This window comes from Oreochromis niloticus, linkage group LG3 (assembly GCF_001858045.2).
Source record: "Oreochromis niloticus isolate F11D_XX linkage group LG3, O_niloticus_UMD_NMBU, whole genome shotgun sequence".
Classification (NCBI taxonomy): domain Eukaryota; kingdom Metazoa; phylum Chordata; class Actinopteri; order Cichliformes; family Cichlidae; genus Oreochromis; species Oreochromis niloticus.
Genome location: NC_031967.2, coordinates 34,858,911 through 35,147,268, shown reverse-complemented (window position 1 = coordinate 35,147,268; position 288,358 = coordinate 34,858,911). Strand labels below are relative to the sequence as shown.

Here is a 288,358-nt window from a genome sequence, read left to right as displayed (position 1 = left end):
TAGTAGTCTGTGGAGACTCTGTGTGCCTCCCAGAGCACTCTGGCATGCACACACAACTTAAGGTCAGGAGAGAGGTTATATCTGCTCTTATTGATTTATGGTATAGAAGGACACCTACTCTGTATCTGGCTAAGTATAACAGCCTTTTGTTTAGATGGACCGCTAGACTCCTGGCACCAGCTTTGGGGAGTCTTCACAGGTTCATACTCTGACCACACACACACAAACACACACGCATACACACACACACACTTACACAACGCACAGGCAAGGTACTCTTTGTGTGTATGTATACGTCGTATGTTAATGAACCTATGCATATTCATGTAACCACAATAAAAGGAGTGCTATGGGGAACCTGGCTGAGAGTCCAACGGAGGCCAAGTGGGCGGAACGACATCTGGCTCCGGTCCGGTCTCCCTCATGCATGAGTAACACAACGAACTTTGCCTACTTGTGTCTTGCTTTTGCTGTGCAATTAAATTGTCTTCAACGTTCCAGTGAATAGGTGAATAGGTTTAAGCTACAAACCTATCACACACTGTGTGGTACCACTTTCCGCAGAAGGTGCATTCAGAGTCATTGTCTGACTGTTTATTACTAATCACCTGCTGTACATTCACAGTAACTGCCATCTCCTTACAAATGTTTATTGGATTAACCACACTTATACAGACTGTATATAACTACCAACTCTAAAATGTTCGTTTGCAGAGAAAAGGCACAGGCAGACTACGCTAACGACATGTGATGTTACAACACTGGTGAAATGTTAGTGTCATATATTTGTTCAATATGTTTTTCTTATGGGCATAAATATTAAAATCATGATGAACAGGGGTGGTGATTAGGGGTGGGTTTTAATAATCGATTCATCGATTAAAATCGATTCTGGCTTGGATAACGTGAAATTGATTTATTAAAATCCTGAATCGATTTTTTAATATAAATTTATTTTGCCCGAAACGCCAGAAAATTTCAACAACCACCAAACAGCTAAGACAGTAAATGAGAGCAGGTACACGGATTCTGCACAAGGACGTAAACACACAGCGCGGACCCGCGGATCAGAATCAGTGAGATGTCGCCTTTCTCACCCAACGAGCGCTACCGCTTTAAGCGGCTGCACGCGCTCCCGCGTACGGCAATCACTTTCTGGCAGACAATCACTTTTTGGCACAACAACTGCACGGACACGGTCGGGGCTGATTCTGATGTTTCGGCGGGTCCGCGCTTTGTTTTCACGCCCTTTTTGCGCTGATTCTAAAGCTTTTAGACTTTTACTGTTTTGCTTCCACCATGATAAAATCACACTTCATGCACAGCTCTCTCTTTCTCTCTCTCTCTCTGTACTTGAAGAACAGTTTCCCGTCTAAAAATCTGTTTTCTGCATTATTCGCTTGCTTGTTACGCACAAGTCTACTGTTGTTTACGGCGCTGTTGGCCGCTGTTTTGTTTTTTTTTCATTTTACATACTTCCAAAAAGAAAACCTAATTTCTGCCGTTCAATACTGAACAAATTTAAACTTTTTAAAATTATGCAAAATGCAAAACGCTTAGCCATGTCTCTAATAAAACCGCTGTAACGTCAGAGGTAATGTTCATATATTGATTAATGGTTTTCTTTCATTTTTGATGTACTGCAGAATATTTTTATAAAATCCCAGGCCAGGAAAACCACCTTCATGTTTTTCTGTGTTTTATCTTCAGCTACTTTGACACAAAGGCATCTGCTGTGACGCTCACACCTTTGATAAAGTCTTGCGTGTGTCAGCTTCCTTTTTATAGATACAAAAATATGTAAATGTACTGATCTGAATTATAATATTTCTGACTGTCAAAATTTCCCAGATTCAAATCGAATTGAATTGAATCGAATCGAATCGAATTGAATCGTGGATCGAATCGATTCGGGACCTTGTGAATCGGAAACGAATCGATTCAAGAAATCAGTGACGATACCCAGCCCTAGTGGTGATTGCTTAGTGTATATAATTTTGAAATTTGTACAAATGTAGGCCAATAATAAATACATGATATCATTTCATTCATTTCAAAGGTTTATTTGCATGACGCACAACCAGACACAATTGGAAGGTACAAATGTATTGTGCATGAAACAAATTCAAACGTGGTGTAGATGGATGTCACAAGTTGATCTGGCTGTAGGCTGTGGCACTTGGCCAGAGGTGGCGCTGGTTGACTCGAGTCTATGTTAGTGCACACAAAGTAAACTGCACGCTTTAGATGTGAAGCAAAAACGCTGAACTCGGAGAAATAAAACGTAGGAGGGGGACGATAACGACGACTAGCGTCTCCCGATCGTTTACTCTTGCTGTCCTGTGAACAACATTGGTGTGGTATTAATTGTTTGCTGTTTTCGTGATCGCGTTGCTCATGAGAATATCACCAGGTAAACTCGCAATATTTTTAAACATTTTGTTGTTCAACAGCATCAAGACTGACAGAGTGTGTTTGAGATAACCTCACAAGTGTCACAGATGACACATTTGGCGTTTTTTTTGTTGGTTTGTCGGTAGCAGCTCCTGAAATGCAAGTCTGCCACACATGTGCTCCACCAAATCCAGTTAATCTACGCGCCAGTTAATCTGGAACACCGTCTCTCTGGCTTGTTTATCGCCCACTTTGCGCCAGAAAGAAGAAACCAGTGGATGTCGCGTTAAACAACAGCAGCACGTTTAAGCTTGATCAGCTGTTGTTAGAATTTATTTAATATTAATTTCTAGTATCGGCTGATGTTTGCTGGAGCCACAGCTGTAAAGCTGCTGGTCATGATATCGGTTTGGTTATCTGGTGAGTGGGAAACATGAAGATGAAACCAGGAGATGTCCTTACTGAACCATCAGAGCTGAACAGGTGATGGAGAAACAGGTTTACCTTTTAGGTGACATGGATGAGTTGAAGGGAAGTTATGAACTGTTTATGAGAGACAAATAACACCAGCTGGTAACTGTGCAGGGGCGGGTCTAGCAAAGTTTTTCCAGGGGGCCAGGCAGGGCATTAACAGGGACAGGGGGGCACAAAGTAGTATTTTTCTTTCTTATTCTGTCATTTATTATTTTTAATATTCAATAATGATCATGTCTCACCTCTAGTCTTCTCTGTCTTAATTTCAGGTTTCCACCATGTGTTGTAGATAGTTCAAGAGGTTAACTCAACCAAGCAGTCTTTGGGTTTTGGCTAAGTACTGTTTAGAATACCAGAACAGGGAGGAGGTTTAGGTTTAAGTTTATTGTTTATGCCAACAAGACAGTGTACATCACTGTCACAACAGCGTTTTTGTTTTCTTTTTTTTTTTTAAATTTATGTTTTATTAGTTTTTTTATTTATACAACATGTACAACAAATTCAACTTAATCACCCTGAGGGGAAAAGCAAAACCAAACGAAACAACAACAAAAGAAACAAATGGACCAAAGCAAAACCAAACAAAACACAAGAACAAACAAACAAACCAAGAAATACAATGACATTATACAAAATCGGGCCTCTCATTTTGTACATATTTCAACCATTTCGACCAATATTCTTCAAATGAGTCCGCCTGCCACTTTAGCCTAAGGCTGCGTTCACACCGAACGCGATAGAGGCGAGCGAAAACGCCCTAAACGCCCCTAATTTGACGCGTGCACATTCGCACCTCAACGCGTGTCCAAGAAAAACCCATCGCGCCTCAAAATTGCATCTTTCCACGCGCGTGGACCGGAAATGTGGGAGGAAGTTGTGCCAGATGTGTTGTGCTGCAGATGTCCTCTGAATAAACACATTATCTTGTTAGCGGAAAGGTATTTGTACATCAGTGGGAAAATAGCGGGACAGTAGGCGGGCTTGCTAGCTTTTGCGCGGCTTTATCGGGTCAGTCTGAAAATTAAAAAGGAGAATGAATGAACTTACCAGGTTGCCCGATCTCCTCACTTCTGTGCCTCCAAGCTCGGTCCTTTTTATTCCTGTCTCGGTAGAAGTAGCAGCTGGCATCATACAGCTCTGGGTGATTAGCCATGGCACTGATGAGTTTTTCCTCCATACTGAATGAAGAATGAAGGGCTTTGGTTTGATCTGCCCCTGTGACCTGGTTACAGCCACGTCACCGGCCTCCTGATTGGTTGTCGGGGCGCGATTTGACGCCGGAGTTCATATTTTCCAACTCCAGTGGTTGGCACGGTACGGGCGTGTGCACAAAATGCAACACACAATCTGACACGCGTGGTTTTCTTCGCGAGTCAAACGCACCCCACGCGGTACACTGACGCGCGTTTCACGGGTTTTGGCGTTTTCGCGACGCAAATCTGCTTCCGCATGTTCGCCGGATGCGCAATCGCGTGTCATCGCGCTCTTTCCATTGACTTTACATGTACACCTGACGCTCTGGCCGCCTCTATCGCGTTCGGTGTGTGCGCACCGTAAAAGTTATTCTTTCCATAACAAAAATATTATATATCACATCAATCCATTCATCTATGGTAGGAGTATCCTCTTTAATCCAAAGGCGAGTTATAGCCTTTTTGGAAGCTATCGACAGCACATTGAACAAATATTTATCCAGTTTGCATAAATTAAGACTCTCTGTGTTGCCTAGATACAATAATGCAAAATGAAATTGTATTTTCTTTTGGAAAATTGTTTCCATGACCTTATGTATTTCCTTCCAAAATGGAACCACACGGGGACATTCCCAAAAAATATGGAAATGATTTGCTATTGCATGTCCACAATGCCTCCAGCATGTTGTATTCTGAGAGTAATTGGATTTTTGAGCTGGGGTAATAAAATAACGCAATACATTCTTCCAACTGAATTCCCTCCACGAGGGGGAGCTTGTTACTGACCACTGCTGCCTACAAATCCCATCCCATTCCTCTCCTGTTAGCGATAGATTGCTCTCTGTTTCCCATCTTGCTTTAACATATCTTGTATCATGACCCTGTAGATTGATCAATGAATAATATAATTTAGAAATAATTTTTTGATAGGGTCCATCTCTATACACATTCTCAAAAATATTTATAATCTCTTCATTCCCAATCGATAGCTGAGAATTTTTTAACTTTTTATTCAGGAAGTCCCTCAGTTGCAAATATCTAAAAAAAAATCTTGATTTTGCAACCCAAACTTTTCCTTAAGGTCTTGGAAACTCATCACTTTTCCATTTTTCAAAAAGGTACTGTATGTGGTGAGACCTTTATTTGCCCATGTTTTGAATGTTGAATCAGTCTTACTAAGCAAAAATTCTGGGTCATACGCAAACCACTTAAGGAATCCTGCCCTCTGGTTTAATTGATACTTTTTAAGTACTCTATCCCATATCTTTATTGAGCTTACTATCCAAGGGTTGCCCGGGTCTCCCAGGAGTCGTAACTCTGAAGGGTCTCCTATCAGTGCCTCAACAGGGAAATTACCTCCCAGGGACAATTCCACTTCCTTCCATCTTGAACAGTATCCGGGTTTACACCAGCCCACCAGATTTCTTATTTGAGTTGCCCCGTAGTAATCCTGTAGGCAAGGGAGGCCTAGTCCTCCTTTATCCTTGGGAAGTTGAAGTGTTTTGAACTTAACTCTTGGCTTTTTACCCGCCCATGTAAATCTTGACAGGATCTTATCCCATTCTACAAAGTATCTATCAGGGTTTTCTATAGAAACAGACTGGAATAAGTACAGTATCTTTGGGAGCATATTTTTATGATATCCACTCTAGAAGAGATGTTTAGATAAGGGATTGTGTCTGTGAAGGTTCTCAGTCATCCAGGTCATCGTAGTCAAAGGAGTTTGCAAAGAAAAGCGTCTGGACTTCTTTAAGTTGCTTGAAGACGTTTCACCTCTCATCCGAGAAGCTTCTTCAGTTCTAAGGTCAAATGGCCGAGAGTCCCAGATTTAAACCCAGTGGGAGTATCCCCCCAAGGAGGGACAAAGGACCCCCTGGTGATCCTCTAATCACATGCGCCCAGGTGTGAAAGCGGGTGTGGGACCTAATCAGCCAGGGTTTCGGGTGAGCCCATTGTGAAACCTGGCCCCACCTTGTCATGTGAATTCCTGAGGTCAGATGGCCCAGGATGTGAGTGGGCGTTAAGGCGTCTGGGGAGGGAACTCAAAACTGGATTATAGATGGCAGACAGTTGGTGTCGTAAACCACCGCCTCTGTTCAAAGATGGTCGCTCACAGTGGACATAGATGGCCTCTTTCACTCCTCTTTCAAACCATCTGTCCTCTCTGTCCAAAATGTGAACATTGGCATCCTCGAAAGAGTGACCGTTGTCCTTAAGATGCAGATGGACTGCTGAGTCTTGTCCTGTGGAGGTGGCTCTTCTATATTGTGCCATGCGCTTGTGAAGTGGCTGTTTGGTCTCGCCAATGTAGAGGTCTGGGCATTCCTCGCTGCACTGTACAGCATACACCACGTTGTTAAGTCTGTGTTTTGGAGTTTTGTCTTTCGGGTGAACCAGTTTGTGTCCGAGTGTGTTGCTGGGTCTGAAGTACACTGGGATGTCGTGCTTGGAGAAAACTCTCCTGAGTTTCTCTGATACACCGGCTACATAGGGGATGACAACGTTGTTGCGTCTGTCTTTCTTATCCTCCCTCGCTGGTGTCTGATCTTCTTTTCTGTGCCTCTTTGCTGACTTTATGAACGCCCAGTTCGGATAACCGCATGTTTTCAGTGCTTCCTTTACATGTGTGTGTTCCTTCTTTTTCCCTTCAGGCTTAGAGGGAACATGTTCTGCCCGGTGGTGTAGGGTCCTAATTACTCCAAGTTTGTGTTCCAGAGGGTGATGGGAGTCAAAGAGGAGGTACTGGTCCGTGTGTGTGGGCTTCCGGTAAACTTCAATGTTGAGGTTGCCATTCTCTTCAATGTGCACAGCGCAGTCCAGGAAAGGCAAGCAGTTGTCCTTTGTGTCTTCCCTGGTGAACTTGATGTTTTTATCCACGGCGTTAATGTGCGCAGTGAAGGATTCCACTTCTTGTGTCTTGATTTTGACCCAGGTGTCATCTACATATCTGTACCAGTGGCTGGGTACTCTCCCTTTAAAAGAGCCAAGAGCCTTTCTTTCCACTTCCTCCATGTAAAGGTTGGCTACAATAGGTGACACGGGGGAGCCCATGGCACTGCCATGTTTTTGTCTGTAGAAGCCTTCGTTGTATTTGAAGTATGTTGTGGTAAGGCAGAGGTCTAACAGTGTGCAGATCTGATCAGGTGTGAAGTTGGTCCTGTCTTCCAAGGAGCTGTCTTCTTGTAGTCGTTTTCTGACAGTCTCCACTGTCTCCGTGGTGGGTATGCAAGTGAAGAGAGAGACTACATCAAAGGACACCATGGTTTCATCTGGATCCAGGGTAAGTTTCTGGACCTTGTCGGTGAAGTCGGTGGAGTTCTTGATGTGGTGTGGGGTGTTCCCCACGAGAGGTGCGAGGATGGTAGCAAGGTGTTTTGCAATGTTATAAGTGGCTGAGTTTATGCTACTGACTATGGGTCTGAGTGGGACCCCTTCCTTGTGGATTTTAGGAAGTCCATAAATGCAGGGTATGGCATCCCCTGGATAAAGGCGGTGATATGTGAGGCGGTCAGTGATTTTGTCCTTTTCAAGGTCTTGAAGGCAAGCTATAACTTTCTTTTTGTAGCTGCTTGTGGGGTCTCGTTTTAAAGCTTCGTATGTTGGGGTTTACGAAGCTTTAAAACGAGACCCCACAAGCAGCTACAAAAAGAAAGTTATAGCTTGCCTTCAAGACCTTGAAAAGGACAAAATCACTGACCGCCTCACATATCACCGCCTTTATCCAGGGGATGCCATACCCTGCATTTATGGACTTCCTAAAATCCACAAGGAAGGGGTCCCACTCAGACCCATAGTCAGTAGCATAAACTCAGCCACTTATAACATTGCAAAACACCTTGCTACCATCCTCGCACCTCTCGTGGGGAACACCCCACACCACATCAAGAACTCCACCGACTTCACCGACAAGGTCCAGAAACTTACCCTGGATCCAGATGAAACCATGGTGTCCTTTGATGTAGTCTCTCTCTTCACTTGCATACCCACCACGGAGACAGTGGAGACTGTCAGAAAACGACTACAAGAAGACAGCTCCTTGGAAGACAGGACCAACTTCACACCTGATCAGATCTGCACACTGTTAGACCTCTGCCTTACCACAACATACTTCAAATACAACGAAGGCTTCTACAGACAAAAACATGGCTGTGCCATGGGCTCCCCCGTGTCACCTATTGTAGCCAACCTTTACATGGAGGAAGTGGAAAGAAAGGCTCTTGGCTCTTTTAAAGGGAGAGTACCCAGCCACTGGTACAGATATGTAGATGACACCTGGGTCAAAATCAAGACACAAGAAGTGGAATCCTTCACTGCGCACATTAACGCCGTGGATAAAAACATCAAGTTCACCAGGGAAGACACAAAGGACAACTGCTTGCCTTTCCTGGACTGCGCTGTGCACATTGAAGAGAATGGCAACCTCAACATTGAAGTTTACCGGAAGCCCACACACACGGACCAGTACCTCCTCTTTGACTCCCATCACCCTCTGGAACACAAACTTGGAGTAATTAGGACCCTACACCACCGGGCAGAACATGTTCCCTCTAAGCCTGAAGGGAAAAAGAAGGAACACACACATGTAAAGGAAGCACTGAAAACATGCGGTTATCCGAACTGGGCGTTCATAAAGTCAGCAAAGAGGCACAGAAAAGAAGATCAGACACCAGCGAGGGAGGATAAGAAAGACAGACGCAACAACGTTGTCATCCCCTATGTAGCCGGTGTATCAGAGAAACTCAGGAGAGTTTTCTCCAAGCACGACATCCCAGTGTACTTCAGACCCAGCAACACACTCGGACACAAACTGGTTCACCCGAAAGACAAAACTCCAAAACACAGACTTAACAACGTGGTGTATGCTGTACAGTGCAGCGAGGAATGCCCAGACCTCTACATTGGCGAGACCAAACAGCCACTTCACAAGCGCATGGCACAATATAGAAGAGCCACCTCCACAGGACAAGACTCAGCAGTCCATCTGCATCTTAAGGACAACGGTCACTCTTTCGAGGATGCCAATGTTCACATTTTGGACAGAGAGGACAGATGGTTTGAAAGAGGAGTGAAAGAGGCCATCTATGTCCACTGTGAGCGACCATCTTTGAACAGAGGCGGTGGTTTACGACACCAACTGTCTGCCATCTATAATCCAGTTTTGAGTTCCCTCCCCAGACGCCTTAACGCCCACTCACATCCTGGGCCATCTGACCTCAGGAATTCACATGACAAGGTGGGGCCAGGTTTCACAATGGGCTCACCCGAAACCCTGGCTGATTAGGTCCCACACCCGCTTTCACACCTGGGCGCATGTGATTAGAGGATCACCAGGGGGTCCTTTGTCCCTCCTTGGGGGGATACTCCCACTGGGTTTAAATCTGGGACTCTCGGCCATTTGACCTTAGAACTGAAGAAGCTTCTCGGATGAGAGGTGAAACGTCTTCAAGCAACTTAAAGAAGTCCAGACGCTTTTCTTTGCAAACTCCTTTGACTAGATAAGGGATTAATGACCATCTGCTAATATCTAGCATGATATCTTTTTTAAGTAGGGGATAATTGATTTCTTCCAAACTGGTTATATCCATTGATAAATTTATGCCCAAATATTTGATAGTTCTTTTATCCCAGTTTAGTTTGTATTTGCTAAGCGGATTTTGGGGGGGGGGCTATAAAAGCTACTAAGGACTGTGTTTTTTGTATATTCAATTTATATCCCGAGTATAGCCCATACTCCTTTAACACTGACATGAACTCCATAAGTGATTCGGTAGGTTTTGATAAGCAAACCAAAACATCATCTGCAAACAAGGCCAATTTCTGCTCACTTCCAGCGATATTACTCCCTTTTATGTTACCATTCTGCCTAATCCTTTGAGCCAATGGCTCTATAAAAATAGCAAATAAGAGTGGACTCAAAGGGCTTCCTTGTCTTGTGGACCTTTCAAGCTTGAAGGCATCTGAAAGTTCACCATTAATCTTTATTTTTGCAGTTGGGCTATTATACAAGGCCCTCAATATTGTAATAATGGACCCGCTAAACCCAAATCTAAGCATTGCTTTGAATAAAAATTCCCATCTCACAGAGTTGAAAGCTTTTTCAGCATCTAGACTCAATAATATAGCTGGTATTTTATTTAAATTAATATGTCTAATAATTTGCAGAGTTCTCTTAACACTGTCATGGGTTTGGCGTGACTTAACAAATCCAGTTTGATCTAGGTTTATTATCCTTGGGATGATCCCTTCAAGTCTCCGTGCTATGATTGACGTAAACAATTTATAATCTACATTTAATACACTTATTGGCCTATAGTTAGAACATTCTAGTTTGTCTTTATCGTCTTTAGATATAACAGAAATTATAGCTTGGTTCCATGAGGAGGGTGCTTCTCCCTTCGTAAGTAGCCAATTAAATGTTTTAAGTAGGACCGGTGTCAGAGGTTCCCTTAATTATGTGTGCCTATGCCAAGAGGCACACATATTACTATTCGTCGGATTTATTATTCTTATTATTATGTGTGCCTATGCCAAGAGGCACACATATTACTATTCGTCGGATTTATTATTCCGCCTAAATTTCGGCACGTATCACGCCCCGCAGTTTTGAGAAAAGCTTCATATATGTTACCTCATTTTGTGCGGCCGGATCTGGAATGGTGTGCTATGACTTTTGGTGTTTATGAATTTTATAGTTTTTAAAATATTAATATTTTAGTGAAAATTTTCCCGCGCTCCTCTGCCGAACAGTTTTGACATTAGGGTTACATATGTTAGATCATTTTGTGCGGCTGGAGCTGGACTATTATGTCATGACTTTTGGTGTTTATGACTTTTATAGTTTTTTAAATATTAATATTTTAGTGCAAATTTAGGACAATTCATCTTTTGGCGCCAAATAAACAGACTTCATTTGTGGTGTGGTGGCGCCATCTTTTGGTCCCATTGAAACAAATTTCAAACTTCATTTGTGGTGTGTTGGCTCTCTCTAGTGGTATGCCGGGAGTGGTACAGCCTGTCTACCCTTATTTGGATACCGTAATGACGACAATATCAATGGCGCGCACAGCCTCGCTGCTTTCAGGAACCATTGGAGGTTTTAAGGTTGCGCAAACCATTGAATAGTTACGGTAAACACAATGGCTTCTATGCTTGGTGGAAAACTCCATATCCCACAATTCATAGCACACCTCTGCCGAGTTAAACAATGGCGGCCACCACTTCGTTTTATATGTCTTTTATTAGTGTTTCTAGGTCACAAAATAAACTTTTAAGATATTTTCAGGCGAGAATGTAGGTGTGTAAACTTCAAATATCTGCTTGTTTTATCAAGACATCCCATATTAGCGACAATGCTCTGACGACCTCGGTCCTGCCTGACAGCTAGCCGGCTACCTAGCTAGCTGCCGCACTTGGCTGCAAATGGACAGCGAGGGGACTCTCTCTCTCCTTTCACCTCCCCGGTCTCTCGCAAATGCTCGCAAAGAGTTACAGCTGGATGTGGAAAAAATAACTGAGTTGTTTGGTGGTGCTATAATGCGGAGCTACAACAGTGGGCAGCTATCCACCGGTGTATGACAGAAAGGACATGCCGCGACCGCCGATCGACCGGTGTTTGCTAACGCAGAGGTCAATCGTGGATCAGGGAAAGCGAAGGCAGGAGCGTGAGGTGAACTGAATTTCAGGTAAGAAGTTATGACCTGCACTCTATTTGGGTCAGATATAAACCGAGTTTAGGTGTAGTTTATTTAGCAGCAGTTCTCTTATGTGTTGCTGATAGCCGGCTAGCTAGCTAGCGCCGCTAGCATAGTTAGCTCGCGCCGCTAGCGACCCTTAGTGAAAAAGCACCCAGGCTTGGCTTATATTGAGGCGGGTGAAACTCGTGTCAGCACCCGGTCGCTCGCCGACAGTATGTGTTTTAGCTGGACTTATTTTTCGTTTATATGGGCCGATGATGCTGGAAACCGAAGGCAGGAGCGTGAGGTGAACTGAATTTCAGGTAAGAAGTTATGAACTGCACTCTATTTGGGTCAGATATAAACCGAGTTTAGGTGTAATTTATTTTCGTTGACCTTTTACAATCGTAATCCCACGGGAGTTTATATACAGCTGTGTGCGCACTAAGTTACTGACGTTGGACTTTATTTTATTCATTAGGGTTAGTTCATAGAGTTGCCGTGCCGTACAAACGGAATCGTCCCACATTCAGAGAAAACATTATGATTTATTCTGTCGTTACGAAGCCTCCCCTGTCATTCTCTCGCGTGTTGAAACGTCAATCATGAAACTGATCAATGATCGGCTGTTCGCTCTTATTTATCGTGCTAAACAACAGCAGCACGTTTAAGCTTGATCAGCTGTTGTTAGAATTCTTTTGATTTTAATTTCTAGTATCAGCTGATGTTTGCTGGAGCATGAAGATGAAATCAGGAGATGTCCTTACTGAATCATCAGAGCTGAACTGGTGATGGAGAAACAGGTTTACACTTTAGGTGACATGAATGAGTTGAAGGGAAGTTATGAGTTGTTTCTGAGAGACAAAGACCAAGCTCCTTTTTTGTGTAGCTGACAGCTGGTAACTGTGCAGGGGCGGATCTAGCAAAGCTTTTAGGGGGGGGGGGGGGGGGGGGGGGGGGGAGCTAGGGCATTAACAGAGAAAGGTGGACACAAAGATATACTTTTCTTTCTTACTCTCATATAAAATATTTAGCTTTTATTAAATAGTTATCTGAATCTCACAACCAAAGTTTGTATAATAATACACAGGATTGGCTGTAGACCATTGTTCATAATTCAGAACACTGTGTAAAAATAACAAAAAACAAAAAGTGAATGCATGTGTGAAAAGTGGTCTATAATGTAATGCTTCAAAGTGTGTTCATGCAAACATTGTCGGGTCTGCCGTGGTACAATGGGACTTCTGCTCATGAACCTGTGTGCACAGCGTCTGCAAATCGGCGCTGTACAAAGTAACTTCATCTTTACACAAAACTGTAAGCTGTCATCTGTGAAGCGTGAGCGGTGTTTGTTTTTAGCATAGTTCATGGTGGAGAATGGCTGCTCTTCTGAGTTTTGCTCTCTGTAGCCGTATGAATGGCAAACTACAGTGATTAGCAGCGGCATAGGCACACATAAAATTTCTTCTGAAATTTTCGCTTTCTAGTTTCTTATACCACTCCACAGTAAAACCATCTGTACCTGGAGATTTGTTTGCCTTAAGTTTTCCAATCGCCGAGTGAAGTTCTTCCCTTGTAATTTGCTTCACTAATGATTTATTTTCTTCTACTGTAAGTTTAGGGAGATGTAACATGTCAAGCAAACTCTCCATATGATCATCGTCGTTTGTGGGTGGTTGTGAATATAGTTTTTCATAGTATCTCTTAAAGCAATCCTTAATTTCCTCTATACCCTGCATTTCCATTTTGGTTTCTGGGTCCCTTATCCTATATATTGTTCTGTCTGTTTGTTGTTTTCTTAATCTATATGCCAGTTGTTTCATATATTTGGTTCCCCCCTTGTAATATCTTTGTTTAGTCAACATTAATTTCGTTTGGATGTCATGAGTGTATATCTCGTTAATTTGATTTTGCTTTGCCATTTCTAATTTTATCTTAGTATCAATAGTATTTTTATGTGTGGCCTCTAATTGGAATAGTTCCGACTGCAACTTCTGAAGTCTTACAACTTTGGTTTTTTTAATATTGGAGGTTATAGCAATAATTTTTCCTCTCATCACTGCTTTGCATGCGTCCCACAAAATCGGTGGGGGTAACTCATCTTTATCATTGAATTCCAGATATTCAGCAATGTCTTTTGTCAACTGTTCACATGTCCATTCATTCAGTATACTAGAATTTAATTTCCAGTTGGTTATTTTTCTCCTTTGAATAGAGTTTAAAGTTAAATATAGAGGGCAGTGATCCGAAAAGTCCATTGGCCCAATATGACATTCATGTATTCTGTTCATATCAGTACCAAAAGTGAGGAAGTAATTGATTCTCGAATAAGTTGCACATGGAGATGAATAGTAAGTATAGTTCCTTGCCATTGGATTAAGGTGCCTCCAAGTATCCACCAATCCCATCTCCTTTATCAGAAGGTTCAGTTTTCTAGTTAGTTTTTGTGATTGAGATATTCTCTTCCCCGATGCATCCAAATGTGGTTTTAATGTAATATTAAGGTCTCCTCCGCAGACAAGTAATCCCTGTGCCTCTGTCACTACTTTCTCGAGTACTTGCCTATAGAAATCAAATGTGGAACCTGGAGGAATATAAACATTATAGAACGTGATCAATTCCTCATCCAATTTGCCCTGTACCAGAATAAATCTGCCTTCTCTATCCCTAATTGTAGCAAAGTGTTCAAAAATGACCCTCCCTGATATTAAAATAACCACCCCTCTCGTATGTCTTAAACCATTTGAAGAGTAATAGGCGTGCTTGAAGCCTTGTCTCTTAAGTGTCTCGTGCTCAAGGCCCACCAAATGTGTCTCTTGTAAAAATGCCACATCTATATCCTCTCTTTTCAGTTTACTAAGAATTTTCCCCTGCTTTGTCGGGCTTTGGAGCCCATTTACATTAAGTGAGAGTACCTTTAACATTTGGCTTCATTATAACGCCAGACAGAACCATGAATGTACATTTCAAATGTCACTGAAATAAAACATTGTGCCCCCACTGTTAACACAAAACTTAGATAAGTACACAAAAACAACAGCGTTTGTTTTCATTCAAACGCTTTATGGTTTTTTCTATAATACCTGGTGGTAGGGCTGTGCGATATGACCAAAATCTCATATCCCGATATAAGACATCTATCGTCCCAATAACGATATAATGTTTTAACCGATACATGAAACAATACAGTTTTAGACATAAGTTGTAACGGCTTTTTGAGTATTTATTACACAGCGTGCTGCGGGGAAAAGCCTGTTCTGACGTTTGAATCTAAGGTTTATTTTTTAGCACCTGACAGGTTTTTTTTTTTTGCTTCTCATCCGTAAACACTCAGCATACTCTTTCACGTGATTCAGTTTGTTTTGAAAAGTCTCAACAGGATCTTGAGCTTTATTGTGAAAAGTTTATGCGGAAAATAAACAAACAGACATGTGATGGTTTTACTGTCGATGTTGCTAATGCCAACGCATAAAAACAGGCGCTTGTCTCCAATTCAAGTATTTATTGTCATTGTCAAGAACAATGAAATTGTGTTTGGAGCTTCTACAACAGATAATAATAAATACTAAATTCCCCTTTAAATACTAAATTCCCCTTAGACCCAAGTGTGACTATTTAACCCAGTCTGTCCGTAGTGTGGTCATATTAAATATAAGAGAAAGAGAGAACTTTAAGAAATTAATATAGCCACTACAGTGACCATCAAAATGATGAAAAAATATTGCTGTAAACAGTTTATTTTGCGACACCACAAAACAAACAATAGCATAAAATGAAACGATGGATGTTTTTATATCGTCATCCGATACATATTGTTATATCGAACAGCCCTACCTGGTGGGCCGGTCTCTAGTCAAAATGCCCGGGCCGATTTTATATCCCAGTCCAGCCCTGTTTACCTTGTTACACTACAGCAAGAAAGTTCTGGGTTCAAACTTTCTTTGAAGACTTTATGTACATACTCCCACTGTTCCCTCTCTGCTCCAGGCCACAGTCACTATGAAAATAAGACCCCCCAGGTAACAACTTGATACATAGTTATGATCAGCTTCTCCCTATGTAAGTTGTCCTTAGTTTGCACTCTAATTATTTATGTTTCTAGCTGCTAGCATACCTGTTTTTCCAGAACTTTATTTTACTCTGATATTGAATCAAAATTTTCCAAAAGGTTCCAGGTCCAAATCATGGATGACCCCAAGTGATGTGTCCCAGTTGTCGGGACTTACTACTACTTACTTGTCCAAGAGTAGCTGTGATTATATGAAACTCATATTAACTATGACTGAACTTCAACATTATTCTATTAGTATGAGTTAGAGTATAGAAACATGAGAGCCATCCATCCAGCCAAAAGCATGTTTTTTGAGTCCTCAGCAATGTAATGTGTAAATGGTGATGTGACATCAGCCCCCTGCATCTTGTGTTTACAATCTTTATTCAGTATATGTTTATAACTGATTGAATTTACCTGCGGCAGGTTGGAGGTGTAAGCAGAAACTGATTGCTCATAGAAGCCTGAACCAATCAGAGGAGGAAGATAGTATTGCACTGTAAGAGGTTACTGCAAATTGTACAACTTACTAGTAGCTAGGAATTTACTATAAAAGTGTTTGCAGTAACTTTACTATAAACACTTTTTACAGCCAAAAACAACCTGCTGTAACTGATTTTACTGATGTAACTTAATTTACAATAAATATACTTTGTTAAATTATTACAGTATAACACTGTTGGCATTACATAAATTGGTTACAGTGTGTTTATTAGCTCTTTTCATTATTATCTATCTTTAATAAATGTGTATTTTCAGCCACAGCCTTAACCTCAGGTCGTTTTACACTTTATTCTCATATTAATATAAGTTTCTTCTTTGACACAGCCCCACACAAATCCCTAAATTGTTTCTAATAACTTTATTACTTTTGAGCTGATTTTGGCAGCGAGAGCTCATTCAAAAAAGTTTATCCACATTTCCCATTTCAAATTACTCAGCAGATATGATCACACACTTAGTATTAAGAGCTGAAAGAAATACTTCTACTTAGTTTGAAGCTTGACTGCTGATCTTTAATGTCTTAATTTGATCCACTCAAACATCTCAGTGATCATCTTTATGAGAAACTGGTTCATGCAAGGTTTTTTTTGTTAGAAAAGATAACAAGAAAAACAACCTTCATGAATAAATCTAATCTGTTTAATCCATGATACATCATTCGAAAGATCAAAGCAAACATGAGAAAACAGCTTCAAAATACATCATATAGAACCTGACAGACTTATGGAATTCAATATTCTATGAAGTAAGCTAATAATCAGTAATGATTAACATGTTCCTATTCAGTACACTAATACACACTATGATGTTATTAAAGATTATAGTTCATATAAAAAACAATTAATAACAATAAGAATTACAAAGAAAATAACGCTATGTTGTGATTATTTTCTTCTGTCTTCATGATAATTTGTCCTTAATATGTTACTGCTAAATGATCGAAATTACTGAAACTGTTTCTTTCTTCTTTGGGTATCATATCTTATATTTTGCTTTATCAGAAAATACTGAAAAACAAATAGGTCCACACTATTATTGTTATTATGTTTATAAATTTTCTGATTTACCAGCTGCTGACAAATGTTTTTACTGAATGTTACTGTGTAACACTATCCCACAATTTCCATTTCAAAGTTGCAGCTTTTACTGCAAAATCCACTGCTGCAATTCCCGCTCAAACTCCCGCAGCACCTCTAGCTCCTGTAACTCGTGCTGCTTGAAGTATAGCTCCAACTCCAATGCCAATTCCACTACTAACCTTAGCAGCAGCTCTAGTACCAGCAGCAGCTGCTCCAGTAATGGCCGCATCCCAATTCCCCTAAATAAACTCGTTCTTTCTTTCTGCTTTGTATCTTGCTTCTTTGTCCGTCATCTCTGGATTTTCTTTCTGAAGTCATTCCATCTCTGTTTTTATGGCTTTCTCTGCCTCTTCAAACATTTTGGTGGTGTAGCAGCATCCTCCATTTCTCTCAGTCATTGTGTTGATTTTCTTCAGCAGCTCTCTGATCTGAGAGCGATCCTTGTTTCTGCTGTTAAAAACATGATATCCTCCACGACACTGACTAATTAAGTCATTTAGATCTGGATGTTTGATTGCTTCTTCTATGGTGTTCTTCATCACATCATCTTCATGGGTTACCAAGGCCATCGTGTAATCAGCGGCTTGTTCACCAAAAATCTTCTGAATGATTTTCACAGTTTTTTGTTCTTCTTTGGTGAATCTGTTTGGTTGGATCACAACCAGGAACACATGAGGACCAGGAGCAGCAAAGGAGATGCATCTAACAATCTCTCTCTTCACCTCCTCTTCAGTTAGTTTAGTTTTGTACAGACCTGGAGTATCAAGTACAGCCAGTGTTTGACCTTCAAACTGACATGTTTCCTTGTGACACTCTGATGTTACAGAGGAAGAAGAAGATGTTGATCTAAATACTTTTCCCCTTAAAATGATGTTTCCTGCTGCACTCTTCGCAACTCTAGTTTTCCAACAAGAACAATCCCGAGTTTGACTTCTGGTTTTTTCATGACTCTCTGGGCTTCTCTGAACATTTCATTGGTGTAGTATCCTCCTCCATTTCTCTCAGTCATTGTGTTGATCTTCTCCGGCAGCTCTCTGACCTGAGAGGAATTTTTTTTACTGTGTTGTTAAAGACATAATATAATCTACCGCACTCACTGATGAAATCAGAGATAACAGGATTATCATTGATAATTTTTTCTATGGTGACTCCATCTCCCTCAAGATTGTCCCCACAGGTGAACAAGGCCATAATGTAACATGGTGACTGTTCCCCAAACATATTCTGAATGATTTTAACAGTTTCTTGTTCTTCTTCTGTGAATCTGTTGGCCTGAATCTCAACCAGGAACACATTAGGATCAGGAGCAGCAAGGTTGATGCAGCTACTGATCTCTTCCTTCATGTCGTCTTCAGTTTTTTTGGTGTCAAATAAACCTGGAGTATCAATTATAGCCAGTTTTTGACCATCAAACAGACCTGTTTTCGTCTGATACTCTGATTTCCATGTGAAAAAAGATGTTGAGGATTTAAAAGCTTTTTGTCCTAAGATGGTGTTCCCTGATGAACTCTTCCCAGCTCCAGTTATCCCAATAAGAACAATCCTGAGGTCAGCCTCTCTTAACATTTAAACTGTGTAGTAGACTTGTAGTCAAGACCGCCCAAACGGCCTGTATTTATATAGCGCTTTACTAGTCCCTAAGGACCCCAAAGCGCTTTACATACCCAGTCATCCACCCATGCACACACTGGTGATGGCAAGCTACATTGTAGCCACAGCCACCCTGGGGTGCACTGACAGAGACAAGGCTGCCGAACACTGGCGCCACCGGGCCCTCTGACCACCACCAGTAGGCAACGGGTGAAGTGTCTTGCCCAAGGACACAACGACCGAGACTGTCTGAGCCGGGGCTCAAACCGGCAACTTTCCGATTACAAGGCGAACTCCCAACTCTTGACCCACAATCGCCCCATAAGACCAAGGCCAAGTCGAGACGAGACCAAGACCAAGACAGAGACAAAAAAGTCTTTAAACTGCAGCCAGATGCTGCTTCGTTTACGGGTGTCAGGCATATTTATGTGTTTTTGCTTTCGCACAGCCCTCCTCACTCCTGTCTACTGTCTCACTCACTTACTGAGAGGACAGAAGGATGCTCCACTTGACTGTTGCGTCTCTCACCCTCTCTGTTTGTCACCTAATGATATTAGTTTTGGCAAACAACCATTTCACTAACATGTGTGTCTCACCTGCTTTCTTTCCCTCTCTGTTCCTCTCTTTCCCTCTCTGCTCCTCTCTCTCCCTCTCTGCTCCTCTCTTTCCCTCTCTGCTCCTCTCTTTCCCTCTCTGCTCCTCTCTCTCCCTCTCTGCTCCTCTCTCTCCCTCTCTGCTCCTCTCTCTCCCTCTCTGCTCCTCTCTCTCCCTCTCTGCTCCTCTTTCCCTCTCTGCTCCTCTCTCTCCCTCTCTGCTCCTCTTTCCCTCTCTGCTCCTCTCTCTCCCTCTCTGCTCCTCTCTCTCCCTCTCTGCTCCTCTTTCCCTCTCTGCTCCTCTCTCTCCCTCTTTGTGCTGACAATCAAGCCAAACACCAACATCATCAAATATACAGTTGAAACCAGATATTTACACACTCTTCAGATAAAAACACAAACACTTTTTTAATTGTAACATCAAATCAGACCAAATGTTTATTTTTTAGATTGATAAATTTAAAAATTTGTTTTTTTATATTTAGTAGTAAAGAGATAAATTGTCTGTATTTCTTAATTGTAAATGGCACCTAAATTGTATTCAAAATTGAGCCACACTTATGGAGCTCCACAATTCTTTATTGTGATGGATCTTACTTACACTTACATCTTACTCCACGATTCTTTTCCTGGTGTTTTGGTTGATATCTCTTGTTTTTCCCATGTCAAAGAAACAGGCTCTGTGTTTTGCCTTATATGCATCCACAGGTGTGCCACCAACTTACTCACATGGACTCTACTAACCTATCAGAAGCTTCTTCAGCTCAGAATGGAATCGTCTGGAGTTTCCTTATTAATTGACAATAAACTTAGTGTATATGTACTCCTAAATTTGATGAAAGTGATAAAAATAGACAGCTCTGTCTCTTTATTCTGACATTTAACTAATGAAAAGATATTTCAATATTTTTTTATCTAAAACAAAACAAGTTTACTCTAAATTGATGTTTAACAGTAAAAATATTTTTGTTTTCTCCCTAAAGTATATGTAAATATCTGGTTTCAACTGTGAATATACTGCTGTGTAATGAAATTCCTCTTGCATAGAAATATGCTGAACAACAGACAAAGCATAATACATAAGATAAAATCTACCTGAGTTTTTCCTTTGAAAGAAGCTCCTTATGTCCATTGTTGTGTTCATCAGTACATAACTGAAACTGATTTAAAGTGCTTTGTTTAGCCATGGAGGGTAACAACTGAAAATATGAAATAAACACACATGTAAGCTAAGACCAGAGGTGGGTAGGAACGAGTTACATTTACTAGAGTACGTTTAAAAAAAAAAAAAAAAAAAAAAAACGATACTTTTTTCTTTTACTTGAGTACATTTATGAAGAAGAAACGGTACTTTTACTACGCTACATTTGCAAAACTAGACTTAAAAAAATAATTAGTTTAACCCATTAGATAACATGCCGCCAGTGACGTTTTTACCAATCAGATATGGCCATGCAGTCACATGACCAGTTTGAAACTGTGGCCTGCTACAGTGCGGCGGGCAGAACAGCCCAAGCGTTTCAAAGTAGCGGACACACGAAAAGAAGAAACACATGAAAACATGGCAGAGCCAATTGTCTATGCTACGGCTGAAGAGGATGAACAGCCTTGGCCTCACATACAAATGATGTTTCGCTTAAAAGCAGCACAAAAGAACAACTATGTCTTCAGTGTCGGTGTCTTCAGTGAGAGCCAAAACAAAACAACTTTTCAGCATGAAAAAACTCAGCTCATGTAACCTGAGGAAACGGTAAGTTTTCTCGAAATATCTTTTTAGCTGTGGTTAGCTGGATGTCAGTCTTATGTTACAGCAGTTGTGTCGAGCTCGAGCTGCGAGTCATATTTTCGGCGCTACGTTGTAGTGAGATAAGTTTGTGGGTAGGGATGGGTACCGGTGTCCGGTGCCATGATGGCACCAGTTCTGACATAAACGGTAGTAACCAGACCGAAAAGCAGCGCACATTTCGGTGCTTTATTTCGGTGCTTTATTTCGGTGCTTTTTTTTTCCTGAGCCAATTCTAGCCAATCATTTTACGTTTCCGAGGATAGTAGGTGGGGCCAGGTACGTACGTTCTTTTAGAGCAGAGCTACAGATTAAAAATGCCCAAGGCGAAGCGATCAAAAGTCTGGCTGTACTTCACAGCAAAAGGTGCAAACTCAGCAGCCTGCAACAAGTGCTTTAAGCTGATACTGTGAGGTAACACCTCAAATCTGATGAAACACCTGGCGACGCATAGCGTTTTTTTTTAAAGCCGAGAAATGCACCGTGTTTGATAGCTTGCAGCGAGACCTCACACCGTGCACATCTACTGCGGGTGTGGTGCCTGTTATTGGACCCGGAGTTAGCAACATCCCCCAAGAACCCGAAGAGTAGAGTCCTGGCCCCTAGCCCTGTCAGCGTAGCAGAAATGATGACGGATGATGATGGCAGCAGTCGCCGTTCTCCTCTGTGTGAGTAGCTTCATGTTGTTCGTGTGTAATTAACGTTGAGTACGCTAACCACATTATTATATTAATGCATGTAAGGTGAACTAGCAAACACCGTCGTAGTTACATGCGGCTGTCTTCTTGTTTGATGGCAGATACTCCATTCACCCTGGCCAAAAAGGCTAAAATGACCCAAGAATAAGTGGAAAACAGTTAAATATGAGAGGTTTTTGGACAAAGTTTGTGTTTTTTCCATTGTTTAAGCACTGCTTCCAGCTAAGAGTGATACCATATATGCCCTATAGCTGCAGAAAAGGCTAACATTGTTATCTTTTTACCAAAAAAAAGCTGAACATGAGAGGTTTTTGGACCAATTTTGTGTTCTCCATTCTTTAAGCACCGGTTTGAGCACCGTTTAAGCACCGGCACCATTTCAAAAGTACCGGTTTGGCACCGGTATCAGATAAAACCTAAACGATACTGTTACGTGTCTGCAGGCTGCATGTTTTCTTTCCCTCCCCTTTTTGTTTCCCATTCCCTTAGGTCACGGACTGCAGGCTGATGCCAATCTGGGGATGTCCAACTAATTAGAGGAGGGAGACCCTGATTGGACAAACCAGGAGTGCACACCTTGATAAGGAGACTCACCTGTGGCTGGGCGCGGCTCTCTTCCCTCTTTTGAATTGTTTGGCTCATGTGTAAAGCTCCTCTGCTGTGTTTCTTTTGTTTGATGGTTGTGGTGGGAGTAAAAGTGGACTAGGTAAGTTTGGGGACCCCATACACTTACTCACGTAGGGACTCTTGTTAGAAATAGTGATGGGCAGATGAAGCTTCATGAAGCACTGAAGCTTTTCATTCAATTGGTTCACTCCAGCGCAAAGCTTCGTGAAGCTTCATTTGCTCTAGTAGGACATCTAGTGGACGTAAAAATATTAGTTGGCATGAATTTGAAGCGTGTGGCATTTTGCACACAGCCTGTAAATATCAGCAATAAAAGGAGTGTGTAAAACATCTATATTGTAGTGATGGCAGTATACTGTGTATATTTATACTGGCAGTATGGAAAATGATTATTTGGAAATGCTTGAAATGGAAATGATCATTTACTGTGAGGTGAGGTGTGGTTGGGGTGTGGAAAGTGGTTGTGCTTTTGTAACGTTGAGGTATGGACAGCTACACACTGAGGCTCAGTCCTGCCTGTTCACATTTTATTCTGTAAAAACTAGATTTTCACTGCTTTTATGACCTTTTTAGTGGGGAGAACATAGCTAGGATTTAATGATTTAACAGATCTTTTAAATCCTTTGTCCTCCACAATGCTAAATGGCTGGGAGTCCTCAATCACCATGCTAACCAGTTCTTCATCTATTTGAGATTGTTCTCCTGAGGAAAGACAATAAAAACAAAGCACAAATATAAATATCACACACGTAATTTATTACAGTTGTATAATATTGTTATATCATTTAGTAACATTACTGCATGCTATATTATCATGGCATTTGATGGCTCACCTGGTCTTGCTCCACAGTCGGTGTTCCCCTTATTCTTATGCAAAGCTCTGTAGTGCCTGAGCATGGATGAGGTGTTGTTGTTATATCCCAGCTCCCTGGCACACAGCAAACACTTCACCTTGTACAAAAGTAAAGACAGCTTAACATAAATTGTATTGCACCATCAGTATTATGAAAATACATCTTCTGTAGAAATGTACATACCTTGTTGGGAGGAATAAAATCAAAATGTTCCCACACAGGGGAGGACATCCTCCTCTTCTTAGCTGGCTCCATCCTCTCCTGACTTTCTCTCCTCACTCTCATCAACCTCCAAACTTTCTCCAAACTGTCTCCAAACTCTCACTAATCGCAACTCTCCATCAAACACCCAAATTTTGAATGAAGTCTGAGGGGTTTATATCGCTGTCATAGCTCGCGGAAAAGTTCGAACCGCTTCATGAACCAGTCACGTGGTACAGCCGGGCAGCGAGGCTTCAGACGTCATCATTTTCAGCTCCTCCCATAAATGAAGCAAGCCTCGATACGCGCTTCGCGGAAACGCCCCCTCCATTACTCGACACACGCTTCGAAGCCTCAATACAGAACGTCCCATCACTAGTTAGAAACACTAGGTAAGTAGGTTGGTGCCACCCTTGTAATTTTGAGCTTGGTTTGAGTTGTGGTTTAGGGACTTTCTGTTTTTGTTTTTTCTAGGATAGTAGCTCAGCTATGTTTTGGTTTTGTCTTTTTGGTGTTTTTTTTGGCACAACCTAACGGTCCCTTTCTCCCCCACATTTGTTGTTTAACTTTGGGTTATTTATTTTGTGAGAGCGCTGCCATTAAATCTTTTTCTTAACACCTTTACCGAGTTTCCAGAGTTGTTGTGTTATTCCCTCCTGCCCTCGGGGAGACGTAACACAAGTGGGGGCTCATCCGGGATCTATTTTCCGGATCTATAGACAACTCTGGTGCTTGGTATCATGTTACTGCCTTGTAATTAAGTATGGATTTCGACTTAGAAGATTTCATTCGTGCTCCGAGTCCTGAGAAGTTTGAGTTATGTCGTAAAGATGGCTTGTTGAGTATTGCGGCACACTTTGATATTCCAGTAAAGAAATATAGTACGAAAAAAGAAATTAAGGGTATTATCTTACAACGTTTAGTTGAGTTGAAAATCTTTACTGGTTCTGATGTATGTGATGGTAACGTTCCTTCTGTCGAGCAAGGAGTCCAACCTCTGAAGGAGGATGTTGGTGCTATGGCTACTCCCCCCAAAGTCCAGGTGGAGCCTAAGGTGCCTCCCACTCTACCTCGTTTCGATCCTGTGTCCCCAGACTTCAGTGGGTCAAACGGACATGCTAGACTTAAGGTGCGTCTTGCTCGCCTTCAGCTGGAGGCGCAGGAAGGGGAGCAAACACGTAAGGCCGAGTTTGACCTCAAACTTCGGATACGTCAGCTGGAAATTGAAGCTGAGAAGGAGGTAAAGTTAAAACAGCTAGACGTGGAAGCTATGAGACTTACACAAAGCCAGTCTTCTCCCAGCTCACCGGTTACTTCAGATCCATTACATTCATCTGGCAGCACCTGTAGGTTTGATGTGCGCAAAAATATTGCTTTGGTGCCAACATTTAGAGAGACAGAAGTTGATTCCTACTTTAATGCTTTTGAAAGGATTGCAACAGCATTAGAATGGCCAAAAGAAATGTGGGCTGTTCTACTGCAATGCAAACTAATGGGCAAAGCACAGGAGGTTGTGTCATCTCTCTCTATTGAAAACAGCATGAAATACGATGTACTGAAAGAGTCCATCCTTCGTGCTTATGAGCTTGTACCTGAGGCCTACCGACAAAAGTTCAGGAATCACAAGAAGTCTAACGGTCAAACATGTGTAGAGTTTGCACGTGAGAAGGCAGTTCTTTTTGACAAATGGTGCACAGCAAGTGACGTGAAGAGAGACTTTGAAGAGCTTCGTCAGTTAGTCCTGTTGGAAGATTTTAAGAATCTATTACCAGAGAAGCTTGTAATGTTTTTAAATGAGCAAAAGGTTGCCTCACTGTCAAAAGCAGCCACTTTGGCTGATGAGTTCACTTTGACTCACAAAAGTGTGTTTGCATCATCCCCTCGTTCAGATAAAGTGTTGATCACACGCTCACCAAAGCCTGATCGTGGTCAGCCTGAAGCCAGAGCTAAGCAACCATTTCTCTCTTGTGAGGTACGTGAATGCTTCTATTGCCACAAAAAGGGTCATGTCATTGCTGATTGCCTTGCACTAAAAAACAAGACTACACCACCACAACCCAAGGGCGTGGGTTTGATTAAAAACATGTCGCCTCCCAGGAACCAAACATCTCAGAGTGAAATAGATCCTTGTTTCAAACCTTTTACCACACAGGGTTGTGTTTCTCTAACAGGTGATACCGTTGATGACCAGTCTGTAACAATACTGAGAGACACGGGTGGTTCGCAGTCTATCATTCGAGAGGGTATTTTGCCTTTGTCTGTTGAGTCATCCTGTCAGTCAAGTGTTGTGGTCCAGGGTATTGGAATGACTTTTGTGTCTGCACCTTTGCACAATGTTCATATCACTTCCTCTGTTTTCAGTGGCGTTGGTAAGGTCGCTGTCCTCCGCTCGCTGCCCATAAAAGGGGTTGATTTTATCCTCGGGAATGATTTAGCAGGTGGAAAAGTGATGCCTGTACCTGAGATGCTGGATAAGCCTGAAACAGGCTTAGAATTTAAACAGCAAGAGCATGCTAACATTTTTCCTGCTTGTGTGGTAACTAGATCTCAATCCAAGAAGACTGACTTTGATTTGTCTGACTCTTTCCTCGTTATGAAAGAAGCACCTGATAGTGTTAGACCAGAAGCTATGCTTAAAGATGAGTCTAGAAAGATGTTTTCTCTTCCTCATGCAGAGATAAAACTGCCCTCTTCTAGAGAGGAATTTATTGTTGCACAGCATGAAGATGACTCTCTTCTGAAATGCCGTTCGTCTGTACTTACCCAGGAGGAAGCTAAGGTAAAGAAGGTGGCGTACATTGTTGATGAAGGCCTCCTTCTACGTCGCTGGGCTGGTGGAAACTTAGATGACTGGCATACAGTTTATCAAGTTGTTGTGCCAAAGGTTTTCCGCTTGCAAGTCCTAGCGTTGGCACATGATCACCCACTTTCCGGACACCTTGGCATAAATAAAACGTATCATAAGGTCCTCAAACATTTTTTTTGGCCAGGACTCAAGTCTGATGTTGTACGTTACTGTCGTACCTGCCATGTTTGCCAAATTGTGGGCAAGCCAAATCAAGTTATCCCACCTGCACCCCTGTCACCAATTCCAGTGATGGGTGAACCATTTAGCAGGGTTGTTGTTGACTGTGTAGGACCTTTACCAAAATCAAAGTCAGGGCACCAATACATTCTAACAATGATGTGTGCTTGTGCTAGGTTTCCTGAAGCAGTGCCCCTGCGAAGAATCACCGCTCCTGTCATCAGTAAAGCTCTAGTCGGGTTCTTCTCTGTGTTTGGTCTTCCAAAGGTAGTCCAGACTGATCAGGGAACCAACTTTAAGTCTAGGACCTTTGCTCAGGCCTTGAAGGGATTAGGAGTGGAACACATTACATCAAGCCCCTACCATCCTGAAAGTCAGGGAGCACTTGAAAGATTTCACCAGACATTAAAGTCCATGCTCCGCAAATACTGTCTGGAGACTGGAAAGAAATGGGATGAGGGTATCCCATTCTTATTGTTCGCTGCTCGTGAAGCAGTGCAAGAGTCCCTAAGCTTTAGTCCTGCAGAGCTTGTATTTGGACATGAAGTTAGAGGACCATTGCATATCCTTAAAGAACAGCTAGTTGTTCCAACTAAAAAACTGAAGAGCATCCCTGAGTATGTGGCTAAAATCAGAGAGCGCCTTAAATCGGCTTGCGCTATTGCCAGGGACACCTTAACTGCTAGGCAGGTAAGGATGAAAAAGCACTATGATCGGAGAGCTGTTGCTCGCCAGTTCAAACCTGGTGATCAGGTTCTAGTTTTGCTCCCCATTCTGGGCTCTTCTCTAAGAACAAAGTTTTCTGGACCATATGTGGTGGAAAAGAAACTTAGTGAGACCAATTATGTTGTTCAAACACCTGATCGTCGTCGCAAGACCAGGGTATGCCACGTTAACATGATGAAACATTATCTTTCTAGAGAGAATGACGATGATCCCCTCACTCCGCACAAGGTTATGTCTAGCTCTCCTGTAGCATGCGTAACTTCAGAGAGGGCCAATGAAAGCAGTGAGGAGGATGTGGTCCTGGGCAAAGATGTGTCACAGGGTACGAGACTCAGTAATAGTGAGATTTTGTCTGACTTGCCCCACTATTTGTCTCACCTGTCACTTGATCAGGCTGAAGACATTCAGAACCTGATTTTGTCTTTCCAGTGTATGTTTGGGGATATTCCTACCCAGACGAGTTCGATATCCCATGACATTGTTCTTACCAATCCTGCACCAATTAAACAACGTGCATATAGAGTCAATCCCATCAAAAGAGAGGTTATGCAAAAGGAAGTAGAATATCTAATTAGGAATGGACTTGCCATACCCAGTTGTAGCCCCTGGAGTTCCCCATGTTTGTTGGACATTAAAGCTGATGGGAGTCCACGGTTCTGTACGGACTTCCGCAAAGTGAATGTTGTGACAGTTCCTGATGCATACCCCTTGCCCCTCATCGATGATTGCATTGATAACATCGGACCTGCCACATTTATTACTAAACTGGATATGTTGAAAGGTTACTGGCAGATTCCTTTAACCAAAAGGGCATCAGAGATATCTGCTTTTGTAACTCCGGACAGTTTCCTCCAGTACACAGTCATGCCATTTGGGTTATGTAATGCGCCAGCTACATTTCAGAGGCTGGTGAACAAAGTACTGGGTGATGTTCCGAACTGCCGGGTGTATCTAGACGACATTGTTGCGTATTCCAGTGAATGGGCAGAGCATCTTGCTACCTTGTCAGCTGTATTTGAATGCCTCTCAGCTGCCTCGCTGACTTTGAATCTTGCCAAGTGTGAGTTTGGTAAAAGCACCATTCTCTACCTAGGCCAACAAGTTGGCGGAGGAAAGGTATGCCCAGTGGATGCAAAGATCCGTGCCATTTCGACCTTTCCCGTTCCATCTACAAGAAGGGAGCTACGTCGGTTTCTTGGAATGGCCGGATATTATCGCCGGTTCTGTAAGAACTTCTCAACAGTAGTTGCCCCGTTGACTGCCTTGACCAGTCCCTTAGTTCCATTTTTCTGGTCTGATGAATGCCAACATGCCTTTGAGAATCTTAAAGGATTGCTTACATGTTCACCTGTTCTCTGCGCCCCAGACTTCAGCCGACCATTCAAGTTGGAGGTCGATGCTAGCGCCGTTGGGGTAGGTGCTGTCCTTCTACAGGAAGATCAGGATGGACTCGATCACCCTGTGTGCTACTTCTCAAAGAAGTTCACTCTTCCTCAGAGAAGGTATTCCACTATCGAACAAGGAACTCTTGCCATTCTGTTGGCTTTGCAACATTTTGAGGTTTATCTTGGATTAAGTGTAGAACCCATAAAAGTCTTTACAGACCACAATCCGCTTGTTTTCCTTTCAAGGATGTACAATAACAACCGTCGGCTTATGAGGTGGTCTTTAATCATCCAAGAGTATAACCTTCAGATCTGCCATAAAAAAGGGACAGAAAATGTCCTGGCTGATGCACTATCCCGTGCCCTGTAGTCTGTTTAGGGTTTTTGTTTGTGTTTGAAGGATCCAAACTTTTTGTTTGGACTTGTAAGGGTGGGGGTGTTACGTGTCTGCAGGCTGCATGTTTTCTTTCCCTCCCCTTTTTGTTTCCCATTCCCTTAGGTCACGGACTGCAGGCTGATGCCAATCTGGGGATGTCCAACTAATTAGAGGAGGGAGACCCTGATTGGACAAACCAGGAGTGCACACCTTGATAAGGAGACTCACCTGTGGCTGGGCGCGGCTCTCTTCCCTCTTTTGAATTGTTTGGCTCATGTGTAAAGCTCCTCTGCTGTGTTTCTTTTGTTTGATGGTTGTGGTGGGAGTAAAAGTGGACTAGGTAAGTTTGGGGACCCCATACACTTACTCACGTAGGGACTCTTTGTTAGAAACACTAGGTAAGTAGGTTGGTGCCACCCTTGTAATTTTGAGCTTGGTTTGAGTTGTGGTTTAGGGACTTTCTGTTTTTTTTTATTCTAGGATAGTAGCTCAGCTATGTTTTGGTTTTGTCTTTTTGGTGGGTTTTTTTGGCACAACCTAACGGTCCCTTTCTCCCCCACATTTGTTGTTTAACTTTGGGTTATTTATTTTGTGAGAGCGCTGCCATTAAATCTTTTTCTTAACACCTTTACCGAGTTTCCAGAGTTGTTGTGTTATTCCCTCCTGCCCTCGGGGAGACGTAACAGATACCCATCCCTATTTGTGGGTGTTGTCCACAACACTAGCTTGTTTAACCAGACTAGCTGGTTAAACAAGCTAGAGTTCCACGCACATGTAAACAGCTCGTCTCTACTGCTTTAACTGGTAAAACAGAAGGCAATACTGTGGGTGACAGGGTTTATTATGTGAAACAGCAGTTTGTTTAGTTTAAACAGTCTGCATTAAGCTGGGCAAACACTGCGATTTTTTTCAGTCACGTTATTCCGCTCCTGCTCAAACTGTACAATTGAATCGCAGGGGTTATAAGTTCATAGGTCACGATGCAGGGCCTCACACTATACGGCCTGATGCTCTGATGTGACCTGATTGCTCAAACTGTGCGTCCATAACATGAAGCTTATCATATAAAATCTGTCTTTCACTCGTACAGACACGCACACACCATCAACTTTGCTAAATTACTAATGAAAAACATTGACCAGGCAGCTGTGATTGAGCAGCAATGTCCATCCAACTCTTTTCATGGTTGTTTTAGTTGTAATAATTTTGTGAGGACACGGAAGCGTAGGCAGCATGGTGGCACGGTGGTTAGCACTGTTGCCGCACAGCAAGAAGGTCCTGAGTTCAATTCCACCATCAGGCCGGGATCTTTCTGTGTGGAGTTTGCATGTTCTCCCCGTGTTTGCGTGGGTTCCCTCCGGGTACTCCGGCTTCCTCCCACCGTCCAAAGACATGCAACTTGTGGGGATAGGTTAATTGGATAATTCAAATTGCCACTAGGTGTGAATGTGCGAGTGAATGTGAGTGCGAATGGTTGTCTGTCCCTGTGTGTTGGCCCTGTGACAGACTGGCGACCTGTCCAGGGTGTACCCCGCCTCTTGCCCTATGACAGCTGGGATAGGCTCCAGCGCCCCCCGCAACCCTGAAAAGGATAAGCGGAAGCGTAGTACGGAAGCGTAGAGCTGCCACCCAGGTGGGAAAAGCCCAGGTAAGGGTTGCGTCGCGCCGTGGAGAGGCAGCTGCAGGAGATGCTTTTTAAGTTTCCCTGGCTGGTGGGCTCCCTCAACCCAATCGTCCTGGACTTTCTGCTTTCAACCCTCCACCTCCACTCCCCAACTCAGGCTGCTCACCAGCCCGGACAGCTGGTGGATTCACAAAAAATTCACTTTTGCTGACTGCTCAAGCTTAGAATGTTTTTGATCACTGTTTTTCTATGGATTTTAAGGATTTGATAACAAATAAAGGAGTTTTAACCTGGAACTTTGAACAGCGGGCACGTCAACATTATTCCCCTATTCAGCGCAGAATAAACACCGACGCGAGCCCACACATCGCCGCCACTACACCCATAAAAGCAGCTTGTCTGACAGATAAGAAAAAGATGACAGTGGTATGTAACTGTGTTTTTGTGCTGCGTATTGTTTGTTTGAACGCAGTTTGGATTCTGACCACACGAAGGTGTTTTTGTGACACGCCCACCGCTACGTTTGCTGTTGGATTTAGTGTGTGTGTGTGTGCTGTGGCTCTGCAGGCGTTCAACTGAGTTTGAAGGAATTGCTGTTGCCTTTGTTTTGGATTTTGGCATGCTGCTTATGTTGAATGCTTAAAATGAGTGGATCACAGGCTTCATCTGTTGTTGGAAAAACTGAAAAGGATAAAAGATTAATTTTTCTCACTGAGAAAGCTCTTGCAAACAAAATTGAAACCATCCAAACAGATCGGAAAAGGCATGTAAACAAAATGAAAAATGTTATTATGTCTCTTAACCCTTTAAAGCCGGTCGGAGCGGACACGCTCCATTTTGCGTAACAATTTTTAAATCCCGGTAGCACTGCAACCACGTAAGCTAGCGCAATAATTTTTTTTGCATATGAAACCGAAGGAGTTGTACTTACATCTTATGCCATCAGCTTGCCCTAGGTCACAGTTTCCTTCCAAATATAGCTTTGCAAAAACTGCATAAAAAGCACTTGAAGCAACAAAAACATAATATTCCAGAAACACGCTTTGCCGATCCGATCAGCTGTTCATAACACTTCCTACGTCCATCAGCGTGAACTATCGCATGTCTGCCATGACCTGCCCGAAACCGGAAGTGACGTCATTTTGCGGAAATTAGAGCTGGGCGATATATCGAGTTTTTTAAAAATATCGATATATTTTTATACGAGATATAAGATGTGACAATATCCTTTATATCGATATAGTCTATGTTACGTTATAATTATAGTTGCGGAGCCGCAAGTTTGCCTCTCCTTCGTCCACTTTTGTCTTTACGCAACGTTACTCGACCTCGTCTCTCCTTCACTAAACACAACTCCCCCTCCTCCCCCATCGCTTCACCTGCAGGCAGCAACAAGATGGACACGCCAAATCTCCGTTAACAAGTTACTGCGCATCGCCCCGTGCATGGGGCTGGACGGCGTCAACGTGTTAACGAGCTAGCCACGCTAACGCCTAACTGCACGGCCTGAAATACTTTCATTTTCTCAAAAGTTGACTGTGTGCCTTTTGTATGAATTCTGGTTGTGCTTGATGACCGCGAACTGATTTTATGTGGTACACGGCGCTCAGCAATGTGTCAAAAAATGTTTTAGTTCGACTTTGGTAAGCTAGGGAGCTGCACTGCTTGACGGATTGTCGGAGCATTACGGCTACCGAGGAGCCTCATGGAGTGATACGTACTGTGCTTCAACGTAATATTACAGTATTGTGTGTGTATAAGGACCATAAATGGCACCTGTTCAGAGACATGGTTACGAAGCGGATTTCAAACTCCAGGCTGTCAGTCACGCAGTAGAAGTTGGGAACAGAGCAGCTGTGAAATCTGTCTGTTATTATGCTCAGCGTCTTTTAGTTTACATTTTGACTGCACAATTGTGAGCTTTTTGTTATGCACAAAACAACATAGTTTTCTTTTATTTATAGAGCATTATTATTTAATAAATGCTCATAATTTATTTTTGAGTAGTTTTTTTCATGTACATCTATGCTGTATGTAGAGCTGGGAGATATAAGATTTTTTCATATCACGATATGTTTTTTTCATTTCAGGCGATAACGATATATATCACGATATAAGCCAAATAACTATATTTGTAAGATTTAAATGTGCCGTTACTCACAAGTAAAATGTGAAATAATTAGCAGCTTGTTTTAATTAAAATATTTATTTCCCATAATAAGTTCAACAGGGTAGATGTACTTAAGGAACATGAGACTTCAGTTTCAGATAAATAAAGGCAAATATTGCAAACTACACAAAAGGCAGCCGCTAAAGCGTTTAAGTTTCAAAATAGAACAAACAAAACAGACCACTAAATTGTCAATTCCACTTAGAAACAAAATATTAATTCTAAAAATAAATCTTAGTTTGTTTTACAGAAGAACAGACAAAATTGACTAACTTTTGTCAATATCAAATAAACTGAGAACTAAAAGGAAATTCTCAATCTCTCCTTGTTGTATAGCTTAGCTTTTCAAACAGTTTTAACAGTTACTTTAGTCTGACAAAAGCCGAATGACGAATTAGCGCTTTCAGTCAGAGATTGAGATTGTATTTCCAGACTTGCTTTCGGCACAATTTACAGTGCACGCTACTCTGTTTTTTGTCAGACTTGAAATAGCCAAAATACCTTCACACTACGGAACTTCTGTGGCCCTTCCGTTCGACAAGCTCTCCGGCATTGGAACCATCATCTGTTTTTTCTTCGGTAACCTTCGCTCACGCTCTCGGTTGATTTTTCTCTAGTCGGCAAACTCATTTCCTTCATTACCCGGGCTGCACGGCTGCAAAAACAAATACACATGTGCGCCTTGGCGCTTGTGCTGTACGTAACAAGTCACGTGACGTGACACTGCGGCTGTGATTGGTTCGGCTCTGCGCTACTTAATTTGGATTGGCTGTTCTTTTTTTTCTTTTTTTTTTTAAGAGGACAAGAGAGATGAGGCCTATCGCAATGGTTTAATTTTTCTATCGAGAAAAAGTTATTTCGCAATACATATCATTATCGTTTCATCGCCCAGCTCTAGCTGTATGTTAATAAAGGTGCCTGTGTGACATCTGGGACAAGACTTTGACTAAGAACTCTCTTTTTGTTCTTTGTACTTTGTACTTTATGGCTTTAAAAAAAATATCGACATATATATCTTATATCGCCATCTAGCTAAAAAATATCGAGATATGAATTTTGGGTCATATCGCCCAGCTCTAGCGGAAATGTAGTTTTTTACCATCGGGGCCTTATGAGCCTATACTTGTTTTTTTTAAAAGTTATGTTTGACTTTATGACTTTCTGTGTCGTTTCTGGGATGCTTAGGACTCATATTGCACTGCCGGAAATAGTTTATTTTGATGCATATGTTGTTATTTTGCAAATTTGCATTATAATATTTATTTTCATTTTTCCTGCAGTATATGAAAGTTGGTGTATTTCAAAAATAAAACTATGAAGACACTTAAAATAAATTTCCTGTGGTGGGAAACTTGTTTGTGCAACTTTTTTGTATTTACAGTTTTGAGGGATAAGCCTCTTAAATTTCTCTAACTATGTTAAAAAACACAAAAAACGATTTTCAATTTTTTTGTAGTTTATTGCACTTTTTTGCAATTTATGTAATTACTATGCACTTAATCCATACATATTATTAAAATTTGGGCTATAATGGTTGTATTGATGTATATCAACTTGAAATGCTCCCAAAAATGGCACTGCAACATGTAAAAATATAATATAAGCTCTGGCGGACTTGGTTCTATGGTAGGTCTTAAAGGGTTAAAGAGCTAATGAAAGACAGTGTTGGGAAGGTTACTTTTACAATGTATTCCATTACAGATTACAGAATACATGCCCCAAAATGTCTTCTGTAACGTATTCCGTTACGTTACTTAATGAGAGTAACGTATTTTGAATACTTTGGATTATTTAATATATTATCATGCTTTTTACAACTACGTGAATGTAATATTGCTGTGATTTATTACCGTTATTGAAGGTCCGCGGCTCCAAACCATAGTAAAGGGACCTCTGGCTAATACGTCGGGTTTCGTGTCGGTCTCGTAGATGAAAAATAGCTTTACTTTGTTGTGTGGGTCAACTTTGCTTGCGAGAGACTGAGAGAGGCGTTGAAAGGCTGCTCCAACAGAACTTATTGTTTCGGAGGAAAACATGAACACAGTGTACAGTCGTGTCTTAATAGCTTACTTACAACTGGGCTCGTCAGGCACTCTTCTTGGCTGCAGTGGTTAATATTATATTTACATCTTGATGCATTCTCAATCATCCAGGAAAGTAAATCTCCAAAAGTTGAATCTGTTCATCTGGACGTAGCGTTTTGTGGGAGAAACGTTTCGTCACTCATCCAAGTGACTTCTTCAGTCTCAGCTGACTGCAGGTTTCCCCAAACCTTATAAACAGTACATTTGCATAATGACTGAAACCAGCCCACTGAAGGAACAATGGGCTGTGAGGTCAGTTCCTTAATCATAATTATGCAAATTCCCATGACCATTGATCAACAATCACTGACCAAAACCCACTGATCAAAGAACACTGATCAATGGCCATGAGTACCATTCACAGAGAGTTGGGGAATGGCTGCAATCACAGCGTTGTAAGATGGTGACAGATGTACCCTTAGGCCCCCTCTTCGTACGACGTTACATCTCTCTTCACTTGCATCCCAGTCACGGAAGCGTTGGAGGTAGTCCGTAAGAGATTACAGGATGACACCAACCTCAGCGACAGGACCACCCTCAGCATCGACCAAGTGTGTTTGCTTTTGGAACTGTGTCTTCATTCCACCTACTTCACATACAAGGGTCAGTTCTACAGGCAGAAACATGGGTGTGCCATGGGCTCCCCAGTTTCACCCATCGTGGCCAATTTGTACATGGAAGAAGTGGAAAAGAGGGCTTTGCTATCCTACCCTGGAACACCACCAAGCCATTGGTTCAGATATGTGGATGACACCTGGGTGAAAATCAAATCTCAGGACGTACTACATTTCACGGATCACATTAACTCGGTGGACCGACACATCAAATTCACCAGGGAGGATATGAAAAGTGGCAGGTTAGCCTTCTTAGACTGTGAGATTTCCATCAGTAATGGGGGACATCTAAAAGCTGACGTGTACCGTAAACCTACACATACGGATCAGTATCTAAGGTTTGACTCTCATCATCCACTGGAGCACAAACTGGGTGTCATTAGGACGCTACAACACAGAGCGAACACCATCCCCACTGACACAGCGGCCAGGGAGGCAGAAGGACAGCACATCAAGAAGGCCCTGAGTAAATGTGGTTATCCCAGCTGGACTTTTGTCAAAGCTGGGAAGGCACCTAAAGAAAGCTCCAGCCGATCCAGGAGAGAAGGACAACCGCTGCCCAGGAGAAAACCTGTAGTGATCCCATATGTGTCAGGAGTACCGGAGCAGTTGAGACGCGTTTTTTCTAAACACTGGGTCTCTGTGGCTTTTAAACCCCAAAATACGCTGCGCCAAAAGCTGGTCCACCCCAAGGATCGGGTCCCCCGACACAAACAGAGTAACATAGTGTACGCTGTTAAGTGCCAGGAGGATTGCCAGGATTTATACATCGGGGAAACCAAACAACCTCTAACGAAGCGGATGGCACAACACAGAAGAGCAACCTCATCAGGCCAGGACTCTGCAGTCTATTTACACCTACAGGCCAGTGGACACTCTTTCAATGATGAGGATGTACACATCCTGGACAGGGAGGAACGCTGGTTTGAGCGCGGAGTCAAGGAGGCCATTTACGTGAAAAGGGAAAGACCATCTCTGAATCGAAGAGGGGGCCTAAGGGTACATCTGTCACCATCTTACAACGCTGTGATTGCAGCCATTCCCCAACTCTCTGTGAATGGTACTCATGGCCACTGATCAGTGTTCTTTGATCAGTGGGTTTTGGTCAGTGATTGTTGATCAATGGTCAAGGGAATTTGCATAATTATGATTAAGGAACTGACCTCACAGCCCATTGTTCCTTCAGGGGGCTGGTTTCAGTCATTATGCAAATGTACTGTTTATAAGGTTTGGGGAAACCTGCAGTCAGCTGAGACTGAAGAAGTCACTTGGATGAGTGACGAAACATTTCTCCCACAAAACGCTACGTTCAGATGAACAGATTCAACTTTTGGAGATTATATTTACATGCTTCCAGCTCCCGTTTCTGCTCGATGACAGCTCGGACTTTTCCACTCGCCTTTTCTTGCGACTTTCATCCATAAATAAAGCCACGGCCGGCTGAGTTGGTTGTGTCCCTGTGATGCGCCTCCAATAATCCATAAAGAGTCGTACTTGTACTTTGCGTATTTATTTTAAGAACAAAACAAAAAACAAACGTTTGCGCTTTCAATCAATTTACAAATGGCGCATGGATTAACTGGTATGCCAAAAAATGACGGTCAACAGAAAAGTTTGCCCACAAACCACTCACCCAACACACCTGCCTGCGAGCACCGAGATCAGGTAAGTAGGCTGTGACCACACCCCCAAGCAATCACCTGAGCAACAGGTAAAGCTATACACCTGTGCCACCATAACAAATAAACAAAACATAAACATTGACTTTGGCTCTTACACCTTTTTCTCCCTCCTTGCGCTCACAGACACATAACGTGTATGGCAGTCCATTCTCCCTGTAGCACGGACTACACTGCCCATGATGCTACATTCTTTAGAGCTATACCTGTAGCATTCTGCCTATTAGCTTAGCACAACAACAACAACAACAACAAAAAGGCGCTCTCTCACCCAGGAAACATGCAGAGAGAGATCGTCACCCTGTGACAGGGGATTTCTAAGAATCACCCCACAATTCTTCAGCTGAGACACCTGAGTTAGAAAACACCAACACTGCAGTTGTCTTTACTCGCGAGGGCAGCCATGGAACGCAAGACCTGTGTCTCATCACTGTCTTCTTGCTTTATTTATACAAGTGTGTGTGTGTGTGTGTGTGTGTGTGTGTGTGTGTTTCAAAATTTAGAGTATAAAAGTGTGCATTATTGACCTGGACCATCCCTCCTGATGACAAATGGGTCACTCCATGGGTCACTAATGCTGCTGTTCTGTGCAAGGACTTAGGAAGTATTGGTTTTCCTTCACAAGTCATCAGATCATTTTCTAGTTGTGCTCCACACTTTAACCATTTCTTCTGTTCTGTAATTGGTGCTGCTTTTTATGATTTGCATGGTGGATGTAGATGTTAATGTGTCTACAGTTTGTGGTGCGGCTAACTTTGCTGCTTGATCTGCAAAGTTATTGCCTTGAGTTAATGCTGAGTTTTCTTTCTGATGTGCAGCACATTTACATAATGCTAACCATTTTGGCAATGTTATTACTTCTAATAGTGTCTTCAGAAGATTTCCATGTTGTTCTAGGTGTCCAGTAGATGTAATCATTCCTCTGTTCTGTCAAATTTTTGCAAAGTGATGTACTGCTGAAAAAACATACTGACTGTCAGTGTATATATTTATATCTTGGCCTGCGTGCAATTCACATGCTCGTATTACTGCTTTGAGTTCAGCACTCTGAGCTGTCTATCTATGACTCTGTCTGCTCAACACGTTCTCACTCCCAAAGCGTAACATTTTACGCTAGGTGACAAATCGTCAACATATTAAGTTTTCGGCCACCCAACGCGTTCCTACGTGACGACATCGGAAAACTGCGGACACATGAGAACCGTTTGGACTCAATCTACACATCCTCGCTTTTTCCCTTAAAATCGCTTGGGAAAACACTTTTTCACGTCTCCAAAAGTTGAATCTGTTCATCTGGACGTAGCGTTTTGTGGGAGAAACGTTTCGTCACTTGGATGAGTGACGAAACGTTTCTCCCACAAAACGCTACGTCCAGATGAACAGATTCAACTTTTGGAGATTTACTTTCCTGGATGATTGAGAATGCATCAAGACGACTATTTCACGTCATTAAAGTGCTGGTTAAGGTTAGGGACAAGGTTAGAGTTAAGGCTGCAATACATGGCTGGAAAGTGTATTACCGCAGGACCGTCATACTACTGGATTTCACCTTTAGGGCTTTGGAGCGTGATGTCACGGGAGGTGGGCCACGCCCCCTTCCGCCATGACAGTAGGCTAGACACAGGATACAGCTTCAGCTATGGCTCGTACGTGATGTGTTGTCAGTTGCAACGTTAGATCACACGATCGTGAAGGCAAGAAGCTGGATAATGGGCTCTCCTTTCATCGTTTTCCATCCTGGAGGCAACGTGAGGGATCCCATGTATCCGATATTACTAAACAAAGACGTCAGGCTTGCATTGCAGCGGTGAGACGAGCAGATCGAGTTCTGTGCAATCCCCAGCTTTTTGTTGGTTTGCTCTCCGCATTTTCTTTCCGGTGAGTTCTAAATTAATTCTAAATTAATTCATATCATTCTTAAGTGTTAAGTGCCTTTAAGTGTTTTTTCAATGTGCTGAGGTCATAGATAATGAGATAAAACATGCTAATGTGTGATGCTGCAGAACCACGTCATGTCATCATGTCGACTGAGTAGCTTATGATTTAGCATTATTGCAGGCAAAGCAGCATATGAAATGAATGTAACAAATCCAGACTGGGCACCAACACTGTACATGGGCCTCTAAAAACATACTAAATTGCTCTCATTGTACACTAATCCGCACATAACTTCCAGATGAATCACACACCTGTCATGTGCACTAATTTTATCTTACAGGCTTTTATTATGCAGCTGCAGAGTCTGAAGGTGTGCCCCTTGCAGAAGTAATCGATGAAGATCAGACAGAAGAACAACAACAAAATCACCATGTCATGGAGGCTGTGGACAGCAGTTGTGTTGGACAAGTGGAGGTTGAGGTACCAGCTGCAAATGTGGACAGTGGCGATCGGACAGCATCACGGAAGCTAAAGGGCAGACGAAGGATTGTGTGTGCAATGCACAGGGCAGAGCAGAAATAAACACAACACTGCTTGATAAGATTGTTAAGGTTTGCTGTGTTTTGGTGAATATGTGTGGTTGTCAAACCAGTGCCAAATGAAACTTGCTCTTGTTGAGTATTCATAAAGCTGTTGTGTTGCATGTGTGGTTCATTGTAAATAACTGTACTTTGTGTGAAGTAGTTTCAGTAAAACAGAAAATAGTATCTTTGTTTGTTTTTTTATTCTTGATCTGTTCACAAGTACATAAAAACGAAATGCAAACTATTTACATGGCAACACACAGCTGGCATCAACCTTGAACCACAAAATGAAACATTACAGGCTATTTAGAGCAGCACGTTGTTTGGAGAAGTATTTCCCAACAAGTTCAGGAAGACACACTTTAAGAAAGAAGTCTTGTTCTTGCTTTAAACGTGGTTCCCAGAAATCCACATCAGGGAAGATGCGTATCAAAGCAAGGTCTCTCTGTGTCCACACAACGAGGTCACACTGGTTCGAGTGCAGTTTCATTCAGTCGTTGTGAGTGCTGTACCTGAAACACACAAAAACCACTTTTAATAAAAGGTCTGTAATGAACCAAGGCTAATATAGATGGGTTGGCTGTACGTGCAAATCAAAAACTGTAAGAAGGAAGTTGTTTAGAAAGTTATCAAGTTCAAACCGACTTACCTTTGTCTTAACGACAACGTACTCGCAGCGTGGAGGCTTAAAGACGGACAAATCTTGCACCCAGCCGTTCGTGAATTGGATGTGGGCCTCCAGGGATTTATAATTCTTAAACTGGGTTGCTGTGTATGCGCTGACTCCACAGACAAGGTATGCGAAGATCGGGATAGGAAAAAGGCGGTAGGTCGTCTGGGTTTCCACTCCGCTACCTTATTTCCTTATTGGAATTTTTTCAAAGTACCGTCTCTTGGCGTCTGGGCGCAATCGGTCGCAATACAGCCCTTTGTGTTTTGCGCTGATTTTGAGCATGTTTCTGGCAGTCCCGATTCCAATACTCGAACACTGTGCGCTTGTTTTGCCTTCTAGCCTACTGACATGGCGCCACGATCCCACAATGCACTGCGGCGTGACGTCAACTCCAAAGCCCTATAACCTGGTGTGTCGCATAAGAACATGGAAGGTTACCTTTTGCATTTCTCAGGAATGCTGCGGGACATGACGAATAGTTGGGATGTTATGCCTCAGGAGTAGGGATGGGTATCGAAAACCGGTTCTTGTTGAGAACCGGTTCCCACTCTTTCAATTCCTTGGAATCGTTTGCCATTTTTGCAAACGATTCCCTTATCAATTCCAGTCGCCCCGAATGACGTCACCACGTTGCGGCGCGTCGGAGCGTACCTGGCAGGAAACACGGCGCCTAAGCGGCTCAAACGCTCAAAAGTTTGGTTATACTTTACGAGATGACAACAGGGCAACTTGCAATACTTGCAAAGTAGATATTTCATTTAAGGGAGGAAACACTACAAATATGCAAAAGCATTTGCTCACAAAACACGTGATGAACTTAAATGAATGTCGTGTTTTTAATTCCGCTCCGGAGTCGTGAATCTCAACCCAGCAGCAGCGGTTTGCACGTCCTCTCCCGTTAATGCGGCAGGTAAATAATCAACTAACAGTGCATATTATGTTAGCGCGATTTGCTTTATTACAAAACCTGCCATTACTGTGCATTTAGGTGACCGTGATGAGAGAGACAGACAGAGTCTGGCTAGCGCTCGCTGGCAGTTGTCGCTGCAGTCCACCGGTAGCGTCTCTTTTCAGGCCCGAATGTCACCGAGCAGTGACTAAGTTTGTGGTAAAAGCCTTGCAGCCATTTGCCACAGCAGATGGTAAGTGAATGTGTTTAATTGTAGGCAGGGACATTACTGGATATTCTTGTGTAATTGCTACAGAATAATTTATGTTATACTTTGTTATTGCTACAGAAGAATATTTATTTTATTATTTTACATTTACAATTTTCCCCGGGGACCCTGTGACACCCCACTGAAGAGCCGTAGGCTGGATCTCTTAAGATCTCACTGTTGGGTTTATAAGGCCATGTTACTCCTAAATTTCTATCTTGTTCAAAGAGAAGATATAAAACAAAATTCTAAGCTAATCGACCTTAGTGTTCTCCTTTTTAAAAATAAGAATCGATAAGAGAATCGATAAAGAATCGAATCGTTAAACAGAATCGAAAATGGAATCGGAATCGTTAAAATCTTATCAATACCCATCCCTACTCAGGAGTGACAACGGGCTGTTTTCGTTCATAATACATCATTCAAGAGAGAAAACTAAACATGACATCACAGCTTTAAAACACATTCCACATAATCTGAAAAACTGAGTGGTTTAGACTACAATTCAGCATTCCCCCAAACATTACAAGTAAACTAATAATCAGTTATGATTAACATGTTCCTATTCAATTAACCCTTTTATGCATAGTTGTCACTACAGTGGACAACTATTCAAGGCTGTTTTCTTGTATTTGTGTCAGTGTTGGTGGCATACTTGTCAACCTTGAGACCTCAGAATTAGGGAGACATACATATACATACACATATACAAAAAACTTGAATTTTACAGTGTTCATTTATTTAAAATCATTTATTTAAAGTAAGTTAAATGTCCCCATTCTTACTGTCCCCCAGCCGGGGGACAATAAGATTCAAATCAGAGGCTGCATCGACCTGAGGACCCGGCCTTCATTCTAAGTGGGCTGCGTCCTCCGAAAGCCGGGTAGGCTGGAAGTGAGCAACTGTGACGGTCTAGCCTTCAGAATTACGTCACAAGCTCTCTCTGTGGAGTAAAACTCTGCTGTCTGCTCCTTGCTATCTAAATAAACTGGACGCTGGAATAAATTCTCGACCAGCTAACACTTCTGTTTATTAGTTTTCTGTTTGATGTTTATTTAGCTGTGTGGAAACCTGTGGAGGAACCCACCCGAGGGATTAATAAAGTTTTATTTAATCTAATCCAATCTAATAACTTTAATTTCAGCCAAAGCGATTTACTCACCCACAAATAAAACACTGAAACAAGTCAAACAATAACATTTTTATGTTATCTAAGTGACTTATTTATAATGTTTAACCTGAGTAGTGAAAGACCACAGGAGTTTAAAAACGATGTGGCGGGACTACACTGTTCTCACCGGCTCAGATATTTGAAGTATACACAGCTAGATTCTCGCCTGAAAATATGCTAAAAGTTTATTTTGAAACCCAGAAAGAGTAATAAAAGTAACATTAAAACTAAGTAGCTGCCACCATTGTTGAAAACTGGAATTGGCTGGGCCACGCTATGAATTCTGGGATATGGTTTTTTATTTTTGTTGTCCAGGTGAAAAATCAGGAGAAATTCGGGAGAATGGTGACTTTATGTCTTCATCATAATGTTACTTTAGTAAGTTATTGCTAAATTAGGAACATCAACAGCTAAATGCCAGCTTTTTAAATTTAGCAGTGGGAATTAAATCCACTCCAACACCAACTTCAGTGGCAGCTGGAGAACCAACTGCAACAACTCAGCTGTCATACAGAAACGTATTGTTTCTTTTAGTTTTTTCTTTCTTCTTTGGGTATCATATATGATCTTTTTCTTTCAAGTCCATCTATCTAACCAACATATACTCAAATAAATATTAACACTATCCGTTTGTTCAGTCTGACGTCACTAGCCGTGTCTGGGCCTAAACTCTGCTGCAGGTCCATATATCAAATGATCACTGTGGCATTACTGAGAGTTAAAACACTGTCTAAAGTCTTTCATCTTTAATAAAATGATCAGCGTTCTTCTCTACCAGGTGTAACAATTGAGTTTAACATCCAGGCATCCATGAAAACGGAATTTATGACATTTAACGGAGTTAGAAGTTAGCAGGAAGTTAGCTCGCTAGCTTCCATCTAAATACAATATAGCATGTCCTGACTGCAGGGGTTTAGAAACAAATTCAAACGTACAGCTCTGCTATCACTTCCAACATAAATGAAGACAGAAAACTAAACAGCAGTGACGTTTGTAGGGTTACTGAAGTTTGGCTAGCTGGTATATAATGATGTGCTACGTGACCGCTAGCGACACAGCTATGTTAGCATAATATAAACAAGCTAACTTTTTTTCCACTCGATAAAAGTTAACATGAGTGTTCTCAGTGGTCAGGAACAAATGTAATCGCATGGCAGGATGCTGTAAAAGGACTAAACTTAAGCCAGGAGAACAACTGAGATAATCCATCCACAATACGAGGTTAGTCATTCATATACTGCTGCATGGGCTGTGCTGTAGTTGCATCCTAAGGTTTTAAAAACTGAGCTTAAATAAATGATTAGCGGTAATAAAAGCCGAGGGAGGTCAACGGTGATCACTGACTGTTTTTAGGAGCTTTTTGAGATTAAATAGAAGAAAATACAAAGCATTAAACATGTTAACAACACAAAAGCCATATTAAACGCAGACTACTTTAGGCCCGGAAGTAGGATTCGTCGCGTCATCACTGAACAACCGGATTAGCCTGCACCTCTTTTCATCTATTTTCTAGTTGGAGTTTATAAATGTTGACTTCCACTGATTATTACTGTGTAACACAATAATTCAATTTCCTTTTTGAAGTGACATATTTTATTGCAAATCCCACTAAAACTCCAGCTGCAGCTCCTACTGGACCCCCGATAACTCCCAAACCAGCTCCAATAGCAACTTCAATGCCAATTCCAGCAGCAGCAGCAGCTACTCCAGCTCCAGCAACAGCAGCTCCACCAACAGCAGCTCCAGCACCAGCAGCTCCAGCAATAATGTCATGCCATTTCCCCTGAGTAAACTCGTTCCTTCTTTCTGCTTTGTATCTTGCTTCTTTGTCCGTCATCTCTGGATTTTTTTTCGTGAAGTTGTTCCATCTCTGTTTTAATGGCTTTCTCTGCCTCATCAAACATTTTAGAGGTGTAACAGCATCCTGCATTTCTTTTATTCATTGAGTTGATTTTCTTCAGCAGCTCTCTGACCTGAGAGGGATCCTTGTTTCTGCTGTTAAAAACATGATATCCTCCACGACACTGACTAATTAAGTCATTTAGATCTGGATGTTTGATTGCTTCTTCTATGGTGTTCTTCATCACATCATCTTCATGGGTTACCAAGGCCATCGTGTAATCAGCGGCTTGTTCACCAAAAATCTTCTGAATGATTTTCACAGTTTTTTGTTCTTCTTTGGTGAATCTGTTTGGTTGGATCACAACCAGGAACACATGAGGACCAGGAGCAGCAAAGGAGATGCATCTAACAATCTCTCTCTTCACCTCCTCTTCAGTTAGTTTAGTTTCATACAGACCTGGAGTATCAACTACAGCCAGTGTTTTACCTTCAAACTGACATGTTTCCTTCTGACACTCTGATGTTACAGAGGAAGAGAAAGAGGTTGATCTAAATACTTTTCCCCTTAAAATGATGTTTCCTGCTTCACTCTTCCCAACTCTGGTTTTCCCAACAAGAGCAATCCTGAGCTCGACTAGTTTGTTCATGGCTCTCTGAGCCTCTCTGAACATTTCATTGGTGTAGTATCCTCCTCCATTTCTCTCCGTCATTGCGCTAACCTTCTTCAGCAGCTCTCTGACCTGAGAGGGATTTTTTACTGTGTTGTTAAAGACATGATATCCTCCACCACACTGACTGATGAAGCCACTGAGAGTTGGATTATCACTGATCATGTTTTCTATGGTGACTTCATCTCTCTCAAGATTGTCTCCATAGGTGAACAAGGCCATAGTGTAACATGCTGACTGTTCTCCAAACATGTTCTGAATGATCTTGACAGTTTCTTTTTCTTCTTCTGTGAATCTGTTGGCCTGAATAACAACCAGGAACACATGAGGACCAGGAACAGCAAGGTTGATGCAGCTACTAATGTCTTCTTTCACCTCCTCTTCAGTTTTTTTGGTGTCAAATAAACCTGGAGTATCAATTACAGCCAGTGTTTGACCATCAAACAGACCTGTTTTCGTCTGACACTCTGATGTCACTGTGGAAAAAGATGATAAGGATTTAAAAGCTTTTTGTCCTAAGATGGTGTTTCCTGATGCACTCTTCCCAGCTCCAGTTTTCCCAATAAGAACAATCCTAAGGTCAGCCTCTCTGAACATTTCAACTGTGAAGTATCTTCCCGCATTTCTCTGAACCATGGTGTTGATCTTCTCCAGCAGCTCTCTGACCTGAGAGGGATCCTTGTCTCTGTTGTTAAAGACGTGATATCCTCCACCGCACTGACGGATGAATCCACTGAGAGTTGAATCTTTACTGATTAATTTTTCTATGGTGTCTCCATCTAACTTCAGATCATCTCCATGGGTGAACAAGACTAATGTGGAACATGCTGACCGTTTTCCAAACATCTTCTGAATGATTTTCACTGTTTCTTGATCTTCTGAGTAGCAGTTTCCCTGAATCACAACCAGGAACACATTAGGACCAGGAGCAGCAAAGCAGATGGCTCTCTCCATCTCTGCTGTCAACTCCTCTTCACTTTTACTGGTGTCAGACAGACCTGGAGTATCAATGACAGCCAGTTTTTGACCATCAAACTCTCCTGTTTCCTTCTGACACTCTGATGATGTCAATTCAAAAGCATTCCCTTTTCCTAGGATGGTGTTTCCTGAAGCACTCTTTCCAACTCCAGTTTTTCCAAGAAGCAAAATCCTGAGCTCAGGCTTTTGTGGTTCTTCTTGTTCCTCTTGCTCTGCTGAGGAGTAATAAACATTTTTTTTTAGTGATAACTGAGTTAGGAAGTCACCTTTTACCATTACCTTTCCCTACAGTTATTATTTTCACAATTCAAACTCTGAAGATAAACAGTGTGTACTTTCTGTTATATCATGTGCAGATCAAACTGACATTAAATCATTGAGTAAATAAATGAACACCAGGCTCTGACAATATTTCTGGACTCAAACTCCAAGAAAAATAAACCTTGGCAGAGATGATCAGCTGGAGTAAAAGAAGGAAGACTGGTGTTGGGTTTCCTGATGGCTTATTTTTTAACAAAACTTTTGTAGAATAAAGGAAAACTTTAACATGACTTCATTAAATTTACCCAAGTAAATATATAACCTGAATATGATATAAAACAATAGACCTTTCAGCCCAATTCTATGTTTTCTGCATTATCCATCATATAAAATTGAATCAAATGGAAAAATCTCTTTATAAAATTTGTTTTATTAGTTTTAATCTTTTCACTTAATCCATATTGCATTAAGTGAAAATTAAATTCTATGCAACAGTCTTTGACTTGAAGAAATTAGTGTAACATTTAACCCTATTTTCTGTGTATTCCAGCATATAACTGACTGACAGTGTTTGTGAATGACAGATGGTGTAATCCCGGGCACATCACTGTGAAAGAACAACTCTGCAGCAGAGACATTGAGCTGTTAGCCGTTAGCATGCGTCCGTACTACCTGCCCCAGGAATTCTCGCATGTTATCGCGATAACAGCGTATGTCCCCCCCCTCAGCCAACGCGGATGCAGCCTGTGACTCTCTCCACTCTGTGGTCAGCAGACTGCAAACACAATCTCCGAGAGCCCTTCTCATAATATCAGGGGACTTTAATCATGCCTCACTGGACTCCACACTGCCCACCTTCACCCAGTATGTGACCTGCCCAACCAGAGACAATAAAATACTGGACTTACTGTATGCCAATGCTGAAGAGGCATATAGTTCATCACCTCTCCCTCCACTGGGCAGATCTGATCACAACCTGGTGCACCTTGTCCCTGTGTATGAGCCCTTAGTGCGCAGGGAGCCACCAGCCACCCGCACAGTACAGAGATGGTCGGAGGAGAGCGAGGAGGCTCTTAAGGATTGTTTTGAGTGGACTGTGTGGGAGGTGATCTGTGACGGCCACGGAGAGGACATCGACAGCCTTACTACATGCATTACTGACTATATTAATTTCTGTGTAGATAACACCGTACCTACCAGGACTGTACGGTGTTTCAACAACAAACCTTGGATACGGTGTTTCTCCAACAACAAACCTTGGATTACCCCAGAAATTAAAGCTGTCCTCAAGCAGAAGAGGAGGGCCTTCAAATCCAGAGACAAAGAGGAGTTGAAAAGGGTGCAGAGAGAGTTGAGGGGACTGATAAGGAATGGGAAGGACAGCTACAGGCAGAAGATGGAGAACCAGCTTCAGCAAAATAACGTTGGTGAAGTCTGGAGAGGCCTCAGAACCATCTCAGGCCACAAACATCAGAACTCTCTGCCTGGGAGGGATGTGAGGTGGGCAAATGAACTGAATCATTTCTTCAACAGATTTGATTCAGCCATGAGGCAGTCTCCAACATCGGCTGCAGACTCACCCTCACTCTCTCAACCACCCAGGTTAGGAGGGAACTGAGGAGGATTAATGGTAAGAAGGCAGCGGGCCCAGATGGCATCAGCTCGAGGGTCATCAGGTCCTGCGCGGACCAACTGTGTGGGGTGATCGAGCACCCCTTCATCCTGAGCCTGAGGCTGGGGAGAGTCCCACAGCTCTGGAAAACCTCCTGTGTTGTACCAGTACCAAAGACTTCACGCCCCAAGGACCTCAACAGCTACAGGCCCATGGCTCTGACATCCCACCTGATGAAGACCCTGGAGCGGCTGGTCCTGACTCAGCTTCAGCGTCTGGTGAGCTCATCACTGGACCCACTTCAGTTTGCCTACCAACCTGGCATTGGAGCGGATGATGCCATCATTCACCTCCTACATCGTTCCCTCACTCACCTGGAGACCGCTGGGAGCACTGTGAGAATCATGTTCTTTGATTTTTCCAGTGCCTTCAACACTATTCTTCCCACGGTCCTGAAGGACAAGCTGGAGAACTCTGGAGTGGACCATCACCTCACAGCATGGATACTGGAGTACCTCACCGACCGACCACAGTATGTGAGGACTCAGGGCTGTGTGTCGGACAGGGTCGTCTGCAGTACGGGGGCCCCACAGGGAACGGTTCTGGCACCGTTCCTCTTCACCATCTACACTGCAGACTTCTCCCACAACTCCACCCAGTGCTTCCTCCAGAGGTTCTCTGATGACTCTGCAATAGTCGGCCTCATCACTGATGGGGACGACAAGGAGTACAGAGGACTGACTCAGGACTTTGTGGACTGGTGCCAACTGAACTACCTCCAGATCAATGCCAGTAAAACCAAGGAGCTGGTGGTAGACTTCCGCAGGCACAAGCATCCTCCACTGCAACCACTGAACATCCAAGGTATGGACATTGAGGCTGTGGACAGCTACAGGTACCTTGGTGTTCATCTGAATAACAAAGTGGACTGGACTCATAATTCAGACGCCCTCTACAGGAAAGGGCAGAGCAGGCTGTACCTGCTGTGGAGACTCAGGTCGTTTGGAGTGGAGGGCCCACTCCTGAAGACCTTCTATGACTCTGTGGTGGCCTCAGCCATCTTCCATGGTGTGGTCTGCTGGGGCGGCAACATCTCTGCTGGGGACAGGAAGAGACTGAACAGGCTGATCCAAAGGGCCAGCTCTGTTCTAGGATGCCCTCTGGACCCAGTGGAGGTGGTGAGTGACAGGAGAATGGTGGCTAAGCTGTCATCCCTGTTGGACAACATCTCCCACCCCATGCATGAGACTGTGACAGCACTGAGCAGCTCCTTCAGTGGGAGACTGCGGCACCCACGGTGTGGGACGGAGAGATTTCGCAGGTCTTTCCTCCCCACTGCTGTCAGACTCCACAACAAAGACTTTAACTGATCAAACACACACATGTGCAATAACACTAATGTGCAATAATCTTTTCTGGCATCGTTGTATTTTTACTCAGTTGTATATAGCATTTGTATTCTATTTTTATCTTATTGTATATTTTATTCTATTTTATTCGACTGTATATAGTATTTTATTCTATTCTATTCTGTACAGTTGTGTACTGTATTTATTCTTATTTTATTCTAATTTTTGCTTCATAACTTTTGCACTGTCCACTTCCTGCTGTGACAAAACAAATTTCCCATGTGTGGGACTAATAAAGGTTATCTTATCTTATCTTATCATATATAAATTGAAAAAAAATTGTGTTTACACTCACTCTTTCAAATAGATGCAAGTAAAACACAGCAAAAAATAAATAAAATTAAAGATTGACCTGTACTAAGTTCTGTCGCTCTTAAATCTATTTTCACCTGTTTAGCAGGAGTGGGGCCAGGGGAGGTTTGCCCGGTGCCGCAGCGGTCATGTCAGTGGGGGGATCTGGGGGTTTCTCTGGGAATTTCACACTCCAGTGGCAGTGTGCTACATGTTTGCTCCGATTTGAAGTTGGATTATTTGCTGTAGAAAGAAGTTTTCTTCTCACGCGGACGCATATGTTTTTGTCACTTTTTTACAGAATCACACTCAAAGTAATGTTAGTGCTTTCATGCTTTAAATGCTACATTGCCGTAGTCTCTCCCACACTCTATATTATCTATTGTTGATCTAAACATGTCTGTTGCTGCCATGGACATTGCAAGCGCTTATGTCATTGTCATGAGACATTCTCGCAAAAAATAAAAATAAAAAAATAAAAAATCACGGTTTAGTAACGCAGCGTGCTTACAGGAAAGTAACAGTAATCTAATTACCTTTTTTTTGCAATAGTAATCCCTTACTTTACTCGTTACTAGAAAAAAAATGGATTAAAGTAACACATTACTCCCCATCTCTGGCATATGTGACACATAGGCCCTGTTGCTACAGGCATGGCATGCGCTGCGCTCACTGCTAAGGGTGAAGGATCCAAAATTTGTGTTGCGCTAGCCACTGCTGTCTGCTTGTATGTCGTTATTTTCTGGTCGCTCGACATGAACTAGATGCTCCTGCTCCTTGTCGTTTCAAAAGATGTATCTCTTTGACTTTACAGTGAGGAACAAAAGTATTTGAACACCTTTGCACCTTTGTGTTCCAGCTACCCAATTTCGCTGTGCAAGAAACTGCACAATGACAATACAAAGCTCTAAGTGACTCTCTAAGTCTAAGTCTCTCTAAGTTTCAGCTCCCTCCAAAGATCTTCTATTGGATTTAGGTCTGGAGACTGCCCAGACCACTCCAGAACCTTGAGATGCTTCATACGGAGCCACTCCATGGTTATGGTGGCTGTGTACTTCGGATCATTTTCATGTTGGAAGACCCAGCCACAAGCCATCTTCAAAGAACTACAGGAAACGTTTGACCTCTGTAATTGCAAACAAAGGCTTCTGTACCAAATATTAACACTGGTTTTCTCAGGTGTTAATATTTGCTGCACATAACGTACTTATGTGCAGCAGTGTATTGTAGTGTATACAAATAAATTCTTTAAAAACAATACAATGTGATTTCCTGAATTGTTTTTTTAAATGTTGTCCCTCACAGTGGGAATGCACCTACAATATGAATTTCAGACCCCTCCATGAAATATATTTACAAACTCAATTTTTTTAACACACACACACACACACGTATAAATGCACAAACATCAAATTTTCAGATATTTTGGTTTACAAGGTTATAAAACTCGCATACGCAGTTGATTTACAAGTACAAAATATTTATGATCACAATTTGAGCCCATACCCTTTAACCTCTGTGTGAAGTCTTCCTCATGTGCACCATATATGATGATATCTATAGTATTTTACTTTGTAACTGTTTGGAGACTCCAAACACATAGGTGCCTGACTCTGTGGGAACATGGGTAAATGTGCTGGGAACAAAGACGGTCCCTCTTTGACTTCTGTCACCACTGTTACATTAATTTTTTAAAATTCACTTTCAGTTTAAACATTTGATGTATTTTCTATGTCCTATTGTGAATAAAATCTTACTGTGAGATTTTCTAATAATTCCATTTTGGCTTTATTTAGCTTTTCAAAATATTTTGGAAATGGATCAAACATGAAAATGAACTCATGGTAGAATTGGTGGGTGGAGATTTAATCTGCAGGAGGGTAAAGAATCATGTTTATCAGTGAACAGAACAAATGTTGAAGGAGACGAATAAGAAAACGTCCTTTCTTTGTTCCTCTCAGTTTTAGTAGAAACACTGTTCAAATCTTTTTTTTAATCTTTTGTATTATCAAGAAACTGTTGATGATATTGATTCAAAAGCAATTCTTTCCCTAATAGATTATTATAGTTTTCTGACTCTGGGGACTATTAAAAGAAAATAACTTTTCAGTCTGTGCTAGGTTTTCTTTTAACTTTGAGAGTTAATCTTAATGTTGGGTATTTTATTAATAAGCTTTTGAATTTGTAGACATAACTTCTTCTTCTTCTTGGATCAGAGTGTACAAAGTACTTTGAAAACCATTAAAAGCAGAAATAACAAAGAGAAATTGTTAGAGGAAGAGCTCAAACAAGGAGGTAAATTAAAACAATGACTAGAATCTAATACATGTTGAGTTTAACTACCCTTTATATAAATTAATGTTATAGATCAGACTTTTTAAATGTACTCACCAAGACGAGTGTATTTCCTGGCCATGTCTGTCTTTTATGGGCAGTTGATGTGTGATTTTCTGTCTCTGCTGATGTTCTGTGTGGAAACGAGTCTGAGAGGCAGGGCAGAAAGATCAGAAGGAAACAGGAACGGTTAGTTGTTAGTTACTTGTCATTCAAGTTGAGTTACTTTTGTATGAGAGACGAGTTCATACTTTGTGTTTTGTGTTTGGTGCACTGAAGAAAAAAAGGAAAACTAATCTCTAATCTTGGTGTTTAGCCCGTATAGGTGTGGAGCTCTGAGCACAGACAGTTAATCACAGACCCTGTTTTTAATTTTGATGTTTCTGTTGCTTTCACACATCTGGATGCAGACCCTGTCTAGGACATTAATCTTGTGACTCAGAGTACCAGGGCTGTGCAGAGACATTTAAAGGGGCGGGTGCTCAAAGTTAAAAAGGGGCACGTTGAACCAGGCTGAATAACAACAACACACATTCATCAAGAATCTAATATGGGATCGCGTCATACTATATCACTGTTGTGAGGTGGCGACAAGGCAAAGCAAATGTAGCCGATGTTTTACCTGATGGGTACAATGTTGCTGTTGAGGGGTTTCTGCTGCTCCTGCTGCTGATAGTGCTGGAGGGCTGTGCTGATCTGAGACTGTAGACATTAAAAAGTCCATAGGAGAGATGGGAGCTGATTAAACAAGTGTTATGAGATAATAACAAAATGCAAAGATTGGTGACAGCGCTTGGAACCATAAGGCAACAAAAAACTGAGAGAAATAAACTCGGCTCTGCCTGTGAATCACTCTTTGCTTCTCTTCCCCCTCTATTTCCTCATCTCATATATCACTCTGCACTTGCTGTCTATCTGAGAACAAGGCACAACTTGCTATTGCAATAAACTATTATGTAATTATCCACACTTAACAACTCTTCCACTTAATCTATAATAAAATATTGATGGAAAAATGTTATAGAAGCAAAACATTACTGGGATACCTCTCCAACAACTGGTACGCGTGTTAATGTTACCTGTGCTCTTTGTAATCCAGCTGCTGAGGGATTCACTGCCTTTAGTAGCCTCACACAGCTCCTACTGTTTCCTCCTCATGTCCTTACCAGCCATGTCTGGACAATGTTATATAATGAGTAATAATTTTAAAAAATCAATATACATAAAACACACACAAGCAAGTACAGTGACATTTTAGACCTTCTTCAGAATACTGTATATACCATGGCAACAAGTTTCCATCATGGTGCTGATCCACAATCCTTCCCTTATTATTTATTACTAGAGCTATAACAATAAAGTAAAATATAAAATAATGTATGTTTGACTATCCACTCTGTATGGGCAGAAAGTTTATTAAATGTTTAAACTGTAGAGATGTTTTCACGTTGAGCATGTGCTTAAGGATTGTAATGGACGTTTTTTAATGCTACAAGGTAATCTACTATCTACTAGACTAAATTTAATTAATATTTATGGCCCAAATGAAGATAATCCAAACTTTTATAGCAATTTATTTCTTAAAATTTCAGACTTGCAAGGTAAATGTATAATTGCTGGGGACTTAATTTGTGCTTTGAACCCACAGAAGGATAAATCTTCAGGCATGGATAATACTGATAATAGAACACGAAAGGTGATCAGGCAATTTATGAAGGAGTTAAATATAACTGATATATGGCGAGATCAAAATCCAACCAAATTACAATATTCTTGCTGGTCAGGTACACACAAAGTGTATTCCAGAATAGATTACTTTTTGGTATCAACTGAGCTGGCTCATTATATAAAAGATTGCCAGTATGAGGAAATAATAATATCTCACCAGGCAGCCATTATTTTGACTTTCATAGAGCCAAAACTGATCAAAACTCGAATTGAATGGAGGTTTCAATTGAAGTGGATGCAGGACAAACAGTTTCTTGAGTTTTTAGGCAAGCAAATTAATGAATACTTTGAGCACAATTCAGATCAAACATTGGCAAGTGTGAGATGGGAAGCCTTTAAGGCATACTCAAGAGGGCAAATTATAAGCTATTCTAGCAAGAAAACAAGAGAAAGAAACCAAAGGATAAAATACCTGGAAGAAAAAATAAAAATGTTACAAGAGATCAGCTTTCAATCAGGCCAAAATAATGAGTACAATGTAAAAGAATTATTACTATTGAGAACGCAATATAATGAAATGACAAGTGAAAAAGCAGCTGTAAATTTATTGAGATTAAAGCAACAATTCTATCACCAAGGTGAAAAACCCAGCAAACTCCTGGCTTGGCGTATAAAACAGCAGGAATCTGAAAAGGCAATTACAAAACTTGAAACTTCAAATGGAAATATCATAGTAAATGGCCTGTAAATGGCCTGTATTTGTATAGCGCTTTACTAGTCCCTAAGGACCCCAAAGCGCTTTACACAACCAGTCATCCACCCATTCACACACACATTCACACACTGGTGATAGCAAGCTACATTGTAGCCACAGCCACCCTGGGGCGCACTGACAGAGTATAGTAGCAGACCCATTAGAGGTAAATAATGCATTTAAAGTGTTTTATGAAACGTTATATAACTCTGAATTCAACAATGCAACTAGAATTCAATCTTTATTTCTAGATAAACTTGATATACCAAAAATTTCAGACAAAAACAAAGAAAATGTTGACAGACAAATTAGTATATATGAAATTATTGATGCTATAAACTCTCTAAATGCTGGTAAAACAGCTGGCCCAGACGGATTGCCAATCGACCTTTATAAATACTTCAAAGATAAATTAGCACAGCCCCTCTTAGATATGTATATAGAATGTTTTAAGCAATGCTTGGTAATAAAATTTTAATTAAAGGTTTGGTATTGCAAGTCCTGCCACTTGATTTGCCGTTTTCTTTCCTGCAGCTCTATATTATTTTCAGTTATTATGTTTAAATGAACTCTTTTGTTCTCTCTCTCTCTCTCTTTTTTTTTTAATGAAACTGATTTACCACGCCTATGCTTTGTTAATAACGTGTAATAGCCTGTGTGCCTTTATAACTGTTAAAACTTTTGCACTGGCTAGTGTAATATTTCCTGGGGTGTAAATCCACCTCCAGGTTGCGCTGTCAGTACCGTTTAGTTACCGGTTATCCTTCACCCCACCACGCAAACACAAAATAAATTGAATCTTCATTTTAGAACAGATGACATATAGTTACATGAAGTTGTTACATACAAACTGCTCTAAACGCACGTTAACATGGTGCTTCCATATATTCCATATATTAAAAACTTCTGTTTTTAGATGTTCTGGCTCGCCGTATAAATCCAAGTCGGTCGTCTATAAGACAAAGAGTCGACTGTAAAACTAATTACTGTCCATCCAGTTACTGAAACGGGCAGAAGGAAACCCGAAAGAAAGAAAGGAAAGTCAAAGCAACACGTCTGTAATGTAGCCCAAAGAAGCAGTAGCGGTTGCGCTGTGAAGTTAGCATTTACAGTAAAGAGACTATTATGACATACGTCATGCTAATATCTTAACAATTCGAAGTTACATACCGATCAAACGGCGCCGCCTGGTTCTCAAACAAAGTGGCCAACAGGAGTCTTCTGCAGCTCCAACCTATAAACACACCTGTTTACTACCAGGTAAAATAATTAAACGTACGCCACAAAAAAATACCAGCAGTCGATGGAGAGAAGGCTTCAGAGGAAACGATCCGCAGCTGATCTCTACAAAAGCTTTGAGGAACGCCAACCAACAAAAATATGGACAATTCAGACAACAGGGACATGTACGTGACTCTTACCTGTGACAGCTAGGGAGGAGTCCGGAAACTGGATACATACAGGAACAGGTGAGTGAGTCAGGGTTGCTCAGATATCCGCTACTAGCACCATGTCATGTGTTGAGTTTGAATATATAATCTTAAATGCTAATACGCTGATTATATTGGAGGCCCAACTCTTAGTATAGTTTGTGCCGACAGGACTGACAGGAAACCACGTGCTTTTGCAGAAGCATGCTTTTGCAGGCCAAAGTGAAACTAAACAGAGCGTTTGATCGAAACGTAAAGTGTGTGTGACGTCGAGATGGAGTATATAAATATAACTAGGCTTCCTGTTTGTTCTTGAGACCTGAGGTTGTGTTTGTTGTGCTTGGGTCTCCATATTCCAGAATATGTAAAATTAAAGATCATTTTAAAGTAAAAGACCACTTTGAGCCCTGTGTCTTTTTCGCCGTAAAGAATCTGAAGAACCGGATTTAATACTTGGTGCCCGTGACCCGGATTCTTGTGCGGCTGAGGGGACTAATTTGGACCTTAAGGTACGATCTAAGGTTCCACAGGGAGTTCCACAGGGTTCTGTGCTCGGACCAATTCTATTTACATTTCACATGCTCAGGGCAGGACTGGGACAAAAAAAGGCCATGGCATTTTTTTTTTTTCTTTGTCCCAGTCAGGGGTTACAGTGAGAATTGACAACTGACTATGTATATATATATATATATATATATATCCTGGGACCCAGCGTTTTAAGTTCTAATATATATTTAAGTGTTTAGGTTTACGTATCAGGGTCTCTAAGTTCTTTTCAGTTATACCAAGGTGGCCATTATAGTTTGTGTATTAGATGCCCCTTGCATCTTCAGCCCTGTGTTTAAGTCTCCTTCATCCTTCATGCTTTCCACTGCGGTGTCCAAATTGAGGGGGAGGATGCTTTGAAGTATCCTACCTACCTGCTACACGTAGGATCCTTCGACGGCCAGGTAGGACGGAGGTGAGCGGCTGTCAAATTGGACAGCCTTCTAGCCTCCGTTCAAGTCCACCCTTACTTCCAATTTTTTCCCCACAGCATGAAATCTTTAAGATGGACACAGAAATGTCTCTCCAATTTTTTTTGTACATTAATTTTTAGTTCTCGAGGAGCTAGAAAAACTTCATCATCGTCGCATGTTTTGTACCTTAGGCTCATCAGAGACAATCCAACACGTTCTCACTCCCAACTCGTCAAATGTGTGACGCATGGTCAGGCTCCCCCTGCTTCACTTATCGACGCGCAGGGTACCCCCCTCGCGTCGAGAATTGACGTGCAGGGTCCTCCTATTGAATACTATGCTGCTCCCTAATCGTTGTTTATCGACGAAAAGAGATTTCCGCGCAAGAGCCTGTTGTTCGTATATTTATATATTTCCGAAATCACATTGTAGTGACGTATACTGAACACAATACATTAAATAATATAAGCAACTACCTGAGAAACAGCAGATACAGCAGATAAATTAATTATAGGCTATTACTTTTGCATTTATGGAGGAAGTGATGTATGCTGGGTAATGGCACAGCTAGCGACTGGGTGACTTTATTCACCCGCTTCGGATGTTATCAGTCCATACAATGGGCGTTATTAGCAGAAATCAGTCCCATAGATATGGGCCATCCACCTGCTAGATTGTTCAGAAGGTTGTTATCATCCATCCAGATGGAGGATCAGTAACAGGAGCGTGGGAAGACTCCAGAATCCACTCTGGCTGGAATCCGGTGGATACAGCAGTGTTACAGGTAAGGCCATTTAAACGGACAGCATTTATAGAATGACTATTAAAAGCCAGCGAGTGTCAATAATGTTAATGTGGTTATGTTAGTAATACAGCGAGTGCTAATATAACAGCTTTAAGATGCATTTGTAGATATTATTACGTGTTTTACCGTCTTTGTGGTGCTAGCTTAAAGTTACGGTGTAAACATTAGCTTATATTGTAGTAAAGCTGTTACTGTTTAAACGATGTTAGGACAGAAATATTAGCTTCTGTCATGACTGATGAAGTTACTAGTTAATAAAGTTTCCAGTAAAGTGATTAATCGCAGCCACAGATTGACAGTAAATATCTCGATTAGCTTCAATGCATCTCTAATAAATATGTGCAAGTTTCAGTGCTTCGTATGATACTTATACTGACCCAGGGTCAGTGTAAAATACAATCCTAGCTGTGTGAACAAAGCCTGGCTCCTTTAATCCTGCATGACAAACCTCAGGATGCAGGTTATTATTAGTCTTTCCTGCTGGCACACCTGTCACACCTGAGAGTCAGCTAGAAACTTACAGTGACGTGGACATCATGCAAAGACTGACAGACTGAATACTGTAAATGATTAGTGACTCAGGTTAACACTAAACTTTAAACAGTACCTCTGTGTCTCTGTGTGTGCTGAACATCTGGAATCAGATTGAGTCAGGCTGCATCAGCTGAATCTGTTATTTGTAAATATCAATATTTTTTATTCAGGTGTGGGGATAATATGTAAGACTGCAGTGAAGCGATGTACCAGATGAATCCCTGGCCAAAGGTATCGTACTTACATCAGACTACTGATGCAGCCACATCAGCCTTTTGTGAGGTCTGTTTAAAGTAGACTTAAAATGAACTGCAGGTTCCTGAGAGGTGGACTGTGAGCACAGAAACACATGTACATACATACAGCTGTAGCAAGCTTACATTAATTTTAAATCGATTTGTTACTCTGATGTCTGTCTCTCTGTTAGTCCTCTGACAGACTGGTGACCTGTCCAGGTGTGCTCTACCTATGACTACTGGGACAGGCTCTAATAGAAAGTTTCTATTATTCTCATTTAAAGTATTTAAGTGCTTATGCATATGCTTAGTTGTGACACTCTTATAGACTGTTCAGTGAAAGTTTCTAAAACTAGATGAACTTACTTCAGCGTCAGCAGTTTGAGAAAACAACTCCCTTTACAGGTGCTGATAAGGCCAAGGGCACAAAACAGCATAACCATTGATCTGTTAGGTTTCATAGTGAGGCGCGTGAAGTGTGGTATGATCAGTTTGTAACTTCTTCCCTCTTCCTTGGAATGCATAAAGGAGTGGGAGCACGACTTCTGTGGCAGAGCTGACATGACTGAACTGTGATGTTTGATGTGTGTTGGCTCTCCTGCGCACAGTAATAAATAGCTTGATCACAGCTCTTTCTGTGTTGCAGACTTTACAAAATTCCACGAGGCCCCCCCCACCCTCCCACTGTGAACCTGAATTGAATATTCAGAAGAAAATGAATGGATAGACTGACATTTGTTTAAATACTTCTAGAAATCTGAGCTGTTGGTGTGGTAATAATATTAGAGCTGGCAATCTTTCTTACTGAATCTCTACTGTGAGTCATGTTACCTGAGATTAATTCTATGTTTACCTGACAGCCTGGACAAATGTGCTGTGTGAAGGCTGTAAATCAAATCAGATCTTAACTGCTTACATTTAAGGAGCCTGGTCATATTTAATTGTAATATGAACCAATGATTTTCTGATTGCTGATTCTAAGAGAGTCTTTGTGGAAATCCTGTTTGGCTTTTTGTCATTTTAATTCTCTTTTCTGTTTTCCAGAACAGTTCTCCACAGTCACTGTCCACATGGGTCAGTGGGACCAAGAAGCACTCTGCTAATGTGTGGACTCTGACCAGCAACATCCAGCAAGACCCAAGCAGCGTTTTCTATCGCTCAGCTGGAGTTTTTTGTTTGTCTGTGACTGGAGAGTCAGATTTTTGTTGAAGCTGGAGGAACAGAGAGGTAAGTCAGTTTGTAGAGATCCCTCCCACCCTGGCTTTTATGTGCTAGATTTCTTATCTGAAACAGTAATATTTCAGTGACTGCTGCTTATATCACAGGTTAATACACGCTACTGATCCCTGATGGGAGAATCATCACCTCTGCCAACAAAGAAGCCTGGTGGATGTTTGTTTGCAGTCTGATGATGGGACATCATGCTCTGCATCTTCAAAGTTTGTCTCTTGATTATTATTCATACACAGTAATGTGAAGCATGCTTATATCTAGTATAACTGGACCAACCTGGTGCTCTTCATTTATGGAGGCTGTTGAGTCTGAATGTTGGATGTTGTGTATCTCTTGTTCTCTGGGCTTTGTTGTCCTCAGTCTTTTTGCAGGATCAGAAAACAAAACCAGGATGACCATAAATGTTTCTTCTCCAACTGGATGATGATAAGACTGTGACACGGGATGCCACCTTTAGTCTTGTGATGAAGCAAAGCTCAGGACGAAGTGTGATTAAATGTTACCCACATGTGTGCTGCTGAGAAGGATGTAGAGGGGCACCTGCGGCCAAATCCAAGCCTCCTCAGGTTAGTTGTAGTTGCAGAATGCTTTAGGACTGAGACAGCTGAGGCATCAAATGTTCGATTAAACAAATGAAAAAGAGAAGTTTCTTCCCTATAATTATCACTTTTTAAAATCTTTAGCAACTTCAGGTCTGTCAGCGTGCTGAGGTCACAGAAACAAGAAGCTTCAGACTTCAGAGTGTTGTTTACAGTTTTCTGTCATCATGATCTCCCCTGAAGTTTATCAAGCAGTAAGTCCACAATACTGTAATGATAATTCTGACTTTGGTCACAGTTGCATAATATTTTAATAATATACAATTATTTTTTGTAATTCATATTTTTTCTGTTAATCAAAAATTTACTTTGTGAAATTTGTATTTGAGAATGCAGAATGTGACAATATATTTTTGTTCAATACTTAATTTCTTTCAGTTGCAATTGTTAAATCAAAAATAAATAAAAATATATTCTAATTTAGCAAACTAATTTATCAAAAATATATATACATATATCTGTATTAGTTTTAATAAATTAATTTGACACCTGTATTGAAAATACCATATTGTATTCATACAGAATCAGTTTGGTATCATTGTTTGTCTGATTGCTGAAACTAAGAACTAGTTTTGATCTAAAGTATCCAAAGTTGAGCTCTAATGTTTCTTCACCCTTGTGTGTGTGATATGTGATTTCCTACATGCTGACAGAGCAGAGCAGCAGTTTGTGCTCACAGATGGTGACGGTGTGGAGAGACGGTGGTGTTTCCTCAGAAGAACTAGCAGAGTCACAAAGGGCACGAGTCCATCTCACCACCTTGACTTGTTGATCAGTGGACACACTTGTCTCCCCTTTAAAGGAGATACTCTTAGAGAGAGACGATCCGAGTCATCCTTAAATGTTAGTGCTTTCAAATACACAAACATTTTCAAAGGACAAAAATGAACATCCAACTTTGACTGTAACACAAAAAAAATCTTTGCATGTGTGTTTTCAAACTCTCAGATGGGCAGGATATCAGTCTTGGACTGTCTAACCTGCCGGAGCAGCACTGAATGACCACCACACATGAGCAGTTCCTGCAACATTCAGCAGCTCTGCTTTTGGTAAGTAGAGTTACCTAACTACAGTAACTTTAAAAACATGATATCCATTTCTAACAGCCTGGTTACTTCCTGTCAGTTATTTTAGAAACCATGTGGTCACCTGACCTAACACTGTTTCTTCTTCTTCCCCTTAATGTTGAAGTGTCAAATGTCCAACAACTGGAGAGGAAACTACACCAGTGTACTGGGATGTTTCACCAACACGTGCCAGACGCTGTTCCTTCATGGTGACATCACCAGAGAATGCCCCGCCCACCTCATGACCTCGCCATTGATCATGATGATTTTAATGATGACAGCGAGCGGAACTAAGACTGTAAAAATCAGAATGTTTAGATGCTTTCTAATTATTCATGAATACTGAGAGCCTCTTTCTGTGTTTTGTCTGGTTTTTTTTACTTCATTTGTTACTCACAAAGTTCACCAAACTCACACAGTTTACATTCTGTATGTTTCCATCTTTACCAGCCACACTCTACCCGCAATTAAGAAAATAATCCTTAGAAATTGTCGTTTTTCTCTTTTGTAATTTTGTAATTCAGTGAATATACTGCGCTGCTTCCTTTAATTGCGTCTCACATTGCTATAAGTTTTTCCAGTGTCCAGCTATTTTTTTACTGCTGTTTGAATTCTCTGTATGTTTGACCCTGTAGACTGTTTGATGGACTGCTTGTCTTCCCGTTTGTAACCACCACCTGTTTTTGACTAAAGATTTGGATTTCTGACTTTAACACAGCCTCTGCATGTCCTCCCTTTGTGTCCTCTTCCTCTGTGAATGTGTTGCATGTGTCACAGATTCATTTTATTAACAGCTTTCCCACAGTGAATTGCATCAGCATTCATTCACAGCACATTTCAGAAGGATTCAGATCAATACAGTGATCTTACAGTCAGAATTATCCTGACAGACTGCCACTGTAAATTATCTTTCATCAGGTCAATTTTAAAGCTCAGTATTTCAAAGCAGGAGTTATGAAGAATCATACTGGCATTAGGACTGTAACAATATGTACTAACAAAGTCAAAGTTTTTTAATTATGCTAGAATATTGGAAGACAATCAGCTTTTAGTGTTTTCTGCATATTAATTATACTGACACAGAGACGGTGACCCTAACTGTACAGAAGTATACTAAACAACTGACAATCTAACAAACATTACTGGCCTGAGCCATCGTGCACAGTGAGTCTGATCCTGTGCTGTGAGAGTCTGACAAGCATGTTTCTGGTCAGTTTGGAAGAAATAATATCACAATGTCGATCTTTTTTTCAATATTCCTTCTCTTTCACAACATAAACTGTGATCAAAGCTACTTATGTTCACAGCATGTAATAATACTGACAGTCCAGGGCATTGTGGTCTGTTGAGCTAGGGTTAGGGTTAGCAATTCAGACATATGTAATCAATCTCTTGCTGGATATAACAAACACCTAGGAATTCATATTATAATTTGATTTTCATGAAATATTCATATTCAGTATCAGTCATGTTATATTATAACCACGTATCCACCCAGGCTTATGGTGGGGCAGGGCTCTGTCCTGGGATGCTTGAGTGAAAGGTAATGTACACCCTGACCAGGTATCCAGTCTGTCAGAGTTGTTTTCAATATTTGGTTTTAAAATATGAGTGAAAACAAAAATCCAACTAGGATTCTTGCATATGATGGATGAAGTCTGTCTTTGACTGTATTGTCCAGCTGATCCATCAAACCCCTAGCAGGTGAACCTTATTCATGACATAACACAGTAACAATGTCAAAAATTAAACAGCAACAGTTTAAATGTAAAGTGCATTCTAAACTCCTCTTCAATAAATTATATGCAAAGAGTCATTCAGGACTGTAAAACGTGAACTACAGAACCCAGAGTCTTCATCATTAATTCAATTCAATTCAGTTCAATTTTATTTATATAGCGCCAAATCACAACAAAAGTCGCCTCAAGGCGCTTTATATTGTACAGTAGATAGCACAATAATAAATACAGAGAAAAACCCAACAATCATATGACCCCCTATGAGCAAGCACTTTGGCGACAGTGGGAAGGAAAAACTCCCTTTTAACAGGAAGAAACCTCCGGCAGAACCAGGCTCAGGGAGGGGCGGGGCCATCTGCTGCGACCGGTTGGGGTGAAAGAAGGAAAACAGGATGAAAGACATGCTGTGGAAGAGAGACAGAGATTAATAACAGATATGATTGGATGCAGAGAGGTCTATTAGCACATAGTGAGTGAGAAAGGTGACTGGAAGGGAAAAACTCAATGCATCATGGGAATCCCCGGCAGCCTACGTCTATTGCAGCATAACTAAGGGAGGATTCAGGGTCACCTGGTCCAGCCCTAACTATATGCTTTAGCAAAAAGGAAAGTTTTAAGCCTAATCTTGAAAGTAGAGATAGTGTCTGTCTCCCGAATCCAAACTGGAAGTTGGTTCCACAGAAGAGGGGCCTGAAAACTGAAGGCTCTGCCTCCCATTCTACTTTTAAATACTCTAGGAACAACAAGTAGGCCTGCAGTGCAAGAGCGAAGTGCTCTAATAGGGTGATATGGTACTACAAGGTCATTAAGATAAGATGGGGCCTGATTATTTAAGACCTTGTATGTGAGGAGCAGGATTTTGAATTCAATTCTGGATTTAACAGGAAGCCAATGAAGGGAAGCCAAAACAGGAGAAATATGCTCTCTCTTTCTAGTCCCTGTCAGGACTCTTGCTGCAGCATTTTGGATTAGCTGAAGGCTTTTCAGCGAGTTTTTAGGACTTCCTGATAATAGTGAATTACAGTAGTCCAGCCTGGAAGTAATAAATGCATGAACTAGTTTTTCAGCATCACTCTGAGACAGGATATTTCTAATTTTAGAGATGTTGCGCAAATGGAAGAAAGCAGTCTTACATATTTGTTTAATATGTGCGTTGAAGGACATGTCCTGGTCAAAAATCACTCCAAGATTCCTCACAGTGTTACTGGAGGCCAAGGTAATGCCATCCAGAGTAAGAATCTGCTTAGATACCATATTTCTAAGATTTTCAGGGCCGAGTACAATAACCTCAGTTTTATCTGAATTAAGAAGCAGAAAGTTAGCGGCCATCCAGGTCTTTATGTCTTTAAGACATTCCTGCAGTTTAACTAATTGGTGTGTGTTACCTGGCTTCATGGATAGATAGAGCTGCGTGTCATCTGCATAGCAGTGAAAAGTTATGCTATGTCTTCTAATGATGTTGCCTAGGGGAAGCATGTATAATGTAAATAGAATTGGTCCTAGCACTGAACCCTGTGGAACACCATAATTGACCTTAGTGTCTGAAGAGGACTCTCCATTTACATGTACAAATTGGAGTCTATTAGATAGATATGATACAAACCACTGCAGTGCAGTACCTGTAATACCTACAGCATGTTCTAATCGCTCTAATAGGATATTATGGTCAACAGTATCGAATGCAGCACTGAGATCTAGCAGGATCTCTGCTTGCTTCATTTTTCTATCCTATATCAGATACTTTAAAGGTTTTAGTAAAGTTGCATTCTCATGGTGAGGCAAAGTGCTTTATGTGTTTGTGCGGGTCATGAACGGCTATAAAAGGCCTTTAATTGAACAAAGCGGGGTTTGAGTTCGAGTTACGGCAGACTGTCGCTACTTCTAAACGGAACGCAGCCTTCCTACGGCGGACAGCTAACAACAGGAATCGGACGCGGTCCACCCTAGTCCACAGCAACCACCATAGCAACAGCCTAGCATGACTTTAAAAACATATTCTGTCTTCATAACTATCAAAAACATGAAATGATTTGTAAAGCATGAAAGTGTTGCAGAGAGCTATGGCGGTATCTTTGGAAGCTGTTTACATAGCTAATAATATACGATGTAACCATGGAGACAGTCAGTCACGTGAGTTAGCGGTGCATGTTTACTACAGTGAATAAGGTGATTGCGTGCACAGCGTCCACACGCTGCAGAGGGTAAAGACATTACTTCAATATTGTTTTATATTTATATATATTTGCCTTGTGTTGACCATCACCTCAGGTTCACCATTACAGTTTCAGCATACAAATGCACACTGTTAAACATGAACACGTTCAAAAAAAATCACGTCTCAGAAATAACCACAGCTGTTCATGTTTGTCATTAAAGTTTTATTTGTAAGAAAATTATGAACGTCATATTGTGTATCAAATAAAAGAACATTTGACAAGTCTGAGTCATTCCTTTGTCCTGTGAGAGCTGGAATAAATATATATCCTGACAGTTACAGTTGAAACAATAGAGACAGGTAGAAATGGGATCAGATTAATCTTTGCTTAGTCAGACACGTCCTGTGTTGGCCTTAACCCAAATTTCCCTCAGGGTCAACCTTCGGGATCAATAAAGTTTTATTGAATTGAATTGAATCATATTAAAAAACAAACAATAGCATGATTTTGCATCCATTTCCAAATTGTAGTAAAGCAGCCCACTCTCATAAATAGGTAACAGAAATGTCTCTAATGTAGACGTGTACAGTGTAGTGTAAGCATTAAAAGACCATAAAGGAAACACTACTATTTATGTGAAACTAATTGTAATAAAAAATGAGCAGGTGCTTTACAGATTTATAAGAAAGAATCTGAAAACAACACTTTTTTTGGTATAAGTGGTCAAAGTAGAAAACAGAACTGATGTTCAAGAACAAACCGTAGCTGCACTAATATTACACATCTCCATTGTTGTGGTGAACAGATATGTTGCTTTTAAAACCACATGCAGTGTGTGACCATGACTGTCCACTGAGACCATGAACGCCACTTCGCTGAAGCATTCTTCTTCTCCTTCTTCTTCTTCTTCTTCTTGCCATCAGAATGGAAGCAGACAGAGCACGAGCTGCTTTGATCTACTGAAAGGAAAAAGCAGAACATCTGAGCTGAAACTATTAAGATAGAAACAATCGTTCAATGCAGTGTCTCACGTAGCTTAACCTGTTACAACTGTTGATACAAGCTCAGTACAGTTAACACACAGTGTCAGGGAGCTCCAGTGTGGGAACTAGTGGCTTTAGGTTGATAGTCATTTAACTTTCATGCATTCATCCATTTAATTCAGGAGGAAGAAATGTCAGGTTGGAGCAGGCTGGTTACATGCATTTGGTCCCATGCTGTCTTTAACCAAATGACTTGGTTCACTTTATGGCTGGGCTGTATGTGGGGTTATATCATGTTAATTGGGCAGGAGTACCTGTCCCCCTGTTAGGCTTAGAAAGTTTCTCCATAAGCAGAGCTTCTAAGTCTTATAGCTTTTAGCACATCTGTAGCTGTGCAGGCTGACAGGTTTTTGGTGGCTCTTTTTACCCCACACTGGTTGTGAGTGTGTAAATACCCCCACTAGTTCTTTTGGGTTGCAGTTAACTTGGGAGGAAGGGGTGGGTCTGCCAGGACTAGATGAATAAAAATGATCTGGGAAACATAAATTTCATAATGCATGAATATATCTCTATCAATTAAACCTGGCCTGAGTGCTGCCATTTTTACATTCAGTTATTTCTCTTAGAAATGTTGGATCTAAATAACGAATGTGTTACAGTCAAACTGACACTGGTCAGTGTAAATGGCTCATTGGGACATAGAAACCTTTATATTAGATACCATCACCTGATATCGAGTGCCAAACAATATCAAAGCTGTAAAAGCTGTTTACAGTCAGAATGTATAAAAACTATGATTGTAAATAAATTGAAACAAGTGAGCTTTTCTCTTCGTGCTGAATATCAACACTGTCATTTCTCAGACTGTAAGATAGAATTTACTAAATGGTTGATATACATGAAAAATATGTCCATAATCACAAATGACCATGAGAGCCAGTAGAATTAATTCAACTGGACACTCAAAAGACGTCCTTAAATGTCCTTTAAGTGGCAGAACAGATGAACAAACAGTTAATCGCTTACTTGAGGTGAAATCTGCTCAGCTGCTTTGAAAACAGCTTCTAACTGGTTCCTCCTTTAACAGGATGACTGCTCAGGGGTAAGGCCATCATGCAGTCCAACAACCTTTATGGTTCTGCTTTGATTCACCAGGAACTATTAGGGAACCCTTTCAGTGCCTCCTGTGAAAGACACAGGCATAAACACACAAACATTTATTAACATGTTCCACAGTCTTCCAGTTTGATTTTCTCATCCTGTGGACAACAACGTACAGAGATGCAGGTTTATGTTAACTTTTGTAAGGTTTCTTTACTGAACACATCCAGCTGCAGCTCCACTGTGATCCTGAACTGGATAAGCGCTTAAGAAAATATGTCAATAAATGGACAAACATCAGCTTACTATATTTATCCAAACAGACGGGACCAATAATGCGTCACTGAGTTAGAGACTTTAACACTCTCTTCTATGTAAGAATGTCTCGTGATAGACCTGCAAATTTGACAACAAAGGTTTTTCAGACTACATGTAGCTGTCCTCTATGTCAGCTCACACATTTACATTCATGTCACACTTATTTCTGCTTTCCCATTTTTAACATTATTACTTACATTTTGATTGGATACCTTGAGTTTGTAAATGATCAGATTACATAATTGGGATACAATTCAATAAAATTCATGTATCCAATTCAGGGTTGCGGGAGGATGAAGCCTATCCCAGCTGATACAGGACAAAGACAGGCTGCTAGTTATCGCAGGGCTAAGACAATACGTGTAACAGAAAATCCACTTAGATGTTTGATATTTCTAATAATAATCATAATTATGACTATTATTTGAAATATTATTTAAAGGTTTCTCTATAAATACATTTGAATTTTTTTATAACCCCTAGAATATAAACCTGAGCTGTTTCAGATTCTGACCTCTGACCTCAGTGACCAGGCTGTGTCCTCACTGCAGCTCCCTCTTGGAAGTACGTCTGCTTCTTGTCTTCCCCCAGTGATGACCGCCTGCCCTAAATATCACGTACTGTACCTGAGGAACAAAACAGGACAAACACTTGCCTTCATTTAAGAAGTACATTCATACAGAGATAATCTATGGAAACACACTAGTTCACCCTTTGGGAGGAATCAGTTCCTGTGAAACATTTCTGTAAATCAACATCGTGGAGAATGAAAAGAGTTCTTCAGGTGACTCAGCAGATCCACACTGACAAATGAAACTTCTGTGGAAGAAGAATCTGGATGTTTTTGATTTCCAATCAGGTTAAACTATTAAGGATAAAGTAGGAGTCCTCATCTTTGCTCTTCTGAAATCTTTGTTAAACAACAACAAACATAAATTGCTAACAAAAATACAGCTGAGTAGAGGCTTTACAAATCACCAGCAGTCATAAATTAATTAATTAATAAATAAATGTAAATTTTAATCTTCAAATGTTTCTGAGCCGTCTTCAACCTGCTTTTAACACAGAAAAGTCCCACAGTCAATGCAGCCTGACTCAATCCTAAATGTTCAGCACACACAGAGACACAGAGGGACTGTTTAAAGTTTAGTGTTAACCTGAGTCACTGATCATTTACAGTATTACAGAGTCTGGCAGTCTTTGCATGATGTCCACGTCACTGTAAGCTGACTCTCAGGTGTGACAGGTGTGCCAGGAGGAAAGACTAATAATAACCTGCATCCTGAGGTTTGTCATGCAGGATTAAAGGAGCCAGGCTTTGTTCACACAGCTAGGATTGTATTTTACACTGACCCTGGGTCAGTATAAGTATCATACAGTTTAAACGAAGCACTGAAACTTGCACATATTTATTACAGATGCATTGAAGCTAATCGGGATATTTACTGTTAATCTGTGGCTGCGATTAATCACTTTACTGGAAACTTTATTAACTAGTAACTTCATCAGTCATGACAGAAGCTAATATTTCTGTGCTAACATCGTTTAAACAGTAACAGCTTTACTACAATATAAGCTAACGTTTACACCGTAACTTTAACCCGTTTGTGCCCAGATTTTTTTCAGAGTTGTAAGGCATATCATTTTATCAGTTGAGTCCCTCTGAATCATGTTATGTATTTATTTTTTCCATTTTGTACTTTTTTTTGAAGAAAATAGCATTTTTATGACTGGCAACAATTGTTGCCAGTAGTCACACAGCTTGTCACTAGGTCAAATGTCACCTAATAATAATAATAGAGAAGTAATAATAATAATATAATAAGAACAAAATAATAATATAGTCATAATAAATAATAACAAAAAGGTGGAGCCTCAGGTTCCCCCTGTATAAAATTCAAAACATCAAACAATTTGAACTGATTTCTTTATTCTCAATTTTTTTATACTCAAAAACTCAAACATTTTTTTCTTAGAACCTCTAAAAACATATATACATATATAACATATTTCTTCCCATACATTCCATCATCTTTCATGCATGTTCTACTCAGTGTGGTACTTCTTGAAGCACTCCACATGTAGTGGCACATCACACTTTCCACACGCAAATGATGTGCGTCCGCCGCAGTTCTTGCATCGCTTGTACCTGCTACCAGTGTTGCAGGGCCAGTGGTTCAAATTATCAAACCTGGTGGCATCAGTTATCGCCACCGCCATTGAAGATCTTCTGCCCTGCCTACTTGGCTTTGTTCCATGGCGCAGGAGGAGGGTCTGGGCTACCAGCCTCTGGAAGGAGAGGAGATCCTTCTCCCCGCTTTTCCAGGACCTAAATGAATGACAAAACAAGCATGATAGATGCATGAATGTGCATCGTTTCATCCTTTCTACAACGTCATGCCCCATATGTAGAATGTTCTGTAAAAGCAATATCACACTTGAGTTTGTGATGTTGGTCTGGATATCATCACTGTTGCTCTTGTCGACCGAAGAGCACTAGCGATGACCTCGAGTCAAACATCACCAACTCGATTGTGATATCACTAAATAACATACAGCCTTGTGTACCTGTAATAGCACCAGCTGTTCACCATGGCACTGTTCAGGGCCCAGCTGAAGCATGGCCACCACCACTTCTTGGACCGGATCTTGACTCTGTAGCGGCTGACAAACTGGTCATGCAGGTCCACTCCTCCCATGTGTGTGTTGTAGTCCTGGATACACTTGGGCTGTCTGACCTTGTCCATAGTCCGCTTCTGTTTATTCCATCTCTTCGCCTCAGTTTCGGTGAACTCCCTCTCCATGTTCGACACCACGGTGACCACGCTGTTGTCATTCCACCTTACAATCAGCTTCTCTGCCTCAACCAGATACTCAGCATCTCCTCTGGGTGTCTTCTTGAAGGTCTGGGGTGCTGTGAAGGGAACGTTATGGAGCTGAGTTTGTCGCATCGTGCCACAGCTGCCATAGCCTCTCAGGGTCATCTCATCCACCAGGGACAGGGTTGTGAAGAGGTTGTCGTGGTAAAACTTGACTCCAGGTGGCACTTCAGCTTTCTCTGCCAGGCCAAGAACCACACTTGGACCCTGACCAAGTCCAGTTTCCACCAGATGTGTGTGGCTTCCTACATATGGCTCCATCTGATGGACAAACCCGGAGGAGGATGCTAAGCTCCATATTTTATACCCAAAACGAATAGGCTTCCCTCTAATAAACTGTTTGCACCCATGCCTTCCTTGGTTCTTAGTTTTGTGGAGCATGGGCCCAACAATCTGACTGGTCACCTTTTCATTTGTGCCACTGACCTTTCTAGTCTCTGTCTGACTCACTGAGGATGAGCACCCAGGATCATCATCGGGGGGATTTGGCAGCTGCATGTCCGAATTAGGTAGAAAGCCTTCACCTTTTGGTAATTTTGATGGGAGGCGGTTATGGTCACCAGTGGCCTCATCATCAGATTGGTCACTGTCACAGTCTGTGTCATGTGCGTGCATTTCTGACTCAGGCACAACTGTGATGTCCGCCACAGTTTCAGAGTCCTGCAGCATGGCCAGGATCTCTGCTACGGTGTACCTAAGGAAAGGACAACATACATGTTAGCTAGCAAGCGAATTTTAGCTAGCAAGAAAATGATGTATGGTAATGTATAAAAATCCTATACACAGAGGCCTTGAATACCTGTGAATTTATTTAGCTAGGAATTATTCTAAAAGGACTAAAATGAGCCATTGTACATCATTCTACAATTTTAAATAAGTAAATTAGGAGCAATCCTGCAGACAGTGTTTTCCTTTAGTTAGCGACATGCTATGTGCCCACTGGCAACTTTTGTTGCCACTCACAGAAATAAGCCCATGAACAAAAAAATATTTATCCTAGGTACAATTTTTTTGGGGAGGGTTACTCTAGAGACTTGAATGATTAAATAATTATAAATATGTTTGGGGGGAAAGTCATAAGAAATTTATGAAAATTACCTCTTTCCAGGATGATTTGCATCCGCCATGTCTTCAGCCAGAAAGAGCGGGAAGCAGATGATGTCATGCGATAGGAAGCACTTGGAAACGATTTTTTAAAAATCAAAACCTTTGTCTAAGTTGTCTACTAGCATATAAGTGGAAAAAGTTGCATTAGTACCTTTGAGATTTTTTATTGTGAGTCGAAAATGACAGTGATAAACTTTGGCAACAATTGTTGCCAGTGGGGCAAAACGGGTTAAGCTAGCACCATAAAGACGGTAAAACACGTAATAATATCTACAAATGCATCTTAAAGCTGTTATATTAGCACTCGGTGTATTACTAACATAACCACATTAACATTATTGACACTCGCTGGCTTTTAATAGTCATTCTATAAATGCTGTCCGTTTAAATGGTCTTACCTGTAACACTGCTGTATCCACCGGATTCCAGCCAGAGTGGATTCTGGAGTCTTCCCACGCTCCTGTTAGTGATCCTCCATCTGGATGGATGACACCAACCTTCTGAACAATCTAGCAGGTGGAGATGGCCCATATCTATGGGACTGATTTCTGCTAATAACGCCCATTGTATGGACTGATAACATCCGAAGCGGGTGAATAAAGTCACCCAGTCGCTAGCTGTGCCATTACCCAGCATACACCTCTCCCGCCATAAATGCAAAAGTAATGGCCTATAATTAATTTATCTGCTGTATCTGCTGTTTCTCAGGTAGTTGTTTATATTATTTAATGTATTGTGTTCAGTATACGTCACTACAATGTGATTTCGGAAATATATAAATATACGAACAACAGGCTCTTGCGCGGAAATCTCTTTTCGTCGATAAACAACGATTAGGGAGCAGTATAGTATTCAATAGGAGGACCCTGCACGTCAATTCTCGACGCGAGGGGGGTACCCTGCGCGTCCATAAGTGAAGCAGGGGGAGCCTGACCATGCGTCACACATTTGACGAGTTAGGAGTGAGAACGTGTTGGAAGCTGATATGACAAAAGATACTAGTTCCTCTTGTCTTATGGATAACGGCCACTCATGCGATAACCATATCTAGAGATGTTTTTCTATTACGTATGCTCCACCTAGAGATGCTGTGTAATCTATTCTCTGCTATAAAATAAAGAACGGACTGAGGCTCTGCGCGACTTGCTTGTGTCTTGCCACGCAGTAAGCTTCGCCCATGTACACGAAATAAACTGAGTTTGTGTTTCTTGCTCTCCTTCCAGGTTTTCCTTTGACATCAGTGTAGCTGAAACTGATTAACAACACCTATATTGACACCTCAGTCTAGAAGGGAGCATAAATGCCTATGGGTCCATACCCCATAAGCTAGTCGAAGAGGCACTGAGGTTCAAGGATGTTCAAGAACTTCATTCTCGACTATTACGGCAGTTTCAGCCTGAAAGTCTCTACAAGGAAAATTACTTCAGTATTAGCACAAGCTTGAGAAAGGGATTATCATGAGGTGCACCCTATCTATAATATATGAACATGTTACTAAAGGCCGCTGAAGTTGAGCATAGAGGATCCCGTACTAAATCTGGCATTAGACTGCCACCTTTTATGGTTTTCATGGATAACCAGTAGGACGACAGAGTCCCAAGGTGGAGCATGCTCCAGCACCCCACAAAGGGACTCCAAGAAGACCAGGTACTCTGAGCTGTCTTCTGATGAAACTACAGACGACAATCAGGATCTGTTCCCCAACCCAAAGGCGCAGGGAAAAATCCCTCTCATCCACCGGCAGAAACCCCAACGTACAGGCAGTAAGCCGAAGGGATACTAGGATACCCACCCCAGCCGCCGCTTCTCACCAAGGGCAACTCCAGACTGAGACAGAGTCCAGCCCCTCTCCAGGAGACTGGTTCTAGAGCCCAAGGCTGTGTGTTGAGGTGAGCCTGACTAGCCGGTACCTCTCAACCTCACGCACAAATCCAGGCTCCTTCTCCACCAGAGAAGTCACTTTCACTTCCCAGTCACTAAATGTGTGCAAGCTGTACAAACCACAGGGGGAAGTTTTTGCATAGATACATTTTACATATTGCAGAAATGAAGCAACTCAAAATTGTTTCACAGGAATTTTTGATCCCTATATTTCCTCTTTGTTCAGATTGTACCAAATGCTGAGAAAAACATTGAATGTAGCAATAATGAAGAGAAATCGTTAGAGGAAGAGATCCAACAAGGACATAAACAAAAATAATAGCTAAAATCTAATAAATGTTGGGTTTAATAACTGAGTGTTGGCATTTTTTTATTCTTATATAAAACTAATGTTATAGATTAGTCTTTTTAAATGTACTTACCAAGGTGTTTGTATTTCCTGGCCATGTCTGTCTTTTACAGGCAGTTGATGTGTGATTTTCTGTCTCTACCGATGTTCTGCTTCTCAGTTCTATAGTTTCATCTTTATCCTTCTGAACTGTTTGTATCTGTGGAAATGTGGCAGAAATGTGAGGCAAACAGGTCAGAAGGAAACAGAAAAAGTTAAAAAGACAGGTTGAACAAACATTGAAACATTTTTTCTTCTTTGCCTCGTCCGTCCCCCTTTGTCCTTTGATAGTGTTGTTTTGTCATTTGTGTCACACAGAGCATCAGTGGTGCCTTTATCACTCAAAAAAATAATTCTTTGGATGAACGTAATTTTATCTTGCCACTTATATTCCATCTAAACAAATCATGTTATATTAATCCATCTTGGTTGTGTTGTGTCAACACGATATATGTGTGTAGGTTTAACATAATATCAACATTAACATTCAATTAATTTGACTTTTGTTCAACCAACATGTTTGTACCACGTTAGTCTAATTAGATTTATTTAAATTCATCTTATATTGTTTAAACACTTTGGCACATCAAAAGTCAGTCTTGTTACATGAACTAGTAAAATATTTGTTTGTTACACCAATGATAATCTTGTTGAATGGATGAAATGTAACTTATGTCTGTAGTACATGTTGTATTCATATTACATAATGTTCAACAAAAAAAAAAAAATCAGCAACTTCCAATCCACCCATCTTCTTATCTTTATCTGGGCTGCGATGGGGTAACAGGGGCAGGGTACAGACTGGACAGGTCGCTAGTCTATCATACAGAGACAAACAACCATTTGCACTTTAACACCTTTGGGTAATTTAGAATAACCAGCTACCCTTACAACTGCATGACTTTTAACTGTGGAGGAAACCAGAGTACGCAGTGAGAACCCACTGCAAACTTCACCTCATTGTGGATTCGAACCCAGGATCTTCTTGCTCTGAGGCAACAGCACAAACCACCATGGCATTAATCTGTCAATGCAGACTTAACAAAAGGAGGAAAGCTATGCTTGATGATGCTTTATGTTGTTGTCCTTGACAAGTTAAACCATAAGAAATAGTAACAGCATACACGTGGTGTGGTTGTCTGCCTCTTGTAACCCCACTGATTTTCCTGTGGTTTGACATCTAATGTGATCTTGTGAATTTCGTGAGTCAACTCAAAAAAATGAAATTGGGTGGTTGTTACATGCACAAGATCTAAACTTGTAATTTGAACTAAATAATTCCATGTTTCTATGGCGAACATAATTAAATCATGTAGCATCTGCATGAAATTCAGCAACTTAATTTGTTCTTGTTGAGATGACATCATACAATCTAGTAAGAGTGGCTGGAACCAGGCAACTAACCACTCTTACTAGATTGTATGATGTCATCTCAACAAGAACAAATTAAGTTGCTGAATTTCATGCAGATGCTACATGATTTAATTATGTTCGCCATAGAAACATGGAATTATTTAGTTCAAATTACAAGTTTAGATCTTGTGCATGTAACAACCACCCAATTTCATTTTTTGAGTGTAGAAATCTGTTCTTTCTGCACTTGAAGTCTTGACACAATCCATAATTGGTTGGTTTAAACTCTTGTTTTAAAAGGGCTATAGGAATGGGGAACAGGTGAGTAACACACAGGTGCAACAAATCAAAGGAAACAAGGTAAAGAAAGTAAAACAAAACAAAACACAAGAGACAAGAGACTACCAACCTAAGATAGTAAGAAACACAATGAGGGAACACCAAATACAGAAATGGAGACTTAACAATGACATATAAGGAACAAATGAAGGCTGAAACAAGGAAAATGATAGAGAAACTATAAATAGATAACCAAAGTTAAGAAGGCACATGAATATAAATCTAAGGAAACCAACTAGCACATATCTGCTGAAGGTACAAACTCTAAACGCTATGTCAAAGACCCAGGACCATGAGAAAACTTAAAGAGAAAAAAAAAATCCTGCATTAAAATATTTACAAAAAAGAAATATTTCACTGGCTTCCTGTTAAATCCAGAATTGAATTCAAAATCCTGCTCCTCACATACAAGGTCTTAAATAATCAGGCCCCATCTTATCTTAATGACCTTGTAGTACCATATCACCCTATTAGAGCACTTCGCTCTTGCACTGCAGACTTACTTGTTGTTCCTAGAGTATTTAAAAGTAGAATGGGAGGGAGAGCCTTCAGTTTTCAGGCCCCTCTTCTGTGGAACCAGCTTCCAGTTTGGATTCGGGAGACAGACACTATCTCTACTTTCAAGATTAGGCTTAAAACTTTCCTTTTTGCTAAAGCATATAGTTAGGGCTGGACCAGGTGACCCTGAATCCTCCCTTAGTTATGCTGCAATAGACGTAGGCTGCCGGGGATTCCCATGATGCATTGAGTTTTTCCTTTCCAGTCACCTTTCTCACTCATTATGTGTTAATAGACCTCTTTGCATTGAATCATACCTGTTATTAATCTCTGTCTCTCTTCCACAGCATGTCTTTATCCTGTTTTCCTTCTTTCACCCCAACCGGTCGCAGCAGATGGCCCCGCCCCTCCCTGAGCCTGGTTCTGCCGGAGGTTTCTTCCTGTTAAAAGGGAGTTTTTCCTCCCCACTGTCGCCAAAGGGCTTGCTCTTTCACATTAGGATAATTTACCAAGAAGAGCTTTAACTGTTCTTCTTCAGTCCTTTTCTGGAGTAAGATCTGCACTAGATGAACACAAATTGTTGTGTTACAAACTGTAAATGTTCAAGATATAATGACAGAGAAGGGTTTCTTCTGCTAAGAGAAAGTGGACTCAAATCTTTTATAACCTTACATAATGGGACAGAGATTTACATCACAAAATAGAGAAAGTGAGAGAGAGAGAGAGAGAGAGATATTATTTTTTATGTTTTCTTCCAACTGCATAAGGTGTCTCGGGCTGAATGTTTGTCCTTGTGGAAAATATTTTACCAAACATGCAGTAAACTCACATTATATCACATTTGCAGATATGAAATCAGCTAATTCAAAGAATTGAAGAAGTCTATGAATAACAAGCATAGAAAACCAATTTATCAAAGTGCCATGGTCACATAATGCAGTCCAAACATGTCAATTAAAAATAGCTTGCACAATCGAACATTAAAAGATTTCATGGGGACAAAACACAATAAAATGGGGCTTCCACTCTGTCTGGGCAGTTTAATACCCTTCTAACATTCAGACCAGAAAACACATTGCACATGCTTTTGAGGAAAAACATACAAAGCAAGTAGCCTCTGAGGATCTAAACCCAGGACCTCTCACACCCTAAGCATGAATGCTAAACCTATATCAACAAGCTACAAACCCCCCTTCCTATTCCTGTCTAAAGAAACTTGCAGCTGATCCACATCTAACATAATCTCACAGCCTAGATGTTGTAACAGGTTCTATGAATCTGATTTAAAACTGACTCAATACCAAACACACGTTCCTCCAGCTCCATCACTTGTATGTAATGCTGCACATTTTAAGAAGTGCGCCCCTGTATGAAGAAACACTGAGCAGATTTGCACCATAAAAAAGACAAGAACCTACAAAATCAAATTGAACGATTAATGAACGGCTCCAGAGCTATCACACTTTCAAGGAAACATGTCTGAAACTGGAGTCTGAGGGAAAAGGCCAAGCAGGTAGTTCACTGTTTACAGTCATACTAAGGAAGTGAATAATCATCACAAGGAAGCAAACTGGGGATAGAAGTGACATAAAAAAAAGTGGTTAGTGTCTTAATAAATAAACATATGGGATGACTCAAGAAATTCATAGTTTAACACAGGAGTACACATATGAAAGGTTTTATGGAAAATTATAATTCACTGAAGGCAGAGAAAGAGACTAAACAACCAAAACAAACCTCTGGAGAGAGTGTGAGAAGCTGACATCAAGGAGCTTTACAGGAAAAACATGATAAACTAGAATTTGAGACTAAACAACAAGACAATCTAACCAGGTCAGATGTCAAATGCTGTTTTTAATGAGCAGCTTTGACAGCGACCAATCAAACACCAGCACAAAGCTTCATGCTGACAGTCATACTTTAATCAACGTTTCAGTCATCTTTTGTGAGAATTCAGACTTTAACATGTTGTGTTTAAAGCTGCTCTCTTTGACTAAATAGACACAAGTAATCAGTTGAACAAAATATTAACTAAACAAACTGGCATCAGTCAATAGTTCGGCAAGCAAGCAAAATAATTTGGCAAGTTGGCAAAACAATCAATCCATCAGTGGAAAAAAAATAATGTCAAATTATTAAACATCAAATATGTATCATTTGTGTAAATGTGAAGGAGTGTCTTCCTCCCCTCATCCCCAACCAGCAGATGACTGCACCTCACTGCACATGGTTCTGCCGGAGGTCTTGTTCTTTTAAAAGGGAGTTTTTCCTTCACACTGTCGCCAAGTACTTACTCACAGGAGGTTGTTTAAATGTTAGGGTCTTCTCTGTACTACTGTAGGCTCGGGATTGTCAAACATATGAAATAAATGCATACAATTTGATCTTGTAATTAAAAAAAAAATAAAATCAGACAACAACCAGAAAAACATACTCAAAGTGCTGAGCTTCTTTATTTGAACTGCTACCAGACTGAGCAACTCATCAGAATCTGAGTTTCTGCAGCAGAAGCCTTAAAATGTTACATCTAATACACACCTGATACTTTCTGATATTGAAGCAGGATTTTATAAAATAATTCGTCTGTTAGAGCAGATTAAATGTGAGAAAACAAAACTCTGTCTTCATTATTTCCATAAAATTACCACATCTTTAATATGATTTCACTCAGCTTTCTAAAAGTTTCTCAAATTAAAACTAGAACACAGTTTGTTTATGAGTAGTTAGAGGCTCAATACGTTTGAATCGGTGATCATTTCAAAGAATTTAAAGGATGAGCTCAATAATAATTTCTAAGAATCTTCTAATCAAAGCTCAAACTGTTGATTTTGAGCCTGTGAGGGGTTTTTAGACTCAGAACTGCATCCTCTGGTGGCTGTGGGAGGAACTGCAGCTGAGTTTAGTAGAGCTTCATGGAGGCCTCAAAGAGCCGACTCAGATCCTCCTCCGTGTGCGCTCTGGGAGACAGCTTGGTCACTCGCTCCTGGAAACAAACCAGAAGACAAAACATACATCAACACATCTATCCAAACAAATATCTCCTTAAAGCCACGTTACAAATAACACCTCCTTCTGAAGGACACCAGGCCTAAACCTGGTCCACCCTGGTCCTGTGTCCTTCACTCTCTCACATTATATCACATTTGCAGATATGAAATCAGCTAATTCAAAGAATCAAAGAAGTCTATGAATAACAAGCATAGAAAACCAATTTATCAAAGTGCAATGGTCACATAATGCAGTCCGAACATGTCACTTAAAAAATAGCTTGCACAATCGAGCATTAAAAGATTACATGGGGACAAAACACAATACTACGGGGCCTTCCACTCTGTCTGGACAGTTTAATACCCTTCTAACATTCAGACCAGAAAACACATTGCACATGCTTTTGAGGAAAAACATACAAAGCAAGTAGCCTCTGAGCTCGCCCAGGATCTGAACCCAGGACCTGTCACACCCTAAGCACTAAGGTCTTGAATAATCGTCACAAGGAAGCAAACTGGGGATAGAAGTGACATCAAAAGAAAGAGGTTGATGTCTTAATGTAAAACATATGGGATGACTCAAGAAATTCACAGTTTAACCCAGGAGTACACAAATGAAGGGGGACTCTGACCCACCTGAGGGATAGTTCCTTTCACTAGTGCCGGGATGTCGTCTTTGGTGTATCCCACAGCTCCCAGTCCATCTTCCACATGCAGGTCAAACAGAATCTGACGCAACGTGTCGGCCAGAACGGCACCCGCATCCTCCCTCTTCACCTGCCGGATATCTGCACCTGAACATAGCGCAGAGAAAGTCTGTTACTGCACAATTTTTAAAGAGTGATGGCAGTTTTGGGGAATTTGGATATTTTCTATTGATAGCTGAAGAAATAAAGTGCTACTACTGCAAAAAAAAAAAGAAAGAAAGAAAGAAAAATTTAAAAAAAATTCTATTTTAGACTTCTTTAAAAAGGTACAAAGAGCCCTTATAAACCTTATTTTTGAATACCTTCAATATTCTTAAATAACTGAAGTCTCTCAGTGGAGGCATTTAAGGTCCCGCTGATTGCCTTGGATGTTTGATGTTTCACTGTTTGTGTGCCCTGTTGTTGTTGGATGTTCCTCTCCAGTGTATTTCTGTCTTTTTTCTAACTGAGTGATTTTATTTGGCTCATTGAAGTCTGGAAACCTTTTGGTTTGGCTGTATAAATAAAGTAGACATTCCACACAGTCTGTATTATACTAAATGTAATATGACCTAGCGTGAGGCGTTCAGGTACCGAGGATCTCTGCGGCCTCAAGGTGGCGCTCCGGACACATCGGGGCTGTGAAGTTGAAGACGGCCGGAGACGTAAGGACAACGGAGAGCCCGTGAGGCTGAAAACACAAAGTTTAACAGAACATTTTATTTAAAAGCTGCACAGGTTGAGTATGAAACAAAGTAAAGTTCTGTGTGGAGTTCCTCAGGGAACCTGCACAGGTCCATCTCAGTCAGAGGTGTAGTGTTTTGTTTAAGCACCAGAGCATTGGCCACGTTTGAGTCATCCTTTGTTTCTAACCTTGTTTGACCATCATTCAGCTCTAATTAAGCAAAGCGATCAAATGTCAGAATGAATTTAAGAATATGAAGTCATCTGTCTGACCATCCTCATCAGTTCTTCCATGCTGCTCACAGCTCCCTCCCTCCCTGGTGTCTTTTCTCTCAGTCTTTCCACCGTTGATGCCATCTCTCTACTTCACTTATTTCTGCTGAATTTTTAATTCTGCATTATTCTCATCACAACATGTGAGTAATTAATAAAATATCACTAAAAACCTCATAATAATGCCAGAGTACCTCAAGTTTTTTGTTGGTCAGTTTGTACATAAATAATTTAACTGAAATTTGTACCTGTAGTTTAACTTATAAATGTTTGCTAATGATATACTTTTATATCTATATGCTAAAAACCAAGAAGCAACAGTCCCTTTAAAATAAACAAACCCATAGCTCTTCACTCTCTCCTGACCCTGCGTGTTTATAGCTGAGCCCCGTTCTGCTTAAACCAGCAGAACTGAAGTTAACTATGTTTCAGGGTTTTAGTCTCATTTCTGCACAGAAATCGGGTCATAATTTAAATGTTTTTGTGGGACTTTGCTCAACACACCATTCTCCTACAGTTTCTTGTTTCTTTTAGACTCACACACACCAGATAGAAATGTGTATCAACCTCATCTGTTAATGTGACTGTGTTACGATAAGAAGCAACTTTATTGTCCCACGTGGCCAAACAGTACTAAATATAGCAGCACTTGCATGTGAAAACAAGCTCCAAAACTCGAGAAGTAAATTACTTATCTAATTAGTAAAAATGTGTTTCTCTTAATACAGCCCCAGCAAACATTCAAGTACATGATGATGTGACTCCAAAGTACAATAGATGTTGGGACAAAGGAGAGCTTATAGCGATTTGTTTTACAAGTACTTGCTGTTTACTGGGGCCGAGGGTAATAAGTCATACTCTGAAAAATTGATCATTAATAATTTTATGAGCCTGAGGAAAAAACAGGTTTCTTGTATCTTGATTGGAGAGACTGGTGCTCTTTCATTTCTATTTATGTATATTTTCATTGCCGTTTTTACCAATTTAATCTTCAATCTTGACTTTACTGTAAGTAAACCAAATCCAGCTGTTACGCCATGTCTAATCAAACTTTAAAGCACTGTATTATAAAAAAATACCCATAACCTTATCGCTCCAAACGATGTGTGTTAGACTTTAAAAAGTACCTGCAGAAAAATAAAGGCACGCAATTGTCCACATGTCACAGTAACAGCACCTTCATGTACTCAGGCCTAGAATCAGACAATAAATTGTGTTCATGGTACAGGTCAGCTGTTTCACACACAGTTCAGTTTGTAATAATGCAGCACTCACACAGGATAAATCCTAAATAAATAACTGTGGAAATGTTTTTTCCCTCTTGGCAAATAAAAACCTTCCCTCTAGCTGCACTACACCTGTGATCTCAGCCAAGAACATCTGTTTGCAGTGCCAGCTGTGATGTCCAGTAATGATCACTCACCACTAGGGGGTGCTCCACGTTGTAACCCTTGGCTGAGTGAGTCTTGACGTTTCCTGCAATGGGGTAGGACATCCCGTGACTGAAAGGAGGGAACCACAAACAGGTTTATTTAGAAACGCTCACGAAAAGATCTGGATCAGTTCAGCTCAAATGGGAAAATATACATCGACTCCACAAAAACACTTCTGGTTTGTTATCCATTTTTTTCCTTTTCCCTTCTATTGAACTTCCAATGCCTTTTGTGTGCTTTTGCATTGTTTGCTGGCGTTTCTACATTTTCAGTGCATTTCATCCACTCATCACTGTAAATAAGGCCTTAAACTGTCCCTAAAGTTTCAATGTGATGTCACCAAAGTGTTAAAGAACACCTACAATCACAGGTGACATTTTAAAACCACGATCAGCTGTCTCTACTGCAACGCTGCAGAAACAGATCCATGCTAAAAATCCCCTTCAAAGCCTGATTTCCATTCTCACTGATGAAGTTCAAGGAAAAGTTTGCAGTTATTAGAAACAAACTAAATAATTAAACAAATTTCAAAAGAAAATCAGCTGATGAGCGCAAACAGCCTGCATGCAGGATTACAGGAAATCTCAGTCTTAGTCTTACCACAGATGAACCCCGGCATTCCCAAAGCCAATCCCGGCAAACACGCTGGCCAGGTGCATGCTGGAACGAGCCTCCAGGTCCTCAGGGTCCCGCACAGCTCTGTAATCAATCAGTCAAGACTTACTTCAATTACAAATGAATTCAGCTGAATGAATACATATTATGGATATACTTTAGTTGTAGTTGGGGCCGTACCGTTTCATGTACTTGGTGACCACGTGGAGAGCATGGCGGGACCAGACATCACTGATGGGGTTGCTGCCCTGGTAGGCTGGGCGGTTGATGGGGTTTGTAGGGCAGGGTCTCCTCTGGTCGTAGGGCAGGGCGGTGTATGACTCCAGGGCATGACTGAAAGGCAGAGATCAATCAGTGAGATGGAAGTGTCTCAGGTCAGGTTGGGTCTACCTCTATGAAAAACATGAAGGGAACACGCCACCATCACAGTGAATAATAATTATATTAATGATAATAATAATAACAAAAATAATAATGATGAATTTCACAGTGAAAGGAAGCAAAAAAGACAGAAAATGAATAAATGTCCTTCATAAGTACAGACAGACCAGAGGACGTCGAAGCCACTGTTGGCGGCGACTCTCTCAGGCATGCTCAGTGTGTGCATCGGGTCCACGATGCCCAGCGTGGGTCTGATGGCTCTGCTGGCAATTCCTGAGCATAAACAGCCAATCACAGCTCAGGGTCCATCATAAGAACTTGGATAATGAATAACAGCTCCAGCAGCTTGGTTTCTATTGGCTGATTTATGATTTCTATCTTCATTGATTGCCTTTCTAAAACATCTCAAAGAGGAAAATCAACTTTTGATATGCTTTTATATCCCTATTTTTATACCTGTTTTGGCTTTTAGGGGCTCGTAGTCGAAAATGGCGACACCGGTGGTCTCGCTGCCGGTGCCTGCAGTTGTGGGAACTGGACACAAAAACCCAAAGTTAGCCACAAAGATGGAGGAAGAAGGAAAAAAAGCGGGACGCGTCATACCTGCAATCAGCGGTTTCACAGCTCCACTCACCGGCTTCCCTTTGCCAATCGGAGCATTGACAAAGTCCAGAAAGTCGCCATCGGGGTGACACGCGTACAGATTGGCTGCTTTACATGTGTCGATCACCGAGCCACCGCCCACCGCCACAAACACATCAAAGGCGTGGTTTTTAGCAAAGGAGATGGCATCTTTAAAGCTGAAAGAGATCGAGCTGAGGTCATTTCATCTGATAAATTAACTTATTCATTTACTTACTGATTGTCTGTCATTAACACACTGCTTAAGTATTTCAGCACTCTGATGTGCACACAGTTCATTCTGTGAGGAGGAAGAGTCATGTGACCCTGTGAAACGCCCCTATGTAGGTATGTGAGCAGACTCAGAGCCAGGCTTTGATGAACTTTCTTCTTTCCTCTCTGATGAGACATTTTGGACACAAAGACATGTTTTTTTTCTCTTCATCTGACAGCCAATCATTAATCAGACCGTCACTTGTGACAGCGACCTCACTGAACCCACCTGGAGTCCGTTGGCTCGACACGCACATTGTCATAGACTTTGTACTTGACTCCGTTTTTCACTAGAGACTCCAGAACAGCCTTCACTGGAGGAAGTTGGGACAAGTTCCTGTCTGTCATCACGCAGACGTTTTTTGCGCCGAGGTTCTGCAGGTCCTGCACACAGAGAACAGCGAACAGCCACAATGATAGGAAGGACAACACAGAGAGTCACATTGGTCACTCCTTCTCAATGCATCACATTAAAAGAAGAAAGAAAAAATCCTATCTGACCATCACATGACAGCAATGAGGAGGATGAAGACGGTTACCATGCCGATCTCTTTGCTGACTCCTTCTCCATAGCGGATGTTGGAACTCGCCATCTGAAGGAAATAAAAAGAGTGAGTGCAGTACCTACCTGAGTAGGTGCTAATGGAAAAGGGATATAAGTGTGTAGTTTATCAGTCTGTTTTTCATTGGGGTAAAGACTGTCCACACAAAGACGAGCAAGTCAAGACTGATGGTGGTACACATAAAGTTGAGGATTGTGACCTCACCCACAGAAATCCTTATGACCCAGTGACCTTACGTATTTATCCAAGATAGATGCACCTATAGTATCAATCTGAAAATCCTATATCACCTCATTCTTGAGTTACTGTGTTCACAAACTTGTGGGTCTATGCCATGGCCTGTCCAACAGGGTGCCAATAATACCCCATCAGCCTTTTACGGCTAAGGGCTAAAAATGCCACTGTGCAGACTTTGCATGAAACAAAGATGAGATGAGCAGCATCAAAGAACTTATACAAACTCAAAAGTTGGAGCAAGAATTTTTGACAACCTCAACAGTCTGTAGGTGGAGGTCACAGGTGTCAGTTCCCGTTAATGCACCACAGGAAATACAGATATGGTGGTTTGGGAGGTAGTTCTAGATCAACAGATCCATGTGTAACATGCGAGCCGCAAAGTTTGTACTAAAATAAGTTGTGTAAACATGTTGGGACTATTTCTGCTGGAAAGTTGGACATGTCAACATTGAAGTCTATGGGGACTAAGTTACTCATTAGACCCTCTGCTGGATGTTAGAAGAACTGCAGCTTTCATGCTGCTTTGATTTTTAGTCTCTCCTGTATTTGTACAGGTCAAAGCTTCAAATGAAACTCATTTCAAGCCGACAAAATAAGCGATGGAGAACAGACAGACAGAGAAGGGGACATGTCTTCATTTAATCCTACGAGCAGCCAGATGATGGTTGAAACAGGAGAGTCAGAGCACGAGAACGTAATACCCTTATACACCCTAAACTCTCATTCAGCCTGCATTTTCAGAGCAATCCCACAGACTAAAGGAACTACTTTGTGGATCTTTGAAAAGTGAGGAGCTCAGTTTGGAGAGCTGACAGTTTTAGCTACCTCTGCAGATGAATCCAGGAAAACATTCAAAACTTTAAGTTCTCATTCTGTGGTTGGTTGAATCCATCAGTTGATTAAAAAAATGAAAGAAGCTTCATTTGAATGTGAGCTGAACTCTGAGCTGACACACATTAATGATTTACATCTCCTAACAGCCTTCAAGCTGAACTTCTTAAATCAGACACTTATTAAACAGAGTCTGGTGTGATGTTACCTCAAAGGCATAGTCAGTTTTCCGGACGGTGCAGGGTGCCGCTGTGACACCTACAGAGATAGAAACCAAGCCATCAGTTACGGATCCACATTGATCAGGATGCAGCTGTCTTCCTTTTCAGAGACTGATGAATACATGAATGATGTGTAGATGAGTGCAGGTTACCCTGGTGGAAGGTGTTGGAGTGAGCAGGACATCTGCACCTGTTCACACAGAGACACACAGAGCAGGAGTCCAGTCACAAATCTGCACATTTAGAGAAGGTTCAGCAGTTGAGTTTGTGCAGTGGCTCCTGAACATCTCATGCACAGGAAGCATTTCCTTGTCATTCTTCCTCCAACCTGACAAAGATGGGTTCAGTATTTGAACCCAAACTGCCGATGTCCACTCATGAAAACATCCAAAAAGGGGACCGTTAGGTTTTTATGTTAGTGTCACGATGTTTCCACATCGAGAAAGCTATGACACCACTACAATGTGATTGGTCATTTGCAATGTTGAACCTGGACCAAGATTAGTTTTGTTGATTCAGGAACAACACCAACACAAGGATATCAGAGCGAGCATTAGGCATCAAACTGTTAGAAACTGTGCAAAATGTGAGGATGCACTGACAATTTACATGAGAGAATGTGAAAGTGGCTCTAAAAGCATCTTTAGATAGTCCAGGTGCAGCTTTACACCTCTACCTGGTCACATGTGCTCCCAGAAATCACTCAAATTTCCCTTTTTTTCAGCGGAAATGTATGGAGTCACATTTGACCACGGGTAAATAGGAGTTTTAATTTAAAAAATCTTTCAATGAAACATGTTTTTCACAGATGCGCCGGATTTTAAAGAACCCTCCTCTGATCCAGAACTTGTGGCCTCCTGAGCTCTTCCCTCAATTAAACTGAACTTTAACCGGAAAACTCAAAAACTGTTATCTTTGAGCGGACTCTGGCACACTCTGTCTCCGCCCCTCGAAGGAAAACAGTAACAGTTCTTTTCAGTCTGGCTGAATCCATTTCCGGTTCGAATTTAACTTACGCCGCGCGCTCGAGTTGCCTAAGCAGGTGAACGACCCGGTCCCGACCCGCCATGTCCAGTATGTGAATGACCCTCTGCAACGAGCAGCCGACCCCGGTCAACAGGTTGCTTCCGCCTCTGCTTTTCACAATAAAGGCCGCTCAGACACATTAAAAGCACGAGGACAGACGTAGAAAACACCCGTTGGTCTGTCATTATTATTATTATTATTATTATTATTATTATTACAAAATAACGAAATTAAGACAATAATTCCTCACATGGTACAGAAAGCTTTTACACAAATATACTGGTGTGAATATAAATGCAAATTACAATATTTAAATATAATTTATTGTGTAAGAGAAAGTAAAACATACTTCACACATTGCATTATATTTACAAATTTACAAATACCCAGTACGAATAAGATATGAGAAAAAACAATCATGTGCATGGACTGAACATGAGGTATTTGCAGGCTATGTGTATACATATGTTATGTGTATCCTGAGGCTTTTAGTTGTTTGGTGTTGAGCAGTAGAAAAGTGAACTTTATTTACATATTATAAAATATAGTAGGTATGTGGGTAAGGGGTAGGATGTGGAATTGGGCGGAAAACTGTTGCACATGAGGGTGGTACATAGGTACTGCGGTGTCAGGTTCAGCAGTGCTACAGTCCTAGGGAACAAGTTGTGTTTCAGTCCGTTTGTGTGTGTTTGGATGGTTTTTATAAATGGAAGCAGAGAACAAATGGTGTCCTGGGTGTTTGTCATCTTTATGGATTCCCCCAGTCCTCTTCACACAAGTGGTGTAAAGATGACCCAGAGATGCCAGCTCTTAGCTGACTATGTTTTGTCCTGTTTCCAAAGCACACTGGAGGGCCTTTTTGTCACTTTTGGAGGTTGTTAGGATGCTCTGTAAAGTTGACATCCAGGAACCTGAAGCTGAAGTGAATGTACGAATATTGGTTTTAATTCTCATCAGCATGCTTTGTATAGCACAGAGGACTTATTTTCAGATCAAAGAAACACAAAGAGTGATGCATCTAGTCTTGCTCATTCACACCTATTGTTTCTAGCTGCCCACCATAACATCCCTGTATACAGTCAGTCCTGCATTTTTCTCCATTAGCTGCATTTGAGTTGACGTAACACTTAAACAAGTCTCTCTTCTGATGGACTTTGCTTTGTATCACAGAGTGGCTTGTTATAGTGTCACTACTACTGATGTTTTCTACTCAGCATCACTAGGATGCTCATTCATTAGTGTCCATGGTTGTTGCTGTGGGTGTGAGAGGTCCTAGGTTCAAATACCGGACTCAATCACACAAACCACCTGCAACTCAACACCTCAAAGACTAAGGAACTGGTTGTGGACTTCGGGAGGTCCAGAGAAGGTCCACTGCCGGTTCAGATAGAGGGGGAGGAGGTGGAGGTGGTCAACAAGTACAAGTACCTCGGGCTGTGGGTGGACAACAAACTGGACTGGTCATGCAACACAGAGCACCTGTATAAAAAAGCCCAAAGCCGACTGTACTTCCTCAGGAGGCTGAGGTCTTTTAACATTTGCAGGAAGCTCCTGAGGATGTTTTACCAGCCAGTGGTTGCTGGAGTACTTTTCTACGCTGTAGTGTGCTGGGGGAGCAGCACAGCAAAGAAGGACTCATCCAGGCTGGAGAAACTGATCAGGAAGGCTGGCTCTGTGGTCGGCATGAAGCTGGACACTCTGGTGTCAGTGGCAGAGAAGAGGACACTAAAAAAACTGCTGGACATTATGGACAATGCTGGACATCCTCTGCACACGGTCGTAAACAACCAGAAGAGTCTGTTCAGTGACAGGTTGCTTCTCCCAAAGACAAGAACCAACAGACTTAAAAACTCCTTTGTCCCACACGCCACCAAACTGTTTAACTCCTCTCTGGAGGGGAGAGGGAGGGGAAGCAGGAGGACAAAGGAGGGGGGAACAACTAAGCTGTAGTGCCTCTTCACTTCACTGTGCCATACCTTTTGTGCAATACTTTTGTTAATAGTCAACGGTGCAATAGACTTCAATACTTGAAATGTGCAATTCACTTGTATTTTTATTTTTATTTTTTATTCCTATTTATTCTCTTTATCCCCTTCGTATATTTTATTTATATATGTCTCTGTATTTATATGTGTATATATATATATATAATATCCTGCTCACGCTCTGTAACTTCTGTCGGTGCTGTGCTTTTGGAAACCGAATTTCCCAGAGGAACCCACCCGAGGGATTAATAAAGTTTTATCTTATCTTATCTTATCTTATCTTATCATCTTATCTTATCTTATCTTATCTTATCAATCCTGTTACCTGTGAATCAGCGCTGGATGAAATGGGATGTTACTTGTCATATTCTCCAGAATCAAAGACACAGCTCTATCCTTCATCTGTCTGGCTTTTAAAAGGTAGAAACTGGTTGTGTGGATCAAGTGCTGTTCATCTTTTTTCTCTGTAGGGGTCGCCACAGCTCATCATATGCTTCCTTTCACGCCTAACCCTGGCATCATACCTCTGCGTAGGGGTATGAGTCTCGCAACGGCTGGGTCTCAGGTTCAAATCCCGTACGAGCACTCGCAATCTTATGTCAGGGTTTCTTCATGTCGTCTGTTCATGTTATCAAGTGTTTAACACAAATGTGTATGTCCCGTATGTACATGTCTGTGTTCCCCCAGTACAGGTGCAAATCTGCGGGCGAAATTCCTGTTTTATTTTGCATAAAAGAAATGTGCCAAACTCAATTTAAAAAAAATCTGAGCAAACAGAGGTCTCCTGTTTTCCAACGTTTTCCTGGAGAACAGGCAATGTGAGGTTGACACACAGGGGTGCAGATGAAATTATGTCGCTGCAAATTAATTAAAAAAATATTGAGGCCAGACATTGAGTCCGTCATACGGAATATTTGTGACACTTTTACTGGATCTGTTACATCTGGTAAAGCGACAGGAGCGTGGTCTCTGTGGCGCAATCGGTTAGCGCGTTCGGCTGTTAACCGAAAGGTTGGTGGTTCGAGCCCACCCAGGGACGGCAGTTTTTGCTATAAATGTTAGATAGGGATTGAAAGCAAACGAAACAGCTGTGCGATAACACAGATACGTCCTGGTTAGTTAGGGAATTAATAGCTGGCACAGAAGTTGTCTAATGTTGTGTTTTCTCTGAGTTCATCTGATTAACTAAGGAAGACTCTTAGATCATCTAACTTTCTGTGAGAACACCATGAGTAAGTAACAGATCACTACTAATCACTAATTCAAAACCACTTCTTGACATAACAGGTTTATCCAGGATTTGATTCTTGCAAAATGAGAATGATACCCGTGGAGTCACAAAGGCCTATCGTAACTTTCACCTGTCTAAAAAAAACGTTCTTAAACAGAAGGAAAGTCAAGCACACACAGCGGGTCAGCTTCTCCATTTTCCAATCAAAATGTAAATACATCTTTTTATATTATACATGATTTATTTATGTAAACAAATAACAATTTGAGAGGAAATCTAATTATGTCAGCCTCTCCGGAGAGAGGAGCATTTATAGGACCAATATCTTCTAATTAAAGTGATTGAAGATGTTGGGTGATGCACACAGTGTCGTTAACAGATTCATCAGTAGACATTTTTTTATCAGACAAAATAAAAAAATTAAAAAATATCTCTCTCTATATATGTACATATCTATCTATCTATACATAGATAGATAGATATATTATTCGTGCTAAAAAAGATAAACTGAATTTATATTTTTATACCTAAACCGGATGAATTAATGTCTCATAATAAAACTGTTTTTCTGCTTAGGAATTTTTTGTAATACATTGATTCTGAAAATTAATAGATATTAGCAACAATTACATTTTAGCATTAAAAATGTCATTCTGATTAAAGACATTAAGAGTGCATACTGGTGAATTAACCATTACAGAAACATAAAACTCATGATTTTGGTAATTAGCAATACTGTTAATTTATGTATGTAACATTATATTCAGTGGTGGTCTAATCAGTCAAATTAGTTGGCATTACATATGTTGTAATATGACATTACTTCATCATGTTGTAGTTTTTCCTCTTCAGTAGTCTTTAGAAACATTCACAGCAGTACACACACGCATACACACACACACATTATTTTTATCCCTGCTCCCTGAAGTCAGCATGCTTCCCGTAAGCTCTCTACATGCTCACCCTAAATGTGTAGATGACTGCAGCCCAGTGGGTCAAACTATAAATAGAAGAGAAACAAAATTCCCCCATGTCTGCTTGCAGCTTGACCCCATTACTGAACATATGCAGGATTTTTTCATTTAGCTTTATTATTTACTGCATTATTTGTAAGCTTCTGCTGAAGGTTTAGCTGGTAGAAGAGAAGCAAATTCCAAAAAAGTCACGAGTTCCAATTCCTTTTCTGCCTTCTCTCATTTGTGAGTTGGTAAAACTTTAGTCATGCGAGGCAGAGACTGGAATGAAGCCAGTCACATGAAGAGTCTTTACGTCTAGATTACATTGTTACATACACTGAGTCAAACAATTTGTAGTGTTTGACTCAATGACAAAGTATCACACTTATTTTTTAGTCTGACTTTATTTGGAATTTAAAAGTGTATTTATCTAATCCCAATATCTTCATCCCTCATTCCGAACACCTTGGTGTCCCCTTAGAAGAAGATCTGCTCATATTTTCTTACACTGCTACCCCCAAGACCCAGACCATTGGAAACTAGGAAACTTATTGATAGATTTTTCTTTATTGCTAAATAAAGAATCTATCTATCTATCTATCTATCTATCTATCTATCTATCTATCTATCTATCTATCTATCTATCTATCTATCTATCTATCTATCTATCTATCTATCTATCTATCAACATTTGAAATTCTTGATGATAAAGCGTTCTAATTTGGATTTATTACTCAATAAGGTCAGATGGTTTTTCGAGTTGGTTTTGAAGTTGGCTTAATCGAGTAATTTGGCACACCTCAGCCTTATTCTCAGTTTCTCTTCCTTAAAAATGGTATGCCAATGAATCACCTTGTTGGCACAGCGCTGCTATTTTATGATGTCAAACTGTGCTAGTTTTGGCATTTACCTTAGATTCAACTAAAGAAACAAAATTTTTTGTTTGTTTTGTTCTGTTTTTTAAATCGATTTTGCAACACTTTGTGTTGACTCAACGCTGGCTCATTCACTTTCTCTGAAAATTGTCAGGAACAAGGAATTGGCTAAAATGAGTGAAAAAGCAGTTAATCTTCTGTCCCTTGAAGTGGACAGAAGTTCTAGTTTGATCCCAGAGTTATATGATGGTTGAGTGAGACAGAAAGGATTTTCCTCAGAACTGTGGAGGTGGAGTCATGCTTAGAGCTGTCAGGAGATGAGGTGGAGGTGGAGGAAGGTCAGACACAGGACATTCCAGGTTTTGAGGAGCTGGGGAAGAAGCAAATTAATGACCCTCAAACTTCATTGTGGATAAGAAGTATTGTGTGAGCCAGGGCTCTGAAGTTGTGGGATTTGGTTTCTCAGCTGCCATACAGGAAGGGAGTCATCTTTCCATGACAGCCTTGCTGCACTCTGTTTAAGACAGTTCTCTCCTTCCAGTGGGCTTTATTAAAGTCTATTCAATTCAACTCTTTATTTATATAGAGACAAATCTCAAAACACAATCGCTTCAAGGCACTTTATATAAAACCAGAGCAATCAGACCATTCCCAAGAACCAGCACTTGACGACAGTGGGAAGGAAAACCTTCCTGGGCCTTAGGAGGACATAAATAGGAACAGTTTTCTTCAAAACTACAAGTGCATATTAATTTCTTTTAGGGGTGGGGCTGGAAGAGGTTCAGCCAAGTTGTATTTAGTGTCGTCCTTGTTATTCAAGGCTTTTCCGTGATATTGCTGCCCTCTGCTGGACAGTTGGGTGTCCCAATAACTTTCAGTCTGAATTAACTTGACTACACAGAATGGTGTCTTTAGTGTACTTCAAATCTCGGAGCGATTGGGGGGGGATAATTCATGAGAAATCCACAGATTGTGACAGTGAACCCAGCAACTATAGTTGCTCTACACCACCTTTAAAGATCATCTTTGATTGAACTACACCTTGCTTTGTTGCATCTGCATCAACTGGCACATTTTCTAGCTGCCCATGTGTTGGTTTAAGTTGGCAGTGTTTGAATGCTGATTCTGTTGAGGTAAAAAAAACTAAAGGCCATTGTGTGTGTGTGTGTGTGTGTGTGTGTGTGTGTGCGCATAAGTGTGTGTGTTTGTGTGCCTTACTGGCCCTTTAAGCCAGCTGTGATTGAAAGGACAGTGTGTATGTGTGTGTGTGTTCCTGTCTAGCTATCTATGTGAAGACCGAAATCTGCATTCTACTATACTTGTGAGAACCAACAGTCACTTGTGAGGACACACTCACCGGTCCTCACAAGTGTGAAAGCCTTTTTGAGGCTCAAAATGTGGTTTTAGTGTCAGGGTTACAATTAGGTTATGGTTAGGTTTAGGGTAAGGGTCAGGATTAGGCATTCATTTTTAATGGTTATGGTTAGGGTAAGGGGCTAGGGAAATCATTACGTCAATGAAGGTCCTCACTAATATAGCTGAACGGGCTTGTGTGTGTGTGTGTGTGTGAATGAGTCAGCTATAGTGCACTATGGACTGTGCTGCGTTTGTCTCGCATTTGTGGGGAGTGAGGGAGACAGCTGAGAGCTGCAGATCGACCACTCGCTCTCTCAGTTCTGACTCGTTGTGTCTCTTATTCTCATTTTGCCCTCTCTCTTTCACCGCCATGGATCTCTTTTTATTTTAAGGATACTTTTCTATATTGTCACCCTCATATGGATCACAGTGTGCTTCTTGCTGGGATTTGACAGCTGTGTGTGTGTGTGTGTGTGAGCCATGCTACGCGTGTTCATTCTGTGTGCAGAGCGGTTGCAAACGCCGGACGATGACATCAGTGATGCCTACTGCAGCGTCACCTATGAAGGTACGGACGTCTTTCTCAGGTGGCCTGAAGGGAAAAAAAAAAAACAGCTGAGAAGTTATTATTTGAAAGTGACCTCTGATTATCTTTCATGGGGTGGGGCAGAGAAAGAAGAGCTTACAGGAAAAAGAGACGGACCTAGAGGAAGAGGGAGAGAGGGGAGATGAGGATGTGAGCAACATGAAGAGTTAAAGCAGTCCAGAAAGTATGCCGACTGTGTTTCCAGTAAAGCACTTCTGTGTTTATAGATACCCGCAGTCTTTCAGCAGAGTTTATCCTATGAGACGCTTCCTCGCTCGGCTTCAGTTGCAGCTTCAGTTTACACTTCAGATTATAGTAACATCCAGGTTCTTATATTTAGGTGACCTGATAAAAAAACAGAAATCTTGTTAAATGAACTGAGATTTCACACAGTCATGGTCTACATAAAACAAAGAAGTTATTCTTGTACATGACAAATGTCTGACTGTCTCTTTTGTGCTCCCATGAAATTGCCATTTGTGGTTATGAGTGATCTGTCGTGATAGCCGTTGGCCTGATAGTCTTGAAATTTAATCCACTCATTCACTTCCCCCCTTAGGATGAATTATAATAGATCACTGCAACATTTCAACTGTCCAATAAATTGGTTTAATTTATTGAGCAAGTTTAAAAACTTTGGTAAACATACCTACTAAAGGCCGGTGTTCTGACAAACCATCCTACTTTGGCAAAACGTCCTACCGTAAGTAGTTTATGCACATTTATGCTGTCACAGAGTAATTCCAGCACCAATTTAAGTAGGTATGACGGTTTGCCACTTAACTTTGCCCATCAGAGTATGTTTGTAGCTCATATTCATACAGGCAGGGTGGTTTGCCACTTCATTTTACCCGTTAAAGTATGCTTGTAGGTAACATTCACAAAGGTAGCATGTTTAGGCAGTTAATTTTACCCGTCAGAGTATGTGTCTAGCTGTTATTAACAAAGGTAGGATGATTTGCCACTGAATTTTAGCTGTTAAAGTATGCTTCCAGCTCATATTCACGAAGGTAGGATGGTTCGCCACTTAAATGTAGCTATGAAAGCATGCTTCTAGCTCAGATGAAAAAAAGTAGGACGATTTGCCACTAAATTTTAGCTGTTTAAGTATGCTTGTAGGTGACATTCACAAAGGTAGGATGGTTTGGCAGTGAATTTTACCGGTCAGAGTATTTTTCTAGCGAATATTCACAAAGGTAGGACGGTTTGCCACTGAATTTCGTGTTGTGCGCATGCGCAGAAACAACGGGTAGGATGGTTTGCCAGGTAGGATGGATTCCCAGAACACCGGCATGCAAATATTGTTACTTACTGTTAGCTGTTATCTTTAAGTAGAGGAACTAAACCCTGAGCCTGAAACCTGAACTGAAATCTGAAACTTCAGTTTTAAGTTAGAGTGCATTTTACTTCCACAGGCCTCAGATTTATGACCAAATACCAGCAACATTTCGTCCTGTATCATCTGTAAACGTTGTTTAGTTGTGATTAGCAGATGCTAAGAAGCATGCTAAGGTTTGTAATTCGTAACCATTATCATAATTATTATTCTGTCCTTTTATTCTGAGACATTTGTATTATTTGAAAATTAATTAATGTAGATTCAAGATATGTAGATTTTTCCATGGATCTCTTTTGAATCACACTTTTGTATGTGCCTACAGGTCATTTCATAGAGCTTGATATTTAGCTGCAGAGCATTCAGATGTAACCTGACTTCAAATCTATTAGTACATTTTTGTACTTCGTGCCAAAATGCTGTGGAGTACAGAGGTTTGGATCTAATTTCAGGACACTGGAGGCACACTTAAAAATAATAAAACCATTTCATGAAGGAATAATTTAAAGCCCCAAAAAGCAAATACAAAACTCAAATCCAGAAATAACCAAGGCACAACACACACTTTGACCAAGACTGAAGGGACAGCAGGGCTATTTATACACCGAGGGCTGTCAGGCACTAAAGCGATTGTAATGACTGAAGTCGGTATTCACTCCTGTTAACAGGACTGCAACACATAAAACATAGCAATACCAAGGACCACGGCATTTTGTCATTCTGCTCGAGTGTTCAGCAAAAAAAGACTTTTGGACTTTTATGGACAAAAATATTTTATGACTCAGCCGATGTAAAGCTGGGATAACTTGTTACTTTGAGCAAATTTAAAGTTTCTGGAACTTTTGTCTATGTTCAAATTAACAGTAAACATGTTGGTACTATTCTTGTATGCCAGCTGAGGAAAGTATTTTATTCATTTATTTATTTGCCTTTATATAACATTTGGTTTGTTTTTGAAAAGACTGTTTTGTCTTAAATGTGTCATGAACTCTTGACACTATGACTATGCACAAAAGTTTCCCTGTGTGATATAGGCCACACACACACACACACACACACACACACACAACTTCTGCAAGTCCTCTTTGCAATCTGTTTCAGGACAAACAAGTGTATTAGTCTCGCAGTGTGTTATTGTGCATTCTTTTATTTTAATAATTTCTGCTTGGTTTTTCTAAGTAAAGTAAACTTTTTCACTGGAAGCACATAAATTAATGGGGACTGTTAACGTTTAACAAAAATTCTTAATATAGTAGTGCTGGTATAATTATTTGTGTTAGGTTCTAATGTTAGGTTTAGACTTTGATTCTACATATTGTCATATGTGTTTTTAGTGTTTGTGTGGCAAAGAACAGTTTAAAGATTTGCCTAGCAACAGACCACTTTGATACTTAAGTTTTCATCCTTAAGTAATGGTCCCTCAAAACCATAAAGTTAGTGTAACTTGCCTCTCTTAAGTTGAAGTTATGAGTTATTTTTTCTTTTGAAGCAGTGAGTTTCCAATCATCCATCCATTATCTTCTAGTTATCCATAGTTGGATCATGGTACATGCTGGTTAAACAGGGTATTCCAGACATCAACACTTTCCAGTTCCTTCTAGAGGATCCCAAGGCATTCCTAGGCTTATGGGTTCTTTATTTACAATGGGATATTCCAGCTGAACGTCTGGAAATCACCCTGAACAGATGGATGAGGAACCTCAACTGTCTCCTTTTAACATGGAGGAGCAGTGGTTTCATCATACAAAACTGCAGACTTCTATGCACACTTAAAAACGTGATAGCATGATGACTTCCTGAAAGATGAGATGCTTGGTTCAATGTCTTTGGCTTGAAAAAATGAAAATATTCTAAATAAGATAATGGGAATGAATGAGTGGAATACAGTACAAAGATGCTGAAATATGGATCACAAAAAAAGAGTTAAATTTTCCAGCTGCAGATAGTTTATCCTGTCTTGAGGTCGGCAACATTTGGAGGTGAAATTCATGTCTAGTTAACCCTTGGAGACGAGCGATTTTGCAGTAAATAGTCAATCAGAAATTCATATTTTCTATAGATGTGGATCTGATGTTGTGCTGTATAAAATGTTGCCTTACATAAAAGCTGCAATATAGTTTTATTGGAGAAAAACAAGTGATGCTCTTAGGATCATGCAGTTCTTGCACAATCTTTAATGCATCACTGAAATCACTGTCTTTAAAATGTGACCATTTGGCAGATTTAAATGCCTGACTCATAGTAATGGTGAAACAACATAATCAGACTTTGTGTAATTATCAAAATTTGCAATACGATATAGTCTCTGCATGCAAATGGAAAAGTGGCCATTACTGTGGTGTGTTGGGATAAAAACTCTGTGGCTGCTCAGTGAAAACATTGATGAACAGCTGAACACTCGGGTTGTTTTTGAGCTTCTCCTCCTCGCTGATACAGTGGAACCCCGACTTACGAAATTAATTCGTTCCCGAGGGTCTTTCGTAAGTCGAAAATTTTCGTAAGTTGAAGCACCCATCGCGGCTAATAGGCTAATAGGCTATAGGCTAATTGCTAACTGCAACAACAATACGTCGTTCAAGTGGAACAGCGAAGCGCAAGTACGAAAGCCAAGGGGGTTGTCACATGATTCGGAAGGCATTGTGGGCATTGTAGGCATTCTGGGCTCAGCCAATTAGAGCCAGCGGATTTCGTTACGCGGGCATTTTGCCGTAACACGGGCAGAAATATTGCCGTTCAGTGCCTTCTAACTTGAATTTTTTGTTAAATGGGGTATTCGTAAGTCGGGGTTCCACTGTATCTGACACATGTTCTGCTTTAACTCATCTGCTCCCCCTGAAAGCTGAATGCTGTCTCTGCTGCGTCTGCTCCTAAAAACTGCTGCATCATTTCTTTGAATCAGTAAGGCCTCAAATCCTACTGAAGAAGAAAGGATAGTAACAGATACCCTGGTTTGGAAAGTGTAAGATCATTAGATTATTTCGATCGTTTCTGTCCTAACATCATCTGGTTTCTCTGCAGTGAGTGTAGGATTGTGTAAAGGCAGGAGACTGAACCTCAGTAATTAAAAAATGCAGTTAGAGACTTTCATCTGGGAATGAATGAGGGGAATTTTATTGCACCAAATCAGATCCTACAATAACACAAAAATCAACTGACAAGGATACCACATTCACTGTATTGTAAAGTCAGGATGGCTAACATGGTACGAGAACTAATCACACATCTGGCTGATAAAGAGCATTGTAGTTTAATGGCTCTATAGTGTAGGTGGTTTAGTTCAGCACTTAAACGTAAAACCACAACCTTTGAACCTAATGCAGCAGTGCGGGTTTGATTCCATCATGAGGTCCTTTGTCTTTGTTTTCAGTCAGTTACTTCCAATTTTAGTTTGATACTTTGTTGTCTCGTGTGCCTTTAGTTTCACTTCCCCTTGTCGTCTTGAATAGTTTTAGCTGTCTCATAGTGGAAATACATGAACGTGCCTGTATTCCATTGTTGTGTCATACTGTGTTCCTCCCACGTTAGTTCAGTTTTAGTATTTGTTCCCTGCTGGTGTCAGCTGTATTTTTGATCTTCATTATGTTGTATTCTAGGTTATCATCTCACTTTTCGTTCTCTTTAAGTAGTGATGGTCAAAGGCAGGTCTGAAGCTATTTTGCTGGAATTGTACAAGGTTAATTTTATATACACATAAAATAAACTGAAACTGTGTTTGAGTTAATCATATAATCAAGTGTAATTAGATCTGCTGACTGCCTCAGAAGAACAGGATGTGTGAGCAGAGTCAAGTCAAGTCAAGTTTATTTATAAAGCACATTTAAAAACAACCAAGGCTGACCAAAGTGCTGTACAATAAAATACAAATATAAAATACTATAAAACACAGGTACATAAAATACCTCACTGATAAAACAATAAATTAAAACAATAGGTTAAACCTTGCTAAAAGCCAATGAAAAGAGGTGAGTTTTAAGAGCAGTTTTAAAAGTTCCTAGGCTTGTGGAGAATCTGATGTGAGGGGGTAGACTGTTCCACAGTCTGGGTGCAGCCACAGCAAAAGCCCTCTTTCCCCTAGTCTTTAATCTGTACCTGGGAACATCTAAAAGCATCAAGTCTGCTGACCTCAAAGATCTCCTGGGGCAGTAAATGCTAAGAAGCTCTGCCAGGTAAGGAGGTGCAGTACCATTAAGAACCTTAAAAACCAGCAGTAAAATTTTAAAATCAATCCTAAAAGCAACTGGGAGCCAGTGGAGAGAGCAGAGGACCGGAGTGATGTGGTCTCTCTTTTTGGAACCGGTCAGCATGCGAGCAGCAGCGTTCTGCACCAGTTGGAGGCGATGCAGACAGGAATGATCTAAACCAGCATAAAGGGAGTTACAGTAGTCCAGCCGTGAAGTAATAAAAGCATGGACCACCCTTTCTAGATCGTTCCTGCACAGGTAGGACTTGACTTTAGCTAAAATCTGTAGGTGATAAAAAGATCCCTTGACTACAGAGCTGATTTGTTTATCAAATTTAAAAGCACTGTCAAAAGTAACACCGAGGCTCTTAATGGAGGAAGTACATTCAGAAGTTAGGGGTCCCATAAAATCAAAGGAAGGGTTGGGGTCTTTAGGAAGCCCAAACACAATGACTTTAGTTTTACTTTCATTTAGATGTAGAAAGTTAAGAGCCATCCAAGTCTTAGCGTCAGACAGACAGGAGAATAACGGCTGCAGAGAGTCCTTACAGTCTAACCTCAGAGGGAGGTAGATCTGAATGTCATCAGCAAAAGAGTGGAAGGACACATTATGTTTACGCAGCACATCGCCCAGAGGGAGCAAATACAGAATAAACAGCAGGGGGCCTAGAATAGACCCCTGAGGTACACCACGAGTTAAAGGAGCTCTGGGAGATGACAGTTCACCGAGGTGAACAGAGAAACTCCTGTTAGAGGGCAGATGAGAGGATGCTGCAGGAAAAGAGAGGATAAAACAGACAAGACACAGACTGACATGGCTTAGTTTATCAAAACAGTTTACCTACATATGTGAACTTCCTTTAAATTTTATTTAAGATCAGAAAGTTTTCAATTACATTATACTTACGTGTTCAGCTTCTTTACAGTTTGATAATGGTAACAAAGCAGAGTTCAAACAGTTTAATCTATTACTAAATTTACTTTAGATAGTGATATAGAGTGCATGCAATTTTAAAAAGCAGATACCAAGTATGAGAATTTGATGCTACTATAGAGAACTATGAGAGGACTATTTTGAGAATATGGGTTCAGATGACTGAAAAGCCGTAGCTGTTTATTGTAGATGTTTAAAGGTGATAATTAGTTACACACACACAAAAAAAGTTTTATGTCTGTTTTCTTTGAACAGCTGGGTACATTTGTAGGAACTAAAGTTCATATTTACTCAAGTGCTGGTCTCAAACCTCTCAGTAACATTTTCTCTTTGTAGGTCATTGTAGTTTATTTTCTGTCATGGTTTTGGGTCGCAGTGTTTGTGTTTTGGTCTTATGAATCTTTTTTGGTTATTGTTGTTGATCTCAAAGAATGGGTTACATTTACTAGTTTAGTTTTCTTGTGCTTTTGAGTTTTCTGATTGTACTATCATCTCTTGTGGTTCAGATGATTTTAGGTTGTTTAGTTCCCTTTAGGTTTTCCTTTCCTCATGTCCTGTTCTTAGTGTTTCCTGTGGAAGTCAGTCTTGTCTCCATGTTTATTTACATCTCTGTTTCTTTCTCTTTCGCTCTCTCTCTTCCTCATCTCAGTCATGTCTCTGTGTTCTGTCTTGTTACCTGTTCTCATGTTCTTCTCTTGGGTGTTTCATCCTTTTTCTCTTGAGTCGTTTGTGTGTTTGCAGGTTTGTTTAACCTCATCTTAGTGTTAAATTTGCACGTCCTTGCCTGAGTCTCGGTGTTCGTGCTACTTCCTGTTTTATTTTGACAGTCCTTGTCTCTTGAGTGTTGTGTTCAGTTTTGCTTCCTCTGTCTCATTATGACCAATTTGTTCCTGCTGTGTTCAAATGTGTTCGCTGATCTTCCTGATCACTCATCAGTGTATATATTGTCTCTATTTTCCTCTGTTTTTTGTCAGTGAGTCTGTTTATCTACATCTGTGTGGCCATGATCCTGGTGGGCCAGAGGTCCCAGTGTTTTCCCAGTTCAGTGTTTTATGATTAGTTCGTCATTCAATTTGATTTTCTTATTTTTATACTGTTTTGCTTGTCAGCCTGAATAAGCGGCTTGCCTTCTGTTAACTCCAGTCTCCACAGATCTGCATTTGGGTCCTCTCGCTGCTCCACTCAATCTGCTGCTGCAGATCATGACACTTTCTTGCATACATGCTGATAAGTATAGTCTTATTTGTTTGTTTAAATCAAATTTTTCTACTTTCCTAAGGATTCTGTCAAAAAGGGCTAGAAACCGGTTGGCAACCGGCATCAACCCCACATCCTTAGGGACAAACACATTCAATGACCGGTGGTGTGTGGTTGCTGACAGTTGCTAGGTGGTGATGTCTGCAAAAACGTTAGCAGATTCACACCCATAATTTTCATTAAAAAACAAAAAAAGCAGATTTGTCCTGTAATAGACAGCAATGTCAAGCAAACAATCACCAGTAAGTTGGGGAATAGACATTTTTCCCTGTGGTTGTCAGGGGACCATTGTGTGAACTCTAGGGTCATGTGACTGGAACAAAAGGTTTCAAAGCAAACTTAAGCACACACTTGCCACCCGGTCAGGACATACACATTTTTTTTGCCTAGAAAGAATTGGCCAATAGGGGTTACTGACTGGTCCCTAGACCTTAAGTACACATAATAAACACACTGGTTTAACTTGCTGCTCTTGAGTAGTTTGTACTTGAACTTATCAACTTTTAAGATTGCGTGTAATCAGCTTCAAAGACAATACAAAAGAAGAATTGATGTGAGATGAAAACATTTTGGACATAAAGTATAATATTGATTAAACAGCAGCATGGATACACTCAGGAAATGTTCAACATTTAAGCAGAGGGTGAAATTTTGTAGGTATCCTGGGAAATAAAATGAAACAGCGCAGCTTTCAGTTACTGAATAAGAAGCATGCTGACAGCCTACTTCTGTTAGTACTTGTCATGCAGTACTTTTAGAAATCAATTATAAATATATTATTGTAAAGCTTGTGTTAAAAGCCTTTCATTAAAAAACAATCCCATGAACTAGTTGCACGACAGCTTGTAGGAGCCTTTTATTAACAAGTGACTGATAGATTACCAATATTTCTTATTGTTTTATTGCTCAACACTTCATATTTTTTCAAAAAATTTCAGTATAATTTTTACATTATAAAGAGCAGCTTATTGGAAGGTGATTCAGGTTTTCCTGAACCACACTCACTTTATTGCAAATTTGAAAAATTAGGGGTGTGTGTATCCCCCACTTTACATCTGCAGGTGGTGCTATCTCACAGTGAATCTAGTTGGCACTGGAATTTATGTGTCTTAGAGTTAAGGCTCACAACTCTTCAACTCTACTGCAGCTAGCCTACATTTTTCTAACACAATATTTAAATTAACCTTTTATAAATGTTCCACAACTTATCTCAGTGCAACTAAAACTTTTGGATTTTTAGACCTGATTTCGCTTAGAAAGGCACACATAGTCTAGTTGATCATTTCAACCAATTAAGATTGTGTCTTTGTACAAGAAAATTACAATTTTGAATTGATAAATCTAACTAAACAAAAGCCACTGAAACTCCTGGAATTATTTACCAGTTCATTTTCTAGGATTTTGAAGGAAATCCAGAACATTGTTCCAAATTCCATAAGAACTGTTGGTTTTAGCAAAGGTGACGGTTTACTGAAAACACGAGACAGATGGAAGCAAAAAAGGGGATTAAGAGAGTGACTGAAGTGAAAGAGGAGATGAGCAGATAAAGTGCAGGAAAATATTTGGGCAAGACAAGGAAATAACCAGAAGACGAGAGGAAAAGAGCACAGGAAATGTTGAGATTTCCTTTGGTTGTTGGGTTCCTGACATATTTTCTCACTGCCCTCTTTCCCTCCGGGAGTGTTACAGTGAGAAGAAAAACACATCTCCGATTGAGAAGAAGAGCTTTTATTTTGTAGTTTCTGAAAGAGGGAGATGTTGTGAGGCAATGTGGAGAAGCTATCTGAGGATAATTTCCTTTCTGATTTTTCTGGATTTTCATTCATCTTTCTGGCTATTTTTCTTTCATGTTTTTGGTCATCAGTTTTTGGCAAATAAGGAAATAAGTCACTGATTGAGTTTTAAAAAAACTATCTCTTCTTTTTGGTCTTTACCTTGTGACTTTTTCAGCGTTACTGCTTTGGTTGTTATCATTACAAACTTCCTGTAGTCATGTAATCAGCGGTTAATTCAGCACTGGATCCCCCTTGTATTAACCCTGTGACAGCGGGATTTGATTTTTTCATTTCTGAGCGAGTTTTTACACTCTTTCAGCTTTCAGGATCGTGCTAAGTGTTCAACATGTTACGCTGTATTATTCAGCGGGCCAACAACTTGAAACACTCTGACCCTCAGGCCAGTGTCATTTTCAGAGGTAAGAGGATTATGGGATGTTCAGGGCATGCATAAAGTCAGGGAATAATAGGATAAACTTGGAAAGTTGCCTGTTAAAAATATCAAGTAACGAAAGTCTATCAAAACAATTCTCAAATCATGTTCAAAATAAAACTGTATCAATTCTCTTAGCTTGTTCTTTGGTTTTTGGAAATATCTATTTCTTTGGCTGCTGAAGGCTCAAGCTGATCCCAGTGTGTGTGTGTGTGTGTGTGTGTGTGTGTGTGTGTGTGTGTGTGTGTTGTGCTTTTTAAAAAATTTTTCATTTGATTTGAAAATTAAGGTGTCATATACGTAATTTGTAAAATTATGTTACTGTAGAAATAACAGACCATTGAGTTGATTGTAGTATTGCTGATGTCCAAGTTGAGTTTCGAATGAACGACACAAAATTCTTGAGTCTGTGTATCTGGATGAATGAACTACACATTTCACTGCAGCTATTGTACACCACTTTTATCCAAGAATATAACTGTGCACATATCTGTGAGAGATATCTAAGGAATGTGGGTTGCAAATGCTGGGAGTTGAGGCGAATGCTTTTGAATGGAATATGTCTTAGCCATTTATGTGCTATTTCTCAATATTTAGCATATTTTTTTACATACATACACAGAATGCTCATAACATAATATAACTAAATTGAATTAACTCAATATCTTTATTGCATGTGAAATTTCAGATCACCCGTTGTGCTAACAAGTTAGGTTTTTATTCTTAACTGATTCTAGCAAGCCATGCTAACTAGCTATTTGGCTAATTAGCTTTGAAGCATACTGATAATATTTCCACTAAAAGTTGTTCATGTTATTTATATAATTATGGCACTTTCACTGTACTCACATGTTTACTTTAAATTAAAGAAAAAAAAGGATGAGTTCAGCTAGCATAAGCTGTCTCTTTGTCATTCATGTTTTTGTGTTTGCAATAAGATAACAAAAACCAGCCTGTCAGATAACACTTTTGCAGCTTATCTTATAATCTCAGACATTTTTTACTGTGACATTTTTTTTTTTAAATTAAGCAACAACACAAATAAATATACTGATGACGAAAGTCAAATATGGTGGCTAAACAGATGGCTAACAGTGGCACTCAACAATGAACTTACTGGTGTTTAAATTTAATTCTATTACTAATGGTTGTTAATCTGTCATTGCTGGAATCTAAAAAAGTACTGCATGAATCAAATTATTGAACTGCACCACAAATGTAGGTGGTCCTATCACTGTAGAAAATCTATAAATGGTAATTGGACTGATACTTATATAGTGCTTTTCTACTCAGTTTGAGCACTCAAATATAACGTCTTGATGTATGCTCAATCATCCAGGTAAGTAAATCTCCAAAAGTTGATTCTGTTCATCTGGACGTAGTGCTTTCAGTGGGAGAAACGTTTCGTTACTCATACAAGTGACTTCTTCAGTCTCAGCTGACTGCAGGTTTCCCCAATATTATAAACAGTAATGACTGAAACTAGCACCACTGAATGAACAATGGGCTGGGAGGTCAGTTTCTACATCATGATTATGCAAATTCTCATGACCATTGATCAACAACCACTGATCAAAGACAGCCGATCAATGGCCATGAGTACCATTCAATGAATGGCGATGAGTACAATTCAATGAAAGGTACTCATGGCCATTGATCGAAACGTTTCTCCCACTGAAAACGCTACGTCCAGATGAACAGAATCAACTTTTGGACACTCAAATATAAGTTGCTTGAAATCACCATTTATTATTTATTCAGGACTTTAAGCCAGAACTGCAGCCTCCGGTCTAGACTTTGTGATGGCTTAAAATCAGAAAATACCTAGGACGCAACAAAGTAAACAAACAAAGTTTTGGATTGTCATGTCATGATCCTGTTGGTTTTTGCCACGATTTCAATATTGTATCAGTGCAGAAGCTCAAAGATTTCCAGATTATAGAGAGGGAGATGTTGTAACACCTAAAAAAGATGGAGAAATTAAACAAAAGAAATCTTTTTCTACTCTTGTACCAGTGCTCATAGATTTCTTTCTGGTTGGCGACACCTATTGTTCAGTAGAATACTGCAGCATGTGGGACACGCCCTCATCTCCATTATACATGGTGACAGGGCTGTGGTGATGTCACAATCAGCGACAATAAACGAGCCTTTAGCTACTTTGCCTCAGCGGCATTCCTGTTTTCCAATCTTATTTTCCTGTAGGCCTACTTTCCATGACTCAGTATCTGCCTCCTTTATGAAGAGAGCTCTGCTTTCTACTTCCTGCCTTTGTCCTAACAGTTTCCTCGTGCCATAACACAAATACTTGTATCGTCCTCTTACCTCAATCTATTGCTAATTTTAAATTGAGTGCACAGATCAACAGCCCACTTTTAACAAAGACTAGTGTAAGTCTCTTTCAGGGTTAAATATGCGACGTGCCAGCAGATGTTTTTCCTATTTTGTTTACTCATGCTTATCTCACCCTCCTCATACACTCTTAAATTAAGTGAATTTGGTGCAGTGACTCTGCATCTTTCCTTTTCCAGCAGAGCCGGTCGACTCTGATGTGTAGAAATTGATTCAGTGCAGCAAAGTGAAACTGAAACCACTCTGTTATGTCTCTGTCCTCCCACATCCACATTCATATTATGGCTAAACAGCAGAACGTCTTTCTTATTGTGGGAAAAAAAAGCTTACTGAACTATAAAGTGATAAAGCAGTGCCTTGGACACCTTAAGCATCACAAATGAATGATATAATTCATTTATATACTTGTTAGGAAAAAGCATGGAAAATAAATGAGTTAGTGGCTTTTTTCGCCCCACAAAACTGAGTTTCAATAACTTGAAGAATTTAGAGTTCAGAAAGAAAAATGACAGAAAAAGAGAGAGAGAATTTCCTCCCCTCAAGAACACAGATACCATGTCCATTTTTAGAAATCAGAGATGTTAGTAGTTGACACTTTGGGAGGAGGAGCAACTGTTACATGAACTGACTAATCTCAACAGATCCAGAGGGAAGGATATGCATTTTCTGCATTTAATGTATTCAAAAAGGTTTGTGGAAATGTATCCCAGAGTTTCCAGAGCAATTCTGGCCGATAATAGTGACCAATACAATAGACATTTTTATGGAAACTCTTTCTGCACAAGGTTATGATCAGTGCTAATGCACAGACAGATGACTGACTTTTTTCCTACACTGTGTTTGTGAGCAATGGTTCTATCAGTGCTGTGATTAAATCTGGCAGCGTGTGCTGGTGTTTGTGTCCTAAAGGCAGGATTTCCAGCCAAAGTGTTGTTATTGTCACAGTGAGTGTTGTTCTCAATCAAAACAGAAATAAAAGCTGGCAGCACTGTGCTATTTATAATGTGGATCCCCCATGTGGGTCAGACTCAGCTGCTGGTACTGTTCTCAATTACTCCACACAGACACTCCTTAACCAAACAGGAGGCAACAGTACTAAACTCTTAACACTTTAAGTTGAAAAACTGTGACATAGTCTCTATTTCAAAAGTCACTTCTTGAAAATAATTAGAACATAGTAACATTTACACTTAAATTTTATATTGTTCAGTTGCATATTACTGCTTTAAATTGTCAGTATCTGTCATCAAAGTATCATTGGCTAAGATACAGAACCCTCATAAAAGTGATTTGATTTGATTTGATTTGAGCACCCTGAGTTACTCCTAATGCATTTATGGGAGTGTGAGTGTTAGATAGGAAGCTCTTAGATGTAGAAAAAATTCATGGATGAATGAGAGATACTGTGAAAGTGCTCAAGCAGAGTGCGAATGCACACAATAAGAACCTAGAAAACACATCAAATGTGTAAACTGAGATATTTCATTATTTTAAATCTCTCCAAATATTATTGGTCCAAATGTATCAGGCTCTGAAAACTACAAGGGCGATTGGTTGTTCATGTGACCATAACTCCTTAAACCTTGAGCAGACTTTAAAAATACATGCCCGCACACACAGTGAAGGTCTAAAGTTAGGTTTCCTATACGTGTGTGAAAACCCAGAGGGCTGTACTATTCTATTCTCAGCTCATAATAGAAATGTGCCAAGCTGAACCGGGAAGTTAATACTGTGCCACTTCCTCTCTGCAGGTTCCAAACTGTGGCACCAGCACTTGGGAGATTTCTAGAGTTGACACACACAACACATACACATTCACACATGAATCAAATGTAACCTCTCAACCTTTCTGTGGAAGGGTGGAGATGTTTTTTTTTTATATCTACAAGAACAGAGGCACTCTTACGTAGGTAATTTATGTGTGTGTGTGTGTGTGTGTGTGTGTGTGTGTGTGTGTGTGTGTGTGTGCACTTGCTTGGGTGTGTATAGTTGAATTAATGGTTTTATTGCTCTCTGTTTGTGTTTGTTCTCAAACTTGGTGATCACTGTAGGGAAAACAGGAAGGCAAGCAACTTTTGTCCGAGTGTGTGTGAATGGAGACAATGTGAGTGTGTGTGTGCACACTGGGAATACATGTATTAAAAATATTAATTGTACTCCAGTTGAAGCCAAAGATATGTGACCAATGACCTTTGGTTTCCAAAGAGTCTGGAAATTTTTAGACAACCCGACTTGCGTGTTTAGAGCGCTAAAAAAAGTGTCCACGCAGAAAGAAATTCACAGAAACGTGGCGACCAGAGACCAGAGAAATTCAACAACATCAGTGACTTCAATCTACTGTGCTATCAGGGCAATGTGAAGTGGGAAGGTTCCAAATATAGACAGTATGTATAGACGACTGACATAAGTACTGTGACATCACCCACTGGCTTCTGAATTTCTGTTTTGAAGCCTCGAGATGACTGCTTCCACCATAACCACGTTGGAAAAGCTAAGATGAGACAAAGAAGTGTCGATCTGACTGTAAAAGCCAACACTCATTGGCTAATGACTCGTGATTGACAAGTCATAAGTGAGCATGTGGTTTTATAACACAGATAATACCAGTTTATAACATTGTATGACCAAGATTTATAAAACAGTACCTCATTTTTTATTTAATATAACCCCAAATAAATGACTGAACCCTTCAACTCAGCAGTTTAGCTATGAGATTCAATTCAATTCAATATTATTTATATTTATATTATTATATTATTTATATTATTTATTAAAAATCACAACAACAATCACCTCAAGGCTCTTTTTATTGTAATGCAAAGGCCCTACAATTTTAAAGAGAAACCCCAACTATCAAACCTCCTATGAGCAAGCACTTGGTGACAGTGGAAAGGAAAAACTCCCTTTTAATAGGAAGAAATTTCAGCATAACCTGGCTCAGGGAGGAGCCACCATCTGCTCCAACCATTTGGGGGTGAGGGGAAAAGACGGGATGTTATATTCCCATGAACTGCTATAGGACAACAAGTCTTTGTTCAACTAATGTTATCACCATCATGTGGCAGGTTTTTAGGCACAACTGCATTGACTTAATTTTTTTGACCTGGAAGTTATGTCCACGTTTGATACTCCCTGTGGTTCTAAGATAAACTTGTGTCAACTATGAGTTGGATGATATGGCAGGGTGATGAATTCAGAAGGTTACCAAGGCAAACTGAGCCTGTTGTTGGTGACCAAACCTAAGCAACAAAATGATGTGCAATGAACGAATAGCTTCCTGTGTGGACACCCTTTTAGTTTCATTTTTAGTGTCTCCTATCCTCTTATTACATTTTTCCGATCCTCTTTTTTGCACATTTTATACACCAGTTGTTTAAGTTATTCATTCAGCGTTTTTTGTTTACTCATGGTTAAAAATCTGTAATTGATCATATTTGACTTTTGTAACCCCCTGACCTTTCTGGTTTTATTTGCACTTGCCTTTAAAATACATCATCATGTAAAGCATGTCTTTAAAAGCTCCTCAGGAATAATTTAAGTAATTTTTAAAATAATCTAATCTAATGGGATTATCAGATAAACAACTGCAGTCAATACATGCAAAACTACCGTCATTTGTATCAGCTTCAGCTGTCCTTGGTGACATTTACCAGGAATTAGCATGTCTGCTGTCATACAAATGAAAAGGTAACTTCAAAGATGAAGACAATGGCCACTGACTCTGTTTCCTTTTATCTGGAAGCACCAGTTTAGTCTGTGTCCCAATCAATTCCTGTTTTACCAAAAATAATTGGAAACTGTGATAACTGCCCCCCTGTGTGATAACTCACATTATCACATGTTTGTACACATATTGTTTCATAAGTGGCCTTCAGTATTTGAGTACCTATTCTGGCAGGGTATTAACCTGTCTCACCTCTCACTTCTGGTTAAAGCTGGCCGACGGCGGGCAGGAAATCAGAGCTCCGAACTTCATGTTACAGGAAGCCATGGAAAGATAACACACATATACAAATAAACCTATTGTGTGTCAGTAGTTATTTTAGAGCAGAATATTTATACCATGTGCGAACTTGTTTCTATAGTGCACCTTTTGGAGGAATTACAATAAAATGTATGTCAGTAATCATCACACAAAATGAGCTGACTAGAATTGATATACTTATATTATTTAATCTTTACAACAACTTAAAATACAGATAATAAAAATTACATAGTAAGTTCAATTTCTGCAATAGTCTTCATTTTGTTTACCAAAAATAGCCCATATTTCAACTTTAAACTCTGACTTTAGCATTTTTTTATGGAGAAGGGTAATTTATTCCAAAGTTTTAAGGTGCAATGCGTAAAGTTTTTTTTTTTTGTTCTTATGTTTTAACATTCAGAATAACTTATAAAGAATCATATCTTTGGTTAGCACAACCATGAACGAGGGTAACAAAAGTTTCGTGTGATGGAGCAGTTTTTCTTATCATTATACAGGTACATGAGTGGTAAAGATAAACAATCCACCCTTACTGGAACATTTAACTATTTTATTCTACGCATTTCATTAAAATGTTTGTCAGTGTGGCTAGTTTAGGATAGATAGAGATGACTGCATAGATTTTGAGTTTTTTCTGAAGGCCCCTACTGAGTTATTATTATGCATATTCAAAGTTAGAGTAGATTAGGACACAACATTTTCTTTTGTATTGTTAAAAATATTTTTTCCACTAATCTGATTTTTAAAATTTGTTTTTAATGATGGGCATGTCCATAAATGTCGGTTAAAACTTTACTTTGTAAGTTAAGTTTGCACTATTAGTTGAGCTAATAGCAGAGCAAATATATTTGACACACAGGTTTCTAACTTATTTAAGTTGTTGGTTACTGCAAAAGGAGACTTTCAGTTTTTCCAGATGGCGTGAAAGCTTATTTTTCTCATTTCTGACACAACTTATCAATGTCCTAATTTGTAGGATCATCCTCATATAGAAAAACTGCAAATATTACATTTTCCATTTTCTACATCTGTTTCAGGGTCCAAGAAGAAGACAAAGGTCATCAAAAACAATCCTAACCCTGTGTGGAATGAGGTAAGTCCTCCATAAAGCCACAGATTCATTAACCGATCATCTGTGAAAAGTCCTAGATGTGTGATGATGCAAACATCAAATATTAAGTATATTTTAATTATTAATGTGAGAATATGTTATAACCTAATTTAAAAGTAAGGCATTGCTTGGTCTCTGTAAATGACTCAAAGTAGAAAATCCAAGATGAGTCCTCCGCTTGCGTACAGTCCGGGAGTCCTCATCAAAGTGAAGCACCCATAGATTCATATAGAAACTCAAAACACAGACAAAAATAACTGAAAACAAAAAAGATCTAGTAAAGATATAAAGATATTTTATTTGTTAGAATGGCAGCAGCCTTGCAATTTAGGTAAGTCTGTTGTTATGTTACAATAATCTACCATTGGTTCCTAACAATGCTAGTTTTGACTGCTTCTTTATTCACATCTGGTCGCAACATCAGGCAGCTCATAGCGAGTAAAATAATTTGCTATCTGAAAGTTAGATCAGACATAACTGCTTAAGATAGAAATTTGCTGTATGCAGTCAACAATTTGCACTTAACATGAAGGCTAACATTAGCTAACATTAGTTAGAAAAAATGGTTTGATTTTACTTACACAAGCCTGTATGATGTGTTGGGAATTCAAACCAACCCTGAATTGGCTTTCCCCTGGGTAGCTTACCAGCTAGTGTTAGCTTACCAGCTATCTAGCATACCCTAAAAATACATTCAGTGCATTTAGTAAGTTTGCAACATTACGAGCTGGTCAAATTGTGACAACATCTCTGTATGGGAGCAAAATAACCAGACCAAAATATTATTTGCAACACTGCAGTAAAGTTAGAAGTACTTCACAAATATAATGCAACAAAGGTGCAGTTTTCACTGTTGTTTTTTTTTTTTTACATTTCTTTCCTTTGTGTCCGTCAGGGTTTTGAGTGGGATCTGAAGGGGATTCCTCTGGACTCTGGAGCTGAGATTCACTGTGTTGTTAAAGATCATGAGAAAATGGGGAGAAACAGGTACTGTGTGCTATGCTAATTGTATGCATTCAGATGCAGTGTGGCATCAAAACACTGAAGAAGTATAAGGCATTTCATTTACACAAAATGACCGATCTTATCATTAGAGATTTACAAAGAAGAGGCATAATTGTTTTAAACACGAAAAATAGATCAAACCTACAAACACAACTGAAGAGTAAAAGGGAAAGGTCTGTTTTAAACTCCAAACATAAACGGGCTATATTTACTTTTAATCACTCATCACTGGCACCTGTTTTGTAAGTTATTTTAAACCTTGTGCTGGCCAACAGACAGATAAAGAGGTGATATGTACGAATCACCCCTGGGATAATAAATTTGGGATTGTCATACTAAGTTTGGTTAGATGGAGCTGCACATTCTCACAGTAGAGATGTGGCCAGTGGACCCCTCAGTGGGTTATTTTTGGATTACTTCACTCGATCAAGATGTCAGGCCAGTTAGAGTTCTTTCGGAAGGGAAGGGGCAGGAACTAAAGAATCAGGTCTTCCCCTCATTGTGGTTTTTATTCTGCCAAATTCCCACCCATTCACTATCTGTTGTGCTGAAAGATGAATGGATCCATAAATCAGCCACTCAAATTACAGTGGAACTTGACTGTGTCTCAGCTCTCAGCATAAATCCATTATCGTTGTACTGAGTATTTGTTTTCTAATGAGCTTGGAAGAAAAGTGATTGTTCGTCTTTAAGTTTCTTGAAGACGTTTCCCCTCTCATCTTCAGCTACCCACTACTGATCATGTGCCTCACCACATGAGCCAAAGTGTGAAAAAAAGGCATGGGTCATGAGTCTTCCAATGAAACCATTGTGAGACCTTGCTACACCCTGTTGGTGTTGTAAACCACCTCCTCTGTTCAAAGATGGCCATTCACAGTGGGGATAGATAGCCTCTTAAGGGACAATTCCCACTACAGTTTAAATACCATTTGGTTTTAGAACTGAAGGAGTTTCTCGGATGAGACACGAAACATCTTCAAGAAACTTAAAGTAGTCAAGTCGCTTTTTGTTTCGTAGCTGGATAGAGTACCATGACCTGGATGACTGAGAACCTAAACAGAGCATTTGTTTTGTTTTGTTGTTGGTGATTTTCTATTCACCTGGACTTAATGTGTGAAGTACATATTTGTCCTTTTAGGGTGTATTTCCTATATATTTGCTTTACCACTTTCCTTTGATCTCTCTAGGCTGTACAACTTTGCTTGACAATGTTGTACAGTAACAAAAATAACCACCAAGGTTGTGGAATAAATGTTGCAAGATGTCAGAAAATGACTGTGAATGGGGAAACAGGGAGACTAACAATTTATTAGAGACTAGGCACAGGTGCCACACCGTTAGGGTCATGTGGTCATAAGTCAGAGCAGTAATTCAGTCCTTGAAGTCTATAACAGATGGATATCACCAAATACTGGGTTTCCTTCTTTGAGATGCTCTGCCAGATAATACATCTCTTTATTGGAGACTTTGGCAATGGCATGCATGCCTCCTCAAGAGTGTTCTTGCTTTGGTCAGATGTAAGGAAGAGGTTTTTTTTTGTTTGTTTGTTTTTTGTTAACGAAGGAACGAACGAACTTTTCTTGGTTGTTGCTGAACTGGTTAATGCATTCCTAATTTTTAAGAATTTACCAGTCCTAAAGTTTTCTCTCTCTTTCTGATATGTTTATTTGTTTTTTCAGCCTAATGGTGGCTGACATATTAATGCTGTCATTTCTTTGATCCTCATAGTGAGACTTCCAGGGAAAACGTACTTGGAATCAACTCCAGCTGTGTCTTTAAAGATGTTATTTTGTAAATAACACAGTTGTGTTTAAGATCCATCTCCTTGTCTCTTGTGTGTGTCTCTTTCAGGTTTCTGGGGGAGTGTCGGCTCGCTCTTAGAGATGTGCTCAACTCTCCCAATTTCGCCGCCACCTTCACCGTCTCCTTGCTGGACACCAAGAGGAACAACACAGGGGTGAGCACACGGAACTGCACTGACTGATTAATCTGCAGCCTAACTGCGTCATGAGTCGGATTATAAATCACTCCAAGTTTCCTCTTTTGAGCTTAAAATAAAGTGAGCAACATTTCTGAATCATAGTTGATTTGTTATTTCCTGAATAAAAAAAAAGAAGAAACATAAACACAAAAATATCTCTCCACAACAAATAAAATGAACTATAAATAATTGCAGTTGATTTTATTAGATGGGTTTTTTGCTGATCTGCTGACTAAGGCTGATCAGGTCTGCAATGTCAAGAAAAATGGTCGACAGGTGGTTAGTAAGTGCTGCTGGGGAAATCCAACATAGATTTTCTGTATCACCCTGAATATGTTTATATTTCTTGTACTTTTTTGTTGGAAAATATGAACCCATGAGCTCAAAATTAGGCAAAAGTCTTGCTGGAAGCAAGAGATGTTCTTTATGTTTTTCATGTTTTTCAGTTTGTTCCAAGTATGTGATCAGCACTATTTATCTTATATCAGCAAGGTTATGTCAAATTGAATTAAATCTAATAAGCACTGGTACCACACTGCCACAAAGTCCTAGCTTGCATGTTCTCCCCATTCTGCATGTATTCTCTGAGGGTCCTTATGGCAGCTGGGATATTGAATACTAGGTGGTTTTTTATTGTTCATTGTTCATTGAAAAGACACCTGGAATACAGTATCTATCAATGGCTAGTATTACTGGAGCCTTTTTTTAAAAATTAAAAAAGAAAATTTCTAATGATGAGAAACCTTTAGCAGCTGATGCTTATTCAGTGATGAAATGCTTGATTTTCCCTTTCCTCTAATTATGCAACATTGCTCTATGGAGACCCACATTGACATAATACAAGCATAGCCTAGATAACCAGTTGTCACAGTGACAGGTCTAACCCAACCCCAACTAAAATAAAATTGTTCAGTAGTTTTAGTTTCCAAAAGAGCTCAAACTCAAATTGGTCTTTAAGCAGAAGATGCAGAAGTATAAGATGTGGGCAGGCACACACACACGCACACCATCCCCATCCTTGCTTCCTGAAGCCAAAACAAAGTTTTCCTGTCACTGTCAGACTGGACCTGATTGATGCCACATACATGTGCCCACACCCACACACACTGTATGGTATGTACAATGTGTGATTTATCAGGTTTTTTCTTCATTAGTCATACAAAAAAAAAAAGCAAACTCTGTTATAAACAAAAATAAAACTAATATTATTTCTTCAAAGATTTCTAGATTATTTCTTGATGCATTTGACCTTACAACAGTTTGCTTCCACAAACCAAATCTTTCACAGATTCAGTGAGATAGATCCAAGAAATCAAGAAAAACATGTCAAGATATTCACATTCTTAACATCTACTCCATAGAAACTGTAGTCTGACCAGAGCTGGACACGCCGAGTCTGATGAGTTTGTTTACAGAAACATAACAGCTTATCACTTAAGCTGCTTTTTCCTGTTGAAGGAAACAGTAGAAGCCACCCCTGCTACCACAGGGTAACTCATCTTGATTACAGTGTGCAGGAAACAGGTCTTTTAAGGTAGTGGTGAGGTTAAATGCCACTTTGACTTTGGGTAGAGAACTATAAGTGAAGAACCGTGGGCTCGTCCAGGATTTAAACCAGGGACAACTTGCACTTTTATCTTATGTTGGGCAGAACAGTGAAACAGTCCCTTCTGCCAGTGTTCAGAAGTTTAACTACACATTTAATCCCTGAGATATCTTATATACAAAAATAGAGTACTATTTCAACAGAAATTTTAAGAATTAAATGTGTTAAACTACAGAAATCTATAACTTAATTACTTTGGTGAAATACGAATGGATACAGGGGAGGTCTTATCAGTAGGAAAAGCTGTAACTTATGCAAATAAACAATTAAACTATACAATTACACAATTAAAAGTCCAAATATTATGTTATCCTTCACATTTTCCGAAGCAATCCAGTGTCCCAGACTGGAGTCTTTGCCAGGCCAATTCTGGTCATGTTTGACACCCCTGCCCTAGACCAATTAGCCACATGTTTTATGCATAATTTGTCCTAAGGTGTATGATGAAGTGAAATTCCCTGAATTTAATTCAAACCAATTTGTAGGGTGCAAAAAAACAAATAAAATTGCTAAAAAGTGCTAGAAATTGCAGTTCCTCAAAAGGCCTGAAGAGGCACTAAAAATAAGTTAAGCTCAAACTTAAGAGCATTAGTCACAGCCTGGTATAAATAACTGTTTTGGCTTCTTTGGATAGTTTCCACCATCAAAACAACGGAACACGGAGTGAATCGCTTTTATAACTCAGTCTTGCATCAGTTTTAGTAAATCTGAAGGTAGGATGGCTAACTCTTACTCTAAGCCTAACCTTAATTTAAGGATGAGACAGGTGAATAGCATGGGAAGCATAAAGGCCATTGCAGTTAAGTTACTTATCAAGTACCATCCGCTGACCTGCTCTTCCATTGTCCTTTTACTGTACTTTCTCCAGAGACATGTGTCCTGTGTTCACTTCCTCTTTGTCTTCTTATGTGTGACTAGTTCCAGCTGAGTGTGCACCTGTTCTCCACCCTCTCGTTATCCTGCCTGTCTATTTAAGTCCTCAGTCTTCCCCTGTTTGTTGTTGCGTCCTCCACATTTGCTGTGTGTTCTTGCGTGAGCACCATGATCTCTAGCCATGTCATGAAATGACAAGTGCAAGACTTTCAGTTCAAGTTTATTTTTTGTTTTCTTTTAGCGTTCATGTACCAAGTGTTAGTTTGTGTTCTCCAGCAATAAAGCTGCCACCTTTAGTTAAGCATTTTGTCTCCAAGCCCTGCGTTTGGGTCCTACATTCTGCCTGCCACACAGCCAAACATGACAGATCTTCTACAAATTGTGTTTTCTGCCTCCCATAGGCCACGCTGACCCTGCAAGTTTCCTACCTCCCTCCTCCAGGATCCGCTCCGATGTTTCAACCTCCTCCCCAGCTGGAGCCTCAGCCTCATAACAACCCTAGTGTGGAGCTGGACACAGTCACAAGTAACCTCAGCATGTCATGTAGTGAAACAATAAATACAGTGGTGTGAAAAAGAGTTTACCCTTACCAGATGCTGTGTTACTTTTACAGCAGATGTAATGACACACACACCTTTCATAAAGCTCAACTTTTTCTTGTCAGTCCACACAGTATTTTTCCAAAAGTCTTGGGGATCATCAAGATGTTTTCTGGCAAACTGAGATGAGACTTTGTTCCTTTTGCTCAGCAGTGGCACTGACCTTAACTAAGGCAAGTGAGGCCTGCAGTTCTTTGGATGTTGTTCTGAGGTCTTTTGTGACCTCTTGGATGAGCCATCGCTGTGCTCTTGGGGTAATTTTGGTCATCTGACCACTCCTGGGAAGGGTCAACACTGTTTCAGGTTTTCTCCATTTGCGGGTAATGTCTCTCACTGTGGTTCACTTGAGTCCCAAAGCTATAAAAATGCTTTATAACCTTTTCCAGACTGAGAGATCTCACTTACTTTGTTTCTCATTTGCTCCTGAATTTCCTTGGATAGTGGCTCAATGTCTGGCTTTTGAGAATCTTTTGGTCTACTCCACTTTGTCAGGCAGGTCCTATTTAAGTGATTTCTTCAATCACGTTTTCACACAGGACCATGTAGGTTTGGAGGTTTTTTTCCCCCCTTAATAATAAACACCTTCATTTAGAAACTGAACTGCATTTTGTGTTTGCTTGTGTTATCTTTATCAAATATTTAAACTTGTTTGTTGATCTGACACATTAATGTGTAAAAAACATACAAAGAAACTGGAAGAGTACAAACACTTTTTCACACCACTGTATGTTTTTTCCCTTCTTCTGTCTCCATTTGCCCAACCCAGTGTCTCAATTTTGTCAGTTTACCCCAAGATTTATTTCCTGGGACTACTTTCTGTGCAGTGATCTCTCTGGATACTTTGGGTGAGGAAGATACGGAGAGTATGATGATGCTTGAGCCCACAGAGGACCAGGGAGCAGACGATGGACGCTCCATGGTGATAATTGGTCCTCAGGGGCCCCCGGGCCAGGAATCCCCCACCGCCCAGACGCCCAAGCGCTCACCGCCATCCTACCACACCCAAGGAGGGCTGAGGAAGAGGAGGAGAGGAGCCAGCAGTCACCCCAAACCGCTACCCAACAAACCACAGGATCTGCAGGTTAGTTAGAATATTTAAAAAATACACATTAAAGGAATACTTACACTCCATGCATGTTACTGTCCACGCGTGTCCTTGTCCAGATTCGTGTGCGGGTCATTGAAGGACGACAGTTACCGGGCATCAACATTAAACCTGTTGTTAAGATAGCAGTTGCCGGGCAGTCCAAGAGGACCCGAATCAGAAAGGGAAACAACCCAGTCTTTGATGAGGTAAATAAATCTTTTTGCCAGTATGCTTGTCTTGATAACTTTCTTTTTTTGCACTGTACTGCTTTTTATTAAAACTTTACATGTTGCTTTTTACTCAAACTTCAACTTGCATTTATTTCTCTCCACAGACTTTCTTCTTGAACTTCTTCGAGACGCCCTCAGACTTGTTTGACGAACCCATTTTCATCACTGTGAGTGTGACGTTTTTCCTCTTTTTTTATTTGTTTACTTTGAGTAAATCAAGCATGTAGGAGAAATTCAACACTATCAGCGTTTCTTATTTTTCTCAGAGTTATGATCTTTCTCTTTTTCAGGTATGTGACTCTCGTTCACTTAGAACTGACGCCGTGATCGGTGAATTCAAGGTAAACTGGCAGGTTTAGAGCTTTAACTTTAGTCTATGAATATTGGACTGCTGTGTACTGTGATAAATTGGGAGGGGAGGCATGCGATTTGGAAATCAGAAGAACTCAAACATGTGTTCTGTTTTCCACAGATGGATGTGGGCACCATCTACAATGAGCACAGTGAGTATATGTTTGTATGATATGTAAATTATGTCCGATTGATGGTCTGATGACATTTTTCATTAACTTAACTTTTAGCCATTTTGGTCAGGCAGCTAGCACTCTCACCTCACCTCACAGCAGAAGGGTTCCTGGGCTTGTCCCCTGACTTTTTGCCCTGTGATAACTGGGATAGGCTCCAGCATTCCTATGACCCTGAATTGGATACGTGGTTACGAAAAAGGATGAGTGAAGAGCTGTTCTCACACATTGGCACTACTGCTGTTCTATACAACAACCTGGCAGATGAACACTTGACAAATGTTAAAACGGTCTTTAACCTGCCAGGTCCAAAGTCTTTGTGATGTCAGAGTGAGTCAGGGTGCAAATGCAGTTAACTGTCCAGTGTATTCAACACTTGCAAGTCAGAGTCTTGTGTGCTGTCTCCTGCCTGTGTCCATTTAGCTAAACCACACATGGAGTATTTCCAGGTATGAAAATGTTTCTGAACCATTAGATGATGTCACCCACTGGTTTTCTTAACCACTTTTTGAATCCTCTGTGTTAATTGTTTTTGCTGCTGCAATGCTGTTTTTTTGGACCAGAAATAACCATATCTGGATAAGAAGGTGGAGTGCTAAGTTATCGGCTAAAGCTAGCAAGCTTGGATGGAGAGCTGTATTCATAGACCTCACGAGCTGTAACATCTCACTTTGAGGGGTCCAGCAAACATTTATACAAGTGTTAAGAGAACAAAAAGCAGGCTGGTTTGAGATAAGAAATCAAAACATATTTGAATGTGTTATTATTCACAGTCAGGACAGTCAAAGTTAAAATCTTTGAAGATATATTCATATCAGTGATACTGATGTGTTAAAATCCATTAAGTCTGTCAAACAATGATGCTTACTGCTAAATAGGAATCCAGGGTGATGATTATACATAATATTTAGAAAATCAAGACCACTTTTTGGTCCATGCCAATCAGAAAGGCATGTTTTGTTTTGTCACATGCCCCACGGGTTGCAGCTTGGTGTCATTATGTCCTGCTTTGTGTGAGAAAGGATAACCTTGAAAAGTTTCTCCAGACGTGTGTCAAAGCTGCTTTTGTTTATCCTGAATTTACAAGCTCCTGGCTTTAAACCTCTCTCTTCCTCCCCTCGTTTCAGGGCACTGCTTCTTGAGGAAATGGCTTCTGCTTTGTGACCCTGACGACCTCTCTGCTGGGGTCAAAGGTTACCTGAAGGTCAGCTTGTTTGTCTTAGCAGCTGGAGATGAGCCACCGGTGAGTTTCATGGTCTTTTGCAAGATAGTCCTACAAGGCCATTTATGAGGTCAATCAAGAAACATGAGTTGTTCTGTTTTTACATGGTTGTGCTTTTTCTGTGCAACTCATTATCACAAGTGAGTATTTGTACTTTAATGTGATTGCAGGCTGATAAACGTGAGTGTGTGGAGGATAAAGAGGATATAGAATCAAACCTGTTGAGGCCTGCAGGTCTGTCTCTGAGAGGAGCCTCGTTCAACCTGAGGATCTTCAGAGCTGAAGACCTGCCACAGAGTGAGCCTCTGTTGTTATTCTATGCACATTTGATAAGCTTGAAAAAATATATAGAGAGAGAGATTCCTAATATGCTTCTCTGTCTGAAGTGGACGATGCCTTCATGGATGGGATGAGGCAGATTCTTGGGTTTGATAGCAACAGGAAGAATCTGGTGGATCCCCTGGTGGAGATTCACTTTGCTGGCAAAACGGTGCATATGACTTTATAAAAGTTCATTACATTGACTTAAATGATTGTTAGTCAACAACAAAATAAAATAAAACTGAAAAGCTAATACATTTTTAGCTAATAAAAACAAATGTTGATTGTCAGGTCTGCACTAAGACTTTGGAGAAGAATGCCAATCCACAGTGGAACCAGAGCCTGGCCATGCCAGTCCGAGTAAGAAATAAAGACAGACAATTCTTGTGCCAAGAAGTTGTATTTATATTGTCACTAGAAAGTACATGTTTTTTTTCCTTTCTTCTTTCCAGTTTCCTTCCATGTGTGAGAAGATGAGGATCAGAATTCTGGACTGGTGATTTCCAGCTAAAATCTCCCTTTCTCACATTTGTTCATCAAACTTAGCATCATTATCAATATTAATTTGACCTCTTTATAAGATGGGACTGTTGTGGAGGCCCACACCAAAAAAACAGGGGTGGGCAGTTAATTTTCCACATGAGGAACTGGGACTGTTGTGGAGTGCCACACCAATAAGCTGAACTCAGTTGTGCTCAATATTAACTTTATCTCTTTATAAGCTTCGGTGTGGCCCACCACAACAGTCCTAGTATTTCATGTAGCCCCTTAGAAAAATGAATTATCCCACCCCGCACTAGTGTATAAGATACATTTTGACCTATGTCATTTTGACCTATGCGCTTTGCATCCTTCTATGACTTTCTCATTTTAGGGATAGAGCCAGTCACAACGACGTTATCGGCACCACCCACCTCTGTATGTCCAAGATCTCCGCCCCCGGAGGAGAGATAGATGGTGAGTAACAAGTCGCAACCTGTCTGAACTAGACTCTACCTGACCAGATCAGATTAGGCTGGTTCAGGCTGGATTTGAACTGCACCAGAGTGTTGAAACTTGCCTGGTTTGATAACTGACATCCAGTGATAATCACACTGTTTGAAGTGTTTAACATCACTCTGCCTGAAAGCAGTTAGCATTAGCTTAGGGAAAATGCCCAACCTGTTTTAGAGATATTTTCAGCGAGGTTTCAGCTGATCATACAGGTCAAAATAAGGTTTTTATCAACTGTGGCTCAATTTTATTCTTGAGCCACAAAACTATAAAAACCTTAGTTCTGTCTTCTATTTATATAAATATGTGTAATTTGACTGGTTTAAACATGAGTGAAACAGCACTTTCTACACTGGCAGGATACCAGTTAAACTGTTTCCTAAAAACAGCTGCAGCCTGCTTCATTTTGTTTCATGGATTATCCTTGTGCTAGTTATTACCAAACAGACCTACAGTGGTTGCTGCGGTAAAGTTTCTGGGGAGGTGTATGACAGACTACAGTGAAGTTCTACACCCTACAGGGTAAAAGTGAACACAGTACTATAGACCAAACACTGAGCTTTATTCGGTTTATTTTTTTAACACATCAGCTCAGGAAATGTCTCAGTTTGATCGGTGTGGTTGATACTCCCTGCAAACACTTAAGCTATTAACTTAGTACCCTCAGGAGCTGCAGCCTGAATCAGCAGATGCATGTATTAGACTTTAAACAACTTCTGACATGGTGTGTGTGCAATGTTTACACCATTCGCTCACACGTTTATTTGAACCTGAACAATTAGACGTGATAACTGTTTGTCTCAGGTGCTGCTGTCTGTGTTCACAACAGACTTTTCCACTCTCTCTGATGACATTTTTTGCTAACCTTGTTGACTGTGTGCTCCGACAGCAGTTCTACTGGATAAGTTGTTTTTGAATAAGCAAAACCATCCTTGCAAGTGGTGCATATTATAGGATTTCCCTTCCCACTTTGTTGTGCACACAACACAATCAGTATTACTGACACTATTAAAACTGAGATTTTGACTGTGTTGAAGGAATGCCTTCAAGTGTGTGCAGCTTTGAAATACACCACTTTAACTGAATGCATCACTTTATAGTTTATGGCTTTGCTAGTGTGTTAGTTTTCATCAGGATCTCATGAACGTGCTGTCTTTACCGTTGGAGTGACTTCCAAATGTGCACATCTCAGTTAATGTCTTTGTTTTAGCCTTTGAAAACTTGAACTGTAAAGTTTTGAAACACCAAATGAACCCATGGTTTGTGCATAAAATGCATGGATGTTTCTTCACTGACATGCATGAAGACTAACTCGGTAATGTTTGTGTGGTAAACACTGACACTGCTTGAGTTTTCAGTCTTTGACGACCCTGGTTGCAAAAAAAGGGAAGATGCATGAGCTTTGCTCACTGCTTGTGATAAATGTGAGTTCTTCTTTGTCTGGAATACAAGAATAATAATGAGCCATTTTAACCAGACCATGATAAGGAAACATCAGAAAGAAGTAATATAACATTCCTCACCAACCGGCCTCAATCAGTCTGACTCCCGCCTCTCCCCTCCACTGTCACTCGGCATTGGATCACCCCAGGGCTGCATTCTCAGCCCTCTACTATACGCCTTGTACACATGTGACTGTACACCAACCCACCCAACCAGCATCATCGTCAAGTATGATGATTACACCACTGTTGGTTGGGCTCCTCTCTGAAGGAGATGAGACAGCGTACAGAGCAGAGGTAGAGAACTTGTCCTGCTGGGACTGTATGCTTCTCTGAGCCATGGTCTGAGTAACCTTCATCACTCAGGCCACTCACATACGGACTATATACTCATATCAAGTATTTTTGCACTACTTCGAAGCACTTTGCAACATGTTCTCTAAAGTGTTTTATATACATTTCTCTTGTCTTGTATATATCCCCGTACATATTTCTCATGTTTGCTTTTTATTCCTGCTGTCTACCATTTATATTTATTATTTAGTGTGGAGCACCCACAATTTCATTGTACATGTACATTGACAATAAAGGGCTATTATGTTCTATTCTATTTTATTCTATTTTATCAGTGCAGTAAGCTGTGTCACTGTCCCAGAAGTATTGCAGTACTCAAGAAAAATCTATGTTGTATTTTGTGGTGCTGCAAAAAAGACCTTTTTTCATCCACTACATCCCTCCTGACACCTGGTTTGAAAAAAACAAGTTGGCAAGAGCAAAAATGTTTAACTTTAGGCTTCAAAAGAGGACTTAACGATACATGGTGGCTGTGTACATCTTTAATAACCACCCATGGTTAAAAGTGGTTCACTCACCTTCATGTTTTTCATCAGCTTTTTTCCTCCTTTCATTATCTTCTGTTGCCAATAACTGTGAGTGATTTCCTGTTTCATGTTGTAAGGCCATCAACCAGATTTCCCTCCAAATCTGACTCACACATAGTGTTGATGCCGCTTCTGGCAGCAAGGGTCTAACTTATCAAAATTTTTATGTGGTAAAAATAACAATAATCAGGGACAAAAATATTTAATCTTTCATAGACTTTCTAAAATTTTTCTAAAAGTATTTTATATTAAGTACCTTTTTCTGCCATTACTCGGTTGCCCACCTTGTTTAAAGTCACCTACTTCAAACAAGCTAAGCTGAAGTGTTTGCATGTCGTGTTTGGGCTTTGAGTTTGAGTGGCGTTCAAAAGACATCTGTTTCCTCTTTTTCTGTGATTCTGAACCATCCTTCCTCTCTACGCATTCAGATGACTTGACTCCACGGAGCGTCCACTCTGGCAGTACGTCCACCATCCTCTCTGTACTGTAACGCTTTTGTGTGCAAGAGTTGGGCAGTCATTTGCACTGTCTCACTTCACTGTTGTGATGTTCTCTTCTCTAAACTCAAATCTCAAATCATGGCTAAACTTTGGAGAAATCTAGAAAATATCTAATCACTTTAATTGTATTTAATCATACCTTCTTGATTCTAATCATAGTTCTGCATCTTACCCCTCCATAATAAAACATTATGTCCTTTTTTTGTCCCCACAGTGGATGACAGTCTTGGTTTCCTGCCAACGTTTGGTCCGTGTTTTGTAAACCTATACGGCAGCCCCAGAGAGTTCACCGCCTTCAATGACCCCCATGAGGCTCTTAACTTGGGAAAAGTAACCTATTTATCTTTGTTAATGAGTTCATGATCTCCGTGGCTAGTTTCAAGTCCTTTTGAATTCAATATCATGTTCATTTTGTAAACTATGGACCCATTTGGAGCACAAAAAAGAGAATTAGACAGGGTATGCTTTTGGGCAGGCCCAGTCTGTATCAGATGAGCACACAGTGTCCCTTGGTTTTAAAATATCAAGATGGGCTTGGATCAGAACATTCAGCTCAAGGCTTCATTAGGAATGATGTCACAGTGGCTGTGCCCATGCTTTACAGTATATGCAGGCTGTGGAGGTGTATTTGTTTAAAGGTTATCTATGGTTATCTACACAGACGGGGTTTGTAATGACAAACTTTGACAGTGCCAGCGTCTGTCCCTTTTTTCTGTCCATCAGGGGGAGGGCGTGGCATACCGAGGCCGGGTTTTACTGGAACTTACCACGAAACTGGTGGACAAGCCGGAGCAAAAAACTGAAGACATACCCTCAGATGATCTTTTGGTGGTGGAGGTGAGAGATTAGGACCTGATTCCAGATAGAAAGATAGGTGGATAAATAGACAGATACACTGATCCCTCTTTTCACCCCCCCCTTGCCATCATGCAGAAGTTTCTCAGGAAGAGGAAGTTCTCGCTCTTCGTTGCGTTTTACTCGGCCACACTCCTCCAGGACGTCGACGACGCCATCCAGTTTGAAGTCAGCATCGGCAACTACGGCAACAAGTTCGACTACACCTGCCTTCCTCTGGCCTCCACTACTCAGTTTAGCAGGGCAGTGTTTGATGGTGAGTCAGCGGTCAAAGGTCAGGCTGGAATCGGTGTGACAGTCAGAAGGATAACATTCAAAATATAACTTTATGTACTAATATAAGCAATGATCAGTATCAAATTTCGACGGATCTGCAGTTCAGATGATTAAAAATGTGAATTTTTACAACGCAGATTAATTCATGCAGATTGTGATTTAAAAACTGGGATTTAATTGTTTTTACAGGACTGTCTCTGTTCTTATTGCCTATGTAAATGTGTGTGTGTGCATATTTTTCAGGTTGCCACTACTACTACCTCCCATGGGGAAATGTTAAGCCGGTGGTTGTTCTCTCTTCGGAGTGGGAGGACATCAAGCCAAGGATCGAGGCTCTCAACATGTTGCTGGCTGTCACAGACAGGCTGGTGTGTGCCCGAATGTGTCTTCATCTGTACTTGTTACAACTAAATCGAGTTGAAGATTTAAATACTTTATTTTTTATGCAAATATTTAAACATGAAAATAATAGTTATTTTATGTTATTTTTATCTAAAATGAAATTTAAAAAAAATCTGTTTTAGTAAATTAACTCAAAGCTCCCAGGGGTCGGTTGTTAAATTTGTATGCTGAGCTTTAACTGAGTGAACGGGTTTGTCTGTCCAGGAGGCGAACCTGCAGAGGGTGCAGCTGGCAGTGAAGGCTGGTGGCAATCTGGAGGAGGTGGAGCTCAGAGTGGTGGAGCTGTTGGATCAGCTTATCAGTGACTGCAGGTAAACTCAGTGTTGTTTAAAGTTATTGTGATCCACTTATTCCCGAGTGTTTCACATGTGCTTCATTGCAGGGAGGGAAATCCAGGGAAGTTTTTTTATTTGTTAATTTGTCATTACGACTTTGCTGGAAAAAAAAGTTAAATTCCTTTTGCTGGTTAAATTATAGAGTAATTAAAATGATCTCTATCCAGGCAGCTGACTCAGTTTAAGTGAGTTCATGTAGACACATCAGCCGTGATTCATAATATCTGGCCATGCAGCAATCATCTCTGGAGCATCAAAAATACATGAACTATTCCTATTGATTTTAGTGACAATAAACTTTTTGTTTTGTTTAAAAAAAGGATATTTTATCATCCAGCATGTGCTGCACACATCATTAGTCCTGTGACTTCTCACTGGTGAACTTCTCTTCATTTCCTGCCATGTTTGCTTCCCGTCTTTTTCGCTGTCTTCTCCCAGTGAGGAGCTGCCCTCTCTCGATCAGTGGCAGTGTGCAACGCCTCTGGATCGCTCGCTGAGGCACGTTCGTACCCTCCACCTGCAGCAGATCGCCGCCGCAGCACTGGCTCTCAAACATGGTCCAGAGACGGAGCTCTCCACAATGCTGGAGCAGGCTGAGGACTGGGCCAACAGGCTGAGGACCATGGCTGAAGAGGTGCGTTTAAATGAACTTCTACAGTTTGAGTTAGAAGCTCTTGATATGTCTGATGGGTGAAAGTGAGCACAGGAGACTTCTAGAGCTCCAAAAAGTTCATAATTTGAGTCATTTTGAGCAAACATGTCATATAAGATTTCTCCTTTTCTTGGTCTTCCTATAATCAATCCAAGTATTATTTTATTTTAATGTTATTCAAGGTGATGAGCTTTGATTTCAAAAACAAAAGATTGATTGAAAAACACAAGCTGACCAACCATTTCCTCTCTGGAGGTTTATCTGGCCTAGAGATGGAGACATGGACACATTCTCCATAAATTATTATTCATTTAAATGATCCTTTAATAAGAAAACCAGTTACCACTAATTTCTCTTTCTCTCTCTTCCTTTATGTCAATCTTCCAGCCCCAGAACAGCCTTCCAGATATCGTGATATGGATGTTGCAGGGTGACCGCAGGGTAGCGTATCACCGCATCCCAGCACACACCGTCATCTTCTCCCAGCAGCACTGTGGGAAACACTGCGGTCAGCTGCAGACTGTCTTTCTTAAGGTGCACACTCACAGTCGATTAACATCAGAGGACATTACACCACTTACTTTAATCAGCATCATGACACAACGTGTGACCAACCGGTTGTATGTGTTTGCTGTGCAGTGTCCACAGGGCAGCGGGGGAGAAGCCAAACTTCCCGGTCAGTTGAGGGTTAAAGTTTGGTTTGGATTGGCTGCTGATGTCAAACACTTCAATGAATACGCTGAAGGAAAACTGTCTGTCTTTGCTGAGGCGGTAAGAAGTCGACAGAACTAGGATGAAGTCTCATAAAGAAGTCTTTAAATATCAGCAATGATCCCAGCCTGCCTCCTTCTCTCTGTCTGTAGTATGAGAACCAGACACGGCTCGCCCTGGTGGGCAGCTGGGGAACTACAGGTCTAACCTACCCCAAGTATAGCGACATCACTGGGAGAGTTAAACTGCCCAAAGAGAGTTTCAAACCCTCGCCCGGCTGGTCCTGGGCTGGAGACTGGTACATCAGCCCCGAGAGGACGTGAGTCTGTGCCTTTAACCTTTCGCACTCTCATTATTCTGTGATTAACAGTTTAAAACTCCAGGCTTTGGTGTGTGTTGAAGCTGTTGGAAAGAACATGGGAATTTTGAGGCTTTAACTGATTTTTAGAGGCACATTTTTAGGCTTAATTTATCCACTAAGATTAACATATTTGCTCCAGATATAAACAAATGGACAGGCTGGGAACCATCAGTCGGTTTTATACATTAAGATGGAGACACTTATACATTTGAGGAAAGCAATCTTTTGTACTATTGTTGTGCTTTTTGGACTCTCTTTGTGACTTTTCATTAATGTGTTTTTTTTTTTTTTTTTTTGCAAATCAGTTGTAAGTTTAAAAAAAATGTTCCCTTTAATTTTCTTTCTTTACCTCCATTTGTTTAGAAATTACACAGTATATATATATATTTTTAAAACACTTATGGATTTAGTCTGTGGATTTGATTATTTTCACAGGTGCAGCCCTGAACTTTTCTAGACATTACTAGATATAAACAGACTATTTCCTGGTGTATGCTACATGTGTGAAAGGAAAGCTACGGCAAATATCTCGATGTGATTCTTTCCAAAATTTTCAGAGGCTCTCTTGTGAAATTTATATAATTACCTTGAATTGAAGCAGGGTCAAAAGTATACATACTGACTCAAATATACATACAGTTGCCTAAATCCTTTATTAAGTTGTGCTAAAGGTTCTGGCTGAAGGTCTTAACCTGACAACTTCAAGGTCTATTAAATCACAGTTAGTGATTGAGTGACAGCTGGTAGTTTCTCTTGTCAGAATAGAAAGGATTTGTTGGACAGCACTTACTGGACTGATTGATACTTGAAACAATAAGAAAGTACAAGCAACTCAGATCAAATAAAGAGAACTCTAGATTTCCACAAGTTTGGAAAGTCTGTTTCCATTTCTTAACAGCTACAGATTCAAAGATTGTCATTTCAAACAATTCAGCACAAGTTAATCAGATGTATCATGCTACTTTGCTAAGGTCTGGAAGAAGACCCTAACTGTCACAATCAGATGAAAGGAAATTTGTTAGGATGTTTGGGAACAACCCAGAAACTACCAAGGCTCAAGCCTGCCATGAACTGAAAACTTCTGAAACACCAGCATCACTGTGAAGTGAACTTTACATCATAATGGACTGAGAGGCTGCAGATGCAGAAAGAAGCCCTTGCCCTAAAATCAACACTTTCAAGCTTAACCTGAAATTTGCAGCTGCCCACATGGACAAGCTAAATACCTTAAGGAGAAAGGTTTTATGATGAGACGAGATCAAAATTGAGCTATTTGGCCACAATGATAAGAGGGATATTGGAGGACTAGAACATTGCATCAGTTGTCAAGCATGGTGGTGGTGGTGGCATCATGCTCTGTGGCTGTTTTGCTTCCAGTGGTACTGGTACATTGCACAAAGTGGGTGGAATAATAAAGGGAGAGGGCTACCTCCAAATTCTTCAACTTCACCTTAAATCAACAGTTAGATGGTTGAAACGTGAACACAGTTGGGTGTTCCAACAAGCCAGTGATCCCAAACATGCATCAAAGCTCTGTCTGGAATGGAAGCAATCTCATGTTAAGCTTCTGGAATTGCCTGACCTCAACCCTACTGAATATTTTTGGAGTAAGCTTGGGTCCATGTCAGGAAAGCAACCAGTTTAAATGAACTCTACAGTTTCTGCTAAGAAAACTATTCAAATATTCAACCAGAATTGTGCCAGAAGCTTGTTGACGGCTAACAAAAACATCTGGTTGTGTTCATGAACATTTAACTAAATATTAGAGTGTGTGGGAGGTAAATGTGTGTATTTGAGCCTTTGTATATACTTTTGACCATGTGTAGATTAGAGAAATCCAAAATTAGAAGTCCAAAATTGCCACAACATTCATGCCTGTGATGAGTGGATGTAAGCTTCTCACCACAACTGTAGTTGTTTAACAGTGAGACAATTTGTGGTAAATGAAAATGTTTACAAATGAAGGTCATTTGTAAATTAATGTGTATGTATCTGTTGCTTTGTGGTGTTAATACTTCAGACTGCTGTTTGATGTGGATGCCGGTCACATGACCTTCACAGAAGAAGTGTTTGAAAACCAGATGAGGTTACCAGGTGGCCAGTGGATCGGCATGCCAGAAGGATACACGGATGTGGTATGTATGAGTGTTTCTCTAACACATTTTGGCTTCAGTCATCGCAGTAAATCTAAACAAGTGTGTCTTTGTCAGAATGGGGAGAAGGCGGTGCCAAAGGACGAGATTGAGTGTCCTCCGGGTTGGGTATGGGAGGAGGTGGAGTGGAGTGAGGATCTCAACAGGGCTGTGGATGATCAAGGTACACACAGGCACACAATAACACAATTTTCAACAAACGAGAGTAAATTAAAACTATTAAGTCCTTCTCTGTGTTTTCAGGTTGGGAGTACGGCATCACCATTCCCCCAGACCGTCGTCCCAAGTCGTGGGTGCCGGCAGAGAAGATGTACCACACCAACCGACGGAGACGATGGATACGGATGAGGCGACGAGACCAGCAGAAGATGGACGCTCTGAGAAAGGTAGCAGAAGAGAAAGAAATGAATTTGACATGAATTTGAACAAAATATACTTTATTCGATGTTTTTTCAGACATATTAAATATCGGCGCTTCAACAAAGCCAAAAGCAGGAGAAATAAGTCTGCAATGAACAAAGCAGTAACACTTTATAACAAGGGCCACGACTAAGGGCATGATAAATGGAGTTTCAATGTGTGTATTTGCATAACTTCAGGTGTTTTCAGGAAGCCGTGGGTCATATTATGAAGCATTGCCAGCAAATTCTGAGGTGTTGCATGAATCAAATCAAATAATCCCATAAATAATACATATTGTCTCTGGAATTCTTAATCCTATTTGTTCATGCTGCATATTGTAAATCCCTCAAGTGTTTTTTTTTCTTAAATTAATTTCTAGGAAGAAATTAAGAAGAAATTATGTTCTTTGGGGACTTTTCTCACTCTGGGATTATGATACATTCTTTATAGGTCACGGATCCGTGTATCCCCATTTCCATCATTTCTGCCCACCCTAAGTAATCCGGCGATGTGAAGAAGGCGGACATAATCATTATCCGAGGAACATTAAAGTTTTAAAGTTTCCATCAGTTTGATGGCTTATTTTATTCCATACAACATATCTTTGACCAAAATATCAAGTCAGTAAGGATTTGCTGGCCTGATTTGATATATAAAGAAAAGAGCTGATGAAGACAAGTGAAAAAATGATGTTAGCCAAAAATGGGGATTAGTAGTTTTTCCTAAATTGAATTTTAAAATAAAAATGAAATTACAAAATTAAGTCCTGAACAGCTGAAGTTCCCCATAGTAACCACTAGATGGTGGCCAAGTTCCACAAATAAACAAAGGAAAGTTTGCTTTGAGCGTCTCTTCTGCCCTCATGTTTTTGTTTTTGAGGCAAATGAAAAGCTGATTTAAGTTTATGTTTGTGTTCACAGCAGCGTCCGGATGAGGCGGAGAGGGAGGGCTGGGAGTACGCCTCGCTTTTTGGCTGGAGGTTCCACCTGAAGCCCAGGAAGACGGACAGCTTCAGGAGACGCAGGTGGAGGCGCCGCATGGAGCCGCTGGAGAAGACAGGACCGGCAGCCATCTTTGCCCTTGAGTGTTCTCTGGTGAGGAAGTGCCCCAAATTATGCAGACACCTAAACAATATATAACCCAGGTGTTTTGATTTGACATGTTCAAAACTGCTAATCCTCCTCTGAAAAGTCCCACCCTGAGTTTTTGATGGCTGCCTGCAGGCGCGTGCTGTTTTCCACCACAGGAACTATCAGGTGTTTTTTGGATGGTCTCACTGGGACCTGTAGGACTTCTTTCAGGGTTTTTCTCACAGGAAAAATTAAGTGTCCACCCTGGACTGGGTTCTCCTGAAAACATTTGGGTAGAGGGTCAGTGCTGATTGGTTAAACTCTTTAAGGTGAACCACACAAGTGCCATTTTTAAGAAACAAAGACAACGTCACACAGACCAAATGAAGAACAGTAGAAACAGACTGATGAGGCGCAGGCTGAGACCTGAAGTGAGCTAGAAAGAAAAAAACAAAGTGGCCATCACCCAGACCTGAAGCCCCAATACAGAAGGAGAACTGAACAGGGTCAGAAAAAGGTAAATACTTGCACAGGACTGGAGATCCGGGGTCAAAGCTCAATTTCTGAGTAATTTTTTCCTTAATTGGCCTGCCTTGTGCTTTAGCACTGGTATCTGGCAACATACTTGAAGATGGGCTGCTGTAACCACAGTCGTTTCTTTAAGTGGACAAAATCATCAAAAATGGTACAGATAAAATAAAATAAAAAAGTGATTTGCCCTGTCATTATTTGTACTGTAAAAGTAACACAGTCTTTTATTTTGAAGGCCACCCAGAAAGAAAATGCTGTGTTGTGCTTGTAAAAGGTTTTGTTTCTGGTACTGTTTATTTTTATTTTTTGAATCTGAATGAGGTCTTCATCTTGCTCCTCTCCTCCCTCTTCCTCCACAGAGCAGTATAGAGGACAAGAATGAAGACAAGTCAGTAACGACTACGTTTGGAGTCAACAGGCCTACCATTTCCTGTTTCTTTGAGCGTAAGGCAGCTTCCTCTTTCCTCCCTTTCTTTCCCTTCCCTGTTTTTGTCTGTATAACGATGGGTGTATATATCTGTGTCTGTGTGTGCATTTGCATACATGCAGGTGGCACTCGATACCATCTACGCTGCTATCTGTATCAAGCCAGAGACCTGCTGCCCATGGACAAAGACAGCTTCTCAGGTACTGAAGACAAAGTTGTAACTGTTGCATCATCTGGCAGCCAAAGTTTACCCCAAACCATTTTTTGCAGCAGTTGTGATTACTTTACTTTGTTAAACATCTTTAATCTCGCATGTTGTTTTCCCCCTTTATTCCAATCCAAACACCAACTCTGTGTCATTACCGTATATTCCCTGTTTATTACATAAGATGGATTACCGTGCATCCCTGCAGGAAGAAATTAGGGTTGTGGTGATTATCGGAGTCCTTTGAGATCTCTGCACAAAGACAGAAAAGAGAACAAAAAGAGAGACAAAACAGACTTCACCATAAACAACACAAGAGCAAAAACTGAGGAGGCCTGCGACTGCAAATATAACGACAATATGAAGCGAAACCTGGAACTATGAATCTCCATCTGTGAATAGGATCAAAAGATCAAAACACAAGGATAGTTACAAAAAGCACAACTAAAGAAAAAAAAAACCCAAAATTGTCTCCAAGACCATGACAGGCTCATTGCTCAGGGAAGGTGGATTGTTTCCACTGACTCGCTACTTCATAACTTTAACTATAAAAAACAAAAAAATTGCTTAAGGAGTCACACAAACCATCTATTACCTGCTGAACAGCTAATAGCAGACAATACTAAGAGCAAAGAGAGCCAATACTAAACTTACATTTAACATATCTCTGCTGCCCCCATGTGGCCAAAAACATGTTCATGAGTTAAAACATCACTATTGATGAGTGTCTTTTCATGCTTTGTCATTGCTAACAATCCTTTGACTTTTCAAATAAATAAATAAAGTCTTTAAATGCACCGAACCTCACTAGGACATAAAGAAAAAGAATCTTTGATATGAAGCACAAAGTTGTGGCAGAGGGAGCAAAGCACTCGCACAAAACAACATGTTTTCCTTCCATTCGGAGAGGTCACGGTAACTGCGACTGCTGCGAGCCTGTGTTAATCAGAAACCCACCGCAGACTCACATGTAAAAACAGAGCTCTCAGAGAACAGACGGACGGATGGACAGACAGATGGAGGGGGAGAGCGATGATAGATGGGAGGTTGGTTAAAGACAGGGTTAGAGAGAAAGAAGCTCAGAGAGCATCCTGGCCACAGACTGACATGATGAATCGCTATCACTCTCCTTCACTCGGTCTCCTTAGCGCGCACACACACACACACACACACACACACACACACACACACACATGGTGTAATGGATGAGTAGAGTTGATGGATGGGCTTCACTTGTGCGTTAATCTGGTGTAACATGGCGTCTGGGCGTCCATGATTAAAGACGCTGAGGTCTTTCTTGTTTTCTTTTTTTCCTTCTGTCTGTTGTCTTTTTCTCTGATTGCCTTTCATCTTTTGTCTGTGTTTCTTTCTGCTTTTCCTGCACATCTGTCTTTTTAAGCTTCTCTTTATAGTTCCCCGTTTCCCCTTTGCCGTCTGCCTCTGTTTGTTTGCTTCTTTCAACCTGTCTGAAGCAACGATTTTACCACACATCCGGGCAAGAAACTGCTTGCTGACGAAGCAACTAGTAGAGCAATCAGCTGATGAAGTGTTTCTTGTCTTTACATGTTTTGTTTACTTCCTGCTTTGATTTAAGCTTTGTGCTCAAAAAAGCCACAAAGAAGCGAAACGATTTTCTCTTAATAGTTTAGTTTCTTAAGGTTAAAAAAACAAACCATAAACTGCAGTTCCTCAAATGACCACTTGAAGCTGTATTCAAACGTGAGCCCATTCCCGTTGACTCTCATGTTAAAATGAGATAACTCTTTCCCCTGTAGAGACAATATTTGATGACTTTATCGTTAAAAACTTGTTAGATTAGATTCTTGATAGCCCAAGTAGGCTGTACAGGCAGAGATCACCCTCACTAACTTCTAATACACCCAGGTACTTTATAGAAAGTGCTATGCACTGTGCTCACCACTATTTCTATCGAGCTGGCTGTACTTTGTTATTTTTTGCAGTCATTCGTGGGCATACTGTACGCAGAAGATGGACACAAAAGTTAAACATTGCAGGTTTAACTGCCGCGAAGCTCTTTAGTATTTTATTCTGACAGAGTGTCTTTCGTAAAGCTCTATGTTCCCTCAAAAAGCAGAAATAAAGTCATGAAGAATGTTTGTATGGCTTGATTTCACTGATTCCCCCCTCTTGAATTTTTTTTCATCATCCTTCCTTTAAACCGTATCTAATCTTAGATCAAAATCTCCACATTTAGAGACAGTGCTCTTTTCCTCCTGTCCTCTCCTCCCTCCTTTTCTCTTTCTTTCCATCGTCCCTCCTCTCCTCTTTCTCTTTTCCCAGTCTTCGTATGCTTATGTCCCTCTGTGGCTCCCACTGGGGTCCTGACTACTGCTGCTTCCCCTCTACACAAACATACACACACACACTCTCACTAAAAACACACAAGCACAGACTTACATAACCCCCCGGGGCTGTTTGTATTGCTGTTTTTATGAGCTAATGGGATGTTGGAAATGGACGGTAATTGAATGGGTCACCATGGGTGGTGTGTCTGTACACTGTGTGCAAGTGTGTGTGTGTGTTAGATATAGGGTTAATTGAGGGCTGGTGGGAAAATGCATCTTAACTTCTGTTTACTCCAATGCTAACGGCTCCACAGAGACTCTTTACCCGGCCTGAAACAACAAACTACTCAGTCTGTGTAACTGTACGTAGACTACATGTGTTTAATTCAATGTGTGTGTGTGTGTGTGTGTGTGTGTGTGTGTGTGTGTGTGTGTGTGTGTGTGTGTGTGTTTAACATGGAGGAGAGCGGTTTTGACCTGGAATAACAAACTTCCCAGAGCGGTGTTCCCAGCCCTCTGTCTCGAGCTTGGCATTCCCAAGCTGCTGATGTCACTGCGCAGGACGCCAGGACAGTTTGGACATAATCGTGCATAAGTTTGTACTGCTATACTTGTGAGGACCCTTAAAAACTCATTCAGCGTCTTCAATAATAACCTTGCTCTCTGCTTTGCAAATTAGGACGGCAAAAGCTCATAAACAGCTTCCAAATCCTTTGCCCAGAAGATGTTGCAACCATTTAACTTTCCTTTTTTTTTTCTTTTTTTTGGGAGTGACCAAAATGAGACCCAGTGTGAAAAACATAAACTACCATCTCTGCTTATACATATTTGGTCTCTCTGAGAAGTTGCATTATATTTCATTCTTTCTAATTTGCGAATGACAAATCTTCTCATTAATGCATCACTAAGGGCTGGCTTCTTGAAACTCTTCAGTATCCATCAATCTAGATGTAATAGTTCACCCATCTCCTAAACCCCACTAGTACCACCTCTGTTGACGATGCAGGGTCTGGGGACGACTCAGTCCTCACTCATGACTGTGGTTGAGGTCACTGAGGTAGCAAGAAAACTCTGTTACACTGGGCCTGTGGGTTGGATACAATTCACAGTGACTCCTTTAAGGCTCTGGATGCTGAGGGGCTGCCCTGGTTGACACTCCTCTGCAGCATTGGTGAAGTTCTGGGTAGGCCTGTCTAGATTAGCAGATTATAGTGGTGGTGGTGGTGGTAACTTTTTAAAGGAAAAGGACCTGAGGTTATGTTCCAACTCAAGGGGGATAGCACTCCTTATCCTCCCTGTGAAGGTCCACAGTGGGAGGAAATGGCTGGAAGAGGGCGCTATGGGCTTCCCTTCTAAAATGGGTATTCTCTTGGGACCAGATAAGTGGATGGATAATGGATGGATGGATGGAACTGTCATGCAAAAAATCCTTTTAATAATCAAGTCTAATACATCAATAACATTATATCTGTCGTAGGTAAAGGAAACCGTATAGGTTGAGTAACCAAATATTGAAAAAACTTTGGTTAAAATAAATGACCTCACTCGGCCAAACGGCCAGACCTCGAATCTTATGTACTCCCTGGACACTAAGTTTAAACTAGAAAGGGTCACAGTGTTTTTCTCTCTCCAGACCCCTACGCGATCGTATCCTTCCTCCACCAATCCCAGAAGACGGTGACGGTGCGAAACACTCTCAATCCCACCTGGGACCAGACGCTCATCTTCTATGAAGTGGAGATTTTTGGCGACTCTGAGGTCACAATGGCCAGCCCTCCCAATATTATAGTGGAACTCTATGATCAGGACACATACGTGAGTGTTTAAATGTCATGAAAGGTATTTAGAGGTCTTTGAACATCTGTTTGTTTTTCTGGATGTAACATGTATGTATATGTCTGTGTTGTGTTTTCATTCTTCAGGGAGCTGATGAGTTCATGGGTCGCTGTGTGTGCCAGCCCTCACTGACTCGGTCACCACGCCTGGCCTGGTTCCCGATTCGCAGAGGGGACAGGAACGCTGGCGAGCTGCTGGCTGCCTTCGAGCTCATACGCAGAGAAAAGGTCAGAGGTCAACTTGACACTTTCACCTACTGGTCTCTTTCCTTCTTGTCATATTCAAAGTTTTTAAAGAGGCATGTTGTTCTGATATGGGTGCTTTAGTCTCTGAGGATGAGTCTTGATTTCACTGTTATTCCAACAGCCGTCACTTCACCATATTCCAGGTCAAGAGGTACGTTTATCTCCATTTTTTTCCATTCTTTCTTGAATTTTTGTCTTTTCCATTTAACTTTGAAATATAACTTCTGTCGTATCACCTACAGGGAGATTTCCTGACTTCCACCCACGTCTTAGATGAGGTAAAACCACACCAAGGATTGTACGGTTTTTCCCTAAATTTAAATGTTTGATAGTAAACATGCCTGATACGAGACGATCACACAGTCTAAGAGAGCCAAAGAGTAAATATTCATAAAAAAATTTAAATAACTTGGGGGTTTTTTTCACCATTTTTTATTTTTGTTAGGAAAAGTCTGAAAGCAAGCAAACGTAACTTGTCGGTCACAAAGTTACGACACCATGAAGAATATGCTGCTTTATCACCTATTTTACTGTAATTAGGAGCCATAATTGACAAAAGCATCTTGAAACTGGAGATCATAAAATAAGCAAGTGACATCAAAGGATGCTTAAAAATTAACGCTAATTTCTGCAGTTCCTCCAGTAGCCAGATTCATGGCACTTCTGCATTTGTCTTCACTTCAGCTTTATGCGTCTTTTATGCAGTATTTGGCTTGTCTTCCAATTCTATCAAAAACACCCTACATGTTGCAGTATATTTGTGCAGTTACAGCTCTTTTCATTTATCTTTTGTGCTGAATTATTTTCTTTTTTCTTCATTCTGGCTTCTTCAGCTGATGTTTCCAGGATTCCTCTCTGAAAACCTGCAGCAATGGGTACAATATAGAAACACAAAGTCAAATCCATCCATGGTCATCCCATTTGATGTCTCTGTCCATTTATTGTATATGCTGAAAATTCTATCTCACGTGCATGTTAAAAGCCATCCCTTTTTCTAAAACTTGAAATGTTTATCTACTCATTTTTGATCAGCTGTAGTCTAACACTGTGTGGTTTTTACACGTGGTTTGTTGTATGTTGTATGCAGATGTGTATGGAAGTCCAAAGACAGCATGCATGCAGACTTTAAATTATTTTTAATTTTTTTATAGGAGCTCAAGGAAGTTTCACTTTCAGAAGATTCCAGATTAAATTTTATCATTAGTGAGTGCAGCATACAGTTAATTATTTTGTGATCACAGAAAGAAAGAGAACATTATATCATAATCAGATAATGTTTCTGTTACTATAATTATGCCTTTTTAGGAAAACATACTGAAGCTCAGAAGGAGAAATATTTACCGATGTTGTCTTTGGTTTTCCACAGATTCTTGTAGGTGCAAAAATATTTTTGGCCTCTTATGCATTTTAATCGCATCTTAATTTTACATATTTTGTGGTTTATAACATAATAGATTATGTGGTTTATAAATTTACAATGTAGGAAATTTAATGTGATGCATATTTTTATATTTCTCAGTCAAACTTAAAATTGACAAACACAATGAGTTTCAAATGCATTCAACCAATTTTAAGATTAACATGCTTGTTGGGTTTTCTACATTACTTTTGTGTTAAACATATTTAATCCAAATAAATGTAAAATTTACATGCTTTAAAATACATAACAGGCTGCTTGTTGTAAAGTACTATTTTATGCTTTTTAAAGTGCTTTTTTTCATGTTAAATGTTATTACATTTGTGTGGTATTAACACTCATTTAACATTTCTTCATGTTTGTTTCCATAGAACAATTGGCCTGGCAGTAAATAGCATGGCAAGCTGTCTTAATTGTTGTTGTGCATTCATGTGCTGCTCGGATGGTCCAAGTTCCCGACCTGGGAAATTCCTCTTCAGAATTTGATATGTTCTTAAATTTGAATTTGGAAACAGCAAAAACACTACAGAGATTAAAGACTTGTTATCCAGCTAATAAATGTGTTTTCTGCCTAATCTACATTATTGCTCATGGACTGCATTAAACAGTGACAATGTTATATCACCTTCTTGATTAAACGTTAGCCATATAAATCAATTGATTCAAAGTTTCTTACTTTAAACCAAACCTTTACCAGATTTTTGTGTAATTTCAAGTCACTAAAGCATCAGTCACCCAAAAAAGGGAATTTTCCTAGTCGGGGAGTCATTTCTCAGATGATTCCATTACTCCATGAATGCGCAGTTTCTCATTGGTCACTTGTTGTTGACCTGCTACTGTCCTGCATCCATATTCACAGCCGGAGGAGTCAGACCTTCCGTACCCACCACCTCAGAGAGAGCCAAATGTCTTCATGATTCCTCAGGGAATCAAACCTGTTCTGCAGAGAACCGCCATCGAGGTATCACTAATATCTGCTTTTTCTGTTTCATTCTCACCACCTTCCTGGGTGCTGAGAAGCAGTGAAAATTATTATAGTAATTGTGTTTCCTTGTGCTTACGAGTTGTATTGTCTTCTGATCCCTGGTACTGATTCTCTCTTGTGTTATGTGTGCCTTAATTGTAGAGGACTTTAGCTTTATTAGTTCCCTTTATCCTTCCCTTTCTGTTCCCTCAGGCTTGTCTTTGTGTTGGTCTTGTCTGTCATGTTCCTTAGTTTAGTTGTGTTACGTTAATCTAATATTCCCGTTCTGCTGTGTCTCTCTTCCTGTTTTATTTTGGTACATGTTGAACTCTGTGTCCTGTGTTGGGTTTGACATCCTGTGTCTCGTTATCCATGATTTGTTTCCACTGTGTCTCCCACCTGTTTGCCCCTCGCCTCATTACCGTGTGTATAAATTGTCTTGTCTTGTTCTTTGTTGTATCATCCTGTTTCCTATTTCTTGCCATCCCTGTTTGTAGCGTCACTGTAGTTATTTTTTTTTTTAAAGCTCCCAGTGTTTCCCACAAGTTCTTTCTTTTCCTGCTGGATTTTTGGTTTGCCTTAAAGAAAGCTTGGTTAATGCTTCTCTATGTGTCTGGATCTGGCATCCTCTTCAGTGATTAAATATGATAAAAATCTGTTTAACTGAAAGTTTTTGTTGTTTTTCAGTATTAATGTCTTTAAATATCTTTATATTTTAAACTTAAAGAAATTTAAAGGATCTTCATTTTGTTTCTTTAACATATTTGAATATCTATGAGCAGTTTGATAGATTTAATTATTACAAGTCTAAAAATGACAACACCAACACCACTTTTTCTGTGTCGTCCTGTCAGATTTTAGCATGGGGCGTCCGGAACCTGAAGAGCTTCCAGCTGGCCAGCGTTACCTCCCCCAGCCTGCAGGTGGAGTGTGGAGGCAGCATGGTCCAGAGCTGCGTCATCCGCAGTGTGAAGAAGAAGCCTAACTTTGACATTAATACGCTTCTCCTTGATGTGGTGAGCTATGCTGTAATATACTTAAACACACAGAGTAATCAGTGCCCACAGCTTCCATGTTAAGGACAGCTCTGCTGTGGTTTGTGTTACTCATTTATCTTCATCAGTGAAACCACAATAATGGCAGAATAGAGAACTTCCTTCTCTTTTTCCAAGAAAATTAGAAGTTTCCTTTTGTGCTGCAGCAGATTTTTTAAAATGTATTTTTAGAAAAGTGAATGTTTCTTTAGATAAGAGTTAATTATCACTGAGAGTTAAAAACTGTCTAAATTCTTTCATCTTTAATAAAATGATCAGTGTTGCTGCTTTACCAGGTGTAACAATTAAGTTATGAAAACAGAATTGATCAAATTTAACAGAGTTAGACGTTAGCAGGAGTGTTAGCTAGTGATTATTTGGGTGGTGTTAATTACCCTCTGCACAGCCTTCTTGTTCTCAGTCTTGGCCCGTGCGTACTAAATGTCCAGCACGCTCTCCATTGAGGGGCGGTAGAAGGCCAGCAGGGAGGAGGTGCAGCCGCTGCTAGTCTTTCTTTACCGGGGCGTTGGTGTTGTGGGTCCAAGTGAGATCAGCGAAGATGTGGGTGCCCAGATACCTGAAGGTGGAGACAGATTCCACCCGTTCTCCATTTATAATGAGAGGGGAGTGGACCTGTCTCTGCCTCCCGAAGTCCATTATGAGTTATTTTGTTTTAAGGATGTTCAACATCAGGTTATTCTCTGAGCACCCGCAGGACAAGTTCTCTACCTCTGCCCTGTACGCTGTCTATATATACATTTAAAAAAACAACAACTTTATTTTGGCAGTTGTTGTAACATGAGGGTTATGTTTGGGATCTTGTATCAGGCTACCAATGTGAAGACTACAAGACTACTCACGTGAAATGGGCTCCTGACATCTTTTTCATTGCTCTTGTTTCACTAAATTTATTTCTATGTATAAGTGGGAGCCAAAAGTGAGCTAAAATGCCCTGTAAGGCTGAGAGGAATTGCAGAGTTGAATATAGTGGGCTATTATGAAAGAACTCAAGTTATAACAGGTTAAAAAAAGAGTTGTATGGTTGCTAAAAAACCCAACTGCATGCACGTCGACACGTACGTTCCTCTCACTGTCACTTTGAAAGAGCATTTTTTTTAATTCACTCATTTATTTTAATCAGACCAGCCGCAACCTTCAGAGCAGGGAATCGTACCAGTCGTTACTTATCCTTCAAATGTAACACTGTCCTCTGAGAATATGTTTCCACTGAGTTTACATTGGTGCCATTGAATTCCACCTAAGTGTTTTCTTATGAAAACCTAAACTGAAATATGGAAATATTAAACACATTTTTCCTAACAGCGGCTCCAAACAGGCCAGAGAGTTTAACAATATTAAGGTCTGAAGTTGATCACCTCCGTGTTTTATTATGACAGCTTTAACTGGCGTATGGAAATATTCACTTTTTTCCCTTAAATGCAGATCCTTGCTTTGGCTCCTGCAGTTTAATGTTAACAAGATTAAGGTCCTGTTTTGACCACCGCACGAGTGTGACAGCCTCAATCGGACTGTGGAAATGTGCACATTTCTTTTCCCCTTAAATTTAGCCCCTGAACCAATTCCAAGCATTTAGTGTTAACAATATTAAGGCCTTAAGATGACTGCGTAAGTGTTTTCGTATGCCACGGGAGCACAAGAAAATGTCATGGGCATAGTTTCCTTAAATATTACTCTTTGAAGTGTCTAACCACCTAATGTTAGCTCTCTCAGTTTATTGTGTGAGTTTAGCATCATCAGCGTCACTTAAGCCTTTCTTAAAGCCAGAGAGGTCAAACCGATTACAGTTACCAACCCATTGTTTATTTACCTTTGAGTGAGTTTGGATAAATGAGGTTGTAATGGCATATTGTCTTCAGATGTAGCTGCTGTAAATGTTTTGAGGGTTTCATTATGCAGCTGGTTCTTTGAGATTCTTCTTCTGCCACACCGCAGCTCTCTGTAAAAGTCAGAGGGATTGAGGGAACTTGAGCCAGTTGAATTTTATTTAAGTGCATATAGCTGTTGCAGAAGCTCTGCCAGCTGCAGCACCTACAGTATCAGCATCAAGCGGGAGACTTTCAACATGCCTGGCAGGTCAGGTGATGGTCTGCTTGTCTTCTGAAGCCTGCAGACGTACAACCGAATGAAGGTTACAAACTTAAAGCGGGCAGACGTTCTGGACCAAAAGTCAGAGATCTTATACAGGAAATCGCAAGAGAGGATTGTAAAGATTTCACAAAATATGTTGCTACATGTCATTTAAACCCAAATTTAATCCTCTTTAATAGAAGATCATGATGACTCTATGAAAACAGGAGGAAAAAATGCTCAGTGTTGATCAGATTTGTGGTTGCTTTGTAATTTTCTAATTTTTCTAATTGGGCTGTGGCAGATATAAGGTGTTTTTTCTGCTCTGGTTAAGTCAGCTGTGAGTAATTCTAGAAAGGTTTGATTACATTTTGTCCATAAACTCACATGAATGAGGTCCATTCTTGGTTTTTGTTTTTTCTTTGCATTCTTTTGTTTGTTTGTTTGTTTGTTTGTTTGAAGAGAATGGGCTTAATACACCAATATGTGCATAGAAAAATTAAAAGCATATGGAACGTGATGTTCCTACCACTGTGCATCCATAAAAGACGACAACAGCAAAATAACAGGAGAAACACCGACTGAAGAAAGTGAAACAGGAGTGTCTGAGGAGGAAGTCTGAAAAAAAGCACAGCCTTCCAAAGTTTTTGCACAGGAGTACCTTTAGCTTTAAATAAATCCATAATTATAATAATAAATCAGAAAGGCTTAGGCTGAAATATAATTTTGGATCCTCAGGGTCATCATCACCATAAGTTCACAACAGTCTGTTTTTGCAAAACACAGTCGTGAAAATTTCTAGTGTGTGATTAAGATTAATTGAGCCATATATAATGCAAGGAACTGACACTTACATGACAGAACAAAATGGCATAGTACTGAAAAGGACAGAGTTTACTAAAACTTGTATGCTTGTTTGTTTTTTCTTGAGCTTGTTTTTGTGTCACTTTACATTAAAATCCTTAACTTACATGTTAACTCAAAGTCTCAAAAAGTTGATTCTTTTCATCTGGACGTCTTGTTTTTAGTGGGAGAAATGTTTCGTCACTGTCAGTGACTGATTAGTGGCCATCAGTACCATTCACAGAGATCAGTTGTTGTTGATCAATGGTCATGATAATTTGCATATTAATCCAATGATCAAGAAACTGACCTCCCACGCTATTGTTCAGTCAGTAGGCTAATTTCAGGGTTTTGCAAAGGTACTGTTTAAAAGGTTGGGGAAACCTGCAGTCAGCTGAGACTAAAGAAGTCACTTGATTATGAGTGACGAAATGTTTCTCCAACTGAAAATGCTACGTCCAGAGGAACAGAATCGACTTTTGGGGGATTTCCTTACCTGGATGATTGAGCATGTGTCAAGACACTTTAACTCAAAGTCTTGTATGTACCCTGATTTCCATCACAAAGATGGTATCTGCACCTCTGCAGATTCAGCTATTTCTTCTTTTACGTCTGAAAAGGTGCATTGAAGCCTTGATTGGTCATGCCTTGGTGACCAATCAGTTTTAGGCAATCAGCAGCCACAGCCAGTCAACAAGATGCAGGCAGGTGGCATAACCAATTAGAAATAGATGTTAAGCAGCCAGACGCTTACGTCCCTGTGTTTTCATCTGTCTCCATCTCACCACAGAGACTTCCTCAGGAGGAGCTCTACATGCCGCCAATCGTCATCAAAGTCATTGACAATCGTCAGTTTGGGAGGAAGCCGGTGGTTGGGCAGTGCACCATCCGCTCGCTGGAGGAGTACCGCTACAACCAAGAAGATGAACAAGCCGTGGAGTTGGAGGGAGAGGAGGAAGGATGGAGACGTAAGGCACACAGCAGTGGGAAAAAAATACAGCAAAAATGATTAACACTGATGATAAATGTTAATTGTCTTTTTTTCCTGTGTGTGTTGGCACGTGTAGGTGAGACGCCCCAGTTAATTTCTGGGGAGGTTTTTATTGACATTGATGATGAGCAGCCGCTTGTGTCTGACCAGGTAAAAGAGCTTTTTGTATCAGCTAGTTGCCTAAACCTGCTCTGTGTACACAACACTGCACAATTATTGGCTAATTACTCAGTAGGTAATTACTGGTAATTAGTACTTTAAATAATTGCCACAAAACTGCCTTTAAAGCTTAAAAAACACTTTTGTGTTCATCTCTAAATTTCCTCTCACTAACTTAAGGATTCTCTGGCTGGGCTGTGACTTTCACCTTCCTGCTGAAATCCAAAGTCTTTAACTAAAGAAAAGGGGGGAAAAAAAGAGCCTTGCCAACAATATCACTTGAATGCAGATAAAATTTTTAATTTAGTAAGAATATTTTTCACATTGAGTTAAAACTGCCAGGGATAGTGGTGAGGAGGGAACCTATATACAGGAAACAGCCTTAATTAGGCTCATAGCAACAGGTCCCACTGTCTTACCCTTTCATTTTTTATTTTTGGAATACCCAAAAAGTTGATTCTGTTCATCTGGACGTAGCATTTTCAGAGGGAGAAACGTTTCATCACTCATCCAAGTGACTTCTTCAGTCTCACTGACTGCAGGATTCTCCAACCGTTTAATGAGTACATGTGCACAATGACTGAAACTAGCACCACTGGCTAACAATGGGCTGTAAGGTCAGATTCTTGAGCATTAATATGCAAATTCATTCATTTCATGACTATTCATCCACAACCACTGATAAAAAAGATCAAAATGCTACATCCAGATGAACAGGATCAACTTTTTGGGATTTCCTTACCTGGATGACTGGTCAAAGATTTTTGACATCCCAGTTTGAAGAACACATAAAGTCAATTACTAACAAAATGCAGTCTTTTTAAAGCATTTTTTAATATCCCCTCTTACCCCCCTCCTGGTCCACAGTCGTAAGTGGTTTCATTGTGTGTATTAGTGAATAGAAGATTGTATAGAATTAGACCGCGACATAATTTGGCTTTATTGGTTTGGCAGACCGCACAAGGTTCCGCTGAAGGGAGCAAACATAAATAATGCAGCGCTATAAATGCTAAACACACACTCGCAAACCGCAGCTATCGTTGTGTAATCATGTTTGAGGACTGAAGGGAGCTGGAAAGTTTCAAGAGGAATGCATTGTCATCAAACTGTGGTCCCCCCCAAAAACTGCAAAAACGCAAAGTCATTATTATGTTTAAGATGTTGTTGTTGTTACATTTTCTAAAAATAGTGTTAGGAGGAGAAGAGTTACCAGAGTGCAGTGTTGGTATAAGACATGGAGAGGGTGACACAGAAGGGAATTGATCAAATGAGAAGAAATTGGTGATTATTAATAATGTTGTTGTTTTTATTATTGAATATGTAATTGTGCTCTGGGCTATGGCTCTTCATGGAGAAACATGTTTCTTTAAACACACAGTAAGTCTGTATCGTCAGGCTGAATGAGATTTGAAAGACTCTAACAAATCTTTAATTCCACCTAACAAAAACTCCAAGCTCAATAGAAACCGCCTGGTATTGTTTTCACAGACATTTTGCTTTGAAATGTTTGGTAAGGATGGCGAAATGTTATGTTTCCAATAGAGAGCACAAAACTGATCTGTTACAATGCGTATAAAAACACAAAAATGTTTGAAGCTTGGCCCAGTTGGGCCTAAGTAGGCCCGATTTAGGATGTAAATAAAAACAAAACAATAAGTAAATCACTGCAATAAGTGCTTCCTGGGCTATTGATTATTAAGTTTAATAATAATAATAATAATAATAACAACTACTAATGGTACAAGAAGGTGTCTGGAAATGCTTCTGAACCAAACTGTAGTTTATGTCAAAGGTGTTTTTTTATATTTGCAGCATGCATAACCACACACAGCCAATATAAACTTTCCATTTTCAAGGTTCACCAGTAGAGTTTTGGTCTCTGACATGATGGGTTTGTTATTTAGAGCCAGAACCAATTTGATTTGGATGACAAGGTAAAAGTCATCAGCTAATGTTTGTGAGGTTGGTTACGAAAAGCTCCATCCATAAACTGTATAGCCACCAAAGACTGCTAATAACCGGCGATAACAGTAGAATTTCACTTGCCAAAACTGAAACGTTCTTAGATGATCTATAGCATAAAGAAAGCCAAGATTTTTGCCAGGTAGTCCATCTAAAGCCCTCCAATAGGTAAAGGCAAAGAAGTCCAGTTTAATTATTTAGTATTAAGAACAAGCAAGGCAAAGCTTTGAGATAAATAACAGACTTTTTTAATAAAGTGCTTTTCTACTCTATCTCAGAACACTTTAGGCAACTTGCCTAATTCACCCAAGGACTTTTACTATGCTCTTTTTAAGTGCTTTCTATCTAACATTCATATCTGATGAACGTCTGGGGAGCAACAATCCTGAGTTACTCAGATCCCAAGTTACTCGGAGCAACTTTGCATTAGTATCTTGCCCAATGATATTTGGCATGATGGGGATTGACCCACCAACCTTCCAGTTAGATGACCTGCTCTACCACCAGAGCTACAGCTATCCCCTATATAAATACAAATTGAATTCAGTTGAATTTAATGACCTGAAGCAATGTATGAGGTCTAGCAGACACTGATTGGCTCCAGCTGCCTGTGTTGGTACATCTGTTACTCACACAGGGAGCCATTCACTTGCCATGCATCTCTTCGAAGTTCACCATTGGTTGCCAGCGGACATTTCGGACTCCAGTTGCCTAGGTAATCCTCTAATGTATTCACTACCAGGTCATAGGTTTATCACTGGTATCTGGCACTCTTATTGATAGTCACTTCAGTTGCTTGCCTCCAAGTTGAGGAAAGTGTATTTCAGGACCTGCTTACTTTGCATCACCTGTACCTTGAAGTCAACAAGTGTCATTTCTATGGTATCTGGTCGCCATGGCACTGTACTGGTTTCCGTGAAGACATAGCTTTATAGTCTGTTGAAGCAAACACTATTTTCTTGCCCCTCAAATATGTTTTTTATTTTAACAGTTTAACATGAGACCCTGTTGGGGACTGACAAACTTGTGAAGTCAGCCCTAGGTGTCCATTAGAAGAACTGCACTTTTTGGCGCTCGTGTTTTGGCTTCATCTTTAAGCCCTGGGTTGTTGTCACTTGGATCCACCACACTGGTTAAGCATGTTTGTGGGCACGTTTTAGTGGCATTAAAGGCGTTCTAAAGAGTCTCAACATTTAACTGTGTTTAAACTTAACCACACTTTTGCAATAGCATTGTGTCATCAAAATGGCCAGTGTATCTATTTTTCAGCACTTTTAACAGTTTATGGCATATTTCTGCCTCTATGATAATTATATGTTAGGTCAGAGGGTAGGGACAAACAGTCTACATGATCATTAAGGGTAGAAGTCTTGCTCTTACCTTTGGAGATAGTAAAGGTACTGGCACCCTTGTCTACAATCTTTATGCTAAAATACCCATCTGGCAGCCATGATAAGAAAGTAAACATTCATCAAAATATGAAAATATTCCTTTAACATAACTGAAAGAATAGACGAGTTGTCTCTGCTGGTTGGTATTTGCTCTGAACTGTAATTATGCAAAACCAACGGTTGCCTGTTCAGAAATCACTAAAGACAGTGTGGCAGGCCTTGGAAAATGTTCTGCAGTAATGTTTAAGTGTGCAGGATTTGAAGTTAATGGGCTACAACATGGAAAACCACTGGATTGGCCCCTTTGAGAATACTGAAGTAACATTTGAAGACAGTGAATCTGCAGAGGACTTGTGAGTTTTCTGGAAAGAATTCCAAGCTCGTGATTTCTGTCAGCCTCCTCTGTGAGAGTAAAACAATTCAAGACTTCTGTTTTGGAGCCCTGCACCTTCTTGCTGATGTCTATCACTTCTTCTTTTCTTCTCCTCAGTTTCCTCTCTCTGCTGTCATCAGCTGTCATTCATTTTTTTTGCTTTTCAAAACCCTCGGTCTTCCTCCTTTGCTTCTGTCTATTGTTCTCCCTCTTCTCTCTCCTCTGCACAATAAAACATTTATTTCCTTCTTTTCTACATTCGTCTTTTCCCCACACTACTTTTTTATCAGTTCCTGCCACTTTCCTCCTTTGTAAAATATCCAGTGCTGAAAAATGGATGCTTAATTGCCAAAAACTGCAGTTCCTCAAGTAGCCGCTTCGGGCTGCCTCCAGAAGTGAACTACCCGTGATGGGCTCCCAGGGTAAAATGACCAACTTAATAGGAGAAATGCCCAGACTATGAAAAAGAATGATTTTATAGGACTCTATGAAGTCCATAAAGTCTGTACTACCTACACCCTTACTGCTTCCATAGGATTTAAAAGTACAATTACAGACAGGTGCTGCTCCTCAAATGCAATTGGTTGATTTGCAAGGGTTGCCAGGACAAAGCCTCTTCTCTCTAAAAAAACAAACAAGACTCGAATGTGGGGCCATCTGTCCGACAGGTAAAACTTGTGACAAACTGGGGCTTCAAGTTAGGAACACCGCCAGTTTGACTGGTTGATGTGCCAACACAGCTGACTAATAACACTCACTGAACTTGATAACTCAATTGTGTTTGTGCTGTTGCTGCCTTTTAGCATGATGACCACTGGCCCACAAGGTAGTAGCTGATGTCTCAGTGGCCTTTTAGCTTCTTTTAGATGCACTCTCTAAATCTGTTTTTGTTAATTAACTTCTTCCTTTTATTTATCAGTTGTTGTTCCTTCTTTCCTGCTCACACAGTTTCCTGGCTCTTTTTAGCTTTTACCAAATTATGTTTTTCTTCTGCCTTCCTTCCTTGCTTCTTTTCCTTGTTACATAAAGTTTTACTTCACTCTATTCCCTTTTCTGTCACCCTTTTCCCAGTGAAACCTCCATCTCTTCTTCTGTCCTTATTTTCATTCATTATGTATCCTTCCATTCCTTACATCCCTCTGCCCTTTCCCTTCTAGTTTCCTTCCTACTTTACTATCTCCATTTATCGCCATTCTTGTGTTATCTTCACTTTAGCCAAACTTTCTTTTGCACAATTTTCATCTATTCAGCAATCCTTTCATCTCTCCATTTTATTTTTCTCCATCTTTCTGTTTTTCAAGCTTGCTTCACCTCTGTTTTTTATTTTCCCTCTCCAGTCAACCCAGTTTTTCTCACACTCTCTCTCTCCATCCGTCTTTTGCCTTCCCCTCTTTACCCTTTTAATTCATTTTCTCATTCCTTCTTCCCTTCTCTATCGATCAAGCTGGCAGCTGTTTTAATGTGGCAGCTCATTAGGGGGAATCCTCATGTTATCCTCCTCCGTTTCCTCTCTCTCTCTTCATTGTTGTGGTTCATCAGCCAATCATCCCCTCACTGATCCTTTCATCATCTTGAAATCCCTGCTGGAATTTTTCCCTTTTTTAATTTCTCTGTGCGGCCCTCCTTGGTATCCCTTAACCCACAGGCGCCACAAAAGCTGCACACACACACACACACACACACACACACAAATTTGTGTTTCTGTCACTTAGAGGACATTACATTGACTTTAATTTATCTAAATGATAATTAAACCCTTGACCAAACCTACCAAAACTTCATGTTAAAACTAAATGATCAACATTATGGAGATATGCTTTATGCACTTACATCATAAGGAAAGCACATACACACAAATACGTGCGCTATTTAACATAAGGAGACATCATGGGACTGTCTCTAATATACTGCTGTTACCTCATTCTTACGACACTGACCATTTTTCCATTCTCTTGCACTGATGCAAAACCTCAATTGCCTTGTTGTGTTTGAGGGGGGAGGGCAGCGGTAAATGTTTAGTGACATGGGAGTTCAAAAAAATATGTACAACATGAGCTAAATAAGCGAGGTTAATTAGTGCGTCTGCGGGTGTTGAAATCAGTGTACACTCCCTGACATTAACACCCTAATCCAATTAAAATGTGCAGTTCATCATCAAAACAGCTTTGTGTGGGTACAATAACAGTCACGCAACTGGATGATAAATTTGCAGTGACAGCTTAAAAAGAAAATCTGCACTCTTGGCAACCCAATTTGCAGATTCAGACCCGGCGATGAGTTAGAAGTTGTAAATTAATGGAGCAAAGTGCGACATTTGGTCAGCAACAAGCAGCTTTGTTTCAGCGGATTCTTTGTACTGCTGAAATTCTTTGTAGCACTTAAAAAATTTGCAAAAAAAAAAAAAAAAAAAAACCTTGGCACACAGCTAACTTGTTTAATTAAATTGGTCTTTGATGATCAGTCTTTGTGGAGCTTCATCTGTTTCTTCTTAACTTGATCTGAGGTTTCTTCATGAAAGTCAAAGTCAGCAGAGACATGTGGCAACCAGTTGTAGTCAAATCAAATCAAGTGTCCAGTTGGATACTTGAATATTGGAACTGTAGATAACCAATTTGTTTTTAGTACTACAAGGACATCGTTGTCCACAGTTTAGTGGACAGTGATGTCCACATCAATTCATAATGACTCCACTCCCTTATGTGAGAGTTTTGGTTAATTCAAGCTACCAGCACACTCCCCACCTCTGGATGCAGAGATCGTCAACTTTTGCGGCAGCGTCATTGCCAGCGAATTTGTCCACCCACCACAACCAAGCTCCTCATTGACTTTCCATTGGCATTGTTTTCCTGGTGCCTTGCATGCCATCACCACATAATGCATTTTGAGGAGGTTGTGGTCACTTCACATTATTCACTGAGATCAGGTTGCATGTAACCTTGGTTAAACATGGGTTGAAAACCACTTAACTTTGTTCTGATTTTTAAAGGAGTTTAGCATTTAAAAGCTGCATTTTTTTTTTCCAGTGAATTATATCCTGGCTATTAGTTCAGAATGGTCCAAACAAACAAATACTGATACTCTGTTTTCCAAATTGAACTCATTACACATGTTTGAAAATTCACTAGGGTTTACTAGGGTTGGACTGGGAAGTCCGGGACGCTATTCACCTTCCACAATACATACCGTTTCCCAGCAACAGTAATGCTGGAAACACAAAGAGAGACAGACATAGGGTCTTCATTCACCACTTCCATATTTAGTGATGTCTTTTTCAGTCTCTCTCTCTCTATGCTGCTCTTCCCTGTACTCAGCAGTCTTTAAAATGACAAACATCAAACCTGGTAAAAGAAAAAGCTAGATGTGCATGTGCACAGGCATCCTTTTTTCCAAGATAATAGTAAGACAGATTATGTTTAATAGGAATCAAACAATAATCAGTTGGGAAACAAGCCAAAAATATCACTATGATTTGCTAGCTTTTGGCAATCATTCTGACCATCGTCCGTTACCTGCATCATCGTCCGTGAGCACAAACCTACTTTCCAACCATTTTGCTACACAGGCTTTTGGTTATAAAGGCATCAGGATTTACCCCCTTAGATCTGGCAGAGGTGCTCCAAGGACTGGAACTGTGAGGACGGGGGCGATCTGACTGTGAAAGCAAGTTCACTGCATGCTTATTGAGTAGTGACATGTAAATCATGAGATTGGCCCAGCCTAACATAAATGATGCGTAAATCCTCATTTATAACTATTATGGGACTATAAAGTACATTCAATTATAGTAAGAGTTAAGACTAATTTAAGAGGTCAAAAAGTCATTAAGAGGTTTTTTCTGAAGGTATATCTACAGGTTATGTCCATATATTTTTTTAATTTAAAGTCCACCACTGCAAGGTGATGTTGGCACAAAAATATAATAACTGCATTCAGGTTTTCCCATCCCATCTTTGTTCTATCCTTCTCTGTTCTCAGCTGATGTCTAACTTTGTCTAAACACTTGAGGCCAGATTTACTAATGAGTGGTGCGAGTGCAAACTGGCCTTTAAATTCATTTGAGTTGTATTTATATACCACTGTACAATTATACAGTGATGTAAAAGGAAAAATACTGTTGGTGTTTATAAAGATGCTCAAACAGAAAACAGAAAAAAAGGTGTGTTTTTTTATGTTTGATTTTGAAATTAACTTACTGTGCTGATGTTAATAAAAACAGCTTAACTGTTGTAAATCACCCATGTTTAGTAAATCTGGTCCTTTGTCCTCCTAATCTGGGTTCTGTCACAGTCTACCAGAGTAAATTCTGTGAGGTATAAGATACTGTCGTTACTAACACTAACCCCAATCCCGATCTAATGTGTATTTTGGTGGAAGATAAAACAGATTTATTACTTCTGTATTTTACCAATATCATGGAGGAAAAAAAAAGGCATATTCTGATTGCCTTGGGTTAGAGTTAGGGTTAGGGCTGTGGTCGTCTACAGTGATGACTTAGGCCTGGGTATCTGCATTTCTTCCATAGTGGGACCTTCCAGGGAAATAACACAATTGCACACTCAGTTCATGTTTAGAACCCACCATGGTGACAGTGATGTTTCTGTGTGTTTGATTCGCTGATGTCCCTTCAAATGTTAGTAGATAATGTCTAACAGTGTCTAATGTTGTAATTTTCATGTACATTTCTAATATCATGTTCCTTCTTTTTGAGTGATTAACATCTTGAAATTGTCTTTTATGATTCATCATTGAGATGTGTTGCAAATATTGAGGCTAACTCTAACAAACTAACCTGAAAGTGTGTGTTTCTGTGTATATATATGTGTTGTAGCTTGCAGATGGAACCAGTTCTGCTATCATTAACCTTTCAACCTCTAGTTCCAGCCTTCATGTAGGTAACAAACTCATCTTGTCATTCATTTCATTCATTGAACAAGAATGTCAGTCATGCTTTGCATTTACCTTTCATTGCACTTGTTTTTTTCCCCATCCATCCATACACCATACCTTCCAGCCTCCCATTTAATCGTCTAAATTGTTAAATCTGCGCATATTGGCAACAGACTGTCTAGATTTTTTAAGAAGGTCTACACCAGAGCCAGGAAATTTTTACAGTGGTCACCAGGCTGAGGATACTAGTTGAAACTGATGTCGCTCTTATGTTGAACACTGCATTCAGCCAAATGTTTGGTCTCCCTCCTTATCATTTGGCTGTGCACCACATGCACCATGAGACAAATATGTTACAACTCAAGATGTTAGTGAGGTTGCAACTGTTGATAAAATTCATAAAATGGGCGTTGTTAGGAGTCCACAAGGAAACAGCTGCTGTAAAATGAAAATGGTTGTCCAAAAAAAAAACCTCCCCAAGTTTACATTTAAATCAGAGTTACTGGATCTAACTCTATTTTATTAATTTGTTTCTCTAATGTATATCATCATTTGGCATTTTTCCACTGCAAGAACACTAAGGTGTTTGATCTTTTCTTAGAAAATTTAAGAAGGTCGTTGCCACTGAGCAAAAACTTGTTGAAAAGATGTTTAATATGCTCTCAAAATACAATGCTGGAATTTGGTTTAAAAAAAAACATCAAATGTGAAATGCTGCTCTTTCAGGTCACTGAAAATATGTCTGGAAAAAGGTTTCTCTTTATGTCTGACACCTCAGATTCAAAACCTGAGGTTTTGTTTTTTGTTTTTTTGTTTTTTGCAGTGACATTCATTGCTCATTAGTGCACCAAGAAACTATAGTAGCATGTGCCTGCAATAATGAGGCCTTTTCATTTGGAGTTTGCATGTTCCTCCATTGCCTGCGTATTTCTCTGGGTACTCCAGGCTAGGTTCCTACTCACACAGGCTCAGTAACAGCCAGCAACCTCCAGCAAGCACTCACCAACCAGTCAGAGACTAGTTGCCAGGGGATTGCTGACAAGTCCTTATGCCTGTGGCCCAGTGGTTCTTATCTGGCCATAGGTGTGAATGTGAGCCCTCAGTCCCAACCAGCTGTTTTTCAGCACTACTTATAAGCACCTACCTGCCTATTATACCCCCAAAACAGTGCTGAAAAGACCCTATAAATGGATGGGGTCCAAAACAGTCTGTGGGAAATTTTTGACATTTCTAAGTTTAAAAAAAAAAAAAAAAAAAAAAAAAAAATAGTAAAAAGGCAGTCAGAATCTAAAATTAATAAACAATAAACAATGTTTCAGGTGATGCCAGGTCACAGTGTGTGTAGACAGTAGCACAGTTTTAGTGTTGCTATCTATAGATGAAGTTTATTTGAAGTAAGACAGTGTTGAATAACACTGAGTGCAGACAGATGAGGGTCGATCTGGAATTAGATAAAAGTGGGCCTTTTTTTCCCTGCTGCCAGGATGAAACGGGAGACTTGCTGCTTTGCTGGTCTCGTGTCAGAAAAATGCATCCTACTCGAGAAAGCCAGATTTTACAGAACGACACACCGAGCTGTGCGGTTACAGAGGAAATCTGATCCCACATTTGAACTTGGGGGGGGGGCTCCACTCCTTGTTACATTCTTCTATTTTATTTATCTAAGCCAGGTCAATTTGAAGACTAAGAATGACCCGGACCAGCCTGAGCACACAAACATACACATCCAGTAGTGCTCTTTCCTTTCCTGCTCGAATTTGGGGGGTGGGGATTTCTTCCTCTCCAAACAAAGATATTTGTTTTATTAAGGGTCAGATATTTAAAGCAGTCAAATTAAAGGCTCCGTTTCCTGTCTGGCCGTGGCCAAAGTCAACAGAGCTGCTTATAGATCCTCTATACCAAAACTCTCTGTGAGCTCTTACTAAAAGACAGAGGAGGGATGGATGAATGAGAGGAGGGAGAAAGTGACTAAAAGAGAAACAGAGAGAATGAAAAGAGTCAGAAAAGTTTCAACTAAAGGAGCAAAAAGAGGCGGCTAATATCTCACGGCACCAGAGAAAGAAAGCATGCTCTCTCATGTGCCGTAAATCCTGGCATCCTTAATCTCTGGGTCGCAACCAAAAGAACGGGTCATGCGCGTATGTCTGATGATTACCAGATTACTGCAGCAGAGTGTGCGCTCAGCAGAGCCGCTTCCAAAGCAGATCAGTCAGATTTAGTTTCAGAGTTGGAAAACTTTAAGAAGATCGGCTGTCAGGAGCGTCATGGCTCCTCAAAGCTCGGAGGCTCCAGCCCCCCTTTCGTGATATCTGAGATCTAACGTCGCTCAGATGGAAAATGAACATTAGATGTCACGTCTCATCGGCAGAATGCGTGCACGATGACAGTATATATTGTGGATCAAACTGGCCTCTGTGTTTTCTCATTTCCATTAGGAAACTGGATTTCAAAAATCTGTCAGGTCACTATAATCTGGTTTTTGTGTCTGCTTTTTCTATCGGTGACGTGCTTTTACATGAATTCTGCTCCTTCTTTAAAAACTGTGATTGTACCTCTGCCATTAATTCTCATTAGAATTATTCCACTTTGTCTCCAGAAAGCAGTCAGTTTTGGTTAAAATCCTGCTCTGAAAATGTTGCAGTTTACCTCAACTTCCATAAATCCTTCCTGGCTGCTTTGGATCCAGAGAAACTAACTGACATGGCTTCGTGCCAGGCGACTTTGTGGCATTTTTGGGGGTTTGTGAAACACACATTTATGGCCCTATAATGACACTGTAACCAGAAACAAGATGTCAAAATAGCTTAGTAAATCATTATTGTTTTTCTTGTTCTGCTAATTTCAGCCACAGACTGATGTAAGCTGCTGTTCAACTCCAGAATCTGAGCGCTGCACATATTTGTTGCCCAGACCATCATCCAGATGTGTCCTTGCTTTTAAAGATGGCACTGGTGTACTTTTAAGTCCATCATTAGTCGCAAGTTAGTGTTGAACTTTCAAATATCAGACAGACTTTCAAAAAGCTGCTGTGAAAAGCCTGATTCACCCAACATCTCGTTGACAGTAGAAGGACATTATTTACTGTAGCTGGTGACCATAGCGGAAGATTTAGCAGCTAAAGATGCAGACACAGATGCTTCCCTCATTATAGAAAGCCTATCAGACTTGGCATCTGAGGCCAACAGTCAACATTTAGGTAGTCGGGGCATTAGGGCTAAGGCTATCTATTCTTTTTTTAAGACTTGTTAACCTTTATTTAACAGGACAGTGGAGAAATACCAGGAAAGCCAGGAGAAAGATCAGGGGTAAGACGCACAGTTACTGGCCTCAGGGCAGATTCAAAGCCAGGCCTATATGTGTTACCTTCTCAACCCAGTGAGCTAAGTCAGTGTCCATGACTTCCTATTCTGTCAGTTAATGTTTGCTAGTCCTCCATATACGATTCCCAATTGTCTTTGGTGTTACATATAGCATGGACTGTTTACTAACAGCCACAGCCTGCTCAATCAGTCAGTAGAACTCAGATTACCGGAGGACTACAAATGCAAGAAAGTTTGTAATTTTCAAAACCTGTGTCGCTTTTTGAGGCTTCTGAGGTTCTTTTAAATTGGGGAGAATTTGAGTGCAAATTGTTTTCTGCATATCAGATTGACTTTTAGAGAAATGGGCTAGTCGGAGTTTAGAACAGCATATGAAAAAAGCTTTCAGGAACTGGACATGCTGTAGATTGAGTCAGCCCTGTGTAATATCAATCAATGATAGCAAAGAAGACATTTATTTATGTGCAAATGCCACAGATTTTTACTTGAGGTTTGCTGTTCTGCCTTGAAACCGCAGTGGAGCAAATGACAAATACATGCAAACAGTTGTGCCTAAGAAGCCAACATAGTTTTTCCACTTTCTTCACACTGACCAGTTTATTTTGGAGGTATGGAATGAGGTCAAAGAAAATTTGAGTTTTTGGCAGAATGGCTTGCTGCTTCAGAAAATTCTCCCCTGAGCAACCGATCTTTGGGTAGGAAAAGTTTTTGATTCGGGTGCTTTGAAGTCAGTGTTGCCGGACTGGTTGAAATGGACCATAGATTTTTGGCACAAAATTAGAGGACACTGCACTGCTTCCCGGGTATGCTGCACACCACCAAAGTGAGCCAACATATCCAACCAAGCAGCAACATCTATAGCTGAAAAACTAAGCTTAATTAGTCTGTGAAGGTCATCGTCTGTCATCGCTAAGTTATTAGCTACTCCAAGAAAACTGCTTTCATGAACTGTGCAAGTTCATCAAACACACATGTACTAGTTGTCCAAGAAATGTGTACTACAGTAAAGTTTTAGTTACTTACATTTGTGTTTCTCAGGACTAATTAGCATGTATTTGGTGCAATACGTTCTTGCTAACTGAGCTTGTTAGTGTTAGCAGATCCTTTAGACCTCCACCCTTGTGTCCAAATATGCTCAGTTCTGGCTCTAAAAGTAGCAGCCTTGTGGTGGCCAAAATGCTAACATTTAGGCAAACCAACCAATGATGTCATGGTGGCAAAGTCCATCTTTTATTCACAGTCTACGGTTCCACAGAGTAACCTCCACAGATGATTCACTGGGTGAATTGCAGCTTTTTGGGAGGCTCCTGATGTTGTCCATTATGTAAGGTCACAATTCATGCTGTTGGAACTTTGGCATGCTGGAACTTATCACAGATTATAATTCATCTAAAAACACTTTTCTTTTCTTGTTAGAGAGCAGCTTCCTCGTGATAAATGTGTATGTTTTTGACATTACAAGGCAACAAAAAGCTCCTGAACGCTCTGTCAGATTTGGCTCTTTATGTGTGTGAACTTTAAAGGTGGCCTCTTCCAGCCCCACCTGTGACCTCTGACTCCGTTGTGGATGGGGTTCCCCCACAAAAAAGCTTTTATGAAGCAGCTCGGCGCTCTTATGAACTCTTATGTAAATGCAGTCGCTCTGCTCATAGAGTTCTTGGCAGTGCCAGTCTGGTTTGGTTAGGCTGGCTTTCCCCGCAGGGCATAATGATAGGCTGCAAACCACACCGACACCCTGACCAGACCACTACAGGCTCTCTCTCTGTGTGTGTGTGTGTGTGTGTGTGTGTGTGTGTGTGTGTGTGTGTGTGTGTGTGTTCGATCTCCAGAGTGTATACTTAATACACAGTCTGGAACACTCCACCGGCGGCCTTAATCTGTCTGAATCAGGAGTCGTGGACTTGAGTGAACACACCCGGACACACACCCAGCTACACACACACTTTCTGGCGCCCTGGTCATCAATGCTTGGCACCAGCAGCACACAGAGGGCACATAAACACACAGCAGACACTTCACGCCTCAGACACAGGGCACCGTGCATGTGTGTGTGTCATGTCCTAGTTAAACGCCACGTGCTGACCTTTTCCATGCCATGCTGCCACTTTGGAAAAATTAGGAATTCCATAGTCCCCCTACTTCTCCTTCGTGCATGTGTGTGTTTCTGTCTCAGAGTTTGTGGGAAGTAGGAGAAAGGGGATTCCACACAAACCCAGTGCCATAAGAGCACTTTTGTTCACATTTATGCCTTTACATACACACACACACACACACAAAGGAAAAAGTGGCGCATGCGTCACAAGTGTGTTTCTGGAGTGTTCCTCAGAGGGTTGAAGGTTGCAGGGCGGGGATGAAATGTGTGTTTTTGTATGTGTGTGAAGATACACACTGTAGGTTGATCTGTCCCCGCTGTATTCTCCATTTTTGTGGTCGCTGTTTCCTTGTTGCGTCAGGGCCAGCGGCTTGCCATCACACACACACACACACACAGTGAGATGGACAGACTTTTCGCTTCTGTGAGAAAATAATCAAAAATGAGCTTTTAAGGAGCTCTGCGGTCGGCGTTGCCAATGTGAGCAGACTTTTAGTAAATTTGATGGATGAGGCCGCTTCACGCTTGAGAAAATGGAAGTCTTGATAAAACACATGAAACAGGGTTTCTTTCAGAGATGTCACATATTTCCCCAAAAATCACATCGTATAAATCAAAATGAATCCAAACCTCAAAAAGCCATCAGTCAAGATTTCAAAAACAAAGATATATATTTTACCCTCCAAAACAGAACGACATTGTGAGCGCAGGATGACTCATAGCTGTAATAGTAAGGCTTTAACAGCCTTTGCTTTAATGCCAGCAGTCATTTTGTAATAGAGGGATTTATTTCTTCTTCTTCTGCTTTTTTTTGTATAATGGTGTATGTTTCATTTTGGATTGAAACCCCTAATGTGTTATGAGAATAAGTATTAAGAAATGTGTTGAAAAGCTCCTTAAAATGTGTTTAATCCCTCTACTTTAATGCGTGGTTACATTCTGTCAGCATTTGTGTGTCTGCACTGAGTGATCGTGCAGTCTACGATGAAATTTAATTTCTCTCTGACCTGTCTTTTGTTGTTAACGCTGACACTAGATGTTACAGTGGGTAAGTTTTGGAGCGCACCGACTTATAAAAAAGTATAGGATGCCATTCCAAGGGTGTGAGATGATGTAGTTTTGCCAAAACCACTGAAACCTTTCACACATTATGCACTACCAGTACATTATAATCCCCCAGCGTCAGATGCTGCTGTTCTTTTGGCATCTGTGCCATGATGCAACAGGTTATTGATGATTGTAAGGGCCTTTTGGTGTCACATTTAAATTGGTAGGCTTTTTTTTTTTTTTTTTAGCTGCAGGATTAATTTTGTCAGACCAAAACACAATCTTTTCCCAAACCCAACCGAGTAGCTTTTGTAAGCCAAACTAACAGCAAACAGCAAAAATTAAAATTAGGTGAAACAAAGCACGAAATACAACACTGTGATTTATTGCACTTAAAAAACTTTTAATGTGGACATTTTAAAAGGAAAACTATATACCCAACTGCACCCAAAACCCTTGTGCATCAAGATGGAGCTGCAGTATCTGACACCCATTTGGCGTGAAATTATGTTGGCAGTGCAGTATGTGTAAATGCATCTCATTTTGGTAACTTTTCCACTTGCATGCATTTGCCCCATCTGTTAACTCAGGGTGGAAAATTAATTTTCCCAACAGGCTACATGAGAAACTGGGACTGTTGTGGAGGGCCACACCAATAAGCTTAAAAATGTATATTAAGCAAAAGTGAGATCAGCTTAATATAGTTCATCAACTCAATTCTGCTTAGTATTAACTTTCTATCTTTATAAAGTGGGACTAATGTGGAGTGCCGCATCAATAGGATGAGCTCAATATTACTCAGTATTAATTTTATTTCTTTATAAACTTACTGTTGCGGTTCTTCACAACTGTCCCAGTTTCTCACCTCGTGTAGACCCAGGGACTGTTGTGGAGGACCACACCAATAAACTGAAGTCAGTTTTGCTCAATATTAATTTGACCTCTTTGTTATTGGTGCAGCCCTACGCAATAGTCCCGGTTTTAGGTGCAGATTGGCTCCAAAGAAGAAAGAAATACTTAGGAAACAATAAAATCAAAGCAATCAATGTTTTCCAGAGATTGACAAGTAATGAGTTTGGAGAAAACAAATTAAAAGACATTTTGCTTCTAACACTATAAAACTTAAATGCTGATTTTTATTTTTTTTTTTTAGATTATAGTTGGGTTTTTTTTTTTTTGTCAGAACTTTAAATGGCATTAAATTTAAGAAGGGTATGTTAAATTTCGGGTTGCACACAAATTACAAACTTGGATTCCTCTTAGTCTGACCTCTTTCATACTCTCTTAACGACATGAACTACACCAGCCAGTCTCTCAGTAGATAACGTCAGTCCAGCCTCAGTCAGTTTGTTGTGTTTTCGGGAAGGTAGATAACATTTTCACCCCATCTGGCCTCATCTGATCAGCATAAAACGCCCAGAAAAGACAATGAAAGCGCCAAGTATTTTTGTTCCTGAAGAATATTACTAGGTAATAGAGAGAAGTGGTGAAAAAGAGCTTGGAGCAAGGCAGCAGATTAATTCATTTCTTCATGAATAAATATACATTTTTGGACTCTTTTGGCATAACTCGGTTCTTCTTATGTCCATGTTGATTTTTGTCCACTTTGTGCCAGTTCCCATCCCAGTGTTGCCCGTTTCCATTGCCTCAGAACGCCCATATACCATGACCTTAATGCCATGGAGTCACCAGAGACAATTTTTACTTGTGTTGACGTGACTTGGCTAACTCGATGTTGCCATGCGATCATTGGAAAAATCATGAAAAGCGCTGCAGTGCTCTACAAAGTCAAATAGCAGTCACTGGAGGGCTTTGAACAGGTTTGAAAGGTCAAAGGTTCTTCTGAAGAAGTTCAGATATCAAACAAACACAGCCCATAAACGATGCAAAAATCACTTTCAGTAGCCACAGACAATTTGGTGGGATAGGAAATGACCTTTGAAGTATTTATTTATTTATTCTTAGTTTGACTCATAAGGTAAATGAAGCAGCAAGAAAGTAAAGCAAACATAAAGTCAAACCAACACAAATATTTTTTTAAATAATATTACGCAAGTCATAAGACTGCATACAGAGCAAACCTGAATGATTCAAAAGTATCATTTGGGTTTTACCGAACAACACAGCCTTATTTATATTCAGCACCTCCTATTCAACCTTCCAAACTCTGACATCTGATTGTGTGACCAACAGGGAGAAGAGATTATGGACTGGTGGAGTAAGTTCTATGCATCGACTGGAGAGAAAAACAAGTGTGCAACTTATCTGGAGGAAGGCTTTGACACTCTCAAGGTAAGGATGTGTGTTAAGTGCTTGTAGGAAATAAATGTTTTTTTAACTAAATGTATATATCTTTCAAATGAAGCTTGCAAATAATACATATAATGTAACAACTAGATACAAGATTCTTATTAAGTTTGTCTACTATGATGTGGGAATTCATGTATTCGAACATACAATCATCGGCTACATTATTTAGGCAGCTGTGGCTCAAGTGGTAAGTTAATGTAAAGCATTAATTGTATCCATCTTTTACTGGTCCAGGCCTTTACAGCAGCCCTACTTTTTCCATCTGGCCTGTGAGAAAATTAACTACCTGCCCCTTATTTAACCTCTTCACACCCAGGGGTGGATAATTCATTTTCCTAAAGGACTACAAGAGAAAATGGGACAGTTGTGGAAGGCTGCTTAATTAGTTAATGAATCTGAAATGGCATTAGATTATTCTGACTCACATTTGACAAAATGTAAAGCTTGACAGTTCCAGCTGTGTGGAGCATGAACCAACAGCAATAATCTAACAACTTGTAAGATAGCATTGGTTTAGTACTAAGTTTAGTTTAAATGGGGTTTGTGTTAGGAGGATGATGAGCGAAGTGCCTTGTCTTTGTTCCTAAAAGGTATATTAGCATAAGCAGCATATAACCTACCTGCAGAAACATGGGTTGCTCAACACATATCTGAAGTTATTTTGAAGCAAATGTCTGTAAATAAATTCGATGAGCCATTGGTCTGCAGAACTCTACCAAATCTGATAAAACATTGCACAAGGTTATGGTTTCACCTATGACTCAGTGTGCCAGCATGTTAAGTGTGTTTGGCTCATCCCACCGGAGCACTAAGCAAATCATGTTTTGGATACAGCTAAATCAGTAAAATTATAGTTGCACTTACCTGAATAATTTTTGTATACACCTGCTGTCACAGAGTTTAAACTTTTTTTGAACCTCTGCTTGGTCAATGCATCAGTGCAACAACACACCTGTAGCTTTTGCGCAGCTGTGGCTCAGTTGGTAGGTTAATGTAAAGGGTTAATGTGAAGTACAGGCCATTTATCACCTATGAAAAACTATGGAATACAACATTTTTCCATATGGGTAAGAGAGATGATCCAAATACAGGACACTGCAGACTGAATATGAAGCAACAGGCAAGCCTGTAATTCAAACTATCAAAGAAAACTAACCTTCAATGTTAAAAAGTAAAACAATAAATAAGTAAATAACAGGAGGTAACCAAAAGTCAAATACTAAAAAAAGAACCAAGGAACATGAAAAATTAAAAAATGTAATTGTTTCATTGTTTAATTGTCTTTGCGCTCTTGGGGCTGCTTTCATAAGTACATCATTTTATGCGACATGTGCATCTTGTAAAACTGCACTACGTACTATTACTATTTGGGGAAATAGGTAAATTCTTGTGATATCTATGCATTTCTGTAATAGTATGAAATTTATGAACACTCTCCCCATTTTTCCCTGTTAAGGCATATGTTAACTCACATTTCACAAAGTTTACTTATTGTATATTGTGTGTTTTCCTGGCCTTCATAAATAAAAGATTAATAGATGCTAAAGCTAATTATCAGCTTTGAGCTGAAAGATTTCCAGCTATTATTTGTGTAGTTTCAGACAAAAAATAAAGATCCTGTTCAATTACAAGTTTACCTATTTGATTTACATAGTATTTATTGTGTTTTTATTCTTTTTCATTAGTATTGTGAGTCACATAATAATTAGAAAACTGTTGTACATTGTTTTGTTTTTTTAATTTCTTCTGTTGACACTTTTGTCAAAAAAATAACCCTGACGTGCATTGTGGGAAGGGGGGGGGGCAGTTTTATTCACTGGTAATCTGACTGTATCTTCCAAAATGCTTATTTAACATCTCCATCAATGTGCATGTACACTGTCACTACATAAATAGACTTTTGTTTATCTTTAGGGGAACCGTCTTTTGGCACTGGGAAAGTACCTCTTAATGAACCACCATTATACTTTAGACCCTTGATATTTACTTTGCACTTTGTGTCTTCCAGACATATACCGCGAACTTTAATGTAAATGCACAAAAGTGGACCTTTCTTCTTACAAAGCAACAAATTTATTAGATTGCCTAATTATATGTTTTTAAAAACAATATAACATCATTTGTTTGAAATCTGCCAAAACCTGATATTATTTATTAAGAAAATAACAATTCATGTTTTTATATCCAAATGTGAGCTAGCACACTAGACTTCTCTGAGAAGCTTAACATTCAACCACTAAAACTATTTTCTCTTCAGAAATGCAAGTAAATAACTGCACTTGGGTATTTTAATCAAAAAATATTGATGTGCATTATTAACAATATAATTTTGATGAAAGAGCATGTGTATACTGGTGGATTATTTACTATAGAAACTTTTTTAAATCTATTTATTTTAATTATCAGTACTGTTTAGGGCAGCTCTGTCATAAACCTTACATTGGGTGGTGGTTTAATAAATTTGTTAGCCACTGTATATCAGCTCAACACAGTGGAAGCAAAGGAATATATCACAGAAAAAAAGAACATGTTGGAATTACATAATTTGTAATTACGTATTGCACACAGATGTTTTGCTTTGGCAGCAACTTGAACAATTGAATTAAATTAACACTTAACTTTAAAACATAAAGCAATTGTGTTAAATACACCTAAGATGCTTATATAAATCCAAGCGATGGCCAGTGTCCTTTTTCAGTGTATGCGTATGTAATTTTAATTTACCCAAAATAAACAGAACAATAAAATATTGCATCTTGAGATATGAAAGTGAAAGACTACACCATTTCTATCTGGGGACACTGGCTTTCCCAAATGTGCTTATAGTTAGCTTGGAGCTTAATTGATGTGTAATTCATGTAGCTTGGACTTGTATGGACAGAAATGGACTTTTACCATACCCTTATTTCTGAGAGTATAACAGAGTAAAGGTAACAGTAGCAGACAGAATAAAAAATTGAGAAAGTAATAAAAAAACGTGAAAAAGCCTTTAGCCTTTGTTCCTTGTTCTTAAAACCCGTTTATTGCCCTAAACTTCACCATTTAAATCATGTATCTGCCCTAATGCCAGTTCCCTCTGTCAGTCTGTCATTCCCCTCCTCCCCCTCTCTTCTCATGCTCCATCATCAAAAGTCTCGGCATCGTGACATTCTGTCCGTTTCCCTAACTTCTTCATCCATGACTCATCCATGTTGAATTTGCTTTGGGAGCACCACAGTGGGAGAGATTCAGGGAAAAGGCCATGCTCTGATGTTGGCGAGTCCGAAATGAGCCGTCGTCAATGTCTGTCTGTAGTCTGGTTCTTTAAGAGTCTGCCGCCATCCCAGGAGCAACCCTCGATCGCCCACGCTCTGTTCAACCCTTATCCCGTTTCTCTTGGCCCAAACGGCGACCTTTCCTTCCACCGGGATTCAAAGCACACGTCAGTCTTCTTGTCTGATTCCCAAACAAATGACTAATCATGTCAGAATGTGGCCTTTTTTTATTACTCTTTAATTAGAGCTCTAACCTCTCCCTTGAAAGCCCTTTCACATCGTCACAGCAATAACAACAGGTTTTCTGCATGTACCCTGACATACATGTTGTACAAAGTCAAAACTAAGGACTTAAAACATAAATATTAGTAATTAATAGGCTTTTAAATGTATTTATTAATCTTATTAAATCACACAGCAAATTGTGGAAGCATTAATGAACACATTTGGTCATGAATCTAATGAAAAAACATTTAAAAATAGGTTTTAACAACCAGAGATTTTCCACAAAAGCCACGCTATATATGCTGTAATGTAAAAGAATATTTCTTTGCCTCTTTCTTTATATTAAGCCATTAAAGTAGAGCTCAAACTAAATGGCACAATAGAGAACAATAACATCTTGCCCAACAGTCATTGACCCTTGAAAGACTCTTTCCATTTTTCTAGTGGTTGTATTTTTTTCAGTCAGGTGCCTATTAAATGGTTTCACCCTGGCCGATGGACAGACATCTAAGTCACCTCTGAGTTTTTGCGACATTTCAAAACTTTGCTCAAAATTCAGTTGACAGTTGGATGGAAACTAGTGAAATGACCAGTGAGCCACTGATTCCATCGTCACTTTGCCTCACTCTCACCCTTTCACCGACCAGCTCAGTGCCAACACCTCCTTTTGATTTACTCCCCCCTCCTCTTTTCTCCCACCCCGTTTCCTTTATTTCTTTGACAAGTCCTTTACTGAGATCTGCTACTGTCACAGGGATATTAGCTGCTGTTTCCAACCTTTTTCAACCACTTTTTCTGATTTCCTCTGACCTTTCACTGTCTTTGGGTAGCAACTGTCAGCAGAGACACAGTTTCCAGCCCTTGCTCTGACCTCAGGAAAATTTGCTTACTTTTCTTCTCAGCCTTGGCTTTGTGCACCACTCATTTTGTCACCTTTCTGTTTCTGTTTCCATCTCCTCCCGCTGCTGCAAAAACTTTTTCGGTTACATCACCAATTTAGCACACTGGTGTGCCGCTCATATGAAGGTGGACAAGAAAATGACCTTCCAAAATGGCTAAATATTTGAGAACAAGGCAAAAGACAGACTTTGGTAAAAAAACAAACAAATCTAATATAAAATAATTTGTCTGGAAGAGTAATGCAATCCCCTAGAGAATAAGTAAATACCACAAAAATTTCCTTCATCAGAATGAATGAAAATGTTCACCGCATGTATTATTGTAGGGTCTTTACCTTACAATATAAAGCGCCTTGAGCCAGCTGTTGTTGTGATTTGGTACTATATAAAAAACATGGAATTGGATTGAACTTCAGTGTGGCCAGTTCCCCGCTATCACTATAAAAAAGTCAAAATTAAGAAAGACCATTTTTTTTTTCATTTTTTTAATATATCATCGTATTGTATGAGACTCCTCAGACCAGACAATGTCCTACCAATCATCTAGTGTCCAGTTATGACAATAGAAGTTTTTGTGAATTGTAGCTTCCGTTTCCTGTTCTTAGCTAACATAAGTGACACTCGGTATGGTCTTCTGCTACTGTAGCCAATCTTCTTGCGCATTAAGAGATACTATTTTGCAAATCTTAATTTGCAAAATAGAAAAAAAAAGAACAGGTGATTATATGTGTTACAGCTCAAAGCAGTCTAGCTTTTCTTCTCTGACCTCTGGTATCCATGAGGCATTTTCACCTCTAGAAGTGTCGCTCACTGCATATTTTTTCTTTTTCCTGACCACTCTCCATTTGGTCATCCTAGTAGATCAGCAGTTTCTGAAATACTCAGACCAGCCTGTCTGTCACCAATTACCATGTGACATTCAAAATCATTTAAATCAGATTCATTTTGATGATAATTTTGAAGTACAGCTAAATGCATGGGTTTGCTGTCAGACAAAGTGTACTTTGGCTTTGCCACTATGACGCTTCAGCTGCAACAGTGTTTGAATAAGAGCAAAAGTTTGAAAACACCAAAAAGTTCACATAAAACTTACTTTATATTATCGGGCTAAATACATGGTTTAAACATGATGCAGACAAAGGCTGTGTTAGATAGACATGATAGCAATATGCTCTGTCAACACGCAATGATTAGCACAAAGATAATGCTAGCTTACACGCTATGCTAATATCAAAGCTAATATTTCTCCATATGCTATTTTACAACTGTAATAATCTGTGTGCAGTTGCATGTATTTTGTGTTTCCTACCATTTTGTAAAATTTATTAGCTCCAGTTTCAGTTGTGATGGCAAAGCAACGCAGACATCTTTGCAGTAAACTTAAAAAGGCAGGAGGCATGGTACAGTCAAGACAGTGGTTAATGCTCTGGTCTGACACATGCAAACAAATGACACTAAAGGGTTATCATTGCATTTACATGTGACACCAAGTCCTAATCAAGCATCCAAACATGAGCAAGAGTAGAGTGAAGTATTTTGTGTTATTTCACTAAGTTCAGTTTTCTGTCCTCTACTTTTCTGACTCCACACTTTTGTCGCATCTGATTTTTATGCAGGACACGTGATACGTGGTTTATCTCCTTGTGTACAATGACCTTAGTTAATATACCTAAAGTTAATACAGGCTAATGCTAGTGCATAGCGTGTAACACTCTAAAAGTTAGCTAGCACTACAGTGATGTTAGCAATTTTAAAAAAAACTATTCATGATTTAAACAATTTGGTAAACCAAGTCATAAAACAGCTTTGACTGGTGAGATTCAGGAACAAGAGCTGTGATTGCCACTGTGGTTTCTAGTGGGTGCGCTGCATTTTTTTTTAACTTTCTTGTTGTCTTACATCAGCCTTTACCTCATCTCTTTTATTTTTCCGCTTTACCTTCTTTGTACTGTCCTTTTCAATCCACACAGTGATGTTCTCTCAAGCCTTGGGCTTACTCCTCTGCTTCCACACTCTCACCAGTCAACTCACATCTTTGCTTCTGCCCTGCAACAGACAGCAGAACTGGTTAGTTTTGCTTCTGTCACAAAGACACCGCTGTTACCACCCTTGTTATGACTTCGTCTGTCTCTTGGCGTCTCCTTTCCCACCGCCTTCCATCTCCCTTGGTATTGGGTGCATTTCCCAACTTGTCTTTCTCTTTTGAGAACAAGACCGCTATTTCTTAGTCAGAACCAATGGCTTTTTTGAGTCTCTGCTTTATGGTAGATGTCAGTAAAAGTTCAAATTGTTATTTTTAAAAGAAAGAAAAATAAAATACAAACTGTTAACTGGTGAATTTGAGAAGCTGACCTTTAACATTTTGATCGAGAAAGGTTTGCTATTTTCTGTCTTTCGTTTTCATGTAAGGTTAATTTAGCTAAACTTTATATCAAGCTGCTATCAAAAACACAAGTTTTTAGTACATTTTCTATAACTGATTGATTAAATCATGGTATGATTAAATCATGTCTGTTTAGTACCTGTGTGTATCCTATACATTATTAACTGTATATGCTTTGCCAGAGCCTTTTTCTCCACGCTCTGCCTTGCCCTTTTGGGTTTGGTGTTGAAGTACTGACATGAATCGCTGTTTCCAGACCTTTCATTCATTTACATCACCCCCGTCGTCGGTATGTTTCCACAGTTCCTGCCCCCATTCCTGCTTTTCCAACTCTTTCACCCCTCTCCTTTCACATTAACCGTACACCCTTCATTTCATCCAACACAACCCCCTTGTTTCTCCCCATTTCCTAACAATCCTCTTTCCTCCCCTTCCCAGTTTAATAACAAAGTAAATGGAAAGCATCTCATTGCTTTCACAACCTTTCTCCTCCCTCTTTCAGTTCATTTTGAAAAAGTGCTTGCAAGACCACTGTCTTAGTTTCTGCATAACTTAAAAAAAAATTGCAATAAAGAAACAACAGCCTTTTGTTTAACAACAATCTTACAATAATGAGATTTGAGAGTGCACATGTTCCCCCAGCAACAGGTTGTTATCAGGGGGTCACTGGCTGGTCTGTTGGACTGCGTAAGTGGAGATTTTAGTAAGCATTTCACCAGCAAATCCCATTAACATCCAACAGCCGCTCGCAACTGGTTGGGGAATATGTGTTTTTCCCTCACAGATGGTTGCCAGATGGTCACAGATCAGTCTCTGTGCCTGTGTGACTGGGGCTCATTTCGGTCTATCCTACTTTTTCATCATAATTGTTACAGATCCAAAATGGCAAACACAAAAGTGACTGGTGTCACAACCTGTAGCTGGTGACAAATATGAGATTTCAATTGGCTGCCTCTTTCACATACTAGATTGTGACTTTCCAGAACTTGATAAGCTGAAGAAAGTCAATGAATTTGACTGAGTTAGTGAATCTATTTGTGCTTTGGACCCATTGAATTCTCACATGTGTATCTAATGTGAAAAAAAAACTTGATAAACTTGATAATATCTTAAAAACCGAACATGAATTAGATGTAAATGCCACTGTTATTCTTATATATTGATGGGCTCTTTAGCTTTGCATGATTCACAGCTAAAAATAATCCTTGTGTATCTTTTACTGGGCCTCAATTCATCCATGTTTGGTTTCTCCCCCATTTTGACCAACTTTATTGTGATTGGCTGCCCCTCGTAAAAGGCTTGAACATCAGGTGGTCTCCTCTGTGGACACTTTGCGTTGCATGCATCTGCATGCATCCGAGGCAGTGGACTTCAGTGAAGTATAACAGGAATGATTACTCAGCCGTGGTGCCTCCAACTGCCTGTGTCCTTGTCTGCAACAGAGTATAATTGAGGCCTTGGGGATATCCCCTCTCTATGACATCATGCAGATCCAAGACTTGGAAAACCTCAGTCTGAAGGCTGAGCTTTTGGCTCATGGGGAGTACTTTTACATACTCTGACCTCATTATTTGAAATTTTAAACATGTTGATTGCGACAGATCCAAAAGCATTTTCTTTCTCATTCTCTGCATTTACATTCACAGCCCCTCTTCTTCTTTCTCTTTGTCTAGTCACCTTTGTCACTAATTTTCATTGGCTCTGATTTTTTCATGTTCACTTCTCTAAATAGTAAGCATATGACGTGACCTCCTCCTTCCATACCCCAAGCGTCTCTTCCTTTTATTCCTTTCTGAGTCTTCTGTAATTTAAAATGTGTCTTTGTGTCTTTCATTTTGTCATCTCCACATCTTGTTGCGCTGTGGACTTTCATCCATCTCTGCCCCTCTTTTACACACTCTTTTTTTTACTCCTACCTCCTTATTCTGCTTTTCCTCTTTCTCTTTTTTTGCCCCAAACGTATCTATTTGTAATTTGTGAGTCAGCTATTAAAATAGACCTGTTTTAGGGCTAAATAAACTCCTATCTCGCTCTGCTCTTCCTCCTCAGGTGTATGACCGGGAGCTGGAGAAGGTCGAGGATTTTAAAGGACTCTCTGATTTCTGCCAAACATTCAAACTGTACAGAGGAAAGACTCAAGATGAAGGAGAAGATCCTTCAGTGGTTGGAGAGTTCAAGGTAAATGCAAAGTTTAAAAGTTGTTCGGTCGAGTCTCGCTACTTGTCATTTTCTTCTAGTCGCCACATTGCAAGTTGTTGCAGTCTGATGTGAAGTTACGTATCACGAACATATCACATGCTAAATTATGCTCAGAGCTTATCTTGAGTCATTCATCTTTGTCGGTACTTATGAATTTAAAAGCTTCCTTTACCCCGCTTGACATCTACTTCTTTAACTCACAATCCCCCACCCCTCTCCCTTATGAACCAGGGCATGTTTAAGATCTACCCACTGCCGGATGACCCCGGTGCCCCTGTTCCCCCAAGGCAGTTCAGAAAGCTGCCTCCCAACGGCATCGAGGAGTGCTTGGTCCGAGTCTACATCATCCAGGCTCATGGACTCCAGCCCAAAGACCCCAACGGGAAGGTATAAGGGGATAACGGGAGAGAAATGTAGAAGAGGATGGCTAGAAAATGTAACCAGAATTAGGTACTCATGGTTAGGATACTCATTAATGGTTAAGGAAAGGATTTGTACCAAGGAGGGTATAAATGATACCAAGTAAATGGAAGATCACATGAGTTAACAGAAAGCTTGTTGTTTTCAGTGTGACCCGTATGTGAAGATCACGCTGGGGAAAAAGTCTGTCAACGATCATGAAAACTACATCCCCTGCACACTGGACCCAGTCTTTGGAAAGTACGTACACTAATGCCCCTTTGCTCTGTCCCTCTCTCCCCCCTCTGTCTGTCTATCTGTGCTTAAAACCAAAACTCTGGACTTCCCCGATCTTGCCGACTCGGAGGCGATCCACAGACTTTCAGAAAGTCTGGTCTGGAGGTCTTAAACTTCACTCCTCTAACCTCTGTTATTCCATGTAAACCAGCACACTCCTGCACATATTTCATATCACTTTACATTTTCAGTGCCAGAAACCACAATGGTTCACAGGGAGCTGAATACCTATCCATGTATTCGTGTTAACTGATTAATTGTTTTATATCAAACATCTTAATATCAATAAAATTTAAAAAATAAAAATACAGAACAGAAAATTTACCATGAGAAACTGTATTTACTACACAATTTACACAAAAAGGGGTAGGATGAAGTGTACACATGTTGCACTGTTGTCACATATCATGTATAAAGGTCCCAATCTGTCCCCAAGTTAAGAGGATGTGTAATCAGCCTGTATCTAACTGTGGCACAATTCTTTGTGTATGTGTAGAGGGATGAAGGTTGTATGTCCCGGATAATTCCTAGTTTGGACAAAAATAATAATAATTGAGGATGCAGTACAAAAACTAACTTTTAAATGTTATTCTTTAACTAAACTGAAGTGTAGTTAAAGTTTGCATTTGTTTATATTCAGCACTCCGGTGACCGATTACGCTCATTTCCACATCCACATGTTTATTCTTGAGCTCTACTAGAGTCGCTTTGCAAACTTCAAATATTTGTTAATCTTATATTAGGACTTGTTCCTCTGTCTGTTTACCTCTAGGTGTTTTACTGCCCTTCCTTTTAAGGCCACCTCCTCGTTAAGCTAACTTTCCTGTGATTGGATGTCCTTTACAAACTGAAGGTTTGGGTGGGGCTACTGTGCTCACAGACAGAGCACTTTCCCTCTAATGACTACATCCACTCTGACACCATACAGAGCCTAAGACCAGGAAAAAACTGCCTGAAACCTGAGCTTTGTGCTCACAGGGATTACTTATACATATACAGAATTTATTATTTGAACCTTTGCTCATTTGCCATGTTTAATATAAACTTCAACCGTCGTATACATAAGCATAATTAAAAGTTATTTGAAAAAAGACTAACAAAACCAGCTGAATATGAGATATCATCAGCAGGTGGCCTCTTTGCTTAGTTGGTAATCCAGCTCTGGTGATTGCTGCATAAAGGCTGGCTCCTATCCCAACTACAAAAAGGGCGAGAGGCGGGGTACACACTGGACAGGTCGCCAGTCTGACCCAGTTCTAATACAGACCCACAACCATTCAAACCTATGGGCAATGTAGAATAACCATTTAACCTAGCCCCACTAAGTGCATGTCTTTGGACAGTGTGAGAAAGCCAGAGTACCCAGAGAAACCAGGCAGACACAGGGACAGCTCTGCAAACTCATCACAGAAAGGACCCAGCCAAATAACTCAGGACCTTCTTCATTGTGCAGCTAACCACCATGCTGCTGTTCTGATTTTTTTTTTTAAAGAAATCTTTTTATATGCCTGCTACATGAATCTTAATGCACTGGAAACTGAAATCAGGGCAGCTTCAGTGCAGCTTTTCCTGAATTGTTCAAATGTATTCAAATTGAATGTCTTACATGATGACGATGATCCAGCCTAAATACATGACTCAGAATTATTTCCATTAGCACACATACTGAATTCACTCTATGTCACTCTTTCGTATGCTTGTTACTCTGTTTTGTGTCCTTCGCCCTTATGTGTGTTTTCCTGCCAGTAGGGGTCACTACACACAAACCAATCAGAGCACCAGGTCACAGTAGAGCAGAAACTTGGTGCACAACAGAGCTTCGACTGCAGGCTGTAAACTGCTCTCAGTCAGTGTGACAAGTCAGTGCACACCAGAGTTCTGCTAAAACGTCTTTCCATAGACTCATGAAGACGGCAACAGGGGGATAGGCTTGACAAAAATGTCCCAGCAGACCAGCACACATTACTCGTCACAGGAGTGAAACTTAAGAAGTTCCTTCAAGTGGACGTGCAGATTTATGCTCCTTTTCCAGGAGGTTTTATCTAACTTTGCATGTTAGAACATAATTTTGGCCTTAAAAACCACAAAAATTGTATCTGCATTTCAATCACTTTTACATGCATTTAAAATGCGATCACAATTCCAGTCATTGATGTGGTCACACAAAAGCGTGAGAGGCCACTGGAAAGCTCCTAATGCCTGAACCGAAGCTGAAAATTCTTTTCTGCTTTCCTTTTCTACAGGATGTTTGAGCTCACATGTTCTCTCCCACTGGAGAAGGACCTTCGCGTGATGCTGTACGACCACGACATGCTCACCAAAGACGAGAAGATCGGCGAGACGGTGATCGACCTGGAAAACCGCTTCCTGTCCAAATATGGAGCCAAGTGTGGCCTGCCACAGTCATATTGTGTGTGAGTAGACATTTTTCTGTGTTTATTAAGCTTAAACCGAATTTCAATTAAACTGATAATTAGACCCTGAACTGTTCCAGACGTCACCCAACAGAAATCAATGTGAGAACAAAACCTTTTTTTTGTGACAATGATTATAGACAGATATGACAAAATAAATAAAATTTTATTTATATTATTAGACGATTTTTGTCTCTCACCTGTTAGATCTGGAGTAAACCAGTGGCGAGACCAGCTGACACCCACGCAGCTGCTATACAGATTCTGTGAGAGAAGAAATCTGCGGAAGCCGGTCTATGAAGACGAAGCAGTCCGCTTCAAAGGAGAACGATACACCTCTGACGACCTCGGTGAGTGACCATTCCTCACAATTCAACTGAAGTATATAAACATGTGCAATAATAAATCTATACAGTTTGTTATATTGATACATTTATTGTATATAGATATGAAATACTTGAGCTGTACATCGATCAGGCATGAAGTTTTGAGCAATCACTGAGTCAGAGCATCTCCAAACCTCCCGCTATTATGGGATGTTGCCGGTCTGCAGTGTTCAGTATCTATTAGAAGTAATCCGAGGAAGGAACGGTGGTGGACCAGCAAAAGGGTCATGGTGGCCAAAGCTCACTGATGCACGTGGGCAGCAAAGACCGGCCCGTGTGGTCTGATCCAACAGACGAGCTGCTGTAGCTCAAACTGCTAAAAATACAGAGAGAATCACAGTTTGTTGTGTTTGTGGCTGCATAGCTGCAGGCCAGTGAGAGAGCTCATGCTGACTCCTGTCCACCACCGAAAGCACCAACAATGAATCAGAACGGGACCACAGAACAATGGAAGACGGTGGCTTAGTCTGATGAATCACGTTTTCCGGGTTTGTGCATTGCTCACTTGGGGAACACCTGGCACCAGGATGCACACAAGCCCATAGAGATCATGTGATGCTCTGGGCAATGTTCTGCTGGCAAACCCTGGGTCCTGCCATCCATGTGGATGGTGCTTTGGCACATAACACCTACCTAAGCATTGTTGCAGATCATGTATTCACCTTGCACAGGGACTCTATAACCACCTCCACCTCCAAACCTCTAGAGGCTATTTTTATTTTTTTGGCATAGTCCATATTGTTGCTTTTGAGATCTTTTAGCTGACTTCACTTTGTCTAATATTAAAATTTGTTTGATGACCTGAAGTATTTAAGTTAATTAATGAGAACTGGGGCAAATACTGCATAACACAAAGAAGAGCAGGAGTTTACAACCTTACAGCAGTGAGTGAGAGCAGAGGCAGAGCAGAAGACGTGAAGGTCTCACTTTCAGTGTCACTGCCTAAATAAATAAACAAATCAGGGATCCCATCATGAAAAACATAAGAAATCTGATTTGAGAACAGTAAAAAAAATTAAATGAGTAAAATGACGCCACAGATCAGATATTAAATTCCGTCTCGGTCTTAGCAGCTGCTATGTTGTTTGTGTTTTGATTAGAGCGTCGCCGGCTCCGCCAAACACAAACACACTTTTCACACAGCTGATTAAGTCGCTTACCAAAAATACAAACCGCAGATTTGTACCGTCCACGTATTCACATGTGCTCAGTGCCCCTTAAGTAAATTCACAGCAAGTAAATCAGTCTGCACTGTATTCCCACGGCACCCATATCCCCCTCGCTCTCTTCTTTTTCTTCCTTTATTTGCACTTTTCTTCCTCCCTTCTATTCTCTGCTTTTCTTTCTTCATCTTTTCTTTTCTTCTTTCAGTTTGACCCCATAACTCTGCTCTTCACAGCATCCATCACTCCGTCTACATCACCCTCATTTTTTGACTTGTTGTTTCTTGTTTTTCCTCTGTCCTTTTACCTCCTTGTCACCGTCCTCTCCTCTTTTCTTCTCTCACTCTCACCATTATCTCGAACTGTCTGGCACCTTAATTTCTTTCCTTTTCTTTGATGTTTTCCTTCTTCCGTGTTCTTTTCCACCATCTTCTCTCCATATTTGTTGGGATTTACATTATTCTTGGGTTGATATTGTTAATGTTCTCTTTTGATTTCAGTCTCTACTCTACTCACACACGTTTCCACATACAGTCATGTACAGATCAGTTTATAAAAATAAAATGAAACCTGATTGGAGCCATTGCCTGTTTCAGGCTCTCATCGTCCCTTCAATATCCAAGTCAGACCATTTAACCATAGGCATGCAATTTGACCATGTGCCAAACTGACCCATGTTGTAATTGATCACTGGCAATTTTTTGCATGTTTTTATTGGGAAAGTTCAGAGTGTTCAAACCTGAAGGCATCATAAATGGTAAATGGACTGAATCCTATATTCTGCTTTTTCTACTTTGAGCCTCATTCACCCATACAAGCTCTTTTTCTCTACACGTAAGTGCTTTTTTATCTAACATTCACACTTCAATGAATACAACTCAGGGTTCAGTATCTTTCCCAAGGATATTTTGGCATGCAAACTGGAGCAGCCAAGGATCAATCCACCATCTTTCCGATTAGTAGATAACCTGAGGTACAGTCACCCCCAACGGGCACCATCAGGTCAGGAGTGAAACCAGGAGCACGTTTGTAAGTAAAATAAAATTTGATTTATATAGCAAAAAGATCACAAAGTGCTTCACACGGAGATGACAAAGTATAACACAAAAACAGACAAAAGTTAACAAAATGTAATTCTAAAAAAGATGTGTTTTTAGTTGTTTTTTAAAAGAACGACTGAGTCCACAGATCTTAAGCTCAGTGGGAGAGAGTTCCACAGTCTGGGGGCCACAGTGGCAAAAGCTCAGACATCCACAGCGTTAATCACAGCAGACTGTGATTAAGTCCCCCCTCACGGTTAACAGTGAAGTGTTCTGTAACATCCTGAGGCGTCTAAAGAAGAACTTACCTTAACAGTTACCTGAACTAACACTGTGAGTCAATGTGATCTCAACATTTGGTTTCTTGGAAAAAAAAATTTTCTCAAATGAATCGCACCTTACATTTAATATCATCATCTTTGCCTTTCATCCTCGTCCCCTTCATTTCCTTCCCTTCTATCCTTTCATACTTTCTCCTTGCTCTTCTACTTCTTTGCTTCCCCCGTTCAATTTTTCCAACATTTCACTCCTTCTACTCACTTTCTTTTGATGCTTTCTCACCCCCATCACCCCCTCCTTCCCTGCCCAATCCCTCAGTTTTACCCTCCTCCTCTGCCACTAAAAAAAATGGAGGTGTAGAGAAGAAAAAGGAGGTGGGGGAGTGAAACCGCAGGACCACCTGAAGAGTGGAGTGATGAGATAAATATTCAAGATTCATTATCATCCCTGTGCGCACACAAAGCCGACCCACACATATGTTCCATGCAGGCTGCTACGGTGCGGGGGTCACGCTTGTCGTTTTTTTTTTTTTTTGGTGATTTACAGTACAAGTGTGTGTGTGTGCGTTCTTGTGTGGACGAGCCAACGTCAACATCACGGTCGTCTCTCGGTTAGTGAGGAGCGCTGCCGCAGCGTTCTCTTTCCACAGTTGCCGCGGTTACTGTGCGTCAGCTTGCTGTCCATCAAACGGGGCTGCTAATTGGCCAAAAGGCCACGATCCTCATCCTCCCCTCATGAGTTTGGCTTTTCTTTGCTCTCTCCACCTCTTCGTCACATTCGTTTGTTTGTTCTTTCTTCTCTTTGTTTCTTTTATTCACCTTCTGTCTTGAGTTTCTGCTCTTCTTCCATCCTTCGTTCCTCTCTACTTTCTGCTCGCCATCCTCTTTTTTTCGGTTTGTATTTTTCTTCCTTTTAGTTTTAATGTGGATTGCTTCTCTCCTTCTCTTGTTCTCTTTTCTGTGGGTTTGTTGTCTCAGAAGTCAAATTAAATATCCTACCTCTTTTGCCGCCTTTATCTTTCTTATCCACCTCTTCTCATCCTTCTCAAGTTCATGTCTTTTCTCTTCTCTTTTATTTAGCTTTCTCTCTCTTCATCCAGTCTTGACATCTTTTTTCTTGTCTTCCCACCTTGTTTCCTTTTCTTATGTCCTTTCCCCTCCTCTGTGCTTTTGCCTAGTCTCATCCTTCTGCTTTGCTCCTCTTTCATTTTCCTCTGCTTCATTCATCTTCACATCTCCCCTCCTCTCCTCTGCCTCCTCAGTCTTTCCTTCCTCTCCTCTTATAGCCGAGGTGACTCCGAGTTTACAGTCATAAACTTTTGACGTTAGCTTGATATTTTCATTTTGCTTGGAAGCCGTGAAGATTTTCCTCATTTGGTTGTGATGCAGAGAGAACAACCAATGCTTTAGAGTGTGTTAGTGTCTCACTAAGTGTGTATGTGCGTATGAATAATGAATTATTCCTAAGTGACCTGCTTGCTTCCCAGTTTGCCCAGTATTCTGGATTTCCATTCTCCACTCTTGAGTGGCCCGGCCCTGTACTTAAACCCTAATCTCTGTGTGTGTGTGTGTGTCTGTGTGTGTGTGTGTGTGTCTGTGTGTGTGCGTGTCATGTTTTCAGAGGACAAAAATGTGTCCAAACGTCATCTTGGCCCAATTAAGGAGCGACTGTCCCTTCACATCTTGAGGAAACTGGGATTGGTACCCGAACATGTGGAAACCAGACCACTCTACAGCCCGCTCCAACCTGACATAGAGCAGGTAGCGCGCACACACACACTCCTACACTTCTGTGTGTGCTTAAGTCCTTCTCAGTTCCATCCTTTCCCACTTTTTTTTTCCAAAGCATTTTCTTACCTTTTGTTTGGTTGTCGGCGCTCTCTGTCAGGGGCGTGTGATGATGTGGGTTGACCTCTTCCCCAAGTCTCTGGGACTACCCGGACCGCCGTTCAACATCACACCACGGAAGGCCAAGAAGTAGGAACACAAACACACAAATATGTCAAGAAAGGCAAATCCATTTCCCGTTCTGGCAACCAAAACAAGTCAGTCAGTATCTGAGGTAATCCAATCTGGGGGGTTTTTTTTCAGGTTCTTCCTGCGTTGCATCATCTGGAACACCAGTGATGTCATTCTGGATGATGTCAGCATCAGCGGGGAGAAGATGAGCGACATTTATATCAAAGGGTAAGAGGAGCAAATCATTTAACTTCAAAATAAAGCTAAATAAACTGGGTGCGGGTCACAATAACTGATTCTGTCTTTCAGCTGGCTCGACGGACATGAACACAACAAGCAGAAGACAGACGTCCACTACCGCTCTCTGGGAGGAGAGGGGAACTTCAACTACAGATTCCTGTTTCCCTTCAACTACTTACCAGCAGAGCAACTGTGCGTCATCGACAAAAAGGTAACAACGAGCCCAAATACAGTGAAGGACCCTGTGTTTGGTTTGAATAAATTAGACCCACTGGGACATAAAATCCACTGTGGTGAGGCTGTGATTTCATGTCATCGTCATGATCTTTAAGACTAAATTTAGCAATCACTTGACAATAATTTATTATGCTGCGTATGCGGTTTAGAAACCAATGAAGGGACAAGTGTTGAAAAGTTTGAAAGAAAGGTGTTCTGGGAATACTTATACTGGGCTTTGAAAGTTGTGTTTGGACACTGATACAATTAGGCTACCGATCTACATTTTCCCATTCAGGAAGTGGTGAGTAACTAATGCACTTTCTGTGAACTAACCTTTCAAATAAATGTGAGGATTCCCATTTGGAAATACCATCCATCCAGCACATTGTAACTTCGCCAGGGTATGATTTTAGCATCTGATACCACCAAAGTAGAGGAAATGCAGGGACGAGCTACCCCTCAGTAGTTAAATCACATGTACTCCATCACCTCTGTCACAGCGCACCACACAAGTAGATAAAAACCACAGAGAAGTCAGAATATTAGGATACTTTAACTTAAAACCGAGAAAGTTCTGGATGACCTGATGACATTTTTAAGAGTAGTGTTGTTGCTACTATGCTAACTAATCTATGCTTCAATAACATTTGAAATTAATACTATTCCTGAAAATCATCCTGGAGCACAGATATTTTTGACATGCAGGAAGTTTTGAACATCAAAACACAGGGATAATAAGGCGTTTATAGTTCGTTACAATAATGAAATATTCACAGGCATCAAGGGTTAGGGTTAAGGTGGGATATACAGAAATGCAGAAATAATGTGCAAATTATTACAGAAAGTGTATTCTATAGAACAGTGGTCCCAAAGCCCTGGGCCACAGAGCGGTACCGGTCCGCGAGTCACTTGGTACCAGGCCGCAAGATTTGAGGCTCGGGTGTGAAATTGCTGGTTTTCAGGGTTTTTATTGTTAACTCTGTTTCCCTGGGTCTTTTCCCGTGTTGTAGTTTTGCGTCTTATTTTGAAAGAAATATTTACACGTTACCATAGCGACCAGAGAGGGGCAGAGAGGAGGATGTTACTCTCAATGTTGTTGACGCATTTCAGGAGGACGCTGCATTTTTTGTGTTGGTCATATCATTTTATTTTGTTGTCTCCAAAAGTTGAATCTGTTCATCTGGACGTAGTGACTTCTTCAGTCTCATGAGACTGAAGAAGTCACTTGGATGAGTGACGAAACGTTTGTCCCACAAAACGCTACGTCCAGATGAACAGATTCAACTTTTGGAGATTTACTTTCCTGGATGATTGAGAATGCATCAAGACGTTTATTTTGTTGTATTTATCCGCGACACCTTAAAGGCCAGTCCGTGAAAATATTGTCTGACATTAAACCGGTCCGTGGCGCAAAAAAGGTTGGGGACCGCTGCTATAGAACAACACATACTTGGAAGGGATGCCTGAGATGTATTGTAATATACTTTATTTTGTCATAAAGTGATGCAGAAAATTTACAAAATGATTCATAAAAGTTTGCAAATATGCAGAAAATTTATTGTCTGACCTGAAAATTACCTGATGAAGAAACCCCCACCTCCTTACCCCCATACTCCAGCCTACGTATTGACAACATTCAGTTCCTGCACACAGACGCAGACTGTAAACTTGTTCAGTTATAATTTAAAAAACCTCGCTACAAGCCCCTTGCCCAGTCCAAAAAACAGCCTCAAAATTAGTTTAATCTTATCACCAGTTAGTTTCTATGAGCTGGAGACATGTGGCAAAACCATCACACCCAAACATGAGCCAGTGCACAAAGTTCGGTCAGGGGGAATTTCCGAGGCGAGGTCGTCCCTCCAGAGTCTGCTAACGAATCTACTGTGGCCTTCAGTTAACAAAAATAATGATGTGACAATTTAACAAGAAAGAGTTGTGAGTTAAATGTTGTTGAATCTCTGAGACTCAACAATAACACTGAGTGAAGAGCTAAAATAACATCACTCCCGAAAACTGGAATAACAACCCGGCTGTCATTTGCTTTTCTTGGCATGAGCCGGAGGCTCTTTAGCCGCTCGCGGCCGACATGTTTTACGACGGCGTTCTCTCGCTTGCAGCAGCATCTTCAATCAGCAAGCGGCTGAACAGACGAGAGGGAGTTTTAAATGAAAAACTCCGCTGGGCGGAGAGAGCCTCAGCTCGAAAACAGAGCTGCGGCCAGAAACGGAGTTTATGAAGTCAGAAACCTCAGCGGTTGGTGATATAATCACTGAGTCACAGGGACAAATCAGCGGCGCTATCAACACTCTGCAGTCTTGCTGTGTGATGGTCGGACGGGGTGTGTGGAAGGAAAAGTCGCACTTGTCTTTTCCAGCTTGATTAGTCCAACGTAGTCACCATAACGTTTGTTTTTCTGACTTCAGCCTTAAAATTCAGCCTTCAATTGAAACGTCGATCTATCATTCAGTTTGAGTAAAATGTTTAAATATACCGTTCGCGTTCCCTCACAGCGCAGCGTGATGTCTGAAGTGTTCTCATTGTGTCTGACCAGAACTCCAACCCACTTAGATCGACTTGCACACAAAGGACTAAAAGTCAAGTAGTGATGGAGTTGTCAATGCACAATTCTGTGTGTGGTAACTGGGAATGTGATTTTTAGGCAAATGAATTAAAAAACAAAAACAGATGAGTCATTCTGGGGAGATTTCCCTGAATTTTAACACTTTGCTGATTGCCCAAACCTTTGGGTGCCTCATCTCTCATTTGCATAATGGGAGGACAGCGGACAAAATGTAGCCTCCTGATGCTCAATAATGCAGGTAAAGAAATCCCAGAGAGTTGATTCAGTTTGTCTGAACACCACACTTTCAGCGGGAGAAACATTTTGTCACTCGTCCATTTGGATGAGTGAACTGAATGAGATTTCTGGGTAACCTTGTAAGGGAGCTGAATTCCCCTGAGTACATCAGGCAAGGATGCACTGATCTGAGTTTTTCCAGCTCACATCTGATACAGGTGTCTCCCAGTATGGAGAACTGATCCAATACCAGTGTTAAATCGATCATTTGTATTCCTCGGTGCGAACAAGAGACAAGGAATCATGTGGAGCAACATCAGGCTGGACTTAAACAGCTTTCCAAGCTTTGTTAAATAGAACGTTCCAATAATAATAATAATTTTGCTGAGTTGATATCTGTTAACAACTAGAGAAACTAGAGACACAGGCATTATTTAGTATCAGAGGCCCATTAACATCACTAACAGAGGTCATTAAAATCTTTTCCTAGCAGCAGATCTAGTATATTAGTAAGACAGCATTGCTCGCCAGTGAAAGCAAACAAATTTATCCAAACTGGAATATTCTCCATTTTTCTTCACAACCAGTGGCGTTACCTTGGCCTCCAGTAAGGCTGTGAGGGATCTTGGCATCGTTGACCAGGAATATGTCTTTCAATGTGTGCAGCAAATATGTGCATTTGTGCAACATCTCTAAAATTAGAAACTCCTTGACTCAGAGTGATGTTGAAAAACTAGTTCATTCAGGTTAAAAAACTGAAAAGCCTTCAGCTGATCCAAAATCCTGAAGTGAGAGTACTGACAGGGACCAGAAACAGAAAGCACATTGACTTTTTTTGATTGGCTCCACTGGAGACTCTTGAGCTACACCCTGTAGGCACACCAGCAGTTTGAAAATATTACCACCCTTTGAAGCACGACAGACCAGTCACATTGCTCCAGTGCTTTTGTTTTAGGTGTTTCAAATGCTTTAATTAACTATGATTTTAAAATTGATTTCCCGTGTGTGCCTTGTTTGCACAGATTTTCCATATCAAACTCTTTGACACTATTTAAAACATTTACACGCCTGTCAAATGTTGCCACTGTAAGTATAATTGTTTTGTTATTGAAACGTGACCAAAGAACGCCCAAAGAACAAAGGCACACTAGCTGAATTTATTTATGCTGTATGTAGTTCAGCTCCACCATCAATTCAAATAGAATAGAATTCTAATAGAATCTACAGAGAACGATGAGTCAAGGAAGTTGGAGAGAAGACCAAACGAGTTTCTGCACTTAGCACTCTGGCAACAAAACGACAAGCTGATTGCTGCTGCTAGATACTGCAGACAGCAGTTTGACACACACACACCCACACACACACACACACACATATGCAGACGTCCCACCCTGACTTGTCACAGCTGTGAAGTGATAACTTGGATGGAGTTTGTGGATAAAGTGAGCCAAGGAGCTCACAAACAAGGTAACGTGCTTTAGGAGCTACACACGCACATACACACACATACACGCACACACACACACACACAGAGGGTGTAGTGTGTTTACGCTCAGTGTTTTTGTGTTGTTATGAAGTGTGAGAGCATGCTGTGGATTTAGGCTCTGATGTAGAGCGTTGATGTGAAGCCTTTAGAGCAGCTGCAGAGAGGACTCTGTTTAGATGGACACTAAGCACTTTTATTTTATTTAAAAAAAACCACCACATCTCATTTTGCAGAACTCCACGCTCTGTTTACCTTAAAAGGTGCAGGTCTCATCCTCCTCTTGAGAAAACACCAATTTTATTTTCACCTTCTCATGCAGAGGACGGTTGTAGAAAACAGAGCCCAGAAAAGTGAATGACGTGCAATTGAAAGCTTTGGGGAGAATAAATTGGGAGAATAAATGTAGAGTTTAGTGTTTCTAAATGCACAACATTTAGTAGCAGAAGAAACAATAAAACAAAAGCTAAATAAAAGAAATACAAATTGACTAAACAAAGTATCTCAACAAGGTAAAAAATACACAAATTTATTAAAAAAATAAAAGGAAAAAGGAAAGTTCAGCAAGTAAAAAACTAAATATATCACAGTTAATATTAATACGTTTAAAAAAAAACTAACAAATGAATGCCGTTATTGTGGTGTGATGTGGTAAATGTATGTGTGCTTGGGGCAGCAGAGCTGAAACGGATATCACACAGTGTAACAACCCTTATTATGATATAGCACCGCTAGGGTGAGTTGTCCTATTATTGTAGTAGTTGGAGAGTCTCCTAGTGTGAGTGTAGCGGCAGCCATTATAGCCAAGCATCTGCTTAGAGAGACCTTACCATTGTAACAGGCTGGCGTTGGCAACTACCTAACCCTGGCACATGTATGTACGGACAGAGTAGAGCTTTGGAGACCTGGCTTCTATGGTCATGTTCCGCTAACAGTAAATAAAGGTCTCTTGTTGTATTCAACTAACTGGCCTCCGAGTTGTCCAGCTAACCTCCACACCACATGCCTGCTACACCTGCTAGCCACTCCTTCCTCGCCAGTCCGCTGTTACAACAGGCCTAAGGAATGCTCGGCAACCTCTCTGGAACCTCCCTCCAGATGCTAAGAAAAAGTATGTATCACACAACCAGTTGGTGAGTGGTTGTTGGAGGTTTTCTCTCTGTCGCTAGGAGAATTTGCCACCTAGCGACAGCTACATCCAAAAAGAGACGAGGAGGTATACAGTCCCGCACACAGAAAACATCTGTGTAATTTCTTCTTCTTTCCTACGGGTGATAAAAACTAAATTCAAATGTCTGCTCTCAGTTATAAAAATGTTCGCCTAACATAACATGAAGGAGGAAACTATCCGTAGAGCCCCAAATGTATTTGTGTTTTTTCTGTAGCGCACTGCAAATGTGTTTTTGTTTTTTTTTAGTGCTTTTTAGTTCAGTATTTTAAAACGACAGTTTCTGGATATGGACTCACTTTGGGAGCCAGCCTCTAGTGTCCACGGGAGGAACTACCAGTCCACAAATGTCATCAATCCTGTTATCCAGTCAGTGGGTCAGCATTTCATGACTTCAGTTCAGTTCATTTAAAAAAATATTCACCCCCTGAACGAGGGTCTCAGACTAAAACCTGCTGCCCCTCGACTTGATCGTACTGAGTGGGGGTGGGTGGGTCCTGCCTCCATGATACCACCATGATGGCACCGCAACACCAGCCTGCAAAGGAATGAACAGATCCTGGGATCATTGCTCCACAGTAACAGAAACGAAAGAGTCAGAGCGAGAAAATTAATATTTGTATTCAAAGGTTGCCAAGTGCAACTTTTTGTTTGTGGAAAATCTCCTCGCTATATTAAGTAACAGCAACATGCTGCCGTATTGTGCAAATCACAGAGGGGGGTAATTTTAATTCAGGTGTGAGAAGCCGTACTTTATGTCAGCATAACAAAGTCTCACACGCAGATAAAAAGGACGACTGAGCGAATGGAAAGAGAAAGAGAGGAACTCGATGTGCAGCAGCTGCACAGTGAAGCCCATTAGCACAAAGGTGAGACAGGATCAGATTCTGTCTGACAGTGTGGCGTGAATTTACCCGAGGCCATTATAGCTATACTGTAACACACACCATGCAGACACACACACACACACATTTCCAGTATGGAAGTGGAGATGCAGTGAGACCTGTGTTGATGGAGTGGCTGCAACATCATTCAGCACAATTTGAGAACATGTAGAGAAGAGTGGAGCAGACTTTAAAAGGTGAACCACCTTCTATTATTATTATCCTTCATTTATGTCCTTCATTTAAGTCTCATTGGGATTTGAAATCTCATTTCCAAGACAGACCTGGTCAATAGGGCAGCAAAAGTTACAACACATCAACACATAACAATATATCAAGTAGAAACCCAAATATTCAGTACAAACCAGTGAGCATGTGTGAATCATATGCAAAAGCAGGTCATTAAGAGCGACATTAAAAACAGTAACACTACCAAAAGATTTATTCTATCGCTCCTTTAAAATACACATACAGCTGCTGAGTAGCTGGACAGTGGTGGTAGTGGTAAGACTACACGGCTTTGGAACTTCAGGTTGGGGGTTCGAGGAACCAGGACACACTGATGAGAGTTGGCCTACTGGAACAAGAAGGCACAAGTGGGTAAGTTATGAGAACACGTCGCTGTGGGAATGTTAGTACATGAGTAACCCCAGCGGAAGGGGTTACGTGAATAGGATGAAGGACCTATGAAATCTTCAATACCAAACACAAATTCTACAGCAAGGAGAGCCAGGATGACAGGTCAGGGGGGAGATATCATCACCCCCACCCGAGATTAGGTACCAAGCCCCAAGTACGATGGAAGAAGAAGCGTTGAGTGCGACAGGAACTGACCTGAAAGAGAGTTCATATATATGTATGTATTAGTGCTGTCAGCGTTAATCTTGTTAAAATTAAGTTAACGCCATAACTGCACTAACGCGGCAAATCTCCATTAACGAGCTTACCGCGGATCGCCCCGTGCGTGGGGCTGCACGGCGTCAACGCGTTAGCACGGTTAGCTCGTGCTAGAAAACAAATATTATATTAAAAGTGCATGGTTTTCTTATTGTGCCCTCAATGCTAAATCTTAAAACTGCATTATGTAAGCTACAAAATGTCAGGTATACAAAACAATAGTGTTGCACATAACTTGCTGGAAATGTGTGGATGCTGCACCGATAGCTACTGTAAAAACTTTTGATAGCTATTGTGAAAAAAAATAGGGCAGATTTAGCTTAGATTTTCCCTACACACATAAAAATCAGTCACACTCACTGATTCCTTTCACCTGTAGTGGACTGGATTCACACAGCAATTACAAAGTGGAGCTCTGTTACAGTTACAGCCACTTCACGTTAAAAATGGTTCCTTGAGGTTGGGGTCTTTGACTTTAATGAAATCCCCACCAGTGATGTAGTCAGTGCAGCCATGAGTGGTGACACACGCCCAAACTCCATGTGATAAACCTCCTGGTACCTCCAGCATTATGTATATTTTTCTCAGCCTGAAATGGACACAGCTCAGGAGAAATAGGTTGATGATAGATATTTAGGTAAACAAATTTATTCTTAAATCTTTTCATAGAGGCAAAGGTTCTGTCTTTTTTCATCATTTCTATTTCATAACACAATATATTTACTCCATATCGCCATACAAACTATTTATAGCTGATTTTTTTTTGTTTTTATAATTTTTTCATGTGGATTTTTTCCATGTATTGTTTGAGTTCCTTTTTTTCTTTCAACACTTCTTTCTTTCTCTGAAAACAGCCTTCTCAGCAGGCATGTTTTCAAAGCACCAAGCGGTTGTTTCAGTCTTTAATGGGCATAAATGAAAAGGCAGATCTTCTTTCAGGGCTTCTATATCCTGAGTGTTTACCCTGCACCTCTGGTTATACAGTTTTGAGCAAAGCTGTACAAGAATAAACAAAACGAATCAGAATTCATGTTTTGAGGATATATCATTGAAAGGAGGAACCTGGTGTTATGAAATTGCAGCTGTTTCCCATTTTCTGCCTTCTGATTGTCTGCAGGAACATTTCTGGAGTTTGGATAAAGCCGAGACTAAACTGGCTCCTAAACTGACCATTCAGATCTGGGACAACGACAAGTTCTCCTTTGACGACTACCTCGGTAAAAACCATCACTTTGACTGTCTGTGTTTGTTTTTTCTGGCGTGCCACAATCTGTTTACTGTGGAAAATGAGGTGAGGTCTTTAAAAAAAAAATCATGATTTATCTCATCCTGCTGTCACAGCTGGTTGGTCCCAGAGATTTCAGACCCATGATGTGTGGTAAAAACGTAATTGGATTTCCTTCACGAAACCTCAGTGAGATCAAAGTCGGAATAAAAGCCATTTCTTCTGTTCTTTGATTTACTTTAAAATGTGTAAATGGATCCATATTCTCCAGGTCAGAAACACATGTGTTCGACTTTGGATGGTTGAAATGCACTTAAGTCATTTGTGTATGACATTTAGACAGATTTCCCCTCATTTCTGGCTCCAAGGTTTAGGAGGTAAATCTATCCAGGGAACCATATGTGCGATGTACGAACAGCTACTGTGATAACATTTATCTTTAGAATTAGCGCTCGCCCGTTTCCACTGCGTCTGCACATTTTACAGCAAGGGAGGGGCTGCTTTTTCTGCTTTTATTTTTTTTTCTCGAGTCTCAAGCTGTCCAAATTCTGCCTTTCCTTCACCCCTAACGCTGCCCCAGCCCAGTCCCTTAAAATAACTTACCACTGAGATTCTCCCTTTCGCTCCCCCTGCATGGGTTCAGCTTCTTTTCTTTATTTTTGCCAAAGAAGGGAGGATGACAGTCTGTGGACGGAGCGTCCCTCTGCGGTGTGAGACAAGGAGGAAGATGAGGAATCCAGATTCTGACCTGTTCCTGTCTGTCACCGTCTCGCTCTGCTGCAGCGTTTTCTCCCGCTCGACTTTATTCACCTCATAGAGTCTGCGGGTGTGTGGCCACCTCAAAGCATTTTTTCCATGCCTGCCTGTCTTCAGCTCGTCGGCTTGGACCGCCGACTGTTAATCTTCCTGCACGGTGTGCGGGTCAGACACGAGCCATTTTCCTGCGGTTGTACTGTCAAACTGAAGCTAACTCTGGAAAAACACTTCCAGTGGATCTCTGGTCTCTCTTCAGCCCACAACTTAATGTCAACAAAGATCAAACCTTTTACTAGCTACCCTTCACCACAGGGTCGCCAATAATTCACTCAGCGCACGCTCAGTAATTAGTCATTCAGAAAAACTGGCTAAACAGACAGCTGAATCTGCTGAGTTTTAGAGATCTAAGCCTTGCTTGCCCCAAAATATCCATCTTCTCCAACCCTGCTTAACAAATACAGAGTTCAGGCTGTAAAATATTTCGCTGCACCAAAAGTGCAGTTTATCAGCTGACAGAAGACTCCCGGGAATTGTCGTGGTTGACACAGTTTGACTTCCTGGCAGATTTATGGATATTCTCCTGGCAGAAAGTTGTTGTTTTTTTTCTTTCATTGTTTGTGTGATTAGGTCATTACATCGTCACATGAGATGTTAAACCTTGAGCCAATCATAGCTTGACATTTTCATAACTAGTACAATGTCATTAGGAAAGAGCTGCAAGGGAAACAAACATGAAGAGAAACAAGAGGATATCATTGGTGGATGTTGTTGCATGAAAAGGTGCCCTATTGAGAGTTTAGACTGCATGTGGGCCAACATTGCACTGTTTCCCCAGCTTTTATTATTCTGATCCATCAAGTTGGGACAATGAAGTCGTTTTTTTATATTCACAAGTGTAAAGCTAACTCTATCTGTGCACCATCATCTTAAACTGAATGGCTAAGTAAACCTTTTTGGGCCTGAGTAACTATATGTGCCATTGTGATATTTTAATTCATAAAACATGTTTCCTAGTGTGAATTTTTTTTTTTCTGACCCGTTCTCAAAGAGTATGAAATTAAGCAGCAAATGTATAGCAGGGGAAAGACTTACAAATCAAACACTTTTCATCTCTTTGTGAGGTGGATCGTGGGTAATGAGTTTTCTTCCTACTAAGGTGGCTGTTGTATCATTGTTGTTTAGTTTAATCTGCTTGGTGGCTGTAATTTTTCCCTTAGTCCCCTCACATTCTAACAAAGCCCCATTTCCATTATGTGTGTGGTTGTCGTCATAGCAACGTGTCCGAGCGTCCCGCAACATAATCAACATGCGACATGAATGCTACAAAAAAGTTGGATGTCGAGGCAAGAATATAGACCTGCTGCTCACACTTTTCGTCAGTCTCGGGGAACGCAGCATTGTTTTTGTAGCCATTTCCCTTGTTGTCGGGTTTCAAAAATGACTGTTTTAATTTTCGTAAACAAGACGCTCTCATGACTCATCGAGTGACACTTCTGACCAGCCAATTGGTGGCATGCAGTCTGTTAACGTCACGTTTCAGTACCTGCTTGGATCCCTTGAAATCCGGCCGACCAGGTACTATGACCTAATGGAAAACCCTGAAAACCATGGCGAACCGTGCTGAGTCAATCCGAGTAGGGTCTAATAGGAAAGGGGAACTTTGATAATCATGGGGCTGGATAGTTTAGACGTTTTAATGTAGAAAAAAAAGGAAAATATCAGACATCAGTATAGTCAGCAGGTGTTGTTATCATTATTATTATTATTATATTATCTATGTGAGTCTCTGTGTAACTGTAGTGCGCTTGTTTCTTTAGGTCACCTGGTGATGGACCTGAACCACATGTTGCGTCCAGCAAAGTCTCCAGAGAAATGTACCCTTCAGGTGCTCGACCAGCCACTGGACAAACTGGTGTCTCTGTTTGAACAGAAGACCGTCAAAGGCTGGTGGCCCTGCACCTGCGAGAATAACGGAGAGAAGATCATCGCTGTGAGAGCACAAACGCACACACAAAACCATTTTCCACAAGGATGCGAAAACGTATAAGCCCACTGCCCTTTTCTTTTTTGCATATTTGTCACACGTAACACGCTTCAGGCTCATGAAACAAATTTTAATGTTAGATCAAAGTAAACCAAGTCCATGCCAAATGCAAGAAAATCTTAAAATATTTGTAATGCATATGCCATACAGTTATTTATGAAACACCGGCACTGAGTATTTTACTGGGTATTGGAATGAAGTTTAAAATCCTTCCCTTAAATAAGGACTGTCAAGTAAACATCATTCAGCTTGTGAGCAATTACCGTTTCACCCACCTGCCAGTCGTGCCTACTTTGTTCTCTGAAGAAAGGACGAGACAAACTGTGTGTTTGCTGCCTCCGTTTCAGGGGAAGGTGGAGATGTCTCTGGAGATAGTGACAGAGCAGGAGCAAGAGGAGAGACCAGCCGGCCTCGGCAGAGATGAACCCAACATGAACCCTCACCTGGAGGAGCCTCAGTGAGTCTACACACACACACACACACACACACACACACACACACACACGGTGAACAACACACACAAATATAGTTTCTCATCCTCGTCTTTTCTTCTCTCAGGCGTCCAGAGACATCCTTCCTGTGGTTCTCCTCCCCTTACAAGACCCTCAAATACATCCTGTGGAGACGGTTCAAGTGGTTCATCATTCTCTTCATTTTCCTATTCTTCATTATCCTCTTCCTTGGAGTCTTCCTCTACTCCTTCCCGGCAAGTTTTAGTGTGTGTGTGTGTGTGTGTGTGTGTGTGTGTGTGTGTGTGTGTGTGTGTGTGAAAGAAAGAAACTGTGACAAAGCAGCTTCAGAGAGCTTAATTGCAGCAGAGACGGAGAGGAGGCGGCTCCAATCACACAGGTTTAGAAACTGGTTGCCAACCATCTGGCAACCTCTAGATGCTATTGAAAAATGAGTAAGCAATCAGCACCAGCTGTGCCTCCAGCAATCACAGCAACCGGTCGGTTGCTGTGATTGGCTGGTGGCAGTTGCAGTGAAACTGATTGCTAAAACCTCAGTAATGCAGGCCTAAAGATCGGTCATTCATAAGCGGGGAAAAATGCACAATCCCCAACTGGTTGGCAAGTGGTTGGTGGAGATGCTTAACAAGCTGCACCGTAACCTTCCTTGCAATTACTTCTAAGATTGCCGCGGCCCCCGGTTTGCATGGAAGACACGGACTTGTCTCCAAAAGCTGTTTGCCAAATGTTTACTGAGCGGGAGTGAAATTGAAATTCGCTTTCATAGGAAAGGTTGTGACTTACCAATAAAGCCAACCCATTCAAAAAGAAACAACTTTTATTTTGGTTTGTAACCCACTTTCTTAAATTTCGTGGTTAGTTAGCAAGGGATTGCAGACAGAATGCAAACATCCAGCAACCACCTGCCAGTCAGTCGGTAAATAACAGTTTTTCCTGAGAGACTAGAAGTTGCCGAGGTGCCACCAACCAGTCTCTAGGTCTGTGTGACTGAAGCCGTACATGGAATAACACTGGGAAAATGAGACACGGAGGCAAAGACAAGGCAAAAGAATTGTGGTGGAAACTAAAAGAACATTAAGAAATTACAAAATCAATGTAAAAAAGAAGAAAATGTAAAAACAAATGCCTAAATGTTGACTCTTTAAATGACAGTCGAGGGGGAGAAAATGAAGAAGAGAAAGCATTTGCAACAAAAAGAAAGGAACTTCCTGCATTATTTTGTGTTTTTCCTCTAACAGAACTATGCTGCCATGAAGATGGTGGGACCATTTGGACCAGCCAAGGAAACAAAGTGAAGATGAGGAGCATTTGAAGGAAAAGACAAGGAGACGTGAATAAATAGAGACAATGAGAAACCATACCACTGCTCTGAGAGTGAAACGAGCCCGGATTTTATTAGCCCTTCCTTCTTCTTTTTGAGACTTTTTCTGTTGTCTTCCTGGAGTCATGAGTGATGAAGTCAGCCAAATTGTCAGATCCAGATGTCCTTTGATATAGTCACACCTGATTAGCACTGGCTGTATGTGCGCTTATGTTTGATATGTGTGCATTTTGTGCCTTTACCGTTAAATTCACTTCTGTACTTCTGTGCTGAAAGCGTTTCCAAAGTTACTATCAGAACTCAGCGTGTGCCGTCTGCATCGCCGTCATCCCTCAGTCACCGCTTTCATCTCTCTTCCCGCCTCGCGCTCTCTCTGCTGCCCTCACGCAGGGGAGGAGGAGAAGAAAAGCTCGCCGCTGAGTGAGGCCGCGCTCCGAAACAGCAGAAACAGAATTAAAGATCGTGATATTGATGGTGTTTGATCTTTTTACCGCCCGCTGCTTCCCTGCGAGAGGCATAGTCAGGTCAGGCAGTCAGTTTACCGACTCATGTCAAACTTTATCACTCCAAAAAATTCAATCTGAGGTTAAAGCGTGGCGGGAGTTTTCAGCGATTATTCTCTTTGAATCACCTTTTAATGTTGTTGCCCTGCTGCTTTCAAGTGCAATCAGACTTTTTTTAATGATCAGATCAGAGTTAAGTTGGTAGAAGTGAAACATAATATCCAGGCTGGGTGTTTTTTTTTTTCTTTGATTATATTTTTATTACAGCAGGTCACACACGATGCCTTCAGGTTGTGTGGGATTTCCGAGCACTTACTGATTACTGTTAAAAACAAATTATTGTAGTTCCTCTCCTTACCTATCAGTTCTTCTCCTTCTTTTCCCTCATCTTCCCCTCCTCCTTCTCTATCCAACCTAATCCCCCTCCTCCTCAGGGTTCAGCAGGTTAAGTCAGGGATTTGCTTTTGAGCCTTATTATTACATGGCATGTTTTAAATAGATGATGTGGGCTGATATGGACACACAAGGACACATTGTGTTGTTGATCCTTAAACAGCTCGAGCTTTAGTGAGCAAAGCCGAACATCGGTGAACGATAAAGAAGAACGGAGTCATAATTTGAAAAATTTTATGTAAAGTCTCATTTTTGCTTATATTTATTATCTTCTTTTCTTTGGGTGCAACCACATCCTGGCTTAGTCTGGTTTGCTCCACAGTGGAAAAGTTGACTTGGACCCTTTTAGTTGGTTTTAGGTTCACACCAGCTGGTTACAGGCCGAGCAGGGCTCGTAAATAAAAGTCACATCGACTCACAAGCAGCTCATTTAACGTGCACACTTTTGGTAACCTGTCGTCCTGCCAGGTCAGAGAGGATTTACCTCCGAGCTTCACTGCATCAGCATATATCACAGTTTCTAAGAGTAGGTGTTTTTGTGTGTGTGTGTGTTTTGTTTGTTTTTTTACTTTAGCGTATTTCAATGTTCACCTTTAAATGCTGCATTTTTCTCTTTTTTTGTAGTTTGTTTTAATTAGAGATTTGATTAAACTAAAAAGGCAAAAAGTCTCACGAAGTCAAATTCAAAAACCTCTGAGGTTAAGGCTTACTAAAGTTCATTTGATTTATGCTGCAGATACATATAAAATGAAATCCAGTGCTTTATGATTATAATTATTTTCCAAGTACTCACAGTATGTTGAGTTTCTTCATAGCATTTAATCTCCCTTTTTGAATGTATGGAATTAAGTTTTGAAGTATGAATTCCATAGTTTCTGTCTTTATTAGCATGTATGGAGGACCAAAGCTGCCAGAGAAAGACAAAAGTTAACATCAGAAAATGAATGAATATGGCATTAAATGCAGCAAATTAAAATTATAAATACATTTAAGCATTATTTTCTTATCAAAGCTTGTGGATGAAATACATAATACATATATTTTGAATATTACAAAATGTTTCAATTTTTATACTTTTTTATGTACTTATGCACCTTTTGCGTTAGTTTCATTTTATTATTTACCATTTATTCTTCTCTTTTTTTTATCAGTTTACTCATTTTAAATGTATTTATTTATGTATTAAATGACAGTACTATTTTCAGAATGATTAATTAACCTCTTGGACACAAAGCATCCTGGTGTTGATCAACCAGATGGTTGATCTTAAAGAAAGTTTCCCAGCATATATTAAACAAATACAAAAAGCCACACCTTGGTGGCCACACCGTTCTTTTTTTTGTTTTTTCATCATGAAACTGAAATGTTAAATAAAAAGGTTTGAGGGAAAAAATAAACTAATTTAATGGAAAAAATAGGAAGGTAAATAAATTGTTTCTACAGGTAATTAACGGGCATTAAATTAAACAAAAAAAAGAAAAAAAATCCTACATGGAGTGTATTAGTTGCAATGCGTGTAATGCCATATTTATTTATTAGGTCCTTTTTAAAAAGGTAATTTGTTTAAATTTTGACAGTTTTAGTCCTCCACCGTTGACTTCCTAACTTTAATGCACTAAAAAAATTCTTTATTATAATTTTAGTTTGTGAGAGAAAAGAAGGATCAGACTAATAAAGGTCAAATTTATTTAAAAAACACACTTTAAATTTTTATTGTAAAACATTTCCAGCAGACACTGCTGGTTTCCACGGACACCAAATACCCCAAATCTGCCTGACTGTGGGATGTTTAAAGTGTCTGATGGTTTCAAGTTAGTTATGGGGAAGTATTTCAGGTTACTTCTCACTGGCCTGAGGTCCTTCCAGATGTTTATATTGCAGATATTCTTGTTTATTATTAGCTGATAAAAATGAAGCAAACAGTATAGTTTAGAATTGTTTGAATTAAAAGCTTAAAAACTTTAGTAGTTCTGCAGCTCCTACAGTAATAATGGATGGATGGATGTCATCTGCAGGTGAACATTTGTGCCTTTAAAAAAGACCATAATGCGAAACAACATGCAAAGCTCCTTTGCTTTGTGTCTGAATGCAGCAGATCTCTGTTTAGAGGTGGGCATTATTGTCAATTAAGCAGAAATAGCAGAATATTTCTTCAGCTTTTTTAAGTTTGTTACTTTTGTTTTAGAGTTTTGAAATAGCTTTGTGTATTAAAGTTCTGCTGATGTTAACAAGTCTTGAAAGGGAGAAATTTTACTGAGACAATCTTGCTGACAGTGCCATATACACTGGTTATTTGACGTCTCGAGAAGCTGAACATTGACTCAGCGCTGTTTTGACCTGACATTATTCTTCTCAGTGAATGCAACGTGCCTTCAAGTCTTTAGCCTTTAGCTTTGCTGGATTGTTGTACAGCAACACTAGCTAACACCTTCCTCAACAGGAAAGGAAAACAAAATCACATGCTTCTGTGACAGTTTAATGCTGCTTATCTTTTCACTGTTATCTGCAGAAACCGGGGGTTGATCTTGTTGTTTGAACCTAATGCTTTACTCTTCATGTAAACTGCACTGTGCTTCAGTTTTAGACACAAGCAGGGCTCTGCTGCTGGCTGTGATAAACTCCTGCTGCCAAAAAACTGCACTGAACAGTAACACACGGGGACTGTGTCATGTGAAAGGACAAAGCCCTTAGCTGTTACTGTAAAAAAAAAAAAAAAAATGATATTTTAATGTTTTGTGGGAGATGTGCACTGAATGTATTCTAAACATGATATGAATTTGACTTCATAGCTGCAGAGAGCAATACTGTGTGCACTGCATTATGTCTGTACTATCAATAAAACTGCACTCTTACCCTTTGACTAGTGAGTTTAATTAGATGCTCGTGCATTAGTGAGAAGAAACATTATAAGCCATGTGTACGTCACATGAAAAAAACCTTGTGACCTGAAGTGAAAACTCAGACTCACACACAATACAGATGTTTTTAGATTCAGCTTGACTGACACAGTAAGTAGATGTGATTATATAATTGTTATATCTTCTGCTTAGAAATACTTAAACTTACCAGAGTGAGTGATCTTCTCTATAAACAGCTGTCTGTACATTAATGAGAGTATGATAAGCGTGTTTATACAGAGTATGACAAAGGTACCAGAGGTCGTCAGAAATTACAGTGCAACCAAAGTATTCAAAAGAGCATCTCAAGCACTGAAGCAGATTGGCTATAAATGCAGAAGACCACAACAGGTGAGTGGGAAGCTGAGGCTATAATTTTCAGAGGTTCAGCAAAACTGGACAATAGAAAATTGGAAAAATGTTGCTGCTTTTGATTTCTGCTTCAATATTCAGATGGCAGGGTCAGAATTTGACATAAACAACATGCATCCATCCTGCCTTTTTATTATCAGTGCAGGCGGGTGTGGGAAATAGTTTCATGACCGCTTTGGCCCCCTTAGTAGCATTCGAGCATGGTTTTAATGCCACAGGCTACCCGATAAATAGTATATTAATGTTACTGTCATGATATATTTTAAACAATCAATGACAGGATATGTTAACAGCAAAAAACATTATTGACGATCCTGTACTCTGTCTCACCTTACTACACAAGAAGATTACTTCTAATTGGATCACATTCAAACTCCCTGGCCAGTCTATACAAAAAAAAAGTTCTGAATGGATCTAATTTTTCCCTGAGGTTTCAATACATTTCATCATAGTTTTTCTTCTCGTGCTTCGTTGGGGGAAAAAATTGATGAAACCTATGATGAAAACCGTTGGACAATGAAATTAACACTGCCTGGAAACCGTCTTAAAGGTGCCATACCTCATCCACGAAGGACGACACTTGGCAAACATGGTATAAATTACAACATGTTGATGTTTCCATATATAATAGAGGTCAAGAAATATTAATCTGATTATTGCAATAATGAAATTAAACCAGTGTTTACTCCAGCAACATCTGATTTCCACTGACGACTTTTTGGGCACAAAACATCCCAGTGTGCACAGACTGGTATTACGTACCAGAGCCTCTCTGCTCCACTGTAATTAAAACAAAAAGATAAATATACCTTTCTTTCTGACTCTTAACATTATTTTGAAATCTGGAATCCACTCATGTTCAAATTAACAAGTTCACTCCCATGTAGAAGAAAGTAAATAAGTGTGCTTTGTGGAGGTAAAGACTCACATTTTCCTGAATTAAATGAGTGGAGCAAAGTAGATCAGAGAGGCTTTGGTATCGACTAAGGGATTGTTAACCTGCTGGCTCACACTCACAAATACATACACACACACAGTGGGGCCCGTTAGGCTGGAAAAACAGATGAGGGTTTAAATATTAAAGTACATGCTCACACAGAGTACATACACCAGTCTTGTATGTGGGTATGTCTTGCATTGTGTCCTGTAATAAAATTCCTGTAGTTTTCTTGACTTTTTATCTTTTTTTATGTTGGATTTTACAATAACAATAATTAATCCTGTTTGCTGCTGTGAAACTGCTAATTTACTCGATCAACGCTGAGTGTTCTGCTGACCTTATCCAGCCAAGGCAGTGTTTTTGACATATACTCATAAAAGCAGCATTTCATTTGAAGCTGTGAGGATTTTCCAGAGATAATGAGCCAGTGATACAGAATACATTTAACAGACCAGAGGAAAGGATATGTCTGTGAAGGTTCTCAGTCATCCAGGTCATCATAGTCTAAGGAGCTTGGAAAGAAAAGCGTCTGGACTTCTTTAAGTTGTTTGAAGACGTTTCACCTCTCATCCAAGAAGCTTCTTCAGTTCTACGGTCAAATGGTGGAGAGTCCCAGAGGTATGCCCAGAACTCTACATTGGAGAGACCAAACAGCCTCTTCATAAACGCATAGCACAACATAGAAGAGCCACCTCCACGGGACAAGACTCGGCTGTTCATCTCCATCTAAAGAATAAAGGTCACTCTTTTGAGGATGCCAATGTTCACATTTTGGACAGAGAGGACAGATGGTTTGAAAGAGGAGTGAAAGAAGACATCTATGTCCCCTGTGAGCGACCATCTTTGAACACAGGTGGTGGTTTACGACACCAACTGTCTGCCATCTATAATCCAGTTCTGAGATACCTTCCCCAGACGCCTTAACGCCCACTCACATCCTGGGCCATCTGACCTCAGTAAATCAGATCAGATGGTAGGGTGGGGCTAGGCTTTACAGTGAGCTCACCCTAAACCTTGGCTGATTGTGACCTACATCCGTTTTCACACCTTGGCTCATTTGATTCGGTAGACCATCATCAGGGAGTCCATTGTCCCTCTTGGGGGGACACTCCCCCGGGGCTTAAATCTGGGACTCTCCACCATTTGACTCTAGAAATGAAGAAGCTTTTAGATCATGCCAAACCATCTCAATTGGATGGCAGGATGAATTATGGACAACTCAGAGGAGGCCTTGCTCGTGGGTTTTGGAAATTTTCCTGCTGCAGAACCTAGGTGAGCCTGACATTCAGAGCATAAACTTAAGGCAGATCATTCTCCTTCAGGATGGTTCCATCATTAACAGGACGTTGTCCTGAAGCAGCCTCAAACCATCACACTACCACCACCATGTTTGACTGTTGGTATGATGTTCTGTTTATAAAATTATGTTTTAAACCAGATGCAATAAGATTCAAACCTTCTAAAAAGTTCAGCTTTTGTCTCTTCAGTCAGTCAGTTCAGAATATTTTCCCAAAAGTCATCAATATAAGTTTTTGGCTTATGTAGTAGTCGAGCCTTTGTGTTCTTCTTGGTGAGCGGTGGTTCTCTCCTTAAACTCTCCTATCGATGCCATTTTTGCACAGTCTCTTTCTTATTGTTCAATCATGACCTCCGACCTTAACTGAGACAAGTGAGGAGTGCAGCTCTTTAGATGTTGTCCTGGTTTCTTCTGTGACCTCCTGGATGAGTCATCGATGTGTTGTTGGTAGGCTGCCCACTCCTGGGAAAGTTCACCACTGTTCTCTCCATTTGTGGATAATGTCTCTCATAGTGGTTCACTGGAGTCCCAGCCTAAAAAATAGCTTGTAATCCTTTACAGACTACTAGATGTTGATGACTCGCTTCCCTCGCTCACCTGGAGACCGCTGGGAGCACTGTGAGAATCATGTTCTTTGATTTCTCCAGTGCCTTCAACACCATTCTTCCCTCGGTTCTGAAGGACAAGCTGGAGAACTCTGGAGTGGACCATCACCTCACTACCTGGATTCTGGACTACCTCACCGACCGACCACAGTATGTGAGGACTCAGGGCTGTGTGTCGGACAGGGTCGTCTGCAGTACGGGGGCCCCACAGGGAACGGTTCTGGCTCCGTTCCTCTTCACCATCTACACTGCAGACTTCTCCCACAACTCCACCCAGTGCTTCCTGCAGAAGTTCTCTGATGACTCTGCAGTAGTCGGCCTCATCACTGATGGGGACGACAAGGAGTACAGAGGACTGACTCAAGACTTTGTGGACTGGTGCCAGCTGAACTACCTCCAGATCAACGCCAGTAAAACCAAGGAGCTGGTGGTAGACTTCCGCAGGCACAAACATCCTCCACTGCAACCACTGAACATCCAAGGTATGGACATCGAGGCTGTGGACAGCTACAGGTACCTTGGTGTTCATCTGAACAACAAACTGGACTGGACTCATAACTCAGACGCCCTCTACAGGAAAGGGCAGAGCAGACTGTACCTGCTGCGGAGACTCAGGTCGTTTGGAGTGGAGGGCCCACTCCTGAAGACCTTCTATGACTCTGTGGTGGCCTCAGCCATCTTTTATGGTGTGGTCTGCTGGGGGGGCAGCATCTCTGCTGGGGACAGGAAGAGACTGAACAGGCTGATCCGAAGGGCCAGCTCTGTTCTAGGATGCCCTCTGGACCCAGTGGAGGTGGTGAGTGACAGGAGAATGGCGGCTAAGCTGTCATCCCTGTTGGACAACATCTCCCACCCCATGCATGAGACTGTGACAGCACTGAGCAGCTCCTTCAGTGGGAGACTGCGGCACCCACGGTGTGGGACGGAGAGATTTCGCAGGTCTTTCCTCTCCACTGCTGTCAGACTCTACAATAAAGACTTTTGCAGCTGATCAAACACACAAACCCACACATGTGCAATAAGACTGCTATACGTGCAATTCTTCTTCTGACGAAGTTGTGTTTTTGTATTTTCCTACTCAGTTGTATATAGTATTTGTATTTCTATTTTATTCTATTGTATATATTATTCTATTTTTATTCTATTGTATATAGTATTTTATTTTATTTTATTTTATTGTATTTTATTGCATTCCAGTGTTTTCTAATTTCTGCTACATAACTTTGCACTTATGCTGTAACAAAACAAATTTCCCACCTGTGGGACTAATAAAGGCCATCTTATCTTATCTTATCTTATGACTTTGTTTCTCAGCTGTTTCTTTAGATCATGGCGTGATGTGTTGCTTTTTGAGATCTTTTACGCTACTTCAGGTTCTATTTAAGTAATTTCTTGACAAAGCAAGTCTGGCAGTAATCACATCTGGGTGTTGCTACTGACACTGAACTTATATTTCCAAACAACTTTCCAAAAAAATTAATTACAAAATTGATTAATAATTAACTACAGTTGATACATGATTTAGCAAGGTGGCAGTTGGTTTTTCACACAATGCCATGTAGGTTCGGATTGCTTCTTTTCCCTTAATAAATCAAGTCTAATATTAAAATTTGTTTGATGATCTGAAATATGTAAGCATGCCAAATATGCAAAAAGAAAAATATATGAATAGTATTTCACAGCGCTGCAAATACCAACAAGAAACCATCTTGCATTGAGAAGCATTAAATGTATAAATGGAGTATTACTCATTAAACACTAACCTGTGGAAATACAAAACAGTGTAGTACAACTAACACTCAGTTTTCTACATTTCCCTTACACTATTTTAAAATATGACCTTTAATGGGAAAAAAGCACAACAATTTTAAAAACTGGCCAGTGTGTGGAAAAAAAAGTTTTAGCCTGAAGGGACGGGGGCAATAATGCTCATCTCAGCAATTTTTTACTAGTACACACAAAGTAAATGATTGTATTTACAGTCAAATTAATTTCTTCAAGGCTGAATCATTAAATCAATGAGTGGGCGGTGTGACTAGTAACTTTGATTGCAGTAAATTGTATTTCAAGATCTAAAGATCTAAAAGCCAACCAGAGACCACAGGTTGATTTACTGTACTTCAACAGTTTTCTTGAAAACAATTTTTTTTTTTTCCCAAAAAAAGTTTTTGAAAAAAAGGTTTTGGGCAGCTTGAAGTTACATCTTTGTGTATATTATAAGAAAGAGATTGGATGCACATATATGCAGAGGGGGTTTAGTTTGCTGACCTCCGATTGAACCTGCAGCGTCGGCAGAAGTTGAACTGAACTTCTTTTTTTGACCGACTCTTCTCCTGAGCTCTCTCAGCCCTAAATTATTACTTTGCTTTCCCACCTCTCCCTCGTTTCCTCCCTCCATCCCTCCTCATCCCGTAACCTCTTTCTTTTTTCCTCTCCTTGTCCGTCTCGTGTTCTGGCTTTTGCGCTCTTTCTCAGGGGTGTTGTTATGGTCAGCGTGAACTGCAGGTGAACCTATGACTGCAGCGTGAGTGTGTGTGTGTGTGTGTGTGTGTGTGTGTGTGTGTGTGTGTGTGTGCGCAGTGTGGGTGGGCTGTCTTCACTCTTCTTTCTCTTTCATTTTCTTTGACTTACACATCTTCCTCCGTCTCCTCCTCGTTACCCTTCTCTGACCTCCCTCGTCGTCCTCCTTCTTCCATTTTAACTCCTTCACAGTTTTTGCTCCTTATCAGTTCCTCTGTCGTGCACATCAGTCCTTCTGTGTTTTTTGGCTGCGTTCGCGCTGCAGCTGAAAACGTCCCACGTGTGATGGCTTTCTCTCGAAGAATGGGTGGTTTCTAATCTGAAAAGCTGCACTGAAAATCTAAATAAAGCCTCCACAGAAGAAAGTAGTTACAGAAAGTGAATCCATCCATCACAGTCAAAGACTATTTCTGTGAAGTCTGCTAAAAAAATATCTTCTTACCCGTGCAACCTACACAGAATCTAAATGTACTGGAGTTTGAAGGGTCAAGAAAATCAATATGCTTCTTAATGCTCTTCTGCTTTACTTCTTTTTTTGAGATTACTAATCTGAAATAATATTGATTTAAGCTAAAACTGATTGAGAGCCATTATTTAGACATGGAAAAGTCTCTGTAGAATTGCTCTTCTGTTATAACGAACACGTTAAATTATGGATTCAAGTGTTGCTGAGATAAAAGTGGTCTTATGGTGTGTTTTAGCCTTATTCACTCAACTGCAATCTCAGCATAACAAGTAAAGCATGAATATGCAAAAAGTTAATATTCGATCCCCAAGCCACAAAGCTTAGATTCCTTCATTTATATTCTTTTTTCAGTCATATACCGTAATATAATTACTTTAAACATAATTACAGCCAGCAGGGTCCCTAAAAATCAGTATTTTCCATTTTTGCTTATCAAATACAAAGACTTTTGCAGACTCTTTTAAGAGCAGTGATGCTATCTTCCAGATAACCTGTCATGCACAACTCCATAGCAGGTGTGCATGATGACGTATCCCAGTAAGAACTTTGTACCCCTAAAAACCTGGGGTAAAACCTGAAGGTACTGCTTGCTATCTGAAACACAAAATAACACCACTATACATGTAACATTGGTTCCTGATAAAAATCTGTTGCTCTCATATATTTGCTGCACTATTTGGACAAGAGGTACTGGGCAACGTGCATGTTACACCTACAGGAGCTGCTCAGATATGGAAACCAGTACCGTTAAGCTCCTGGTGCAGTTTGTATGCTGATGCTAATACTAGAGGAAGCTTGGAGCTCTGCAATCACTCAGTCAGCAGAGCACTGACAACTTTTACACATTCACATCTGCAGCTTTACCTGGTCTGACACTTTAAAGATGAGCTGCTGTGGTCCCTAAACATTTCCACTTGCAATACCACCAGAGGCCTGGTAATGAACTAATCATTTGATTCAGGTGTGTTCACCCAGGGTGAGCTCTAAAACCTGCAGGACACCAGCTCTCGAAGACAGCAGTTGGACACCCCTGTATTAAGTGATGACTCAGGCTCAGGTGTTAGAGCATATCGGTGAATCGAGCCCTGGGTTCTCTAGTCTGTATCCTGAAATACCCTGGGGCACAATACTGAACCCTGAGTTGCTCACGATTAATTCATTGGCGTTTGAGTGTGCATGCGAATGTTAGACTTGCTAAAATGTGCTGTATGAATGTGTTCGTGATTGGGTCTATGAGACTTCCATTAGGTAGCAGTTTTGGTGGGTTGCTGAGAACGTTAGAAATTCTTAAGGTCGAATTTTTTGTGGATGTCACTCCTGAGTTCCAACATTCAGTTCCGAGCTATCTGGAATGCAAAATTTGAGAGCCCAAAAGAGAAGAAAGCTGATATGTAAGTACCAGTCCATTTACCAGTTACCACACATGAATTTAAAGAGCTCTTAAGGACAATTCATACTTTCACTAATGGTTTTAAACACAGACTGGATGGCTAGGTGTTTGATTTTATACACCTGAACTTGAAAATTAAGCTTTGTCTAAATATTTTATTCTTTTATAGTGTAGCTACTATATGTCCAGCATCACTGTTGGTAATGATTTAGGCTCCTCCCACTGGTTGAGCAACCCTCCTCTATTGCTACTCAAGATATCAACCGTATAGCAACAGTTATGTGTGCACCAGCAATAAGAACTATCCTCCATGCCATCATCCATCGGCTTATCAAGCCTGGTGTTTTGAGACTATGATCTTCAGTGAAAATAAAGATGCTGGATGCTCATATGGGTGGTGTTTTATGAGTCACAGGGTAGACCCACCACAAAACATAAACTTAGTGATTTTAATATCATAATTCACAAAATGAATGCCATGTTGTATTAAATACGACATGGACCGAGCAGTCAAGAAATGAACTACTCAGGAAAGTCTTGGTATAGTATGAATGGCCATGGGGGAGACCTTCTTTTCACCAGGAAAACCTATGAAAATTCAGCTAAAATTCAAAAATTTATGCCCACTTTTATATTTTCCAAAACCGTCCAGTGGGCCGGATTGGAGTCTTTGCCAAGAAAAAGCCGATGGCTGGTATCCCGTCATCCTCCTAACGTTGACTTATTCATACAACCAGAGCTGCTGCCCACTGCTGATCACAATAAAGAATGCATTTATTTGCTTTTTCATCGACTTTTCTGTGGAGGCTTGTTTCTGCCACTGAAAGAAAAAAAAAATTGCAATCTATAGCTCAAAATATATCTCAAATATATCTATATATCTCAAAATTTCAACTGACTCAAACATCTGAGAAAAGAACTTAAAATTGAAAAAGTAATTTGCAATTTTGAATTATTAAGTTGAACTTTTCAGATAATAAACCGATATTTTTACTTATTGGTGGCAAAGTAAATAAACAAATAAAAAGCAAATAAACAAAATCGTTAGAGAAAAAAGTGCCACAAGTGCAAACATGTTTAATATTAAACAGTGATAAAAAATAATAATAAATTAAATGAAAGACTGAGATTGTGTCAGAATAAGTAACAACAGAAGCGCATGATTTGAAATATAGTGCACATAAGTATGAAGCCAATGCTGGGGCCTAATCACTAAATTAAAGTTGCTTGCAAGTTAATTCAGTTGATTCAGTTCTTTTCAGTTTTATTTACATAGCACCAAATCACAACAGCAGTTTTGCCTCAAGGCACTTAAAACAACAGAAGAACAATCTCTAGCTTCTTGGTACTTCTTGGCGTATTAATATTTCTGCTTGTATTTGCATGTTTTCCTTACGATAAAGCCTTTTTTTTGTTCTTAAACAAATATGAAATCTCTATGAACCATGAATGAACTATGACCATTAGCTGACGCCAAAGTGTGCTTTATGTCCGAGTCAGTTAATAACCAAAAAATCTGAAGCAAAAGGTAAAAAGATAAACAGATGCATGATAAAAACCATGGAAACCGTCATTTTTATTTTACTACACATTAAAATGTAAGAAAATTTAAGTGTAGAATTATCTTCACTTACTCCAACACAAGTATCCCCCCCTTTTTTGTCCTTTTTATTATCCTACACCCAGTCCTTCTCATCCACCTCTCCATCGTCCGCCCTTCCCTGCGACCTCCCGACTTGCTCTCTCTCCTCGCCCTGTTGCATCATCTCGCCGCTATGTTAATTAGACTCGCTGATGAAATAAACGTGATTTCTCCAAAGCAATCTTCTGTTTACAGCCTAAGCACAGGGGAGCACTCGCAGACTATCTCCTGTGTTTTTAGGGCAGCTTTGAACATGCAGGGGTCAAAGTGCACTCCGTTCACCAGACGTGATGGAAAATGACTGGAGGGGAGGCTCGCAAACAGAATTCCAGTTGTTTCATTATCGCCTAAAACACACACACACACACACACACACACACACACACACACACACACACACACACACACACACACACACACACACACACACACGTAGGGGCAAGAAGGCCTATAACATCAAGCACTTGCAGCTAGTAAAACTGTAGTAGCCCCATCTGTACCTGTGAGTCTATCCTTCTCACTGCCAAAGTTCAGAGCAGTGATATCAGCTTACAAACTCTCTCTCACACATGCAGACATATGATATCAGCTTGCAAACACTCACATGTGTACAGATGTGCGTTAACAGCTTGCACTGACACCTCCGAGGCCGTCCAGAGTGCAAATCCCGGCCTCGATGAAGCTGTCTGTCAGTGAGTGCTGATGTTCACCGTTTGGCTTGAGCTCAGATGATTTCTGGATGAAATTATGGAGAATTTTTTTTTGTAGCTGTAGTCAAGGCGAGCTGCACTATGTGGAAGATAAAAGTTCTGGAAGTCAGCAGATAAGGGGGATGAACACTGTAATGGTTTAACATCAGACTGACATAATAAACCTTATAACTGTCACATTTCTGGGCTGACCACATGTTACATGCATGTCTGTGCGTGGCCTTTGTGCTCGGGTTTTAGTGCCTTGCTGTGACTGCCAGTCTCAGTGTGTCTTCCCTTTTGTTTGTTTTCTGTTGTCCGTGTACCACCAGCACACGGCTGTAAACTCATTTTACATGCCATGCTCCTCTCATTAGTCCTCGTGTTAACTACCGGTGAGGAATGCAGTTGAACAGCTCAGTGGAAAAAGCAATATAATTTAACAAGATGCTAATCACCAAATTGTTGAGGAGTTTAGTCACCGTGTAGCTGCACATGGTGACGTCTTTGGGAGCTCAGGTAAAGAGAGTGTGGGCTCGCTATTTACTTCATCCTCTGGTTTGTCTCAGGCTTCCGGCTTTAACAGTTGGGTGGATGTGGTGAGTAGACAATGTTTTTTAAATGGAAAAAGAAATTACAGATTTTTTTCTATCAGGACAGTGCACTGACTGGTCGCTGAATTAGGTACACCTGCTCAACTGCTGGTTATTAAAAAGGTGAAGAAGGGTGATTCAATTACTTTAATTGGAGCATGGTTGCTGGTGCCAGATGGGCTGGTGTGACTATTTGATCTGCTGGGATTTTCCCGCATAACCATCTCTAGGGTTTACAGAGAATGGTCTGAAAAAGAGAAAATATCCAGTGATCAGATTGCTTATAGAAAAGGCAGCACAAACTCAAAGTGTCATTTGTTACAACCAAGGTATGCAGAAGAGCATCTCTGAATATGCAAGAAGTGGGGCTACAACAGCAGGAGACCACAACAGGTGTGTGGAAAAGACCAAGACCCGACACACTGTTTATTTGTCAGTTTTATTTGGTGACAACACTGTTTGCTGTTCTTCAGGTTCGGCACCATGTTCCTCAGCTTTTCGGCTTCACTATATATAAGGGAGAATCCTCATTAGTTAATTCAGTGGACTTGTCCCTCCAACCTCCCTGGCACTGTCCCTTGAGCTCACTGCACCACCCCTCCCCTGCAGCTGAGCCAGGGACCATACCTCTGCCACAAGGTGCCACTACTGTCAGCTAAGAACAGAAAACTGAGGCCACAATTTGCATAGGCTCACCAAATCTGGTCAACAGAAGATTGGAAAAGCGCTCCTGGTGTGATGAGTCTCAATTTCTGCTGCAACAGTGCTAGAGTCAGAATTTTGTGTAACCAAGAGGTCCCTTTAATACAGTTCGGAGCCGCGGACCTGTTTTATATACTCGCGGAATAGTTTTCTATACGAGATCACTGCAAAAAGCAGCCTTACCTAATGTCCACCCTACTGTTACTCATTTTATATTAAGATTTAAAAATCTAGTTGGTATTGGTATTTGCAAGTAACCTTCAGTAATAGTAATAAATCACACAGCAATAGTTCATTCATGTAGTTGTAAAAAGCATGACAATATATTAAGTAATCCAAAGTATTCTGTTACGTTACTCTCATTGAGTAACGTAACGGAATACGTTACAAAATACATTTTGGGGCATGTATTCTGTAATCTGTAGTGGAATACATTTTAAAAGTAACCTTCCCAACACTGTTTATTGCCTCACTTCTTTTATATTTGTTTTATTGTTGATTTCTATGGTCAAGGCCACTTTTAAAAATATCACCTATTTTGAGGATCTGAGCATATTGGATGTCGCCACTGTGGCCTTTTGAAACCAGATGTTGCGAGCTTGACTTTGACACTGAGGAACAGCGCTGAAACAACAGTAGCTTGTCACTTACAATATGAGCATATTCTGAATTTTCTTTCTTCTGGCTACTACCATAATTTACAGAATGAACGTCATGTCGTTTACAATAAGACACGAAGCTGAGTCATGACATCGTCAAGCTCATTATTGAAGCGTTTACTGGATCAGTCATCAAGAGGCCGAGGAGTCATTTTCTCATAGACTCTCATACATATAAACAATCTGTCTGTTTTGCAACATTTAAAGTGCTTCCTCACTGGCTTCAGACATGTTACATCTTTTACATGCAGCTGATTGTCAATAGTGATATTTTCACTATTCCACATTAACATTTTTAATAAATTCATGCTTTGTCCGTGAGTTCTTGGACATGGTTTATCTAAGGAATGCTGATTAGTTTTTAACCTTTAAACTGAGCCTTACACACTGTTCTTAACCTTTACATGTGCTTTTAACCTTTCACCAAATGAAACCAGTCTGAATGTGCTTTAACTCAGAGATCACTGCAAATATGTTTTCAGTAAGACACTGAAACATCTGCAGTGGTACCTTTATTTTAACAAGTGCTCAGAAGGGCATGTGCTTATCCTTTTCCTCAGTTAATCTTCTGTTTTCACGTCTGAAGCTGAATGTGTCTCCAACCAGGAATTTGTCGCTTGTGCCGGCACGATGAAGATCCAGATCCAGAGGTGCAGGTATCCTCTGCTTATTTGCTTAAATGGGTTTGTGAATTCCTTTTGTGACAAGCACCTGTTCAGGATTCATTTCAGAGATGATTCATAACTAAAACACAGTGTTGATTCATTTCTATTATTTCCCTCAGGAAACAAATAATGAATTACTTTTTTAAAGGGAATTTTAAGGTTTAGATTTAATTCTTGTGATTAGAACAACCTTGAGGCGAATGTGGGTGTTTCACATTCATAGTATATTGTATTATTTATATTATTGGTACTTTACCTGTTTGTTACCATTCTTACTGTGATGGAGCAACTGGGAACCAAGGTTATTATCGTTAACGAAAACTAACGAAATAACGAAAACTAGAAGTGAAAAAAAAAATTTGTTAACGGAAATAAAAATGAAAACAAGACTTTGCAAAAAAAGGAAAACTAACTAAAACTGTAATGATCGTTCACAAAACTAACTAAAATTAACTGAATTTATAGCGAAAAGGTGTTTAGTTTTCATTGATGTGCGTGTGTCATACGTTAGTCTAGGGTGAGAAAGAAGTTTAGTTTCCAGGTTTTTTTCTTGCTGTGTCTCATTATGCCAGCAGGTGGCAGTACGTTAGTCGAGTCGTCCTTGTTGCTGCTCCGTCCCACGCAGAATCACCTCAGCAAAAGTCGGGAGAAATCGCCAGAGTCCAATTTCGGGTTACTTTGAATATGACTGTGTTTTGGATAAAGCAAGTGTCTTGTAGTGGAAAGAGACAAATTATGCGGGACATTTCTAAAGGGAAAAAAATCCCACAAACCTTAAAGTGCACTTGAAAAGCTCACACAAGAAGGCTAACCTAGCTTACCTTGAGAAGGTAAGGGAGCACGCCCAACCCTCATCCCCAGAAACAGAAACTAACAATATGCTACAGGTAAAATACAACACCAAATAGACTCTTAATCAGACTATGTTATACAGCATACCATTAGCATATTTGTCACAGTTTACATTATTTTTATGTCAGTGTGTAATGTTAACTAATGATTGACACAATGTATGTCTCTCTCATGAATAGATTTCCAAGCTATGATCATTTGATGGCATTTTGGTTTTTGATTGAGCCTTGCATCTATAAAATGATCCGGGTTTCAAGAGCCAAGTCAGCTGCCAATAGGAACGAAGAAGTGTTGACACCTGCACGCACATCAATGGTAGGTTATGGGTTTGTTGGTAGTTAGAACTAGAGGTGTAATGTTAATGTATTTATGTACAATAACATTACATTATGTACAATAGCATACATACACAGGTGTATATATGCTAAAGGACTCGATATCCTTTACATACATACACCTGTGTACTACAGCACCTCATTGTTTACCCCATGGTACAGTATGGTATGCATAACCATTACAAAACATTTAGCCAAGAAAAGCATAATTTTACTAGTTCATAGCTTAAGGAGTAACATTTTCCCTTTTGTTTTCACCTTCCAGAGGCAGCTGCTACAGCCAATTGACGAGTTCTTTCTTTTCCTGGTTTTCCTGTCAGTTGGTTTGAAGGAGAGGGACCTGGCACACCGATTTAACATACACCAGTCCACAGTGAGCCGCATTATTGCAACATGGACAAATTTTCTTGCCACTGCACTGGGGTCTCAATGCATCTGGCTTACACGTGAAGAAGTGCAAGCTTACCTCCCTGAGGAATTCAAAGATTTCTCAGACACCCAGATGATCCTTGACTGTACAGAGCTGAGGTGTCAGACACCATCCTCACCACTTCTCCAAAGTGAAATGTACTCTTCGTACAAATCCCACCGTATGATGAAAGCCCTGGTTGGCATAGCTCCACATGGTCCAGTGACATTCATCTCTAATCTGTACGCAGGTTCGGTTAGTGACAAGGAACTATTCAAACAATCAGGCATTGCTGAGAAGTTGACTGAAGACATGGCAGTGATGGTAGATAAGGGCTTCCTAATCACCGATTGTTGTAAATGCAAAGTGTACTGCCCACCTTTTCTATCTAAGCAGAAGCAGATGCCAGCATACCAGGTTAAGGAGACGCAGGCCATAGCCAGACTCAGGGTACATGTGGAGCGAGTCATTAGGAGGATAAAACAAAACAAACTTTTTGATAGCATTATTACCATGTCACAAGTTTACAATATCAACCAACTGTTTGCAGTAGCATGCTTGCTGTCAAATTACCAGAACACAGCATTAGTTAAAAAATGGGTTAAGTGAGACAAGATGGACTTTTCCCAAGACACCAGTGCCAGTACAACTTATGGAAAATGACCTGCAGCTGAGGCCACTACAGTTGCATTTCTTCCTTGACAAAACTTGATTACAGAACTGGTACTTGAGTGCTGATAGTTGAGTTCCAGTTATTGATAATTCTAATTCATTGCAAATGTTGAATGTTAATAATACTGTTTAATTATAATACTATATTACTATTCATATTCAACAAAATTGTTTATCAAAATTATAAAGTAAATCACTAAATCGTTTTAAAATCATAAGTGACATTGTGCTTTTGTAACATCCAAAATACCATTTGTCATTTTCTTCCCTCAGTTGTGTTATTGTCTAAATGTATGTCAGTATGCTAGGCATGGAGTGTTAAATACTTACCATGTAAATAAGTTCTACAGAAATTCAATCTTTAAATGTGTGTTTTTAAAAAATGAAATTGATGCCATTGCTTAAATAATAGTTTATTGATTTCACATAAAAGTAACATGTAACAACAAAAAAAATCATGAAATACTTTGCAAATAAAACATCAGTTATTTTGTTCCAGCCAGCCTGAAGGATCTGTTTTCCTTTTTGCTATGTTTTCACTGTTCATTTTTCCAAACACAGGTATCTTGGCATATATATGTAAAAAAAGAAGTAGTCAGCCTTTTCTCTGATTGCATTGTGCACATCTGTATCCATGTATATTCTTTGCACTAGGTAGTCCTCTTGTGCCCACACAACAAAGTCACACCACTGCATCCCACTGATGAGCAGTTGTCCTTGCACTTGCCAGTAATATGCGTGGCTCTTTTTTACTTTAGGGGTACCACATTCCATTTGCACATATTTGCAGTCAATAAAGTTTTGTACACTGGGACATTTGAATTCGACAAGGCCAAACTGGGGGTATTCATTGGGGTCAAAAACAACACCATCAGGAGATGCAGCAAGCCAGGGGGCAATGGGGTGAATGACCAGACCACAGGGTGAGTAGTTAACATTCATTAGCCTACTATACTCTGCTGCTATTGCAGGCTCCATCTCAGTTCCTCTCCTCATGTCTGCTGTCTGCCTTGTTCCCTTCAATATACGCTCTGCTAGTGACTCTGCCGAGCTCTGGCCTCTGACGTGACACACCTCCCGAAACTTAGAGGCAGTCACTCTGGGCCTGCGGAGCTGATGCCACTCAGACGAAGAGCTTTGCTCACGTGTAGCTTCCTCTATTTTGTGAGCCATTTCCAGAGTTACAGACAAGCTTTTCAGATGCAGAAGCTCTTCTTCTGAGCACACAAACACACAATCTGATGGCAAGATCTCATACCCCTCCAGAGGCAAGTGCGGTGTTGGTGGTGCATCACGGTGTAGTGTGATGTACCGGGTTGTTAAAACCGGCTGCTGATATGACAGAACACTGCCCTCCTGCACCAGCCCAAAAGCACTTTCCACAAGGGGCTTGTCAGGTCTCATGTTCATTGTGGTCACAAGTGGTCTGTCCTCAATATTAAATTTTGCATATGCCTCCGTTATTCTGAACAAGCAGGGATCTGGCAACGGACCCACCATGCCTCTGTAGAAGCCACTCCTAAAGAAAACATCAATGACAATAATGCAAGGAAGAAGGTTATTATACTGAACAACAACTAAACTAAAAACTAAAAGGTGTAAAACAGTGGTGCATAAGTTAGAGACTGGGATGTATATGTGCATGACTGAGTTAGCCGTCTTCAGAAAGTGTAATGTTGTATGTAAATTAATACCTATTCTGACACATGTATGTATGAACAAATAGCAACATGCATTTGTAACACAGGAAACCAAATTTTAAAATCTAATTACCGTACTCCAGTCTGGGCCATCCTATTTGGTACCGGCTTAGTGAAGATCATGGAGTTGATGGGTCCTGGCTTCACACCCTAACAGAAGACACATTTACTATGGATGGTGTTGCTGTTCATATGTAAACATGGACTAATTCAAAAACTTTAACCTCATTTAAATTACCACTGTCCGTGGCTTGTGCCATTGCTGTTCAGATTCCGTGCAGCTATGCACAGGGGGGACAACCGGCACTCTGAGTTGTGAGTAGTGTGCTGTTTGGAAGAGCAGTGCCACAGTGTGATTGCACATAACAGCGCCTGCCACACAGGAGCACTGGCTATGTGTCAGTACCACCGGCGATGAATCCAGAAGCTTAATCTAAGAAGAAAGAACGAAAATTAAAAATGTAACATCATCTTCATGGAAGAGCCGAACAGGAACATAGTTCAGTGTTATGGTTACTGACCCCTACAGGCTTACCCTCCTAAATGCTTAGTGTTTCCTTCTCTCCCTATTAAAACAACTTAACCATCCTTGATAACTGTAATAACTTAGATTGTGTATATTTGCGGTATTAACTTGGTGTCAAATGTTTCTGATCACCCAAACACACGCTGATTTAACTATCTGACTAGTCAAATTAGGAGTGATAAAGCAGGGAGACAAGGAAAACATTCAAGTTGATGGGCCTTTAGACTTTACACTTAGCAAGAGTAGCATTAGGTAGTTAACTACCTCCTTAGTTAGCCAACTACCTAACGCTATTATAACAGTGTCTAACAACAAAAGTGACATTAGTTAAGAAAACCTCAACTATAGTTTCGGACGACATAAAACACCGTTTAAGAAAACATGTAATGTAGAGAATTGACATCAAATGAAGGACATAGCGGAGTAACGTAGTGTTTGCATTTGACGTTAGCTAACGTTTCTTTGTCGGTTAATTTAGGTTTTCTTACCTTGGTAGTTGTGTATATATGATGCAGCATATAACTTAAATCCTTTATCTAATTTGCTGGCTGGGGTAATCTGCAAATCCGATGAACATCAGTGATGTTCAATTTTGGGAGCTCTTGTAGGCAGCGAGTGTACAACGTCGCCATGGTTTAACCATACCGGAAGCACTGGGGCAGGACTACATAGAACGCGGAAGTGATTGTGCAAGTAGTCCATTGGAAGAAACATCACAAGCGGGAGGAAGCGTTGGTGAATATGTTTATTGAGACTGGGATATCTACACAACTGTGTGATTCAATTGCCTTCAAAAAGTTTAGCAATTCACTTGAACCAAAATTACGAACACCCGGTGCTGTAAGAGTTAATAGTCTCATTGGGGCCAAGATATACCTTTTATAGTTGCCTGGTATCAATGGTTGTTCATCTGCCCGAATTTTTTTTTTTTTTAAAGAACCCATAGGTGGGAATGTGAGTTGTCTGTCTCTGCATGTTAGCCCTGCGACAGACAGGCGACCTGTCCAGGGTGCAGGGTATGGTAGCTGGAATAGCAACATACCCAAGGATAAGCAGAAGAGCATGACTGATATGATGAAACTGGGATTTTTGCAAAAACGACTAAAACTATAACTGAAACTAATCAAAACTAAACTGAAACTAAGGATTTTCAAAAAATAAAAACTAAACTAAACTAGCAAACAAATGGTAAAAACTAATTAAAACTGATATAAAATTGAAAATCTGAAGTCAAAACTAAATAAAAATAAAAACTAATGAAAATTGCAAAACTATTAAAACCCTGCTGGGAACACATAATTTCCTCTGCCATTTTTTGTGGTAATTTTGCATTTTAACTCAAATAACTTTTCTTTATCTTTTCTTTAATATCTTTTTTTTAATTTTTTTTATCTCATCCACCTCAATAAGATAAAAATTCAGTTTGAGGCATAGATGAGATTGACTGGTGCCCCAACCCTGACTGAGCTGGAGTTGAGAGATTTCTCCCAGGCCTCACCTCCTTATGCCGGACATCTTAAATCTGTGATTACTGTTGGTGCCTTCTGGACCAGGATTATTACTGAAATTATGACTTGTTGTGTGAAACAGACATCCCACAAGGTGTTTTTACAGTTTTGGTGAGTCTCTTTAACTAATTGGAGATAAAGTATTGGAATTTCAGGAGCAGGACCACGCCTCCAAACACGCTCCTTCCGGTTCTTATCTATATATGTTCCCTCAGTTCTACAAGCTGTTCATTCTCGTTTACGTGCCCCACCCTGCCTCCCCTTTTCAATTCTTTAACTTCTTCACTTCTATTTAGTACATGGGGATCTGCCAGGCCCGGGAGCCATCGCCAGTCCCCTTTGAGGCCTTCCCCAAACCGCAGCTCAATTCACGTCCAAGCCGTTCACCTTTACCTACTAAAACGCTGTCAAACCTAAAATGAGGACGTGGGCCCAGCTAGTGAAATAGCAGATATGTGTATCTATCCTGTGCAGGAGCTCTCTCCAAATATGGTGACACCTTGGCTCAAAAACAAAAGGGTGCACATCATTTTTTTTATATTGTCTGTGAATTCTAATCATTTTACATGTTTAATTTTGCATTATTGTGAAATTTAAATATAAACCATTCAGAAATGATCAGTAGTTGCCTTTTGCAATGTCACTTTTTTTATTAGTGTGGGCATAAATACCGAACTTTACCGGAGATCTTGAATTTTGTTCATGTTTTAATTGCCCAATGGTTCGACATTTTTTCATCTATCTGTGCCAAGTTATTGATCCTGGTTCATTATTTAATCCTTTTTTGCATATTCGTGTTTAGACACTGCCACGGGTCTAATTTTTTAAAAAAATCACCTGAAACAGGATCCAAGGACCTTTTTAAAAAAAAATATTTCTTGAAATGTATTTTGTAGATGAATTTCACAGCGATCATTATATATGTTTAAACTTTGTACCATAACATTTTAATGCAAATCTGAGATACTCGAGCTGAAATTGTTAAAAAAAATTGGTTCATTTGTGATGGTTTGGCCTGTATGAACTGTTGACATATTGTGTTTCTTTCTTTAGACGCTGTCAGGGATTAAAAATAGTTAAACTTCTTCATATTGAAAAACAGGAGAATGATTTGGAGGTGGGAGTTATTTTGTTGTTTTTTTAGCATTTTAGGCAATCGTTTTGTCTGACTCACCTGCCAAAACGACCCTTGGGCCACCGGGGTATGTCCCAGTGCTTCCTACAGAGGCTCTCCCACTGATCTAACCCTCAATATAATGAGGGTCCCTCCGTCCCCAGTGCCCATTGTGATTTTTGAAAAGTTCTTTTTCCCATAAAAACTGGCGTCATCCACCCAACCTGCCTGCCTGAAGACTCAGGGAAGGGTCACAATGTTTTCCTGTAATATTCCCAAGATACCTGTCTTCTTAAAAAATAAAAATGAATCCTCTGCTTCCACGTCTGGGACGTCTGAGGCGGTTCAACCACAGAGCTGAAGTTACGAGTGAGCAGAGCAGGAGGAGGAAGAGGAGTCAAAGGGCGGACGTCCCGACTTATCCTGAAGGGACTTTTTAAGGAAACGAGACCGACATCATGACGAACGTTAAGCAAGGGTGACTCGACCTTGGGCATCTTCAAGGTCATCGTTGACGGGTGTCACTCACATGGTCGCAGAGAGGCTCCTGTCGAATGCCTGTCCATTTCCTGTGCTGGACAGGAAGCTGACAAAAGAAACCCAAAATGCCTTGTTTTTCAGTGTGGGGATGAAAAAAAATAAAAAATCAGGCCTCACCTTTACTCCACTGTGGGAACTGTAACTTTGTCCTGTCTCACACACGCACAACAAAGAAACCCCCCAAAACAACAATGCCCGTCTTTGTTTGGCCTCCTATCGTTGCGTGCCTCTAAAGCGTGTGGCCTTTTATTGAACGCAGGGCAAGATTTTTTAGCTCAGCGGCGGGATGTTATGATTACAAATTAGCATCAGTACTAATAAGATTTCAGGCTTTAAAAAAGAGGGACTTTAAAAAAGAAACAAACATTTTATTTATTTATTTATTTGCTCGTTAAGCGCTGCTCTTAACAAGCTCCGAGGCTGACAGTAAAAACAGCGATGAAGTGAAATGAAGTGTGCGTTACTGCTTGAATGGCTGTGGCGATAGACGTTCCCGGCCTCGGCTGTTGTCCTCTCATGTTTGTTTGTTTGTTTTTCTGTTTGTCTTCTGCATTCATGCTTTCAAAGAGTGTGTGTGGGTTTCCAAGCATGCATGTCAGCGTTTATGTGCCTTATTGCACATGTTGGTGTATTAAGTTTTAGCCCACACTTCTCTTTTTTTTGCATTGCTAAGTATATTTGTGTGCCCATTGTTTGTGTGTGTGTTTGCAGCGGTTTCTGGTGGTCACAGTTGCACAATATCCCTCTGTGTTGTTGCGAGCAACAATAGATAGTAAAGTTAGTTTCGTACTGTGATGATTGCTCTATAAATCTAAGTGCACACTGAGCGCGTTTTAGTGCAGCTCATTGTTCTTTGTCTCGTGTGAGAGCCGTGCTGGTTGGTCACCGGGCTCTTCATCGTCATCTTCATCATCTCTTACACCCTCCGCTGCGGTTTTAAAAACAGTACGCACACACACACCAAGCTGTGCTGTTTGGCAAAGCAGAGTTAATGCTGGTGACACTTCTGAGGAAATATCGATTTGTCATAAAGAGCTCGCAGCCAGAGTCCGGACCTCCTCCAGGTCCGGTTCAGAAGAGAGTCCAGGTCAAGACCGACATTTTAATAATGTTGTTAAATCCAACACAATAAATTACGAAATAAAACAACATTTTTGCCTCTTCCAGCATTTTTTCCCCCTTGTAATGAAAACCAATCCTGTTAATAAACTACTGGTAGATCCATAGTTTTGGATGTCTTCAAAAAGGCCACAATGTGTGTTCATTAGGAACAAAGGCTTTGAGCTCTTATTTGACCCTCAGATGTCACGGTACATTCCTCTTTAACAAAAGCGTGACCCCCACAAAGCAAACTGCGGTTCAACACAGAGTTTTATAGATTTTTTTTCTAATTAGATTTTATTTTATAGTTAGTTTCCACAGCAGAGTTGCTCGTTTCAGTTTTGTTTGTCTAAAAGTTGTTTACGTTCACTTTAGTTTTTATTTGTTTCGCTGTTAAATTCAATCTTTTTAACACTTTTGAAGTTTTTTTTTGAGTCGCCAAGATATAAAGATATTCACAAATCTTTCAAGACTCCTACCATGTTGCGTGTTTTGAATACAGATGAAATGAAAGGGTGGATAGATCAAAAGACACACATACACAAAAACGATTCTATCTTTATCATTTATTTTGTTTATCATTTCAATGTTATTCATTTTTTGAAATATATTTTTGTCAAAAAAGATCATTTGAGCATAAAATTGATTTTTTTCTCCTCTTTTGCTTAATGTAACTTTGATTGTTTGGCAAAATGAATATATTAAGTCAAATGTAAGCACAGAAAAGGCCTCTAACTTTTAGGTACAACCATAAAATAACTGCTTAACATTTCAGTTCAACAACAACTAAAGTGATGTAACCTTGAAGCTCCTCAGGAGCTGCTCATGTCACACAGTAACATGAAAAATATTTTTTTAACCTTGTTTGCTATATAAGCTTTTTAAAATGCCTCTACACATGAAGCGCAACTAGCGATGCTCAGTGGACTCATTTGTTTACATTTGGGTAGCAGCTCTTCTTTCGTAGCCTGACTGTGCTCCACGGTGTTTCCGCGTCGTGAAACAAGTTTGATGTTTCCACCTTGAGCTAGAAAAAGTCTTTTTGCAAAGGTTCTGTATTGGTTTCATGTGCTTGATGCTTTGGCTTCTGAAAGTGCAAACGAGCTCCTTTTTTTAACGATTCTGTGTACTTCGCTGTTATAAATTCAGTTTTTCTGTGAACTTTTCATGGATTCATGTGCTTTCAGCTGTAGGTCAGATTATATTATATTATATTATATTATACCTGCATCCAACAATGCAGGCGCCTCTTCAGGAGTTTTCTCACACTTGAGGATGGAGTGGCCTGATGGCAGTGTAAAAACTCCTTATTGAGGGTTTCTTTTGATTGTGTGTCATAGTAGTCACAGTTTTTGTATAACAGATACTGTATGTGACACGTAGTTAACTGGGTGAGTAGATTTCACATCTATCTAACCAATTGTAAGCATTGTATTTTTCGTCTTCTTGCTCATTTTTTCATTTCCTTGTTCTTTTGTCTTTTTGTCGTTCCAGCACAGATTTTTCTGACTGATGCAATGAAAATATGTACGACGTTTAGATGTTTTATTTTTTTGACATAAGATTTTTTTGATGTGGTTCTGATTGGATTTTACTGGTTGTGGCTATGTGACCTATCACAGGTGATATAAGTGTTTCATTACCTGATGAAAAGCAGGAGTGCTTGAAATGTCAAACACTACTAGATGCAAAAAATAAGGACGATGATTTACCGCAGTTGCATTTCATTATAGCAGAAACACTGATGGGTTGTTCAATCAGAAATCAACACGGATCATCTTTTATATGCAGAAAATTTAAATCTACTGATGTTTTTGTATTTGTGGTTCATCTTGAAATATTTGCTCAATCCAGCATAAAAGCTAAATGAAAGCTGCATTTTCTTTACTTCTTCATTTTTATGACTAAGAGTTTCATGTTAAAAAGTCATGTTGCTGATTAGATAAGCCAATTAGTATGTCGTATGCAGTTAACAAATTTTCTCTTGAAACTGTGAAGCTGTAGCAGAAGGCTAGACTCAAAAGGAGACTCGAGTGAGTCAACTTGATTGAGTTCAAAAGCTTCATTTACAACAAGAGTTATAAATGGCAAACAGTCACTAGAGTACTTTCTTTCTGACATCACACACTTCCCTGTACAGACGCTGACCGACACTGCACCCACTATTTAACCCCTTCCAGACCTTCCAGTGTCACAGCCTTTCTCAGCAGCGCTGCATGCCAGCCACCATGAACCACCGAGACGTGTTCACCCTGCATGTGAAGATGTTTTAGAATGAATATCCAGCAGGCCTGCTCAGTATATTCTGTGTGAGCTTTAGTCTATTTATTCTTGAATCTCTAACTCTCAGAGGTTTCAGTCTCAGGGAGGAGATGATCCCCAGCTTAATACTTTTATCCCATTATAATGTGGCGAGCTTCACCCAGTGGATGTGAGTGTGTGCCATCTCCTTACCTTATCCTGAAACATTAGACGGCTGAAGAATGTCGACTGGCTGTTTAAAGAAACTGGAAGCTGGAAAAGCCATTTGCAGTCATTTTTTTTTAACCCAGGTCTTTTAAAAAATATATATATTCACTTCAATCTTTCACATTATTCTTTTAGTTTCCTTTTAAAGCAATATAACTCATGTTTTCCTTGTATTCTGCTGTTTTTTTTACTTTCCTGTCTGCTTGCTGTGCTTCTCATTAATTTTATTGCCAATTCTTCCCCCTTTTTCAACGTTCCCTCCATTCGTCTTGCTGTATTTCTTTAAATGAAATGGCCCATTTCTGTGTAATTCGTAAAGCCGAGGCTTATAGCGCTATAGTAAAAGTTAAAGCGGTGCAGACTAAACATTTGGACTCGGAATGATGAAAAATGACCAATCAGACAGCTGGGATGCCAGCCAGCTCCATGATGTAACATCCTGTTGGGCTAAATCCTTTTATTTTAGGGTAACTTGGAGCCTTTCATTCTTCCCCTTTGCATCCTCGAGAAGGCGCACATGCAGTCTCATATCCTTTCGCTCACCTCTGTGAATGGGAGCGGGAATAATGGGCTTCAGACGTCAGAGAGGAAACGACCCAAACATTATTCCAATAGGTTTTTATTGCTGCGATTATTAGATTTCATAAAATAAATCCATTTTAACGGAGGTTACCGCTTGTTTTCCCAGCCTGTTTCAGGGTTGTCGTGTGTGAATGTGCACAAACCCAAACTTTTAATGTTTTACGCATGTGTGAGCGAGTGTGTGTGTGTGTGTGTGTGTGTTTCTGACATTTAATGACACTTGTGTGCGCTCGTATGTGTGTTTGCATGTTCGGAGCTACAATAGAGCTATACATTTGTGTAAGTTTTGTTCCTCAGCTCTGCTCAGTTTCCACTTAACATAAAACTATTCCCCTTATTAGTCTGCTCTAATCGGCTGACCTACTATATGACTGTGTGTAACAGAAGTGTATTAACAGATATTTTCCGCATGCAAGTGGGTCAGAGTGCACTTTCCATCATGCTGTCATTGCTTAATTATGTCTTTAAATGTTTGTGGGTATGTTGCATTGCCTTGAGTATCCCTAATGTAGTATATGTTAGTGCTGTGTGACACTGCAAACTTTGCTACCAATCTGATACCACGTACAAAACACATTTTTTAAAAATTCTGTGCGCTACATACTGAACTTTGGGTATAATACCAATACCAGCGTTGGTATCGATGTCGACATCGATAAATAATTGGCTTGATCAGGCAACATCTTCATCTTGGTTGCACAAAAACGGATAACCCCAGATAACTGTTGATTTACAAATCCACTGAATTTTTTTCACCTAGTAAAAGTTTTTACAGAGGTCATGTCAGACAGTCTTTTTCCTATAGACTTCTATAGGTCTGGAAGTCTTTTTGCAACCATGGTTAGCGCCATCATCATTCAGATAGAATGCAGGCTTTAGGCACATCCGTATCGTTTACACTGCATTATATTGGCTCTGTTGTTTATAAGTGCATGTGATTGAAGCACGTCACTCAGTGCTGAAGTGTGGCTCATTATTGTGCCTTGTGCACAGACAATACTTGAAAGTCCCGTTATGAAGCTTTCAGTTTTTGTTTTTTTTTTCCACCTCCACTTTACTTTTTTTTGGAATTCATGCTTCAAAATTGTGTGATTTACAGAGAACATGACAAACAACATCATGACATTGGCTTCCATTCATTAATATGTGTGTGGAAACAATCGTACCCTGCACAAAAGGAAAGAGGACTCATTATTAAATCAGACTCATTCTAAATTCCCTCGCTCGCTTGCATCTGTAATCTGCATAAATCTGCATACAGCAGAAAATATGGAGATTACTGCACAACACTGATTCAAACAGCCAAGTGACGCCAACAATTCAACTTTTAAATTGAGGAAGTCTCGATTAAATCCATCTTATTTTCTTATAAACACATGAGGCAAGATTATTTCTATTTGTTTGGCCTTCCAAGCATCCTAAATGTAATCTTTATATATCTATATGAGCTATACTTTATATAAATATTACTCACACCCTTTATATTACCTAATATGTATATAAAAATAACTTGTATATATAAATAACTTATTAAAATATGACCATCCTAACATCTTCTATATACATAAAAGAAATAAGATGATGAAGAGGTGGTGGTACTGATGATAATGATGATGATGAGATGATCATGACAATGGGAAGAAAATAATAATGATGATTGTTATTATAATCACTATTATTTATATATTTTATAATGGATGTTGTTATTGTTATTCATTCTTTTAAATTCATTTTTCTCTTTGAGACAGTCTGTATCTGTCTCAAGCTGGAAATTAACAAAACTCAGTGCAGCACCTCCTTTAACACACTGCACATCACATACATTGACGCTCCCCATTATTCCTTCTGTCCTAATGTCTTAAATAACATATCTTATATATATATATATGTATGTCTAAAAATGAATTTCCATCTATCAATTTTCTGCTGCTTATCCAGGTTTGGGTCGGAGGGAGCAGCAGCCTGAGCAGAGAAGGACTTCCCAAGACATCTGTGAGTCCTGGATCTGACACATCGTAAAAAACAGTGAGCTTTGTAGATGAAACTCCTTAACAATATCTATACATGATTTATCATTGTTTTTAAGGCCCACACCCACAGGTCCAGCTAGTAAGCAGTGTAGGTGTTTCCCCTTCCTCAGAATTTAATAGGTTATTTGTTTTGTACAGAATCGCTAAAACTCTTTAATATAGTGAGTGTGTTGTTTCCATGTACTTAATATGTTAATCGTGGGCATTTACACACTGGGCTAAAGACCATACTATATTACTCATGTAATATTCAAAAGTGACTAGCAGAATAGCTCATTCATGGTTGATAGTGAATGGTGGGCTGATGGTGTGTCTTTTTGTGGTCATGTCTTTTTTTCTTGTTTTTTGTTCTTTTACTTTGTTTCAATGTCTTTGTGAACTAAAAGCAAACCTACAAATACTAAAAGCACGTGACTTTTAAATGTATATACCTCTTTGAATCCTGCAAATCTTTTGGGGGTCTTGTTACAATGCACTGTGGTGTGTATCAGTCTGAAGTTGTGTCAGACACCTCGTGGTGCAGCGGTAATTACATTACAGTGCCTATTGTGGCTTTGAGACCTCCTACTGTGAGTATTATGAGTCCAGCACATGTGGCACAAACACACAGGATGTTTCACATACTTCATTAATCTAAGGTTTTATGGTAAATGTACACTGTAATCCATGTAGCCGGTGGGGCGGTACAACTATGAATGTGTGCCAGTGAGTGTTATTAGTGTTGACTAAGGTGACCACACACACCCACGCACTCTCCGCCTCCCTGCTGTTTTAGGAGCCATGGTTTTGATCGAGCAGACCGAGACCTCTCACTGGTTGCTGGCAGATTTCCAGCAGCCAATCACAAGCCTCTGCCAATTAGAGCTGAAGGTAGAGAGGGCAGAACATTTAATGGGGCTTTTACAGGCTTGTTGGTGTGTGTTTGTGTGTGTGTCTGTAACTTAATACACGGTATTTCTGTGTGTTTGTAGAGTATATCATGTATCTTTTCATGTGTGACAAACTCTTGTGTGTGTGTGTTTTGCAGATTCAGCGGCAGAGTAACCCATTAGGATAATAGCTCTGTTGCACTGCCCAGGCTATTACGGTGCTCTCTCTCTCTCTCTCTCTCTCTCTCTCTCTCTCTCTCTCTCTCTCTCTCTCTCTCTCTGTGTGTGTGTGTTTTGTGCTTGTGGCCTTTATCACAGTTTCACCAGTTGATTTAGCTTGAACCCCCCCCCCCCTCCCAAGGTAATGTATATTGTTTTTGTTTCAAGGCAGCTCCAATAATTAATCAGGACTTTTTAACTGTGTGTGTGTGTGTGTGTGTGTGTGTGTGTGTGTGTGTGTGTGGGCGGTCAAGAATTTAAAATGCTTCCTAGGCAAATTGCGAGAAATCAGCTGAACCTTAAATTCACTTCTCGCCTTCTGTGGTTTTTCTTAGCATTTTAAACCCAAAATCGCAACTAGTTACAGACAAACTTTTGAGCTCACAGACTGAAACGCAGGTCATGGAGATGATGTCAGAGATATATCTTCACTTAAGGAGATAGTAGCCTGGTGGTGAGGGGGCCAGGGGAACCTTCCACATCTTCAGCAGGTATGTCAAGTTCACCAGTGTTTCCAGGTTGATCTGATGGGACCCAACTTAAAAGGTAAATGAGACTGTAAAGCATCCTTTGGCAAGGACCACCTACATTTTTGTGCTTTGTTTTCTTCAGTTCATGGCAAATAGATGTCTATTTATTATATACACCTCAAAAAAATAAAGGAACACTTTTTAAGCATCAAGTCAGTTAAACTTCTGGGATATTGATCTAGTCAAAAAAGTAGCAGAGGGGGGTGGTAACATGCTTCATGAGTGTTAAGGATATTCCAGGAGACATAGAGTTACTCTAGGAGAGCTGGACAGGGCTGTAGAAGGCCCTTAACCCATCAAACGATGGGAATCTGCTCCTTTGTGGTGAGCACTGCCAGCCACAAAATGACCTCCAGGAGGACACTGGTGTAAATTTCTGTGCCCAACAATCAGAAACTGACTTCATGAGGGTGGCTTAAGGGACCATCATTCTCTAGTGGTTGGCATTTGCAACATTTAATTCCCAACACATTACCCAGTTCATATCAGAATATATATCCAGAATGGCTTTTTGTTCCATTGACATCTGATGTGTTTTCTAAGTCTTCCTTAGTGTTTTTTCCAGAAAAGAAAAAAAAAAAATCAAGCAAGCATGAGGTGGAAACAACCGAGCATCCTTCCCAGAAAACAACCCATTAGCTCATTTTTACAGCTCTCATTTTGTCATTGGGTTTAAAATTTAAGTGACCTCTGGCAGCAGTATGAATAAGCAATTATAAAATGAAAATATAAAAATGTCTGCCCCGTCACCTTAAGATGACATCACATTTAAAGTTGTCTCCCAAACATTAAACCCCATAACCCTGCTTCAAACTAACCAAACTGCAGACTACAATAAGTGGTCCTACCCAGATAAGACCGAGACCTCTTGGTTTGAAAAATGACAATACGTTAGTGCCAAAACCTTTGGTTCCTGGAATGGCCACTTGTGGCTGACTCAAAAAGCAAGCCAATCCCCATAGATCCCCTTGTTAAAATTCCATAAATTTATATGTGGAAATAAACATCTTTACAGCTTGGTTTGACCCTCTAAAATCAGTGTCATCAGTGAGGACCCAAACCCTAACAAAAGGACTTTTTTTTTTTGAGAAAAAAGGGTAAATAGCTTTTGATGTGTTTCAGTTGCATTCATTCTTTGTTCCCTGATTTATTTATGTTTTTAAAAAAAGTATATCTTTTATCATAGACTTAGACCTCACAGGGTAGAAAAAAAAAAGAAAAGTAAAGACAGTTATTGTCAAACTATTTACATCTATTTGTTTTCTGCCCCTTATCCAATTTAGGGTCCCAGGAAAGCTTGAGTCCGTCACAGCTATTCTAGAGCAAGATGGATGGGGACACTCCAAATCACTAATTCACCTAACAGTCATATCTTTGGTCTATCGGAGTAACCAGAGAGAATCCACACAGGCATGGGGAGAACATGGAACTTCCACACAACCCAGGATTAACCTTCTTCCTGTGAGACATATGAGGAAAACTCTACCATTATACATATATAAATATATATATGTATGTATATATATATATATATACACGTGTGTATATATATATATATACATTTGATAGTAATTAAGAATTATCTATGCCTGTGTAATGCACCCATACAGTATATTATTAGTCAAATGTAGTCACTTCTGGCATCAAACCTCCCCCCGTCCTCCAAAGATTTGTTGAATTTCACTTACACTTGGCGTTTTCTTTCCCCCCCCCTCAGCTAAGTGGTCACATCACCGTTCAAAGGTAGTTCAGTAAGGAAAGCAGGAAAGCGGTGTTGTACCCTGCTGCTGATCATTAACCCTGTCTGACCTTTTTCTAAGTTATATAGATTATTCTCAGACGCAATCAAGCATTGCACTGGTTCATATGGCTATTTAATGATGATATCCTTCATGTATTACTCTGTACATTTTCTCTTCCTTCTAATGTTTGATAAATGGACACTCTTTCACTTCACCCTATGAGCAAAAACAAAAAAAGAAAATCTCACACACTGAGATACATAAAACCCATAAAAATACAACTTAAATATACAGAACTGATTTTAAACCTTAGACAAACAAACCCAATAAACTCAAACATAAACTTACTACATACACACACACACACACACACACACACACACACACACACACACACACATGCACACACATGCTCCCAGTGACTGCTAAAGACCATTTGTATAAAAAGGGAGGAAAGAATAAATAAATGTTTTCAGTAGCTGGAAAGTTATCAAGTCCGTAGTGGGAAGGCTACACAGACTAACACCAGTCTAGACCCACACACAAAGAAACACACACACACACAAACACACACACACGATCGAGCACCAACACAAATAACGGCAGAAAATGTATCACAGACTGCCAAGGCCACGGTCCTCCCTTTTATCACAATAAATCACAGCAAAAAGTTGGAATGGTACGCCTGAGTGTGGATGTGTGCGTACAAGCTCGTGGGCCACTGTCTAAGCATTGCCTTTGTTTTCCATCCCACTTAAAAAGGTCAGAGCCCTCGGGAGTCATTATATTACCCTGATATTAATGCCTGTGAGCCAAGAAGAGTGTGTGTTTGTGTGTGTGAGCCATGTGTTTCTACTAATACAATGGGCCTGAAAAGTAGAGTTCATTATTTTAGTAATGCCTATTTCTGCCTGTATGTTTGATATCTTTAAATTAATCCATGTCTGTTTGTGTGGTTCCTTCCTGAGTTCAAACATTGAGTAAAAGCCGAGTCGCTCTCGCTGTTGGCGTTTTGTCTTCATTCATTTATACTCGTCCACTTCAATAGAGTGCCAGTTTAAATCACTTCCAGCTTAAATGAGAAAGAAAACCATACAGACAGATCTTTTACCAAGAGCAAAAAAAGTTTATTTGAATGTCTACATGTTATCTGGTTCACATCCTCGTAGTTTCCATGTTTGCTAAAAGTTTACGCGATTATTTAAAGCTGGTCCAATAAACAGATTTATATAAACAATAGATAGAAAAGAAATATGAAAGAGATCACCCACAACGATGAAGCCACAAAGAATCATCACTCAGTGCTTTTAGTTGTATTGTTTTTATATTCCAGCCCTCAGTTGTAAAGGTAGTGTCTGACCTGGTTGGGGTGGTGGAGACCAAACATAGAGCTAAAAGGACGGTGAATATTAAGCCAAATAAATACTAATGTGGTCTGTGTGTAAACTGATGACATGGTAGGCAATTACCTGCTAACATTTGTCATTGCAAAATCATAATGTGCATTTTTGTGTATTTATATGTATGTAATTGTGATTTTTTTTTTATTTTTTATTTTTTTTATAGCTTGTTCCAAAAATAATCATAATAATTCGTTTTAAAGCTGTAAAATGTTCCTAAGTAACTTCCCGCTGTAAAATGATAATGAAAGTAATACTTTTTGAGTTTCACATTTAGTGATTTTTATTTTCATGCAGACATGTTTCACCTGGAAAATTTCCCTCTGGTTTAAAAAAAAATTGATGCTCAGTTTCTTACTTTTAGGACTTTTTTAAAATATTTTTTTCTGCTTTTTCTTCCAGGATCAAACACAGACACACTACTTCACTACTAAACTACTCCTACAGGCAACGTAAATGTCGAAGTGGGGTTTTCATTATATTTTAAGAGTCGCCCCTGTTTTTACAGGCCAGGTTGCTACAATATAACCTTTCTCCACAGTAAGTGAATGGGAGCCATATGGAAAACATGGTACTGTACCTGAGCTGTTATTTTGGTCACACAGACAGAGTATTGTACCCATAAAGTTTAAGAGAAAGAAAGGATAGGTTAAAAGACAGGTATCCAAAAAAAGAAGGATAGATAAAAATAAAAAATGAAACAGAAAAAAAAAGATATCACACAAAAAAGACGATCCCCTTTGTGAAAGACAGAGAGAAACTGTAATTGCAGTCAAAAACGAGGACAGGTCTTCTGTCTGCAGTTGCATGTGGATGTGGACAAGCAGCTGAAGGGCACTGCCATGACTTCAGTCCTGCCACATGTGATCATCATCTATGAGACGACAAAAACACAAATCATCCCATTACTTTGTGTCTTGATATAATGTTCTGTGAGCCCGCAGAGGTTGAATGTAGAGTTTTGTTTGGATGGTCACTCCAAAGTCCCCAAGCATATGGGCATTAGAGGACAAGTGAGGAGGACCACAAAGAAAGCCACTAGATAGCTAGGGCTGATCTATCCTTGGGTGGCTGCTAATGGAACCAAATGTAGTTTAATGTAGGAAAATTAAGAAAATGTTTTCAAAGGTTTTATTATTGAATGCAAAACTTACTTTATTGTTACTGTTTTGCATTATTTGAGATAATTTATTGTCATGGTGCGGGGCAGGCAGGATAGGACCCAAAATGCAGGACTCTCAGGCAGAACTAAACTTAAAGGCAGCTTTATTGCTGGGTTTAGAGACAAAAACCTAAAACTGCGAGGACACTAGGTGGATGGAACATGCAGCACTCAGAGAGATGGCAACAAGGAACAGAAGGAAATGCAGACAATAAAAATAAGGGAATCAGGGCAAAGAAGAAACACCTGGGGAACATGGCTGGATGTAATCTAATCGACGAGACAGAGGACACAAAACTGACCATGATGCGCACAGAACAAGTGACTATCAGAATAAAACAGGAAGCGTGAGAAACACACGCTGAGATGCAGACTAAGACACACAAATTGATGTGGGAAGACAACAGCACACACAGGCATGACAGAGCTGAAACACAGAGAGAGCCAGGGAGCTAGAGAGCAAGGGACAAGAGAGACAGAGAGAGACAACGAGAGAGACAGCAAACTTGACATCCATAAACAGACCTTACAGACTACACACCAGGCACACCAAAACTCAACTTAAGCATCTGAATAACCTGAGAGAAATGAGCAAAACACTAAGCAAACTCAAAAACCTGGGTCAAAGACACAGAATCATGACAGTTTATCAGATTCTCAGCAGCTGGACCACACCTTAAATAATCCCCTTCTTCATCTATAAATGCCTACTTGTTCTCATTACTGTGCGCATTCTGCAATGCAACCAGATGCTAATTAATATAATGGACATATTTTCTTTCCTTTTTTTGACGCACATTAGATAATCTTCTTCCTCTATCACACCAACCCTCTCCATGTTCTTGTTCACTACATCTATGAACCTTCTCCACATTTAAAGTCCCTACTCTCACCTCCACAACAATGTTCACTCTACACGCCTTCCCCCTATCTTCTGCCTTTGTCTTCAGCCAACAGTAGCACAGTTTCCACCAGTACTCTGTTGGCCAACAGCACCTGAGGCGGTCCTTATTAACCCGGGCCCCGACCCATCTGGTATGGAAATCTTGTTCTTTATGATAAGTATGATTTGAATAATGATAAGTATAACAACAGAAGTGCTATAATAAAGCACTGAGTTTCAAGTGCATATTTTCAACTTAAAAACTGAACAAAAAAAATCTAACATGAATGGGATTAGCACCTGCACTGGTGAAGCTAAAGGAAAACGTATTCTACCAACACTGCTGCTGCCACATCTCTTTTCATATAACTGTTCTTCTTTCAGTTGGAAGTGCTCGTGATTTGCATGTTAAGACGTCTTCATTTCACAAAATCACACAAGCCGGAGGTGAGGACACGATCAAAGCTTCAGTGCAGAGAGAACCTTGGCAGCAACAGTCAGACTTCATCCAGTCCACCTATCCATCCAAGACGAGGGTCAAGGATTTGGTGAGATCTGTGGTGCAGCTGTTCGACACATGGAATCTAGACCATGAATAACTTAAAACACACATTGCAAGGGAAACACGAGTAGGAAGAAACTGTAAGAAACGGAAAAGTGTGGGGAATGAAAGGAGAGGAAAGAGTGGAGGTCGAACTCTGTGGCAGCATTTATTCAGAAGAGCAAGGCAGGACGCGCGAGCAACTCTGACTTTGCATCGATTCGAGCGATTACTAACCGGAGGCTGACGCATGATCGGGTGGGAAGAAACGCAAGTTACCGATGTAAGACCGTAACATTGCTTACGTTAGAGGGAGGTTATAATGGGAACACACAAGCCCACTTTATTCAGTGACGCACGAAGTGACACACAAAGATCACATATACACATAATCGTGCACAGTGACGCATTCATGTGTGAATATTTCCTAATCCAAGCATGCACACTCGAGTCCTGAGTGGTACTTGCTGAAACCTACTGGAAGTTGTAAATGAGCGCTAACGTTGGTTTTTTTTAAGTTCATGCATTTGACGACTTTATTGGTTTTTAATCAAAAGAATAAACTACATTTTCTGCCTTTAAGGCTCTGAAATAATAATAATAATTCTTTTTGTAAAAAGCGTAGCTAAAACATGAACCAACTGTGATTTATGAATGTTGACAGGTACTATTTTCACGTAGAACCTTCAGCTTCATCACAACACGCTCATGTGAGTGCCATGAGTGAGTAGAGCTTTGAAGACAATTCACAAATATCTTGATAAAAGAGCTTGTGAAATTACTTCCAAAAAACATTCACTCTAAAAACAAATGTTTTTCGCAATATGCATGCACTGTCCACATTCCTAAGTCCACCTTTTTAACTGCTTCCATTATGTAAATATGTAATCAGTCATTAATAAGGCTGCAAATCAGTGCATTTTAACATGTAGAGGTGGTCAGAAGCTAGAAAACGGTCACATAATCAAACTGAAACGCTGTGACTGTGATGGTCACATATATATGTATATATTTCAATGGTACCAGAAAGTTTTCACATTTGGTAATGAATGCTTTGCTTTGTGTGTGTACACACACACACACACATATACATATATATATACATATATATATATATATATATATATATGTATTATACTTGTATATATATGCTTGTGTGCAAGTACTAAGTATTACTATTAATGATCAGTTTCAGTGTCATTGCAATGTTGTCAGGTTGTGACTGTTGCATGTAGAGTGATACTAAATTATGTTACAGTTATTTAAAATCTGTGCAGATAAATTAATCTGTCTAAAGTTCATGACTAAATTGTTCATTTTCACTCCTTTTTCACCACATAAAAACAACATTTCATTTTGTGAAAGCTTCCTCTCTTATCTAGGTATGCATGTACTTGCTGTATGAATTGGCTAAAATAAAGCCTAAAACATAATGTGTTTTCTGTCAAACAGCCACTCTGAGCTAACCTTCTTCCTGCTGTAAATTATCTGACCCAGTCAGTCAGTTTTCCACTGCAGCTGCCTGAATTTAATACACAATACAACATTTCAATAATATATGGCAGAGATCTGTTAGATTCAAGCATGCTAGTTTCCTGTCCCACATGTATTCACATCCCATGTGCCACATGTGTGTGCGTACATGTGTAGAGGTCAGTAGAGTATGATGGAGGAAAGAGGTGGTGTAAAGGAAGGAGGAACAAAGGTATAATTTAACGCCTGTCAGGTTCATGGCCTTACAGAAGATGACAGGCGAGGGAGATGAGGGAGAGGTGAGAAGTTTGAACTGTTCCTCTGAATTCTGCAGCCAATTTCTCTTAAAGAACAAGCTATCAGCTCTGCCAGCAGGTTTTGACTCAAGCAAGTGTGTTGATATCCTGAGGTTCCTGCAAGGTTCATTTGCCTGTTGTTCCCTTTTCTGCTGATTAGCCTTTGTGTATTTATGACCTCAGTTCTCTTGTCCTTTGTTGTCATGTCTGGTGTCATGTCTTGTCTAGCTATTTTTATTATGCTAACTTTACCTGCTTGTCACCAGCCAATGTTGGGTATTGTCATTAACTTTGTGGAATTTGGAGCTTGCATTTGCCATAATAAAGGTTAACTTTTTGTGACTACAGCCTGCTTGCTACCAATGAATGCTGGCGGAGCATTACGGGGTAAAATGTCACTAAAATATTTAATCAGCACTTTTTTTATTCCTGATTTATAGTAAGTGTTAAATTATTCAAAGACATTAAAATATAGTCTGCAGAAAAATGTTTACATACAATTAAGCAGCTGGCTGTGACTGTTATGGGGTACAGAGGGTTAATCTGAACTACATAAATCATAATCACAAATTGAAAACATTGGTCACTGTTGTACTGAAAGTTTAACCAACAGCCCAGTTTCAGGTCATTCGTCAGAAACAGGTCCTTCCCTGCCACAGACTGTCTCTCTTCCTGCCTCTGAGAAGCACAATGCTGCCATCACTGTGCTTTGCCATAGAGATGATATCAGCTAGCTGTTGAGTTGTCCCTGGTGTTCATCTTGTCTAGTTCTTAACATTTTTCACAAACTCTAACTGGGCTCTATCATAGAGCCTGCTGGTTAACACTGAGGGTGGCAGTTCTTGCTTGACTACAGAGTTTGGCCAGACTGCCAACAGCTGGAAGAGTCCTAGTGTTCACAGACCACTGTGCTCTAAACACATTATGTGCAGCAAAGAGTGAAAATGCATGTTAACACTGCCCCTCTGGTCCTGTCCGTTTATGTTAGCTTGCTAGCTTGCTTTGTTTATGTTAGCTTCCTTTGATATATTTGCCACTGCATAAAATGTCAAACCCACAGAAATGGAGTAAGTAATTCATTAATTGCCTTTACTTTCACCGGTCCAATGAATTCAGTTCAAAACATGCCAAGCAGAAGTTTTTAATGATGGATCACTAAATGCTAACAAATAGCACTCAAAGAGTATGTCTGTGAAGGTTCTCAGTCATCCAGGTCATCGTAGTCAAAGGAGTTTGCAAAGAAAAGCGTCTGGACTTCTTTGAGTTGCTTGAAGACGTTTCACCTCTCATCCGAGAAGCTTCTTCAGTTCTAAGGTCAAATGGCCGAGAGTCCCAGATTTGAACCCAGTGGGAGTATCCCCCCAAGGAGGGACAAAGGACCCCCTGGTGATCCTCTAATCACCTGAGCCAAGGTGTGAAAGCGGGTGTGGGACCTAATCAGCCAGGGTTTCGGGTGAGCCCATTGTGAAACCTGGCCCCACCCTATCATGTGATTTCCTGAGGTCAGATGGCCCAGGATGTGAGTGGGCGTTAAGGCGTCTGGGGAGGGAACTCAAAACTGGATTATAGATGGCAGACAGTTGGTGTCGTAAACCACCGCCTCTGTTCAAAGATGGTCGCTCACAGTGGACATAGATGGCCTCTTTCACTCCTCTTTCAAACCATCTGTCCTCTCTGTCCAATATGTGAACATTGGCATCCTCGAAAGAGTGACCTTTATCCTTAAGATGCAGATGGACTGCTGAGTCTTGTCCCGTGGAGGTGGCTCTTCTATGTTGTGCCATGCGCTTGTGAAGTGGCTGTTTGGTCTCTCCAATGTAGAGGTCCGGGCATTCCTCACTGCACTGTACAGCATACACCACGTTGTTAAGTCTGTGTTTTGGAGTTTTGTCTTTCGGGTGAACCAGTTTGTGTCTGAGTGTGTTGCTGGGTCTGAAGTACACTGGGATGTCATGCTTGGAGAAAACTCTCCTGAGTTTCTCTGATACACCGGCTACATAGGGGATGACAATGTTGTTGCGTCTGTCTTTCTTATCCTCCCTCGCTGGTGTCTGATCTTCTTTTCTGTGCCTTTTTGCTGACTTTATGAACGCCCAGTTAGGATAACCACATGTTTTCAGTGCTTCCTTTACATGTGTGTGTTCCTTCTTTTTCCCTTCAGGCTTAGAGGGAACAAGTTCTGCCCGATGGTGTAGGGTCCTAATTACTCCAAGTTTGTGTTCCAGAGGGTGATGGGAGTCAAAGAGGAGGTACTGGTCCGTGTGTGTGGGCTTCCGGTAAACTTCAATGTTGAGGTTGCCATTCTCTTCAATGTGCACAGTCTCTTCAAGACACTAAGGACAACTGTTTGCCTTTCCTGGACTGCGCTGTGCACATGAAAGACAAAACTCCAAAACACAGACTGAACAATGTGGTGTATGCTGTACAGTGCAGTGAGGAATGCCCGGACCTCTACATTGGAGAGACCAAACAGCCACTTCACAAGCGTATGGCACAACATAGAAGAGCCACCTCCACGGGACAAGACTCAGCAGTCCATCTGCATCTTAAGGATAAAGGACACTCTTTCGAGGATGCCAATGTTCACATATTGGACAGAGAGGACAGATGGTTTGAAAGAGGAGTGAAAGAGGCCATCTATGTCCACTGTGAGCGACCGTCTTTGAACAGAGGCGGTGGTTTACGACACCAACTGTCTGTCATCTATAATCCAGTTTTGAGTTCCCTCCCCAGACGCCTTAACGCCCACTCACATCCTGGGCCATCTGACCTCAGGAATTCACATGACAAGGTGGGGCCAGGTTTCACAATGGGCTCACCCGAAACCCTGGCTGATTAGGTCCCACACCCACTTTCACACCTTGGCGCATGTGATTAGAGGATCACCAGGGGGTCCTTTGTCCCTCCTTGGGGGGATACTCCCACTGGGTTTAAATCTGGGACTCTCGGCCATTTGACCTTAGAACTGAAGAAGCTTCTCGGATGAGAGGTGAAACGTCTTCAAGCAACTCAAAGAAGTCCAGACGCTTTTCTTTGCAAACTCCTTTGAGCACTCAAAGAAAACAGTGGGATGAAAATATTCAGATTTTTATATAGAGGAGACAGAGTTTTCAACTGGCCATGAATATGACTACAGATGACTGTTGTTCAACATATAAATTGATATTTTGTGTGTGTTTGTCTGTTTGTGTAATATACACTCAACTGCCACTTTATTAGGTCTTGTTAGTGGTGGTTTGTATGGCCTTTTGCCTCATGTCTTGATTCTTCAAGGCACTGGAAACATTCCTCAGAAATCTGTATTCATATTGAAATGAAAGTACATGCAGCCCATTAAAGTTGCACATGCAGTTCACTTCCTCCAGTTTTACGAGTATGCAGGGCAGTTTGACAGGAAGAGCTGGATAGCACTGTAGAAAGGCATCACCCCAGTACTAGGATGGATATCTGCTGCTTTGTGCATGGAGGAACAGCAGTTGCACTGCCGCACAGCCCTACAAAATGACCCATGTGCACGTTTCTCCAGATTGTCAGCATCAGTCTCTATGACCATGGCATGAGGGACTGACGTCCTTTATTAGAACCTGCCTCAAAACTGTTATAATAACTGATCAGAACAATGAAAAGAAGGTCAATGCTTTCTCCTCCGAGATGCCATAGCTTTTCTTTTAGGTTTTATAAGTTCTTTTACATTTCAATTAAAAGTTTACTGAAAATTGCATCATTTGGCCAAGAAAAAAAACTTCTTTCCAACTTTTCAAAACAGCAAAATGTTCTGCACATTTTATGACTGCAGCTTTATCATAAATGCTTCTTTGATCCTGATTAGAAAGAAAAATAAATCTATAAACATGGCTCAGAGGGATCTTAGGAGCAAAAGGTGAACATCTTTTAAATAAGCAGCGAGATCATTTTAGTAAAACATTGGCACACAAGATAACGATATAGCTTTCAAAGCGTGACACGCTTTGAAAATTATACTGCTATCATGTACAAATACTCCAGCAAAATATCCTATTGAACAGTATAAGATGCTAATAGGAAAAAGATTTTGAACTAATGAGAAAAATATATCAATGAGAGATGTTTTCTGTGATGAAAGCAGTGTGTTTTTGTGTTGAGCGTTGCCCTGATGTTGAACTGTGGGTCTGTGTGTGATTAAGAGAAGAGGGAGAAGAATGCAGTCCACTAACAACACGAGGCCGGTACCGTCCCAGGCTGTAAAACACATTTTGATGCTGTTCATACACACACAAATACACACACTCATCCGCACACACCATAACTGAGATGGACACCCTGCTGGTTTCAAACTCAACAGCTGTCGGAGTGTGAAACCCGATAAAAGCGGAAGAAACTAAAGTGCTGGCCCAGCAGAGGGATCGTCCAACTTTTGATAATAAGGTGATAGTTTATTGATCCAGCAGAGGTCAAAGTTCAGACTTAAGCGCTGGCGCAGCACCTCTGGAGCTGGAGGGGATATAGTGACTTTCTGACTTGCTTGCTATTTCTTCATTTTGATACACAAACAGCAGATTAAAAAGGCATATGAAAGACAAAAATACACACGTATCTGTTTTTAAAACCAACTACTGCTCATAGTTCGTGTTTTTTTGACAACACAGTGTACAGTTGTGGTCAGATATTTACAACCATTCATCGTGGGCATGAATGTTGTGGTAATTGTGGGCTTTTAATTATTTCTTTGAACTGTTCTTTCTCAGGATGGCTTGTACAGCATTGACACCTTTAATGCCTTTAACAAACTAAAATTGGGTGCACAAGTTTGAATTTCTTTTCAATCTCAGTGTTAAAAGTACACATATAGGCAGAAATATATATACATACACTCACTTAAATCATTTTTTTACAAGTGGTGCTGAAGGTTCTACTAGTTGAATTTGGCAAGTCCAAATCCTATTTACACTAACTGTCAAGATCATCAGTTCAAACAGTTTTCAGTTATTTGAGTGTGTCACCACTTGTCAGAGTCTGGAAGAAGACCCTGTCAGAGGAAATTGGTTAGGAAGTTCAAGAACAACCCAGGACCCACCAAGGGTAAAGCCTGTCATGAACTGGAGCCTGCTGGAAAACCATATCACTGTCCCCAGTGAAGCTAGTTTTACATAACCTTGGACTTGAAGGTTCCTCACCAAGCCCCCGCTCCAAAATCAAAACCTTTACCCTCGACTGAAATTTGCAGCTGTGCACATGGACAAGCCAAATTTCCTCTGGAGAAAAGTTTTATGGTAAATGGCCTGTATTTGTATAGCGCTTTACTTGGTCCCTAAGGACCCCAAAGCGCTTTACACATTCTGTCATCCACCCATTCACACACTGGTAATGGCAAGCTACATTGTAGCCACAGAGGCGCCTCTGTCGCACTGACAGAGGCGAGGTTGCCGGACACTGGCGCCACCGGGCCCTTTGACCACCACCAGTAGGCAACGGGTGAAGTGTCTTGCCTAAGGACACAATGACTGAGACTGTCAGAGCCGGGGCTCGAACCGATTACAAGACGAACTGCCAAATCTTGAGCCACAATCGTCCCCTGTTTTATGCTCAAACAAGTCAGCGATTGAGGCATTGACCACAATGACAAGAGATACGTTTGGAAGAATAAAAATGACACTTTAAAACCTATGAACACTGTATCACCTGTCAAGCATGGTGGTGGTAGCATCATGCTTTGGGGCTGTTTTGGCTCCAGTGGTACTCGAACATGTGGATGGAATAATGAAGAATTAGGACTACCTCCAAATTCTTCGAATTTACCTCAATGGATGGTTGAAACTTGGACACAGTTGGGTGTTGCAACAGGAAAATGATGAAAAACACATCAAAAACTAATTTTGAATGGATGAAACATTAAGTTTCTGGGATCCCAAAACCCTGACCTCAACTCAAATTTGTGGAAGCCCTCGGTACCAACCAATTTAAATGAACTCTACCAATTCTGACAAGAGAAGTGGTCAAATATCCAGCCAGAATAATGTAAGAAGTTTGTTGATGATACCAAAAGCATCTGGTTGACTAGCAACTTGAGGGATCTTTAACCAAATATTAGTGGAGGTGTATGCATATATTTTTAGCATCCATGAAGAACCATTCTGTTAACTGTGTTTTGCTACACTCTTTTCTACTAAGAGATTTTTCTGACCCTGTTTGCAATGAGTAACCATGATTTTAACATTTTGCTTACAGCTGTTTGGATATGTCTTTGCTCTGAGTGTTCATCTTTGCACATGGCCCAACCGGCAATAAGCAGCATTCCATACTAATAATTCTTAATTGTTCCTGACACAGAGAAATGGTCAGTGTTTTCTACGCCTCCCATAGCCGAACTGTCACACAGTCATAGATTTACAGTTATATACTGGTTGTTATACTGTGGCTTTACTTAGATTGAATGGTGAGTTCTTTCATTGCTGTCAGGCCATTTTGCATTTTAGTGCCAGTAAAAGTCTGATATGGCTTTTATTATTTTTGCATCTTCTGATTATTATTTTTTTATTTATCTGTTTTTAATCAGTTATAGAGGGTTAAAATATATGCTTCAGTCTGCTGCTCCATTTGTGGTTACATACCCTGGGCATTATAAACACAGCTGTCGCATAAGAAACCACTCAAGTCTTGAGCAAAGCATAACATCATTCAGTCTATAAATATGACTGACATTTATCTCTCTGTCAATACGGCTAAATCCACAAAGTTGAATATTCTTATATTACTGGCAACTGTATTCCCTAAACAGGTAATACAAAATGGGTTTTAAGAGCCCCGTCGCTTTATATCTGGTGACGCCATGAGCAAAATTGTCCATTGATCACTTTGGGCACCACGGGGCATTAATGGAGGGCTGGGGTCAGTCCAGTGTAAGAGCTGAGAGTCTGAGAGTCTACGTTTATTAATCAGCATTTGATATTTATGAGATCAATTGATTGCACCGTTCTGGAGTCAGACAGACATAGAAAGAGCCATGAAGCTAATTGGTGCAATTTACACCTCATCAGAGGTCACTGGTGGATCTCAGCATATGATGACATCATAAAGCAGAAATAACAGTGTGCTACAATTAAAACTTGATGGAGTTCACTACCAAAGACATCTGCAGGCAATATGTGTGCAATGTAATTCATGTAATAATTGGCTGATATCCTTATTAACAATGCAATAAAGTATATTATCAGTATAAAATCAGGTAAATTAATGACTCAGAAGAAATCCAACATTCTGCACATGGTGTTTTTTTTCAGGGCTGCTGTAATCACATTAAATGATCATATAGGTTTTTGTGAGGAACAATACATACCAAATTTTACATTACAGCGGACGACATAGGAACAAAGAGGGTGTAACTTCAAGATTCATCAAAAGGGAAAAAATACATGTCCCAGTCAAAATTCAAATATTTTATCAGGCATGACTATCAGCACAAGAGGCATGATTGTATTGACAGGTCGATATGAAGAAAATTTGCAAATGAGTTAGTAAATAGTTTATGTTTATGGATGCAGTTTGTTAAGGACCCAGTAACACAGGCCTTTATACCAATTGGCAATCGCCTGGCAACCACTGGTCATTAGGAACCCTCCTGATTGCTTTGTTTGCTCATAGTTTGCATAGAAGACACCAACTTGTCTGCACCTCCTAACTACTACTTGAGTGGAAATGTAGAGGCTTTGCAAAAAATGTATTGCAAACTGGAAAATGAGAACATTTTTTCTTTGAACTAAAAGTTGCACACAGCACAATTTTTATTTTAAAGCTGAACACTCTCCATTTCCAGTTTGTGTGGCACTTTTCACAGTTTCTCTACCGCTTGTTGACTAGTTGGTGAGTGTTTGCAGACAAGTCAGCAGCTTCCATGCAAACAACAACCACAACAACCTGCTGGCGATCAAAGCAATCCCAAGAAGGTTTTCAGGGCAGCACTATAATACTCCAACTTCACCAACCGACTTCACGTATCATCAGCCTCCAGCTATTTGAAAATCAATCAAGGAATACCTATTTTTCTTTACAACCTGACTAGCCACTTGACCTAGAGTGTGTGACTGTGTGTGTGATAGTGTGTCTAACCCAAGTTCCTGGCCTTAACTTCTAGTTCTAAGAAAATCCCAAATGTGGCAGTGGCCAGAATGCTAAAGTTAAGGCTCCAGAGTCCAAAACCAATGGGTGACATCATGGCTATGTCCATCTTTGTATGCAGTTCATGGAATACGCTCCCGTAACATTTCCTCTTTATTTCTCTTGGTGCTTTGTGCTGCAAAATGACTGTGAGGTCACGAGAAGCGCAGTTGTTTGGGATGATTTGAAAGTCACAATAAAAGAGACACATAACATGCGTAGGGTAAAAGTTAAAGACAGGCAGTCACAATCAAAGCTGAAAAAACTGAGAGAGACAGACATTCATCAGGGGAGCGTGTGGACAGAAAAATGGATAGAGCTGTCAGCTTTTCCAAACTCAAAGATCCCCCATCAGAAAACACACACACGCTCATACACCACAGGGGTCTTGATATACGAGTGTGCAGTCATGTGCTTTGGTTGCGGTAGTCGCCAGTGGCGACTGAATCACAGACCACGATGATGTCATATCTGTCTGGCTTGATACTGTGTGGATCCGTGTGTGTGTGTGAGAGTGTGTTTTTCTCTGTGAGTTATAAAAAACGACTGACCTCAGCATTACAGTAAATCTCTCCCATTTTCTTGTTGTTGTTCAGTGTTTCACCATAAAGATGAGACCTGATGCCACATGTGCAATTACTGGCAGTGAACTCATGCTGGAGGCTTGATATATGGAGACTTACCCAGGATTACCTCTGCCGCCATTACCGAGGGCACGAGATGAGACGGCGTCATATTTAATAATGGAAATCATGATGTTTTTAAATAAGGGCTTTATAAAAAATTAATGGAACAACCAACATTTATGACCTTCCTTTTAATAAATTGCCATGGCCAGTCAGGACACATTGATAATGTTAAATACACTGTGGATTATGTGTTTTCGTTTAGTCCTCTAAGCTGGACAAATGACGTCATGAAGGTGGAGAAGTTCTGATCCTTTAATTGCTGAATTTTTACATAAATTAAACCTCACAGGTCCAGTGAGAGAGAAATGGGAGAAAACAAGTATTTTTTTTTCTGTAAATGTATTCTTGAATTGATGCAGGATGACAAGGTGGGCTGTTTGCCAGTCCAACAAATAACTGAATCTCACTTCTTGTAATGAATGATTTGCCTCTCCCTTCTTTTCATTCATGCATTTACACGCTTCTAATGCAGGTCATTAACTTTATTGATTTTGGTTTGTCTTTGTTTTGCTTTTCTCCCTTTACTTTCCCCTCACCGCTCAACTAGTTGTGGTAGAATACCGCCCTAAGGGAGTTAGGGTGGTTCTGTCAGACCCGTGTAAAAAGGGAGTTCTTCCTCTCTGATGTCGCCAAGTGCTTGCTCTTAGGGATTTGTCTAATTATTTAGGTTCTAACAGGAAAAAGCACCTGCTGTGAAATATAAGGTGATAAAACATGCTGACTAAATGGAAAGCCTGTATGAGTGCATGGTGAAACCAGACTTCATCACCAAACTGCTCACTTTGATGACCAATTCTGTGTTGATCAGGGCTGTCACAAAAATGTAATGTTACCAGGATAATTCACATTAATAAAACTTGTTCAAGAAAGTTATTGGACCAATTTTATGTCCAAACATTAGTTGGACATATAATTGAACATATAAATAAGAAAGTTATAAATCCAAACTGTTATAAAGTACTGTGCAAATACCTTAAGCCACTTCTCATTACTTCCAAGGAAACTGACTTTTTTTGGTAATATTTTAAAGTGGTCTTGAACCTTGGATCTTCATGCTTTCTTTGGACACTGGCTGCTTTTTCTCTCATTTTTATTACAGTCGTTGTACCTTAATGTTTTTAGATGATTTTTTTGTTAGTTTGTTTGTTTGTTAAGCCACTTTAAAGATTGACCTATAAGTCATTCAAAGTGTCATGTCCGCATTGTTGGGCACTTTGTTACTAGGGCTCAGTTGAATCTACTAAAAATGGCAAAGACACATGTAACTTACGTTTGAAAGTCATAAAATAGTACTAAGAGCTATTAGCTCAAAACATGCCATATACTCTATGTGCTGTGTGTTCCTCAAAAACTGGACAAATGTGAAATTACTGGTTCAAATTATCATCACTATGCAGGGAGGAGGTCAACAGTGAGTCTCTAAAGCCATCTGTAAAACATGGTGGAGTCTCTGTCATGGTTTGGCGCTGCATTTCGGCTGGTTGTGTTGGAGATCTTGTCAACACTGATGGAATCATGAACACTGAAAAGTATAATCAGATTTTGATCCACCATGAAATGCCACCTGGAGAGCGATTGGCAACAGGTTCATTTTTCAGCATGTTAATGATCCCAAACACACTGCCAATGCAGTAAAAGTGTACCTGGATAAAAACACACAACCTGGAGCTCAACATTATTGAAGCAGCATTGGATCGTCTTTACAGAGCATAGAACAACTACTAGCCATTATTCAAAAAAGAGCCTTGAATGTCCTTCAAGAAGCCTGGAGAACTATTCCTGAAGACTACTTAAAGAAATTACAAGTCTTGTCTAAGAGAGTTAAGGCTGTGGTAGAGAACACAGGTGGTCACAAAAACTGACCTGCAAGCTCACTGCACAATCTCTATTTTTGCCTTTTTTTCTCTGTTTCCACTGTCCAAGCAACATAAAAAGAAATGAATGGTGGCACAAAACCATATGTTAGAACATGAACATCAATTTTTATCCTCCTTTTTACAGCCAAAACTATAATCAAGTGTGATATAAGTGGCATACGACTCTATATCACTGATATAGAGTCGAGATAGAGATAGGTCAGCCACCAATCAGAAGGTCGGTGGTTCGATCCCAGGCTGCCTCCTGGCTGGATGCCAAATATCCTTGGGCAAGATACTAACCCCATGTTTACCTACTGGTGGTGGTCAGAGGGCCCGGTGGCGCCAGTGTCCGGCAGCCTCGCCGCTGTCAGTGCGCCCCAGGGCAGCTGTGGCTACAATGTAGCTTGTCATTGCCAGTGTGTGAATGTGTGTGTGAATGGGTGAATGACTGAATGTAGTGTAAAAGCGCTTTGGGGTCCTTAGGGACTGAGTAAAGCGCTATACAAATGCAGGCCATATTACAAAATCATTTCTGAAACAGAAGGCTTCATGTCAGGAAGATGATATCAAAATGTAAATTAAAAAAATTATATTTTTCATCTGTTATAACCTGTTTTCAACAGCCACATACCCCACATTGTAGTGTGACCCTTGAAACTGTACCCAAAACTGCCCTTTTGAACTCTTCCCCAATAATTCTTCTGTTACTCTACATCATATGTATTTAATTAGTGCTGTTTTGCAACTGAACGTTGGATATATCAGATGATATTGATACTTACAGTTATAGAAAAAAGATTGGTGGTTGGATGGTTTTAGATTATTACGCTTGTAGATGATGTAACAATTATTCAGTTGCAGTTTTGTAGAGAGGTGAAATGTGAGTTTAAAATCGAATGCACTTGCACATGAACTAATAGAGTCTAAAAAAAAACTGTGGAAAAAGGATATGCTCGAACCATAACTCATATCAGGGTGAAAGTCATTAGATATGTTAAAGTTACTGTACAAAAATAATAAATCGTCTCTCGAATAGCAAGCAGTGCTAAACAACAAATCTGTGTGTGGTTCCTCTCTCAACGCCTTTAGCTTGACCTGAGTTGCCTCAACATAAGGATCCATTTTTTTGCCTTGGAGATATTCACTGTCTGTCGATCTTTCAGCATTTCGGTCGCCTTCATCAGTCCATCCTTAAATATCTTGCTGCAGGTGGTCCATCCGTAACTGTCTTCCCCAGGTGTCTAAATAAGAAGATGCCGAAAGACGTGTCAGATTCCTAGAGGGATAACGGCTGTTCCAGATATTCAAAGACAGATGCACCCCCGATAGATGTCAGTGAGGCCATTTGCAGGTATTAGGGTCAGGTGCAGCGGACAGATGCGTCATTAACATCACAACTCTCCTCCTTTTAATCAGAGCATCACTCATCCCTGGCACTCATCCTCCTGTTTCTCTCATCCCTCTCTCATTTCACTCCATCTCATGTAATTGCAGAAGGAGAATTATTCTGCTGGATGAATGACCACAATGTAGCTTTTTGTTTGGGGGATTTCTTTGCAGAAATAGATTTTTAGCTAATCTGAATACTTTCTTGTTCGTGTGTTCGTCACAAATTTTCTGAGGTGCAGATATTAAAAACAATGATCTTTATTTCTGTAGCGCCTTTCAAAACAAACTTCCACATGACAAGACAGGAAGCAAGTAGTGATAAAATGTTTAAAAAGATAACGGTAAAACTACATTCATAAGGGGGAGACTGGTAGCATAATGAGATTAAAAGCAAGGAATAAAGAACATTTAAAAACAACATAGAAGAGCCACCTCCATGGGACAAGACTCAGCGGTTCATTGCCATCTAAAGAATAAAGGTCACTCTTTAGAGGATGCCAATGTTCACATTTTGGACAGAGGAGACAGATGGTTTGAAAGAGGAGTGAAAGAAGCCATCTATGTCCTCTGTGAATGAGCATCTTTGAACAGAGGGGATGACTTATAACACCAACTGTCTGCCATCCAGTTCTGAGATCCCTTCCCAGACGCCTTAACGCCCACTCACATCCTGGGCCATCTGACCTCAGGAAATCACATGATAGGGTGGGGCAAGGTTTCATAGTGGGTTCACCCAAAACCCTGGCTGATTGCGACCTACACCCGTTTTCACACCTTGGCTCGTGTGATTAGGTAGAGGATCATGAGGGGGACCATGACCCTCTTGGGGACACTCCCATAGGGCTTAAATCTGGGACTCCTCCAGTTGCTCTTAGAACTGAAGAAGCTTCTCGGATAAGAGATGAAACATCTTTACGTAACCTAAAGAAGCTCAGACGCTTCACTTTTCAAACCCTTTAGACTATGATGACCTGGATGAATGAGAACCTTCACAGAAACATTTAAAAATAAAAAACAAGTAAATTAAAAGCATTTTTCCAAATATTAAAATAATTTACAATTATTACTAAAAAGAGATGATAAAACAATTAGAAAGAGCAACAAAATAACCAGGGGCAAAGAAAAGGTTTGATTCTAAAAATATGTCTTTATGAGGGATTTAAAGGATGACAAGGAGCTTGCAGGTCTGATCTCCTCAGGGATGCTGTTTTTCCAATGAAAGAGTGCCCTGACAGAAAAAGCCTCATCACCCTTTTTGTCAGCTGATATTGTGGGACGGCCAGCAGAGCCTTGGCTAAGGACCCCAGGTTATGACCAGGGGCGCACAGTGTCAGTGAGTCATCTGAGATATATATGTGGTGTAAGCTCAAAGTCTTAAAAGTGAGCGTTTAATCAATTAATTAAAGTCACTTCTAAAAAGAGGGGTGACCAGTGAAAAGAAGCTAAAATAAGAGTAATGTGCTCTCTTTCTTTGGTTTTCTTTGGCTGCATTCTGGACCAGATGTAGTCCAAGAACATACCCACGAAGTACACCACAGGTCATCTTTATAGAAAGTGACTGTGACTTGCCAGTGATAATAGTAAAAGACCTATTTTGAACTGGAAATGCCAATTCAGTACTGAAGATGACCCCCCAAAATACAGTGATCCACAGAGTCAACTGTAGCGCTCAAATATAATAAAACTAAAACAAAGAATTTGCCATCATCAGCGGCAACTAGCAAGTCATTGATCACTCTGAGCAGTGCTGTCTCTGTGCTGTGGTTTGCTCTAAAACCCAGCTGCAATAGTTCAAAGAGTTCATTTCTGGTTTAAAACGGCAATCAGCCGTTCAGAAACAATCTTTTCTAAAACCTTGGAGAGAAAGGGAAGTTTGAAAATGGTTCTAAAATGATCCAATTATCCAGCGTTTTTTACAGATAGAATGTGTGGACTGATAGATTCATTAACTTCCCCACAGGCAGGATATCCAGGGCACACGAAGAGTGCTTAATTTTATTAATCATCTCAGTCAGAGTTTCCATAGATGGAGATGAAGTGAACAGCTTTTCTAGTCATTGTAGAAAAGGCGTGATAGTCCCATTGCTATCAATTTAATTCATGATTGAAAAATTATCAAATTTCTCCAGGGAGGGGACTATACTTACACTTGGTGGAGCCTCTGTGACGCGATTAATCACTTTAAAAAGAGTCCTGGAGTTGTTTAGGTTCTTTTCAATGAGTTCTGAAAAACACCGTGCTCTAGTATTTTTTTATTTTTTTATTTTAACCTCAGAGTTAAAATTCCTCATAGAGGCTTTTAAAATGTCATGGTTAGAGTGAGAGCTTATGTTTTTACTGTAATTTTAATAGATGTCCCCTTTCCCCCTCTTTTCTTTGCTTTTCACCTTTCTCTTAATTTTCTCAGTAATTTCTCCTGTTTTCTCCTGGTGTCATTCATCTTTCTGCGCCTTTGTTTGAACCGACTGAGTGAAAGGTAATTTGTTCATTTTTTTCTTTTAAACTCCCTGCCCTCTCTGCTTCATCATCCACCACAGAGCGGTGACACACCGGCATGGCATATGCAGTAATTGCCTTCCTTGTCAGAGCAATTGAACTTTTACAGAAATTTCTTTCAGCACCTTGAACTTTCGCCTGTTGTTTGTCACAACTTGTGTTTTTGGTGTCTCAGTGCAGTGAACGCTCGGTCTTTTTCATCTTCTCTTTTGTGTGCCTCTGTTTCTAGTCTTGCATCTGTGGGTCCAGCCAAGAATTCAGAACTCCAAATATATTAGTTTCTATGCTTATAGAAGATTGACATGATGAGAAAATATAAAACATGTATTATATGTAAGGCCATTCAAATTAAAATTGTTAATGTCATTATTTGTGATTGGATCCAATATGCAACTGGTTGTGTTGAGATCTTTGTTTTAATCTTTTGAACTCTTTAAAACTCCTGATGAGGCTAATTTACTGAGACTTGGCGGCCATACCCCCATGGAAGTACTCTAGTCACACTTCTTACTGATCTTTCCATTCTATCGTCTGTTTCTCACCATCTGTCCTTGAGATGGATAGTTGCTTGTTCTGTTTTGTCAATTTTCATTCTCTCTTTGCGTCTCTGTCTCTTTGCATTCCATTCTTTCTCTCTCACTCTCTCAACAGAAATGCTTTACTGTGGTTTCTGGTGCTTTGGTGGAGTTCTTCCCTATTACCCCCCGAGCTTCAGCAAATGATGGAATAAGCCAGTGATAGTTCCACAAAACTAACCACAAACATACCCCACCTCCTGTGCAGAGTGTGTCTTCTTACATGTTTGTGTGCAATTGTGGGAATTGAGACCGCTCTATAACATCTATGGAAATAAGTCTCCTCCCCTTCTGTTAATATGTCGCCATGTGTTTGACAGACACAAAATTGTGCAAGGAGAGTCAATGAATATATCACTACTTCAAAGTGACCATTGTTCGAACTTGTTTGGGAAGGGGAAGCCATTCAAAAATAAGTTCCTGTAGAGGGAAATGAGCTAAAACAACTGGTTTTAGATTGAGGATGAACTGAAAGGATGTACTAACATTAAATAAGGGTTGCTGAATTGTGCATTATATGACACTCCTTGAGTAGAGCATAGTGGTGGAATAGTTGAGTCTTCAGTAACAGTAAGAAGGTTTCTAGTTTCAACTTCCTGGATGGCTGAGGCCTTCCTGTGTGAAGTCAGCTCCTACAGTCCAAGAACATGCATGTCAGCTTAGGCCTCAGTCAAACAATCCAAGAGACAGATCGGCAACCTGCCGGAAACCTCTAGTTGTTAGGGAAAAATTATATTTGTGAGTGGTTGGTGGCTGTTGCTAGTGGAGATCAGTCACAAAGAGGGTGCTGCACCAAAAACTTTCTTGTGATTGCTTTGGTCACCTTTAGTTTGCAGACCAGTTTGAACATTCTATGTAAAAAACACCAAGTACTCAGAGTGCTTTCAGGTTAAGCTCTCTATTTATGTTTTGTGCCAAACTACCGCTCGACAAGTAATTGGCGAGTGCACAAGTCAGAATGTTCCATGCAAACTATGAACAATTTGCTAGCAATCGAAGCAATCAAAAAGAGTTTTTTGGTGCAGCACCATTTTTGTCTAGCAACCTCCAGAAACCACTTACCAACTGGTTGCAACCTCCAGCAATCAGATGGCAACTTGTTAGCAAATACACATTCAAAGATGCACCAGATGGGTTCATACAAAACAAGTAAGGGGTCACTGACCAGTCTGTAGGCCCGTGTGACTGTAGGCCCGTGGGGCCTTAATGGTGATTCTAAATTGGCTATAGGTGTGACTGTGAGAGTGATTGTCTCTGTTGTCTCTGATTGACTTGCAGTCTGTCCAGGGTAAGCCCAGCCTCTCGCCCAGTGACAGCTGGGATAAGCTAAAGCTCTCCAGCAGCTTACCATTTGGATAAGCAGCTGAGAAAATGGATGGATTTATCTTTTTAAATCAGCATAATATATCCACTGAAAAACAATAAGTACAAACATAGAGTATGATATAACTGAGGCCAGGGCAATATGAATGAGGTCTACTGATTGAAAAGGGTCTTTTGGTTGCAAATGGAATTGGGAGTCATGGGAATGCATTTGAGGGCACACACAAGCATAAATAAAAATTTGAGATGCTTCTCTCTTTCAAACGTGTTTACTGTGAAGCTAAATTCCACATCAGCCCCACAGAAATGGATTACATGGTTTCCATTTGGTATATTCTTACACAACAGACACTTGAAGGAGGAGACAGAGAACTTGACAGAAGCACAAAGACAAATGCTTTCCAGTGTGTTTTTGACGAATTTTAGACAGCATTCTTTGTTTTGTATGAATTCATTTGGTCCTACATATCATTTCAAGTCCGTCTTTTTAATGCATACACACTCCCTGTTCATGCATTCATATATGTGACCCCGTGCACTTAGCAGGCACATGTCTCATTGAGGCTTTGTAGCCGAGGCGCTGAGAGCTCATTTGTGACTTTGTGTGTTGTAAAGGTGTTGAAAGATCAGGAACAGAGTTCGGCGGCACCCTCTCATGCTAAGCAATACCAGCTGAGGTACAAGGGCCACATCACATACACAGACATACACACACACACACATGCACACACACTCCCTATTATCACTTTAACTACATATGCATTACTGCCTTTGCAGTGTCTGGAGAATCAAAACCAGTGATTTGTTTTACAATACAAGGGCTTCACCTAAAGTGGACTTTAAATTACACTGTAAAAATGTAATTCCAAGTGTAATTGTAGGAGATTTGCTGCATATGTGCCCCAAACGGGATTACGATCACTCACCAGGACTGCTTTTATTAAATAACCAAACCTCCCAACAGAAGTAAATTCATTCTGAGGCTTCACTGTACAAGAGTAAGCATGCAGCAACTAAATGTTTTGACATATCACATGTATTAATGGCTTGTTGTGTTCTCTAATGGTCATTGTTTATCAGTATAGTGTAGATTTTCTGCTAAAAAATCTGTGCATTTTTTTGGGGGGCAACATAATTTGGAACTGGCGAGCTACAGAATTGTACAAAAGTCTTGAGCCACCCTCACATCTCTGTATTTTGCCTCCAAAGAGCCAGACTTTCTTCTAACTTGTAAAGTGGTCTTAAGCAATAGCTCTGGACTTGTTGAAGGTTTTTCCAAGTTTTTCTTTGGACATTGGCTGCTTTTTCACTCATTTTCAGTCTATTCCTTGTACCTGACCATCTTCATAGGAATTTTGTTTGTTTGTTTGTTTGTTTATTTGTTAAGCCATATAACACTGATCAGTGAATCACCAGAGCATACAAAATTCTGGGGTTGAAACTCAAGAGATGAACCAGTGTTGTGTCTATTTAAAATGTCACCTTTCGGTACTTTGTTACTGTCAGCATGTTTCAAAAACACATGACTTGTTGTTGCCATAAATCTATGACAAATTCCAAAGAATACACAGTTTGATAGAGATGAAACAGAAAAGTAAAAATGATCCACCAACACCATCAATGTTGTCTCAAAAGCATCTGACCAGAAAGTTTGCCTAAGAGAGTTCAGGTTGTGTTAAAGAACAAAGGTGGAATGACTTTCAAGCTTGTTAGAATTGCACCAACTCTTTGCTTTATATATTGTATTTCTATATATGTTTGCATATGTTTCAATAAATCCATGCAGCTATTTCATATTTTCCTACTAAAATGAACTTTTGCTCAGTACTTTTGCACAGTACTATACTTCACGTGCAGACCAGAAGACCTTACCCAACTTAAGTACAAGCCTGCAAATGAAGACGAAGGCCTTTACAATGCTAATAGCGCATGCACATTTTAAATAGATTAAACCTTTATGAAAATATGTCGTGTTTTCAGCCACTTATTTTTCTTTTCATTCAAAAGTCTGAGAGACATTATCACCTATGACCTTTCACCTCCTTCCACCATGTTTCTTGTAATAGTGGTGCTGTGGGAGCTGAAGCTTATTCTGCTGTTTCACTCACTGTGAAATGCATAAATGTAAGAACGTCACCAGGCCAGTGAGTGGGTAATGTGATCCTCAAAGTGCTGCTCTCTAGGGCTGCATTTGGATTCCCAAGCTCCTGAAATTAAGCTTTTTTTTCTACTGTTACTGTACAACCATCAGTGAGCATGTATGTATGCATTTATTTGTGCAGGGAAACCTGATTGAAATACCATTTTCTTATTGGATTACAACCAAACAGGGGGGTTTACTCAGAGTTGTTCCAACTTTTCCTAAAGCTGGAGCCAGAAAAACATGAAAGGACTTTTTTTTCCTCCGTCTTGTGGTGGTAGATTCACATGTATGAGCCCAATCAAACCATTTGGTCCTTGAATGTAAATTCTTAAAACTAGCTTTCCACATGTCAAAAAGAAAAAATCTTCAAATGTTGACAGTCTTACATGCCTCCTGCTAGCATCCTGCTAGCATCCCCATGTTTCACTGAGAATAATTTATTGTGTTTTAGAGGAAGAAAGGAAGGTGGTTTTCTCCCCACAGTAATGAAAAGAAGAGCAAGGCTAGATGGTTCCTTCTAGCCATGAGACTAGTGAAAGCCAGAAGTGGAGTGAAGGTTAGGTTCAGGACAGAGTGAGGGTAAAGGTCAGGGATGAAGTAGTGAATGTTAAAGTGACTGTTAGAGTTAAAGACAGAGGACAGAAGAAAGGTCATGTGGTAGTGAGGGAGTGAAGTGCGTGACAGAGTATGACATAATTCGTTTGTGCAAATTAATCCACAGGATTGCTCGGTGTGTGTGTGTGTGTGTGTGTGTGTGTGTGCGCGTGTGTGAGTGAGTGAGTGAGTGAGCACCACCAACCACGCTCAGCCAGTAAATCTGACAGAACATTTGTTTGGCCTCTGAACCATGATCACCCCTCAGAGTCCTCTTTCTCTCTCTCTCTTCCTCTATGTGTATGTGTGTGTGTGTGTGTGTGGCTTATGCAGGCCTCATCAGATATGTTATAAGATATCTGATGAGGCCTGCTTATCCCATCAGCGAAGAAGACAGAAAAGGGGAAAAACAGAGAGAATCAGATAAAAGGAATCACAGCGTTGATAAGTGCTTTTAAGAGTTTCAACAAGAAATTTTTTATGCAAAAGATGTAAAAGTGAGGTAAATATTTGTGACTATAATGACAATGTCTTTCAGTGTGCATTGACTTGGATTTGGGCTCCATATACAGTTGTGGTTGGAAGTTTACATCCACTCATCATGGGCATGAATGCTGGTTTTGTAATGATTTCTTTGAACTGTTCTTTTTCCAGGGGGAACGATTGTACAGCATACATCTTTAAGGACTTTAAAAAACAAGAGTTGGGTGCACAAGTTTGAATTTATTTTTGAATCTTTTCTTTTCCACACACACATCCTCAAATATATGCATACACTCAGGTAAATCTTTTTGTAAGTTGTGCTAAAGATTTCCACAGTGCCTTGCATAATGCCTTCAAAACTGCATAAAAACTGTTTTCAGAATGGATAAATTGAGCTTCTGAAATGGCCTTCCCAAAACGCCGACCCAAATACTGCTGAAAATTTACTTAAAATATCAGATGCATATTATCAAATATCTAGTTGGAATTATACCAGAGGCTTGTTGAGCTTTTGGTCGAGTTGCAACTTGGTAAGAGAAGGGACATTTTGCCCGATATTAGTGGGGGTTAATGTAGACATTGTGTGTACAATGTATGGACTGGAGTAATTCCAAAATAAATTTAAACTTGTGCACCCAATTATTGTCTTTTAAAGTGTTTAAAAATGTAAAGTCATTAAAAATAAAAATTACAAAATCAAAATTACCAACAACTAGCAACATTTGCTAATTGACAATAAAACTGGAGAACATCTTAAACAAAGAAAAAAATCATGATATTAGACTCTTAGTTGCTATTTTGGTCTGTTGACAACAAGAGATGAAAAGGTAATAAATTACAAGAGTTACTGCAGTTAATTTTAAAAGTAATTTAGTAAAATAGCTCAAACATCAGCCTGTTTGTGGGAGAAAATTCATAGTATCGTATGAATTATTATAGTCTAAATCATCTTGGGAACTCAACTTTTTTTTAAAAAGTTCATGATCAGCTGATATTGCCATTGCCATTAGGGGTATGTGGTCAACATGGCTAAAAACATCTATTTTTACATTACATTTAGAGATTATATACATCAAACCCACGATGGGGAGTTGCTACTTATGACTTTATTGGTTAAAACGGAAGCTTAACTTACGGTGGATCAAACTAGCTAGCTGTGAGGTCATGTTAAGTAATAAGTTTGTTTTCTATTTCTATTTTCTAAAGAAACAAAAACACAGTAAGCAAGTTTTACTAATTTGTTTTTGTAGTTTGACCAAAGTTTTGCTTCTTTGCCCTTTTTGTTCTTAGCTAGCTCGACTTTGGCCAATGACCTGCACATTGCAGTTTAACCTGCTGCCAATGATTTACTCTTAATACAGTATCAACGCTGTGAGACAACTTTTATGAAAATCTCATTGACATAAGAATTTGCTTGAATGCCAGCCTCTTGTTCTTCTCCCTCATCCCTCGCCCCTCTCGTGATCATCCATAACTCAGTAATGACCGTGAATCCCACAGCAAAAATACTCTTTACCTCATAGGTTTTAGGTACAGATGGAATTGGAAGGTCCAACACAAAAAGATTGTCTGTGTCATTTTCCTTCATGCCCAGGACTGAAGAGGTAGAGAAGATGGAAAAAAGAGATTTAGATATATGGACAGAGAAGCAATGAAGACTAAAAAGGAGGAGGAGGGCAAGGAAAAAGCACAGTTAGAGAGGAAGAGGAAGGGGGACAGGAGTGAAAAAAGGATGAACCGTTATGGGAGGATTTTAATGACCGTGTTGGGGTCTCAGTAGAAACAGGAGGCCCTCTTTAGAGGGAAAAAAGTATATTTGTGGGTGTGTTAAACACATTGACCCAAGGTTTCCCATCAAATAGAGAGGGTGATGATGTGAAGAGAAGAGAGGAACAAGAGTGTAGTCAAAATCTGAAAATAATGAGGTAGATTGGGATTTTGTTCATTGATTGCCACTCTTTAGCCAAGCACATCAACAAAGGCAGTTTTTTCTTCGCGCAAATGAATGGAAATGGAGTGAATCAAAGCGAGAAAAGAAAATTAAGTGGGAGGACGGTATAATGGAGGAAAGCGGAAAAAAGAAAAGACTTTGTTTGATTCTTCTCTGTGAGGTCAAAAAGAGGCTACATGCTGGAACCCACTATTAGCTTCTCGCCGAGTCCCTGACCTTCCTGTGCCTGTAACAGCAGCCTTATGAACCCTCATCACTACATTACAAACCTTCTCCAACACGCCATGAACTCCCCACGAGCCCATCAAGGACGCTCTTACGAGCCCCCAAGTGCTATTTAACCTACAATTTCCCAGGCAGACCCTCGAAGCAACACAAAGACCCTCCTGTCACCCAAACTGACACCAAAGCTTCTCCAATCACATGGAGAATCGTCCTTGTGGTTTGGAGGCTCTGCTGTAACTGCAAGGTCATGGGTTCAGTCTTTGCAGTGGTCAGTCAATAAGACACTACCCTTCATTTGACCCTTTGGATGCCTTTAACCTAATCACTTCCCATAGAAAATGCCAATAATGTAATAAAACAAACTGCAATGAAGCTTGTAATTCAATAAATGACAAAGACTGCAAGAAAATACCAAAATGATAATGCAATGTCATTGTTGCCAGTATTGTTTAAGTAATTTGTTGCAGATTATCCCTATCCCCAGCCAATTTTCAATTTAATAGGACATTTACCCAAAAAATAAATATCTAAGACCACTCATCAACTGTGAAGAGAATAAAACTGTCAGTAAAACCTACAGAAAAAAGCCTGTTACAAACACTTCTGAGAAGTTACTCTAAAGTTCCTAACCGTGCGCCAAACCCTGACCTTTGACAGCCCCTTCTGAAATGTCAAAAATGCAGCTGCATTGATGAGAAAAAAAGCCAGGTTTTCCCATTTCCTCAAAAATTGACTCTTCAGAGTCATATAAGGTTTTTGCAGGATACTAATGATTTGTTTTAGCGGTGGGGGGCTCTATGGAAGCATGTTATGAATACCTTACGGGCCCCTTAGCAGCATCTTACGAGGGCCTTATGAACTGCTTGTGAACCCCGGGTCTTTTCCCAGGCACCTTAAAGTAAACAACACAGAGGCTCCTTGATGGTCGACTTACTTAACAAGACACATTAGCATTGCTCACTGTGGAAACATCCTGGAAAACTTACCTGCTTTTTTATGTGTAAATTGGGGTACTGGGGAGCTTTAAGGGGCAGTACCACTGATACTGCCCATTGCACGTGGACATTTTTTCCAACAGCCACATTACTGATTTAGCTCTCTTAACATGCTGCAAATTTTTAGACTGATTTCAGGGTGGCTTAGCACTGATGTCCATTTCACAAACATTTTAATGATTTGTACAATCATATTACAGAGACAACATCACAGAAAAGACATCCCAGAGTGATTCTTCTATACAGACAGGAACGAGCAGAAAGGACCCTTTATGGAGAACTCATTGAAAAACAAAAATTAATATTTTGAACACAAGAGTGATATTGGAGAATATTACGGATTCTTTTTTCCAGAATTTTCAATTTTAAGCTGCAAATCAAGGTCAAAGAAGTGACCAATTTACTGTAAACATTTTTCCCCAAAAAAATGTGTAAGGAAAAACACATATAACCTTCAAAGAATATTTACTTAAGGGCATTTTTCTTGACTGTCACCAGTGTTGGTAAGGATACTTTTAAAATGTATTCCACTACAGATTACAGAATACACTGCCCAAAATGTAGTTTGTAACATATTCTGTTAAGTTACTCAATGAGAGTAACGTATTCGGAATACTTTGGATTACTTGATATATTGTCATGCTTTTTATAACTACATGACTGTACTATTGCTGTGTGATTTATCACTATTACTGAAGGCTACTCGCCACTGAGCTAACATTGTTTGGTTAATTATTATTTGATTATTTAAAGCTAGCAGGTTGTAATGTAGTCTTCAGTAATAGTAATAAATCACACAGCAATAGGAAATCAAAGATACTGAAGTGGCACATAACCCAGGTAGCTACCACAACTAAAACAAGGTAGTTGCAGCAGGTTAACATTAGTTTTTTTAAAAAGAACTTACTTTCAGATGTTTCGTTTGGTTGGAGTCTTTTGATGCTGAGAGCAGCTTGGTTGCTGGCGAACAGAGTTTGCATTGCACGGTTAGAATTCGCCCATCCTTTTGTTCTTTAAATGTGAAGTGGTGTCAGAATCTCCAAGTAAGAAATGCATTCCTGCCCGTGCACTGTTGGCTGTGTTGTGCTGGCTCCGGGTCCATTGTGTAACTGATGCCACCAACATACACAGGATGCTTACATTAGATTCTATTAATGAGTGTTTTGTTTGGGTTTCCGGCAATGCGTTAATTACCAAAATTAGAGAGGGGATAGCCTAATATATGAAACAGGAAAAGAACGCTGTAAAATCCATTTATTTCAACAAAGTAACTGTATTCTAATTATCACCTATTTAAACGGTAACTGTAACGGAATACAGTTACTCATATTTTGTATTTTAAATACGTAATGCTGGTAGATGTATTCCGTTACTCCTGACTGTCACTGCCACTTTTCACAAATCGCACAAATTAAACTGCAGTCCTGTGTAGTCACAGGCAATTGCTTGTTGGTGTTTGATACTTTTCTTCAAAGTTTAAGTTCCTGAGCATGTGCATACACCCAAACAGGTTGTGCTATGCCATGGTACTTGATGGACTGGCTTAAAGCAACCAAGTTGACAGTTTCAAAAGAACGGAAGTACATTTTTGTGTCAATATTCAGTCAAACTGTAACAGCGATGTGTGCTCACTACTGAAAACTAAATATATTGACATAGATATTGTAAATACATAACAAAAAGAAAAAAATAGCATTATAGCCTTATAAATATTGGTATTCCTTATGTTTTTTTCACTTGATGAATAGGACATATGATCAAACATGGGGCCACCATTCCTATGCCACAAATTTCACAAATTTCTAGAAATCCAACACAAACCACACCTATCTCAACCTTTAAAACAACCTTTGAAATCTATAATGCATGACTTTCATCACCTTACCACTGACAGTTTAATGTTAAGGCCAAACATGTTAGAGTAGGTAGGAGCAAAATACTCAAATTTTGAAATGTTCCAGGCTCTTCTCATTGGTCAGACTCAATGAATAAATTCGTGTGGTTCTACAACGTCACTGTGAAGCATGGGGAGGCCAATTTTCATACCCATCTAAGTTACCAAATATGGTTCCTCTTCATGTTTTCAAATGAAAAATTATATAAAAATACTCTGAAATAGAGTTACTGCTTTTTGCGACCACAGCAAGAGTTGAAAACCTTCAGCCTTAGCTCTTCCTACCCCCCCCCCCCCCCCACCCCCCCACCCACTCACTCCTATTGCACAGCTGCATTTCTAATTACAGGTATTATGAAATAGCTGTCACTGTGATTGCTTATTATTATTATTATTACTGCACTAACTGGCGCAGGTTTTGTGCGTGGGGCGGATAGTTTTGCTGGCATTCTGATAAGCTTCTGTATTCCTTCAATGTGCCTGTAGCATTTAATCATAGAGACAGCGGAGGTTTAAATAGCAGCTAGATACATAAATAAGACTGCAGATTCTTCGGCTGAGCAATAACCATCACAGCCCAGCAGAGCAGCTGCAGATGTGAAAATCCATTTTCAAAAGGGTAACAAGCAAGAACTGCGTTGCATTATGTCACATCATCTCTGCTTTGTGTATCATCTGCAGTGTGTGAGATTTTTCCATTAGCATGCAGTATTTTATAACAGGACTGGACAGGATATCATTCAGAGGGATTGCAAAAGCACATCGAAGAAGCTTAAATTAATTCAGGGGAGACAAAAAAAAAAAATCTGACTGTGACATTTCAGCTGGTCTGTTTTTTCAGTGCTTGTTCCACTTTGTCTGGCTTGCCAATCTGGAAACATTCAGTGCGTTTATCAAAACCTGTTTGCTGGAAACATCAGCCATGTGATGAATGCTGAGACTGAACCATCTGCCAGAAAACTAAGAGCTAAAAGCTGAGTGGGATTGTAGAGTGCATATGACATGCAGTCATTCTTTTCAGCAGTAATAAGAAGTATAACACCTTAATCTCTAAGCTTAACCTTTAACTCCCCCTTTTTTTTGAATGCAGCCAAATTGCACAATATCTGCAGTTTATTTGGTAATTAATTTGTCAATTCCGAGGCCAAACATTAGTGTGTCCCAGCTTTTCAAATGTGAGGATAATTAATGATTTGTTGATCTGACTTTGGACCGGGGATCCTGGGAAAATGTGGTGGGCATTTTTCATTTTTTCATTAATTGAAAAATAAATTGACAGTGAAAGTAACTGGCTTCCATTTAACTATAATCTGCATACACTCAGTTATTCCCTTGCACCTCCATCATGGCGCCAACAGTCTTTTTTTTTTCTTTTTTTTCTGCAGGGCCCTTATTAACATCCTGCGCTTTGACTGCAGCACCGATTTTCCATGTTACAGGCTAATTAGTTTGTCACAGGACCTGGAGCTGTCTCCTCTGGCTCCCATTCCTTGTTTAATACGCCCTGAGAGCCCTTAACATGCGTGTTCCTTTTACTAACACATCAAGAGGGTGTGAAAGTAAGAAAAGAGGATGTGAAGTCCATGTTAACAGTGTGGGAGACACGACTTTTCCCACTTGTATACTGACAGACTGTCAGGCGTGGGTCAGTGATATACTGTAACATGTGTGTGTGTACGTGTGTGTGCGTGTAGGTGTGAGTCAACCAGCTAGAGGCCGATCCCTGTGCCAGCTCTCTGTTCTCTGTCACTATTTGAGAGCCGCTCTGAATGAACACGTCATTAAACCTCAATAAAAAGCCTTTATTCACCCCCCCAAATTATTACAGCAGCATGTGTGAGCCCACTGGCCAAGTGTGTGTGAGAGTACAGTATACCAGACAGACGGAGAGGTCACAAAGAGTACTGTAGTCCTCCCATAAAAGCCTTTGTATTTTTTCATATTTTTGGAAGAAGTGTGTGTTTTCTGTGTGTGTGTGAGAGTTAGTGGTTGGTCCAGTCATATTAATGCAATGGAAAATAATGACTTTTTTGGGTGGGTAAGAAAAAGAGCATGAAGCAAAGACACATTTCTCGTCTTCCCCAAAGCGTCATAGTTTTAAATTATATTTAGTTAATTTTATTCTATTCAAATTCCAATTGCTGGTTTTGGTATTGATGTGATGCTGCTTTGTAATTGGTGAGGGTGCCTTAATATGCTCTCTGTAAAAGTCCCACTTTAGCGTATCAATTTTTTTCTTTTTTTTTTTTCCTTTTTCTTTCCTTTGGTTATCATGTTTTATATTGTTTATCTCACCCAAAGTTGCAGACAACTCACTGAATCAACTACAGACTACATACTGAGTATATCCTCTAACATAAATGAGTGTATTTGATTTAATTTATATTAGTTTTTGACTCCATTTTATTGAGTTATTTATACTTTTTCCCTGCGTGCTGAGAATTAAAGCTCTTTTATTTCATTTAATGATTTGTACCTTTTCTGTTTTTCTAAGTACAGAACACTCCCGCAATGGCAAGCATGGAGACTCACAGGACTGTTAACTTCAGATCATGGAGTTTCCAGTGTTTCTGTGCCAAACACCGGTAATACACTGTTCTTGTGCCAAGAACAGTGTATTACCGGCCACCATGACTGAGACTCTTGTACCAATTAATGACTTGTGGTCAGCGTTTTTGTAACTGTGCGGTGTATGGGGCACAGAAAAGTGACAAAAGCTTAGTTCTCTGTCTTTTAACATGTAATCTAAATATTTTTGTACATGAAGTATAAAAGGTTCTAGACCTTACACGGTGACATTTTGCCTCATCAATACAAAAATCCATTGTCTGCCTGTTATCCTGGTCTAGATCATGAGGGGGAGCAGTCAAAGCAGAGATGCCCCCAGATTTCCCTCACCCCTCCAGCTCCTCTGGGAGTACACCAAGGAATTCCCAAAGCAGCCAAGAGATGCAATCTCTCCTGCATGTCCTGAGTCTGCCCTGGGGCCTTCTTGCAGTACGACATGCCTGAAACACCTCACAGCAGGAGACATCCTAATCAGATGCCCAAACCACCTTAGCTGGCTCCTTTTGATGTGGAGTAATTGCCTCTCTAATCTGAGCACCTCCAAATAACTGAACTTCTCCCCCTGTCTTCAAGGAAGAGCCCAGGCATACTTTGGAGGAAGATAATGTCCAACTTTTGATTTTAACGTCACTATTTGCTCCCTCGTTCTTCCTCTTCTTTAACAACCTCTCCATCCTCCTCACTCAACTAGAAACTAGAAAATTACAAAAATATAATCTTATAATATTAAATGGGGGATCTGCAATCGACAACAGTATGACACACTGCTTAATTGTGTGAAATCATCATCAAGGAATGTGTGTTAAACAGAAGCTACAGCTTTATTATTTGTGGTGAATTTAAATATGACAGTGAATGAAACGGACAAATTGTACTGTAATTAAACACTGAAGCCCAATTTGATCTGAATAGGAACAGCAATTTTTAACAAACTAAAATAATAATAATGCACATCAGCTCCTTGGATGATAAAAAGTGATATCTCAGCAGACTAACAGATCAGAAGGTTAAAATTGGCTAATAATCTCTGGTGATTTAAGCTACACTAGCTACAATTTTTTAATGCTGTTTAGAGAAGAAATAAAAATAAGCAGACACTTTATAAGTCACAGCAACGTCCCCACATTATCAGAACAGTTTGAACTTTTGCTGTATTTCAGTTTCAAATCTGCGCTATTGATTTGTGTCATTAAATGATCTCTTCATCTTCTTTCTGCTACAGCAACGAAAGGTACTACGCTATTAATGACAAGGCACACTGCTAAAGCAGCCACGCCTCTGTGAGTGCACTGTAACATCATGACATCAACAACACTCGACAGAAAACCTGTTTCATTCTATTCTGTACTGTAGTCAGTAGAAAAGTTGGGAAAATATAACATTTGAGAATAATTCCAGAAAATTTTACTAAAATACGCTATTATTTTGCTACTAATAGTTATTTTTAGCAGCGCTCTGATAAAATAAAAGGGCCTAAACTCGTCTCTGCAGTATCGCAAGCAAACAGTAAGAGCACAGATCTTGGGTACAGATTTTAGGAACATGCAGCTGTACCCACCAAAAGCCACTGCAGCAGAGCTCTGTGGGATGTGTTCATCTCAGCTACGCGCTCACCAGGAAACGATCTGCGTCACAGCTTGTCCTGTAAAACGGACTGGAATTTGACCACGGCCTACGTAAAACGGCTGCCTTGGTGCATACAAAACAGACACACAAACTAACCCAGCAGGGTCCGGGAAGGCCTGGTCCCGAGCCTGAGTTTGTGTTTTGGCTTCCATCCGGTCGTCACTCCTCAGCTCTCCTCAGTGACTGAAAGTTCACCCACAGTCTTCTGCTTATTACGCTTGCGGGACTTTTTTAATGTTTTGCTCCATAGACTTTTGGATGGTCTTGTCTGTAAAGACATGCACCTTCCATGAATCAAATTACGCTAGCTGGGACCAACACTAAATCAGGTCTCCAGTCAGCTAAGACGTCAAGTAAAACGAGTCCAGAGAGGTTAATCTAATGGAACTAACATGAATGCAACAACTATGTAAGACAAATTTAATAGTTGCATACAACAAACTTTAGCAAAAGGTTGTTGGAGTTTGCTACTAAATGTATAAAAAGTTCAGACTTCACACATCAGAGGGTAATATTTTGGTGGCTCTTCCAGTTATACTCTAAGGCATATGTATAAATTATCTCATCCAGAGTCTCCCTTGCTGCTCATCTGCAGGGATCACCTCCTCCAGGATTGAGCAAGCTGAGGAATCAGTAACATCCAACCAAGTCATACAAGATGGTGCACAACAAACACACTCCCACAATGAAACACACAAGCATACTCTAACGCTTCCATGCAAACTGGCAAACTTTCTCTCTGCGACCCCGAGGCTGTCTCAGTCATGTGGTTGTGGGAATGTCGCTGGGATTTGTGTGTTCAGTGACTGCAATAACAGGGATCAAATGGGAACATGTGGACAGAATTCCAAACCCGGGTCAGAACACAGCAGTGCTTGTTTAAGCTCATTTTGATGTCGCTGCTTTTCATGAGAATTAGTTTTATGGCGTTTTTGTTTATCATTAGAGAGAAAGCAGGGAGGACAGCAGTGGAAAGAAAAAAAAGTGCAACAAAGCAAGAAAGATCTAAAGCCTGAGCACACCACGTCTTCTCTGCTAACCAAAATATCCATGAAAGCACCAAACTCTAAATGACCTCAATAATCGTTCTTAATGAGTATTTTTCCCTGCTTTTTAACCCAAAGCTAAGTATTCACAAGTCATTTGTTGGCATTTTCTTTTTAGGATGAATGACTTCTGTCTAACCTGACAGCCTCTTACTGCTCCAGTTTTGTTCTGCCCTTTTTCACATGACAGAGCTTGCTGGCTTCATTAAAGGTGTGTCTGTGTGTGTTTTGGTAGTTGTCATGCAAAGGACAGCTCACAAGATGGCTGGATCTGTGAAATGTTTTATGTATGAAGAGCACTTGTCAGAGAAAGCTGGCATTTCCTGTATTTGTACACACAGGGTCCCCACTGTCCTTTTGCCCCCATCTTTTTTAAATTTCCTGCATTTAGTGTTTGTGATGGCTGGATGCTTGTTTAGTTTGGTGGGGAGCGTGGAGGATATAGGGCAGTTTTCATAAAGGACATGACTTAAAGAATCCTTCGGGCTGGGTCACGGTGCTCAGCTTTGCTTAAAAAGCACTTTTGGACTTTTTTGCTGTTTTAAATCTGTGACCTCCATGCACCCAGGCAAGCGTTTTACTGCATGTGATTCAGTTTGTAATATGTATTTTTGAAATGTTTTTGATTAAATCATACTCCATCTGTTACTTTCAAACTGCAAGTGAGGAAACTGCAGCTTTTTTAAACCTTTTTGGTATCTACAGCATTTGATTGTTGATTTGGTTGCCATGTGCTGCCTTTAGAGGTCCAAGTATGATGTTTTTGACTGACAGCAAGTGTAGTTGTTTAGTTCTCTTGTCAAGATTTTTTAGCGAGTCTGCAGTAATTAGTCTGGCAGTATGGCAGTAGTTGGGATGTTCATTAACAAGACACCGGTTGGGCCAGAAATGGCATTAAAGTAGGAACTGGGATGGTGGTGGGATGCAAAGCAGCTTGCAGAAGCAGTGGCAGATGTAGATAGGCTAAAGCAGCAGCAGGGTATCAGATGAGCCATGACCTGATGGTTAATAGATTGCCAATACAAAGCCTCAAGCAGAGGTTTTTGAGCCTGAATGTGACGGGCGAGGAGTGGATTTGAATCCCAAACCCAGCACATTCATGAGCTCGTGATCGGCATGTTATTAGCCGTTGAGCATACACTGAATGAAAGACCTCTTTCAATATTAGAATGAATGAAAGAAAGAAAGAAATTGATCCTCTAAGGTCATCATTAAACTGTTTATTGAGGTCACAGAGCAGTTGAGGAGAGAGTTGTTTTCCCCATAGACCTTTTCTAACTGGAAAGCATTTTACAGCTAGAGCTGTCGCCCCCTGTTGGTCATTTAAAAAAATGTAAGTTTTAGGCACATTGGTACTTTTCAGAACCAGAAGGTTGAACCTTTAAAAAAAAAAAAAAACTCTCTATGTTTCCTATCTAACTTGCACAGACTGAACTTTTGTTTAAATCTGTTGAGCTGATATTATTATCTGTAATGGAAGAATTTATTAAATTCATGCAAAGTAGAAGATGTCAGACATTCTCTCAGACATTTTGATCTCACTGTAACGCCAGCTCACTGAGCTCCTAACCCGGAGAATCCCATTACTCTTCAGTAAAGGTTCACCGTTGCAAACATGTGGATGTAATGTCAGAGAATCAGATTTACAAACTCTGTGTTTCCCAGCTGTCCCTGACCTCAAACAGGAAAACCAAAATAATCTGCCCCTCTTCACTCCTCCCCTTCATCTTTCTCTCTCCCTATCTCATGTTTTTCATTTACTCGTTTTATTTCTTTTCCTTTGTGTCTCTGTTGATCTGGTTCTCCATCACCCCTTCATCTCTCTCTGGTGTAGCTTTCTCTGTAATTATGGCAGAAAATAAACATGGCTTTGGACAGGCCACATCAGTCAGGATCGATACACAGGAAGGGACACGCACACACAAATTCACACATGTATTCGCACTTACACACACACACACACACACACACACAGACACAAGTACACGCACGCATGCAGAAGTACATTTTGAGCAACTCACTCATCCAGCAGAGCGTTTTGAGCCAGTAACACCATGGAGGAGTCTTTCTGAGAGAAATCATATAAAAAAGTGTTTATTTTTCCCTCTCTGGCTTTTGATGGCCAACTGGATCCATATGGCCCCTCGGCCGCTCTGTTTAGCTGCTAAGATTCAAACCGGTAAACTGTTTTCCACATGGTCAGATGGGGTCAGCAGTTCGAAGCCTGATTTAAACTCGTTTACAAGCAACGGCTTTACGTGTTTAATCCCAGGCTCTTCCCGTGTCTTCAAGTCCTGATTCCTCAATGGTTTGAATTTGTCTTTTTTTCTTCTTCATGTGTCCCTTTGTCTCATGTTTCCTTCAATTTCTCTTCCATATTTTTCACAAATGTTTGGACCAAACCCTTTTTGACGGTCACACTGTGAGTGTTATTTAACTTGTTGGCACATGAAAACTCAAGTTTGTTTTCGATCTCTTGTGATTCTCTAAAATCTGAGTACACAATCGCACTTCCTCCACCAATTTTCAGGATAAACTGGATCAGATTAAAATATAAGATTTGTGCTGCATGGACATCTTCACCTTTCTGCACGCTTTTCAGGCTGAAGAACTGTAAAATATCATTACTGGTATGGCTAAATAAATATCTACAATATTACCAAAATGTTTTACTATTAATTGAAAAAACAAGTGACAGAGGAACTTTTAAAACCGATCCTTTAAGAAAAGAAGCGATAAAACATCATGAAAACACCTCAGTACACTTAACTGCATTATAGGACAATTGTGTATGAAGTAAAAAAAAATTGTAATTGTGCAGAAAAATTTTCTCTATAGGTGTTAAACTGATTAATTTTACTGTTGTATGGCTGTCCTGAGAGGCCCACATATCTATGGAAAAAAACATAAACACAATACAGTTTTTCATGTAGGTAAAGGCCTCCATTTAGATTTGATTAAGTATATTTAAAATATATTAATAAAAAAAATCTGCTGAATTAAAAGGCTTTAGCTGTGTGTGACATGGTTAACTGTCCAGATACGGGGCGATTAAAAGTCATCACAGCTTTCTTTGCTAATGTACTAATAAGTTATTAAGTTTTTAAAAGGTAATGTTGGATGTTCATCATTAATAAGGACAAAAAGCAGTGTAGCTTCAACATTTTTTTTTAACCAGGTCAACATCAGGTAATATACAGAACCCGTTATACCTGACAGCAATACGCATGCGCAAGGATAAGGACCAGAGTATGGTGCGCCCATTAGGCTAACAGGGATCAACATGAAGCAGTGAGTTGTCTACAGGTAATTAGCATGACAGCAACATCAGGAAGAAGGAATACAAGAAGCTCGAGAAGTACAGAGTGCCTGAGAGAGGAGCTCGAGAAGCCGTAGAGGGTGAAGGCAACAGTGGTCCCAGTGGTAATCGGAGAACTCTGGGTAGTGACCCCCAAACTGGGCGAGTGGCTTCAGCAGATCTCAGGAACAACATCCGAGATCTCTGTCTCCATAAATAAGGATTAGTTTGAACTGGAATCTTAACATGGAGGTGAAAATGAGCATAAATCGGCCACATTTGATTTGCACACACTGTAAAAAAAAATTGTAATATAAAAGTATTGTACTGTGTATTTTACAGTTTTGTACTGTTTTTCTAGAATATCATTAAATTTACATAAATAGACTGTGGTTTCACATTTCAAATGTAAAATAACATAAAATCACTGTAAATGTAATAAAACATAATTTTCTTGTTTATTAAATGTATCTGTCTGTACATATGCATATTTAGATTGTTAAAATACATTCACAAATGTATCATAATTTCATAAATATTTGTCCGTTATTTGAAAGATTGTACTGTTAAATTCAAATGTAATGCTATGGAAAAATATATAAAATGATTCTTATAAACTTTTTTCACATCACATATTCAGGGTGTTCATGGCTCAAGAGTTGGCAGTTCGTCTTGTAATCAGAAGATTGCCGGTTCGAGCCCCGGCTCGGACAGTCTCGGTCGTTGTGTCCTTGGGCAAGACACTTCACCTACCACCTACTGTGATGGCCAGAGGGGCCGATGGTGCGATATGGCAGCCTCGCTTCTGTCAGTCTGCCCCAGGGCAGCTGTGGCTATAACTGTAGCTTGCCTCCACCAGTGAGTGAATGAATAGTGGAATTGAAAAGCGCTATATAAATGCAATCCATTATTATTATTTAAACCAACTGTTAACTGTATATTTCTGTACATTTAAGTATTATTATTCATATTGCCACATTCATTGACCTTGTTTATAGGTAATTTCATTGTTTGATCACATTAAAATGTTCCTAATTTAATGTTTAAAAGCACTTGAAAAAGGCAGAATCCCATGTAAAATTAGGGCAACAAACTGTATTGTCATTACTGAAAAAATTTTTATGAGAAAGTTATTTTCTGTTATTTGATGGTATTATTTTGGCGCCCCAGCTGCCAGAATATTACTGTTTTTTTAGGATTTTTTTTTAACAGTGCAATACTTAGAAACAACCTGTGTGTTAAATTTGCTAATATTTAATAGCTGACCGAGAGCAGAACCTTACTTATTTCTCCTCCATTTTACTTTTCATAAATACTCTGAAGCTGTTTCTCATATTATTGCTAAGAATACAGAAAAACAAATGTCTCAGACATTTGGACCATGGAAACATTTGTGTCAATAACAAATTATCCTCCCTTTTCATTTTTTACTCTAAAGATCTCACTGATTGAACTATCTTTTTGGAACGTCAGTATGATAACTGAACAGAAAAGAGGGAGGAGCTGTGAGAAACGAAACTATTGGAAACAAAGGTTGCTTCATATTGGCTTTTTTTGCCATTGGTTGCAAATGCTTCTGGTAAAGAAAGAAATATTGATGCGTATTTGTTGGTGGAATATCTTTTTAAAAACACCCATGAGTCTTGTTGGCTGCAGCTTTAAAGAAGACAGTAGACAGAGCAGTGAAATCAGACTTTTGGCAGATTCACAGCTTCTTTTTTTTTTTGTTCGGGTCAGGAACCGAATGCTGAACCACAGTTTCTGAATTGATCCAAATCCAGCAGTGGATCCACTGAAATTGATTACATTATTTATCAACTTTGACAAACTTCAACCTCTATGTTCCAGCCACCATTAGCAGCTAGCTGCTTGACTTTTCTCCTCGAGGCATTTATTTAATACTGCTTGCACTTATAGCAGGGACTGGAACTGTTTTAGCATATGTTCTCATTCGTGTCATTGACTATTCAGTCATAAGATGCCGAAACTCACAAAGCCGCTGTGAAAACAATACCAGAAATTTGGCACTGAAATTCTGATCTCATTCAGCTTTCCAATGTAAGTTTAGTCTGACTGGTATTCTTAATATTTAGTAATATCATAAACATAAGTGTGGACTGAACACCAAGAGCCAAATTCACATGAATATTGTACTCAAAGTTCAAATGAAGTTCATTCATTGTCACAAAGCTGAAAGAAAACGCATTAAAACTCTGTGAAACCAACTTTGCTTTTATGACTCATGATTTGGAAAAGCCCTCCTGAAAACCTTTCAGATGTCACATAAAAAAAGCTACAAAGAAGGGCGGGGCTCAGGTTTATTAGACTCTTAAATGTAATTTATTCAGAAATGTCTGTTCTTGAGTTTACTATAACTGAGCCCTTCTTATTAACTTCTCCAAAAAATGTAGTGAATAGTTGTCACGGCTGCAGCGGCAGACGTGGAGTAGTGAGAGATAGGACCCAAGTGCAGACACTGACCACTGACGACTTGACTGCCAGTGAACTTTATTGACAGTGGAGACAGAATCCAAACAAAAAGCAGAAAATGGCAACGAATAAACTGAACAAAATCTAAACTGGGTGTAACTACAAAATAATACAAAGGAACAAAAGCCTGGGACTAGAAACTTAGAACATGAAACATAAAAACCTGAGTCGGGGAACACGGAACAAGAAAACAAGCGAACGTGGAACCTAGAACAGGGAGAAATACAATGAGTGATACGCAGACGAACCAGCAACAAACTGAGGAAGACACAGAGCTTAAATACACAGAAGGATAACGAGGGAGTGAGACACACGAGGGCAATCACAACTAATGAGACCAGAGGAAGCAAAGCTTCAAACACCGAACACAGGACACTAGACTATCAAAGTAAAACAGCAAACATAACCAAGGCACAGAGACACACACTTTACACAGAAACAAGGAGACATGACTGACAGCGAAGACCGAGAAAACATGGAACACAGACAGAGCACAAACCGAAGAGACGAGAAATTCTAAAATAATAATGAAAGCAAAGTGTATAAATAATTCAAAACACAAAACCCTGGGTCACCAACCCAGGACAGTGACAGTAGTATTGTTCTTTTTCTTGATAAGACTGAAAATATAATTTAAAAACATTTCAGTGTTGGCAGGTGCTGAGATCAGCTATGGGTCAGTACTATGTTGCTAACCTGGAAAAGAACTAGAAATGAAGATGCTACATATAGAGAAAAAATCTGTTGATGAGAAATATAGCATTGTTCATATACATTCACTGGTAAATTTATTAGGTACACCTGTTCAACTGCTCATAAATCAGCCAATCGTATGGCAGCAGCACTCTTGACCATGTCCACATGGTCAAGAGTGTATCAGTGTGGGGAAGAAAGGTGATTTTTAGTGACTTTGGCATGTTTGTTGGTGTCAGATGGGCTGGTCTGTGGATGGTGTCTGGGTTGTTGCTGTCAAAACAAAACAGGAACAACAAAAACCCCACTTTTGATAACCAGGAGAGGTTTTTTTTATGCAAAACGTGTTGAACCTTGGAGCAGATGGGCTGCTGCAACAGAAGACTACACTGGATGCCAGTCCCGTTAGCTAAGAAAAGGAAACAGAGGATATAGTTCATCCAGGCTCACCATAATTGGACAACACAAGTTTTATTTCAGATTGATTGATTTATTGCCAAATCACAACAACAGTGGCAACTTGATTTATAAAGAACATGAGAATGCAAGTGAGAGTAACTGGTCTGAGCCTGAGGCTTGTCCATTCTTATGCTCCCATGTTAACTTTGCAGATTTTTGGTTTCTGAAGACAATCAAACATCATTCCTCTAATAGCCAAGACAGACATGGTTGGCTGACATAACACAATCATTCTCATTATCTTCTCTCCTTCCATCTTCATTCTTACTCTCTCTCTCTGTCTCGCCACTTTCTCCTCAGTGATGTGATAAACATAGGCAGATGATGATTGCGCTGACACACACAGACACACATTCACGCAGAAGGCAAGTAGCAGCCCGATTGTGTGTCATGAAGCTTTATAATCAGTCCATTTATCTTCATGTTAATTTAATGTGGTGGAGTCCATGTAACCTTCACTGGGAGACGATTGGTTACATATGCGAGTCTGGCGCAAAACACACAGTGCGGGTTGAGATGGTCTGATGGCTGCTCATCCTTTTATCACGCTGTCCTCACCCTCTTCCTCCTTCTGTGCTCATTGGCTAGGAAGATATCTATATTTTTTTTACTTTGTGTTAGTTTTCATAGTGTATACACATTCATTCATGGCATCTTGTCCCATATTAGCTGTTAGTAGATGTTTTTTGTTGGTCCCAGGAAAAGTTCAGTTGCATATCAGCTCATCTGGGATAAAAAAAAAACAAAAAAACCTAAACCTCAAAGTGACCCATATCATTGATTTTTATGTCTTAGACAGGCTTGGAATGGGATGTGTAGTATGTTTTCAACAGATGCTTGATGTGGACGTGCTTGCCAACTAGCTGGCCAATAAGCCAAGATAAACAGCAGCAGGGATGGTTCATTTCACCCCGAGAAAAGAAATTTCATGGCAAATTGAATTGTCGCCTCGCAAACATACCAGATCTTTTTTTTTGTTACTTGTTTAAAAATAATGTGTGAGGGATTACTAGCACTATATTCTTGCTTTGTTGAGGTAAATGATCCGAATCTGTATTTTTTATGATACAGCATGATTTTTTTCAAATTAATGTAGCATATGTTTGCAGACCATTCAGCTATGGGTCAAGGACCTCTGTGAGTCCCTGGACCTCAATTTAAGAACCAGTGGTTTCACCTATTTAATCATATTGCATTATAATTATTCCCCAGAGTAACTGATCCAGAATCCAGAGATTTTAGTCAAGGAACTCATACTATGGCAAACAGATCAAAAAGTTTCAAATCAACATTTGGATAATTCTGCAGTCACACTGGGAAACAGTAGTTCAAGCCCACGTCATGACCAAAATTACTGCAACTGTGTGCAGTGAACTTGCGATCCCATTATGTGGTTGCTTCAAGGACAAGGTCTTCAAAGTGACTTTGGTGCGTATAGACAGCAATAAGATGGAGTCAGTCTGCCATTAGTTTGTGACAAAAATGATGTCAAGTATAGCAATTACATGCAATCTGTTTGTGATAATATGGTGATTAACTGTGAAAAAATGTGCAAATTTGGTGCCAATCACTTTACACAGAAATTCACAGTAAACAAACACCTTGCACTTACTTTCAGAATGCAAGTGTGTCATAGAGCTGAAAGAGAAATTCAGAAATTTCTCCACAAATACTGACATAATTGCTACAGCACAGCAATTTAACTGAAACAATACCGGTTTACCTATAGTCACAATGTAACTAGTTCAGTCAAGTCTTCTGTTGCAAAGAGAAATTTTGCAGATGACTCGTACTCGCTGGTGCAGACTGACACATTGATTGCAACGTGTTGGAAATCCCTCTACGATTATAAATATATCAACAACAATTATCTGCAAATCTCCTTCAATCTGTGAGTGACTGCAGTCAGTCTGTGTTGGACTGTGATTATTTGGAGACAGGTTGCCTCCAACCAGGTGACTTGTGCAATTGCTTTGTAAGTGAAAGTGGCCACACCTCTGCTCGTGAAATTGGTCACTGCAACTTGAAATCAGTCAAAAAATATGTTTAAAAAATTTAATAAATGCAGTCACCAGGCAACCACTGATTATTTTTCCTTAGTCACAAAGAGAGTAATTGTAATATTTTCCCACCAGCAAGACTGAGCCATTAGGAGTTTTTAAGAGGAGGTTGGGATGGGTCTTCAGGCAACAGTGATCGCTGCTTTCTTTGACTCATAGAGGTGACTATTTCCTGGCCTTATTTGAAGAATTTTTGTAAATTCACCCAACTGAAAGCCTACTAGGAGTAAATCTTGAACTCTCTTTTCTGAAATGAGCAGTTTCTGTCATATTTCAGGCGTGCTCAATTACTGGGTGTGCATCAGAAGTTAATGAAAGTGGTCTCTGCCTATGGGCACAGGTGAGGTCATCAAATATTGTCTTTCTGGTGGAAAGAGTTAAAAAACAAATTGCTATTGGTTTGTCTGTGTCTTAATGGTCAGATCTCTAAAACAACCGTTGCATTTTAAAAACTCCTTTTAAAGATTTAAAACCTTGTTCTGCAGAGTCGTTTCCCAATTCTTATATTTTGTTGTAAAACCTTCCAGGCCAAACATTTTATTGTTGTAGCTGGTCAGCAGAGGAATTATGAAAAATGTCCTGTCAGTTTGAGAAAGAGTTTTAGAAATAGCCCAACTTTATCCTCAGAGACCATTTTCCTCCAGGCTCGATTCTTCTTTCATCCATCCTTATGATAAACTCCCTCCTTGAACGCTGCATGAATCTCCATGTGCATATCCTTTCCTTTATCTGTCCATCAAAGCAGGTCAGATCTTTTCTCATGTACATTTTTCTCCCCCTCTCTATCACCCTGTCATTTTCCAATTGCTTCTTTTTTTCTGGTTCCAGCTGTCTTTTCCTGCCTTGGTGTTGATGGCAGAGATAAACTCAATATGACTGTGAACCACGGTAACCAACAGAGATAATGAGATGAGATAGTCTTACATGTATGTTTATTCACACAAAGCAGACCATGCATTAATATCAGGGCTCTTTTGCCAGCTGTCTTACATCCATGTCTGCTTCATTACATGTCAAAAAAGCACAGCAGAACATAAAAACACCCATGACATGAATATGGGGATTACCATAGAATATGACAGAGTACTGCTTTGTTGCATTTTCCCCAAAGTCAGATCTTATCTGGATTATAAAATCATGAAGAATAAATGATTTACTGTTGTTTTTTATATAACAAATAATAAAAGTGGACACAGGCATTACAACCCTGTTCTCTGTGCAGTATCTTAGCTATTCCTATAACTGCATTTAGCTGGACAGATACCTCTGATGTCTGCAATCTGCTGGAGCCATCCTTCCAGTGTTGGGGTTACAGCTCCCAATGCTTCTATTACCACCGGGACATCTTTGGACTTTACCATCAGTGACTGCTCCAGTTGTTCCTTCAGTCCCTGGTTCTTCTCTGTTTTCTTATGTTACTTCTTCCTGATGTTGCTGTCCACTGGGATTGCCACATCTATCACTACTGTGGTCTTCTGCTCCTTGTCAACCAGACACCACTACGTCTGGTTGATTGGCCAGCAGCTGCTTGTCTGTCTGGAATTTGAAGTCCCACAAGACCTTAGCCCTGTTGTTCTCAACCACCTTTGCTAGCATTTCCCATCAGGACTTTGGGACTTCTCCATATGTGGCACAGACATTCCTATACACTATCCCGGCCACTAAGATGTGTCTCTCAGTGTAAGCCATCCCAGCTTGTGTTTTACATCCTGCTACTACTGTGTTGACTAGCCTCTGGGCACCTTTGCAATGTCTGCTACCACACTGTCCAGTGTGGTAGACTCCTTGCTCTGTGGATCTGGTGTCTGTTCTTGTGCTGCTATGATCAAACCCTCTGTACTGTTCTTTAAGCTGGCCTTTGTTAGCCACTGGTAGGATTTCTTTTCCACTTCCTCTATCTTTCATTGGTACTGTATGGTCATCGATGACAGTTCCTTTCCTGTTCCCATGTCTTCTGGTGTCTGAGCCATTCTTGAAGCAGCACATCTCGGGGGGTATCTTTGTGATGTATTCATGGATGTTCTGTGTTTCATCCCTTATTGTGGCTCTGACACCCACTAGTCCTCACCATCCACCTTTCCTTTGCTCATAAAGCTTCAGGGTACTTGGACCTCAGGTCTTCGGGAGGCCTCAATGCATTGTGAAAACTTTTCATGTGTTGATATCAGTGGCATCTATCCCCTCCTGTGGCTATCTTATTGTTTCAGCTGGATATTTGATGACCTGATGATGATTATATGCATTGATGGATTATGGCGTTATTTTTGTGCCACTATTCTGAGCGCACGTAAAAAACATTTGCAGCTGCAAGTGTTGCATTTTGAGGAGAAATTTATTTTGAGCGAAGAAAAGCTAAATTTGAGTGAACAAAATTCATTGCTGCGTGCAAAAAATGTATTTCAGTGTTTGCTATTATCCATACACACACACAATAGCAGCCCCTCTCGCTCAGTTTTTTGCAATGTGTTCCTTGCGCTCTCAACATTTCTGCCCGTGCACGCTCAACTCTTTCTGTACACCGTTATATTTGTGCCACAAAACCAGCCAATCACAGACTTGGATGCAAAAAAAACACCAGATACAAGATCAACAACAATTATTTTGGACTCTGGGTCACACAAACTAAACTAAACCAACTAAAGCCTAAGGGAAGGAAACAAAATCTGGAAATGAGCATACTTGGTCCCTTTTTAAATGATCAGAACTATTAATATGCTTAAGGCTTTGCCTGGCAATAACAAAATTGATGGTCAGAGTAAAGAACTTAATTTATCATGCTTCCTAAATTATTATAAAAGTGACAAAGTCACTACTTCTTCTTCAAAGGCCTTGAAAGCCCTTGAAGCAATAATTGTTCTCTTTCTTTTAAATATGCCATGTGTGAAAGTCACAATTCTTGGCTTGGCTTGGATGAAATAAATCGTTTTCAACATGACCCAGTGGCAACCTGGGGGCCTTAAAGAAATAAAGAAATAAATAACCCAACACACATGTGACAGTTTCTTAATGATGATTTGTGGCTGACTCAAGTAGCAAGTTGTTCCCAAAAGAGTCCAGTGATAAACTTCCTAACTTAACAAAAAATGCATATGTTTATAGCCATTCCATTTCATTTCTGTTTGTGCAAAGATGTGCATTATTACGTGCAGGCGTATGCCAACTAGTTTGTGAGCTGTCATTACCGCTGCTATGTCTGAAGTGGGCCTCTTGACCATCTTTGAGTTAATAACACATTTTTAATGTAATTATCTGGCACTTAATTATACTGACAGCCTATCCAAAAAGTTTGTCCTCCAGAAGCGTGAAATGCAGCAGGAGTACAGGAACACTGGAAAGCACCGACACAGTCTGCAGGGAGCTTGTTCTGTTTCACTCTACTGCACAGAATTTATTTGTTTACTTGCACTCTGCCTTTTACATGACAGTGGGCAAAGCTGAAGCACTAGCAATGGCACGGACACAAAAATGTGTAGCTAGCATTCCTGGCTTTTCCACATGTTTTTGACACAGCCTGCAAGTGGCAGCAGGCAGCTATATCTGCAACACAACAATGTAATACGGAGACGTTAAACTAAATCCAAGCATTAAGCCTTTGAAGAACCTAAAAGACCGTGTTACATGGGTACTTTCAATTTAAGAGCAGGATCTGATGTTTTAAATGTGTATTGGTTTGCCATTTTTAAAAAGGAAACAAGTTTTTATTTATTCTAATAAGTTTTTCAGGACACTCATCTACATGAAACGCTGTATGTTGTCCAAATCAGATGATCAGCTACTCTTTAAGTCTTCCATCAATTTCCTGCAATACACAGTCACAAATGCATACAGTACATGTCTCTGTCAGTGTTTCACTTGGACACAATCCAGCCGGTGGTCCATCCCCACCCAAGGCAATGGGAACCAGGTTTACTGAGAGAGACCATCCGTGTGTGTCCGTGTTTGTTTCTGTTTGTGTCTATACGTGTAAGTCTATGTTTGAAGACATTCTGCGGTTGCTCTTCACTTTAGATGAAATACTTAAGGTCTGTTTAAGAGGTTTACACTTCAGGTTAAGGTTATTCCTAATGCAATGATTGGAAAGGGAATTATTTGTACATTTGGGTAAAGGGGCTTGGCAAAACATAATATAAGCAATGTTCCTCATAAAGACAGCAAAAAATGTGTGACACAGCACTGCATTTTTACTAAAAACAGCCAACCAGACCCAAAAAAGTGTCATCAGAGCCCATAAATAAAATGTTAACCATCTCCAACAGTTATTAATAATGAAATACCTCTTCTGATTTTACTGGTTTCTCTAATTGAGTTTTAACCAAGCAGCAACATCTTGGGTTGCAAGAAAAGAAGTTATGCAGTTTGTTGTGTGTGACTCTAACAGGTTCGCTGAAACCCTTTGTGAGCTTGTATCTGGTGGCTTGTTAGAATTCTGGATCCTCAGAGTTTAAACGTCATTGAGAGGAGTTTCAGTGAACTACAGCACTGTGAGATAGTATAATAACGTGTATGTGTTAGTCCCCGTAGGGAAATTACTCCTCTGCATTTAACTCATTCACCCAGTGAAGCAGTGGGCAGCCACCAATGCAGCGCCCGGGGAGCAGTGTTTAGGGATGGTACCTTGCTCAGGGGTACTTCAGGGTAGCCGTTCAGTGGAGTCGAACCCCCGACTTTCCGATCATGGGGAAACCACTCTACCTATCTATTATTATTTGTTGATATAAATCCAAAATTAAGTTTTTTTTATTATGATGTTAGAAAGCCATTTCTAAGCGTTTGGGACTCCAGCCAACCACAGTGAGAGAAATTATCCACAAATGGATAAAACTTGGAACACTGATGAATATTCCCCGGAGTTAACAGCCAAGAATTACTCCAAAAGTGCATCGATGACTCCCCCAAGAGATCACAAAATATCCCAGAACAACATCAAAAACATTGCAGGCCTCACTTGTCTCAATTAAAGGCATTCAACATTAAGAAAGAGACTGGTCAAAAATGGCAGCCATGGCAGAGTTCCAAGGAGAAAACCACTGCTGACCAAAAAGACTACAAGGGCTTATCAAAAAAATGGTAAGCATGGTGGTGGTAGTGTGATGGTCTGGGGCTGCTTTGCTGCTTCAGGACTTGGATGACTCGCTGTAATTGATAGAGACATGAATTTTGCTTTCTACCAGAAAATCACTTCAGGCACTTGGGTTATGCAGCAAGACAATGATCGGAAACACACAAACGTGTCCACCTTTGAACAGGAAAAAACAACCAAAATTTTAAAAACGAAGGTTCTGGAGTGGCCTTGTCAAAGTCCAGACTTAATTCTGGACTGTGATGCTTTAGCTTGACCTTAAACACACCACACATACTTGAAAACCTTCCAGTGTAGCTGAATTAACACAATTCTGCAATGATGACTGGACCAAAATTCCTTGACAGTGATGTGAAAGACTCATTTCCAGTTATCACAAATACTTAATTGCTATTTTTGCTGCCAAGGGTGGCACAGCCAGTTCTTAGGTTTAGGGGCAATCACTTTTACACACAGGGCATGTTGGTTTAGATAGAATGTTTCCCATAATAATTAAAATCATCATCTAAAAACTACATTCGTTTGATGATCTGAAACGTGACAAAAACATTTGACAAAAAAAGATAGAAAAAAGTCTAGAGGGGTGCAAATACTTTTTTACAGCACTGTACATCCTCCAAGTGTGTTCACTGTGCAGAAGAAAGCATCATGAGAAGGGTTAGACATCCTAGAGCTGATGTTCTCCAAAACTGGGCAAACCACACCAAAACTATCTAGGTGGATTAATAGCACTATAGGCCAAAGCATGTACATATATGTGGTTTTAGGGTGAAGAGCAGCTTTAACAGCAGAGCAAAGCAGCAACTCACTCAAATGACTTTAGAAGCAAAATTACAGCTTATGGGTTAAAATCATTTTTGGAGCATTTACACAAAAACCTGAATAAGAGCATTTATTGCCCAGAGGAAATTACACAGCACGGTCTCCAAGCCTTTTATCTTGTACTCAAGTTTCATTTGCTTTTGACAGTTGGGCCCATTGTGTCTATGGATTTCACTGATTACTCTAAGATCCCGCCCTTTGTCTGCGGCCATGTTGTGATTGGCTCGTCACCCAGTGCGCGACGGCGACAAACGAAACAGGGCGGTTTCTTTTATTCGTAAACACTGGCTCTGTGCTGGAATCCCGCTTCCCCTCTTTTTACCCTCTGAGAGCAAAGAGACGTCTGGAAGCAACATGGCTTCGATGTGTAAACACACTAAATCTATCCTTTAGTTTAGAATGAAAATTGAAGGCTAGATGAAAAACTGGTTGAACAAAAATAAATATACACGTGTATATATATGAAGTTAAGATACAGTTTTTCCCAGAGGTAAAGCTTATTTCTGTTGGACGATGGTATGTCCTTACTTTTTTCCACATACATTTTTTTCCTACTGTTTTGCTTGTGGAATTTGGCATAGAAGATCTTCCATACAGAGCAGACTGCAGCCTCCTTCACTCCTGGGTGCCGGTATCTCAGATTTGCCCACCAATATTTCAAGGGTGGAGAATATTCCATCCAAAAATCAACAGGATTTCAGAAGCCAAGGCCCCCAGATGACTCACAACTTTCATAATATCCCCCGTTGTGCCACACTTTCATGCCAGCAGTCTTTTTTGGAAGAGTAGGTGTGAAATTTTCTTCTTTTTTTTTTTCCAGAGTTGGAAATTTCTTATTTTGGATCACGTTCTCTTCATGTCTTCGCGTGAATAAAAATGATTAACGTAGCATTGAGTTTATTTTTACAACTTTGGACACACACACACACACACAGAAAGAGAGGGAGATTTTTTATGTTTGCCTCTCTATTACATTTTAACTTATCTAGAACTTTATGGAACAGACAAAAAGACACAAGACTCAGGAGATGCAGATAATGCCTGTCGCCTGTTTGTTGACCGTGGTTGGCATAGCAGCTGATCTTGTGGATATATCGCAAAGCTTGTACGAGTATCAATCACACACACACACACACACACACACACGAAGTGCTGCTCCACTTTTGCCAAAGAACACGATTGGCAGAGCTTCATTGCAGTCGCCTTCAAGTGTTTGTTTGAGTTTTATAGACCCAACGTGAAACAAGCCAACATTATGTTCGTGTGTGTGTGTGTGTGCGTGTGTGTGTGTGTGTGTGTGTAGGTGTGTGTGCGTGTGTGTGTGTGTGTGTGTTTGTGTGCATGCGTGCAATGGAAACAAATTTATTGGTAGGTATGAAAGCCACCCGTCGAAGTCTGGCCAGGACGACTGGATGTGAGAATTGAAGCAAACTGCCGTCGGACTCCCTTTTACTTCCTCCCTCTCACTTTCATTTATTTTCTTTTCACTCTTTTTCATCCTACAAAATGAATCTTTTGTTAAAGAGTTAGAGAGGAAGAGCGAGATGTGCAGGGACACTACAATGGAGTAATTAAAGGAAGGAATAAAGCCGGAATAAGGAGGAGAAACAATAAAAGCAAAGGATGTGTGCAAGAAGACAATGGAGAGTAAGTAAAACGTAGTCTGAGAAGAAAAAACAAACGGATGATAACAAATGATAGAAATGGTGAAAAACTCCAGGAAACTTTATCTAAAAAGGTGGTTAGGATGTTAGAGGTAAATGGATGTGGGGAAGGATAAAGTCGGGGGAAAAGGGGAACAGAAAAAACAAAATGAAAATCCAGTTCTGAGAGTGATTAATGGAAGGGCAAGATCATTTACTTTTGTTTCTGTCCAAGATAGCGGATTTCACCCTATATATGACTGCATCAGTGGTGTCTTATAAAACAACAGGTAAACTGCGCAAAACTCTACAGAAAGAGGCAGATGAGGCTCCCTAAGGAGGCCAAGTCTCTGACTATCAATACAAACACTGCACATTGTCACTGCAGTAGTTTAAAGTTTATCAGCCCTCTGGGCCCCCACTAGCCTGTGGCACCTACCAGATGCCTACCTTGCCTAGTGACAAGCGAAATCTCTGAAGGTTGGTGTTGTTAACATTGGGCTGCATGGTGTTGCAGTGGTTAGTACCATTGCTTCACAGGAACAAGGTCCTGGGTTTAAATCTACCACCCAGATGGGCTGAATAGATTGGAGGAAAAAAATGGATGGCTGTTGGATTACAATAAAAAAAATTCTGCATATTTGGGCCCATGACTTCTTACTGTGCTGTTAATTGCAGGTGAAACTGGATAACATTAAAAAAAAAAGTAATGTTGCATTTTTTTTTATCACAAATTAGTTGCCCATCCTGTTCATATTTCCTCTTCCCGCTGAGCAGAGTATCCTGTGAAACTCTTCATGTTATCAAGTCTTTCAGTAAGTGATATGTCCAGGACTGGTAATACAGCAACAGTGATGTGTAAACCTTGAATTTATGCTTTTCAATTGAATATATCTCAAAATCAAATTTTCTTTTATAAATTTGTGCTCAACATTTAAGAATCAGATTTCATTACCTTGTTAATTAAAAGGTCTTGTATAATCAGGCCTGATTTTATCTTTTTAAGACCTCATCGTACCACATCACCCTAACGGAGCACTACTTTCAATATTAGACTTACAATTTTCCTTTTTAATAAAACGTACAACTGGGGCTGGATCAGGTGACCCTGAATCCTCTCTTATTTGCCCTGCATTAGGCCAAGGCTGCTGGGGGATTCCCATGATGCACTGACTGTTTCTGTTTCTTCTTTACTTTCTTTTTTCACTCTCTATGTGTTTATACAGCACTCTGCATTTAATCATTAGTTATTATTAATCTCTGGCTCCACAGTGTATCTTTATTATGTCTTCCTCCCCTCACCTCCAACCGGCAGATGGCTGTCCCCCCTGAATCTGGTTCTGCTGGAGGTTTTGTCATGTTAAAAGGGAGTTTTTCCTTCCCACTGTGACCAAGGGCTTGTTTCACAGGGAGTCGTCTGATTGCGGGGTTTTTGTTTCGATTATTGAAGGGTCTCTACCTTGCAGTACCAAGTGCCTTGAGGGTGACTGTTGTTGTGATTTGGTGCTATATACATTTGAATTGAGTTGAATTTATTCTAATTGAAGGTTTAAAGTTTGGGGATTTTTTGAGCAGTTAGATAATGTCAGATGAATCATCAGGTGACATTGTTGCCTCTCCTTTTATAAAAGATGGCCTGGTGTATACTTGGTTAAAGGAAAGACTGCAGCACCTTTCATCAGTATATTTAGAGAATTCAACCAGCTCAGGTTATGGCCACTATCCAGGTGCATCCAGGTCAGTTCACCCAGTTAGGAACCTCACTAAAAAAAATATTACTAATTGACCACAACCTATAAAAAGAGACTTACACATAGACATGAACAAAAACAACAGAGACATAGAGGAGACACTGGGGACAAAATACACAGAAACAGTAACCAATCATCTAAACTTTAACACCCTGTGACCGTACATGGATCACTTCCTGGGTTTCAGTCCTCGTATCCTTGCATTCCGGGAAGATAAAAACAGAAAGCACACGTTTGTTCCCACACACAGAGTGAAACGATGATCCGTTTTCTCACAGAGTGAACAGAGAGTAGAAATGAAAATATACTGAGAGTTTCCCACCACAGGTTTCACTTTAACACATCTGGATGAATGTGGAAGCATTTCGAGCAAGGGTGAATGAGCAGGGGAGATGCAACAGGATACAGCGAGGAGGTCAACGAACGGAACACGACACCGCCACCTTCGACCGAGAAATCTCACAACAAGTCGAATCATGAAGCCAACAAGAGAAGCTCGTCTGTCCTCTTCATTCCATGTGAGTTCAGTCCTCATCTTTTCCATCTCTCCATCTGGAAACAGAGATGCACTCCTGTTAACTCTATTACACAACTCCCTGTTGTGTCTTTTGTGTGTGTGTGTGTGTGTGTGTGTGTGTGTGTGTGTAGGTGTGTGTGTGTGTGTGTGTGTGTTGAGGTCAAACGAACAAATGCATTTGGCAGGTCAATGTGGTCTTGGATGAGGGATAGAAAAACGTCTTAATGAACTTGCCAATTCGCTGCTGGAGAAAATCACAATCTGCTGTGCATCACACACACACACACACACACACACACACACTGTAAACACACTAATATGCAGACACGTTTATTTTGTTCCTGATGTGCAGTCATAAACATATGTTAAAGTTTGTGTGATTACATGGAAGTAGACGCGCACAGTGAGACATTTCAACGTCGCATCCCTCACGTTATTGCTAACATGTCTTGTATGTTTACCCGTTGCAGCGTCCCACATGCGTTGAGCCACATCAGAGCTGAAGAATCGCCGCACAACCATCCCGAGCCGTTTGACTTGACTTTGCCGTTGCACTCTGCGGACGCAACACTTCATGGAACGCATCCCTGCATTCGATTCCACTTTACTTATGACAAACGTAATCCCAAACATGCAGAATTTCAAAGGAAAATACGTCAAGAACAAAGATTGATGGCAGCTCTGAAAGATCTTTTGAAGAATTCATCAAGCTCAGGTATCATTGAGCATGGTGCGGGGTTTAGAAACATAAAAGCTGCTCTCTGATTCCATAACTCATGCTGATGATGATATGCTGTAAATCAGAATCTTACTCACACTGGGTTCGTTGCATTGTTTTCATCCCCAGGCGCAGATGGTAGAGTTTAGTTTAAAATCCATCCCCCTTCTTTTTTTTTATTTGAAGTTGTTCAAGTCAAAACAAATGAACAGAAATATTTATTTTGTGCCTCTCAAATTAACTTTAGAGAGCTTTAAAGGATTATTAAGGTCATTTGTCATGAATATTTTCTCACTTTTCTGAAATATCAAATAGATCGTAATGTACTGTGAGAAGATCCCATATTACAAATAGTCTTTTTTTCTAAATAAAGAGTAAAAGAGTCAATGAATGATAAACTTTTTTGAGCAGCTTCCTCACTCTGACATGCCCGGTAATCCTCATCTAAGTTTGGCAAAATGAATAAAGTTGGGTGAATGTTTTTTACAGCAATGGGTTATCAATCTTTGATTGGCCTGATTCCAGAAAGACAACCGCATACAACTCCAGAAAACAGGATGTGAGCATCAATGGGTGGATCTGACTGTGAAACCAATGGTGACCCTAATGCATTCCCAGCTTTCTCAGACTTTTTGACTCTAATAGGGACCATTATTTACTAAATAAAAATCGTGCTGTGTTCAGTAAGACTTGGAAATTGTGATTAAGACCATAAACTCATCTGGAAAGTGTTTACTGAGGTGACATGGGAAAGGAACCAAAGCCCCCCCATACACTTCTACACAACTGGACTTTGTTTTTGAAATGAGAGCCTCCTGCTGGTCATCGGGAATGGGATGTTAAAGGCACTTGCCAACTGATTTAACTTTTAGAGTTGAATCCATCTTTTATACACAGTCTGTAGTATACACTCACTATTTGCAATAGAGTTTGCACCACTGTCATTAGGGCAGCTAATAGAAGCAACATAGAATCATCATTTCACTAAATGTGAAACTGAAAGAAAAGAAAAGCACCAAGAGAATATAAAAAACTCCAGTCGGTGTCAACTTTGCAACTTTGCTACAAAGGACTTTGGCACAGTTATTACACACAGTTACAACTATTAATACTACCCACAACAATCACTACTACCCGACAAAATGTATAGATTCTAAACTCTCTATAGTGAATTTTGTATATAATGGAGTACAGCATTACTTCAGATTGGTCAAGGTTAGTTGCAATTTGGGCAGTCCTGCTGGTCTCAGTGCCAGCCCACATCAGACGATGGGTCAGCTGATGCTCTTCAGCACTTCCAATAGGCAAATCTTCAGTTGCACCTGCAACCACTTTGCAACCCCACTCCACTCCAGTTCCTCTTTCCATTTGTGTTTCTCACTTAATACGTGTTATTGTTGTGTAACATGCTCTTCTGTACAGGCGTCTTGGCTCTGCACTCCTCACTTCAGGTTTTCAGGCGGTGGAAAGAACATGGATTGATGCTTGTTAACAAAAATAAATATATATAATGAGAAGTACAAGTGAAGCCCCCACATTCCAGTTCTTTCTTTATAAACATCAGTATATGTGTTGGAGGGAGGGAAAGACAATTGCAGTTGATGTATTGGAAGCAGGCGGGACTCCAAATGAGGTCATTTTCATTCATTGCTACATACCAACACACAATAGGAAATATAATGACATAAAAAGCACCGTGATGAAATAATTTCCATTGAAGGAGGTCCTGTGTTCTTACTGAACACTTTGATTACTTCAGTGATAGCTGAGAATCATCAGGTTATGGCACTAAACACTAACTGATTGGTCAAAACAGAAATATGGATGATTCAATACAGACATTTTTTTTATCTAACAGGGTCAAAAAAGCTCATTACCACTATCCCAAGCCAAAACTTGTCAAAAGCTGTCAAAGAAGCTTTACTAATGTCACAAACATAGACCATGACTTTACTGTTTGGATCTACTCACAAATGACTAATTAATATAAGCTCTAGCCAAAGAAACGGATCACGATTGGAGCTGCTGAGACTCAGCGGTGAATCCATCAGTCTGTAGTAGATTTGACTGACCAGCTCAGATGCTGCCAGCTTTAACAAGCTTGTTCAGTGTCCACATATGGGCTGAATTTCCCCAAGGTCTGAAACAAACGAGCAGACTTCTGCTGACTTGTCAGTCGTGTTTCTTGCACTGTGAACAGGATCACATTCCCTCGCCAGCGCTACCTCAGACACTGTTTCTCAGAAAGCACCAGTGTCCTACCATACCAAAAGCCAGAAGCTCCTCTTCGAGCCATTGTAGCCAAAATAACAGCTAACTGTGCTTGCGTGACATTTTCAGAAATCAGCCAAAGCACGAAATGCTACAAGCCACAACTGTGTGAATACTGCTTCTAATATTCCATGTATTCTGTGTTTTGGGCAAGGATTGCACTCGAGCTGACAGCTGACGGTGAGTTCTGTTGCAGCTGTATCTGTGTTCCTTGTCCTTGTAAAAAGTACAGCACAGCAGGACCACTGTGACAGCCTGGAGGTGAGGTGGAGACAGGCAAGGCTGCAGAGCTGCTGTGCCTGTCTGAGAGGCCTCTTGTCTGGGTCTCAGCTCCGCACCAGAACCCCCAACCCCACCCCTGCTCCGCAATCTGCTGGAGCTCAGACATGCACCTTCTTATAAATGCACACAGACACATACACACACACAGAGTACTCACATACCATGTCTGCAGACACGCCAGGCTTTGCCCTGCAGCTACGGGGCCCTAAACTTACAGGTAACTATGGCATGTAGCAGATAGCAGCTGGTTTCAATGTGTGAGGAGCACCGGGGTCAGCCTTAATGGGTTTGTTCATGTCTTCTTCCATCTTTTATTAGCACGCCTTCCATCCCTGCTAGCACATGGACTTAATGGTTTGTTTTAACCTGCTGAGATGACTTATGGGCAAGCTTCACAGCACAGGACATTGCAGTGGAGTTTAATTGAATATAGCGTCTTATTTTTGCTCTTTTTTTTTTGCCTTTATGTTCTTTTAATTATTTTAATCACAGCTTACTTGTTTGCTTTATCACTGTTAGACAGCTGTTACCATGGCAAAACCTCTTACAGCCCCACTGTACATAACTCTGAAGCCACAAACAGAAGACACAGTTGGAGACTGGCTGGAGAACATGGTGGAGTATTTAGCAGCTAAAGTGCCAGACTCCGCAGCAGGTTCACAAACAAATTATCAGCAACCAGCTAAAACCTCAAAAAGCTAAACTTCCAGAACATCACATCAAGTTTTCAGTAATCAGTTGTAGTGCTAATTTTCTAAATGAATAGCATTCTATCATTATAGACAATAATCCAATAATCATAAATATTCTGGGTGGAAAACAAGACTAAGGGTTGGACTGAGAGCCTAGAGACTGATCATTTTTGGGAAAAAATTACTTCTTTTGTGAGTTCAATCAATCAGAGGTAATACTACTTATAATAGTAAAATTGTCATGAAAAGTTATTTAGCCAAAGCTTCATTCACCGATGACCAGCGTGCGCTCAGTGGTATTTAATTGTTTAATTGTTCCTCCTCAATCTTGACTCGATTTCTATGGCCTTAATAGGCTGTACATAGAAGCTGAAAAGTGGAGTGAATGCAAAAGTTCCTTAAACCTACATTCCTTGTAATGACCAGCAGGAGGTAGCTCCAATGGTTGAAAAAATGATTAAGATTGTGTAGAAGTGAAAAACACAACAGTTGTATTGTTTACATGGTGTGCACCTATTATCCATTTGGGTTTGCCGTAGTGGCAGCGGGTTGGTGGCATTAAGGAAGTAGGAGGTGTATGTTAGAAATGTGTATGGAGTGAGCGATAATAAAGAAAAACCTGAAGCAATTTGGGAAGACATTTCATTATAAGAGATAAGAACTGCAATTCATTATTATCATACTTCTCTAAAAACTCCCCGAAAAGCCTTTAGCTGATCCAGAATGCTGTAGCATTAAATTCAAAATTGATTTAAAAATAAATTTCCTCACATTCACATCTTAGGACGAGTTCTATTTACATTATACATGCTTCCTTTAGCCAGCATTAGTGGAAGGCATAGCATACATTTTCACTGCTATCCCACATAGCAAGCAGGCCTGCCCTGGATCTGGTATTAAGCCGGCACTGCTGGCTGAATTCTGGTGTGATAAGACGTATGCCATCCAGATATGGGCCAGGGCCATAGATGGCACTGTCTATGTGATGGCATGCCATATCTGGCTCAATTGTGGTTTGGTTTATGTGGCCCAGGCTCATAGAAAACAGGTCTTCCCCAGATCTGGCATCAAGCTGGCACTTCTGACTGACTGGTGTCATGGCAGGGTGTATATCAACCAGATGTGAGCCAGATCATGGCTCATGAGCTCATCTTTAAAATACAGCCTGTGGCCATCATACAGACAAAGCAGTCAGCAGATTGTACGCTGCTGGTCAAGCAACCCTTCAGTGCATGTTTGACTGTGTGTGTCATAGAGGTAACTCGGGCAATTCTTTAATATGTATAGTTAATAGGAAGACTTGGTGTTTAGCATAGACTTTAATGATGAAGGCTTTAATGTGATCCTGCAGCATTCCTGTTAAAACGGGCCCATATTTCTGAAGTCTCAAGTTGAGTTACAGGCCCCCAGATTTCAGAAGTCTTTTAAAGTGCATCATTTTTGGCTTAAACCACATCTGTGCGGTATGTGGGTATAATGTAATTATTAGACGTGTGAACGGTGTGTGTGTTTCACTGCAGCCGCTTTTAATACGTGAACATTAAAATGCCTGCAAGCGTGGAGCACAGTGTTGGTCTGCTTCGAGATGGGACCATAAAACATTATAAAAAACACACATAGCAATGAATCACTCTCTTAAATACCACACGGCTGTGTATTTGTTTTATAAGGCTACAGGCTTGTGTTTGTGTGTGCGCGCGCACGTGTGCTCCCACACAGTAGCTGGCTTGTCCTTGCCTCTGTAATGTTTACAGCTCGGCTCTAATCACAGAGAATTATGTTAATTACACACTATTAGGCCCCAACACAAACACAACACACATGCACTCAGTGCTTATTGTGCAGGAGTGAAAAAGGGCAGCAGAATCCAAAAAGCTTTACAATAGCCGCTCAGACATGGATTAAAAGCCTAGATAATCGGTTATCCTGTAAATGGTGCACTTTCAGATCCAGTAAGGTAATCAGAGACCTGGAACACCTTTGTTCCTGGCTTCTCCACTAGAGGGAGCTGGAGGCCAGCCTCCACTGATGAGTTTATGAGGAAAGACAGGTTTGAAAATGAAGGTTAAAGCAGGGCGACATGGCAGGGACGGTGATGTCAGGAAGAAGATGAATCATTTAACTCAAAGTGATAACAGAGCTCCATCAGCCTAAATCACTGTCACCAAAGACTCTCGATAGGAAGAATTTATAGCAAATTATGACATTTCTTTACATAGTATTGTACTATTTTTGTCTCTTCTCCAGCAAATTGGGATCATTTATTTTGAGGATAAGAAGCAAAATGTTATTTAACGCCAGCTATGGCTGAAATGCAGCATTTAAACTGTTTCTTTTAAACATAGTAGATACATCAAATCTAAAACTGAATCCACTGTGTGCAAAATACATGCTGTAACTTTATCTTTGAATTATAATGTTTATGGTAGCTGCCTGATGCCCTACTCATAAGGTGTTAAGAAGAGATAAATCATCATCACCTCATTCATCTTCCAAAACTGGCATTAAACTATTAGACTTTCTGTGTCACTGATTACTGTTAATGAGACTTATCGATTGAAGGATGAATTGAAAAACAGTGCTCATATTGGAAAGCAGTGTTCTGCTTGGAAACCTGGGTCCTGACCTTCAACACTGTTGCACAGCTAGCATACTGCTAATGGCTACAGCAGGTGCAGAAGTCTCCGTCAGCAGGTAACCAAAAAAGGACTTGAAAAAGATGAAAAAGAGCCCAAAGCTTTGACCAGGCATCTGATATCTGCAGATTTCAAACTGGTGCAATATTCTTTAGGATGTTCCAAGGGACATCTATATGATTCTGGCTCTGAGGTTTTAATCTTGTGACTGGTGCAAGTTATAGCGGATACTACTGCCATGGCTCAGGATGCAGAGTAAATTGTCTCCTATTTAGAAGGTTGGTGGTTTGAGCTCCTTCAGGCTAGTCTGTCAAAGTGCCCTTGGGCATGATACTAAATGGACTGGTTCTCAAATTTGGCTTTTTATACTCTAATTGAGCACTTTATACAACAAGTCTCATACATCCATTTATAAAACCACTTTATTTTATGGCTTAGGGGTTTTCTAATGTTCACAGATTCCCACTGTACTGAACACACAGGGAGCAACTTGGCGTTCAATATTTTGCCCAAGGATATTTGGGATAGAGGTTGGAGCAGCCAGAGATTCAACCATCAACCTTCCAATTAGTGGATGACCTGCTCTCCTTCCTGACCCACATCCACCCCTTCAACTTTTTCACTCCGATTATACACAGATTGTATTTGTATTTGTATGTATTTTTTTTATCTCATGATTAGCTCAAAATAACTCTACAGCTGACGGAATATTGGAAGCCAGGCTGCAGGTCAGCCCGGTGTCATCCACGTTTACCTGAATTGAAGATGGAACTGCAGAACCTCAGTTTCCCCAATGCATCTATCAGAGTCTGAGTAATTGTGTGAGTTAGGCTTGTATGATGAAAGATGCAAGTACTCAAGTTGAGTAGAAAGTATTTAAAAGTACCAGACCTTTTAAGT

General features: G+C 40.2%; 6 protein-coding genes, 4 long non-coding RNA genes and 1 other non-coding gene across 26 annotated transcripts; 6 read left to right on the top strand and 5 right to left on the bottom strand.

Moving 5' to 3' along the window:
- The first annotated feature begins 22,395 nt into the window (after nucleotides 1–22,395).
- On the top strand, nucleotides 22,396–24,338 carry LOC109199298 (uncharacterized). The gene is made up of 3 exons (XR_002059726.1): nucleotides 22,396–22,781; nucleotides 23,118–23,119; nucleotides 24,094–24,338. It is a non-coding gene; the product is annotated as an uncharacterized LOC109199298 (long non-coding RNA).
- A 19,969-nt stretch (nucleotides 24,339–44,307) lies between these two features.
- On the bottom strand, nucleotides 44,308–52,391 carry LOC100693299 (GTPase IMAP family member 8-like). The gene is made up of 2 exons (XM_003457347.5): nucleotides 52,313–52,391; nucleotides 44,308–46,563 (listed from the first exon to the last, which is right to left on the bottom strand). Exons 1-2 carry the CDS (start codon nucleotides 52,335–52,337, stop codon nucleotides 44,630–44,632), a joined length of 1,959 nt encoding a protein of 652 aa, XP_003457395.3. The 5' UTR covers nucleotides 52,338–52,391; the 3' UTR covers nucleotides 44,308–44,629.
- A 5,394-nt stretch (nucleotides 52,392–57,785) lies between these two features.
- On the top strand, nucleotides 57,786–60,228 carry LOC109199300 (uncharacterized). 2 transcript variants are annotated; one of them, XR_003215937.1, is made up of 4 exons: nucleotides 57,791–57,850; nucleotides 58,576–58,636; nucleotides 59,686–59,868; nucleotides 59,967–60,228. It is a non-coding gene; the product is annotated as an uncharacterized LOC109199300 (long non-coding RNA). The 2 variants fall into 2 exon arrangements; XR_002059729.2 differs by lacking the exon at nucleotides 58,576–58,636 and having other exon boundaries at nucleotides 57,786–57,850.
- A 119-nt stretch (nucleotides 60,229–60,347) lies between these two features.
- Nucleotides 60,348–62,248, top strand: LOC109199299 (uncharacterized). 4 transcript variants are annotated; one of them, XR_003215933.1, is made up of 5 exons: nucleotides 60,348–60,440; nucleotides 60,558–60,667; nucleotides 61,153–61,316; nucleotides 61,422–61,522; nucleotides 61,665–62,248. It is a non-coding gene; the product is annotated as an uncharacterized LOC109199299 (long non-coding RNA). The 4 variants fall into 4 exon arrangements; XR_003215932.1 differs by having other exon boundaries at nucleotides 61,140–61,316; XR_003215931.1 differs by having other exon boundaries at nucleotides 61,127–61,316.
- A 7,195-nt stretch (nucleotides 62,249–69,443) lies between these two features.
- LOC102080024 (piggyBac transposable element-derived protein 3) lies at nucleotides 69,444–72,053 on the bottom strand. Its single transcript, XM_019354587.2, has 3 exons — nucleotides 71,815–72,053; nucleotides 70,406–71,410; nucleotides 69,444–70,166 (listed from the first exon to the last, which is right to left on the bottom strand). Exons 1-3 carry the CDS (start codon nucleotides 71,841–71,843, stop codon nucleotides 69,884–69,886), a joined length of 1,317 nt encoding a protein of 438 aa, XP_019210132.2. The 5' UTR covers nucleotides 71,844–72,053; the 3' UTR covers nucleotides 69,444–69,883.
- A 1,616-nt stretch (nucleotides 72,054–73,669) lies between these two features.
- On the bottom strand, nucleotides 73,670–74,423 carry LOC109199301 (uncharacterized). Its single transcript, XR_002059730.1, has 3 exons — nucleotides 74,339–74,423; nucleotides 74,127–74,252; nucleotides 73,670–73,814 (listed from the first exon to the last, which is right to left on the bottom strand). It is a non-coding gene; the product is annotated as an uncharacterized LOC109199301 (long non-coding RNA).
- A 3,870-nt stretch (nucleotides 74,424–78,293) lies between these two features.
- Nucleotides 78,294–87,232, bottom strand: adhfe1 (alcohol dehydrogenase iron containing 1). The gene is made up of 14 exons (XM_003457339.5): nucleotides 87,104–87,232; nucleotides 86,240–86,277; nucleotides 86,075–86,124; nucleotides 84,775–84,828; nucleotides 84,465–84,619; nucleotides 83,945–84,141; nucleotides 83,798–83,875; nucleotides 83,509–83,614; nucleotides 83,141–83,293; nucleotides 82,946–83,044; nucleotides 82,336–82,414; nucleotides 80,550–80,646; nucleotides 79,906–80,063; nucleotides 78,294–79,265 (listed from the first exon to the last, which is right to left on the bottom strand). The coding sequence occupies exons 1-14, from the start codon at nucleotides 87,154–87,156 to the stop codon at nucleotides 79,182–79,184; spliced, it is 1,401 nt and encodes a 466-aa protein (XP_003457387.1). The 5' UTR covers nucleotides 87,157–87,232; the 3' UTR covers nucleotides 78,294–79,181.
- Nucleotides 87,233–90,063: 2,831 nt separating this feature from the next.
- Nucleotides 90,064–90,137, top strand: trnan-guu (transfer RNA asparagine (anticodon GUU)). The gene has a single exon. It is a non-coding gene; the product is annotated as a tRNA-Asn (tRNA).
- A 3,631-nt stretch (nucleotides 90,138–93,768) lies between these two features.
- dysf (dysferlin, limb girdle muscular dystrophy 2B (autosomal recessive)) lies at nucleotides 93,769–196,522 on the top strand. 10 transcript variants are annotated; one of them, XM_025904449.1, is made up of 58 exons: nucleotides 93,769–94,084; nucleotides 111,392–111,447; nucleotides 112,361–112,452; nucleotides 114,322–114,427; nucleotides 117,332–117,455; nucleotides 118,354–118,610; nucleotides 118,694–118,822; nucleotides 118,951–119,013; nucleotides 119,137–119,187; nucleotides 119,319–119,349; nucleotides 120,498–120,613; nucleotides 120,763–120,889; nucleotides 120,979–121,082; nucleotides 121,205–121,273; nucleotides 121,366–121,409; nucleotides 121,788–121,870; nucleotides 124,658–124,690; nucleotides 124,944–125,059; nucleotides 125,453–125,566; nucleotides 125,663–125,840; nucleotides 126,104–126,228; nucleotides 126,467–126,573; nucleotides 127,036–127,231; nucleotides 127,637–127,783; nucleotides 127,889–128,020; nucleotides 128,113–128,279; nucleotides 130,342–130,456; nucleotides 130,532–130,637; nucleotides 130,718–130,860; nucleotides 131,800–131,970; nucleotides 132,837–132,921; nucleotides 133,027–133,104; nucleotides 137,049–137,230; nucleotides 137,338–137,478; nucleotides 137,618–137,647; nucleotides 137,739–137,774; nucleotides 138,330–138,371; nucleotides 139,773–139,874; nucleotides 140,732–140,893; nucleotides 144,633–144,810; nucleotides 144,910–144,983; nucleotides 153,547–153,606; nucleotides 160,054–160,065; nucleotides 162,258–162,356; nucleotides 171,185–171,313; nucleotides 171,566–171,721; nucleotides 171,903–171,994; nucleotides 174,274–174,444; nucleotides 174,652–174,794; nucleotides 178,933–179,072; nucleotides 179,200–179,288; nucleotides 179,403–179,498; nucleotides 179,580–179,721; nucleotides 188,076–188,175; nucleotides 190,757–190,929; nucleotides 191,331–191,440; nucleotides 191,542–191,689; nucleotides 192,692–196,522. In XM_025904449.1, the coding sequence occupies exons 1-58, from the start codon at nucleotides 93,997–93,999 to the stop codon at nucleotides 192,746–192,748; spliced, it is 6,417 nt and encodes a 2,138-aa protein (XP_025760234.1). In that variant the 5' UTR covers nucleotides 93,769–93,996; the 3' UTR covers nucleotides 192,749–196,522. The 10 variants fall into 10 exon arrangements, with proteins under 10 accessions (XP_025760234.1, XP_019210133.1, XP_019210135.1 ...); XM_019354588.2 differs by having other exon boundaries at nucleotides 131,797–131,970; XM_019354589.2 differs by lacking the exon at nucleotides 93,769–94,084 and adding an exon at nucleotides 103,170–104,003 and having other exon boundaries at nucleotides 131,797–131,970.
- A 12,533-nt stretch (nucleotides 196,523–209,055) lies between these two features.
- Nucleotides 209,056–211,608, top strand: LOC106096764 (uncharacterized). Of its 3 annotated transcripts, none has more exons than XM_025904509.1 (3): nucleotides 209,056–209,098; nucleotides 210,139–210,274; nucleotides 210,560–211,608. In XM_025904509.1, the coding sequence occupies exons 1-3, from the start codon at nucleotides 209,073–209,075 to the stop codon at nucleotides 211,310–211,312; spliced, it is 915 nt and encodes a 304-aa protein (XP_025760294.1). In that variant the 5' UTR covers nucleotides 209,056–209,072; the 3' UTR covers nucleotides 211,313–211,608. The 3 variants fall into 3 exon arrangements, with proteins under 3 accessions (XP_025760294.1, XP_025760297.1, XP_019210145.1); XM_025904512.1 differs by having other exon boundaries at nucleotides 209,058–209,092; XM_019354600.2 differs by lacking the exon at nucleotides 209,056–209,098 and having other exon boundaries at nucleotides 209,498–210,274.
- LOC109199302 (uncharacterized) lies at nucleotides 210,725–214,522 on the bottom strand. The gene is made up of 4 exons (XM_019354599.2): nucleotides 214,090–214,522; nucleotides 213,314–213,508; nucleotides 213,149–213,225; nucleotides 210,725–212,894 (listed from the first exon to the last, which is right to left on the bottom strand). Exons 1-4 carry the CDS (start codon nucleotides 214,117–214,119, stop codon nucleotides 211,919–211,921), a joined length of 1,278 nt encoding a protein of 425 aa, XP_019210144.1. The 5' UTR covers nucleotides 214,120–214,522; the 3' UTR covers nucleotides 210,725–211,918.
- Between the last annotated feature and the right edge of the window lie 73,836 nt (nucleotides 214,523–288,358).

What these genes read in the sequence shown, in the direction of transcription:
- LOC100693299 (XM_003457347.5), bottom strand. Translation starts at nt 52,337, where the DNA reads ATGGCCAGGAAATACACTCGTCTTG. An exon ending in CAGGAAATACACTCGTCTTG is followed by an intron (nt 46,564 to 52,312) that starts GTGAGTACATTT and finishes ATTACTCCTCAG; the next exon opens with CAGAGCAAGAGGAACAAGAA.
- LOC102080024 (XM_019354587.2), bottom strand. Translation starts at nt 71,843, where the DNA reads ATGGCGGATGCAAATCATCCTGGAAAGAG. An exon ending in GCAAATCATCCTGGAAAGAG is followed by an intron (nt 71,411 to 71,814) that starts GTAATTTTCATA and finishes TCCTTTCCTTAG; the next exon opens with GTACACCGTAGCAGAGATCC. An exon ending in AACAGCTGGTGCTATTACAG is followed by an intron (nt 70,167 to 70,405) that starts GTACACAAGGCT and finishes TCATTCATTTAG; the next exon opens with GTCCTGGAAAAGCGGGGAGA.
- adhfe1 (XM_003457339.5), bottom strand. Translation starts at nt 87,156, where the DNA reads ATGGCGGGTCGGGACCGGGTCGTTCACCTGCTTAGGCAACTCGAGCGC. An exon ending in AGGCAACTCGAGCGCGCGGC is followed by an intron (nt 86,278 to 87,103) that starts GTAAGTTAAATT and finishes CTGTGTGAACAG; the next exon opens with GTGCAGATGTCCTGCTCACT. An exon ending in TGAGGCCGCAGAGATCCTCG is followed by an intron (nt 80,064 to 80,549) that starts GTACCTGAACGC and finishes CGCTATGTTCAG; the next exon opens with GTGCAGATATCCGGCAGGTG.
- dysf (XM_019354588.2), top strand. Translation starts at nt 93,997, where the DNA reads ATGCTACGCGTGTTCATTCTGTGTGCAGAGCGGTTGCAAACGCCGGAC. An exon ending in AGCTGAAGACCTGCCACAGA is followed by an intron (nt 120,890 to 120,978) that starts GTGAGCCTCTGT and finishes CTCTGTCTGAAG; the next exon opens with TGGACGATGCCTTCATGGAT. An exon ending in AGGATCAGAATTCTGGACTG is followed by an intron (nt 121,410 to 121,787) that starts GTGATTTCCAGC and finishes TTCTCATTTTAG; the next exon opens with GGATAGAGCCAGTCACAACG.
- LOC106096764 (XM_019354600.2), top strand. Translation starts at nt 210,104, where the DNA reads ATGATTGACACAATGTATGTCTCTCTCATGAATAGATTTCCAAGCTAT. An exon ending in CACCTGCACGCACATCAATG is followed by an intron (nt 210,275 to 210,559) that starts GTAGGTTATGGG and finishes TTCACCTTCCAG; the next exon opens with AGGCAGCTGCTACAGCCAAT.
- LOC109199302 (XM_019354599.2), bottom strand. Translation starts at nt 214,119, where the DNA reads ATGCTGCATCATATATACACAACTACCAAG. An exon ending in ATATATACACAACTACCAAG is followed by an intron (nt 213,509 to 214,089) that starts GTAAGAAAACCT and finishes CTTTCTTCTTAG; the next exon opens with ATTAAGCTTCTGGATTCATC. An exon ending in GGCACAAGCCACGGACAGTG is followed by an intron (nt 213,226 to 213,313) that starts GTAATTTAAATG and finishes GTCTTCTGTTAG; the next exon opens with GGTGTGAAGCCAGGACCCAT.